This window comes from Thamnophis sirtalis, unplaced genomic scaffold (assembly GCF_051295495.1).
Source record: "Thamnophis sirtalis isolate CommonGarterSnake01/CBP01778 unplaced genomic scaffold, rThaSir2_p1.2 scaffold_5, whole genome shotgun sequence".
In the NCBI taxonomy this organism is placed as follows: Eukaryota; Metazoa; Chordata; class Lepidosauria; order Squamata; family Natricidae; genus Thamnophis; species Thamnophis sirtalis.
In genome coordinates this window covers 28,092,988-28,305,474 of record NW_028261385.1, presented here as the reverse complement: position 1 = coordinate 28,305,474, position 212,487 = coordinate 28,092,988, and the positions used below count along the sequence as shown (strand labels likewise).

The 212,487-nt window shown below is 38.4% G+C and overlaps 5 protein-coding genes and 1 pseudogene across 17 annotated transcripts in view; 4 read left to right on the top strand and 2 right to left on the bottom strand.

The window, feature by feature from the left end:
- ANKRD55 (ankyrin repeat domain 55) overlaps positions 1-3,675 on the top strand; it is a 37,462-nt gene extending 33,787 nt beyond the window's left edge. For both annotated transcript variants that reach the window (XM_087715514.1, XM_014063069.2), the window contains one exon: positions 3,095-3,675. In XM_087715514.1, coding sequence (XP_087571640.1) covers positions 3,095-3,378 — 284 coding nt within the window. In that variant the 3' untranslated portion in view covers positions 3,379-3,675. The remainder of the gene's footprint in view (positions 1-3,094) is intronic.
- A 10,753-nt stretch (positions 3,676-14,428) lies between these two features.
- On the top strand, positions 14,429-47,180 carry IL6ST (interleukin 6 cytokine family signal transducer). The gene is made up of 16 exons (XM_014063091.2): positions 14,429-14,535; positions 22,077-22,157; positions 23,203-23,514; positions 25,482-25,614; positions 26,370-26,530; positions 26,918-27,066; positions 28,062-28,215; positions 28,999-29,078; positions 30,742-30,961; positions 32,731-32,907; positions 35,128-35,229; positions 35,798-35,944; positions 37,671-37,811; positions 38,184-38,280; positions 38,481-38,562; positions 40,891-47,180. The coding sequence occupies exons 2-16, from the start codon at positions 22,091-22,093 to the stop codon at positions 41,584-41,586; spliced, it is 2,718 nt and encodes a 905-aa protein (XP_013918566.2). The 5' UTR covers positions 14,429-14,535; positions 22,077-22,090; the 3' UTR covers positions 41,587-47,180.
- A 2,595-nt stretch (positions 47,181-49,775) lies between these two features.
- IL31RA (interleukin 31 receptor A) lies at positions 49,776-101,468 on the bottom strand. Its single transcript, XM_087715513.1, has 15 exons — positions 101,384-101,468; positions 92,129-92,217; positions 89,774-89,885; positions 87,347-87,501; positions 84,704-84,846; positions 82,785-82,950; positions 78,969-79,045; positions 73,802-74,024; positions 65,450-65,632; positions 62,552-62,653; positions 59,439-59,582; positions 56,869-57,009; positions 55,614-55,707; positions 52,291-52,357; positions 49,776-50,388 (listed from the first exon to the last, which is right to left on the bottom strand). Exons 2-15 carry the CDS (start codon positions 92,214-92,216, stop codon positions 49,912-49,914), a joined length of 2,172 nt encoding a protein of 723 aa, XP_087571639.1. The 5' UTR covers position 92,217; positions 101,384-101,468; the 3' UTR covers positions 49,776-49,911.
- A 4,637-nt stretch (positions 101,469-106,105) lies between these two features.
- Positions 106,106-123,446, bottom strand: DDX4 (DEAD-box helicase 4). 10 transcript variants are annotated; one of them, XM_014066432.2, is made up of 19 exons: positions 123,357-123,446; positions 122,908-123,030; positions 121,987-122,050; positions 119,831-119,905; positions 118,582-118,623; positions 116,511-116,603; positions 116,154-116,237; positions 115,776-115,811; positions 115,391-115,435; positions 115,023-115,165; positions 113,650-113,802; positions 112,874-113,028; positions 112,052-112,181; positions 110,979-111,145; positions 108,965-109,110; positions 108,423-108,522; positions 107,526-107,796; positions 107,327-107,434; positions 106,106-106,509 (listed from the first exon to the last, which is right to left on the bottom strand). In XM_014066432.2, exons 2-19 carry the CDS (start codon positions 123,001-123,003, stop codon positions 106,429-106,431), a joined length of 1,989 nt encoding a protein of 662 aa, XP_013921907.1. In that variant the 5' UTR covers positions 123,004-123,030; positions 123,357-123,446; the 3' UTR covers positions 106,106-106,428. The 10 variants fall into 10 exon arrangements, with proteins under 10 accessions (XP_013921907.1, XP_013921908.1, XP_087571636.1 ...); XM_014066433.2 differs by having other exon boundaries at positions 121,987-122,045; XM_087715510.1 differs by lacking the exon at positions 123,357-123,446 and adding an exon at positions 123,225-123,356 and having other exon boundaries at positions 122,908-123,026.
- Positions 123,447-130,376: 6,930 nt separating this feature from the next.
- SLC38A9 (solute carrier family 38 member 9) lies at positions 130,377-186,269 on the top strand. 3 transcript variants are annotated; one of them, XM_087715504.1, is made up of 17 exons: positions 130,377-130,531; positions 134,784-134,882; positions 137,903-138,037; positions 140,756-140,890; positions 145,168-145,300; positions 147,027-147,148; positions 147,283-147,346; positions 147,467-147,560; positions 149,418-149,588; positions 153,436-153,495; positions 158,045-158,239; positions 159,525-159,632; positions 164,612-164,718; positions 171,122-171,235; positions 172,729-172,877; positions 182,087-182,176; positions 185,302-186,269. In XM_087715504.1, exons 3-17 carry the CDS (start codon positions 137,934-137,936, stop codon positions 185,465-185,467), a joined length of 1,812 nt encoding a protein of 603 aa, XP_087571630.1. In that variant the 5' UTR covers positions 130,377-130,531; positions 134,784-134,882; positions 137,903-137,933; the 3' UTR covers positions 185,468-186,269. The 3 variants fall into 3 exon arrangements, with proteins under 3 accessions (XP_087571630.1, XP_087571629.1, XP_087571631.1); XM_087715503.1 differs by having other exon boundaries at positions 130,377-130,657; XM_087715505.1 differs by lacking the exon at positions 134,784-134,882 and having other exon boundaries at positions 130,377-130,657.
- Positions 171,329-171,416, top strand: LOC148045318 (U2 spliceosomal RNA; annotated as a pseudogene).
- Positions 186,270-212,487: the final 26,218 nt, after the last annotated feature.

The following is a 212,487-nucleotide window of genomic DNA, read 5'->3' as shown; positions in this document are numbered from 1 at the left end:
CAAAACAACATTTTATAAAAAGCTATTATATTTTAAATATACAGCAGAGTATAATTATAATTAATGACATAAAAATAATAAATATCTAAGACATTTCAATAATAAACCTACAAAATATCCAATGTGAAGTATACCTAATAATCTCGCTGTATAAATTTTGATTATTAATATTAAAACTACAAATCATGAAGTTTGATTAATTAAACATTCCCCTATTCCTCTTCACTTTTTGCAGCTTTGATTCTATGATAGAAGAAACTACTGGCAGCATAATTTTTTTAATACCTCCAGTTTCTTTTTTACTAAAAGACTAGATCATCAACTTTTATTATTGTTCATTTATCTTATCCTAACCTTCCTTTCTTAGTTCAGAGGAACTGAATTTAACAGAATTTGAGGTTGAGGGTCATAATGCTCAGCTTCCTATCTCAGCTGATTATCAGTTAGAGAGATAACAAAATAATAATTCTTTAAACTTTCTCACTCCCTTTCAAGGAAAGCCTACATAGATGCTAAATAAAGTACGGTACCTTCAGAGTGATTTTATTTGAAAATTTGTATCAAAGATCATGAAATTAAAATTGTCCTTTTAACTCTGCCTGTTAGGTAAGCTCCCTGTTGGGAGAGTGAGTACGTTCAGAAAAGCGTTGTGAGAGTTGTGTTGGAGAACACACAAACCAGCATACAGAGACACTGCAGTTTAAATAGGCCTTTACTTTCGTATAAATAGAGATATCATAGTCCATCAAACAGTCCAAGTCATACACGGATAAGACAGTCAGTCATCAATGTCTTTCAGTTAAGGGATAATTCAAATAACATAGTCCATAAACATACAAACAGTCCGGTACTCAAAGTTTGCTAGCAGTTGCAAAACTTACAATAGCTCATGGCACTTTCTAACAGCCAGCTTCCAAAAACACTCAGATCATATCAGCCCAGCATCTAACAAAACAGAGAGCTAACGGTCATTCTGGCTCCTTCTTAGGGCCGATTGAGGAAAACAGCAACCAATCACATTTTACAGTATGATTTAAAGAAAAAGATACAGCATTGCTATATGATTTATATATTGCCAACCCAAGCTTTAGAATTATATTCCTAAAATTCTTCCCTTTGAGTAGGACAATATATAAATCTTACAAACTTAATCCGTATTCCTTGCAACAACGTTTATGCTTTATATTATATTCCTAACATTGCCCACATTTGCTGTTACTGCTATTTATATAATAACATGTGGTTAATGCCATTGACATAGATGAACAATGAAGGGATCTGCAGTTTTTAAGAGTACAGTTGTGGAAAATAAATGAAGTTATTTATTCCTAGGCTACTCTTTGCCATTTCAGCAAAAAAAATAAATGTAATTTTGCATGTGCTCGGTTGATGGGGGCATTTATTTATCTCATTTATAGGTATGCTGCTCTCATTAGCATTTTATATATATATATATATATATATATATATATATATATATATATATATATATATATATATATATATATATATATATATATATATATATATATATATATATATATATATATATATATCCAAACAACAGCATACAATCAATAGGCAACCAGGATAAAATTATAGATAAATGTCCAACCAGCATAACCATTTCATGGGCTCTGCATAGTATGATCCCTAAAAATAGGCAACAGCACTTAAGACTGCAAGAACGTCCAAGTCAAAATTATATGGTAGATCAAAAATAAGCATGGGAAAAGGTCAGAATACCTTCCTCCTTGCCCTCACAGAACACAGATGCTATAGAAGCTTACTAGGAAACCACTTTCTTCACCAATCTATATAGGGGGACCTGTCTTTTCCTATTGACCTGAGACAATTCCCAGATACCATAACATTATAGTGCCTGTAAACACTGCATGCTTTTAAAAATTTAATAATTAGATTCTTTGGATAGTGTTGTGACATGGAAGATGAGGCTACAGTTAAGGTACATTGATTGCATTACGTTTTAAGAAGATATAATTAAGATACTGCATCTTCCAGCAAGAGTATCAAAACAGAAAGACAGGGGTAACTCTCAACATGACCATAGTTAGCACCAAAATTTCCATCGCTAAATGGGTATTCAATATGACCTATGACCTATTACTTGCTGTTTATATATACACTGTAAACTTAGCACCGGAGGCAAATTCCGTGTGTGTCCAATCACACTTGGCCAATAAAGAATTCTATTCTATTCTATCATGAATTACACCAATTTTATTATCTTTTTGCTGCAGAAGATAAGCAAATCAACAAAGTTGTTAAGTGAATCACAGTCATTAAGTGAATCCAGTTTTACCTATTGATGTTGCTTGTCAGAAACCAGCTGGGAAGGTCATACATGGTGACCATGTGAGCCTCCAAGACACTGCAACCATTGTAAATACATACTGGTTGCCAAGTCCCCAAATTTTTTTACATGACTGCAAGTACACGGTAACTATAGTAAAATTGTGCGACCTGTTGTGCCACAATTAAGTGAATCACTGCAATTGTTACATTAGTAACATGGTTGTTAAGTGAATCTGACTTCCTCATTGACTTTGCTTGTCAGAAAGTCACAAAAAGTGATCAAATGACCTCAGGACACTGCAACCGTCATCATCAATATGAGTCAATTGCCAAGCATCTGTATTTTGATCACATGGATGCTGAAATGGTCATTAAGTGTGAGAAATGGCCATAAGTCACATTTTCAGTGCCGTTGTAACTTTGAATGGTCACTAAACCAACAGTGGTAAGTTGAGGTCTACCTGTTTGTAATAGGCAGTATTCTTGCAGATAAGAATATGGGAACCACTTACCTAATAAGCGGATTGGCTTCTTTAGTTGCATTAAAGCAGAAGTGTCATGAAGGGGCTTTAATTTGTTGGTTGGATTTGGTGGCCTAAATAGGTTCCTCCAACTTGTGATTCTGTGTTGCAAGTGATGCAGCTAAGATTGTTACATGTATTTAGTTTTAAAAAAGTATTTTTTTCTTTTTCTTGCCTTCAACGTTATTCACTTCATTTTACACAGCCTGTATTATCTATTATTTGTTTCTGATGTCTCCCTTTGCACTTTCTTTCAGATCAGCTATCAACCAACCACGTTCCTCAAGGTGCCAGAGAGATGAAATTACTGTCCTTAAATTCACTGAGAACTGACACATCTGTTTTGCCACCAATGTTTGCTACCAAGTCCACCAAAGGAGGGCTTTCCCAGATTTACTTTCCATTCTCATTCTTATCACTGCAATCAACTGAGCCTCTGGGAACAAGCAAAGTCCTGCCAGCCATTCCAAGCCAGAAAAGATCCAGCTTCACAAGTGAAATGCTTGATCAATCACATTGTGACTCATTCAGTGACCATTAGCCTGGAAGCTCCACATGGTGGAAATGAATGAAAAGCACTAAAAATACTAAATGTTTGCTTTCTAAGCCACTGCTGGATATTCTAAAAAGAAGACATTTATTACTACAATTTATTGACCCATTTAATTGTATCCTGTATTGGGAACATGCTAGCATTACGCAAATAGATGGACAAACAAAGGAAAGGAAATGCAACTTCATTTTGCTACTTAAATTTTGCTCTAATTGCAAAGTAATCAAACAATACAAGTGTGACAAAGCCCAAGAAGTTTTTAAATATGATATTCCCATATTTCTGGTCAATTAAAAGCCTTTTACCTCTAAAGTGTTGTTGATTTCAGTAGAAGTTAAACTTTATTTTCTTTTCATTACAACCTGAGTAAATAAGTGCTGGAACATAATGAGAATGAATATCGCTATTTTCTCAATTCCAAATAAGCACCATCTTCAGCATGACTTGATGTTTTAATTCTTCTGCTTGAAACTGTTGGCTATAGTGGCAGCCATGAGTTGAAAATGTTGGTGACATGAAAACAAATAACAGCATTTTTCTTCCAATAATTTTAACTGCAAAGAAACAAAATTCAGAAATCAACAAATGCATGTATCTACCCATTTAGGGAGTTTTCATATAATCATTTTAAAGGAACACCAGCTACACATGAATTTATACACTATTCAACTCATAAAAACAGAAATCTTGTCAACAGACTTTCAACTGAAAATAGATCTGATGATCACAAAAAGTGAGGAAAAACATGTGCATAAAACATTTTTCGTTTTCAGGGCTCTTGAAAAACTATGTAGATTCATTCAGGTCTCAATCAAATCTGGGTACAATTAGTTCCTCATTTTTCCAACCTTCTGTTATTTTTATCAGTTTCCCATTTTTAAAGGAAGTATGCATGAAAATCAGTACACAATAGTCACAGTAGTACTGGCCCTGCTTCAGTCTTAGATTATCTGCCACCCCAGGCTTGTTGACTTCAAGTTGATCATGTACATTTTGGGTTTTAGTATCAGTTCCTGCCATGATTGGCAAGAAGCTTCAGCTTCTAATAGCAAAAGCAATAGCAGTTAGACTTATATATTGCTTCATAATGCTTTATATTTTCCAAGCAGTTTACAGAGTCAGCATATTGCCCGCAACAATCTGGATCCCCTTTTTACCAAACTCAGAAGGATAGAAGTCTGAGTAAACCTTGAGCCAATCAGGATCAAACTGGCAGTGAGCAGAGTTAACTTGCTATACTATGCCAGCTGGATGACTTTGAGCCAGTTACTCTCTCTCAGTCCTAGGGGGGAAGCAATGGTAATCCACTTCTGAAAAATCATTGCTAAGAAAATTGCCAGGGCAGTTGTTAACCTTATCAAGTCAACCAGATAGAAAACACAGCTAGATAAACTAATTTTACTTTATTGTAAAGCTACATTAACAGAATCTAGCAAGTCTGACAGTACAAGCTTAGTCTTAAGTCATAAACTTAAGCTGTTGTAATTTCAAACCATTATTAAACTAAAGCAAAGAACTGTTATTCAGCAAGTAGAGATTTCAGAGCTAAACAGACAAACCATCTTTATGATCCTGGGGCTCATTAGAAATTTTACTGGCAAAAAGATGCATTGGCGTTCTTAGAACGGGGTTTGGGACAAGTCCCCATTACTACAATGGAGAGACTACTGAGTTAAATGAAAGCAGCATTTCAACCTTTCACCTATGTAAATGAATCTGGAAACCCTTTCGCCTCCTCCCTTATATGAGATTGGCTGAATCCAATTATTTTATACCTAAACATGAATCCCTGACACTAATGCAGGCCATTTTTCCTAGTACAGATGACACTAAAGTAGATTCTCTTCTAGAACACAACAAACAGCCTTTTAAATGCTTTTGTTGACATTCAGAGGTTCAATCTGGGGCCTTCTACAGACCGAACATGCATTTTATCTTGAATTAGTCTCCCACCCTTGGACACCTAGTGTAGGTTAAAAATAAAGTATGTAAAAATGATAGTCCCAGTAGAAAAACTGGCTTTGAAAACATATTTGAGGTCTGTTAGTTAAGGAGTCTTCACTCTCACAATCTCCAGAATGCAGAATTCAAATATTTGACCCAAAAGGCAAAGTTATTAAAACTAATCTTTATGTTTTGAGCTGTGGTAAACTAACAAACCCATAGACTGCTGTGTGGTTTTACTCTGCTGATTGTGGTTCTCAGTTCCAGTACAGATTAATTTCCTAGGAAGTGCAAGCACTTTATTGCCAAGATCCATGACCTTCTCATCAGCCCTGCTGAGAAATGACGACATAAATATAGAAGAGTTTGGCTTGTCATTGAAGGGATGTTATCTGGAAGATCAGGCGAGAAAATATTGCTGTGAATATGTGATTCTTTTGGTCAGTAGATTTTGTCGCTTTCTTCAAAAGCATTATAACATTTTCCGTGAAACACAACTGCATTTTCCCAACTAAGAACTAAGCCCTTGACTTTGACACTGATAAATGATACAAAGGATAGGGTTGCAGTTACAAAGCCAGGTGAAGATATTTAGCTGCAAAAACAAGCTTAGGAAACACCTTCTCTCTTCCGTATGCAGATGCTAACTGGCCTGATATGTAATAAAACAGCATGGCAATAGGGGAGCTTTCCCATAGCATGCAACATTTTAGGAATTCTGGAGAAACTGTTCAGACTTCTCTCTTTCTCAGTTTCAGTAGTATGTCCAATGTATAACTTCAGCCTCCAGTTGCTCACCATGTATACTGATACGATCTGTCCTATGATGAAGATATAAAGAATTTTCAGCTTGTTTCTATTATGAAGTTAATGAGAGAATGCTGGAAGGATAGTCAGTGGAGGGAAAATATTTTGTTTGGTCCTAAATCTGCAAATGTGCTGATACTGGAAATGTGTTGCGCCTATTAAATTTATAAACCAGAAATTGAGCTTCTACTAATGGGAAAAGATGGAGGGGGGGGGGAGAGTTTATTTACTGGAAAAAGCTATGGTTATGTGAAGAGATACGTATCTTTCTGGTTAATCTTCTTTTGTGTTTATTTTTCTGTTAATATAGTAAATCTAATTTGAGAAACAAGAATTAGAGATACATTTTGCAAGATATGCTCTGCCTTTCTACTCCCTATCAGAACATAACAAGTTTCTGGTCAACCAAAAGTAATCTAAAGCTTCTGGTATTATGGAAGGAAATGAGAGACCTTCTAAATTAATTTATCCAAAATCCATAAAGTAGTGCTAAACAGCAGAATGGAGGCCACAGATGGCCTCTTCCTCTCCATGCCAAAATGACCTTCAAAAAGGTGGAAAAGCAACCAAAGAATCCAACTTAGTTGACCAATGTTCTCAATTTCCAGCACAAAGAAAAGGGCATACGGATCATAATTCTCTACATATAACATTATTTCCATAAACATACTATCTCTGATCACTATTAAACCAAGTTTATTGCTTGGTGTACTTGTGTATGTAACTGGTGTACTGGTGTATGTGAAACTATCTAATTTAACTGTTGAAACAGTCAGGTTATAAAAAAAACATGCTTTGGATCATGGAACCGTGTTTTTTTTTTCCTGGCTGATGGAAATACTTCAGTAGATCCTACAAAATATGGAAACTGTGTCTAAAAAAGAGAGACAATTCTTTTTTTGGGCCTGGTCCAGTTTATTAATTTAAAGTTACAATGTTTGGAATAGCATGTGTAGGGCTGATAATCAAAAAGGAACAGAATCTCTTTGGTAATGTAGGGATTGTTGAGCTGGGACTCATTCTATATGTGTACGAAAATGTTGCTGCTGAACATTCTGAGGGGGCAAAACTTAAGAGCTGCAATCTTTGCCTTCCTTTCAGGTGGGCAATAGCTGGGGAAAGCATAAAAACCACCAAAGAAAAACTATTAACTAAATCACACCTATCAACTCTAGGACACATCAAATGGATGAATTCCTTCACACCCTTTGTTCTACTACCCTGTTTCCCTGAAAACAAGCCCTTCCCCCAAAAAAGCCCTCCCAGAAAATATTGCAACACAGCAGCAGCAATGAGGTGACCACATTGGCCGCCTCATGCACCTCAAATATAATAAGACCTCCCCGAAAATAAGGCCAATTGCTTATTTTGGGGGTCAAAGGAAAATAAGACCTTATTTTAGTTTCAGGGAAACACGGTAGGAAATCCTCATACGTAACTCTATCTTCTCATTTCTCTCTCTGAAATGGTTTTTAATTTTTACATGTACAAAGATGCATGGAATTTGGGACACTGGGGAAATTTACTGCTTAGTTTACATTTGCAAGAGCAAGTCTGCCTATTGTTCAAGAGCTGTAACTTTGCCTTAATGGCAATCCTCACTTACAACCATTTGTTTAGCGACTGTTCAAAGTTACAAGAGTGCCAGGAAAAAAAAACATTTAAGAGAAATCCTTGCACTTATGACTAGCACAGCTTCCCCATAATCCTGTGATCAAAAGTTGGGTGCTTGGCACTCAACTTGTATTTGTGATAGTTGCAGCTTCCCATGGTCACATGATTATAATTTGCAACCTTTCCAGAGGCTTTCTGACAAAAAAGTCAATGGGAGAAGCCAAATTCACTTAATGACCATGAAAAAACATCATAAAATTGGGCACGACTCACTTAACCTCATCAATTAAGAATAGAAATCCTGGCCCCAATTATGGTCATAAGTCAAGGATTACCTATATTTCCAGGTAGTTTCTTTTTTCCTCTTGAAATATCATGAAACCCCTGCATACCCATAAAAATATTGAGCATCATGTAATTTTCTTTAACTGGGCCAGGATTAGCCTCTCTAAAGCTTGGCAAAAATCTGATTTCTAATAATAATAACGGTACATAAAAACTGTCCTCCTGATGCAAAATAAACATCTTACAATATGCATGTGGAATGTTTGCTATATAACATACACATTCAGTTTTAAACTTCTCTTAGAAGGAAGTTGAATTGCTAAGTAGACATAATCTATCTTTAGCATGGTATTTAACACTAAATAGGAAGAAGAGTCAAGTGCTTATTTCCTTATTATTAACAATGAAATCTGCATTAATTAACGCTAGTACAATTCACCTTCATACATATTAATATGTTCACTTATCACATTTAACTTAGGACTCATACTGTGCTTTACAAGCAGAAGACAACCACTGCCCCTGAGAGTCAAGCACATCCACCCACTTCACTTCCAAAGAAGTCCCTTTTGCACATGGTGTTATGTCCTACAATTTGTTATGTACATACTGAAGACTTCAGAGCTGTCAGACTATAAAACAAGAATAAACATCATTTTAGATAAAGGGACACATGGGACTTTTTAACAAAAGTTTTGTTTGTAACATGTAAACAGCTACAAAATGACTACAGTGTAAAAAATTTGCTCACACATGAAGTAATTCTTATAATGGGCTTCACCAGTCTGAGTTATCAAATGGGGGGGGGGAGAAGGAACTTTTTCTAAGAGTTGCCTGTGGAATATATGGGACCCTGAAGAATTCTTGTGAATGAAGTTGACACAAGAGTAGCATTTGATTATTTGATTATGAATAGCCAAAAGATCCAAGGTCTATGGTACAAGAGGGTTTCACAGTGAAATTGTTAGGCAAAGGCCTAGTCAGATCCAGGGACCAAAACAAACCAAGTTCCAACTAAGTCCAGTCCAGAACATAGAACACTTCAATGTTCCTAGACTCAGACAAAGGTTAGGGTTTCTAAGAAGTCAAGTAAGGAACAAATCAAAGCACACCATACCACAAGAACAAGAACCAGTCTGGTTGCAATGGTCTATGTGGCCACAACAGCTGGCATTAAATAGCTTGTTCCTCTTCCAGGTTCCTAAAACCTGGAGTCTACTAAAATTCAATGGCTCAGTGTGATATCAGTGAAGCACAGATAATATCTCATAATAACCACCATTTCTTGTTATAAAAGCACAGAATTGCAATTAGAATTTAAACTGATTAAATCACACATGTTGACTTTTTAATTATTGTCTCAAGCTGCTCTTGCTTGCAAAATATATGCAAGCGTTCTTTCTAAATTAGGCAACATTTGGTTTCTTTGGCAGGTAAGGGATAAAGCAGGCATAACCACCTTTGATAGAATTGCTCATTTCTAGCTCATGCTTCATTCTTGACAATGCTGCTGCTCTCCTTTATCCTTCTAAACTTTCAGCCAAATCTCTCCAAAGGCACCCTATCCTAGGAAAACCTTAACAATTGGATACATTGAACTGGAATCAAAATCATACTTCTGGGTTTCTAATGAAATGATTTTTCTGACTGTTGGATACTTTCTATTGGCAGATGGATGAGAAACAATCAGGATAGGAATGATCACATGTGGATTGTCTGTGTATCTGAATTATCATCACTGCCTCCAAAGCTTTAAATCATCACTGCCTCCAAAGCTTCTGCCCAACTCTGTGTTCTCAAAACAATGATTTCCCAATTAGTTTTGAGACAGATGATATCTATACAGATTGTTACATACTGTAAGCTAGAAACCCCTAAGCAATCATAACAAAAATAGATTTAAGGCAATTAGAGCAATGAGAGATTCCAGACAATAGTTACTTGTTTGGGAAACCATGACCAGAACATAATAAACAAATTGGAAATCAGAGTATCACACCATATAGGGTAGACATGTGATGGAAGGCATATTCTGACCAAGAATAGAAAAGATCCAAGTACAAGAAATAGGACTCAATATGGTTTAAAAAAACAAAGGGAATGTATACTGCCAAGAGCATCCAGTAAGTAAAGAAGGCAAGAAATGGATACCTTACTGGAATAACAGTGGGCTATTTTTTTAAGTCCAGTGAGGGTAACTGCTATGGTATTGGGACTGAACAAGGAAAACAGGAAAAAATACAAAAACCATAAGAAGTTTGTATCACCTTCCGTGTGTAACCAACAGAATTAAAGTTACATTACAGTATGCTAGCTGAAGTGACTTATAGGCAATGTAGGTGGCAACATCTTTTGAGAGCTGTGCAAAAGAGGGAACTTGTAGCTGTGCAACAAGTGAAACTAGAAAGGAAGGTCCTGTTGAATTCAGTCAACCCGGTTGCAGCTTTAGTGCAGCCTTCCTCAACCTTGCCTTTTCCAGAAGTGGCTCAGCTCCCATGATGCTAACTAAGGGAGTTGTACTTCACCATGCTAACCTAAGAAGCCTAATAGATAATGTTAGCTATATAATCTAGCAAAAAGCTAAAAAAGTAGTGACAAGACATACAACTTCAGTTTTCAGTTAGTTGATGTATAACATTTGCTCTGGCTTATTGCACGAAGTTGCAGTTAACTTCTAGATTCCTTCTAGAGAAGTATCAAAAAGGGAGAAATGAAATCTAGTCCTTACATACATATATCTTTAGAGCAGAGGGAAGGCTACTCTCTCTCCAAGAAACTTAGCCAGTTCCCTGAGCATGTTTCCCTCAAGGCAGCAAGAAAAGCACCACCATGTGGCATACATAGAGATGATTAAAGATCTCAAGTTCAGGTGGAACCGAGGAAGTACATTTAAATCAAAACTTCATAACCTTTTTTGAGATAGATTATGGTGATTATATTAGCTGAGTGGAATAAAGATCATATTCCCAAAATAACAAACTTGTTTTATTTTCATTTCAATCTAAATGTTGTTGAATGTAAATTAATTAAATAGTTAAGATGTTTACCATTGTTTCCAATAATTTAATTAATTTTGATCATGTTAAAAAGTAAGTTTTGTTACCCGCCCTTAGTATTTCCCAATAGAAAGGATATACATAAAATAAACCAAGTAAAATGGTAATGCAGTCAAAATCTTTGGAAGGATGCACCCAAGATTTGGAGAGAAGCACAGGCAGCCTATACATCTTCAGGTTTGATGTACCTGGAAAAGTAACTTAGGAATTTATTTTGCTAAAACATAATAGATGCCTGCAACAAATAAAACCTTAAGATACAATTAGGGGCCCCAACAAGGCAGATCGGTGTGCCAAACATTTCCAGAAGGGGATCTACTCCCATTAATTTCTATTTTTAAAATGTTTAAAAATTGGGAAGCTAGTATGCTGAAAATAAAACATTGAGAATTACCTTTCAATAGTGCAAAATTGCACATGCACCAAACCAGCAGTAATGCTGGCCGCAACCCACCCCTGCCTTGGCATATTTTCCAATGAGAGAAACTGAGACAGGAAGATCATTTTATTGCAATTTATCAGAATATTCAGACAAAAGGGATTCCTCATTCAAAGAGGGAAACCCGATCTTTAGCTTACATCCCCTTTTATAGTTAATATAACAAAAAAAAAATCTGAAAGTGGAAAGTTAATTGGATAGGATAATAGCATACATGTTTATTAAAATGGGGTTTAAAGGGGAATAAATTGTAAGGAGAAAGGTTGTTTAGGGTTCACAAAAGAGATAAGACAGACCCCAATTTGTACTAACAAACTTTTCTTATCAGGAGCTAGTCTCCAGCTTGTTTATCAGTTTAGGAATGTTAAAAGCTAATAAATCTTAAACATCACTTTAAAAAATGTAAAACAGATTAAAATATAAAGTAACTATATTAGTTAACAAATAACAAAATCCATGTTATTTGCCCCTCATACCTAGCCTGAAACATTGGGAAACCAACCCACAAGCTCGGAAAACAAACCTTCACCCTCAATTACATTTCACTTCCAGGAGTGCTTTCCTGCTCCCAAGTTTCTTAAAAAGTAAGTGTGGCTATAAGGAGGCAAGTGAATGTAGAAATGAGAAGAGTCCAGTAGAAGTAGGCTAGGAGGAATATCAAGTAACATATTGGTAATCAATGCTTTATAACTAGTTAGAGCCATCTTATCCATTTATCCAACTTCTGAATGGATAAAGCCTTCTCAACTGCTACTTAGCCAGAGTTGCAAGTGAAACAATACTTCAGCAACATTCAAAATAGAACGAGGAACCCCTGAACCTTTTCCCTTTGATAAATCCTATCTCAACAATTATTTGAGAATACAACATTGTTGGAAGAATAATTTGGGGTTCCATGAGCTGGGGTGGTACTAGAACAAATCAAAAATGACATCCAGACATACTGTAAGAAAGGAGATTCATGTTTTTCCCAAGAACAAAAAGATCTGTTTTTGGGGGTAGCTACAGAGGAAATGGAATCCAGAAAATGGTTTTATAGGGGGACTGGTCCTTGGTGTGAATTGGGGTGGGTGGGTTTGTGTACATGTGGGTTTTAGTGTATCCTTCCTAGGAAGATGTAAGCATCTTCCTAGGAAGATGTGTATCCTTCCTAGGAAGATGTAATCCAAATTGGGATGCTCTTTCTTGAGCTTTGATCCTGAGGTGGGGTGTGAAATCCGAAATCCAGAAAGGAAGCTTACCCTAGATCTCTCCTCTGGCATATCCCTTTATCATAGAGAAATTCCTGCCTCTCCATGAAGCTAGAAAGGTGCTAAAAGGACGGAGAAGGGGGAGGACACAGATGAGAGGCCTTTAGCAACATTTTTTTAGGATTCCTTGGAAATCAGTAAGAAAATAAAAGGCAGATTTCTCTGCTATGTAAGGCTCAAGTGGGAAGGAAGTACAGTAGTACAAGCGCCTCCAATTTTTTCAAGCAGCCTCTTCTTCCCCAGACAGCAAGGACCAAGTAGGACAGAATGTGCGTGGTCTGAGCCTCTAAATATCCCTTGGCCTGCCTGTTGTTCAGCAAGGATAAAATGTGTTGGCTCCAGAATCTTCTGCAGGGAACACACTAAATCTCTGTGGGGTTATTTCTCTGTTCTCCCCTTTTTTTTTTGTAAGGAGGATGCCAGCTGAAAACATCTGTTCCCTCTTTCTCTTTTGGTAACTTCCTTTATTTGTAAAACCTTTTGCTCTTTGCTCCATTTGTCGCTTGTTTCTGTGAAAATATAGTGCAATATAAAGAGTTAATTAATTCAGGAGGTGTTAATTAGTGGTACACTATTAGTTGCAGTAAGCCCTCCTCCCACATACTGAGATTTATTAATGCCATAAAATTTCATTTAATTGCAGATCAAATCCCTTCCTCCATGATTTGTCACAAACTTTTTATCCCTTTCAAACACGTTTGTTTTTTGCCCCTACAAACCTCTCCTTTGCCCACTATCTCTCCCTGTTCTGAAGACATCCAGATTCCTTTTAGGACATTGATAAAGCAGAATAGAACAGAATAAGAGTTGGAAAGGACCTTGTAAGTAGGTCATCTAGTCCCACCCCTTGCCCAAGCAGGAAGCCTTGTATCATTTCTGACAGATGGTAGTCTCTTCTTGAAAACTTCCAGTCATGAAGCTCCCAAAACTTCTGAGGGCAAGCTGTTGATTGTTCTGTTTGAAAATTTCCCTTTATTTGTTTTGGAGGGAATAAGGGCACAATTGGAATATATTGTATATCTTTTAGTTGTTATAGATGAAGAAATATAAGGGGGTAAGTCTCCAGGGGGGGTGGGGGTGCACTATAATATTTGTGGGGTTTTTTTCTTTCTTTTTTTGTATTCACTATGTTTGTATTATTTGTATTTAAAAATAATATTTTTAAAAATCGCTTTATTTTAAATAAAGCAATTCATTCCCTTCGAATGCTGTTTTCATTTGCAGCGTATGCAAATTGGTTAGCTGCACCAAGCCAGCCCTGTGTAAATAATCATACCGTTAAATTGGACATTCACAATCGGGCTTAAAGGAGGCTTTCTTCCCATATAGCGCCCGATGAAGTGAGCGCCGTCTCTTTGCGCACGTACAACCGTATTACAACCCCCTCATATTACCTATAAACTAGCCGCTAAGAAGCGGCGCTTCGATCTCCTCAGACCCCGCTCCGGGGCCCTTTCGCCCCTCACACCCACCCCCCCACTCCTCCCTTTTGGGACCAATTGCCCGGCATCCCGGCAGCCGAGGGGGAAAAAAAAAGCCCGTTACGGGAAGCGCCTCCCCCACCCCGTTTGCCACGCCCATGCCCCCACGTGACCACCGGGTCCTCCAATGGCGGCCTTCCCTTGCGCCGCGTCGTTGCAGTTATAGCCGAGAAGTCGGCAAGCGAAGGCGTCTCCGCTGCTGATCTGGGAGGGCGATGGTTCGTGGCCTTGCGTAGGTTGCGCAAGTAGCTGGGAGGAGAGGCGAAGCGGTGAGTGGCGGAGTGGAGGGCGGGGTGGGGGGTGTCACGAGCTGGACCCCCCCGCGCTCCCCATAAGCCTTTGGGAAAAGCGGGGTGCGAGAAGAAGGGCAGCCGCCGAGCCAGGCCGAAAGAAGGAGGAGGAGGAGGAGGATTTGGCAGTCGCCCATCCTCCCTCTACCCCCGCTGGTCCTCCTCCTTAGGCTCCTTGGGGATAAGAAACTTCCTTCGGGCCGCCGCAGGGCCCGAAGAAAGTACACATTTCACCCTCGGTCTCCATGAGAAGCGCCTGCTGTATTTTATATATGCATTTTCTTCGGTCGGTCGGTCCAAGAGCGGAGCCCATTTTGCGCTCTCCGGATTAGGCTGGCGCCGTGATTTTCTAACCATCCGCATCTGATGGGAGCAAAAAGTGGGTCGGGGGGCGGGGAGGAGTCGGGGGGAATTTCCCAGCGCTTTTTGTTTTCCCCGTGTGCTTTTCTGGCATGTACGTGTGTGTGAGTGTGTGAGGGAGAGGTGTTGGGGAGGATTTCACACCGCACTCTTTTTAGCTTATCTTGTGTTCGGAGCAGCGTTGGGCAATGTTCCTCGGTCTGAACTTAAATAAACCAGCCTCGAGTCCCTGGGTCAGAATTGCGGGGACCATGTTTTCCTTAAATAATAAAAAATAAAATAAAAGCACAAGCCTGAAACGCGGGCAGATCTTTGGGGTGGGGGAGGGTTAAGTTTCATAAGGATTTAAAAGTTTGGGTCAGAGGTCTTCAAACTTGGCAGCTTTAAGATTTGTAGACTTTAACTCCCAGAATTCTTCAGCCAGCTATGCTGAAGTCCACAAGTCTTAAAAGTTGTCAAGTTTGGGGACCTCTGGTTTAGGTTGATAACTCTGGGCAGGGAAATTCGAAGAAAGGAAAGGGAAACTTGACCAAAGCGTATTCTAATCATGTCTGAAAAAGTGTGACAAGGTTCAAAGTTACAAGAAGCAAGTTGCTGTCCTTGGTGTGAATTGGTGTGGGTGGGTTTGTGTACATGTGGGTTTTAGTGTATCCTTCCTAGGAAAATGTACAAATTGGGATGCTCTTTCTTGAGCTTTGATCCTGAGGTGCGGTGTGAAATCCGAAATCCAGAAAGGAAGCTTACCCTAGATCTCTCCTCTGGCTTATCTCTTTATCATAGAGGAATTCCTGCCTCTCCAGTACAGGAAAAGCTAAATGACTAAAATAAAGAAGGAAAGAAAATTGGGGGGGGGGGGAAATCTAAAGGAAGGCTTCTGAAATAAAAGACTGTCCTTTATCTAGGGGGGGCACTCTAGATTTGATGTGCGGCAGGCTTGGAAGGAATAACTGATTCTGAATATTGAAGTTATCCTCAGTTTATTTCTCCTTTCCTGGCGTCTTTTCAAAATCTGTTCTGCAAAATAAAGTATAGATGTTTGATGATTTTACAACCATTCATTTAGTGACAGCTGGAAGTTAAAACAGTGCTAAAAGAAGTGGCTTGCAATCCTTCCTTGCACTTAGATGCTTGGCAATCAGCATGGGTTTACAGTGGTTGGGGTGCTGTGACCTTCCCAGCTGGCTTCCCATAAAGTCAATAGGGGAAGCAAGATTTGTTTAGTGACCATGTGATTCATGGTCATATAGCAAAAAAAAAGATTGTAAAATTGGACAAAACTCAAATTAACTGCCCTGCTTAGCAACGTAAATTCTGGCCTCAATTGTGATAGATAGTCAAGATTTACCTGTAGTCATTTGATCCCAAATAGCTTGAATTTTTTCATGGCTGTCTGTAGTGCTGCCTCTCTTTCTGTCCTCCTAAACTGCTTTAAAATTCTTATCTCTCAATTGTAGTGATCTGCTTTTTTTGTATGTGTATGGTCTTATGCAAATGGAAACCACGACTTGGGGCTGTATCTCATAGGACCACATGGAATAATGCAAAATTAGATGTATGCGCTGCAGTGTGCAGGTAGTCCTCAACCTAAGACCAATTGACTCAAAATTTCCATTGCTAAATAAGGCAGTTGTTAGTTTTGCCCCAATTTACAACCTTTTTTGCCAATTCAGTGAATCACTGCAGTTATTCAGTGAATCATGCAGTCATTAAAGGAATTCCCCCATTAATTTTGCTTGTCAGAAGCAGCTGGGAAAGTTACAAATGGTGATCACATGACCCTGGGAGAGGGCAATTGTCATAAATAACATGCTAGTTGCCAAGCACCTGAATTTTGACCTTGTATTTTTTTTATATCAATAGAGGAAAAGTTACAAGTAAATAGCTATTATGTATTGTAAGTCACAAAGAGTTTGGTAATTGGCAGTTCTGTATATAATGTCTACCAATTTTAATAAACTTTGAAGCACTAATTATAACTGAACATTTCTCTTTATTTTATGTAATAGTTGAACTGCACCATATGGGGTTAAGTTAATACTTTTCTATAAATAGTAGTAGAAAGGAGTAACAGTAGCCAGAACAATGTTCTTCAGGAAATTCCTCAATTGCTCTCAAACGTATACAAGGAAGCATTTGTTGTTGTTATTTTTCCTGTTTCATATAACATCTTGTTACTTTTTCACAGAAATTATAAAATACCTAATAAGTATCTTTTGCAAAGTCATTCTTCTTTTCCACTTGAATCCTTGCAAATGTAAATATTTACAAAAGAGAGGTATCTTATAGTCAACGTCAGAAAAAAAGTATTGGCAATCAAACATTGCAACATGGGGTTGGCTTCTAAAAATAAAAGGCATAAATTTCATGTAGCTTTTTTTTAGTGGCAAAAATTAGACTAGACTATTTGTCTTAGCCATTCCCATGCCACATCCAGCATTCCTGCTAACTATAAGAACAACATCAGTCAATGTTGACTCATTTTAGCCATTATGCCACATATGAAATAGAAGAACAGCTTTACACAGGCCTGGCGTACTCATGCCAACAGGAAGAGCCTACTTCGGATCCCATCAGTCAAAGAATTCCATCTGCTGGGATCCAGAAGAAAAGTCTGCAGCGCTCACTCTTTGAAGCATCTTGCCCTCCCCGCCCTCCTATTCTTCCACAAGAGCCTAAAGACCTAGCTCTACCAGTTGGCCTGGAATCCAAATAATGGAGTTTCATACTGGAAGTAGCTGCTACATTGGTGGCAGATCCCTTCCCCTTACTCTCTGCGCTCTATCTATCCAGCTTTCTTTTTTGGCAATCATATCCTGTAGTTGTATTTTGTAATGTATTATTTTTCATTGTTTATTTAATTGCTGCATTATTTTTTGTTCATTCTCTTTTCTTCCTTATTGTTGTGAGCTGCCTAGAGTAGCCCCACAGTGAGGTAGGCAGCAAATAAATTCAACAAATATTCAGTCTGTTCTATGCAAGATAGGACATCTAATTTAGCAATACTGTACTCTTTTCACAACCTTGTAGCCCCTCTTCAGGATAACCTTATAAACCAACAAACAAGCCCACATTTAATGTATTTATGCATAAATGCAAAATAAATTGCTGTGAAGTTGGAGGTATTCAAGTTAGGAATGTGACTGTGCATCTTTTGTATATTTATTATGTAATCTTGGCTGACATGATTTGTGGCATATTTTAAACCATATAATGCAGAGGGAAATATTTTAGATGCAATTATATTATGCATAATGGAGATATGTCTAAATATTGCTGCAATATTTACTGAAGGTGAGAAATTGGATGGAAAATTAGAAAAAGTAAAAAGAACACTTAAATTATGGTGTGAAGATCCTCAGAAGAGAGGTTTATTAAGAGAGGTTAATTTAAGGAGCAATGACAGCATTGGTGGATGAATGTGGTGAAAGCAATGGTGGTTTGGAAGGGTAGATAGGAAGAAAGAGTTTTCATGCAAACTAGATTTAGCTATCTTTTAATTGCTTGCTATTGTTTTCTGTGCTTTGATAAAGTTGTTGGCCCTGAAAGAGACTAGGTGTGCATGCATACCTATGCAAACATAATGCTGTGCCTAACTATATTGAAAAAATGGCTCAGATACATCCAATTCTGCTTAAGATTTGGCTTTTTTTGAAATGATTATATTACGTTTGCAGTTTAAGAACATAATTGCCCTGTGTTTGTTTCTTTAAGAAGTTTTAGTAATAGTTTACTATAAGGTATCCATAAGACCTATGTATAATTCTTACACTATAATAAACATCCTTCACATATTGATCTGAATATTAATGATAAATAGTCATCTCCCCCCCCCCCCCCCCGGAAGAGATTTTCATGTCCTTTAAAAAAAGGAATAGATGTTTACATTGTCAAATAAAAATATTAGTTTCAGAACTGAGGTTGGCCAGGAATCAATGGAAGCATTTTCATATGCAAACCAGAATTTTCAGCAATTTTGGCATGCTGAGAAGAAACAAACATGTCAATGCTGCTTGGTCATTATGTCTATGGCTTGTTTACCATGATGTGCAAAACAATCTTAACTTTTTTCTATACAGACTCTTGGTTTGCATGTAAGAAGCTTCTGCTAGTTCCGTGATGGTGAACCTATAGCACCCGTTCCACAGGTGGCACACGGAGCCATTTGTCTTGGCACATGAGGCATTGCCCTGTCAGCAGACCAGTGCGCATGTGTATGTTGGCCAGCTGACTTCTGCCTTCTTTTGAGGCCATTTTTCGCTAAAGCCTCCAGAGCGTGAAAAACCAGCCCTATGGGCAAACCGGAAGTTAGAGAACCTTAGGGAAGTTAGGGAACGGTTTTAGCCTTCAGGAGGCTTCCCTAAAGGCTCCAGAGGGCAAAAAACGAACCTACGAGCAAACCAGAAGAGACCTCAGGGAAGCTCCTGAAGCCTCTGGGGGGAGGGGGAGGCTGTTTTCGCCCTCCCCAGGCTCCTATAAAACCTCGAGCCTGGGGAGGGCTAAAAAAGCACGCCAAAAATGGGGCGAGTGCTGGTCGTGCGCGTTAGGGTCGTGCACAAAGCATTATAGGTGTGACATGCTCGCGCACGACCTCCCTGCACTCTCCCCGCTTTTGGCACGCGAGCCAAAAAAGGTTCGTCATCACTGTGCTAGTTATTTAACTGCTCACACTACAGGAAATGCTAGTTTGCCATGAATTGAGAATGTATCATATCTCTTAAATAATGGCAAAAGATTCATTCTATACTTGAAGCATTCTGATCTATATCATATCACTTGGAAGAATTTTATTAGAGAATAAATCTACTTCACCACACTTTATCATTCAGAATTAATAATTATAATTATACCATAATACTACTAGTGTCAATTCTACAAGACGGAGAAAATTAGTAATGTACTGTACTTTTAGTGGAATAAATTTTTTGCATGCCAAACTGGCAGTAATGCCGGCAGCAATCCACCCCATTTTTGGTCCCAGGAGGTTTCAGGGAGGCCTTCTAGCACCAAAATGGGAGGTGGGGTGGAGGGATACCACATCCCCTACTCCCCCTTTTGGTGCTAGCAGGCCTCCCTGAAGCCTCCTGAGACCAAAAATGGGATGCGGGAGGATGCATCCCCTCACCCCCTGCACATGTGTGTATGACCCTCCATACATGTGTGCATGACCCTACCCCCGTGCATGTCTTCCAGCAGAGACCCGAAAATTGGCTGGTGGGAGGCACGTGCACATGCGCAATAAAGCTGACCTGGTCAACAGCTTGTGTGCCCGCAGAGATGGCTCCACGTGCTACCTGTGGCACACATGCCATAGGTTCGCCATCACAATCCTAGACTAACAAGACAAATTCCTTGTGTGTCCAATCACACTTGGCCAATAAAAATTCTATTCTACTCTATTCTATTCTATACTATTCCATACAGCTAAGGATGCAATATAATATTAACTGTTTCTTATGATTTTATTAATTCAGTAAAAGGTTTACTTATTGTACGTAACTTCATTATGTTGGTAGAGTGAAATGGATAAAGGACATTTGTTCATATGATACGGACTTGTTCTGTTATTACCTACTTTGATTCACAGAGATTTGAATATATTTTTGAACTTGTGCCAGAATTTCCTTTCCTTTCTGTTTTCCCCGAAATGTCCAAAAGGACATTCTCTAATCAAGGCTGTCTAGTTCACCAACTCTGCCAATATAATATATAAGAACAAAGTATCATATCATTTTTCCAATTTTTATCCATCAGCCTCATCAGAAATATCTCTGGTTTTGACTGCATATTTATCTTATTTTGAATTTTCTGAATATAGAACCGAGGTGGCACAGTGGTTAAAGTGGAGTACTGCAGGCTATTTCAGCTGACTGCTAGCTGCAGTTTGGCAGATCAAATCTCACTGGCTCAAGGTTGACTCAGCCTTCCATCCTTCCGAGATGGGTAAAATGAGGACCCAGACAGTTGGGGGCAATAGGCTGACTCTGTAAACTGCTTAGAGAGGGCTGTAAAAGCACTATGAAGCGGTATATAAGTCTAAGTACTATTGCTATATGTGTTTAATCCAGAATTCTTTTAACTTTTTTACAAATTACCAAAATAATGAAAAGTGCCTTCTTGAAGTTTACATTTCGGAACATATTTGAAATACCCCCCTCGCAGTTAGAGACTACTCCGATTGACTGACTTATCTATATCACAAGCAGAAAACTCAAATAAAGGAGAATATTTGTAGCTCAGGGTTGAAATGAGGGGTCCTTGGTGCTCTCTTAGTTTGCTAGGTAACATCATTAGTGTTAGTAAGGAACGGGGCTTTCTCAATTTATATTCTAGTGGCTTGCCTGTCGGTGTCAGGGGGTAGTCTTAGGGATTCTTTGCTTGAACTGTTTACTGTTGGCTCTTTGGCAGGTTCTTGATTGGGGTATTGTTTACTTGATTGTTGATCTGCTGTTAACCTTGGAGTTAATTTATGCTGATCTGGGTGCTGATTGCTGGTGGAGTATGGGTGAAACCCTCACCCACCCTGACAAGGCAAGTCACCAGAATATAAACAGACAGCAAACAACACTCCTTAATAGCACTGATGATGTTACCTAGTTTAGATAATGAAATTTCTGCAAGAAACAAGCTCAGAGAGCCCCAACTACCCTCAGAAAACTCAGCTTTACAGTTGTAGTTACAGGCCAGTGCCAGCAGGTGTCAGCAGGTGTCAGCGAAACTCCACTCCACTATAAATAGCTTAACCAGGTTACAATATTCTAATATTGTACAATATTCTATAGTCCCAATCCAGTTGGTTAGAATTTTAAAAAAGCATTATGGGAAAGCAAAGTCCAAGAAAAGTCATATTTAACAATAGGGATTCAATAAAATTTAACTTTTCTTTTAGATTTAAAAGGAAATCTTCCCTTTTTTTGTTAATAACTTTCAGATATTTATAAATTACAGGTCATAACTGGCACTCATTCATTGTAACTTTGAACAGTCACCGAATGAATGGTTGTTAACTAAGGGCTTCCTGTATTTGCGTGTGTGTTTGATTTTGACTGAACTGTCTGTCATGCTTAAGATAGTTGAACTTACCTACTAGGAGATACAGTACCTGCATAAAAATAAATGTCTGATTCACCATTGTAAAAAGAGGTTGCATAACTGTTTTACAGTGACTTGGATCAAAATGTTTTCAAAATGGGGCATGTCAATGCAAGGTTTCTACGTTCTCCTGAGCATTTTACAAATTGGAGGTAAGTCTGCAATGATGAATTATAGCATTGATGAACGAGACTGATTTAATATTGTGTTTAAATTACATTAGTGGTTTTTAGTATTAGTTTGAAACTTAGGAACAAGACTGTAGGTATCAACAAAAATTTGTATAGGTTCAGAGTTTTCTACTCTGGTGTGCTGGTTATTTGTGGATTGAAACCTTTTGAATAAATACTAATTCAAATTTATTGAGACAAAATGTAACATGAGACAGCAACAGACTAATAATTGAATCAAAGGACATTAACTGACTTATGACTTGGATTTAGCAAGGGAATAATAAAAGAATTAGTCATCCAAGAGTGATGGGGAATAACCAGACAGGTTGGTTTAAGCCCATGAGACTCTAGTAGTTCTTAACTTTATTTGGAGTCCCCCAAATTAAGAACAATCTTTTTGTCATGTTTTGATGAGCTGTCAACAGCAGTGATATGATGGCATTTGCAGAAAATACCACTGAAAATCTGCATCTGCCCTTGGTAGGTTTGATCAAGTGAAGTTTTAGCTCAGTCTTTCTGTGCTACACTTACCTCAGTGTCAGTAGGTCTACTCATTTTAAGATGTTTAATCTGGTTATCTCAAAGGAAATATAATACTTATATGCAGTTGGTTCATTACATTCTTTAAGTACTGGCCTTATTCTAATTCTATAATAGTAAAACTATACTATACTAGTTCTAGAACTTGTACCTAAAAAACATATTAATTCCTAGCATAATGCTAACATTTAAATAGACATTAATACAAATAGCTATTATCAAGCTTCTTTTGTTTAAAGCCTAAGATAAATTAATAAAAGCCTAAAACTCACCAATTTGTGAGGGGAATATTCTGTTTCTGGCTGTTTATGATTTGAGAGTGACTAGTGTTTTATGTCATACATCTCCCTGTCCCCCCAAGAGAAAAGTTGACTGTTTTAGTGTAGTTTTGAGAAGGCTGTTGCTGTTTTCTATATTATTTGTTGTTTATAGTAATAATAAATATGTTCACCAATGGAAAAGTAAATGTAATCATTTCTCTCAGTTTCAGATGGCTTCCTGAACATATGTGGCTATATTGTCCCAGAGTCACCGGTAGTATTGTCCATTGGTTCCAATTTTACAGCATTTTGCATTTTGCTTGATGACTGTCATTATGGCAAAATTGGTGCCGAGCAAGTTATTTGGAAAACAAAGACAACAGTTGTCCCTAAAGAACAATACAGCATAATAAATAAAACTATTTCTAGTGTAACCTTCAGTGATACTTCTACATTAGTTTCTCCTCTGACTTGCAACGCTGAGTTACCTGGCGGTTTGGTACAGAACATCTATGGAATTCAAATTCAACTGGGCTGTAAGTCATGTCCTTTAATTTTTCTGTGTCTGGCAACGTGGAGAAAATTCTAATGATAGGATATAGTAAATTACTTATCTTTTTAAGATCTTCTCATTGCATGTTCTTAAATTTTAGTTATACTTGAATTCAAAAGAGGGCAAATCAGTATGACAAATATTCTGGCAAATGTAATGAGAAAGGCTAAATAATTTTTCACTTATTTAAGTACCATATAAACATGAAAATATGTTTGTCCATTTACACAGTTTGAGAGTATGTTATGAGAAAGTACCGTATTTTTCGGAATAAAAGATGTACCGTTTTCCCTTTTAAAAAAAGGCTGAAAATCTGGGTGCATCTTATACACCGAATACAGCATTTTCTGCCTCCTGAAGCCCGGCCCCTTCACCAAAATGTCCATGCATACCTTTATGGAGGCTTTCAGAGAGCTTCTGGGAACTGGGGAGGGCAGATATGAGAAAAAAAATGGGCCTTCCCCCCCACCAGCCCCAGCAACATTCTATAAGCCTTCATAAGGCTATGCATGCCATTTTTTTGACAAAAAACAGGACTGTTTTTGTGAAAAATGGGCCGTTTTTGGGTGGTTTGCAGAGTGCAAAAACGTTTTTTTTTTTCCTTTTGGAAAGCTTTTTAACTGATTGATGAGAATTACATTGATCAAGTGCTGTGCCAGCAGAAACAAAGTGTTAGGTGCTGCAGATTGTCAGCGATTTCCTTCTCCAGCACATGGATAAATACACCTGGAAACATCTACCTACCTACCTATCTTTCTCTCTCTCTCTCCCTACCTACCTATCCACTGTATTTCTATTTTCTCTACTGTACTTCTCTCCCTCTCTATCCCTCTACCTACCTATCTACACTCTCTCTTCCTACCTACCTACTGTATTTCTCTTTCTTTCTCTCCCTCTCTATCCCTCTATCTACCTACATACCTAACTACTCTCTCTCTCTCTCTACATATCTACGTATTTCTCTCTCTCTCTCTTTCTATCCCTCTACCTACCAACCTACCTACTGTCCCTTCTCTCTCCCTACCTATCTACTGTATTTTTCTATCTCTTTATATTTCTCTCTCTATCCCTCTACCTACCTATCTACACACTCTCTCTCTTCCTACCTACCTACTGTATTTCTCTCCCTCTTTATCCCTTTATCTACCTACCTACTTTCTTTTTTAATTTGCCTCTTCAAAACCTTGGTGCATCTTATACTCCGGTGCGTCTTATACTCCGAAAAATACGGTATGATTAAGATTTAGTTTATTTGTATGCTGCCCTTCTCCGGGAGGGACTCAGGGCGGCGAACAACTCAAGGGGGGAAAGAGGGGAACATAAAACACAGTACATGTAGTTAAAATAAACAAGAATCATACAACCATACAAGTTGAGAGGGGAGGGGAACTTTACATTTTTAAAAACGTGGAATTTTCAAGTCATCTTAAGCTTCTGAAAAACATTGAAATATTAGTAAGGTACAAAAGCGTTTGTGGTTAGATGGGCACGTAATTATGATTTTTCTTTATAATTGTTATTGAAAAATCACTACTTCAGGGTTTGGGTATGCAATTTAATATTTTAAAGACATGGACAATTTCCATATATTTGCTGTCATTACTCTAATTCAATTATGGCATTAGATGTGCTGGACTTAACATTAATGAAAAGATGCTCATGCAAGAAAGTATAAAGGAGTCTTGAAAGTATTTCCTTTTTGGATTGGGTCAAGTTCCCAGCTGTGATCTTTGATATGGAAGAAAGGAATGGGACTTGGAAATTGCAGATTACCCATAATATTCCAGTCCATGCTCTTTTATAGAAGTGACTTTAAGCAGTCCACAGAAGCTTGACAAGGATAAATGGAGTAAGAGGGATGGAACATTTATTTGCATGTATCGTCTTGTTGTCACAAATTTTGGACTAGTTTCTGCTATGTTTGGTTTTTTGTTTTTGTTTTTTTGGCAGATCCTCCCGAGAAACCTACAAACTTGAGCTGCATTGTGATTCAGACACAAGTAGCATCCTTTATTCAAAGATGTTCCTGGGAACCTGGAAGAGATACATTATTGAGCACTAATTATACTTTAAAGCATAGGTGGTAAATATATTTTAAAATGAACCACTTAATTTTTTAATGTGTTTGATTACTTTTAAAGGAACTTCTGACCTTCTCAAATTAATGGTTTCATATTGCAAACCTGAAATATTTTATGCAGCCAGAAATTGTGGGGTCAGTTACCCTGTGAACTGTAAGCAGTTATGACAGTTTGTTCCAAATAATGTTCCAATTTGAGTAAAAGCGTACTTAATTTGATGTTAATCTTAGAGTAAATTTCAATTAGTTCTATGATATTTACTTGTTATTACCATGTTTCCCTGAAAATAAGACAGGGTCTTATTTTCTTTTGACCCCCGAAATAAGCACTTGGTCTTATTTTCAGGGAGCTCTTATTATTTTCAAGGTTCAGGAGGCAGCGAGTGTGGTCACCTTATTGGAATTGGAATTGGAATTGATTTTATTTGTAGGCCGCCCTTTTCCCTGAGGGGACTCAGGGCGGCTCACAGAAACCAGGGAGAGGGGAATACAATACAATACAGTAGTAAGACGACAACACATAATAATGGCTGCTGCTGTGTTGCAATATTTTCGGGGAGGGCTTATTTTTGGGGGAGGGCATATTTTAGCACATGTTCTCAAAAGTCCAACTGGGCTTATTATCTGGGGATGTCTTATTTTGGGGGGAACAGGGTAATTATGCCTCAGATTATGTGAATGTGTCCTTGTAAATACATTATGACATCAAGATATTAATACATTTAATGTATCAAAGCTTGTTTATTTTCTTTATATAGGCCAACTTCAGTACATCCTGATTGTATACCTCAAAATAGTAATAATTCCTGTACCATTCCTGATGTGGTTTTTTTTGTCACTTTGGAAGTGTGGGTAGAAGCCAAAAATGAACTTGGAGCAGCTGAATCTGACCACATTGAATTTGATCCCGTAACTTGTGGTAACTATGCTCTTTTCCATGAATTAATGTTAGAGGACTCTCATTAATTCCTTCACTTGATATTTGAAATCTCTTCCTCCCCCCACAGATAGTCTGGATTTTAAGAAGAATATTACTCAGAGCATATGAGCCTTTTGTACATAACATTTGTCAACAGCTTCTTACACTACCTGCATGTTTTTTTTCCTAGGCTCATGCAGCTTCATTTAATCTTTAAAAAAGACATTTAGTTAAATGAATTGTCAACAGGGGCTATGAGCACGTTTGTGCATGTGCCAAATCTTAAAATGTCAAGAAGTATATAGTTCTAAATGCAAAATGTTGGCGGTCGAAATTAATTGAATCTGTATATTCAACAATAAAACATTTTTCTCCCTTTGTTCCTAGTGAAACCACTTCCTCCACACAAGCTGTCCCTCAATTCAGGAAAATTTCCTAAAATCTTAATGCTGTCATGGGAAAACAGTTTGAATGAACCTCACGAACTGAAATATAAAATTCAATATAAGATCTTGAAGAGCAATGATTGGAATGAGGTAATCCTATGGCTATTTTTTATTATGACAATTTCTGTTTTACTGTACAGATAGCCCTCAACTAACAACTGTTCAGTTCAGAGTTATGATGGACATCCTTCCATTCTCCAGAGTAACATGGTCACATTTGAGGCATTCATCAACCAAACTGCAGTTATGGTTGTTTGCAGTGACCCATGATCACATGACCACATTTGGCAATATTTTTGTTGATAATTTGCATTTACTTCCAGTTTTTGGTAAAACCAACTCGTAGTGAACAATTGGTACACTTAACAGCTGATTCAAAAAAGGTCTTAGAATCAGATTGTGCGTGGAAGAAACTCCACAGGTATTGCACATCTGAAAACAATTCTGCATGGAGGCCTTGCGGGGGGGAGGGGGGGATCTGACTAATGTCAGAAATTGGTAGGCAGTTTTAAGAAATGCCTACTTAGATTACTTCTACCAGATATTGGAACCAAGGTGTATTTATCATTTGTGCAAAAAGAAATGAATATATCTTTTAATTTTTTGTTGAATAAATGATTGCAATAAATACCTCAGTTACATCACCTTTATCTTTGTTTACTGTTTGGATGAAGATAAAATATTAATATCCAATATTGATTTTTTTTTAAAGTTTACATGCAGTGTATTTACTGTTTCACATGACTGTACAGATAATCCTTGACATACGTGCAATTGAGCCTGGAATTATGATCCTAAATTGTGGTGGTCAGTCAGTGGGTCATTATATGTCCAATTTTATTGCCTTTTTGTGGCAGACGTTAAGCGAAACCATTTTCCCTGATTGATGTTTTTTTGCCAGAAACTGGAAATAAATGCTTGTTTCTGGCAAAAGAAAAACATGATGAAACTACAGGATGGTGCAAATGGCTGTAAATGCCCTTTTAAGACTTGAAAGAGAAAATACAACACGGCAATTTTAAAATCTGTGCGAGTATCATAGTGAGTGAGTATCATAACACTTATGAAATTCAACTTTATTTCAGATTCCACCTGAAGATACAACTTCAACAAGAACTTCTTTTACTCTCCAGGAACTCAGACCAAATACAGAATATCAAATTAGACTGTGTTGTGCAATTCATTCGTCAAAGTACTGGAGTGAATGGAATGAAGTAATTGGATTCACTGCTGAAGACAGTAAGCAATATTTGTTTGTTTGTTTACCTGGTCTCACAATGTCAAAACATGAAATAGTTACATGTCTGCACAAGTTACCCTGTAACCTAAAAAGAACATAAAAGTAGATCTATAATCCCTTGAGCAAAGAGCCTAAAAATGGATGATCAATTACTATCAATCGTGGGAAGTCTGATACTACATATTATTAATATTATCTCTGAAATTAGTAATTGTTAACAATCTCCATTGGTTATGTAAAAATATTAACCATGATATTCCTTTGAAGATTATATATTTCAAATTCAGTTAAGAGTTCAAGAGGGCTCTGACTGTTTGAATAAAGGATTAAAATGACTTTTAGGAACAGGAAAATGCAGGACATATAACCCAAACTCTTACAATGTTACAGGATAATAATTTTTTGGATATTATGGATAAAAATTGTAGAGGCTGAGATTTTCCACCATCTATAAATTATACAGCATTTTTTCCTTTAGTTTGAAAACTGATATTAATAAATAATCCAAAAATTATGCAGAGAAAAGGACTGGCTGTTTGGTGCATAGTATTGTGGAAGTCTAGAACATTTTTAATAACTCTTAAGTGCTACTATAGGATATTTAATACCAATAGAACATTACAATATGTAACCTGTATCTGGCATTATTACTAAGCATTATTATAATGAAGCATATGTCAAATTATTTAAGAGAGATTTTTTAATTTTGATAAATATGCATTAAATAAAATGAATAGTGAGATTTTCTAAAATCTACATGTTTGAATTTTATCGTCTGTTAGAACCATCGAAAGGACCAGCTCTTTGGCGTAACATTGAAACTTCTGATTCAAGAAATTGGACGTTAGGCCTTCTTTGGAAGGTAGGAAAAAATTATATATCATGATTTTCTTGCTTTAGATGTTCTTGGCAACAATAGGTATCTTTCATGTTCTAATATATTGCAATTAAATATGTAGTGTTGTAATGTATAGCACTGCTACAGCTTAGGGCAACAATTTCATGAAATATCCTTTGGGACAGATATAAATAGTAAAAACAAAACATAGTGTAAAATAGTGTTTCTCAAACTTGGCAACTTTAAGATGGATAGATTTCAACCCCTACAATTTCCTAGCCAGACAGTTGCCATGGCTGAAAAACACTGCTATAAGAGATGTGCATTGATCTGAGGACTATACTTGCCTTTTAAATGACATTAAACTAGCTAAGGTCAGGACAATTAGATTTTTGATGTAATTTATCTACTCCCCATATGTTTAATCATTTTCTTCAGTTAACTATAAAAATAACAAATCAATGAACTTGGGAGGGGGTGGGGAAACTTTTAAAATCTCCCTAAAGCAGGGGTCCCCAATCTTTTTGCTTCTCTGGACTGGCTTTGGCAGCTTCGGGAGAATGGTTGGGTTGTAGAAGTCTTAAAAGGTTGTTTGAGAAATCTCATAAGAATTTGGATCATATTCTGAGTGGGATTTCTTGAAAAAAAAAACAAAAGAACATGATTGATGTTGATTGTCTATTGAACCGGGAAAGGAAATCAGGTTTTAGCATTTAATAAAATGTAGTTAAAAACAGCAGAGTTAATGAAGCATAATTGGATTGTGCTCTGTTTCAGGTAGACATCAATTACCATACCACTGCATGTTAACTTCTCTAAGACATTAACAGTAACATTAAAATTGAATATATAACACATTTGTTTGTAAACATTCTCAAGTCATTCCTATATATTAGGAATGTATATTGCTAATTCTGTTTTTTTATTATCTGACTCAGTGTCCAAATATTGATGAATATTATTTCTACCAATGTCTTAAATAAACAACACGAATAACAGAAAGTGATATTTTGGGAACAAAGTCTATGTAATGGTGGAGGGGAATACCTTTGGGAGGCTGGAAAGAGAAACAACTAGGACAAGTTGGTTAAGAGGCAACTTAGTCCACAGAAGAAATGAGGGCATGGCAAATGTCTCAGAAGGAACCTTCTCTACTGGAAAGACAACTGGAAAGAAAAACAGGCTTGCAAGATACTGTTAATGTAATTTGTAGTAAAGTAGAGCTATTACTTCTGGCTAAGCTTCTTGTCTTGACTACCTCAAAGATGGACATCCTGTTATGATATTCCAATTCAGTCTGTAGTACACTTTCCATTTGATGCATTGAGTTCCATTCTGGTAAACAAAGTATTTGATTTCTTAGGTGACTTTTTTTTACTGTTTTGATCTTTCCCAGGATAGAAAAATAGATAAAAATACTAGATCCAGTCTACAAGCCTTTGAGAGCATTTCCTGCAAATTAAGTTAATTTTTCATGCAGTAAGATTCCCTATTCTCTTCCTGACAAAGGTGCTTATACAAGGATTTGGGGTAAAAAGTTTGAGAATTGGCTTTCTTAATTTATTATAACCTACTGCTAGTTTGGAACAAAAATGCTGGGTTAGTTGGGTGAACATCTGGATGTCTATAAAGCATTTTCTTTTCTTCATATATCATCTCTGAATAAAATAAATCTACTTTTCAACAGGAGTTGAGTCCTTCTGAAGCAAATGGAGTAATTTTGAAATATGAAGTATCTATTTCAGGAAGACCGCCACTTTCTTTTCCAACTAGACTTTACACTCTGAATACAACCAAACTGATTTTAAATGTAGAAAACAGGACATATGATGTGAGCATTACAGCATTTAACAAAATTGGTAAATCTCCTACATCAGTTTTGCTTATTCCAGCAACTAATTCAAAAGGTAAAGTTTTTCAAATAATTTAATGAAGGGGGGGGGGAATCTAAATATTAACATTAACAAAAGTTGTTAGTTGTGAAATCCTGTCCGACCCATCACGACCCCATGGACAATGTTCCTCCAGGCCTTCCTGTCCTCTACCATCCTCTGGAGTCCATTTAAGCTCATGCCTACTGCTTCGGTGACTCCATTCAGCCACTTCGTTCTCTGTTGTCCCCTTCTTCTTTTGCCCTCAATCTTTCCCTGCATTAGGCTCTTCTCCAGAACGTTAACAATAGACCACTTTTGTTTTTCTTATGGGAGCAATCAAATCTTATTGAAGCCAGTTTGGCCTAGTGGTTAAGGAAACACGCAAGAAAACAAGAGACTGAGTTCAAGTCCTGCCTTAGAATTTTGAAAGTCAGCTGGGTGACCTTGGGTTAGACTAGGTGAAGCTTACTCTAACTCCAGCTCTCCTCACAGTAGCTGTGGGGAAAATAAGAAGAGAAACTTGGTACTTTCAGTTAGTCAAACTCATATGTTATTTAGAAAAGTTTTATCTTCTGTTTGAATTGACTGTTTAAAATTTTTTCTTCAATTTTCTTCAAAGATAAATAAATTCTAAGGAAAAAGTTCATCTTTATTGCAATAACATAGCTGTAGTAATTACTTTGATTAGTTCTGTTAGTTAATAGATAAAATATTCCATTAAGGTATCTTAAATATACTTCTTGTGTATACAATTATCCTAATTAGATCCTAATGTTTCAGTTGAATAATTGGCTTATGATATAGTAATATGGTGTGGGTTTAGGACATGGGTGTCAAACTTGACATGTTACATTGCCATCAGGTGACGTTTTGTGACATTTTTCCCATTCGTGGAGCTGGGGTGGATGAGGCCTCCACTAGTTTGACACCCCTGGTTTAGGATATCTGAAGAACTCTCTCGCCTCCATTGACTAGCCCATGGCACTTGTTCCAGTGAAAAAGGCCTTCGAATCAAATCCTGTTGGCCAAAGAATATCAGCTGGCAGGGTCCAGCTGGCCCCCACCCTATTGAATATTTTCCCATCAGAGCTAAGGTTTGTCCCCACACTCCTGGCCTTCTGGAAGAGCCTCAAAGCTTAGATCTGCTGTTTAGCCAAAGGTCCTAACAGACCTGCTACTTTGGGAGTGACTATCCGGCTAGAGAAAATCTCTACCCATCCACCCACCCACCCAGACTGCCCATCAGCTTGGTTTTTAGCTTTTTAATTCAGTTTTTCTAATTTTAATTGTTTTTAGTACATTTTATTTTTATTACATTATAAGCCATCCAAAGTTGCTCTATCAATGAGATGGATGGCATAGAAATTTAATCAATAAAATTTCAATAGCTATTCTGTACAACACATATTAACTTTTCTTTTCCTAAAATACATTTGCTGCTACAGGGATGCCAGATATGAGAATATAAACATGTTTTAAACTATTGGACAGAGACTGTCAGATGAGAATAGTAAAAGTGCTTTAATATCTGAATTTTCTCTATTGCTTTAAGTGTTAAAAAAAAACCTTGAAATTTTATTCTACTTCTAATGTTTTCTTATCTGTGACTGTAGACATCCACTCTGACTTAGTCAGAAATATGTTGGGATTCGATTGTTCATATGACCAGCTGTATTATATTTCAAACAAGAAACTTCAATTGAATTTTGGTGTTAAAATTAGGAACTTAGTAGAATGCTAGAATTTTCACTTTATATCTTTTGTAGAATTAAGGGTTGTTGTTGTTTATTTCCTAATTTCAGCTCCTGTGAAAAATATTGTTGCATTTCCTGAAGATGGCAAACTCTGGGTAAATTGGACACCTCCCAAAGAGTCAGTTAGTAAATACATAATTGAATGGCAAGAAGCATGTAGCAATTTAAGCTGTCCTACTGAATGGCAGCAGGAACCTGGCTCAAAACGGAGAACATTTTTAAAAGGTAACCCTAGAAAATAATCTGTTATTTATAAAATGGAGAGAAGAATTCTTTAGATGCCCTTATTTCCTTTAAAAATAAAACCAATTCTTATTCTTTATGTGCTTTGCCCACCATGCTATATACCTTTTAAGGTAAAACACATACAAAGTGCGGAAAAGGAATAAAAAATAATATACATTTACAAATAATATAAATAAATTTATAAAATGTATTATAAAAAGAAATTAAATCTAATGCTTCTTAGATTACTGGCCTTAGTCAAACATAAGCAGTATTCCTAACTAACAGTAAAGGTGAATTTTAACACTTCAGCATTTTTGAACCAATATACCACTTTTCCATGTAAGCTAGGACCTCTAACCTGGAGACCAACTGCAAGCCAACATATTGTAGAGTTGGAAATTAGTAAGGTTTGTGTTTTCCTTTTTTTTCATAACCTGAAAGCTGCCCAGAGTCACCTTGTGGACGGGATGAGCAGCATAAAAAAATAGTAAATAAATAATTAAAATTGCAGCAGGGAAGCAAGAATGCTCATGCTACAAATACTTTTCCCCCTCAATACAATAATTCCTGAATGACATTCTGACAAAACAACTAAAATTGCTATTCTGTTGTCAGAGAGAATGTGACTTAATTATGACATAAGGAGTATGTTCCCCTACTGTTCAAATTCCCACAAATTCTCACTTTGCAGTACATTGAATCTAAAAGACATTTTGTTTTGATTCTTTACTGCAGATACCAGCAGTGTGCTCAGAAAATAACATTGGGGGCAAATTAATAAAATACGTTGTGTCCTATAATTTTGAAACTTCTTGTGGAACAGATTTGGAAATTGGTTTAGAATTTTAGAGCTTGAATAAGATTTTTTTCCCAGCAGGCTGTTATTTAAAGCTTATGCATGAAGCATGCTAGAATATATTTTAGTTGTAAGGATGTCATTCCTTTTTTTTTAGCTTCTAAGTAAAGAAACTGGTAAGGGAGAGACTTTCACGTGGAAGTTTTTTTTAACAAATATTCCTATATCCTTCTCTGATACTGTCAAGTGATAAATTCTTGAAATCCACATTTCCAATTAATTTATATTGTTGGATTTTGTTTTATACAAAGGAACAGTATCAGTTATTGACAGACCATTAGCCCAATACAAATAAAAATGGAAAAATTGGGAAATCCCAAATTTAGGAAAATGTTTTTGGGGAAAACACTGCTCATAGCAAACCTTTGTTCAGTTAACGACTGCGGATTCACTTAACAACAGTGCTTAACAATGCTGCAAAAACGTTGTTAGGTCAATCACATCACCTACTCATTAACAGATGTTCTAATAAAGGGCAGTTATGACCATTATTGTCATAGTTCAAGACTGCTTGTATCACCAATTCTGACAATTTGGAGAAATGCAAATTGTCTTCAAGCTTTACATACATTGATTACAATGTATATCTTGCCTTTTAGGATAACAATAATCCTAAAGCAGTTTTCATGCAATATTAAAACAACTGAAAAAAGTAGAAAGTTTTCAAGCATTTCGAATGCGCAAGCAACTTCTTGCTGCTGTACCTAGCAATATCTATACATTCAGTTTTGGTCGCCACGATGTAGAAAAGATGTTGAGACTCTAGAAAGAGTGCAGAGAAGAGCAACAAAGTTGATTAGGGGACTGGAGACTAAAACATATGAAGAACGGTTGCAGGAACTGGGTATGTCTAGTTTAATGAAAAGAAGGACTAGGGGAGACATGATAGCAGTGTTCCAATATCTCAGGGGTTGCCACAAAGAAGAGGGAGTCAAACTATTCTCCAAGACACCTGAGGGTAGAACAAGAAGCAATGGGTGGAACTAATCAAGGAGAGAAGCAACTTAGAACTGAGGAGAAATTTTCCCACAGTTAAAACAATCAGTGGAATAGCTTGCCTCCAGAAGTTGTGAATGGCCCAACACTGGAAGTCTTTAGGAAGATGTTGATAGCCATTTGTCTGAAATGGTATAGGGTTTCCTGCGTAGGCAGGGGGTTGGACTAGAAGACCTTCAAGATCCCTTTCAACTCTGCTATTGCATTGTACTTTTGTTTTCAAATGTCTCTAAAAATAATTACTACAAAATTAAGTTACATTTCTCTCTATGAGGAAATACGTGTATGAGAGTGTATCTCTTGTTTCTTAACAGTGTTAGCATTTTTAATTTAGGTAAATAGGACCTGTAAATTTCTTTTTTTAGGAACCATAAAGCCATACAAGTGTTACATAATAACAGTGTATCCATTATATATTGGTGGTCAAGGAGCAGGAGAATCAACGCAGGCCTATCTTAAACAAGATGGTAAGTTTACTACCATGGTAAGTGCTTTCTTGAGGATGCCACAATGCAGTAATTGGTTTATATTTCTTATTAAATATTGCATAATTTTCATAATAAATTGATACAAAAGTGAAGTATAAAAAGTAAAGCTATAGGAACTGCATTAGCTGCAATCATAAAATATGACAGTAATGAGAAAAAGAGAGAAAAATGGGATGCCATAACACATATTCAAAACAAAAGCCTAGGTGAATATTGATGCTCCAGGTAAGATTAAGCAAGGCTATTAGACTGTAATGCTTTTAGTGAATACAAACATAGGCAAATTTACAAGTTACCAAAAGAACCTTGAACTGCTTGATGGTATAGTGGCAACTAGTGCTGCTCCTTCACAAATATAGTTCTAGCAGGATGTCCCTTCAGCCTTTTGCTCTACTGCATCTGCAGACAAATCCCCGAAGCCAGCTTCAGGTAATTTCTCATTTCCTTCTGTTCTGTGGTTATGTAGCTTACATAATAGAATATGCTTATAAGAAAACTAATTGTTGCTCTTCAGCGAAAAAACTTTTAAAGTACTGTTTGTTTATAGTGCCTGCTACTGGACCCTCTGTTCGAACAAAGAAACTTGGAAAGTTTGAAGCTGTTTTAGAATGGGAGCCTCTTTCAGTGGAAGAGCAAAATGGGTTTATCAAAAACTACACCATTTCTTATAGAACAGCGACTGGAGATGAAAGAGGTAAGTGTGTTGCTAATTTTTAGTTATTTGAATGATATCCTAGGCAAAGGTTTCAAAGTTAAGTTTACTTTAGGCTTTACCAGAAATTTTTTAAAAAATCACTACATGGCAGCAAAGGAATATAGAAAACTTAACTCTAGCTGCCACCTAGTATTCATCTAGATTTTTGTGGGTGAACCTTACTTGTCAGTTCTTCTTGTACACAAATACTCTCATGCACAAACAGCCCTGTACTATGCTGTGACATTCCTGGCTCATCATTCATGCATGGTTCACCTTTTATAAAGATTACTGCAATGCACTCTACATGGGACTGCCCTTGAACAGTATTTAGAAGCTTTAGCTGTTGCAAAATTTGGCTGCATAGGCATGTTATGTGCACCTCTCAATCAGCAAATATTATACCTTCATTCTGTGGACTTGGTTGCCAATTTTATTCTGAGTATAATGCAAAATGCTAGTGATAATCTATAAAGCCTTTCATGCCATTGGATTAGGTTATCTGAGGGACCGCCGCTCTTCAATTGCATGTAATCCAATCAGATCTGGGAGCAAGTCATGTTTTAGGTTCCGTCAGCCAGGGAGTATGTTTTTTGGGTGGAGGCTTAGAAGGAGACCTTTCTCTGTCATGGTGTATGGAACATCATTTGCATCACACTACACCACAACCACCATCTTGGAGATCATAGTGATCCTGTTAACTTTTTACAAGGCCCTGAAAACATGGTTTTGTGAAAGGCATGGAAAGCCAGGAATGTACTACCCTGTTTCCCCGAAATTAAGACCTACCCAAATAAAAAGCCCAATCGGGCTTTTGAGTGCATGCGGTAAAATAAGCCCTCCCCTGAAAATATTGCAACACAGCAGCAGCCATGAGGTGACTATGCTTGCCACCTCCTGCACCTCAAAAATAATAAGATCCCCCCCAAAATAAGGCCAAGGACTTATTTCGGGGGTCAAAAGAAAAAAAGACCCTATCTTATTTTCAGGAAAACATGGTAGAGCCTGCACAGTGGCTGTATTGACTAAAACAGGGGAAGTGTGATCCAAAACTATGATTTTGAATTTCCTGATACAGTTTTTATATGGTTTAATATTGTTTTCATTGTTTAAATTATTCTATTGTTTTGCTGTGTTTGTATTTTTTTTTTACTTTATGAGCTGTCCATAGTTACACATCGAGATGGGCAGCTATATAAATTCAATTAATAAATAAATGAAATAATGCAAAGTAATTGTAATAAATATGTGCAGTCATATCTAGGCACTCGATTGCTTCAAAATTCATTTAAATCAGTATTCGACACATTTTTGAAGCAGAAATCTTGTCCCAGCACTCAGCTTTCTCTCAGTAATTGACGTGCAAGGGAGAATTTGCTGACATTGGCTGGCCCATGACTTGCTATTTCTTCCAGCCAAAATAGTGGGTCATGTGGTAAGTCACAAGGTTTTCTTGGTAAGTCATCAGTTTTAATGTTCATCACGTCTTCCAGAACAAATTATCAACAGGTGTTGAGACGCCACTGTATTTAATCCAATCTAGTTTGTGCTTGTTATGATATGCAGTAATATTAATACAGAATATTTTGACAGAACTAATAAAATTAGAAAGGTTGGACTATACTGAGATCAGGTCTAAATGTTCTTATTTGAATTAAGGTTAGAGAAAATTAGTTTGGATAAATTTAATGTAAAATATTGACAATTCATTTTTTTTAATTTCTAGTTGTGGCTGTGGACCCTTCAAAAACGGAGTATCTACTATCATCCTTATTAAGTAACACTTTGTATATAGTGCATATGACGGCATATACAGAAAGTGGGGGGACAGCTGGTTCTCAGTTTACGTTTTCTACCAATAGATTTGGTAAGGTTTGCATATAAATATTCCAGTTTTGAAAAGAATCAGCTTGGGATGAAATACTTCCCAAATACCCATTAGAATTCCTCCCTTTTTTAGACCACTTGAAAGTCCTGTATAAATGATTTTATTACTTTGTTCTGTAAAATGTACACTGGGAATGTGGCATAATTCACAAATTGGGTGATTTGTTTTTGTCATTTTTGGTTTGTTTAACACAATATGTGAATTTAAACACTATGATTAAGGTTAGGTATGATTCATTTGTTATTTTCATTATCAATTAATAAATTTTAGAGTTTTTTTTAATTATTTTGAGGTAAACTAATAAACATTTGAATAAAATGTGCTGATTTCCTTTTGCGTTTTCTTTTTCAGAGGATGGAGAAATAGAAGCAATTGTTGTTCCTGTCTGCATAGCATTTCTTCTAGTTACTTTAGTGGGTGTATTAGTTTGTTTCAGCAAACGAGATATGTAAGTATTCTTAGTGGTGTTATTCCGTACAGTACCACATATTCAGCACTTTGCGTGTCATTCTTGATTGAGCAAAGGAAGGGGGGGAGCTGCATTGACACTAATAGACTATTGTGTATGTGTGTGCTAATACATATAAAATTCCGAGCTGAATGTCACTTGTTCATTTTTTTGCTTGTCTTTCTATTATTTTTCTCCAGGATTAAGAAACACATCTGGCCTAATGTGCCTGATCCTTCAAAGAGTGTAATTGCTCAATGGTCACCGCAGACACCAGCTAAGGTAAAAGGAAAACAAAAAACAAAATTAGATTATAAGCTAATTAACAAAAACATAACAAAGGAATGGGAAAGGCAATTTTCCCAGATGTGGCATCCTTCCCTAATTCCCGGGGGTTGATTTATGGAGAGCTACATAGTTTGGGGTTGGTTGGGGAAATTGAAAAAAAGCAAAATATCTCCTCCTCCTCCATTCTGTCAACCTAATGTTGAATTAGAGTTTACATGGAGAAAAGAGGCTGTTGCACTTGATGAAGAACTTGACTGGAATCCAGGCCAAATCTTCAACTCAGTGTAAAAATGCAATTAGTTTCTTTTATGGTATATACAGTGGGGCAAAAAAGTATTTAGTCAGCCACCAATTGTGCAAGTTCTCCCACTTAAAAAGATGAGAGAGGCCTTTAATTGACATCATAGGTAGACCTCAACTATGAGAGACAAAATGAGAAAACAAATCCAGACAACCACATTGTCTGATTTGGAAAGAATTTTTTTGCAAATTATGGTGGAAAATAAGTATTTGGTCAATATCAAAAGTTCATCTCAATACTTTGTTATATATTCTTTGTTGGCAATGACAGAGGTCAAACGTTTTCTGTAAGTCTTCACAAGGTTGGCACATACCTTTGCTGGTATGTTGGCCCATTGCTCCATGCAGATCTCCTCTAGAGCAGTGATGTTTTGGAGCTGTCGCTGGGCAACACGGACTTTCAACTCCCTCCAAAGGTTTTCTGTGAGGTTGAGATCTGGAGACTGGCTAGGCCACTCCAGGACCTTGAAATGCTTCTTATGAAGCCACTCCTTCGTTGTCTAGGCGGTGTGTTTGGGATCATTGTCATGCTGAAAGACCCAGCCAAGTTTCATCTTCAATGCCCTTGCTGATGGGAGGAGGTTTGCACTCAAAATCTCACGATACATGGCCCCATTCATTCTTTCCTGTACACGGATCAGTCGTCCTGGTCCCTTTGCAGAGAAACAGCCCCAAAGCATGATGTTGCCACCCCCATGCTTCACAGTAGGTATGTTCTTTGGATGCAACTCAGCATTCTCTCTCCTCCAAACATGATGAGTTGTGTTTCCACCAAACAGTTCTACTTTGGTTTCATCTGACCATATGACATTCTTCCAATCCTCTTCTGGATCATTCAAATGCTCTCTAGCAAACTTCAGACAGGCCTGGACATGTACTGGCTTAAGCAGGGGGACACATCTGGCACTGCAGGATCTGAGTCCCTGGCGGCGTAGTGTGTTACTGATGGTAGCCTTTATTACGTTGGTCCCAGCTCTCTGCAGGTCATTCACTAGATCCCCCCGTGTGGTTCTGGGATTTTTGCTCACTGTTCTTGTGATCATTTTGACCCCATGGGGTGAGATCTTGCATGGAGTCCCAGATCGAGGAAGATTATCAGTGGTCTTGTATGTCTTCCATTTTCTAATTATTGCTCCCACAGTTGATTTCTTCACACCAAGCTGCTTGCCTGTTGCAGATTCAGTCTTCCCAGCCTGGTGCAGGTCTACAATTTTGTTTCTGGTATCCTTCAACAGCTCTTTGGTCTTCACCATAGTGGAGTTTGGAGTGTGACTGTTTGAGGTTGTGGACAGGTGTCTTTTATACTGCTAACAAGTTCAAACAGGTGCCATTAATACAGGTAATGAGTGGAGGACAGAGGAACCTCTTAAAGAAAAAGTTACAGGTCTGTGAGAGCCAGAAATTTTGCTTGTTTGTAGGTGACCAAATAGTTATTTTCCACCATAATTTGCAAAAAAATTCTTTCCAAATCAGACAATGTGATTGTCTGGATTTCTTTTCTCATTTTGTCTCTCATAGTTGAGGTCTACCTATGATGTCAATTACAGGCCTCTCTCATCTTTTTAAGTGGGAGAACTTGCACAATTGGTGGCTGACTAAATACTTTTTTGCTCCACTGCATATTTTTTTAAAAAACAATCCTAATATGTTAGAAGCTTCAGTATATAATAATCTATTTTTTTTTAAATCAAAAGGACAAATCCTATATATTATGCAGAATTGTCAGGCACATACGGAATATAATGCATATTCAACAGAATGTCTTGTATGACCTGTATGTGAAAAGTTGCATTGTCAAGTCGTGTTTTAGTAATGCAGATGTAAGTGAGATAGAGGCCAATTTGAAAGGCCAAGGAGGCACTCCCATTAATTTACTACTGAAGAAGCTTGACTTTCTGACAGAAAGAAAAGAACGATGAAGGCAGACTAAAGATCACAGCAAATAAATGTAGTTTTGATTTAAAATCAAATTGCATCCCAGATAATTATAATGACATTTTTGTCTTTTTTTTTTCTTTAAAGCATTTTAATTCAAAAGAGGAAATGTATCCAGAGGGCAGTTTTACTGATGTCAGTGTTGTAGAAATTGAAGCTGAGGACAAGAAATCCCTTTCAGACCAAGATCTGAAGCCTTTTGACTTGCTTAGAAAAGAGAAGAATGCCTCAGAAGGTCACAGCAGTGGAATAGGAGGCTCATCCTGCATGTCTTCTCCTCGGCAAAGTGTTTCCGATAGTGATGAAGGGGAACCTGCTCAGAACACTTCCAGCACCGTCCAGTACTCAACTGTAATACCCAGTGGCTACCGGGATCAAATTCCTTCAGTGCAAGTCTTTGCCAGGTCTGAATCTACACAGCCTCTCTTAGATTTAGAGGAGAGGCCGGAGGACCAACAGTTGCTTGTAAATGACAGTGCAATGCCCAAGCATCGTTACTTCAAGCAAAATGGTAGCTGGGATGACACTGCCACAGATTTTGAAAAAGTGGAACAGATTTCTCCAGTAAGTGAGGAAGATACTACCAGGCTTCCAGCATCACAAATGGGGGAATCTAGCCCAGACACAGATAAACAGGGAATGGACTTCGTAGGTGCATTTTCTCCTAACCTAATGGAACAGGCTGGGCAGCTTGAAAACAACACAGATATGGTAACCAATGAAGAGGTGCCCAAATGCTACCTTCCACAGACTGTACAGCAAGGTGGTTATATGCCCCAGTGAAAAGAAAATACTGTTTTGGCATTGCTCTGATAAGTTAAATAGTTTTTTAAAACCATGCTTCAGGTGAAAATCAGGCTCATCTATGGAAGCTAATTTGGACAAGGTGGAATTTGGGAAATTTGAATAGACTTTTAAAGGAAAATTTCTAGCCTTCTACTGAATTTTTCCTTCAAGCACTACATATATTCAACTTCATTGATATGTTTATTACATTTCAGTTTTGTCCTGGGCATTCCACTTTATTTTTAATGTAGAATATAAAGCTGCATTCATTTTCATGAAGACATACAAGCCAGGAGTTGATAATTGCAAATACTGCCCTGCACTTAAGACCATAAGAGGTTAAACTGTACATTACGAATGTTCCATTTGTGATTGTCTAGCACCGACATTTGAAAAATAGTGTTTTAACTACAGTGAGAGTTATCCAGAAGCAAATAGTTTACTGCCTATCTGGCCAAACATAAATGCTTCAGGCAGAATATAAACATTACATGGGTCTAGGATAGCCCCATAATTAACTAACTAAAACTGTTTTGTTTGCTTGGGCTCTTTCTCTGACTGTAGCATGTTATTTGTGTCAGATAAGGACTGTATTAATTGAGTGAATGATCAACTAATTGAATCATCATCATGTCAAAAAGTTGACTGCTAATATTTCATGTTGACTTTTGACTGCCAGTATTTTCATGCCTTTGGATCTTGCACTTTGAGCCACATCTGCAGAAATGTAAATAGTACATTTGGAACTCAATCCTATAAAGTTAAATGAGTGTATGCTTATTTTTATTACCATATAATCATAATTAGGGGGCAATTGTTATTAAAGAGGAATATATACCATTCTTTCGTTAACTGCTAAATGCCAGGTTCGGGCATTACATTGTGTGCATAATTATGAAGGCTGGAAACTATGCAGCTGAGTTATTGAAGACACCATGCTGAGCTGTGGACTGTTTTTCAGTTCAGTTCTCTCCTACCTATGAAGAAATTTATTCAGTTCCTTTGGTTCATACTAGTTTATTAAAAATAATTCCCACAATGCATTACTAGCCTAAATGTCTTTTGATGCAGTCCAGGAACACTAAAGTATAAAAATTAAAGCTTATTTGATTGGGGTTTTTTAAATAATTTCAGTATGTGTATATATTAAAACTTTATAAATCATCACCGTGTTCATTTTCATGTTGCTCTTTTTCTTCAGGAGTGTATTATCAGTATTATCTGGCATTTATACAGTAGACAAGCTGATAAGTTATACAACACAAGCTCAAAATATAACCACAAATATATTTAATCATTTTCAAAGTTTCAAGTGTAAAATTGACTCTGAACATGGATGTATTCTTGCCATAGCCTTAAAGTGGCCTGATCTTACTCTGCTTTTTTTGCACCTGTCATCCTTGGAAATGAAGTCAATGCACACCTAGTTAATCCCAAATTTATTATGATTTGGCTTTTGAGTTTGTTTTCTCTTTCTCAGGAATTCAAATCACTTTTTGAAAATTAACAGTTTGATGCCTATTCATTGAAATTATCCTACACTGAATCCTCGAAAATGAGCAGAAATTGTTAATTGATGAAAATGAATCTATTTGTAAACATAATCCACAGTTCTTGCCAAGTTGTTCTCAAATCTTGGATGAAAAATTTCCAAGCATAATGGAGAAATTATTGACTCCCTATCTTATGGGGTAGTCAGTCCATTATTTTGTATCTGTTTACATCAAATTAAATGTCATTGCTGTAGGTGAAAGCACCTTTCAATGTTTTTTTAATAGCAGTTCTTAGCTGCTTATCTGAACCTTTATATTTTTGAAAGTTTTCAGTCTACCATATAAGCAAACCATTTTGAACATTTTTCCTCTTAAATACAGAAGCTAAAAGTCACCAATTAACTTTAGAATTTCTATATTCTAATTGTGGAATGCACCAAGAGCTTTCATTAGCATTACACAAAAACACCATTATCTAAATTGGAGAATGCTATATGACATAGTGTTACTCAAAAAAAAATTACATCACAATGATGTAACTTCAAATATATAAGAATGGTGCTCAGAATTGTATTACTTCCTTATGATTTCTCCAATCTTTTGACCACCTGTATTAATCTCATAGATTCTTAGGTGGAAAATCTTTACATGGTTAATTCTCATTTTCCGTATACAGTATAATATAATAGCTAGCATGCAGAGCATTTTCTCAAGTTCACAATTACTATCTTAATCTGGAAAATGAGCAGAACATTGTGACAATGTCTCAAAAATCCCCGCTAGCAAAGGGATGGAAAAGGGGCTGGTTTTATTGTTTGTTTAATTAAAGTACCACCTTTCAAGGTGGCTTAATTTTTTTTTTTTAATGGCCTTCAAACCAAGTTTCGCTGAAGAGGCTTTCAATCTGAGCAAGTCTCAGTGTATTGGGCTTTGTTTCCTAAAGATGGATTCTCCCATGGAAAAATTTGATCATGGAAGCCAAGACAGTCAGCCTCAGTTCCCTCCTTCAAGATTGGTATTTTTCCTGAACTCCAAGGAGGAAAACCCATCAGCCATATGACTCTTGCTGGAACAGTACTTTTTTCAAACTTGGCAGCTTTCCAATGAATGGAAAATTGGCTGGGGAATTCTGTAGTTGAAGCCCCCTCATCTTAAAGTTGCCAAGCTGGAAAAACATAAGACTGTCACGGGACATATTTCAGCATAAATATATTTTTACAAAATCAATTTATTTTAAGCCTCAATTTCTTCATTACTTCGAAACAATTACCTATCATGCCAATTATTTTTTTAAAATTAAGCATTTACCCCGGTGTTGGAACTGGAACACAATTCTTTTTGTTGTAATTTATATCATGATATGTAGCCCTTGGTTTTACCATTATTGTGAACATCCACTCAAGTTGACTTGGTTCAGTTCTGCTAATAAAATTCGTCAAATAAATTGAATGTTGGATTGTAAAATTATAATTGCCTGTGACAATAAATTAGGTAACATATACAACATTTTTAATTATTCTGTACCTTCTTGTTTTTTTTTAATACAATGAAGAAGCAGGTATTCCAGGTTTATTTTTATTACATCTGAAAGTAATTGATATTGATTGGGAAAGTATTTGTTTAGTCTTGAGATTTATAATCATAGCTTCCTTGCATATCAATAAGAATGCTGCTCTTAATGCCTTAAGCTTGAAGGTAGATTAATAGGAAAGGAAGACAATCCAAAAGTTATAATGACTTTTTAAGGGTCTTCTGCTTTTTTGTTCTGATCTTTTCCTCAGGTAAAACCTTAAATGTTAGTATATATCAAAGCAGTTATTAATAGATGTAGAGGCTGTGTGAATAAATAAGCTGCTTACTTACAGAAATATCCATTAAGAGTTGAAAAAAATATTTTATCAGGTAGAACTATTCACAGGATGTAATCAAAAAAGACAAGATGTTGACCCCAGCAATGCAAGGCCTAGTTTTTATATGTATTGTTGCCATTTTAATTTTTTTGACCACACCCTGTGGACAACCCAATGACGACGACTATGGATCTGCTCATGGCCTCCTATGTAACTGTAGCTAATTAAAAATAGGCTAATTTGTGACATCATGAAGTAGCACTAGCACTTAGACTTGTATACCGCTTCACAGTGTTTTCCAGCCCTCTCTTAAGCGGTTTACAGAGTCAAGATATTGCCCCCAACAATCTGGGTTCTCATTTTACTGACCTCGGAAGGATGGAAGGCTGAGTCAACCTTGACCCTGGTGAGAAGGGAATTCCTGGAGAGAGCAATGAGTTAGCCTGCAGTGCTGCATTCTAACCACTGCACCATCCCAATATCACTATGCCTGATTTAAAATGGTGTCCCAGCATTGGGCTTTTGATTAGTATTAAATCCTAAATGGCAGCTTGATCATTTTCTATTTTTTGTCTAATTACCAATTGTAAAAAAATAAAATGATTTAATAATTGTAAATTACAATTGAGCATGTATGTTCAATAATTGGGAATTGTTACGGTGAAAGGAATCTGGAAATGCTCATTTTCCATTGCATGACAAAGTAGCATTAAGAACAGTGCTTCTCGACTTTGTCAACTTTAAGCTGTATAGGCTTCAAGAACCATGTTGGCTGGGGAATTCTGGTAGCTGAAGTCCACACAGAAGCACTGATTTAGGACTATAGACTTTTGCAAACTAATTCAATAGATACCTATCTTGATCAATATACCTTCCTCAGTCCTGCTTCCTATACTATTGTTTCTATCCACTAGATCAGTGTTTCCCAAACTTGGCAACTTTAAGACTTGTGGACTTCAACTCCCAGAATTCTCCAGCTAGCTCTTCTGGCTGGAGAACTCTGGGAGTTGAAGTCCACAAGTCTTAAAGTTGCCAAGTTTGGGAAACACTGCACTAGATACATATCCAACCAACTAGTAGCGTAAACTGAAAGATTAATCTTTATGATTTACTTCTTGGTCCCTCCATGTAACAGATTCCTTCTTTGTGGACAATTGTAAAAGAAGATGCCTTTATACCCAGCTCTTAACTGAAAAGCATAAAACCAAAAAGAAATGATTTTTCTTTAAAATAGCTCTTTTTTTTTAACAAAAGAAGCCAAAGGTGGAAGGGAAATCTGTTTCGTTTAAGAAATGAGAGTTAAGGCTGATGTGAAAGGACTAGAGCAGTACTCAGGACATATTTCATAGAAGCCTATAAGCAGCGCTTGCATTTATCAAATATTGTTGAAGAGCATCCAGTCCTAGATTTAGACTAAGGAAATAGGAAATTACTCATTTTGAAAAGTATTGTATTTGATTTGCAGTTTAATCTATTAATAGTGCAATTTACTGAAAGTAGCCACAAAGTTTTCACAGAATTATGTTATCTTTATTTGAACATTTATAGCAGCCAAAATCCTCTTTGCACTCCTTTTGCAAGAAGTGAAAGGGCCTACAGTACACTTATTTGGCACATATTGTTTACATGCCTACCTGGTTACCAGGAAAAATTCACGTTGCCATTGCCAGACATTGTTGCTTCATCTTTTTAACAATTTCAGTGAACATATAATGCTGACTGAATTTCTGTCCGTGAATCAGAGAGAACAGTTCTAAGTGACCTATGCTTATAGCTATTGTATAAATTGTCTTCTGGTGGCTAAGAAACTAAGAGTTAAATTAAAATGAAAGCAAAATAAGTCTCAAAAGTATGAATAAGGCAATCAAGCTGCTGCTGTTGCAATGAAGATGTACACATTTGTTATTCATTATTTGATCTGAGAAATCTGGAGAGTCTGGTCATTATGGCCAATTCAGTTTGTATAATATACCAGTAATCAAGGTCTTTGACCCTTCCAGAAAGCTGTCCTAATACTTCTTCCTCATAATGTGAATGCATGTTTGTTACTGTATAAATGTGAAAACACTTATTGGTATTTAAATTTGTAGCTTTCAGTCTTTTCCTGAATTGCCATTTGCATATTTCTTTGAAATCCATCTATAAACAATTACAAACTTGTTAGATAAAAGAGCTATTATGTTTTTTGTATTGTTGGCTTTTTATTATGTTTTTATTGCCTTTAAAATAATAAAATAAATTTATGTCATTTAATGTCATGTATTTTTCCATTGTTGCTTTCTTTTGAGATGTTTTGTTACCCTAATATAAGAATTACTGTTACTAATATAGTAATTATACATTTGCGAATTAGTGGGAGGGATTAAGGCTGCACACATGTGTCAAGATACATTGAAAAAGCTTCTAAACAATATACAAAACTTGTTTCTATAATATCCAAAAGCATACGCTGAATGCTACTATACCAAATGACAAGTGTTATTTTATTTAAATTATTTTGATACTACTTCTCATTTAAGAAGGAACAGGTTTACAGTTTAAACAGTTAAAACATACTAAAATGTTTTACAAAATAAAATAGCATCAAAGAAAAAAACTGCAATTATTTTTTTAAATCAACATTTAGCACATTACCAAAAGGCATGGGAAAATAAAAAAGACCAGACATAGTCCTACCATAACTAGCAAGGAAGATATTCCATAGTCAAGAGATTACCAAGGAAAATGATAAATGTATTTTTAATTTTTTGTTTTCTTTCAATTTTGTCTTGCTTCAAAGCATGAAAAAAAAACCTGAAAAATAAAAAATTAACAAAGGAAAACAATATACATTTATAAGTAATATACTTAAGAAAAATATGATTATAAACAATCAATTAAAAAGTGGAAACCATGCAACATTTCATCAATGCAAAATTTTAATTTAGTATGGCAGTCTTCCACTGAACTATATTCCACGTTTAACCATAGCCCAAACTTAATAAATCCAGACTTTTTCATAAATAGGTTATTTTCAAATCTTTAGCAATAGCACTTAGACTTATATACCCCTTTCCATACCAGTTTGTATGTGTCAAATCCATCTTTTGCTTACACAAAAAACACAAGGATTCCATCCAGTTCCTCAATATCAGCCAAAGGAGGGGAAAAAAGATGAAATACTGTACATTTGGTCAAAATCAGCATTTCTGTTCTCAACAAAAACTGACACAGATATGTAATCTAACATACATGAATCGTTCCTTGGGAGATAGTGAAGATATTTTTACTTGCCACACTGAACATTTCTGCAATGCAATCTATGAGATGGAGAATTCAGATCTTATCCTTTCTCCTCTTTATCAAGGAGAAAGTCATATTTATCTCACAGTCACAATTCTATAGATTTCAATGCTATTAACAGATCTTCATTTTAGATGTGTCCAGCAGTGCAGTAAATAATATGCAAAATAAGGAAGTGTTTTGTCAAGTGAAAAACGGAATAAGCAGATATGATAGTGGCTTCCTAGCTACTTCAGAGCTTCTAAACACCCTTATCATTTCATTGCAACCATTTGACATTTTTTCTCCTAATCTTTCTGTTTCAAGAAACTCTAGTTCATTTCAACACTGGGTAGATGATGAAATAGTTTAACATTCAGAGAGACGGACACTTTTGAGAATCACCTCTTCAGGCAAAAGCATTATGGCATTAATAGAAACAACTTTCACCCAAGAAATCTTGAACTCTGACATACAGTATATGAACTGAGCCGAGGTGGCGCAGTGGTTAGGGTGCAGTACTGCAGGCCACTTCAGCTGACTGTTATCTGCAATTCTCCAGTTCTCACCGGCTCAAGGTTGACTCAGCCTTCCATCCTTCTGAGGTGGGTGAAATGAGGACCCAGACTGTGGGGGCGATATGCTGACTCTGTAAACCGCTTAGAGAGGGCTGAAAGCCCTATGAAGCGGTATATAAGTCTAACTGCTATTGCTATTGCTAACTCTTTAAAGTGATCTTTTTAGTTTTACTTTTTTTTTTGATCGGTTAAAAATATTTCAACCACTGAATACAAGTACAAATTATACATTTATTTCTATTTCTACATCAGCTTTACACCAATCTGTACAACACATTCAATAGTTTTGATTGACAATTATGTGACTTCATTTTCCCCTCCATGCGTGACATATTTGAGATCTTAGAGTACAATAATGAAACAAAAATTTTAAGAACGCATAGCTTTGTATTTGCAGCAAAAGCCTATCCAACAAATATATATTTATTTTTATTAGATTTTATTTTTTTATTCCTTTATAAATAAGACAAGGTAGTGAACATACCTATGATTATTCTCTCCTCCTATTTTCTCCACAACAACCCTATGAGGTGGGCTGGGCTGATAGAGAATGACTGGCCCAAGGCAGTTAAATGCTGTTAGGAGTCTCCTAGCTTCTAGCCTGATGTCTTAACCAATTGGTTAACTAGCTTTTTGGGTCAGAAAGTAAGGACGTGTGGATGTTATTCAACTCCTAACAGCGTTTTCCTCTATAGCTAAAGTTACTTAGACCATGTTTTTTTATATTCAACATCATTATATTTTTATTAGGAAACAGGACAAGCATGAAACATGGCCCCGTGTTGTGAATATTTTATACCTCCTCATAATCAAGTCTGAAACAAATTTATGCAATAGCAATAGCAATAGCAGTTAGACTTATATACCGCTTCATATGGCTTTCAGCCCTCTCTAAGCGGTTTACAGAGTCAGCATAAGGATGGACGGTTGAGTCAACCTTGAGCCGGTGAGATTTGAACCGCCGAACTGCAGCTAACAGTCAGCTAAAGTGGCCTGCAGTACTGCACTCTAACCACTGCGCCACCTCGGCTCTCTAATTAAATAAACATGCAGAACTTACATGCTTACTATTTAGTAAAACAGTAGTTACAAGCATGATGTCCATAAGTTTTTTTTTTATAAAAAAAAAACATTTTGCAATTAATACTTAGAGAGTAATTTAACTGTCTCTGGTGCTACATAAGGATCCCCAGCACTGCAAAAGGCCAAAGAAGTAGGTGGGGTTTCAGGTTCTTTTGTATTTTGTTCTACATTCTCACAATCCAGGAACTCTCTCGAACAAACAGAGTTTTTCAAATATGAATTAAATTCAGTTTTCTCCTGCAAATTTTCCTGATATTGCACTTCTTCTTGTGCAGAACTTTCAGAATCCCTTTTCATAGTTAGAAGAGGTTGATTGTTGAAGAAGTCGTGGTTCAAAGAAGATACTGGAAGAAAGCATTCTAGAGCTTTGTATTCTCCGGTGCAAAAAGTCTCTTGACCAGCAACGGTAATTTTTGCAGTAGCATTGGCTTGTTTAAAGCAGTTTTCTGGATTCAGCAACTCATTCTCCCTGCAAGTATCTACTTTCAAAATATTGATGTCATCCTCACAAGATCTGTTCCCCAATATGATTTTCTGTTGAAGACAGGAAAAATGCAGATTCTAAGAATGTAAACTTCCTTTACTAGTGAAACCATCAGCAAAGAGGATATAGATAGGAGAACAAAAAGAAACATAATTCTACTGCTGTTACTGTCCACATGGACGTGGCAACAACAGAAAGAAAAGTAACTGTTCAGATGGTTGCTTGCTATGAACCATTGTTGTCTTCATTCCATCAGGCAAGCAAAGATTTCATTTTTCCAGGCAACCTTCTGCCCTCTAATTACTTACATGATATGGTCATTTCTTCGTGTGTTCTGTTCACTAGCCTCTGTATGCAATTTAGCTAATGTGGCCAGAACAGACGATACTGCAAGCTCACACTTCAGGTCTAAAGGCGAATTGTATTTATAGAAGAAAGGCAAGGTAGAGAAAGAAGAATAAGAGGTGGCAGCATCACCAAGGACAACCAATTCAATGGTTAGGGGCAGGGGTGGGATTAAAAAAATTTAGCAACCGGTTTTCTGCCCGGTTGCTGGGTGGGCATGGCCATGGGGGCATGGCCTAGTCGGCTTCCTGCACCAAGGGAGGGGGAGGGGGCGGCTTTTCTTGAGCCTCCGGGAGATGAAAAAGGCCTCCCTTGGGCACCGGAGGCCCTACGCAGGCCGGAAACAGGCCTGTTTTCAGACTTCTGGTACCTCCGGTAGGCCCGTGTTTCACCCTCCCAGAGCCTCTGTGGGGGCCGTGCACTTACTTCGCATTGGGTACTTGAGAGACCACCTACTGCCAATTACCTCCACTAGGCCAATAAGATCCCATAGATTAGGCCTCCTCCGAATTCCATCAGCCGGTCAATGTCGACTGGCAACTACCCGGAGGAGAGCCTTCTCGGTGGCTGCTCCGACCCTATGGAACGAACTCCCCGTGGAGATTCGTATCCTCACCACCCTCCAGACCTTCCGCGTAGCCCTTAAAACCTGGCTGTCCCGACAGGCCTGGGACTAAAGACTTCAACCCCACCCGAATAGTATGACTGTTGTGCTTTTTTTTAACGATGTATTGTCTTCATGTGTATAACTTGTTTTGTCCTTCCCTCCCTCTGAACTGTGAGCCGCCCTGAGTCCCCTCAGGGAAAAGGGCGGCATACAAATAAAGTTAAATCAATTAAATCAAATCAATCCAAAACTGGCCACATGGAGACTCCTGGGAGGTGAGGGGCAGGATGGGTGGGGTCAGTCCTTGCAACTATTGGTTTGGCGAACCAGATTAGAATTAACAAGAAAGTTGGAGGGGGGCGAAAGAAAGGGTGTATGGAGGGTCGAAGTGGTACATTGGGTTTGTATTTTGGGGGGTACTGTTGACAAGAGGAATGGCTGTGTTTATTGTTTAATGTTAGATGGCCCCGGTTATGTACAGTATATATGTGACTGTACGAAATGAAAATGGAAAAATAAAAACACATTTACAAATTCTCAGATTAGAATTAACATCCGGTTCGCCCAAACTGATCCAACCAGCTGAATCCCATCCCTGGTTAGGGGCTATTTTCTAATGGATCCAATCTCATGGCTACACATCTCAAGGGCTGACAAGAGACACATTGTGACTTACAGACTGTGATAGTTATGGTTAAAAATGAATTGGAGGCTCATCATTTACAGTGATTTGCATTACACTTAGCTATTAGCTGTAGAGTTCACATTACAGTTCACATTACACTTAGTTATTTTTTCTATGCAAAATTGCCTATGTTTTTTCCCCAGTTATCTCCAATAGTAGTGGCTCTGAACGATCAGAGATGAAGAAGATTTGACAAAGTAAAGTCCATGGCTGCAGCACTCAAGGAGATTCACGTTGCATTAGGACTAGGGAAGATTCTGGACCATCACAGTCATTTCCTCACAGCCTGGTGGCCCAGCAAAAATCAATCCTTACCTGAGATACAGCAGGACAACTTGCTATTACAGGATGTGGAATCTGAGGCCAGCAAATTCGTTTTATCCTGATAAAACAAAAGCAAACTGATTTAGTTCTCCAATTCTTGCATTTGATGACATCTCAAGAATGGAACCCAGAGGCTTGACCTTCAGCCCCTACTTTATAGGTCTTCACAGGCTTTGGTACTTTCTCCATTTCTATTTGTAAATTGTAAATTGTAAATTTAATGAACTTATATGCCGCCCAATCCCGAAGGACTCTGGGCGGCTTACATAAAAATAACTCTAAGAATTAAAAAAATGTAAAATCAGAAAGAAGCAGGTTAAAAAAAATGCATCATGCATTCAATTTTAATGGGGCTGGACCTCAGTCATGAGGTCAACAGCCCCAGGCCTGCCGGAACAGCCAGGTCTTAGTAGCCTTACAGAAGGCCGAGAGAGTGGGCAGGGTCCGGATCTCTGGGGGTAGATCGTTCCATAGGGCCAGGGCAGCTACAGAGAAGGCCGTCCCCCAAGGAGCTGCCAGACGACATTGTCTAGTCGACGGCACCTGGAGAAGGCCCATCCTGTGTGATCTTACCGGACACTGGGAGGTATGTGGCAGAAGACGGTCTCGTAGATATCCAGGTCCTAAGCCATGTAGGGCTTTAAAGGTAATAACCAACACCTTGAAGCATGTTCGGAGACCGATTGGGAGCCAGTGCAGCTCGCGGAGGATAGGTGTAACATGGGTGTATCTCGGTACACCCATTATCGCTCGCATGGCTGCATTCTGGACCAATTGTAGTCTCCGAACACTTTTCAGGGGCAGCCCCATGTAGAGCGCATTACAGTAGTCAAGTCTTGAGATGTCTACATGAAGCCTCTGGATAAGATCATCCATCACTATGGGATGACATACCATCAGTATGCGGATGATACTTAGCTGAATATCTCAGGCCATGTTGACAACTTCCCTCTTTAGGCTGGAGGCTGATAAGGTCTGCATGAGGAGCAATGAACTGAAATTGAACCCTGGCAAAACAGAATGGTTTGGGGGATTGGGTTCTGGTTTATAGAGAATTGTCATCTTTGATCCTGGATGGAGTTGCACTGCCCCAGATGTTCCTGGTGCATAATCTGGGAGTTCTCCTTGACTTGCAACTCCTGCTTGAGAAGCATGTGGCACTCATGTCTAAGAGGGCCTTTGCACAATTTCAGATTGTGCATCAATTATACCCTTTCCTGAACCAACAGTCCTGCTCATATTCATCCATACCCTAGTCACATTTTTCTGTTGGAGACAGGAAAAATGTAGATTCTAAGAATTTAAGCTTCCTTTACTAGTGAAAATGGAAATAACCATCAGCAAACAGAATGTAGAGTAGATAGGAAGGGGGGGGACCAATAATTCTACTACTGTTACTGTCCATATGGAAATGGCAACAACAGAAAGAAGAGTAACTACTCAGATGGTTGCTTGTATCTACATGGTGCTCTAAATGAAACAAGTAATATGCTTGAAAAGTATCTGGAAGCTTCAGTTGGTTCAAAATGTGGTGACCTGCATGGCTTTGTGCAAGGCTAGATTTGCACACATCACCCCTCTTGTGGAAGCTGCATTGGTTGCTGATTTGCTTCCAGATCTAATGAAATCTATCATGGCTTCCTCCCATTAAGGAGGTCCATCTACTGGCACTCAGAAGGAGGTTCTTTTCTATAACGGTTCTTTCCCCGTGGAACATTATCTCTCCAGAGAGAAGAGCGGCCCTAACCTTGTTAGTCTTTTGAAAGGCTATTTGTCTGCGCGCCTGGAGATGCCAGTCTGATATGGAGCCCATCAAGTGGCTTATTGGAATCTTGTTATGGGGGGTGGCAGAGTTTGAGGTTTTGAGGTCTTATCCTTATAAGCCACTCTGAGTAACTGCGAGTTGAGTATCCATATAAATCTTTTAGATAAATAAATAACGATTCCCTAATTTTATTTGGTTCTCCTAAGCTGAAATATTTGGGGTGTTGTGACTATTCTAAGGGGACCTCTGTGTACTGGTATTCCCTTCTTGATAATATAATAAATATAATAAATTATAGTATAATAAAATATAAAATAATATACTATGGTATGGTATAATATGATAATGTAATATGATAATACAATACAATAATATTTCAATTGGTGTTTGGAGGGAATGTGTGCAATAGTCCAACACTCTGAAGAATACAATACAATACAATAGCAGAGTTAGAAGGGACCTTGGAGGTCTTCTAGTCCAACCCCTTGCCTAGGCGGGAAACCCTATACCGTTCCAGACAAATGGCTATCCAACATCTTCTTAAAGACTTCCAGTGTTGGGGCATTCACAACTTCTGAAGGCAAGCTATTCCACTGATTAATTGTTCTAACTGTCAGGAAATTTACCCTCGGTTCTAAGTTGCTTCTCTCCTTGATTAGTTTCCACCCATTGCTTCTTGTTCTACCCTCAGGTGCCTTGGAAAATAGTTTGACTCCCTATTCTTTGTGGCAACCCCTGAGATATTGGAGCACTGCTATCATGTCTCCCCTAGTCTTTCTTTTCATTAAACTAGACATACCCAGTTCCTGCAACCATTCTTCATATGTTTTAGTTTCCAGTCCCCTAATCATCTTTGTTGCTCTTCTCTGCACTCTTTCTAGAGTCTCTACATCTTTTCTACATCGTGGCGACCAACTGAATGCAGTATTCCAAGTGTGGCCTTACCAAGGCATTATAAAGTGGTATTAACACTTCACGTGATCTTGATTCCAAGAAATTCCAATATGTCCAAGGTACTGTGCCAATGAAAATGGAAGGGGAAAACTTCACCTGCTCCCTGCTTAAAGCTAGCTCCTAAAATTATTTTGTATATAACTTATGGAACCCAATATTTGCCCAAGGAAAGTTGTATGTGGGAATGCTATACTTGGGAAATATAAAGTATTGAATCATTCAAAGCGTCTTCAGTTGAAAACTGCAACCAGAAAAATGAAAAGTTTAGATTGTGTTTAAGAAGGAGTTTCATGTAAGTAATGAAAGGGGGAAAGGCAAAGAGGTTGGATTGTGATTTGCAACAAGCCTTGTCACATAGCTTCAGCTGAACCTAGTAATTTAAGCAGCACTCGCTTCACCAAGTAATATAAGTGAAAAATAATCCCAGCACTTTCACAGATGGAAGTAAAAAAAAACCCAGCCCAACAACTTTGAACTATTGAAGACTGAGATTATATATTAGATTAAATAATAGCAAAAACAAATACTTATATAGGTCTGGACCATATTATTGATTTTTGATATTTTGTTTTCAATCATTTAAAAATACACTCACATTTTATATTTTAGAGCCCATAATAGTCCAAAACTTAAGAAGCCTGCCATGAGTATTCCAACAAAGACAGCTGCAAGAATAATGTCTGTTGTACCTAGAGAAGGGGGAAAGCAAATTAAAATGTCAAATTCCAAATATTTAAGTCAAAAGTTTCTAGCGACATTTTAGACAGGGATCAATGAAATCAATGGGATTGATTCCATGAAGTTGCATCCAAGTGAGAAATACATATTTGTGCAGATAACTGAGCTAAGGATATGGCTCTGGCTTCTCCTTACTTCAAACTAATTCAGCTGGTTATCCTGACTAAAATATAATATTTTACAGAATCTTTAGAGCTCATTATCCTGTAAAAGCAAGATGTTAAAAACATCTCTGTTTAATGTTTCTAGCTTTTCCAATTGTAGAAGATTAGCATTGTCTCATTTTCTCTCATCTTGGATTCTTTCTAGTTAAAAACAACACAAACATGTCTTACTGTATATACTCAAGTATAAGCCTAGTTTTTCAGCCCACTTTTTGGGCTGAAAAAAGCCACCTCGGCTTATACTCGAGTCAGTGAAAAATTTGCCCGAAATGGAGGAGAAAAAGGGGCGGGGCCATGCCGCTGGGTGACGCTCGTGAATGGCCCAGCGCTCCTGTGAGTTTCCCCTCCCTTTGTGTCAGTTTGCCGCGCAGCGTGCACCGCACCATCCCCCCTCCTCACGTTCTAATGTAATGCAAGGCTATCTTACGATTCCCCTTCCTCCCCCTCCTGCCGCTCTGCAACGATGTCCCACCTCCTCCTTGTTATGGCAAGCAGCCACATAGCGATGTCCCACCTCCTCTGGTACAGTGATCCAATGATAGGAATCACTGTGCCATGTGTCATAGGAGGCGGGACATCATCATCACAGCGGGACATCAGCATCATGAGGTGAGTGAAGTATTTCATTGAATACACCGGTATTGTGTGATAATAATTTGTTATGCAGAGCAAATTTTTACAATGGCTACTGTATATTTAATGGGCACAGGCAGGCTGTATATGTTATTCAATGGGCAATGGCATTATTGGTATCTATTTTTATTTTTGAAATTTATCGGTAGCTGCTGCATTTCCCACCCTAGGCTTATACTCGAGTCAATAACTTTTCCAGTTTTTTGTGGTAAAATTAGGTGCCTCGGCTTATATTCGGGTCGGCCTATACTCGAATATATACGGTAAGTAGAAATGATATATGAAGAGAAAAACTATTTGCCTTGAATAACTTACTAAGTAGTTTAGTCAAAAAGTACATTTCATTTCCCTTTGTTCCTCCGGCGATGGTGTTTGCCATAATCCAAGCTTTGTAATTGGTGTTGGGCTGCAAAGACTTAACGGTGTATTTCAGGATACTGCGGTCCACAGTTTCTTCTATTAAGACATAAATGGAAGGTTAAGTGGTGACCTCACCCAGCATAGAAGAGATGCCATCCCTTCAAGCCTCTTTCATCCTTCATTCCTTCCAAGTGCTTTTATGCTGCTTCAGGCTCTATGTGATTTATAATAAAAGGAGCAGGAAACTCCCTTAGCAATTATGCCGAAAAACTCTTTCTACAGGCCTTTTCCTTGCTCTGCCTTTCATTTTGCTTTCCTCTTAACCACCACTCTGTGAAACATGTCTGAACAGGTCAGGTCATGGTTGTCCCAAAAAACAAAGTCCATTTGCCTTTTGAAAAAGCACCTTGGAGGTATACAGCCAGATATTTTTCAGAAGAGGTTCTCAGTTTGTCATTTTTAAAGCAAGCTAAGACCATCCTTAAGTAAGCACAAACACCTTTCCTACAAGCTTTAGCAAAAAATTAGGAAACCAAAGATAATAGGAAATATATTAAAGAAGCAAAGAACATAAGACCAAAAAGAATTAGAAGCCGACTCAAATTATTCCGGGCTGTGGTGTATCTTAGTGGGGGTTCATGTACAGCCCTTTCTGCATTATGTTCAGTAGAGATAAGAAAGCAGAATATATCTGTCAGACCTGGAAGACATTTTTTACATGGGCCTTCAGGCCTCCCACAATTTCTACAATGGGAGGGGGGATTATATGGAGTATGGGTGATATATAGTCAAAATAACATTCCTTTCTCAGAGAGTCAAGGACGTCTTGCCCTGCAGCTGCAATAGTGTAACTGGGAGGCATCTCCAATTTTGGATGGTGCCTGATGGGATCATGTGATGGACATGTGGGTGCTGGGCATGGACTTGAATTTTCACTTGGGTGGGAAAACCTGGAAACTTTCAGATGGGGTTTTCAATATGACAGCAATGGCAAACCTTTTTTTGCTTGCGTGCCATAAGAGGGGGGAGTGCAGGGGGGTCATGTGCGGGCATGCCACACCCATAATGCAAAACACGAACCCCCAGCGTGCATGCGTGCACAACAGGCGCGAGCCTTCCATTTTTTGCATTCTTTTTTTTCCTTCCCCAGACTCCAGAGGCTTTATAGGAGTCTGGGGAGGGCGAAAACAGCCTCCACGCTCCCCCACAGAGGACCTCCGTAGCTTTCAGGAGCTTCCCTGAAGCTCCGGAGCACAAAAAAACAGCCCTACAGGCAAACCGGAAGTTCAGGAACAGATTTCCGGTCTGCTCGTAGGGCCGGTTTAAGCCCTCCGGAGCCTTCCAGAGGCTTTCCTGAAGGCTCCGGAGGACAAAAAACAACCCTATGAGCAAACCGGAAATGACTTCCAGTTTGCTTGTAGGGTCGTCTTTCATCCTCCGGGGGGCGGGGGAGGCTGTTTTCACCCTTCCCAGGCTCTTATAAAGCCTCTGGAGCCTGGGGAGGGCAAACAACGGCCTCAAAATAAGACTAAAGTCAGCTGGCCAGCTTGTGTGCCTCGTGTGCCCTGACAAATGACTCCGCGTGCCACCTATGGCACGCGTGCAATAGGTTCGCCATCCCGGCAATATGACATAGATATGTCATATTAAACAGATATGTTCAATATGACATATCTAATAAAACGGAACTTTGAAGAAGTTCAAGCCATGGCATTTTCTTTTGTTGGGGGTGTTACTTGGAACACTGCAGAAGTGGGTTTTAGCTGGTCCTGTCCCGCATGCACGTACCAGTTGAAAGAATTTAGTGTGACTTCCCATACCGGGACTTCCAGGGGCCTGGTACCGGAAGGGTCCCTCCCATGGCCTGCCCCCCCCTGCCCGCTCACCTGCCAGCAGAAGCCTTCCAGGAGGTTTTGGCTGGCAGGTGTATGGAGGGAGGGTGGGGAATCACAGAGGAAGGAAATCACATGGATTCCTCACCCCCTTCATTGGAAACGAGGCGGCTGTCAGAGGAGAGAGCAGCATGTGTCTATGGGCTTGTGCAACGAATCCTCCCCTTATGTTCCTTCTTCTGCTGTTTGAACAAGCCACCCGCTCCCTTGTCTTTGACAGCCACTTCATTTCCAATTGGGGGGGGGGAAGAAATCCATCTTTTCGGTCCCTCTCCACTGATCCCTGCCCCAATTGGAAATGAGGCAGCTATGACAGACAAGGCAGCGTGTCCCACGTGGTGTGTTCAAACAGCAAAAGAAGGAACATGAAAGGAGTTCCACGCGGGACTTTTCAAACAGAATTGAAATCCACCACTGGAACACTGACAATATCTTTAGAACAGGTTTAGGATTAAGTAGGGTTAACTTGAACAAAGATAGCTAAATGATACAGAGAGACAGCGACAGAGATACTAAGAGAAATGATTTTAGAATAGTACCAAGTTTAAATAAAGACTATTTCAGAGTAAGGAGGCATGCATCTGAAGTTAAAACATTGGCAATAGCTATTCTTTTTTCAGTTTCTATACATACCCAAACGTTTGTTGCCTTCTTCATAAATTATAGTATAGTTAATAATCACTCCATTTCTTTCTGCTTCTGGAATTTCTTTCCATGTTAAGACAGCATAATCTTTATCAGTATTTTCCACTTCAGCTTGAGGGCCTGTAGATGGGACTAAATCATATAGAGTAACTTTAACACTTTCAAAATATCTTAGCAGTTAGTTAGGAAATAGTTCTTCCAACAAAAATGACCAAGGCAGACAACAGAGTTTTAATACTTTGGAAACGGCATGTGCCACTTATATACAGAACAAAATAGCTCACAGGCCCAGGAAGATAATATTAATATATATATAAAGAGAGACTAAATTGAAATTTTTTGGAAAATTCCTGCCTTAAAGGTGGCTGATACTGAAATGTGACAATTAAATCTCATATATGATATAGGTAACAGTTTCATTTGGATGCTATTGTCTATGAATGTTTTGTGTGTGTGTGTGTGTGTGTGTGTGTGTGTGTGTGTGTGTGTGTGTGTGTGTATATATATCTACATATATATATGCTGTACCCGGCCACCCGTTGCTGTGGCCCAGTCTGGGCATAGTGGGGCGGCAGGTCGGTGCAGCGGGGCTGCTGGGCTGCCTGAGGGTTGGAGGAGACGGCGCCGGGGCTGTCAGCCTCGTGGAAGTTGTTGAGTATCTCCTCAGAGGAGATGCACTCGGGCCCCCCAAGTCGGTGGCCCGGGAGAGTGAGACATCCAGGATCTCGGAGAAGTTCTCAGTGTGCTGCCTCATGGGGCACCCAGGGGCTGCCCCATACCCGCTGCACCTCAGGCTGACACCACTGCCGCCGCCCCATCAGAGCCACCTTGGCGAGGCCATAGCTGGCTCGCTGTGAAGGGGGTTGAGAGTGCGTGCGGGCGTCCGGGCTGAGGAGATGCTCCGCCTCTGCCTCCTCTGGAGCTCCACTGGGCTGGCCGGGGGTAGGCCAGCTTAAGGGCAGGGGGAGGTGGCCGAGGGATGACGCAGGTGACAGCAAAGGCCTGGGGGGAGGGGAGGGGAGAGGAAAGCTGAAGGGCTTTGCCTTCCCTTGGCGGAAATGGCCAAAGCTTGTCAGAGGAGGGGCGGAAAGGGAAAGGGTGCAGCTGCAGTCCAGCCACACATATAAAGGGACTGTCGGGACATAGCTGGAGAGAGGCCAAACTGTTCTGAATATACTATACTCACTAAATGAACGCTATGGTAAACGACACAGCTCAATTCCAATGCAATGTTACACAAAATAATTAAATCAAAATGAAAATAAATCAAAATCTATGAAAATTCAATATAACAATGCAATTGGAAACATTGAAATGAAATCATGAAATATTTAGTATAGTGTGTGTTGCTTTTACATCCACCAGATGGCACTGGTTTTCAAAAAAAGCATGCTTTTACAAAAAATAATGTTTTTACCTGTCACAGGTATGACATCTATATAATATACATATATAAAAATATTCGAATGCAATGTTGTGTCAAAATTTCAAAGCAATCGGTGAAAAACTTTAGGAGATTAGCGATTTTGAATAAACAATCATTACATTTTTATTTACATAAGATATACATACATATATGTATACATACATACATACATATGATATATATATACTGTAAGTATTGGAATACATGAATAGTATAATAATAATAGTAATAATATTAACAATTTTAGTAATCTTAGTTACGTTAAGTATGATTATACTAACATCATTATAGTAACATTGTACATAATACACTCATCTTTCAACTTCTGATCCTTTCCCTTACATGCTGATTTTAGAATATTATATAGAGATATGCATAATAATATTTTCCCCCTTTCTCATTTCTTCCTCTATTCTAAATCTTAATAACATAAATCTTATCTTAGTAGGTATTCTATTTCTATCCATCCTCTCTTGCCCGTTTTAATATTTCAATTCTTGTTGACTTTTGGAATGTTTTTCATACTCCCCCCTGGGGATTTTGTATAAATTACATCAATCAAACTCATATCATTATAGTAAAATTATAAATATTACAATTAAAATTGTTAGCATTGTACTATTTGCTCATATATATGTGTGTATGTGTGTGTGTGTGTGTGTGTGTATATATATATATATATATATATGTTATTATTTGTGCTGATAAATAAATAAAGGAAGACTAGTATAGATCTATTTCAAGCTATTTAGCTCTCATCAGCTAGCCATATCCTTACTGGGATTCGAACCTGTGCTCTATTGCCTCCCCAGGCAGGGAGTTAACCATTTGAGCTACAGAGAACGACTCCTTTTATCAGCCAGCCAGGGTGGGAGGTATATACTTAAAGTCACAACCCCTGGTATGCCCAAGTGTGGGAGGAAGGTCACACTTCCACTCTCTGTCATTAGGCATGTCATATATATATATATATATATATGTATGTATGTATGTATGTATGTATGTATGTATGTATGTACGTACGTACGTACGTACGTACATACATATATATACACACACATACATATATATAACCGGAAGTCCGCCTATGAAAGCTTTGATTGCCTAGTGATCCTCCACTATTTTCAGAGGTAAGCAAGTTCAGACTTCCTTTTTATTTTTTAATCCCTTATAAAATAGGAAAAATATTTTTTGCTGAAAAATATACGCAAGTTCTTAGCTAAAGCTGTTATGAATTTACTCCATATCAACCCAGGACCTGTCAGAATTCCAAGTAACACCCCCAATAGAATAAAAACTCCAAGGAATGCATCTTCCTCAAAGTATCGATTTATTAGAGATGTCATATTGGCACATCTGGGGAAAACCTGAATCTGAAAGCCCCACGTTTTCCCCACCCAAAGTAAAGTTAAAGTTCCTTCCCCTCAATCCAAATGTGTGTCACGTGGTCCAATCCGGTCACTGTTCCAACTCTGGTTAACTTCCAGTCACGCTTCCCCAGGTGCTGGTGAGACGTCCTTGATTCCCAGGGAAAATAATGTTATGATTATACACCCCACGCTATCTCCATCCCACCCCTCCCGTTCCCATAGCTTGCCCAGCCACCGCTGAGGCAGCCTTGAAGACTCCCATTAGAGATGGCTCCAGGCCTGACAGCACCACTGTATATACGTACCACTTTCATGGAAGTAGATACTGATGGAAGTTGGTTTTTTTATTTCATCTTTACATAAAGGGTATACTGAAAAAGTATAGAATTTATACCTTTTCAAGGTTCCTGGAAGAAAACAGACGTAATAGAACGTTACCCTTCTTTCAAGGTTACTAGCAAGAATTCTATTAATTGCTACTTTCACACTACACTGCCAAGAAAGGCAGAAAAAAAAACATAACAGTGAGAGATTCAGATCACTAGTAAAGATTTTTCCCTTGTATTCCAGTGGTGGGATTCAAATTTTTTTACTACCGGTTCTGTGGGTGTGGCTTGGTGGGCGTGGCTTGGTGGGCATGCCAGGGGAAGGATACTGTAAAATCTCCACTCCCTCCTCATTCCAGGAGAAGGTTACTGCAAAATCCCCATTCCCTCCCAATCAGCTCAGTCTCAGGAGGCAGAGAATAGATGGGGGCAGGGCCAATCAAGAAGTGGTATTTACTGGTTCTCCTAACTACTCAAAATTTCTGCTACCAGTTTTCCCAGAACTGGTCAGAACCAGCTGAATACCATCTCTGAAGTATTCCCAAATCCAAGATCCATACTTGGGGAGGAGGGGAATCAAAATGGCAGTCATGACTGTGTAATTAAAGCCACGGCTTTTTTTTTTTACACATGCTATAAAATGTGCCATAGCATGTAAAAAGTAGAGGAACTTTAATTATGTAATTGCAACCACCAGGATATTTTTGACCTCTTCTGCCCACCCCCAATGCACTTTGCTTCTGTATTACATCTGTCACACAGATAACATACCAATCTAGCATAGAAATGCTTTCCAAATATTCATTTCCTTGCTGAACATGGTGGAATTAGAATATGCAGCATGAATCAAGATGAACAAGCATCTTCTAAACTAGATTGCTACATTTAGGACTAACTTTATATTCTTACTAATTTTATTCATATGAGTATGCATTTATATCATGCATATTTTCCAAAACCAGCTGTTCCCACAGCACCAAGCAGCAGCTAAGCGGAAATCTCGTAAATGATCTATGGAAGTCTAAAACCCTTAAGTACAAAAGTAGCCACAATTAAACCAAAAGCATTTAAAATTGAGAGAAACCCAGGTCAAAAGTTTCTATTATTAGTTTCTGAAGAATCAACAACAGCCTGGGAAGATGTTTGTCTAATCTTTTCCCTGGAACTAAGTAAGACCAATGCCCGCTGTGGAAAGTGAATCCCAAGCCAAAGAGACTATGAACAGACTGGAGTACTTCCCATTTTGATTGATGTTTAAGACACTTTTGGAACTGCAGAACTATCTTTGCAGTGGAGGAGAACATAACTAATGAAGCAATACATTCAAAACAGTCGTTTCTTTATGTCAAAAGTGTTGTGTGCCTACTGAATTGCATAACTCAATTTAAGCAGCAACGGAGGACAATCTGCTCAATCCTCAGAATACTTCAGAATAACAGAGTTGGAAGGGAGGCAGGGCGGGATCCGGCCAGCTTTACTGCTGGTTTGCTTGGGCACCTGATTTGCGCATGCACATGCACAGTTCATTTAAAATTGTTCTGCGCATGTGCAGAACTCAAAAACAAGATGGCGGCGATGATGGTGGCGGTGATGGTGGCGCCCAGGGAACCAGTTTGGGGGCGTGGCAGGGCTGGGTTGCTGCCAGTTTCAGCGACCCAAGCCGCCATACCACTACCAGTTCGGCTGAACCGGTAGATACCCACATCTGCTTGGAGGTCTTCTAATCCAGTGGTCTCCAACCTTGGCAACTTTAAGACTCCCTCTGGGAGTTGAAGTTCACAGGTCTTAAAGTTGCCAAGGTTGGAGACCACTGTTCTAATCCAACCCCCTGCTCAAGCATTCCAGACAATGGCTGTCCAGTCTCTTCCTAAAAGCCTCCAGTGATGAAGCACCCACAATCCCTAAAGGCAAGCCATTCCACTGGTTAATTGTTCTCATTCTTAGGAAATTTAACCTTAGTTCTAGGTTGCTTCTCACCCTGATTAGTTTCCATCCATTGTTTCTTGTTTTACCTTCTGGTGTTTTGGAAAATAGATTGAACCCCTTTTCTTTGTGGGAGCCTCTGAAATATTAGAACACTGCTATCATGTCACCCCTACTCCTTCTTTTCATTAGATTTGATGTACCCGAGTCTTGCAACTGTTCTTCATATGTTTTAGCCTCCAGCCCTCTAACTATCTTTGTTGCTCTTTTACTGAACAAACATTTACTGTAATGGAATGTGAAAATGGCCTTGGGAGATGGAGCAATGAGATGCTGTCTAGGGAATTGTCAAATAAGAGGAAACATAGCATAATGGGCATAGCAAGAAGCTCAGGGGGATTCTCCCTAAATTATCAGATTGTAAAGCTAATAGCAGAAGAATTGTACTTTCAGATTTTCAAAATTTGTTAATGTAGGTTTACAATAAGGCACAATTAAGCTTATCTGACCATTGGTCAAGAGAAAGGTGTGGTTGCAATTGACAGGTTTATTAAGAAATTTAAGGAACAAAAGACAAGGTATAAGGCAGAGGAAGGACATGGCAAAAGTCAGGATGGTTTGCAAATATAGAGATGCATAGTTGCATAGGTGCAAATTAGACTTAACTATATTTATTTTCATTTTTCTTATTTCATGTCTTTAACATCTTAATTTCTTACTCCTTCTCTGTACTTGGCATGAAATTGCTTACTCTTAAAAAGAAGAAGTAGCACAATGTATATGTGTGTGCTTGCTAATTCCCAAATAAATCTCTCAATGTCCTGCAATCTTTAGTATCAGAAAAATGAGAAGGGAAAACAGGACACAGCAGGAAAAAAAACATACTGGAAATACAAAGACAACATTTAGAAGCACTATCTCCCATAGTAATGGCAATTAGTCTTAAAATCATACCTTTGGGGGAAGTCCATTCTGTGGTATTTTTTATCCTATCCCAAGATCTCTTGCTTGCGTCTTTCTCCAACTTATCATAATATTCTATAATATAACCATTTATTTCAGAATCTGTTGAATCCCATTTCAAAACCAATTCCTCTTTAAAAACAGAAGCCTTCAGACGAGTAATTCTTTCTTGTTCTACAAGAATAATTGTCAAAGTTAACTAGGTAGAGTAAATGACAGCAATTAAAGCAATGATTGTTAGCTGGCAATGCATGGCAGTGCTAAGTCCTTGACTCACGACCACAATTGAGCCCAAAATTTCTGTTGCTAAGTGAAACATTTGCTAAGTGAATTTTGCCCCATTTTACACCCTTTCTTGCCACAGTTGTTAAGTGAATCACTGCAGTTGTTAAGGTAGTAACATAGTTTCTTAAGTGAATCTGGCTTCCCCATTGACTTTGCTTGTCAGAAAGTCAGAAAAGGTGATCCCATGACTCCCAGACAGTGTAACCGTCATAAATATGAGTCAGTTGCCAAGTGTCTGAATTTTGATCACATGTCCATGGGGATGTTACAACGGTTGTAAGTGTGAAAAATGATCATAACTCACTTTTTTCACTGCCGTTATAACAATGAATAGTCACTAAATGAATTGTTGTAAGCCGAAGACTACCTGTACCTATTATCACTACAAGATGCAATAAATAAACAGTAAGAGTGAAATGTTCCAATTAGAGAGTGAGAAATGTTCCAATTACAGAACAACAATGAGGTGATTACAGCATCTCACTGAGACCTTTCTCTAAATGCTCAAGACTGCATGGATCTAATGGGAAGGAAACATTTTTACATGCATACAGAATCTGTGCCAAATCCTGATAGTGAAAACAACCCAAAAGTTAAGAACGGGAAATGCAAAAAAAAAATCAACTCAGCTGATCTCTCAGATGAGGTCATTAAGCTGTTGCATATCTCTTTGGCACTTTTTTTTTAATAAAGTTTTTTTTTTTAATAAACACAAACAGACCATACACAAAAAAAACCCACAAAACCATCTTCCATTACAAATTGTAGAAAGTGGGTCGATTGGTTACAAAAACTTCCATGCATCCCTTCCACAGTCATCACCTACAATTCATATCAAATCATATATTTTGAACCAAGTATATTTATATATTACTATCATCATACCTCAACCTTCATTTGACTATAATTGTTTTTACGTCCTTTTATATAAAATATAAAGCATGTATGTTGTATGTTTGTATGTTTATTATACTTGTATGCCGCCCTATTCCCGAGGGACTCAGGGCGGCTAACAAACAAGTGGAGAAGGGGGAGATACAAAAAAATGAACAAGACAAAAACAAGATACAAGAAACAGATTAAAGCTACACAACTATCGCAACAATTCAAGTGGGGCTGGGAACTCATCAGCCCCAGGCCTGCCGGAACAGCCAGGTCTTGACGGCTTTGCGGAAAGCCTGAAGGGTGGTGAGGGTCCGAATTTCCACGGGGAGATCGTCCCAAAGGGCCGGAGCAGCCACAGAGAAGGCCCTCCCCCGGGGGGTCAACAGTCGACCTTGGCTAGCTGATGGTATCCGGAGGAGGCCTAATCTGTGGAATCTGATTGGTCATAGGGAGGTAATTGGCAGTAGGCGGTCTCTCAAGTACCCAGGTCCAATACCATGTAAAGCAAAACCACATAATGGCATTCCATTAGCTCTTCCCAACAATGATTACTTCCCAGTAATCATCCAGTAACATTACATCTTTATAACATGTTCTAAATAAAAATTTGTTATATTTAATAACAGAGTTTCTAAACTTCCTTTTGCAGTCACCATTTGCAATTTATATCAAATTTTCTCTTATCAAACCTATATGCGTGTGTATGTGTATGTATTATTATCACTATCAATCAATTATTTAACTGTAGCTATTATCACTTCATTTTATGCATAATACTCTAAATTTAACTAAATTTGACTTACTTTTTTATTATAATCTTTCATTACATCAACCTGTCTGTTGCCATTTGTGGCATTAGTATTCTGGTTATTTCCTTAGTAAGTTTTGTATGGACTTCTTTTCGCAACTTATTGCTTATTGCATATCTTGTATAAGCTCGAAACCCTCCATCTGCTTCTTCGATCAGCTTATCTTTGGTTATCACTAGTGCTTCTGACAAAATTTCTCTCCTTAGTCCCATCAATTCTTCTCTCTTTTCTTCTTCTATACTTTGAAATCTGGGGTAGAGCTCCAGTCCATCTATCTCCCCTTTCCATATTCCACTCTTTCCATTTCCAATCACACTTAGTTCACTGTCAGTATCAACAATTTTCTTGTCTCTTTGTTTATTTTTTCCTTCAGTTTTTAGAACTCTGACCTCCACTTTCTTCATTTGATGAACATCCTCAATTTTTCCATCAAATTTTACTGTTCTATGATCTATGTTCTCCAATCTCTTCTCAATTTTCTCTGTTGCTTCTAATAATTTTTGAATTTCAAACATAATCTTTTGCAATGTTAAGGTTTCTTTTTCATGTTGCGCCATTCTTCCAACTTGTAAAGACTGCCACTCTGGCATTCAAAACTTTTTATTAAAATTAAAGCAAGTTCATTTATAATCTTTCAAGACAAGGTCTGTTTTCACTCCACTCCAGCTGCCAATAAAGCTCCCAAAAACCACCTGTATAAATAACCCATGCTCTTCTCACTATCACTCTCTGTAAACAAGCTGAGGAACCTTGAAATGCAAAGTAAAATGATCAAAGAGAAAAAAGAATAGACAATATTTCCAAGCCTTCCAAGCCTCCAGCCTCCAAGTTGCAGTGCTACTTCCTTTTCCTCTGTTATTACAGCCCTCTTTGTATTCCTTTTATATCTTCTTTATATTCCAGGCTTTAAAAAAACAAAATTCTTAAAAGAAGCAAAAAAAACCCTCATCCAATCCAGCATTATAAAAATAAGGAAAAAGATTTTAATCCATAGGTATGAAAAAAAGAATATAAAAAGTAGTAGAAGAAAAACTAATCCGTTCAATTTAAAGAATAGGAAACATTTGCAAAAGTTACATCCGTAAAAGAAAATTTAAAAAAAGGATAACACGCTGTCTAATGTAGTTTAATTTCGCTGCTTGTTCTCTTCTGTTTTCAAATTTAATTTAGCTTTAATTTTTTTTGAGGGTAGCCTCTTTTATAATAATATTTCCTCACCAGATGGACACCCTTTCTCCTTCCGTTTTCCTCCTGTTCCGGAGCTTTCCCAACTTCAACAGCTTCAATGGCTGCGCTTCTGTCGCCGGCAAGAAGATATTCTTCTGGATCTATCAGGGACTTTGCAGTGTCCCTGAGATCAGCAGGACATACTTTTCCCTGTCACCGTCTCTGGGACGGTTTAGGCCCAAAAGGACCATCCAGCGGCAAAAGTATCGACTGTGATCTTGGAGCTTCAAGATCGCACATTGTGTCGTTGCAACGTCAGCTCCTCCTCTCCGGCACGGATTTTTAAAGACACTAATTTCTTTTAGTCATTTTACTGATGTCATACTTAAGGCAAAAATGTTTGGTCATTCAATTATTCCCTGGTAAGTAAGAAAAGAGACAAATCTGTGAGTGACTTCTTTTTCTTAAAGGTTTTATGGGTCAGTAACACTAAGGCACACAAAACAACTACAGATATTCCTTGAATATTGTTCAGAGAATTAGACTTGTTCCAATTTCCTCCCAAATGAAACATTATATCTTTTGCAAATTTTGCAAGAAGAGCCGAGTGCTTTCTAACCACATAGGAAGAAACAACTGAAAAGATAGCAAGTGGGACACTGTTAGGATATCTTAATATCTTAAAAGATATCTTAAACAAACGATGCATTATGCATTGTATTTAGAACCTAAAGATGATCTGAGCTTGACTGCATATGCTGATGCAAGTTTTGCTACAGATGTGTCTACACGGAAATCAACATCAGGGTTTGTTGTATTTCTGGGAAAGGCACTAATTGGATGGCGGTCTATTAGACAAAAACATTTAAGTCTATCGACTATGGAGGCTAAATTCTCATGTTTGTCATTATTATGTACAGATTTGATTTGTTATAAACAACTCCTACTTGATATGGGGATTGACATACAAAAGCCTATTGTTGTTTATGAAGACAATCAACAAGCAATTCAGGTGGCATCTAATCTTGCTGTAAAAGCGAGGTCAAAACACACTGATATAAGATATCTGAACGTAAGGCAAAGTGTGAATAGTAAACTGATTACACTGGAGTATTGTATGTCTGAAAATAACATCGCAGATCATTTTACTAAGGCCCAAAGTAATATAAAGCATAAACGTTGTTGCGAGGAATATGGATTAAGATTGTAAAATTTATATATTGTCCTACCCAAAGGGGAGAATGTTAGGAATATAATCTAACGGTTGGGTTGGCAATATATAAATCATGTAACAATGCTATACCTGTTTCTTTAAATCAGCCAGAATGACTGTTAGCTCTCTGTGATAGAAAATAGGCAACGGGCCCCACTGAATGAGAATGCACTCCCTGTCATACTAGGGGTGAAGCATCAAATGAAGGGTATCCCTAATTTGCCAAATTAAATGGGTCAACGATAAAGGAGAATATTTATAGCTCAGGATTAAAATATGCAGTTTTTAGGGGTCTCTGACACTGGCTATTTTCAAATAATAATGTTACTTAGTTTGGGTAATGAAATATCTGCAAGAAATTGACTAACTCAGAGACCACCAAATGGAGTGTCTTTATTCTTCATTTAGCCATTAGGATATACTATAGTTCATACAACGGTGAAGATAGCTGTTGTGGCCTGCCAGCGGCCAGCAGAGCTGACAGCAGATTCAGACAGTGAGGAAGTTGGGGAGGAACAGTCCTGAAGTCTGGGGAAGGCTCAGACGAGGGCTCTACGTCAGAGGCAGAGAGGGGACCAAGGCCATCTGGTAGTTATTTGCTGCCTCTGGAGCCTGACATCAGCGAGGCAGAAGAACAGCGGAAGCCTGTCCCCAGTGTGTGCATGCACAGAGCTGCAAAAGGGAAGAACAATTAAGAAAACAGAGTCGATTTGGGAGTAAGGCTTGGAGATGATTGGCCCCTCTCATAAGACATAAAAAGCAAATGAGATGTGAGCTTTTGCAGGAAGCAATTAGTTCAACTGGTCGGTTCAAGCTTTGAAAAGTTCTGTTTGACTCTGTGCTAAGTTTGGACTTGCTCTGCATTTGGCAATTAGGTTTCTAGCAGCATTCTGAGGGAGATAAGGTGGGTGGAAAGACTGTGGCAACTCGAGCAGACATCTGTCAGAACCTTCACAGACTGTTTGTGAAGCCTTGTGGACTGTTAATGACCATAATTTACAGCCATATAAATAAGATAAAGGTGGTGCAGTGGTTAAATGCAACACTGCAGGCTACTTCAGCTGACTGCAGTTCTGCAGTTCGGCTGTTCAAATCTGTTCAAATCTCACCGGCTCAGGGTTGACTCAGCCTTCCATCCTTCCGAGGTGGATAAAATGAGGATCTGGATTGTTGTTGGGGGCAATATGCTGACTCTGTAAACTGCTTAGAGAGGGCTGAAAGCCCTATGAAGCGGTATATAAGTCTAACTGCTATTGCTATTGCTATTTTGGGACTAAGATTGTGATTTATGCTTTCTCAGGAAGCCTAGGTCAGAACAATAGCCTAGTGAGACCAGCAGACTTTGTTCTGCACAGGGAATGTAGCAATGAATAAGCCCACAGGTGAGGGGGGATGCAGAGTGGCCATAGATGTATTCTTAGTTGCTAAAAAGAGTAAAATATTCTTCCTTGTCAGCTTGTAAGCAAAGGAAAATATTTCCAAAACATGATTCAGATTTCAATGAGATGAAGTCAACATCTGGATAGATGTCAACCCAGCAGTGAGGAGTTCAAATAAGTGAATTCAGATTTCAGATTTAATTTATTTGTATGCCGCCCTTCTCCGGGAGGGACTCAGGGCGGCGAACAACTCAAAAGGGGAAAGGGGATACAAACACAATACATATAATTAAAATACACAAGAGTCATACGGCCATACAAGTCGAGAGGGGAGGGGAACTCATCAACCCCAGGCCTGCCGGCACAGCCAGGTTTTGACAGCTTTCCGGAAGGCTTGGAGAGGGGCGAGGGTCCGAATCTCTGCGGGGAGTTCATTCCAAAGGGCCGGAGCTGCAACAGAGAAGGCCCTCCCCCGGGTAGTAGCCAGATGGCATTGGCTGGTAGACGGAACCCGGAGGAGGCCGACCCTGTGCGATCTAACGGGTCTGTGGGAGGTAATTGGCAGAAGGCGGTCTCTCAAGTACCCAGGTCCAATACCATGAAGGGCTTAACAATATCAACAATAACCATCCACTGTCACATAAAAAGAGTTGCATCAGAAACTACTATGGCAGGGTGAAAATCCATTGCAGCACCCAGCAAACAAAAGCACTGAGGTACAGGTCCCATATTCGAATAATTAAGGCAGAATGGGTACCACAACATGGACAGGAGAGAAAGGAAGAGAAAAGAAAAGAACGTGCAACTTTAAGGCAGACCCTGCCATACATCAAAAATATTTTGGAAGCAATAGAACGCACTTCCCAATTCTGCAAGTGGGGCAAATTGCCTACAGCCCAGAGACTACCATACGAGGACAAATTATGCATTACAAAGCTCATTTGGAGATGGGACAAACTTCTAATGTAATTTACCAGATTTCCTGTGTGGATTGCCCTGTGACTATATAGGACAAACAGGAAGGAAGCTAGCCACCAGATTGCAACAACAAAATGAGTGGTTTGATGAAGAGACAAAAACTCATTGGTAGGTAGCCCCATACTGCAATGAACAAGAACATGCTTTCAGCTTTGCAACTATTAAGACTGTTGACTGAGCACGGACAAAAATAGCGAGAGAAATGACTGAACCCTGGAAACAAGCTCCTGTCAATTAATCAGAGTGCTTATTTACCACCAGTTTACCAGCTGCTGAAGAGCCAAGGGCACGGCAGCACAAGGAAAAAATAATTATTGACTTATAGCCAACCATCAAAGTCTCAATTAACAACTAAAACCCACACACAACCAGGCACCACATAAATACTATACATAGAACATCCCAGCACACACATTCAAGAGACAGATAAGTTCCCTAAAGATGGGCTTCCTTCAAGAGCTTGGAAGGATAAGCCTCTGGACCTGGTGACCAACTCAGATTGGATCCTGCAACATTATCCTGGGACATGTATATTTGCCTTCATTCATAAATCAACTGATTATCATGTGACACTTCAGGTAGGAACAAAGTTTTAAAGGTAGGGTTTCAAGATATATATATATTTTGGGGAAAAAAACCATGTCATTTGGAGTATGAATAATGATTTACAACTAGATACAGACAAGAAGAAAAAAATTGGTTCAAAAGAAAAGCAGTAGGACAAAATTGGCAATAAAATTCTTATCCAGGAGGATTTACACTGAGAAAATATTTATAGACATTAAAGACAGTGTCCTTTCTCAGGAAAACTACATTAACCTTTACCACAGAGATTGTTTACACATTCACTTCAAACTGATACTGCAGATCAAATTAAAATAGTTATACTGTGTTTTATGTCTTGGAAACAATACTTCTGCTCCCTCCCTCCCTCCTTACTTACTTTTTTCTAGTGCAGTGTTACTCATGTTCACAGGAACATTTAGGTGCAATTCAAAGCAACTTTTCACACGCTAAATGTTATCCTATAGCTAATTATGTGAGCAAAGAAATCAAATCCTATATTGTATTCTTTAACTAAATCTTAATTCTTTCTACAAAGGCTCTGCATAAGTCTCTTACATCTATAATTTCCCTCAAATAATTGCATTTCTATGGGATTAGCATAGAAGGCCTGGTAAATAAATAAATACATGCATATATTTTATTTTACTATTTTATTTTTTACTTCTTGACTCCTGGAGACTGCCTGTGCAGCTTTCCTAGGAAGCTTTTTCAGAAATGGTTTGTCATTCTCTGATAAGAATCCCTATATTTAGCATCTCTCTTTCTGTCTGTCGTCTCATTCTGTCTCTCTTTCTCACTGTGTGTCTCTCTCTCTCTCATTTTATCTCTCTGTCTCCCTCTGTCTCCCTCTGTCTCCCTCTGTCTCTCTCTGTGTCTCTCTTTCTCTGTCTCTGTCTCTCTCTCTCTTTCTCTCTCTCACTCTCTCTCTCTCTTTGTCTCCCTCTCTTTCTCTCTCCCAGATGCACTGCAACAAAGTACTAGTGGCACAAGGAGTAATGCTGTATGCAGTATTTTAAAAGCCCTTTCTTAGTCTGTGTTGTGTACATTTGCATAAACATACCTATTGTTTCTTCATGTTTTGATGGAATTCTGATAGTAGCTTCAGGAGAATCTCCAGCACTGTTATGAGCAGTAAAACTGATATTGTAGGCGTCCTCTGTCAGGTTGAGAATGATGGGCTCATTCTGATTGTATTTTCCTTCAAAGGTAATGTTGACATGTTCTGCAATGTATTTTACTGTATAGCCAGTTATTATTCCTGAAGATGGGAATTCTTTACATTCCTGGTCAATACATAGTAGCAATTAAGAAGAATAAATGATTAAAAATGTATAGGACTGGACTCCTAAAAATGGCATGCATGAATAATTCACACAATAGTAAAGGAGGCACTTGAAAAGCATTCACATGTTAGGTGCAGAGATATACTTATTCATAGTTCCAGGTAATTATGTACCATACAAATCTACAAATGATTAAAACACATTTAAACATTAAAAAAACCATCACCGTTAAAACCTAAATAGTTAAACAGTATAAATTAAAAGGCAAACATTTGGGTTTTTTATCCCTCCAGTACTGTTAGGAAGTCAATTTAGATCCCAAGCTTACAATTTGTTTCCAATTGGAAACCGCTTCTGGGTTTTATACTCAAAAAAGAAAAAGAAAAAAAACTTTAATTTTAGATTTTAATTAATTTGCTGTTATAGAAATGTAAAACAAACAGTTGAAATTGAAACATTTTCTGTAGTCTACTGCATTTTTTAAAAAATCAGTTCAGTGTTTTTTTTCTGTCCCAAAAAGATGTACTTTCTGTGAAGAATGATTTCTAGAGCTTGGGGTATAAACTTAGTAGTGTAGATTGTAGGCTTATCTTTTCAGAGGTTTTACCAGTATGTAAGGAACAAAAAGGGAAAGGCCAGCATGTAGCAGAGTTTAATGTGTGGCTAAAGGAATGGTGTAAAAGGGACGGCTTTGGTTTTATTAGTCATGATGCCTGCAGCTGATCCAATGAAAAACTGTACAAAAGAGATTTGCACCCATCCAAGAAAGGGACTGAGTTACTTGACATTAAATTCACAGATTTTCTGGATAAACATTTAAACTGAACAGCGGGGACACAGAATTAATTGATACAGAACATTTCTGTCCCCAGCAATCTAAAACTCATAGTGCATGTAACATAGATGTTTGTGTGGGTAAGATTATCACTCCTGTTATCAAGCAAAATCAAGCATTTAATTGTGAGTGCTATACCATGTGCATGAATCATACAGGTGGCAAGAAAATAGGGACAGTCAGGCATAACACAGGTTATGTAGACAGTAAACACAGGGTCAATCAAAATGGACTCAAATGTCTATGCACCAATGTGCAGAGTATGAGGAATAAACAAGGTGAATTAGAAATTCAAGTAAATGAGGGCAGATACGATATTGTTGCCATTACAGAAACTTGATGGGATGAAACCCACAAATGGAACATACAGCTAGAAGGATTTAAATTATTTAAAAGAAATAGACCAAATAAAAGAGGAGGTGGAGTTGCACTATATATAAGAAATAATTACATCTCTACAGAAATAGAGCACAACAATGATGAGAACTCTCTTGAATGCACTTGGGTCAATATTAAAGGTTGGGGGGGGGAATGACATTGCCATAGGTCTATACTACAGGCCACCAAACCAAGCAGAGGAGGTAGATGAACTTTTTGCTAGTCAGCTAACTAAGGTATGTAGGAAGCACACCACAATAGTAATTGGAGATTTTAACTACCCTGACATCAACTGGGAAACAAACTCTGCACTAAGTGGAAGATCCAACAGGTTCCTAACGAACCTAGCAGACAACTTCGTTTCCCAAAGGGTAGAGAAGGGAACAAGGGGATCAGCCATATTGGACTTAATTCTCACTAACAGAGAGGAAATGATAGAAGGCATTGAAGCCACAGGAACCCTGGGGGCAAGTGACCATGCAATATTGGAATTCAACATTATGCAAACACAAGTAGTAGAACAAAGTCAAACCGGAGTCTTGGACTTTAAGAGAGCTAATTTCAATAAACTTAGAGAGAGCTTGGGAAGAATTCCATGGATGAGAATCCTCAAGGGGAAAACAACTCAAGAAGCTTGGGAAATTTTGAAAAATGAGATTATAAAATCCCAGTCTAGCACAATACCAATGAAGAAGAAAAATAACAGCTCCCAAAAGAAACCAGCATGGCTGCATAAAGAACTGTCTGACAAATTGAAAGACAAAAAAGTTAAGTATAAAAAGTGGAAAGAGGGGGACATAACTAAGGCAGAATATCAGCAAATAGCCCAAGCCTGTAAAGATTAAGTAAAGAAAGCTAAGGCTCACAATGAAGAAAGTCTTGCCACAAAAGTAAAAAATAACAAAAAAAAATTTTTTCCAACATGTTAAAAACAAGAAAAAAGTTAAGGAAACAATTGGTCCATTGCTTGGAGAAAGTGGCAAGAAGGTGACAAGCAACAGGGAGAAAGCAGAACTATTTAACTCATTTTTTGCATCTGTCTTTACACAAAGGGATAAAACAGTCCAACCAAAAACAGCACCACAAAAATCAGATTAGGAACATAAGTTGAAATAGGGAAGAAAATGGTAAGCGAGCAACTGTCTACCCTAGATGAGTTCAAATCACCAGGACCGGAAGGATTACACCCCAGGATTCTGTAGGAACTGGCAAACGAAATCTGAGAACCACTGAACTATATCTTTCAGAGATCCTGAAGCACCAGAGAAGTGCCAGAGGACTGGAAAAGAGCTGATGTAGTTCCCATCTTCAAAAAAGGAAAAAAAAATAGATCCAGGAAACTTTAGACCTAATAGCCTAACCTCAATACCACAAAAGATTCTGGAAAAGATAATCAAGCAACGAATTAGCAAACACCTAGAAGTAAACAAAGTAATAGCCAAAAGCCAACATGGATTTGTCAAAAACAGATCATGCCAGACAAATCTTATTGCATTCTTTGACAAAGTGACAAAATTAGTGGACCAGATGAATGCCTTCGATATAGTTTACTTGGACTTCAATAAGGCATTTGATAAGGTAGACCATAACCTACTACTAGATAAAGTAGAAGAATGTGGGTTAGACAGCATCACCACCAGATGGATTCGTAACCGCACTCAACATGTAGTCCTCATTGGAACTGCATCTACATGGAGGGAAGTTATGCAGTGGAGCACCCCAAGGCTCTGTTTTAGGCTCAGTACTCTTCACCATCTTCATAAATGATTTGGATGAGGGAATAAATGTGGAACTCATCACATTTGCAGATGACACCAAACTGGCAGGAATAGTCAATAGTCAAGACAGGCTTAAGATACAGAAGGATCTTGACAAACTTGAACATTGGGCACTATCTAACAAAATGAAATTTAATGATGAAAAGAGTAATGTTCTACATTTAGGCAAGAAAAACGAAATGCACAGGTACAGTATAGGTGGCATCTTGCTCAATAGTAGTAATTGTGAGAGGGATCTTGAAGTCCTAGTGGACAACCATTTAAATATGAGCCAGCAGTGTGCAACAGCTGCCAAAAAAGCCAACACAGTTCTAAGGTACATAAACAGAGGGATAAAATCAAAATCACGTGAAGTGTTAATACCACTTTATAATGCCTTGGTAAGGCCACACTTGGAATACTGCATTCAGTTTTGGTCGCCACAATGTAAAAAAGATGTGGAGACTCTAGAGAGAGTGTAGAGAAGAGCAACAAAGATGATTAGGTGACTGGAGTCTAAAACATATGAAGAACGGTTGCAGGAATTGGGTATGTCTAGTTTAATAAAAAGAAGGACTAGGGGAGACATGATAGCAGTGTTCCAATAACTAAGGGGTTGCCGCAAAGAAGAGGGAGTCAAACTACTCTTCAAGGTACCTGAGGGTAGAACAAGAAGCAATGGGTGGAAACTAATCAAGGAGAGAAGCAACTTAGAACTGAGGAGAAATTTGCTGACAGTTAGAACAATTAATCAGTGGAACAGTTTGCCTCCAGAAGAGCCAAGGTGGCGCAGTGGTTAAATGCAGCACTGCAGGCTACTGCTAGATCAGCAGGTCAGCGGTTCAAATCTCACCGGCTCAGGGTTGACTCAGCCTTCCATCCTTCCGAGGTGGGTAAAATGAGGACCCAGATTGTTGGGGGCAATATGCTGACTCTCTGTAAACCGCTTAGAGAGGCCTGAAAGGCCTATGAAGCGGTATATAAGTCTACTGCTATTGCTATTGCTATCCAGAAGTTGTGAATGCCCCAACACTGGAAGTCTTTAAGAAAATGTTGGATAGCCATTTGTCTGGAACGGTATAGGGTTTCCTGCCTAGACAGGATTAGAAGACCTCCAAGATCCCTTCCAACTCTGCTATTGTATTCTTGTATTCTTTTCCTTTTTTATCTTTATACTCTTTTCCATTTCTCCTTTCCCTTTATTTTCTCTTTTTTGTTTTCTTGTATTTTATAATAAACCTCATTTTTTTAAAAAAATATTTTTTTTAAAAAGCTTCCTTTGGAAGAATTATGCAAAGTACCAGAATCATAGGAATCAACATCATCATCAACTTGAACAGGTTTTCCAATGAGGCCCATTTGTATCGACATCACTACATACAACCACACCTTTACCAGCTTCCAGGACTAGTAGCTACTAGTTGTATATTCTCATCAGCAGTTGCAGAAAAGCTACGTAATCTCTAAAACATCAATCAGTGGAGGATCTTTTTAAACTATTTTTTATTTAAACAAAATGTTATCTTAGTCTTTTTAGGTTTAGGCATGATACTGTGAATATCACCATTTCATTTTAAGAAATCCCAATAACCAGGATTTCTCAGCTCTTGATAAACCTTGAAAACCATCGGTATGTTCCTTATATTTCCTGTTTCTCATTTTAAAAAAGCTGTATGCTTCAATGAGAAATGAATGCCCTCTTAGATAATTCTTCTCAATTCTTCCCTTCTTGATTCTTAAAATAAACCAATAACTTGTTGAAAGGAATTTGGAATAAGAAATTTAAATTCATTCCTTTTCCAAAGTCAATAGATATGAATTATGCTTTCACTGGGAAAGTAAATCCAAGCAAGGAGATAAGGTAGATTTTGACTTTAAAGTTTCTACATATATAGTTTTTAACTCTACTGAGAAATAAACCAGTATATTCATAAAAAAGAAATTTGAATCTTTAAATGTCTTGATATTTTTTACCTTCCATAAAAGTTGCACATTTCTGCTTCCATTAGGACAAGTTTCAATTACTCTCCATAAGTCTACTTTCAAAGGAGCTGTTAAAAACAAATGAAATCGAATTGTAAAATATGAAAAGAAGTTATTCTTTCTGATTACTTGGATAGGTATCGCTTCCTTTTGTAAGTTAAGTAATGATTAGTCTTCTCTAACAGCAAACAGACATTGCACTTAACAAGAACACAATAACACTCCATTTTTTGTTCTTTCCCAGGGAGGCAATTTCAGCTGTATTCTAGTAACTGGATATGTCAGACCATCATGACCGAATAACTGGAAATACTTAATCCAAATAAAAGAGATGTTAACCCTTCAAGGTGATGACAAAGTGACACCAGAAGAAATACTAGTACTCATGAAAACTAATGGTGTCTCTCTTTTACTTCCTTTCATACCAGAAAGAATCAAGGCAAAGCTACTTTATCTCTATTTCTCGTGTCCTGTCCTCCCCTCCCCACCTGGCATCCTGAGCCCATATTCTTTTAATGGCGTCTGTGTATTTTCTCCAAGGTCACTTCTGTGCCCCTCTGCTATTTAAGAAAGAACTACATCTCACCTGCCAAACAAGTTGCTCTAAAGGAAGTAAATTGGGAAGAAGTGCTCTTGGGAGAATCAGATGACCATAGACTCCAGTACATTACCCCACAGTTCCATTTTTTGCTGCAATATATACTTACAAAAAACAAAACCCATCTGTACTGTGTGTGTGTGTTTGTGTGTGTGTGTGTGTGTGTATGCGCGCACAGGCCTGGCTCCCGTGGGTTGGCACCTTTGAAATGCCAGTGAATGGCGCTCTGCATGGCTGGAGAGAGGGGTTGCGCGGGCGGCTGTTCCATTCCCACTCAGGCACCTCCCAGTCTCACAATGCCCTGGCCCAGCTCTCCCTGCAGAGCCAGAGCACCTCCATTGCCACTGCCGCCGCCATCCCAGCATGGCTTTTTTGGTGGTTTCCAAATGAAGTCCTCCTGCGGAGGCCACTCTTGTGTACGTTCTATGGTTGTACGCTCTGGGAGTATGTTCTGCCGGCAGCAAGTCCATAATCATAGAGCGTATGCCCAGAGCGGCCACTGCAGGAAGACTCAGTTGGGAGCCACCAAAAAAGCCATGCTGGGATAGCGGCGGCGGTGGCAGCAGAGGTGCTCTGGCTCTGCAGGGAGAGCTGGGCCAGGACATTGTGAGGCTAGGAGGCGAGCGGGAGCGGAACAGCCATTCATGCAACCCCTCTCTTCAGCCATGCAGAGCGCCATTCACTGGCATTTTGAAGGTGCCAAGCCGCGGGAGCCAGGCAGTGGAGAACAGGCACTCCCGCGGCTTGGCAATACTCCTAGGTCAGTGAATGGTGCTGTGCATGGCTGGAAAGGGGGTTTTCTGTTTGGCCGTTCATAAGCATGGTCGCTTCATGGCTACTGTGCTGTGCTGCTGCAACAGCGCAACACAGCCGTTCGCCCCTGAGGCTGTGCTCAGCTCTTTGGGAGCCGGCTAGCAAGAGAGCAGCCGCCCGGCACCCCTCTCTCCAGCTGGGCACAGCACAGCTCACCAATCTAGCGGTATCCCGAAGGCGCCAAGCAACACAATCACCTTTGCTCCCCCCCGTTTCCCATGGCTTGGCACCTTTGGGATACCGCTAGGTTGGTGAGCAGCACTCTGCCTGGCCAGAGGTGGTGGGTTGTCCAGGGGGCTTATTTCCAGGGGAGGGCTTATATTTTTGCCCACCAGAAAAATGTGGCATGGCCTTATTATCAGGACATGTCATATTTTCGGGAAAACACAGTATACATACACGTACACTACATATTTTTCGGCGTATAAGAGGCAATACCCCTCTCCTAAAAGAGGAGGAAATTTTGAGTGTGTCTTATACAGCAAATGTAGCCCTGCCCACTCATCAGCCCCACCATTTGGCCATTTTTGGCCTCTGCACATCGCATTTTAGACCTGTTCCAGGCTGCAGGGATTGCCACAGACCATCGCCGCCTCCGTGCCTCACGTTTCTGGCCTCTCCATCTCATGATTTTGGCCTCTCTTCCTTGTGTTTTCAGCCTCTAAATGCTCCATTCTGCATGGCGCGTTTTTGGGCAGTTCCAGGCAGCAGGGATTTCAGCCAATTCCCCCTTCCTGGAACCGCCAAAAAACAATGAAGACTGTGTATATGTGTGTGTATTTGTGTGTATGTGTGTATTCTTCAGCTAAGACCCAACTAAGCTGAGTTCACTGTACATATACAATATATGTGCCATTATTTATGCAGGCGTTTAAATAGTTTATAGTTTATTTATCTATTTATTGAAAAATTTATATAGCCACCAATCTTGTAATCAACTTTGCATGGCTCCCAAGGAAAAGTTAAAACAATGTATCTAACCATATTAAAACTATAAAACCAATGTTAAAATATTAAAAAGCAACAAAGACCCCAGCTTCGAGTCAAACATTATCCAATCTTATACCAGCATTTGAGGAAAAAACGGGTCTTCACAGCCTTATGGAAGGCTAGGAGCCTGCCAAACATCCAAGGGAAGAATAGTCCATAGGGAAGGGGCAGACATGGAAAAGGCGTACTGTCCAGCTCCCAACAAATGTCAATATTTAGGGGAAGGGACTAGGTGCATGCCCACACTCTCTGACTTGATAGCACAGGTAGACCTGCTCTTTTGCCATATAAGGCTTTAAAGGTGATGACCAACACCTTGACCTGTATCTGGAAAGAAACTGGAAGCCAATGCAGTTCACACAACTGAGGTTTTTACATGGGTAACCTTAGGGGTCTGCATTACTATGCATCCTACTCCACTCCAGAGTTGTCAAAGTTTCTGTGTGATCTTTGAGGGCAACCCTATGCAGAGTGCATTAGGGTAATCCAAATAGGAGGTGACCAAGATATGACTGATAGTTTTTTAACCTTTATTATTTATTACTTCCTGGGCTCCAAGATCACCGCAGATGGGGGCTGCAGCCAAGAAATTAAAAGACACTTGCTCCTGGGGAGGAAAGCTATGGCAAATCTAGACAGCATGCTAAAAAGCAGAGACATCACACTGCCAACAAAAGTGTGTATAGTCAAGGCTATAGTTTTCCCAGTTGCAATGTTGGATCATAAAAAAGGCTGAACATCAAAGAATTGAGGCCTTTGAACTATGGTGCTGGAGAGGACTCTTGTGAGTCTCTTGGACTGCAAGGTGATCAAATGGGTCAGTCCTAGAGGAGATCAACCCTGACTGCTCTTTAGAAGGCCAGATCCTGAAGATGGAACTCAAATACTTTGGCCACCTAATGAGAAGGAAGGATTCACTGGTGAGCCTAATGCTGGGAAGGATTGAGGGCAAAAGAAGAATGGGACGACAGAGAATGAGGTAGCTGGATGGAGTAACTGAAGCAATAGGCTTGAGCTTAAATAGACCCCAGAGGATGGTAGAAGACAGGAAGGCCTGGAGGAACATTGTCCATGGAGTCGCAATGGGTCAGACACGACTTCGCAACTAACAAAACAAAAACAAAAAAACACCACTGTAGGCTATTTCAGCTGACTGCTAGCTGCAGTTCAGCAGTTGAAATCTCTCCGGCTCAAGGTTGACTCAGCCTTCCATCCTTCCGAGTTGGGTAAAATGAGGACCCAGATTGTTTGGGGCAATATGCTGACCCTGTAAACTGCTTAGAGAGGGCTGTAAATGCACTAAGAAGCGGTATATAAATCCAAGTGCTATTGCTATTAACCATTACCAAAGATGTTTAAATCTGCAAATGAAATCACTATGCCAAACTTAGCTCTGTTTTTCTTACCTTGTTCTTCCGTTCTCTTTGTTACTTTGTTGCTCCAATCACTCCAGTGACTGGACGAAACAGACCTACACCGAGCAGCAACTGTATAATTTGTAAAATTCCACAGGCCAGTGAGATTTAACGATTTCTTTCTTTCAGATATTTTAATCTGGACATTGGTGTAGGCCTAAAAATAAATAGAATTGTTGTTTCAATTATCATGGTAAAAGCTTATACCGAACTAATACTGTATAATTTTGTAAAATTCCACAGGTCAGTGAGAATTAAAGTTTGATTTCATTTATCTTCTTTCAACTGGATGTGGATAGATGCCTAACGATAAATAAAAATGTTTTTTTAATAACCATGATAAAAAGAATAAACACAAAATTGTAAATAAAGGTTGTCAGACCTTTATTTCCTTAGACACAGCTTTTCTTTTTCAGCTGATGAAAGCTCAGTCCAGTTGGGAATGGAAAATATTGTCTTTATTTATATAAGACAAGCTTTTACTTCTCTAATTGAGAGTGAGCTGTGGAGAAGTGCGGGTGGGTTTCTTATCCCGAATGATAAGAACTGTAGCACTTCCTTGTCATTTGTCAAACATTACTGACAGATTTGCCTGTGGACAGGTTTATGCTGGAGGCATAAACACTTTTGAGGTGTACAATCAACATCCAGGCTTGGGTGGCCTCTGATAATTATTCAAATTAATGTTATAATTTATTTTCAAACTCTACTCCAAATTCCCCAAACTATTTTTTCCTATTTCCAATTACTTTTATTTTATAACATTTAGCACAAATATTTCTTATTTTCTGCTTTACCCACATTTTAACCATCCTCTCCATATCAATAATTTAATTCTAAAATACTTGTATTCATTTTCAATCATTCCTGCATTTACTGGACTAACCTTCTTCCAACAGTCATTCCTCCAATCACCAGTGGAATGGAGGACTGACATATTAAAGGATGAAAGTGCAAAGTTTCATTGTTTAGATGGTTAAAGAGAAAACAAGGAGACCAGCTCTCTATAATTTTATCTTCACCAATGTGGAAGAGTTGGTTGTAAAGGTTAAAAACTGTGGAAAGAAATGACTATATTATTTGGGGATTCAGCATGCAACAGAGAAATTGTGGCACAGTCCCACATCCACAATAGATTTCACTAGAGTTTCACAGGAGTATATTTCAATAATAAAAGAGAAGAAGAGGACAACCACCAGCAAGTTGGATGGACTCAATTATAGCAACAGTGGATGCGCTATCAGAGGAGCAGAAAGAACAGGCTGGGGTCAGATCTTCCAAGAAAATATATATATATGTATGTGGTTGTTAAGATTGAACAGCAACTTAATGGCACCATATCATAGCAATATGCAGGATCCCATAAACAAAATCTTCAGGAACAAAATACAGGACGATTGAAAATTACATATTGGATGTACAATAGTATATCAATGGGGATGGGGGGGGATGGATTGCAATTTAGGAAATACCAATAAAAGAGAACATTTGTAGCTCGTGTTTGAAATGAAGGGTGCTTGGTGCTCACTGAGCTTGGTTGTTTTCTTGCAGGTGAATATGAGCATTGATGATGTTACCTAGTTTGGGTAATGAAACAACTGCAAGAAAACAAGCAAACTCAGAGAACACCTTAGGAGATAGTTGTGAATACACAGAAATATTTTGATTGAGTTAAAGTTAAAAAGAGTGTTACAGAAAATGAAATCATCAAGAAGAGTCAGTAAATAACTATTACATGCAGAAAAAAAATTAGAAAGCCTAAAGCTGGGGTGTCAAACTCAAGGCCCGCAGGCTGAATCCGGCCCATGGGGTGCTTAAATCTGGCCCCTGAGGCTGGCCTGGAAATAGCAAAGGACCACCCTATTTTTAATTGATTTGGTAAAATGTATATCAATTAAAATTTGACTTACAGAAATATCTTTTGTTGTGGCTTGGTACCAAATCTCGCACATAAAAGGATCATAAAGTGGTTCTCTGGGGTTTCTTGTCAGGTCAACTCTTAGCATTTCCTTCATCCCTTCTACTTTCACTATCTCTGGAGGATCAGGTTTGACTAGAATTGAGAAATGAGTGGTAAACTTTCAGAGGTTAATGTACAATTTTACTATAGTCAGCAACAGAAAACATCCTGATTTGGGGTGAAATGACTAGACAAAAAACCCAGGTATGTAGCAATCATTCCTAAGAACTATACAAAGTGACCAAATTCACCTAGTACAAACCTGTATCAACTAAGGACTGCAATATTTTGATCTTTGTTCTGCCTAGTATTCCAGATATCCATAGAGAAATGTCATTCAAATCCATAGTTAAATCCCACTCAGAGTTTTAGAAATCATCTGGGTGCACAGATATCCAGGAATAAATGATCATACTTCATCCCAATAGCAACTAGAGAATGCAATGAAGTAAAAATTGGCAAAACTGTGGATGGAATGTTGCAATATAAACCCTGTCGCATTTGAATGGACAAATGGTGCCCATATCAAAGAGGCAGATCTTGCATCACAGACTCCCTTTGTAGGAACTGTTGCATCAATTCCTTCATTTCATAATTGCAGCAACAACAAACTCAACTCTTTCTAATGGAGACAAAAAATACATTTAACATATTTTGAACATCACATTTGTACTCACTAAATTACAAACATAACTAAAGCACAACAACTTCAAATATAAAATAATAAGATTGGAAAGTCTTCTAGTGCTACCGCCGCCCAAAGCAGGCGATCCCATACCATTCTGGGCAAATGGCTGTCCAGTCTCTGCTTGAAAACCTCCCGTCATGGATCTGCCCCAATTTCCAGAGGCAAGCCACTCCACTGACTGTTGTACTGTCAGGAAATTTCTCCTCAGTTGGATCTAGGTTGGATCTCTCTTTAATAATCTATCACCCATTACTTCTTGTCCTGCCCTCAGGTACTTGGACAATAATTTAATCTTCTCTTCTCTGTGAGAACCCATCAAGTACTGGAAGATTGCTATTGTATCATCCCTAATCCTTCTCTTTGTTAGACTAGATCTAGTCTAACTCCCTTCACCATATGGTTTAGCCTCCAGACTTGAATTACAGGAGGCTAATCTATTTTCAGAATTAAGAGGTACCATGACACAGAAACACTAATTCAGAACACACACTTTTATATTTTTGGAGGGCCCTAATAATATGATAAATACATGGTCTGAGATAACTTTTGATGGGTTTACAAAAAAGGTCCGTGTGTGCAATATTGGTGTTCCTAGATTCACCAGTGATACATCTCTGTTGTGTGAACTCCATTGGCCGTGGGTACAATTTAAGGTGTCCAGTTATCATCTTCAACTGGCATGGTACCAAATTACTTGTGGGACTGCCTCTCCCTGAGAGTATCCATCCATCGTTTCAGATTGAATTGGGTAGGCACACTTTCCCTTATATCTTGCCATCATGGGGAACCTTGGAAGCATGTTTTTTCTGTGGATGTACTACCTTATGGAAACCCATGATGATTTGAAAACCTCTCCCAACATTTTAGCTTTTCATATCAAGTTTTTTATCCATATGCTGAGATAGAATGAGAATATCTGGAACATCCCCAGGAGATGTTTGTGATGCTGTGTTTTGTTCTTATGGTTTCTGATTTTATAATTATTGGTTTGGTTGTTGAGAGTTACCAAAGTTCTGTTTAAGAAGCGGGGACACAAAAATATTTTAAATTAATGAGTAAATCTAATAAAGGAGAATATTTGCAGTCAGGGATGAAATGAGCGTTCTCTGACCTTGACTGTTTTTCTTGGAGATATTTCATTATCCAAAAAAAAGATAAAATCAGCAGTGCTAGTAAGGAGTGTGGTTTATTCTCAATTTATATTCTAGTGGTTTGCCCTGTCAGTGTTGGGTCAATGTTTGTGGGAGTGGTCTTGGAGGTTCTTTTTGGGCTGTTGGCTTGCTTGGTAGCTCTGTTTGGGAAATTGTTTATTTGTTGATTGTTGGTCTGATGTTAAACTTGGAGTTAACCTTGGATGTTGATTGCTGGTGGGGAAGTATTTTGGTCTTTTTGTTCCCTTTTTGGCTTCTTGACTTAACCATAATTTTAACTGGGAAATTGTGACCATCCAAGACCAAGCCAAATCCAAAAAAGAGACATTCTTTCTAGAAGCCTGGCACTCTGACAAATTAACCATCAATAGACACAAACAAACATACTGTGCAAAAGAGACAAACAACAAGCCAAAAGGGGAACTAAAAACCAAAATACTTCCCCCACTAGCAATCAACATCCAGATGAGCATAGATTAGCTCCAAGATTAATATCAGACCAATAAAAATACCCCAATCAAGGAACGGCCAAACACACTAACAGTAAACTGCTCAACCAAAGAACATCCAAGACCACCCCTATCAATACTGACAGAGTAAGCCACTGGAATATAAACTGACAGCAAGTCCCACTCAATATTAGAATTGATGATGTTACCTAATTTGAGTAATGAAATGACTACAAGAAAAGAAGCTCAGAGAGCACTGAGGATTCGTCGTAAATAAATCTTTTATTAAGTCAGAGTTGACTTACCTAAATCTTTCACAAGTTGGGAAGTCAAGTTGAATGCTTCTTCTCCAAAGAGTTGTACTTGTGTAACATAACTCGAAAATGGAATATATTCTGCTATACATGAACCATTTTCCATTACACCATTTTTTGCTGTAGATGTCCTATTGATTAAATATCTAAAGAAAAGTAGATTGTTATATTAAAATATGAATTAAAAAGTCAAAGGTCAAGAATTTTACCATGAACCAGTCATAGAGCTTTTCAGACCTGACACAATTTAGGAAAAAAATTAGGCAAAGTTTGCCTTTCATTTACAGATGTGACAAAACCCCATTTTGCCTGGAATTTCTCTCCTCTGACATTTTATTTCCTAAGAGGTAAATAAGATTCCACCAATAGTTCCATGTAAAGAGTGGAAGGTTCTTGTCATCTGAAATTTTTTTAACAGAAGCAAACCAGGGGTGATATTAGACTAGTTCAGGCAAGCCGGTAGGGACAATTTGAATTGGTTCGACAAACTGGTAAAAACTACCCCTGGTAGGCCGTACCCATGCCTGCCCAGTCATCCGCTTGTCCAGTCGCCATTCACCCCTTCCGGCCACTCACTCGCCCCTTCCAGCTGCTCACCCCATCCACCCTCACCCTATATATATAGCCTTTGCCACATGGCCCAGCTAATCACCTCGCCAGTTGCGTCACCCACTCAGCTCACCAAAGGTAAGGAATGCTTGCCACCCGCTCTCCCTTCACCTTGGGTCAGGGCCCGGGGTCCAGGGATGCGCCATTCCCCAGAGCTGCTGCCCGCTCACCCCGGAGCTACTCCCTATGCCGACTGGGTCAGGGAATGCACCATTCCCCGGCACCAGCCTTGCCTCAGAGCAAACACCTACTGACTGCGCACCTCAGCCAGGTCGGGGAATGCACCATCCACGGCTCCGGCCTTGCCCCCGCTTTCCACCCACCTCACTCACCTACCTTTGTGCCTTGGGGTGGGACACGGCAAGGCTCAGCTGCCTTTCATGCTGAGAAGCCTGAAAGTGGTTGCTTTCGGCTGCCTTCTGTGACACCATCCCTCCGGCTGCTGCCATTGTCCTGGCTGGATCTAGCCACAAGCAGCACCGGCAAGCAATGGAGTGCATGTGCGCAGCCACCGCCATGTTCCGGTCGCACATGCATACCCAATGCCTGCCAGTGCCACTCACGGCCAGACCCGGTCACAAGAATGGAGCAGCTAGAGGGACGGCATCGCACAGGAGCTGCTCAGAAGATAGTTTTTAAGGTACATCCTGGAAGGGAGCGGGGAACCATAAAGGGGCAGAGCAGCTCTGCTGTGAATGGAGGGAGAAAGATTCAGCTTCTCTCTGCCACAATATTCAATGTGGCTGCTTCTCTCTTCTTTTTGGGCTCATACACACAGAGCACACTTGAGAAGGAGGCGAGAAGTAGCCAGGTTGAATGCTAGAAGACTTGGCCAGCTGAACCTTTCTGTCAGTTCTGTGGCATGACTTGTTGGGTTACTGTGAGTGATGTAAAGTTGGCCATGCCCACTCAGTCACATGACCCACCACCACCAAGCAATGCCCAAAGAACCGATGGTGGGGGGGGGTTGAATTTCACCACTGAAGTAAATCTCTATTATAGATATATAGTAATAGGCTGTGCAAAACTTGAAGCAATGTCTGGCTGCAGTGGTAGGCTGCATAAGAGCCAATAAAAAGAAAGATGGACATCCCAGGTGACCAAACATCTGCTATAACCTATAAAGCCCACCCAGAAGAAGTCTACATTCAGTCCAGCCCAAAGTCTGGGAAAAGAATCAGGTCTCCAAGGCAAAGTTAATGGACAGCAGCTTTTCAGATCTTCACATCTCTGGGAAGATGTGTTCCATAAAGCAGCGTCTCTGACAGAAGATGCATCTCCTGAGTCTCATCAGATGACATTTTTTAATGCAGGGGTGTCAAGCTGAAGGCCCAGGGGCCGGATCTGGCCCACAGGGCTCATAGATCTGGCCCGCAGGGCTGGCCTGGAAACACCGAAGGACCAGCCCACAGTGCTTCTGCCAGAGAAAACGGGCTCCCAAAGTTCATTTTTGGATGTCACTGCCTCCTGTAACCCTCTGCCAGTTAAAACGGAAAACTCTGTTTTCACTGGAAGTGGGTTGCAGGAGGCTGTGGCAGCCAAAAACAGAGTTTAGAGCCTATTTTCACTGGCAAAGCACTTGGGCTGCCACAGGCACTCCCAATAGGAGTTATGTTGAGCTGGCCATGCGCTCCATGGCCACGCCCATTCTGCCCCCCCCCCAGGTCAAACACAACCTTAATGAAGCCCTCAATGAAATCGAGTTTGACACCCCTGGTTGAATGATCATCATATGAATAATCTCTACACTGTATAGATGATGGCCATTAATTGATTCCACTCCATGATCACCATCCAATTGCCACTTACCTGACACTGCATTTTGTTTTATCGGGTATTTCTCTTCCAGACGTCCAGCTACAATTAAGAATGGAATTGTAATTATAAACGCAAGAAATGTTTTCAGGTTTCTGTGGCAAAGCTGTAATTAAATGGAACAAAAGAAAAGCTGTCATCAGGCATTATTTAATTGCTTTATGGTCGTCTAAATACTAAAAGCACAAGTATTTCCCTGAATAATTTTCTTCATTTTATCTTCAAACAATAACCTATGAGGTATGTTGAGCTAGAGAAAAGGAGGGACCCAAAACTATTCAGTCACTTTCTATGATTGAGGAGAAACTCTTCAATTCTAGTCTTTAACCATTACTTCACAATAGCTCCTTTCATTTCTAAGGGGAGAGCTGTTTTAAATAAATATGACTAGCTTTTACATTATACTTAACTCCTACTATAATCCCACTGTTTTTATTAGAAAATAATATTGTTTCCAAGTCTATCAGCTTTGAATTTTCTTTGGAAAATTCCTCCTTCTGCCCCAATTAGCTCCAAGAAATAGATTCCAAATATCAAAAATATTCTTATTCTTTACCAGGGATTCAATTAAATAACACTGCTTAAGGCAGTCCTTGTTTACCAACCTTAATCGGGACCTGCAACTCAGTTGGTAGACGAGGTCCTTAAATGGAAAATCACATGACACCCAACTAGGCTTTCCTTTCTCCCTTCCCCCATCCCTTCTTTGAAATGTTCACTTGGGTACTGGGATAATTAGAGGGGAATTAATGCATGCATTTATATTCATTTGAGAGGAAGGGCTTGCAAAAAAAATAAGCAGGCACACAACAAGAAATACACATCCAAAGGAATGCACTCGTGCCAGCTGTTGCCTACTGCATGTTCCCAGGTCACTTATAAGGCAGACAAAGCCCATGGTGTGAAACAAATAACTAAGGTTACAGAGGGTTTTTTTATGTCAAGTTTTTATTTTATATTGTTTACACATATAACTGCATGAATGGTGTGATACCTGAGTATCATACATTTCAATATAAACAGACATATTTATTATTGGTATTATTGGTATTCATTATTATTACACATAGTTATTACATTTCATTTTAATTCTTTCATATTATTTACCCATATCTTTTACTATCACTCTTCAGTTCTAAACCTTCCTCTTACTCTTTCATATATCCTAATATATTGATATACATATATTTCCCCTTTTATTTCTCTCTATTTTAACTTCCCCCCCTCCTCTTACTATTATTTTCAAAGGCGTGGTAATGATATTTCTTTTCTGTTTCCCATCTTCCATCTGTTTTGTTATTCATATTTCCATTATTTAGCTCTTTGCATCTGTTTATATTAAAATTCCATCCTTTCTTTTTTTCTTTCATGATTCAATATCACAATATACACTTCTGGTACCAATAACAATCATTTAAAGCATTTTAAATATATCTATTTCATTTTTTTTCTAATATCATCATTTCAATTAAAGCTTAATTCTTATTCATACATCTATTCATGTTCTTTCCATTCCTCCAGTCCATATAATTCTACTATTAATACACATGTTTACATTACCGTATATTCATTCATTTATCTAATCACCTTTTGTTTAATTCGAACAGCTGGGGCTAACTAAGGTTACAGAGTTGATCTTGTTAATCTGCAGTTGCAAACTTTTGGGGAAGTGCTGGGTTTTAAAGAACAACTCAGGAAACCATCAGTGTTTAAGCAATCTCTCCACTCTGCAAGTGAGCATGGGAGGAAAAAAAAACCACAGCAGGCACAGGACAACATACACTGAGTGACTGTAGTGGTGAACCTGTGACTGAGAGTCACACTGCTAAGGCCTTGGTTCTGAAATTATTTTTTCCCAGCACTATTGTAGCTTTGCATATTTGGTACACAAGGCCTATGCAAGAACTACCTATACAGGTAGTCTTTGATTTACAACCAGTTGGTTAATGGCAAAACTATTTGGGAGAGTGATCTTGCATTTATGACCACCATAAAACTGCCATATAAACAGTAGAAAAAGTTGGGTCTGCCCATGTGGTGCCTTGACTTATGACCACAATTATTTATGACTGGAATTCCAGTCACAACTGTGGTCATATGTCGAGGACTACCTGGGCTGTTAGCCTCAATCACTATTAGAAAGATATACACCAACTTTTATATTAGTAATAATAGTCTTTATTGTCATTGTACATCATGTATACAATGAAATTGGTTGTATATATTGGTTGTAAATATTACCTGATCCTAACAGTTCTAAAAATTAAATATCACCAAATTTAATCATTTTTCCAAATTTATTTAGCATTGCAACTCAAGGGTAAGAAAAATATAAAAGATTCAATTTACCAGTTAAGCAGAATTTGCAAAGTATTGTCAAGTTCCAAAGCACAAAAAGGAATGCTTTAATGTGGCTCATTTTGCAAAGGCTGGACATTCTGTAATAAAATGTAAGGTTTTCTTGTTAGATTCTTTTGCACAAAATGTTATTAGTTCTCTGCCTATTGAATTCATAACACCCAAGCATTTATAACACTCACACAAAACATAAGACAGGATTCTACATACATACAATACACCACAAATGTTCTAATCCCCTCCCGCCAATTTCTTATTTGTAAATTGGAATTAAGTTTCCTGTAATATTTACTACAAACAGTAGAATCTCTGGTCACAACCATAATTCGTTCCATAAATTTGGTTGGACCCGATTTGGTCATGAGCCAAAATTTGGCACTTATAAAAAAAGTGGCACAGAAGGGGAAAATCAGCAGCAGCCATGTTTGATCAAGTATGTGTTCATGACCAGATTCAAAATATTTGTGCATTTTGGTCAGAACCCGATTTAGTCAGGGTGAGAAGCGTTTGTGCCAGTGGTACTACTGTACAGTATTTTATTAAGTATGATCAAATATTAGAATGAAAATCAAATAGTTTAATATACAGAATTATCTCAATGGGAGGGAGCAATAAACATTGTGCCTCATTTTCCTGCAAGATAATAATTTGTTACTAATAACATGTATTTCAAGGCCAGGATCTGAAAAAGAGTTTTTCTTCTTCACAGGAATACAACCTGCTTCCTATGGTCTTTTAGAACATTTAAAGCATTTATTTAAAGCATTTATGTATTTACTGCATTTAGTTTTGGTCGCTACGATGTAGAAAAGATGTGGAGACTCTGGAAAGAGTGCAGAGAAAAGCAACAAAGATGATTAGGGGATTGGAGACTAAAACATATGAAGAACGGTTGCAAGAACTGGATATGTCTAGTTTAATGAAAAGAAGGAACTAGGAGAGACATGATAGCAGTGTTTCAATATCTCAGGAGTTGCCACAAAGATGAGGGAGTCAAACTATTCTCCAAAGCACCTGAGGGTAGAACAAGAAGCAATGGGTGGAAACTAATCAAGGAGAGAATCAACTTAGAACTGAGGATAAATTTCCTGACAGTTAGAACAATTTTTAAAAAGAGATTGGACAACCATTTGTCTGAAGTGGTGTAGGGTTTCCTACCTAGGTAGGGGGTTGGACTAGAAGACCTCCAAGGTCCCTTCCAACTCTTCTCTTCTCTTCTAAAGATGACTGTATTAATGTATAGGTGAGTCATTAGGTAACATTTACACACACACACACACACACACACACACACACACACACACACACATATACACAGTATATATAATTTTATCCTTTTATCTGAGAACAGAACTTCTAATTTTACTTCTTAGTTGGCACATTTAGATTTTTTTTATCCCTCCTTTATTATTTGATTAAGAAAAGTAATAGGTCTCTTGACCCAAAACTTTTAATTTAATACAGCTTTACATGAATTTTTCGTTATTGACAGTCACTTTTTACCTATAATAAGTCCTCATTCAGTTTTCACATACTCCCCCATGGGGCTGACTTACCAGCTACAATTACTTGTACTTTGGGATGATAGAGAATTGGCACCGGCAGTCTTCAATATAATCTGTCTATATACATAAGTATCAGAAGACACTATAAAGGACCTTGCATCCTATGAGAGAGCTATTTTTCCTCAGATTTTTTTAAGATTCAAAGTTCTAGGGAAATTGTTCTGGAGCTGCAATAGTTGATAGGATATTAAAGTTTGTGAGTGTTTTTTAATGACTTGCCTTTCAAGCTCCTTTGGAGATAATTTAATTAAAAATTCATGTTTCCAAAGTCAATAAATAGAACTTTTTATAGGTTATTAGAATATATTGAGGTCATGTTAATTAATGCAACTTGCAGAAATTCTGTCCCACAGTTAGAACATTATATGTGGGCTTCAATTGCTAATAATAATAATCTCTCCTTGTTTTCAATGCCCTTCAGTTCTTAGAGTAATACTGATGTTTATAGTCACAAGTAAACAAAAGAATATTATTAGGGACTTATTTTTCCTAGAAAATACATGCAGGAAACACTATTTATTTTCTTTTAAGAAGCCTTGGTCACTTTGTCCTTTTTCAGACAGTGTTTCTCCACCTCTTTCAAAAGGTATATTATCCCCAAATCCTTGGGAAATAAAATTAATTAATATTAATACAGTGTAAGACTTATGAATTGCTTAATTATGCGGAGTATTCCAGAAATGGAACAACAGCTATAACTGTTACATTAAACCATAATTTCAAATCAGAATTATTATAGATCTTACTTTATAATCTCTTACTTTATAATTATAACCATAATTTATAATACTAATTTGTCACTTAAAAATTAATTATGGTTTGCCAATTGTAATATTTGTCAAATTATTTCAACTTATTTGCATTGAACTTTGGTAACAGGGCAGAAATTACATAAGTGGTTTATTTCAAATAATAACAATATATTTTATTATGTGTACATATGTATGTTCAAAATTGTAATATAAAATATTTCTCATATTAGAGCAGCAACAGCAGAATAATCTAGGAAATGGAAAGAAGTTTACTGAGATTCTCCTCTTAACAGGACATCATAAACTGATATCAGCAATTAAGTCAAATTTCACCTTAAAGGGAACTCAAATTCGATATAAGCAAGGGTGGAATTCAGCCAGTATGGATCGGTTCGGGAAAACCAAATACTAATTTTACATCTGGTTCATCGAACTGGTAATTGCAAGGACTGGCTGGCCCCGCCTACCCTGACCGGCCCCTCCCAGGAGTCTCCCCAAGGTCCGTTTTTGATGCCAGGTAAGTGCACGGCCCGCGAGGAAGCTCTGGGAGGTCAAAAAATGGGCTTCCCGGAAGTTTCGGAAGTCTGGAAACGGCCCCATTTCTGGCCTCCAAAGGCCTCCACAACCTGGGGGATTCCGTTTTTGCCCTCCCGGAGGCTTGAAGAAAGCCTCCGGAGCCTGGGGAGGGTGAAAATGCTCCCCCCACCATGGTGCAGAAGGCCAAGTAGGCCACGCCCACCCACCAACTGGGCAGAGAACTAGTTGCTAAAATTTTTGAATCCCACGTCTGGATATAAGAAATTTCCAAAGTCATCTATTTGTACAAGTTATTATATGTTTTTTTTTTAAAAAAAAATCCACACCCTAAATGAAAACACACATCTTAAAGCTGTCAAGTTTGAAGAACACTGTTCTAAACTACTGAATGGCCCCAAGCCACTTAGAAGGCAGACAAAGCCTATGGTGTGAAACCAAACAGTCCTGTCAATTACAGGTACAGCTGGGGCTAACTAAAGTTACAGAGCTGAGCTTCTTAATCTGCAGTTGGAAACTTTTGGGGAAGTGCTTGGCTGCAAAGAAAAACAACCCAGGAAACCATCAATGTTTAAGCAATCTGTCCATTCTGCGAGTGAGGATGGGAGAAAAATAATAACATGTTTTGTTATGTGTACATATTTATGCTACAAAATTGTAATATAAAAATATTTCCCCATTAGAGCAGAAGAAGAAGAATCTAGGAAATGGAAAGAAACGTTTACTTAGACTCTCCTCTTAACAGAACATCATAAACTGATAGCAGCAAATAAGTCAAATTTCACCTTAAAAGGAACTCAAATTGGATATAAGAAATTTCCAAACTCATCTATTTGTAAATATTATTATATGTTTTAAAAAACAAATTCCACATCCAAATTGAAAACACATATCTTAAAGCTCCCAAGTTTGAAGAACACTGTTCTAAACTAATAATACATTTAATTTTAGGACAAAATTTGGATGCTTATACAAGCCCCTTTTAATATGCCTTTTCCCTTTTCCTGTGTAAAAAACAACAAGCTGGTTTAGTGAAAAAAAAGATAAAACTCGGGACTTTTATTATATTTCTGCGAGCTAGAAAAAATTGTTTTAGCTACCAAGTTCAGACATAGTTCCATAAAAGCTGATCTCATATGCTTTTCAGCATGTGGAAAACTTCAGAAAAATCCCCAAACATTATTTATGTCTAGTGCAAAAAGAATAATCCCCAGGATTACAGAGATTATGAGGGAAGCAGGTCTTTTTTGTACTAGAAATAAATAATGTTTGGGGATTTTTATGGAGGATGTGGGCATCCTTAGCTTAAGATTTTGTTGTGGGATCTCAGCAGTAAATCTGCCTCTGCTTTATCATGGGGAATTTTTTTATTCGTTTGTTTGTTTTGCTCTGGAACAGTGCTTTTCAACCTTGGCAACTTGAAGATGTCTGCACTTCAACTCCCAGAATTCCCCAGCCAGCATTCGCGAAATGGGAAGGATGACTTTTGACCTTCTGCAAGTCCTTAGCTCCCCTACTGGCCCTGAAAATCAGTGCCAGGGACTAGGGCAGTAAGGGTGAATCTTTTCGGCACTGAGTGCCAAAAAGGGAGCGTGCACATTCATCTGGGACGCACCTTGGAAGAGGAGCTGCCCAGGGGGCATGCACATTGTTAGGAATATAATCTAACGGTTGGGTCGGCAATATATAAATCATATAGCAATGCTGTACCTGTTTCTTTAAATCATACTGTAAAATGTGATTGATTGCTGTTTTCCTCAATCGACCATAAGAGGGAGCCAGAATGATTGTTAGCTCTGTTTGTTAGATGCTGGGCTGATCTTATCTGAGTGTTTTGGAAGCTGGCTGTTAGAAAGTGCCATGAGCTATTGTAAGTTTTGCAACTGCTAGCAAACTTTGAGTACCGGACTGTTTGTATGTTTATGGGCTATGTTATTTGGATTATCCCTTAACTTAGTGGTTCCCAAACTTGGCAACTTTAAGACTTGTGGACTTCAACTCCCAGAGTTCTCCAGCCAGAAGAGCTAGCTGCCTTAACTGAAAGACATCGATGACTGACTGTCTTATCCGTGTAAGACTTGGACTGTTTGATGGAGTCTGATATCCCTACTTCCACGAAAGTAATGGCCTATTTAAACTGCAGTGTCTCTGTATGCTGGTTTGTGTGTTCTCCAACACAACTCTCACAACGCTTCTCTGAATGCACTCGCTCTCCCAACGGGGAGCTTACTTAACAGACATCTTAAAGTTGCCAAGGTTGAAAAACACTGCTCTGGAAGAACCGTGGGCCACTTATCTGGCTATTGCATTTGCCATCCAGGGCTTGCCCAGAGAAATGGGGAGGATGACTTTTGACCTAGTGCAAGTCCTTAGCTCCCCTACTGGCCCTGAAAATCAGTGGCAGGGACTAGGGCAGTGAGGGTGAATCTTTTTGGCACTGAGTGCCAAAAAGGGAGCGTGCACGCTCATCTGGGATGCACCTCAGAAGAGGAGCTGCCCAGGGGGCATGCACATGCTGGAAAATGAACTTCCAATTGCCAACACCCGCATGTGCACCAGGCAGCTAGTCTTCCAGTTACTGGCATGCATGCATGGGCAACAAACAGCTGGCTGGCGCACATGCTTACGCCGAAAAATAGAAGACCAGCTCTTCCACTTTCCGGCACTGCCTCATGAAGGTCAGCTGATCATCATGTACACATGCATGCCAGAAACCTGGAAAAGGAACAGGCGACGTAGCACATGCCAGGAGACGTGACTCCGCATGCCACTTCGGGCACCCGTGCCATAGCTTTGCCATCACGGGACTTGGGGCTGTGCTCATAGGACCTTCAGGATAACTGGGGCAGGACAAGCCAAGGTGATCTCCAAAGGCTACATTGCAGACTGTTGCACCAAGATTGTGTCAGCCAAAAGGAAAAATATTCCTTTGGAAGCCAAGCACGAAAATATGGATAGAGGCTGCTTTTGAGGTAGGCTGGGATTGGACTAAGAATAACGTTCTGCATTCATGTCTTCCACAAATAATCAGTGGGATAGCTTTGTGCTGACTCAAGAAGATTCCAGAGTCATTGCTCTTTGGGGGTGGAGGTGGGTGTCTTGTGCCTCAACTTTTAAGTTCTACTTGAAGGAAACTCCCTCATAGGAGATGGAGTTTGTATGAGCTAACTCTGAATAGGTTATATCTTGATTGATATGGCAAAACTCTGGGCTGTCACTTGTTTTATAAGTGTCTGCTGGCAGAGGGCAGGGTAATTGGTTAATATAAATATGTGTTGAAATATGTGTTGAAATATTTGCTCCATTTCCATGTCTAATACTAATCAAATAATTGTAATAAACCTCCAAATCTAGTTATCGCTTTTGCTACCTAGGTGTTTGGAGATGGGTAAATACTTTTAAAGAGAAAAAGAAAAAAATCAGAAAAAGTGATTGCATACACAGTACAGATAGTTCTCGACTTCTGATCACGCACTCACAAAGTGAGAAATTTATTAAGTGACTTTTTGGCCCATTTTACAACTTTTCTTGCCACATTTAGTAAGTGAATCGCTGCAGTTCTTAAACTTAGTAACATGGTTGTTAAGTGAATCTGATTTCCCCATTGACTTGCTTGTCAGAAGATTGCAAAAAGGGATCACATGACTCCAGGACACTGCAACCGTCATAAATGTGGGTCAGTTGTCAAGCATCCGAATGTAAATCATGTGACCATGGGAATGATGCAAGGGTCAAAAGTCTGAAAAATGGTCATACGTCACTTTTTTCAGCGCTGTTGTAACTTTGGTCACTAAATGAACTGTTGTAAATTGAGAACTACCTGTACAAGATTTATACTTCGTAAAATGATTTATATTGATGTGCCTGCTTTCCCTCCAACTGTAACTCTGTCATTCAAAGATCTTTCCCAATAAATTCGTCTGGAGAACTTACCATATTTTTCAGAGTATAAGACGCACCTTTTTCCCTCAAAAAAGAGGCTGAAAATCTGGGTGCGTCTTATACACTGAATACAGCATTTTTTGCCTCCCAAAACCCCGCCCCCTTCACCAAAATGGCTGTGCATAGCCTTTAAGAAGCTTTCAGAGAACTCCTGGGGGCTGAGAATGGCAGAAATGAGCTAAAAATGTGTTGGTTTTTGCTCAATCCCCCCCAGCTCCCAGGAGCACTCTATAAGCCTCCTAAAGGCTATGAATGCGATTTTTTAAAACAAAAAACGGGCCAGTTTTTGTGAAAAATGGGCCATTTTTTGTTTGTCCCCCCCCCAGGCATTCTACAAACCTCCTAAAGGCTATTCATGCTATTAAAAAATGGGTCCGTTGGGAGGTCTGCAGAGTGCAAAAACTTTTTTTTATTTGCCTCTTCAAAACCTTGGTGTCTCTTATACTCCGCTGCGTCTTACTCCGAAAAATACGGTAAAGATTTTTTTTTAAAGCTGCTTTTTATTGAAATAAATAGTATTGGGAAATGCTGGATAAAAGGTTGTTTCTTATTTCTTGATTCTTGAGTTGACCTGGGATGGTTTTAAATTTATTTGAGCTGTTTCATAAACGGAATTGCCAAATTAATGGAATATGAAAACCACCTCAGGAAGAATCTTTTACAGCAGTGTTTTTCAACCTTTTTTGTGCAAAGGCACACTTTTTTTATGAAAAAAATCACGAGGCACACCACCATTAGAAAATGTTAAAAAAAATTAACTCTGTGCCTATATTGACTATAGGCGGGTGTTTTTCCCACGGCACACCTTACACTATGTCACGGCACACTAGTGTGCCGCAGCACAGTGGTTGAAAAACACTGTTTTACAGCACCTTCTTCCACACAAAGGGCCTCCAGCTGTGTTGCAGAAAGTCCTCAACTTATGACCACAAGGGAGCCCCAAATTTTCATTGCTAAGCAAGGCAGTGGCTGGTTGAGTTTTACTCCATTTTACAACCTTTTTGCAACAGTTGTTAACTGCAGTTGTTAACTGAAACATGCCATCATTAAGTGAATCTGGCTTCCCCTCTCCATTGACTTCGCTTGTTGGAAACTGGATGGGAAGGTTACAAATGCTTACCATGTGACCCACCCTATGACAATGCAACTGTCACAAATATATGTCACTTGCCAAGTGCCCAAATTTTTACCACCTCATCATGGGGATCCTAAATACGAAAAACACTCCCGTCACTTTTTTTCATTGTAACTTCCATCACTACACAAATGGTACTAAGTTGAGGGCTACCTATAATCACTCTGCTAAACAAATAATTCCCACAACACTGTCAAATTATTTACTAAGACTGTATTATTATTATTATTCTCATCCTTCCTAATACCTATCTCTTCCCACTTATGACTATAAACATGTTGCTTGTATCTTTACAATTCATATTGTTTTGTTTCCTACTATGATTTGATTGCTTATTAGTAACCTGTGACTATCACTAAGTGTCGTATCTTAATATTCTTGAATGAATGTATTCTATTTTATTTTTCTTTATGTACACTGAGAGCATATGATGCACCAAAGACAAATTCCTTCTGTGTGTCCAATCACACTTGGACAATAAATAAAGAATTCTGTAATTCCCCAAATTACCACCCATGAATACAGTCCAAGTTTTCCCAAATGAATTCCTGTTTCAAATTTGAAAAATCAAACAGTCAAATGGGCGCACACACACACACACACACACCTTGGGCAACTCAGAACAAAGCTAGAGGTAAGTTTTCATGCTCATTTTTCAAAATATCTTTTGAGCTACAATTTTAAAAGATTTCAGAGTGTCTCTTCCTCCTCCTCCTCCTCCTCCTTCTCAGAAGATAAATCAAGAATCCAACCTTGAAAGGAAATGGCCAGGCTGTGCGAAGTTTGCTACCGCTTCAAACGCCCAAATGGAGAGATGCAAGCAAAGCTTTCCAAGACTACAATTGAACTTGGAGCACTTTCTGGAAATAGAGGCTTTCTCGGACAAGTCCAGGAAGAGGTAGAGGAAGAGGGAAGAAGAGAGAAAAGGAAAGCGCCCGGCATTGGAGGAGCAAGGTTAAAAAACCCGTTTCTCTGAAAGAGATTATATTCGAGGGAATTTGAATTCGAGAGCAAAGGGGAAAAATATGCAGAAAGGGATCGTGCAAAAAAGGGGAATCGGAAGAAAAGAGGGGGGGTGGCTTGGTGGTGGGGCATTAAGCCACAGGCAGGAAGTGAGCAAGAATTATTTGGAAGCGCTGAGAGTCAAAAGTGAGGCGGGTCGCTTTCTCTGAGCGCTATTAAGAGTTCAGGGACGCGTCGCTTGGCTTCGGTTGCCGGACGCGTAAGAAAACTGCAAGCCTCGGGTGAAGGATCCCGCCCCATTCAGCGCCCGGATAGCCAGTCGATCATCAATACTGTCCCGATCTCGGCTACTCACCTACCAACCGCCGCAAGAGCCGGCTTCACTTTTCTCAGCCGGGAGGCGAAATGACTTAGCCTCAAATGTGAGGCTTTCCCACCGCGGCTGAAGTCCCGCCTCTGGGCTCAACCTTGCGAGAAGCCGCCTGTTTTTTCCGCTTCTTCCAAGGGCTTCCCCCCCGCCCCTCGTGTCATTTAATTTCGGGGAAATCGGGGCCTGTTTCATCATTATCCACAATGTGCGGGCCAGCTGATGGCATTCGGTTCACAGGCGTTCGGCCCGGGAAAGTTCTCAGAAATGACTCGAATGTTATCTCACTGTATGCAAAAATCCGGAGAGGCGCCACACATTTTACCAAAGGGAGACGTGCTAAGACATTTCAGAGATTGTACTGTGAGAAGTCAACCAAGTCTTGATGGTTGTCCCAAAGGTGCTTTTTTTTTTCAGGAGGCAACTGGACTTCAAATATTCAAAGGTGACATTGCTGCCTGCTAGAAAAAGAGATGGAACTTGGGACTGTGTCAGAAAACGGGAGATAGTCAATGTAACATTAATTTTTTAAAAGGAACCCAAGGAAAAGCATAGGCCAGTCAATGCCCAGTTTACACAAATTGATAGAAAGCATAACCAAAAGAAAAATAATAATTAGCACAAAAGGGAAAAGAAAATCAGCACAGATTCTGCAGTATTCTTCCTATAGCAGTGTTTCTCAAACATTTCGCTCTCCAGACCCAGAAATATTTTATTGTAGTACATATTGAATTGACCCAGCCATTAAGAGGTTCTGCCTCTATAGACAGACTGTGTTTAAAAGATGTTATGGAAGAGGAATAAGTTTTATTTAACAAGATTGAGACTGATTTGAAAGTGGATTTAAAAATTACAACCTAAAAGAATAAAATGGAAAATGATGCTACAGTGGATATATAAAAGAAACTACTATGTGGATTGCTTGTGCCTGTTCCTTTATTAGGAGTCTTTAATCATGCCATAGTCACCTTCGGAATAGACTATTGCAATACACTCTAGGTGGGGCTTCCTTTAAAGAGTATCTGAAAGCTTCAATTAGTGCAAAAAGCAGTGGCAAAGACTGTTATCTGTGCTCCTAGAATGGTACACATTACACTCAGCTTCATGAGCTGCATCTGCTCCCGGGTTTAAATTAAGATGCTGGTTTTGAGCCTTAAAACCCTACATGGCATCGGGCCAGGTTAGTTGAGGGATTGCCTCTCCCAGTTACATTTACTGTACCATGGGTGGATGAATGGATGGATAATTGATTTCCAAGATTTTTGTCTTTAGACTTAATTATGTATACATCTTATTTTTGTCATCAACTGGTTGCGCATAATATACTAAACTAAACAACCAGGTTTGTACTATACACTGAGGCAAAATTAAATAAAATGATATTATGGCAGAGTGATATGACTTCATTACTGCTAACAAGAGTTTGTACATTTATATAAATTTCAAAATACTGTCAAACAAAAGTAACACTTTTTCACAGAATATGGTTAGATACCTATGGGCATTGCATCCATAAGTATTTGAAATGTTGATGAATGTGGGTTTACAGGCAAGTGTTATGTAAAAGCTGGGTTGACAAAATTAAAAATGAGGTGATAAGTCTGGGAAAGCCAAGGGAAATAATCAAAACCATAAAAAAGAGAAAGTTACAATATTTTGAACATGTGATGTAATACCAGGAAAAATACAGCATATTTCACTTAATCCTCCAGGGAAAAACTGAAGGCAAACAAAATCCAAGCAGAAGAACATAATGGCTTCAAAATCTAAGGAACTGGTTTGGACAAAACTTAGGAGCACTTTTTTGTGTGGCTGTTGATAAAAATAGGATCGCCAACATGTGATAACGGATATGGCACAAGAATTGCATCATATCAATTTTCTTCTTGCAGTGTAAATTGCAATATGTAGAGTCTGTGTGTATAAGTAGCCCTTATGACAATTCATTTAGTGACCAGTTGAAGGTACGGCAGCACTGAATAAATGGTGTTTTTTCCCACTCTTCGAAGTTTTGGCTGTTGTAGCATCCGTGAGGTTATGCGATCAAAATTTGTGCACTTGGCAGCCTGCCCACATGACTGCTTAGGCACTTCAAGTCCCTCTCCTGCCTATCTGCAGCCCCCATCTCTCCCCTTTTGACTACCTTGCACAATGGTGATCCTTGGTAGCTCAATGCCCCAGCTGAAGTAGAGGTCCAGGGCTCTCAAGGTCTCAGCTCGCCATCACTGGTTCCGGGCCTCTTCCTCAGTCCCAGTGCCACTGTCAAAGAAAGAGTGCTGTTTCAAGCCCCACACTGTGACCAGCCATCCCATTGCCACACACAAAAGTTGGAGCCACCTCTGCCAGCTTGCAATCCACTGGGTCTGCTGCTCTCAGCTGACTTTCACTGGCATACTAGCCATGCCAGGCCATGAGTGACAAGCCTTGCCATTCTTACAATGCTTTGGAGGCTTTTTAAACAGCACAAGGTCACACATCAGTTGTTCTCTTAATTGCGCAGACCATTTTTGAGATGCTTCAAATTGGACCAAGTTGGGGATGGCTTAGAGCAGGGTGCATCATTGCCTATCGACTGGTGGGATTTGTTTATGGCTGCCACAGGAAAAGCCAGGATTGCCATCATTAAACAATGTAGTCACATGATGCCGCGTTAAATGATTATGGGTTTTGGATATTCTCAACCTGGTTTCAGAGATTTTCCACCACTGGCTCTGGAGTTTGTATTTCCCCCCTTGCTCAGAATTGGTTTTGTAATTTAGGGGTCCTCCTATGTTCTCAGCTCCTGCTTAAGGTAGCAGCCATGCATAGGAGGGGCTTTGCCAATTGCACCCATTCCTGCACCAGCAGCCCTTGCTTACCATCCTCTGCAAATCAGAACACTTCTCAGATTATTCTAACAAGAGCTACCCTTAAAGACCATCCATGAACTAATGCTGTTTCCACACAGATTCTCCTCCCAACAGGTGCCCATGCTAACAATCTTTATTTCATCCACAAACTGAAAAAAGATAAGCAATCCTAACGAAATAACACTTTCATATCCAAACCTCAAATACTCCATAATACAATGCACAATTTTTTAAAAAAATCCTTAACTCTTTCTTAGGGAAAGCAGTTCTCTAAAATATCTATAACTCCATCTCACTAGTCATGCTAACCAAAGCCAAAGGGTGTCCAATTAACTTGTATCACAGCTGAAGCTTATCTTTTAGGGGACCCAAACATTTCAGATCCCTCTTTTAAATCTCCGACCATAGTCAACCACCGAAGTTCCAGATTGCTTGGGATGGATATAACCCTCAAAATTCTACCTGGCAAGTAGTCACATCACCTACATTCTTTAATTTAGTGATGCAGACTCCTCTGAAATTGATGTGAAACAGAACAATACATTCCAATTATCTAGGAATTCATTTTTCAAACAACTATTTCCAGATTTTTTCTTAAAACACGTTCAGATGTTTTTGGAGTATATGGTGCTAAATACAAAATCTCTGGAGTAAAAGAAAAACTTTTAAGAGTGAGTTAAGTGTTTCACTGAAAATGTCGTACCAAAGTTGGTAATCATTAAATTGAGCAAATAGTTTTGGTATCTAAAATAATCAAAACTGAGCAACGCAGGACAAAAAAAAGGGAGGGGTAAAGGCTACCTTGTTCGCTACTTGTAGGTTTCCTGCCAACTTTAATCTCATTAGTTTCAGTTGTCATGTCTTGGGCTTTAAATTTAATCCCTAAACTAATGGCCTAAACTCCATTCTTTACTGTCTTCATTTCTGAGAACTATCAACTAAGACTGGAAAAGGAAGCCATCTTTTTTTTTCAGAATTATACTCTTCCTCTTCTCATTAAGAGATAGACTATCAAGTCCTAAACTGGCCAATATACCACTTACTGTTTATTAAATTTGTTTGCAGATCATCTCACCGCAAGGTGACTTTACATGTTACCAATTATCCCCAATCTTCTCCATCAGCCTACTTTCATCTTCTTACATATGTGGAAAAAAAGTGCTCTGCCTCAGATACATCAATTTATTGAGAAATTACATGTCCCTGAAGAATCAACAGTAGAAAAATTCACTGCAGTAGTGAGCCACTTCAGTGCATCAAATAATTGTCTGGAGATTTCATCAAGATCATTTCAAAAATGTACCCTTCAACTTTAAATATACCAATTATTTAAAAGTATCTGAATAGTTCTTGTTCACAAAGCAATTTAGGCCTATGCAACGTTGTTGACCTAAGAAATGGATGATGACTCAGTAAACTCCAAAATAAGTTTGCTTACAATAACCAGCATAAAGCAAAATAGAATAGAATAACAGAGTTGGAAGGGACCTTGAAGGTCTTCTAGTCCAAACCCCTGCTTAGGCAGGAAACCCTACACCACTTCAGACAAATGGACATCCAACATCTTCTTTAAAATGTCCAGTGTTGGAGCATTCCTAACTTCTGGAGGCAAGTTGTTCCATTGATTAATTTTTCTGTCAGGAAATTTCTCCTTAGTTCTAAGTTGCTTGAATACACTTCTTCTGCCTTGTGAATGCAATGTATGTTGTGTAGGTTGCAGAATCAATAGCTGATAAATGTTAAGAAAGTTTGTATTTTTAGAGTTGATATCATGTAATCCTAAAAATATTTATTAAATCAACAATTCCCAATAGCACTGTCAGAATTGAGCTAGATTCTATAAAATCCACAGCACAGAACATGATTACAAGTTTTTATTAATCATTTCTACAGTCATTTATAACAGTCGTTTACAACAAATTGTGTTATTTCACACAACCATTAAACTTAAATTTGCTAAATAAGGAACTCAAATGCCTGAAATTAACCTTTTCTTAACAGGGAAAGGCAACAACATCAATAGTTTTTTTAAACATATAATAATCCTAAACACATAGAAGTAAATTCCACTGAAATTATAGACAATCAAATACATTTGGCCAGAATCCAATCAGGTTTTCCCAAAACTACTCTGTTTAGAAGATTTTGTATAGTACAACGTTGTTCTATTGCCAGGGGTAGAATTTAATCCCAGGACTCATCTGCTACAAGTATATTCGATGCTGCAAATCCTCCACTGTGATGATTGTCTTTGTTACAGAAAACCTACATGAAACGGAATTCAGATTTTTCAGATAAAACAAAGAAAATTGTATATTGCCAGGAAACAGTGTGCTATCTTTATTTTCAAGATTGTATTAGAACAGAGGTGGGCAATTAATTGTCCCAAGGCACCACATGAGAAAGTAGGACTGTTGTGGAAGGCCGTTGCTGTCCTGACATGTTGCCTCACTCCTGCCACTAACACTGCACCACCCCTGCACCCCAATTCCAATGTTCCCAAACTGGGACTGCCCGCTGGCTGCATGTGGCCTGTGGGCCCTAAAATGCCCACGTCAGCACTTTTTACATTCTTGCTCTCTAACCTACTTGACAACCTTTCAACATTTTTCACAGATAGCCTGAAATACAAGGAACTATGAAGTCCCATTTCTGTATTGTGATGCTCAATCAGCTTCCACTGATAGAGTAATGCATTTGGTTTGTCTCTAAAAGCCCTAAAAATTACTATTTTCCATCAGACTTCTAGTCCAGTTGCCCCAATTGTTTTTTTCAAAATCAAGAATACTTAATATTTGCTGTATATCCTATATTATCATATATTATCAGACCACTTTAACAATATATGTGTAAAGAACCTTAAAAATGGTTACCTCCACATACATCACTTTCCTTATTATTCTTGTTCTATAATGCTTGCTTCCTCATCTATGCCTATTCCAATATCCACGGCCACAAATATTTCTCTACCTTAGTTTGAGAAATATTTTAAGGTTCCGAATTTGTTTTGGAGCCAGGGGTCTTTCAAAATTACAATACTTAACCACTGTTTAGGTAAGAACCAGGTTTATTTAAAAGTTACCTTTCGGGAATCAACAGCTGCAAACACATTTCCCTTTGGATTACTAAAACCAATCCCACCTGAACCACAAGCAATTTCTTCTAACCATGCTGGAACCTCTTGCTGAGCCTTAAAAAGGAAAGTCGCATTATTACTTACATATGTACTATTGTCTGTTTAAAAACTATTTTAAAAAATTGGGAAATGAAAGACAACTTACATCTGCGAGCACTTTTATTAAGGGCTGTGCAATAGGACTATCTGCTTGAGGATCAAAGAAAGAAATTGCTTTGCCTAGATTACCACAACGTCCAGTTCGTCCAATCCTATGAACATATTCATCAATTGTGGAAGGAAGATCAACATTTATAACATGTTGAACATTTTCTATATCCAGACCTCTTGCTGCTACAGATGTAGCAACAAGAACAGGGCATCTTCCAGTACGAAAATAATGAAGTGCTTCTTCTCTTTCCCTCTGTTCCCGGTCACTAAAAATAGAATAAAAATTTTAATTTGAAAATCAATTTTAACAGATAACTTTGTTTTGTTTACCTTTTTCAATTTCACAATTTAATTAAGCATTTCAGTAGCCCTGTGACAGTAGTGAGACAAGGAATGTGGAATACCTCAGGCCCTAGGAATTGAAACGACTCAATGGAAGATGAAAAAGAATGATTTAAATATTCTGGAAATCACTAGCTCATGGTTTATTTTTGGTTTAGATCAATGGAAGGCACCACAACCCATCTTAGCTTCCTTACCCACCTGCTGTTAAAATTATTTTAATTTTTTAAAAAGAAAACATTTATTTCTACATTGCTAAGAATTCATTGGGTTCTATTTAGAGCCTAACCATTATTAGAAATGAGAAATATGAATAGCTGCAACCAAGTACTTTGGAAATATCTCCATCTCTCCCCGGAAAAGGGCAACATCATATTTTTATGGCTAGTAAAAAGTGACAAGAAACATAATTACCAATTTAACCTCTGAAAGCAGAATTATCATAATTGGCCTTGGCAACCAATATGGAAGCCATCCATGACCACCAATTTCTTCTAAAAATTCCATTTTAAGTGTTACAAAAATGTTGCCTACTCCACAATTTACTCACCCATGAATACTTGTGGTTGATATGTTTTCTTGGCAAAGTAAAGTTGCAAAAAAATCTGCTTTTTTCTTTGTTTCCACAAACACCATAGTTCGTACATTGCCTATAAAGCAGACAGTAATGTTTTACTCTCCTTCAAAAATGTAAATATAAATACTCCAGATATTTACTTAGCATACTTCCCTTCAACTTCATTCCCACAACTTCATCTCAGTGATGATAGTTGTTCTGAGACATTTATAGTGATCATTCATAAAATGGGGTTTTCCTATGGTTCTGTTATAATTAACAACCGTTAATAACTTTTTGAAACAGCCTGCAACCTTCTTTAGCACAGAAAACTTATTTCCTAAAAACTGATGGATCAACCCTAGAACTATACAATGAACTGGTCAGGAGAAGAAAAAGAACATTGTGGAGAATCCATATTGAACATATTTATATTATTGAACAATGATATGCTACACTACACGTTTGGCAGCTTTGTATCAATTTAATAATTAGTAACATTAAAAAATATATTTCAATTACAAGGCCTCAATTACCTATTTCATTAAGAATTTCAACAAGTTTCTCTTTCTTGTCATACTGCTTAACTTGAAGTATGGTCTGCTGAACATCACTGCATGCTCCTCCCACTTGTCCAACAACAACAAATAAGTAGTCTGTCTTCAAAAATTCTCCAGCAAGCCTTTAAACAATGAAATAAAACTTAAGTTTTATTTTATTTATATATTTCATATGGCATGCATATATCAAGGTGAACTACACTTCACAGAATAGTCTTGACAGCCTGGATATCATCAAGTCCTAAGAAGCAAAGTTGCACTGAAGAAAGGGAGCTTGAAACATGTTTGGAGTATAATGAATTACAGGACCTTCTGAGCGGTGTGCACAAACCTTTCTTGACCAAAAATGTCTAGATAAAATGCATCTATGTTTAATGCATTTGAGAGTTTGGTTCCCACCTGCACATTTATTCATGATGCACCATGGGGGAAAACCAACATGCACTATCTGACTAATGGCATTCAGGTTAATGACATCTTCCAGGACTCTTTTGCCGACCTCACCTCATGTCCGAACAGGTCCAGCATCTGTTTTTCCTGCACAGCTAGACATTCCCACTAAAGTGGCACCTATTTATCTACTCACAATAATGTTTTCAGCTGCTGGGTGGGCAGGGCAAGAGCTGGAAGCAAGGAATGGGACCTCACCCCATCCTGCAATGCTACCAGGACTACAACTGACAGAGTATCGACTATTTCTGGTTGGCAGATGCAGAGTCCTTCAGCTGCTGTGCCACCATGCCTCCGTAAAATTAAATTAAATTATTTTGAAGTAGGGCATCCAGAGGGAGAAGGATCGACAGTATTAATGTTTTTATATAGGTGATCCTCAACCTACAACCACATTCAAGCAAAACAAAATTGTGGCTAAACAAGACAATTAAGTGAGTTTTGCCCCACTTTACAACCTTTCTTATCACAGTTGCTAAGTGAATCACTGCAGTTGTTAAATTAGTAACAAGATTATTAAGCTGGGGAATTTGGCTTTCCCATTGAGTTTGCTTATTCAATCAAAAAAGTGAGCACATGACCCTGGGACATGCAACCAAAATAGCAATAGCACTTAGACTTATATACATTTCACAGGCTTTACAGACCTCTCTAAGTGATTTAGTCAGCATATTGACCCAACAATCTGGGTCCTCATTTTACTAACCTTGGAAGGATGGAACGTTGAGTCAACCTTAGCCAGTGAGAATTGAACTGCCGAACTGCTGACAGCCGGCAGTCAGCAGACGTAGCCCGCAGTACTGCATTCTAACCACTGTGCCACCACAACTCTTAATAAAAATATGCCAGTTGCCAAGCATCCACATTTTGATCATGAGGATGCTGCAATAATTTAAGTGTGGAAAATGGCAATAGCATTTTAAAATTAGCACTTAGACATACCGTATATCATTCCATAATGCTTTTACAGCACTCTCCAGCAGTTTACTAAAATTAACAAATGTGTTTCAGCATACTGTCCCCAACAATCTGGGTCTTCGTTTTACTGACCTCGGAATCTTGAATTGGTCAGGATCGAAATCCTGGTTGTAGGCAGAATTAGCTTGCAATACTGCATTCTAACCACTGCACTACCATGGCTCCTAAAATCTAAAACCCTTTTTTCAGTGCCATTCTAACTTCAAACAGTAACTAACTAAATGAACGGCTATAAATTAAGGACTACTTGTAGTTAGTAAAATGTATGTAAAAATACAAGTAGCCACTTCTATAAATATATACTATTTAAATTGCAAAGTTATTGTCCAAATATGACTTGTAAAAATAATAGGGACCCTTCCAAACAATTACTTAACTCAGAAGCTGCTTTCTATGAAGAGTCAATTCCTCCAAGATTAAATAAAGTAGATGTAAAAACCCTAGCAATCGTGATTCAAAATTTTAGCAAGGTAGCATGTGTATTTGTGATTTCACTTGGAATAAATTATCTGAAATTTACACCTTGTAAACTGTATTTTTAAAATGAATTGCTAATACATACCTTTGGATTTCATCAGGGAAAGTGGCACTAAACATTAATGTTTGGCGATTGTCTTTTGAGGGCATGCCTGGAGATGAAATTAATTTCTTTATATCAGGGCCAAATCCCATATCCAACATACGATCAGCTTCATCTAACACCAAATATTTTAATTTGCTGAGCCCAATCTTTTAGAAAAAATCAGATATAAAAGAAAAAATTGAAAAAAAGAATGCATAATTGTACTTTTACATGATAGCTGCACAAACTCAAACTAGTCCTCAAACTTATATGGGATATAAATATAAATATAGATATAAAACCTTACATCTTTTCCCGTATTTTGCTTAAAAGACATCTCACACAAACGATTAATTATACCTAGATGCTGCTATATTAACACCTACAACGTATCTACCATACCACAGGAATACTGAAGAGGCATAGGCCAACCATTTAAGTACAGAAATGAAGCAACCAACGTAACCTCCTTCAGTTACACTGTCAGTAGAGAAAACTTTGCTGTTCGTTTTTGAGACTATGATTTATATTTCTTAAAAAATAAAAGTATTTAATAATTAAAGATTCATTTTATCCATAATTCATATGCTGCCCTTCCCTTCCCTTCCTTCATATACAAATCATTCTATGGTTCTTCATTCCCTTTAATTTTACATGTCCAACATTCCAGATAAGTATCAAATCTATTTAAGTGTTTATGTTAAATGAACTTGGATGGTAGGATTAGCAAACACAGTAAAGATTCTGGAGAGTCAGAATCTCTACAGATAATTCTCTATGAACAATCATGTTACCTAGCTTGAAAAAAAATCACAGCACTATGTTGTAATGGTGAGAATCTGTTCTCACCCTTTTAGCTTTAACAAAATCTGTATTTTATCACTGGCCTGATCACATATCAAGTACCTTTTTGTGAATCAATTTGGAATTTGTTAACTCATCTCCATAACCTCCTCAGTAAAAACTTGTTTTAAATTGTATCTAACCCTTGCAATAAAACAGTGTTAACTCTGAAGTTTGAACAGTCATAAAGTTTAATGTTCACTCTATTCATGGTGACCCAGAGATATTACCTTTTGTCTGCCTATGATATCCAAAAGTCTTCCTGGGGTAGCACACAATATATTACAGCCTTGCTTTATCTGATGAATTGTATGGCTCATTTGTATGCCTCCATAAATCACAACAGGTCTTACACAAGTTCTAATTAACAAGAAAATATATAATTAAAATATAGAGTTAGAAACAGTGAACACATGTTGTATTACTATTAATAACGAAGCCTTAAATCTCTGTGATATAATAACAGATCTAATACTATATTGCTTTGATTGTTTGAAATATTTAAGCCACAACATTTGATGGTCCAAATTTAAAATTAAGTGGTGGACCCAATTATATTATTTTAAGATAATATAGGAGTACAATTATGTAAGAAATATATATAAATACTGTTTTTTACTAGCCAGATTCATTTGTGTACCTTTCTCTAGCCCAGTCTGCACTATTATAAACTTGTGAATACTTATAATTTCTTTATTATTCCTAAGTATGGCTTCAGCTTTTTCTATTACATATAACTAGAGGTAGGTTACTTCCGGTTCGGGCGAACTGGTAGTGAACTGGTAATGCCAGGATTTGGAACCTACCTCTGCATATAACAATAAAATGTTGATTATTTGCACATGAATCAGCAACAACTTTGGTTACTCCCAGAAAGATGGAAAATCGCTTAACTAAAGCAAATCACATCCCACTGTATCAATCCAAGACAGGTTCCCAGTGTTCGCAACCATTATGACATTTTAACTTTAGATACATATTGAGTAGATACGTATAAACACTTCTTCTTTAGTGGGAGCACTCAGCCATTGTGATTTAGTTTACACACTTACCCATATGAAAATTTTCTTGATTCCAGAAAGATCTGATTTATCAGTTCTCTAGTTGGTGCTACAATTATACATTCTGGTTCTTGTTCCACTTTGAATTGACTGGCAGTCACTCCATCTCGCATCATGTGAGCTAAAATTGGTATAAGAAAAGCTGCCTAAAGGGCAAATATATTACAATTTAGAAATGCTGCACTTCCAGTACATGACAAAGTTAAATAAAAGTACATTTTTCTAATTCAATTTTGGATGTTTATTTAAAAAAAAATTAAGTAGTACCCTAAAATATAAAGGTCCAACATCTACTTTCAAACAATGAGGATTTCTTAATTTTTTAATGTCAAAGAACTATGATTTAGTTATAAATCTCATTATCATGAAAAGGGATTCACAAACAGTACTAAGAAAACTGTGCCACAAAGATGGTCCAGTCATACTAAAAGAATTAATTTAAACATTAAGAATTTTATATTAGCTTACTAAAGAAGTACATCAAATATCAAGAATATTCTTATTTTTTAATTTAAAATGCTTCCAATTAATTAAAGTTGTTATTCAATCATAAGAAACTTTCATAACTAATATATTAATTTCAATTTTAGTGTTTTCACTAATAAAAATATTTCACAAATGAAAACTGCAGCTGTGTTGAGAATGAAATATTAATACAAAGGACCAAGTCACTAATTTAAAAACTTTAAATGTTGAAATTTAAAAAAAAAATGAAATAGTAATAAATCCACCCCAAACCTCAACAGAATTTTGTATTGCGCGCTTACTGTTTTTCCAGATCCTGTTTGTGCACAGGCCATTAAGTCACGTCCTGCCAGCACAATAGGAATACTATATTTCTGCACAGGAGTAAGTTTAAAATATCCAACTTTATCTATGTTCTTTATTAAGGTTTCACACAGACCAGCTTCTTCAAAGTTCTAAAAATGGATTAAATAGAAAACTAGATTAGCAAAACTGAAAGTATAATTTTAAAACACTAGCATATCACAACTTCAATGTTTTATGGGTTACTTCAAACCATAACCCCAGGCATAGCCTCATAAAGCAAGCTAAAAAAAAAGCCTAAAATTCTTCACAGAATCAGAACAAACAACAATCCATTTTATGTTAATTTTAATGACAAGGCTTGCCACTAATTATATATTTTCATTTTTAATCAGAAGTTATTGATTGTAGGTATTTTCTATTTTGTATTGTACATTCTGTACTGTCTCCAAGGAAGACAGGCTGAGGTGGGCTGCAAGGTTTTGCTGGTTGTGGGTGTGCACGTGCGCTTCACTCACATGGGCCCCTTTGAGACAGAAATGAAGCGTCAAACCAGATCCTAATCAGCTCAGGCAGTTCCAGTGAGAACAGCAGGGGCAGTGCTGAACACAGCTGGGCCAGCCAACAAGCCAGAAAGTAAGGTATAAATGGGTAGCATAGAACATGGGGGGGTGGGCAGGCCCAGCCAGCGATCAGAGCTAAGGGTTCGCTGAACCCTTGTGACCATGCAGCAGCCCACCACTGAAGACAGGTTGGCCACTGCAATATGGAATAGGAGCCATGGTGGTGCAGTGGTTAGAATGCAGTATTGCAGGCTAATTCAGCTCATTGCCAAGAGTTTGACCCTGATCAGCTCAAGGTTGATTTAGCTTTCTACCACCTTTCCGAGGTGAGTAAAATGAGGACCCATATAGAGGGCTGTAAAGCACTATGAAGCGGTATATAAATTTAAGTGCTATTGCTGTTGCTAGGCCCATAATTTGGCATGGAGAAAGGGAGGGAAGACACTCTTAAAACCATGAAGGAAGATGATTCAGTTGAAGGAAAAGGAGGGACAAATTTGAAAGATTTGGGCTAGGCATATGGATCCTGCAGCACTAGAACACTGGAAGTGGAATAAATGGAATAAAAGATGTGGGCTGCAAAAATTTGGTTTTGGTTTTAAACTTTTTTTCCCTATCTCATGCACAACCTTAACCCTCCCCTCAAGTTACTAATGTATAATAAGTTAGATACCTTGTTTTCTTCACCAATTAATTACAAAGATTATTGATAAATTGTGAAACTCTGATGAGCAATGTATCACTTAAAATAACTACTATCGTTTTCTTCAGCTCTTTATTTTTCTCAAGAATTTTAAACATTCACTAACCATTATTGCTGGTGGAGGATCAAGCCCTGAAACTTCCACAAGAATATTATCATATTTATCAAAATTTATTCCTGTCTGGTAATGTGCAAAGATGCTATTTTCATCATCTGGTGGTGGTGGTGGTACATATGTCACCTTTGGATCTGCAAATACAAGAAAGTTATTCTGATTCTCAAAAAGTTCTGTATGTGAAGCCAAAAACTTATCTGCTTTCATTCTTTCTAATATAACATATTTACAATACCACCTGTCCTGCATTACCATCTGATTTCCATATCCCTTTATTGATGAAATAAAAAATGATTTGGATGGGAAAAATAGGACATAGAAGGAACTTTAAAACTTGTTTACTTTCAAAACACACTTACTTCTTCCCATTATATTTGCTTCTTCACTGCTTTCTTTGTAGTCCCCTGTTAAAAGAATTGTTAAGTTACAAAGAGCAGAACTGAATTTTGAAGTTATATAGGAGCTATATGGATCATTCTCAAATTAAGAATTTTAAATGAAACAGAAAAGGAATGTTCAGGAATAATACACACACACAGAACTATCACGAAGTTCTAGTGTTAAATCTCTATTTCAAAAAATCAAGCAATAAACTGAATTCACAAGTGTTCTTTATACAAAGAGTCTCTATCATCTAAATTGTTGCTTTCCAGATAACAAAGGTCATATCTGCTGAAAATAACAGAAAATAACAGAAGCAGATAAGAGGGCAATAGGTAGTACATAAACTAAAATTATTTTTACCTCTGGCTTCAAATTCTCTTCTACTTTCAAATTCACCTGAAAAAATGCATATGTTTTAATAATATTGTGATTTTGACTGTGATAAACAAATTATAATCATAATTAGTTTACAACATTCATCTACATTGTTGAGATGTTTCTGTACTTTAATTTATTTGGCATACTTTGAAAATGTATGGTCAAGAATAAAGAAAACTGTAGTGGTAGAACATCTGCATTATACCAGATTTCTCTTTCCAAATTCACAAAAACTTGAACTTATCTATGATCTCATCTCTGTTCCACTATTTTGCATTTTTAAATATATCAATTGCCAATAATTTTATTCAGATGAAGTCAGAAAAAATGAACATAAAAAAATTTCACATTAATTTTTACCTGATGGAATACCAAAGCCTCGTCTTTTAAAACCTAAGCCGACAGAATTTTGTCTTCCATCTTGTTTCATATTTGCATCATCTGCTATAATATAATCAAAGATTTATTCAGTCTTACATGCTACATTTTTCATGGAAAAGATGTTCAATACATTTTAACTAACATAACATGTTACAACAATTCTCAAGCTCTTAAGCCTCAAAACTCCAGTCCAATATTTTTCCACTTTTTTTAGCACATATATTTTTAGCAGGTATTCATTTGTAAATGTTTCTTAGGCGCAATACTAATTACCATTCATTTCTAGAAATTTCTGGCTCACGCAATGTTTGAATTATTCCAAACTATAATACTTACTTGTAAATCGCCCAAATCCTCCTCTATCACCTCTGAATGATCCTCTTCCAGGTCTACGAAGAACACTATTGTCATCATTCATTCTTTGAAAACCTAATGTGGGGGAAAAATCATTTGCTTCAGAAAGACTAAATAAAAACTAACAGTGGTAACCAAATCAGGTTTAATTTGTAAACTGGAGTTTGTAAACTATGCTTTGTGAGCTGGTTAATGAGTAAAAGCATTATTCAAAACTATGTAACTGGGTAACTCAGCAATACAGCAATCATATGCTAATCTGGTGTATGAACTCAGCCTCTATCCAATATAGTGGAAAAGGACCACTGGAGCACAGTTTCAAACATTTAATAAAGTACTATTTTACTCCCCAACATGCAAAATAGGTATGAGTCAAACCAGATGTGCTTCTTAAAAGAAAAAACAAAACAAAATTACAATAAAGTGCAATGCTACCACAAAGATTTTTATCATTAGAGATCATTATCTAATTATCTAAGCTGTCATGCCGCAGTGGTTAGAATGCAGTACTGCAGGCTAACTCTGCCCTGCCTACAGCCGAGTTGAATCCTGACAAGCTCAAAATTGACTCAGCCTTACATCCTTCTGAGGTTGGTAAAATGAGAAGTCAAATTGTTGGGGGCAATATTCTGACATTTGTAAACCGCTCAGAAAATGGCACTAACTTCCAGGCATGTGGTCTGCATGAATGCCAAGGAATGGAGCAGACTACTCTCCTACCCCCACAAGCTCTGAAGCTCCAAACATATAGTTAAGTGAAGAATCAGTGACAGGTATTGGGGAGGAGGGTATGGGACTAGTGGGGTAAAAAGGCATGCCCTAGGCCAGTGTTGGCTAACCTTTTCAGCACCCAGTGCTGAAACGGAACACACGCGTGGGGGAGCACGGAAAACTAGAAAAGCAATTCCCCGCCCCCGGTGTACACACATAGGACCACTAGAAACCGGAAGAGCCGTTCCCCAGCACACATGAGCTGAGCTTCCAGTTTCTAGCATGCTCATGCTCACTGGTCACCTAGTCTTCCGGTTTCCGGCGGACATGCATGCACTGAGACCAGCTGGCCAGCATGCATATATGTGCCAGAAACCGGAAGACCTGCTTCCTGGAGTGTGCATGTGTACCAGGGAGCTGCTCTTCTGGTTTCCGATGCTTCCATACGCGCAAAGACCAACTGGCATGTGCGCGCCAAAACCCAGAAGAGTAATGGGAAACGGCTGGTGTGCCTGGAGAGATGGCTCTGTGTGCCACTTCCGGCACGCATGCCATAGGTTCACCATCACGGCCCTAGGCGTATAAGGACCCCAAGAGGTGAGAAGTGGAACACAGGGGTACATTAGGATGTGGGGGAGGACCAGGGCAGATTGGTTTGGGCCTGCACCAGGGTTTACACTGCGTCCCTCACCTAAAGTACCCTATTCTCCACTTAAAAACTACATAGGGGAGAGCAGGGATAAGTGTCATTGAGGGGATCAAGTGGCCATATCACTTAACAACCATCACAACTTGCGACCATAGTGGGCAGGATCCATTATGGTTGAAATTGAAGACCATCTCTAATAAAGGGAAAATATTTTTGTTAGTTAACATTTTTTTTAAAATAATGAAAATGTCCTTACGTTGCTAAAGCAGCAATAGTATTTAAGACTTACTACCACTTTACAGCCCTCTCTAAGCAGTTTATTGCCCCCAACAATTTGGGTCCTCATTTTACCCACTTTGGAAATTGTGGGGGCAATTGGAAGGCTGTGTCAACCTTGAGCCTGGTGAGATTTGAATTGCCAAACTGCAGTCAGCAGAAGTAGCCTGCAGCACTGCACTCTAACCACTGCGTCACTGTGGCTCATAAAGTAGCTTTAACCCAACTATGCCTGCCTATGATAATGAACATAGATCATCATGAATTCAATTGTAATTTTACTGTTTTAGCTGTGATACAGCTAATATTAGATGCAGGTTTTCTAGTAACATTCAAATTTTAATTGTTTTTTCCACTGTAGAGGGTTACTGTTAGCTGGATTGGAAATTATTACTTGATTCAGATTTGTAATCTTACCTCTTACAAAACTTGAAGATTTTCTTTCTTCAAACCCATTTCCTAGTATAGTTATACAAAATTAATAATAATTATTAGCTGACAATGATATTCTTTTTTCAAACTATATAAAAATTAAATAACTATGGAAAATCAGATTTCTAAAGTAGTACCCATATTAATTATCCTTTTTTCTGACTTCTTAATTTCTGTATATTATTTATTTAGGTCATGATTATTTTCTGAGCAGTAGATATATTTATTTGGACATATTTTCTAGAGTTGAAAATATTTTCTAAAATCTACATTCTTTTCCACATACACCAAAACCATGTAAATTAAAACAGGAAATAAAGCCAGTTCTTTTAGATGGAACAGAAGGAATTAATTACATAATAAATTCTGAGCATAAAACATTTCATGCAGAAACATCTGGTTTTATGAGTTTAATGACTAAAATGAGATATGTGTTCACAAGCAAAACTACTTTATACAGAGACTATTATGGTTCTTCCATGCAAGAGGGGGATAGAAGCAAAGGAAAGCAAGGCTGATGGGGTTCTCTGGAAATGGCCTGCAGGGACATTGGCAACAGTGGAGGAGAGACAGGAGAGGGAAGACAAGTGAGCCAACGGGTCTGTGCTATCACTGGAGCTGAGGGGAGACAAGGAAGGGAAGATGCTGAGAAAAGAGATGGTCAGCACATAGAAAAAGCAGAGGAGTGGCACACACCAGCCTAGCGCTGCTCACCCCATAAGATCTTCCAAGATTCCCTGCAGATTTGTTTAGGTCGAACTGTGGACAATCTGAAACAGTTCACCAAACTCAATGGAATGGAATGTTTCACAATTTGAAACAGTATTTTCAGTTTCATACAACATGTAAACACAAATGCAAAAATATGTCTCATTTATGATTTACACTAAATATTGTTTTATCAGAAGTACTCAAACTTTAAGAAATCAGCTCCCTTTTTCTGTCTCTAAAATATTTTTATATACAAATTAAAAAAATATTTATAAAAGTTATATGGCCACCCATCTCACAAAAAGCGACACTGGGGAGGGGAGAAGAGGGGAGGGCAAAGGGAAGAAAGAAAGAGAAAAATACCAAGTGTCATATTAAGTTTTTTTTTTTAAAAAAAATAAAGCACAAAAATGTAGATTAGCAAGGGAGTGGCCTCACTGAAAAATTATTAAAACACATTAAACAAACACTATCAATAATCTTTTCTGTAAATGACAAATAAAAGTTTTACATTATAGTATACCTCTGTTTCCAAAAATTCTTCCACTTCCAAATCCACCTGTTTGTTTCTCTTCACCATTACGGTTTTCTCTGATACCTAATAAAAAGAATAAAAAATAAATAATAATAAAAAATATTTTAAATGGTTAAGTGCATTTCTAGTCAGTTTTTTCACACATGTAAAATCATTTACAAGTTAAGTATAATTGCTCGGCCTGTTTCATTTTCCAATGTTCTATGGTTACCCAGCTAGTTACTGCTTATTTCCAAGTAAATTAGGGTTCAATGGATGAAGTTTCAATGCTGGTAAAAGAAGGATCTAGGTATAGTTAGTTGCAGCACTGATTACACTGATTTTTCCTATCTCATGCAGCCATCAATATACATTATAAGACACACCTGGAATTTCTAAAATTAAGTTAGATTCTGCAACTACTTTCTGTATATAGATTGCATATATCGATTTTAAAGTATATTTACACACAGGCATCTTGTCCACATATTTATTGCTAAGTATCTGTATGCTGAATAAGCTGGCTATATCAATCTGGTGCCATAACCCTGGTTTGCAAAGTGCAGTGGAGAATTTACATTTGTACCAACATTAAATGAACATTAGGTTTTGGATAATATGTGAGTAGAGAGTATAGAAAGCTCAATTAAAAAAGTACTCAAAACCATAATTTAGATACATTGGTTTTCATTAACTAAACTTTGGCTAATTACTAGCAAGCATCCCAAACTCATGTATTCCTTCCTTTATACAATAAATCATTGTATTACTTGTTTCATAGCTTGCTTGCAAAGCTGAATTTGATGTACTTCAATGTTTTAACGCACCCTGGACTCATGCATAGTGGAATACAATAACATGGTGTGCATGATTCTGCAATCCAGGACAATTGTGATTTATGGAGCCATACATGAAGGCAATCTCTTAATTGGCAAGATGCCTAAATTGGCAAGACAAGATGCTGGTAGTAACTTGATATTTCTGTTTTACTGTGATGCATAGAATTAGAATCCGCAGATCATGCCCTCCCTCCCTCCCCTACACTTCATTTTAGTTTCCAGGTATGGAAAGAAGCAGCACATAAGTTTTCGATTCACCAGATTCCTTGGCTTATATTCATATATAACCCTTTCCCCACTTTCCCAATCTCTATCATGACCAGAAAAATCAAAGGCCCAACACCTATTAAACCAAAAATAAGCAACTGCAATCACAGAAAAAAAAGAGGAAATTCTGTTTCTTAAACTACAACCCCTTCATTATTAAGAATTCCTTCAAAATTCTGTGTTCCTACTCACATCCTAAGTTCTGTGTTCTTACTCACATCCTCTTTAGAGGCCTGTTCTGGGACTCCCTGGGAACAGGAGTGATTTTTCAGCAGTGACTTCTCAACTTTCAAATGCCTTCAGCAGAAAGGTACACCTAATGACATTTTATTCTCTTTCTGCTATCAAACATAGCATTTTAATAAGCTATTGTTGTTGTGATATTTTAGAATGTCTTTTCTGCTTTTTTCTTTTATTGCTTCTTTTGTTTGAATTTTAAACTATTTTGAGATTAATTTTAAGTAAAACATTATCAATTCAGTGGTATGAACAAATCACTTAGCCACACATTTTCTCATACATGTTCTCTCTTCTCTTGATTATAAATTACAGAACCAGGACTGAAGCTCCATATGTCCTCTAACAACCTTAGACACAGCTCCAGCAAATCTCTAGAAGGTTCAATTGTGATAAAAGGAAGTTCATGTTTGTAACTGTACTTAATACTAATCAGAATTGCCACCGAGTTATTACATTTGATAGACAATCTCCAACATACACTTGAAGACCAAATACATCTCACAGTCCATAAAACATTATGCATCTTCGACAAAGATATATTACTTTCTAACTCTTCAGATGAATTTTCTTTCAACCAAAATGATTTCATTTTAAAACTGAAAGGAAACAGCACAATACTAACCAGTAACTTAAATATCACACCCCTCCCAACTCTTGGGCTTGTGTGTACAATGTAATTTTGAGACCACCTTGTCATAAAAGGACTGTCATGGCCATATTAGATATAAGGGCTTGCAAGTATTAAAACTTCATTATTTGCAACCATCTTGTTTTTTTTTCTTCAAAACGTGCATTCTTATTATATTCTTTAACACATACCTGGCTGTTTTATACTCTGAGTGAAATTGCAAAAGGTTTCATTTGTTCTCATGGATATGCTGCCCTACAAGATGAAGTAAAGAATCAGACCACACAGGAACAGTTATGTGAAGAAATTTCTAAAAGTCAGTTATCTTATAAATATAATAAAATATATCTGGCTTAAACAGAATTTGGCTTTTAACATTTTGAATAATTATTTCCTTAAGTACTCCAGCTTGGAGAATATAATTAATATTACACTTTCTCTTTCCCTATCCATCTGTGATTACTGGTAACAAATGCAGTGGCTTAGAAACAGCAATTTATATAGCCAAAAAAAATGTCATTTACTTGGAATCATGGCTCATTCCCAAACAAATGGAATAGAATTATAATCTAAACCTCTAATCAAGCAATTTGTTTTGAAACAGAAAGCAGGTGTAAAATTACTCTTTGTTCAACAAAGGAGGAGAACCAAGTGGCAAAGTGATTTAGAACACTTTACACTACAAAGGAGTAATCTACAATGTTTGTTTGCTAATATAACCACATGCCACTCAAAGTCATTCAAATCCCAGAATTTGGGACGGAAGTTTCCAGAACTTTTTTAAAACCAGGTTTTGGAGTTCTGGGATATTGCCTATAGTAAAACCACCACCTTCTGAAGTTGAGGAAGAGTGGATTAATTATATCATTAACATTAGGCGCCAGCGTCCCTTGACTGGGTGAATCTCTAATAGGAAACTTATAACAGGGAACCAGGCATTAGAACTTATTCCTCCCAAAGACTTGACGAATTGTTCAGTAATCCTTCTACTGGGCTCCAAATTTCAACCGACCTCCCCACCCGTTGTAAAAACTAGCCTGAGTAAGTCAGCGCGCATCTGACCCAAATATTGGAAAAACGAAGCACGCTTTAAAACTTCCAGAGACACCCACCGGCTTCTGGAAGCTGGGCTGGAAAACCGGCAAGGCCCGGCTTCCCTCTCTACTAACATCTTCTGTAAACTCCGTATCCCAGTTCTCGTCACCCATGGCAGCGCCGGCCAACTCCACGTCTTCCTGCCAAGAGAGAAAAACAGCCGAAGCGTCAAACCGAGGAGAGGCAAAGCGCAGCCCTTAATATGGCCGAAGGGAGACCTCCTCCCACCAACTCGGAGTCGCCGCTCTGCCTTTAACAGAAGGCCCCTTTTTGCCATCTACTCCTGCTGCCTCCTCTCCCGCCAAAAAAAAAAAACAACCAAAAACCAGGCAACCTGCCTGGCAGCCGCTCCACTCCCCCTTCTGAGGCCACCCGGCGACAAGAGACCTGCCCAAAGGCAGCGAGGCTGTATCTCCTTCGCTCCTTGTTGGTTCTCGTTGGAGCGTAGAACAGCCTCGAACCCCACCTTAACGGCGCGCGAGCCTTAAGGCGACGTAGCGCCTCGTCGACACGTGCTCCAGACGTTGCTAACTAGCCGTCGCCACCGCCGCCGCAGCTGCCGCGGCCTCTTAATTGTCTCTGCGCCGGCTGCCCGAAGCGGCCAGGGAATTGGGGAAGCGGGAGGGGGGTGGGTCTCAAGCAGGCCTTCGTGCTTTTCGCAAACCTGGGAGCAAATTTCCCCAAGGGCCGCGGAGGGGGACATAGGAGGGTGAGCGGCGTGTTAATTTTTTGATTTTGCTCTTCGAGCATTCCCCCCACACCCCGAGCCTCGTCGATGTGTAAGGAAGGCATGCCCGTCGTGTGGCCGAGGGTTCCCTTTGCTTACGGGTTTAAAATTGAATGCTTACGGGAATGTTTATTCATAATTATATAATTACTCATATTCATTCATCATATAATTTATTAGCGAACTATAAGGTCTACGGGATTCTCTTAACTGTTTTTTTTTAAACTAGTGCTCGATGTAACAAATAACAACTAATGTGTTTCGTTATGTACCAAAAATTGGATTCATATGGATCTTGACAGACTTAAAACACTGGGCCCATCTAACAAAATCAAATTCAATGTAGAGAAAAGTAAAGTCCTACACTTGGGTAAGAGAAACCAAAAGTACACATATAAACTGGGTAAAACCAGTCTTCATAGTAGTGACTGTGAGAGAAATCTTGGGAGTGTTAGTGGACAACCAGCTAAATATGAGCCAGCAGGTAGCCAAAAATGCCAATGCAATCCTAAATTGCATTAACATAGGGATACAATCAAGAGGTACTACCATTCCATACAGCCTTAGTAAGATCACACTTAAGAGTACTACTACATGCAGTTTTGGTCACCATACTATAAAAAAGATGTTGAAACTCTAGAAAAAGTGCAGAGAAGAACAACCTGGATGATCAAGGGACTAGAAGCTAAAACATGAAGAATGATTATAGAACTGGGCATGGCTAGTTTAGTGAAGAGAAAGACCAGAGGAGACAAGATAACAGTGTTCCAATATTTGAGGGGCTGCCACAGAGAGGAAAGGGTCAAGTTGTTTTCCAAAGCACTTGAAGACCAGACAAGGAATAATGGATGGAAACTGACCAAGGAAAGATTCAACCTAGAAATATGGAACTTTCTGACAGAACAATCAATCGAGGTTGTGGGGGCTTCATCATTTGAGACTTTGAAGAAGAGATTGGACTGCCATTTGTCAGAAACGGTATAGGGTCTCCTGCTTGAGGGGTGGTGGTGGACTAGATGACCTATAAGGTCCCTTCCAACTCAATCTGTAATCTATATGATTAAATTATTTAAAGGTTAAGTAAATTAACTGGATTTAACAACCGTGTTTGTGGGGCAGTGGCTTCTATGAAATCATAATTGGAAAAATATTTTTAGTAGGAGTGGGCATAAAATAGAAGAAGTGCTTTGCTATGAATCCAAAACAAGCCACTTGTTTGGAAGACCTGCAAAAATCCTAAATGTTCTAAAGAGGTGACTATTTATGACAAGACTGGTATGCCTCTTCCTCTGGAGCTGAGTGCCAGCTTGCCCAACAATTTTTCCACTGCTGTGTTTTCCCTACATCCCCATAGCCACGCCTGGATCCTGACTTCAGTCCTAATATAATGGCCTGCTCACTTGTCCCTTTCCCCATCTCTCTTTAGGGCAACTGGGGAGATCAGCCAGGAGGATGTGTTGTATTGCACTTTAAACAACATTGTTATCTGAGGGAAGGGTTGCAGGAGACAGTGGACAAACTACCTCAATGGCCTTAGGTTTTCTTTCAGTTTTCTGAAAGAAAACTGCTTAGGACATGTGTTCCTTTCCTACACCTTTGGTCTCAAGTCTGGACACACATTTTGGTTCGATATCTGAACTAAGCACACATCTAGATATGGGTCACTATTATGTGCAGAAGTGGAGAAGAAAGTTTTGGCACGTCTCTAGTTTTATTTGTGCAGCCTGATGCTTTGCGTATACAAAGGTAGATTGCTGCACATGCTTGTTTCCACTCTGCCTGGATAAGCCAATACTTGTACAGGTAAAAGCCAGAGTCTGATCATAACTTATTCTGCTACATAAGATGTTGTCTTCAAGCAAAGCTACTGGGAAAGCTCACAACACGTTCTTTGAGAGAGTCTCAGCAATTATGCAATGGATCTAATCAAAATTTGTTCCTGCTGTACCTGAGCTAGTTAGTGACTTGTCTGAACAAAAGTGAGGAGGAAAGGCTGAAGTATTCTCTGGACAAACCAACTACAAATTCAAGATTTTCTATATTTGCTTCTATAAAGAACAAACACTGATCCAAAATAAGCGTAGCTATTTCAGACATTATGCAAAACTAAGCATCTTCATCCTTCCATTAAAAAAGATTTAAATTTTGATTTTTGTTATGTTACTAAGTTTTAAATTTAAGTTAATTATAATATTTTACCTAAATGTTACTCAAATTTATATAATTTTTTATTTGCTTCTAACCCCAATGAAATATTTGTTAAATTCACAGGGCTGTCATATAAAGGGATTTCTAATTTTAAGGACTCCTAGATCATCTGCAGAGTTCAAGAATTCTGCAAAGTATTAGAGACTTCATTACATAATTACCATTATTTGGGGTGGTAATTAAGTGACTTGAAATAATATTAAAATAAGGATCAATGAGGATGATAGCAAATTTCACACCAGTGTAATTGGGTTAACAATGGACTCAAGGATGAGTAGATCGTACTTCAAATTATACAGGTTAAAAACTAAAGGCTGACCTTGTAACTTTTTGTTTTGGGAAATTTCCTTCATCTTTCTCACTTCTAAAATAGTTTTCTTGGGAAGTGATTAACAGTGTTGTATGCTGTACTTCATATACTTTACTGTCATTTTTATATTCAGTTTTCCTAATGAGTATTTTTTATAATACAGCTCTAAGTTCTCTAACAGTTGTATAGAAAGAGAAATTAAAAATATCAACTTCCCAACCTTTTTTATAATACCATAGTTCTGAAAGACCACTATATTCTCAGCCTAATGACTTACAGTTATGAGGGATGTCAGCTCCTATCATGGCCAATCAACATGGCCATGCTGAGTTGAAAAAGCTGGTCAGAAATCTTTCTACACTTTGTTTTTGTACAATATTTGAAACCTTTTAAAGAAAAAAAGCAGAAGTATGAAAAGCTCAAAATAAAAAGACAATAAGTTTAAAAATCATTAAACCAATTACAAATGTTTGGGATAATGCTAGTTTACTTCTATGCATTAGAGCAGATTTTGCATCATTTTAAAACTACAAATTATTACATTTCAAGTTAAATGTGGTGGTGTCAACAATAATTACACCATATGAAATACATATCAAAATGAAAAAAAATAGATTTAAGTAAGTTAATAATTTATCCTTTAAGAAATCATCCAAGAGTTTATGTTAAGAAATTAAAATTTTGGCTGTGGTACACATGAGTAGACCTTTAATACAAAAATGGTTTCCATATTAAATTCTACATCAGATTTGTTTTTTCAAATACTGTATAAAATCATTTTAACTGTTAATGCATATTCTTACAATTAAATTTCCCATGTATAAAACTAGTATATATTATAGAAATGTTTTAGTAAATTAATCCTTAGTTTATGACCACAATTGAGCCCAAAATTTAAGAGAGAAATTTCTTAAGTGAGTTTAGCCCAATTTTATGACCTTTCTTGCCACAGTTGTTAAGTGAATCATTGCAGTTAAGTTAGTAACAGTTGTTAGGTGAATCTGGCTTCCCCATTGACTTCTTGTCAGAATGTTGTAAAAGGTGATCACATGATCCCAGGACACTGCAAAGGTCATAAATATGAATCAGTTGTCAAGTATCTGAATTTTGATCACATGACAATGAGGCTGCTGCAATGGTCATAAATGTGAAAAATGGTCACAGGTCATAGGTCCATTTTTTCAGTTATATTCTAACTTTGAGCCATGGTGGGTTGCAAGCAGTACGCCCCAGTATGGGCATACCAGAGCCTGCGCAGAGCACTGGGTACTATTCCGGTACGGTGCTCCGGAGGGCCCACCTGCCTGCTCGCTCCTTACCTGTCTTTAAAGTCTTTGGCGCTTCTGCGCATGATGCATACTGTGCCTGCATGACGCTCCACTGAGCAGCTGGAGTGTCGCAGAGGCATTGCTGGACAATAAGATGCATGTGCGCACGCTACGCACGTCCATGTGGATGACACCGGGCCCATTCCAACCATACCGGTTGGAACGGGATCCATAACCCACCATTGCTTTGAACGGTCCCTGTTGTAAAGTCAAAGCTGTTGTAAGTTAAGGACTACCTGTACTAAACTCTTCAAGATTATAATCTGATGCAGACATACCTAAGCAGCTATTAGCAGCTTTTTCTTCTTCTTGCCCAACTAAGGATTTTAATCACAAATTGACTGTTGAGAATATTGCCTCAATCTGTACTTCTTGATGTTTTTCTCATGACCAATTTGGCTGACCTAGAAGTTCAGTCACACTGTTTCAATTGATCAAAGATGCATTTATTCCTCACTGACAACATGTATTTGGGAAGAGAAGGGCTCCATTAAAAATACTATTGATAATATAGTAACCTCTATATCTCACAATCTCCAGGTATAACTTATTATTTTATTTATTAAATTTATATGCTGCTTTTTTTTGCTACCAAGAGACTCCTATTCACCTATTTAAGTTCAGTTAGGCACCAGGCTGAGGAAAGGCTCTAAAAACAAGTAAACTTGAAAAGGAAACTTCTTGGAAACAAAATATTTGTGTTGTTATGGCAATATTCTGAAAATAACAGAATAGATGTTTGCTTTCAATATCATAGAACTTGACAATTTTGGAAAATTATAACAGAATGAAATTAAATGTTGAATTTGCTTTTAACCTGCCAGGTGTACAAAGAAAGTGCTTTGCCGTGAAGAACTGAGCAAATGCATTCCTGGGCAGTATCTTTCCAAACTGAATGTGTTATCATTGCCTGAATATATATGTTGCCTGGATACATAGGGTTATGGTTCTCTGCATCAGCTAGGATTGAGTCAGGCAGAAGAAGACTGACATGTTGATAAACACTGGATTTAATTTCAAAAGGGGTGGAAGTGGAACCAATCCCCAAGAGAACGGTGGTTCAGTTCTCATGCTATATTTACTTATGAGGAAAAAGAAAATCCCACCTCCCAAACAAGCAGATTAATGTTGAGGGAAGGACAGCTTTTTAGTAAACGTAATACTTCTTCCCATGCCAGCCACCCTTTCCCCTTGCTATATAGCCACTTCATTTTTTATTGTCCTTATTCTTCTTCCCAAAGCTCATCCAAACTGCCACTTTAATGTACTTTCTTTCAGTCTGCAAGGCAAATCAAGTCTAAGAGCCACTCAATTCTGCCTCCATAGGCACCAGTAGGCAAGTGACTACTATCCTAACCTACATGTAGTTGCACCTCTCCCCAGTGTTTCCACTCCCCAATTGCTGGTTAGGAAATATGGGCATTACCTCTCCTTTATGCATAATGATGGGATGGAATGATAATGATGGTCTTACTGTAGGTTTCTTAAAAACACTACTTTGCACTCATTCCTGTTCCTATCCATTGCATGGATTATTTGTAATGTGTGATTCGTTTGGATCAACTGCTGCAGAGGATAGGTTAGCAAGTAGACATTTACAGTGGATAGTTAATGGACCATAATATTCTCTATATTATCCCTTCCCAGAATCCCAATGTGACTTGCCTTCACATAGTCTGGAATATTTGGGAGGGGAGAACACGAGTCTGAAGCCTTCTCTAGTCTCTTTTCTAGTTTTTAGCAGGCTTGTAATAAATCAGATTCAGGACAACACTAGGAGAATAAAGTGCCTTTTCAACTTTAGGCAGTGCTGCTTGGCAACAGTAAACCTACAACTGGGTTACTATAGATTTTATTACTTGTGATCTCTCTTAATTTTTTGCACTACAATTTCATAAATCTAGTCCAACAATTTTACTGGATATAATTCAATTTTCCAAGTCTTTTGTGATGCAGGCTAAATTATATTTTAACCATCAGGATTTTCTGGGGAATTCTAATAATGTTCCTGAATAAAACAATTTGGAAACTTAATACATTTATCTTATTATTTTGGAAACTTAGCAGACATAATAGTGCATTGATTGACATATTTGATCACCTAACCCTTGGTGTTTATTTTCAATGATCAATCAACTGCTCTACTGAAGGTTTGTGAGCAGGACTTAAGCCTGACTGCTTGTCTAGCATCTTGCCATGGGGAAAAATAGTACTGATATTCTATTATGAAACCAATTGCACAAAGTTACATAGGCTGTATGCATTATAAACTAAATAGTTATCTTCCCTTTTAACAAACAACAAAATTGGAATTATTATTTATTATAATAAAATCAGGGAAAGCATATCAAGCATGATTTCTGAATTCTTTCCAATTCCTTAAAAATAGCTTTACTCTTGATCAAGTTAGAAGAGGGAGGGTAAACGTTGGGACAATGTTGCAATTCACTGCCCAATTCTCTCTTACACAGGATGAAGAGTGTTGTTGTTGTTGTTTAAATGTGTTCCCGGCTAGACCAAAGCCATTATCAAGTTTGATCTTTCTTTTGCCAGCTTTTCTCTTTACATAAAATCTAGTTTAATTGTGCTGTGCCCTGATGGTTCTGACTTTCCTTACATGATTTTTCTGAAACGTTCTTAACCTGTTGGAAAGAGTAATAAAAGGAATATATAACTATTTTTTCTATGTTGGTGAAAACTACCGTATTTACAGTTGTTGAGAAAAACTCTCTCAAAAATGAACTCTCAACAGACGCCTAATGCTCCATTAACTCTTATGCAATACTTACTGAACTCTTTATGTAAAAGAGAAAATGGCATGGGTTGTCTACAATTTCTATCTCTACGGTAGCCGCTCCATACAGGCAGAGTGAGCAATTCTAATTTTTATCTCTAGGGTAAAGTCCTATGTTTTCCATGGCAATCGTGGAGGATTTGTGAAGCTGCGTGCCGAAAGTGCTAATATAAGGCCGGAGACTGAGCGTGCGACCCATTGTGCTTACAATAGCAATAGCTCTTCCTGTTTTTGGGAGATGCCAGGACGAGGCGACAAGCAAGCTCCAGACTCGGTAAAAAAAAATGCATACACTTCCAAATAGAGAGCCTGCATTGGATAGATGTGATTTAATGTTCTGGGTGTCAGTTCGTCGTACCGTCCGATAAAATTGATTTCGAACACGTCATGACAAAAAAAGGTATTGAACAACATAGCTAAGGCATTAGCCCCAAATTAAGAGCTTTTAAAATCACAGGTGGCTACAAGAATTGATACGCTCTGTGTTTAATTCTCCGATTGAGAATAAGTGAATCTTTGGGAATATTTGTGTTGCATTGTGCTCAGTAGTAGTATTAAAGATAGCATACTTTAGTGATTGGACGCTAGTTTTCATGAAGCAAATCTGTGTGGTGGCTAGAATTGAAAACGACTTGTCGGCACATAATTGGTTGCTGCTAGTTTAGTTTACAGTGGTAGTCCCTCTGGAGGAGGAGGAAATGTGCTAGTTAATGTGCTTTTATTAGATCATATGGTAGAATCCGAGTGCAAAGGAGACATGTGTTGTCCATCTCTGGACCCGGAGTTGGCTGTGCAGTCCCAGTCTAGAAGTACAGACTCTCGCACAATGGGGACACTGGAAGTCCATTGTTGTAGTAACTGTCGGTGTAGTAACTGTTCTATTATGCTGCTCACAATTTTCAGTTTTTGACAATGCCTGTTTTCAAAATCATTGGGGGCTTCATAAGACAGGGCTCCCCAGCTGCTGCAGTTTCTAGATCCTTCAGCTGCTGTCACAGTGGGATAGGGTTTAGCAGATTAACAGAGTTGGAAGGGATCTTGGAGGTCTTCTAGTCCAACACCCCCCCCCCAAGCATGAGATCCTACACCATTTCTGACAAATGGTAGTCCAGTCTCTTCTTGAAAGCTTCCAGTGATGAAGCTCCCACCACTTCTGAAGGCAACTTCTGTTCCATCGATTAATTGTTCTCACTGTCAGAAAATTTCTTCTTATTTCGAGGTTGAATCTTTCCTTGATCAGTTTCCATCCATATGTATGGTCAAACTCAAGATGTCTTCCCAGATTCTAGCACACTATAGAGCATCTAGCAACACATATGGTAGTCATCTGCTCCATTGACATGTCCCACATATCTCATCTGACCTCTGTTAATTAGGGATTCAGTTTTGGTGGATCTGCATGATCCAAAACTTCCAAGTTGGAGACACAGTCCTGCCAAAGAATGCCAAGGATGAAACGGAGAGCATATATGTGAATTTTTTCCAATTATTTTCATTATCCCCTTTTTCCTATATGGATATAGAAAAAAAGGATAACCACAGCTTTGTAGAGTTTTAGCTTTGTGGAGATATGGATGTGTTGGTTGAGTACTCTAGTATGCAGCTGCCCCAATGCCTGGCTGGCCTTGCTGATCCTAGAGTCAATTTCTTTGTTCAAAGACCCATTGTTTGAGATGATGATTCCCACCTATTTGAAGTTGTTTACATTTGTCAGCTGGGCTGTTGTTAATAGTGACCTTTGGTTCTACAAGTTTGTTATTTAGTACTTCAGTGTTATTTAGGCTGATATCAGACGTAAGAGCATATCAGCATCTGAGAATTTATTCAGTAACAACTGTAGATTGCTGTCTTTGTGCACGAGAGCACACAGTCAGAAGGTTTCTTGAAAGACTGTGGAGGCAGTTTAGCAAAGGCCAAAAAGAGAGCCATCCATTCAGGATTGGGGCTAGCACATAATCCTGTTTCATAAAGAACGTGCTCTATCATTCTGTCATGTAATAATGGGATGAACTTCACAAATTTCCATTTCCACAACGTCTCAGGATGATCCAGGAAGCCTCTCTGTCTTTATTGTCAGGCCAATAAAGACAGAGTAAAGGGGCTTGTTCTGTCAGCAGCGCGACAAATACGACCGCGGAGAAAAAAGGGCGCTTTAAAAAGCGCTTTTAAAGCAAGCCGATTGACGTAAAGGTAAGGGTTAGGGTTAGGGTTAGGTTAAGGGTTAGGGTTAGGTTTAGGGTTACGTTAAGCGTTAGGGTTAGGTATAGGGTTAGGTTAAGGGTTAGCGTTAGGTTTAGCGTTAGGTTTAGCGTTAGGTTAAGGGTTAGGTTTAGGGTTAGGTTAAGGGTTAGGTTTAGGGTTAGGTTTAGGGTTAGGTTTGGGGGGGTTAGGATAAGGTTTTCGCGTTAATTTTAACTTTACCGCTCACAGCGTGATGTTTTCGTCGCGCTGTGATGACATCAGGTACGCGCTTTAGTCTACCGCGGTTTTGTGGTGGAACCGAAAGCCACACTCCCCTGGGACATTCCTTTCTGAGACAGTGGCAAGTCTGTTCAGGAGAATGCCAGCAAAGATCTTGTCTCTGATGGATAGCTGAGTGGGTATGGATAGTGAGATACCTCTGAAATTTCTGCAGTCTGATTTGCTTCCCTTATTTTATAGTGAGCCACAGTGAGAGTGTCAGTGAAGTCATAAGGCGTCTCTTTTGTGAACCAAAAGTCTTGGAATGCCTGCAAGGTATTTGGGTTTAAGGCTTGGTCGATCCTGTCTTGTTGCTTTATTTGAGCTGCTCTGCAAGATTTCTTTCCTGATCTCTTCAATAAAGAAAGGCAAGCCAAGGCATCTAAGACTGGCAGCTGAGGAATCCGCTGTGACACATTGTGATAAACTGTGGACAGTCTGTTGAGTAAATTGGACAAATGTTCAGGCCAGTGGTTTTTCAGTTCTTCCTGGTTATTGTTCAGACTTGATCTATCAGATGATGGCAAGAGGGAGCATTCTGCTTTAAAAATGACTTTATGGCAATGAAGAACTGTAGTGACATGCATGTCTGTATAGACAAATTTAAAAATGTTCAAACTGGACCAAATTCCAGGTGATGGGTCTCTGAATCCAACCTTTCCACTCATATTGAGAGGAATGAATTATACTCACTAGTGCAGTGATACCAAGACATTGTTTTGAGAGAAAACAAACATCATATAATTTGTATGTATTGTGTTGTAAGCCACAGCACCACTGTAGTGATGTCGCACTACTGTGTGGAGTGTCTGTAATTTGGACAGAAGGAAGCTTAGGCTTTCAGATGAGTTGAAGTAAAATAATTTAGAACAGTGTTTCTCAAACTTGACAATTTTTAGGTATGTGGACTTCAATTCCCATCCCCATGGCTGTCTGGGGAATTCTCGGGGTTAAAGTCCACACATCTTTGCCAAGTTTGAGAAATATGGATTTAGAAGCATTCCCCTGGAGGGAACATTATACAAAACCAAGTCTGAGATGAGACCATAATTTCAGTACATGTTTTCCTAATGGCAAATATATAAAGCTTTCTTAGCTTTTCGAGTCCCCAGCACAATGTATTGGAACTTTGGACACAAAGGGCCAAGGCAAAAAAAAATTGGTTGCATAATTGAAAGAATTTCTTCAGATGGCTTCAATCCCTTGAAGTTGATTTAAATAACAGAGACTCAAAATTCTGGAATCATCATGCTTAAATGTGCCTCAAGCAAAAGCTGAACCTTTATATAAAAATAACCTCCAAAATGTTTTAATACGTGGAACAGAAAAACAGGTTTTCTTTGCTGTCCATCAGTATGATTCCAAATTTCAAGGAATCTTTTTTTTCTGACATACCTCTCCATGCTTCTGTGTTGCAATAAGGATGAAAAAGAAAAACGTGTTTAAAAGCTGTATACTCATCAGCCAGTCCTTTCCACCCAGCAAATTTGCAGTAGAACATCAATCTGTCCATTTTAGGAAATGTGCAAGAAGCAGTAGTGTAAGATGCATATCTGTTTCTTGATACATTAATCTTAGCCTTGAATAGCCAGAGAAGTTCACATAATGGCTGTGTGCCATGCCTGATCCCGAAGAACCAACAGTTTGGCATGTCTGATTTAGGAAGTTATAAAAGTAATTTTGTACAAAAAAAAGAGAGATCCTCTATAAATTCAAACTGCGTGTGCACATTAGTGTTGAACCAAGCAGTAATTTTTCTTAGGGTTAATAGATTTTACTTGTGAACATTCAGAAAATCTATCATAACAGATGGCAGCACAAAGATATAGAAAACTTCAAATTTAGTCGCTAATTAGATTTCTCTAGCCTAGATCTAGTAAATCCTATTTATTCTTTTTGTAGAAACATGCATATAAATTCTCCAGTTAAAAAAAAGTGCTCAATAAAGTCAGGGTAACTTTTCCAGAGACTTAGTCAACTCCAGTTTTTATAGTCACTTTTTGATTCCTATGACGTGCTTTTTCCTCTTAACTTAATTGATGTATGTATTTTGTTTTTTATTCCAGTTAAAATATGCTGTGTCCTTTCTGTTCTGGAATGTGAATGTTCATTTATAGCCTGCCATTTCTCTTTTAAAAACTGTTTATATTTCAACTCTTTTAATAGTAAGTATAATGTTTTCTCATTATAAAGCAATAGAGTTGACTTCCCACTGCTTGAGCTGCAGTATAGAGACACAGTTGTCCCACTGAATGCTTAAAGTAACAATTATTCATGTAAGAATGCATTTTATATTGTTTTAAATCATTTCCCTGGTAGCCTAACAATGTTATTTCATTTCATTTCATTTATTAGATTTCTATGCCGCCCAATCCCGGAGGACTCCGGGCGGCTTACAGAAATGAAAAAAATTAAAAAGAATTATTAAAAACAATTGGACACAACAAGGTTAAAAAGGGAAACACAACAAACACCCAATCAGGAGGGGGCTGGACCTCAATCAAGGGGTCAACAGCCCCAAGCCTGCCAGAAAAGCCAGGTTTTAAAGGCTTTGCGAAAGGCCATGAGAGTGGGTAGGGCCCGGATCTCAGGGGGCAGCTCATTCCACAGGGCCGGAGCGGCAACAGAGAAGGCCCTACTCCTAGGCGTCGCCAGCCGGCATTGTCCCGCTGACGGCACCCGGAGAAGGCCCATCCTGTGTGATCTTATTGGTCTGAGGGAGGTATGTGGCAGAAGACGGTCTCGCAGATACCCGGATCCTAGGCCATATAGGGCTTTAAAGGTGACGACCAGCACCTTGAATCGTGCTCAGAGGCCAATGGGCAGCCAGTGCAGCTCACGGAGGATAGGTGTGATATGGGTGTACCTTGGCACACCCAGAATCGCTCGTGCGGCTGCATTCTGGACTAATTGCAGTCTCCGAACACTTTTCAGGGGCAGCCCCAAGTAGAGCACATTACAGTAATCCAGTCTTGAGATGACGAGGGCATGAGTGACTGTCTGAAGTGCCTCCTGGTCCAAATAGGGCCGCAATTGGTGCACCAGGCAAACCTGGGCAAAGGCCCCCCCTGGTCACAGCCAACAGGTGGTGTTCCAAGGTCAGCTGCGAATCCAGGAGGACCTCCAAATTGCAAACCCTCTCTGAGGGGGGCAATTTTTCTCCCCCCAGGGTTAAGGACGGACTGGATGGACTGTCCTTAGGGGGCAACATCCACAGCCATTCGGTCTTGTCAGGATTGAGTGCAAGTTTGTTCACTCCCATCCAGACCCTAACAGCTTCCAGGCACTGGCACATCACTTCCACCGCTTCACTGAGTTGGCACGGGGCGGACAGATACAACTGAGTATCGTCCGCATACTGGTGATATTTAATCCCGTGCCAGCGGATGATTTTGCCCAGTGGCTTCATGTAGATGTTAAATAGGAGGGGTGACAGGACCGACCCCTGTGGCACTCCATAATTGAGGGGCCTAGGAGTTGACCTCTGTCCTCCGACCAACACCAACTGCGACCTGTCGGAGAGGTAAGAGGAGAACCACTGTAAGACGGTGTCCCCTACTCCCACCTCTTCCAGCCATCGCAGAAGGATACCATGGTCGATGGTATCGAAGGCCACTGAGAGGTCAAGGAGCACAAGGACAGAGGAATGCCCTCTGCCCCTGGCCCGCCAGAGATCATCGGTCAGTGCGACCAAAGTGGTTTCAGTGGAGTAGCCAGGCCTGAAACCAGACTGAAAAGGGTCTAGATAATCTGCTTCATCCAAGATCCGTCGGAGTTGGAGGGCCACCAGTTATCAGTGGCTTCTACAATGTCAATAATAAATACGCATATGCAGGTAGTCCTCAACTTATGACCACAATTGAGCCCAAAATTTCTGTTAGGTGAGATGTTTGTTAAGTGCGTTTTGCCCCGTTTTACGACCTTTCTTTCTACAGTTGTTAAGTGAATCACTGCAGCTGACAAGTTAGTAACCCGGTGAATCTGGTTAGTAACTAATTGAATCTGGCTTCCTCCCTGACTTTGCTTGTCAGAAAATCGTAAAATGTGATCACATGATCCCAAGACACTGCATTTGTCAAATATGAGCCATCATGTGAATTTTGATCACATGATCATGGGGATGCTGCAAAAGTCATAACTGTGAAAAACGGTCATAAGTCACATTTTTCGGTGCCATTATAACTTTGTACAGAACACACTTACTCTTGTAAGCCGAGGACTACCTGTAGAGTCAACAGCACTAGAGGTTTTAAATGATGTTTCTCTGCAGCTTGTATACAAGATTCTTTGCCATTTTGGAACCAGCTGCAGATTCTGTACAATCAAATGTTGAGTGGTTTGGAGAATTAACCTCCCCCTCACCCCCACATCCCCAAACACGCACACCCTGACACAATCTTCCACTGTGATTGAAAACAGATTAAGGCTGGTGTTGGTTTTTGGAAAGGCAGCAATTCTTCTGAACCTATGTGTGGTGATTTTCTGATTTCCAGAAGTTCTTGCCTCACTGATACCTTGCAATTTCTGAACTTCCCTCAGACCACTGAGGAACCACTTAGGTTTGCTATAAACCAGTGTTTTTCAAACCTGGCAATTTTAAAATTCTTCAATTTCCAGCATATTGACTGGGGAATTCTGGGAGTTGAAGTCCATACATCTTAAAAGTTGCCAGGTTTCAAGAACACTATTATAAACCCAGTCAGGTTCTATCTTAACCTTGGAGTAAGAAAAGTAATAGTATTGCCTCTTCGGTCTTTTAAAGTTGGCAACAGATTTGCATCTTGTGCTAAATTATAAAAGGGTTTACCCTTGGTTTCAGTTTAATATGTGCTGTGAATCCAGCCATTATGGCTTAATGGGCTGTACAAATATACCCAATGTTTTATTAAATGCACATCTATGAATCCAACTATCTTAGCCTTTTTTTAAAAAAATGCTATTAAAAGTTATTTCTGTGCTAGAATTCAGCAATAGGGTGCATTTATTAAAAAAAACACCTTACAATAAAAAGTTCCTTCTCATTTCCGAGTATACAATTAGGGAAACAGCCTCTTTTTAATAAAGTCACACATAAATGTGTGTTTTCAGGGAAAATTTAATTCTACAACTTTATTTCATTGTATGAGGAAACTTTATAGAAATGAAAAGACAATCCCTTCTAACAATATATCAATTTCATTTTTAGCAACATAGGAAGCACAAAACATTCTTCTCTAATGGAGGAAGATGCTACTCCTCTTCTAATTCCTGTGGGAGGTGATGAAAATGATCTCGGAATTCTTAATATTCAGTTCAGCCCAGAAGATCTGAAAAGCAAAAGGTGAAAAGGAATGTTTAATTATAGATTTCAATAGTAATATGGATAGTTGGAGTTTAGCAGTATTCATCTTTTTAAATAAACCTGGTTATATAATACCTTCATCTTAATGTTATTTATTTCATTTTATGCTCTTTCATTATATCTTAATTTAAGTGTATAGTGATAACTTATACTCATGATGGCGAACCTATGGCACACGTGCCACAGATGGCACATAGTGCCATATCAGTGGGCACATGTGCCATTGTCCTAGCTAGGCTCCAGCATGCATGATTGCGCTGGCCAGCTGATTTTCAGCTGGCCCGCCCACACTGCCCTTCCCTTCCCAGTAATCCCCATGCAATGCCAGGTAAGTACAGGGCTCGTGCTGAGGCTCTGGGAGGGCGTCTTCAGCCTCCGGAGGACTTCCGGGAGGCATAAGGGAGTCCATTTTCGCCCTCCCCAGGCTCCAAGAAAACTGCTGGGACCTGGGAAAGGTGAAAAAAGGACCTACTGGGCCCACCAGACATCAGAAAACAGGTCATTGCAGCCTCCAGAAGGCCTCCAGAGGGCCTTCGAGGAGTAGGAGGGCATTTTTGCCCTTCCTATACTCTTAGAAAGCCTTGAGCCTGGGGAGGGTGAAAAACTGACCTACCAGGTCCACCAGAAGTCTGAAAATGGGTCATTTCTGGCCTCTGGAGGACCACTGGGGGGCGGGGGAAGACTGTTTTTGCTCTCTTCAGGCTCTTAGAAAACAGCAGGGACCTGGGGAGGGTGAAAAATGGGCCCAACGGAAGTCAGGAAACTGGCCATTTCCTGCCTCCAGTGGACCTCCAGAGGGGCAGGGGAGGCTATTTTCGCCGTCCCCGGGCTCCAAGAAAGCGTTTGCTCATGCGCGGGGCAGCAGGGGGTCACATGCATATACGCAGGGGGCACAGCACAGGGGGCATTAAATTATAAGTGAGGGCACGTGAGTGGGTATGATAGTGCACACATACAGCTTTTGGCACCCGAGGTGAAAAAGGTTTGCCATCACTGCCTTAATCAGTATAGGGTAGCAACTATGTTCCATCTGGGTATCTGCTGAATGTAAAATACAATACAACCAGAGGTGGTATTCTGCCAGTTCGCCCCGTTTGGGCGAACCGGTAGTGGCGGTGGTGGGAGGCTCTACTCACCAGCCCAGATGTCATCACAGATGCTCTGCACATGCGCAGAAGCATTTTCTGCCCGAATACAACCATTAATTGTTTCTTCCAACTTTCAAGCAGTGTGATGAGTTTACTGAATTAGCCCTAAGTGTCTGACTTTACACAACCACATCATACTTAGATCTGTATTATTTGTCCAATTTTCTAGGATTACATCGCCAAACCATATTTTAGCCTATTGTTTTAGGCATGCTCAGCGAGTGATTGGGTTCTCTGTTTAACCTGAGCCAGAGTTTTAAAAACAATTTGTTAAATAAATCCCATTTGCCATATTTATAAGGCAGACTGTGATGTCGAATTGAAGTTAAATGCAATCTGAGCTTTCTGTTTCATTGATACAGCAAATAGCTACTATTTTCAACTCATTTAGCTAGATACTGTACCCTTCACAGTTTATATTTCAACTCTTTTAATAGTAAGTATAATTTTCTCATTATAAAGCAATAGAGTTGATTTCCCACTGCTTGAGCTGCAGTATAGAGACACGTTTGTCCCACTGAACCCTTAAAGTAACAATTATTTATATAAGAATGCATTTCTATATTGTTTTAAATCATTTCCCTGGTAGCCTAACAATGTTATCAGTGGCTTCTAGAATGTCAATAATAAATATGCATATGCAGGTAGTCCTCGACTTATGACCACAATTGAGCCCAAAATTTCGGTTAGGTGAGACGTTTGTTAAGAGAATTAACCCCCCCCCCTCCTCCCGCCCAAACACAGACACCCTGCCACCAATCTTCCACTGTGATTGAAAACAGATTAAAGTTGGTGTTGGTTTTTGGAAAGGCAGCAATTCTACCAAACCTATGTCTGGTGATTTTCTGATTTCCAGAAGTTCTTGCCTCACTGATACCTTGCAATTTCTGAACTTCCCTCAGACCACTGAGGAACCACTTAGGTTTGCTATAAACCAGTGTTTTTCAAACCTGGCAATTTTAAAATTCTTCAATTTCCAGCATATTGACTGGGGAATTCTGGGAGTTGAAGTCCATACATCTTAAAGTTGCCAGGTTTCAAGAACACTATTATAAACCCAGTCAGGTTCTATCTTAACCTTGGAGTAAGAAAAGTAATAGTATTGCCTCTTCGGTCTTTTAAAGTAGGCAACAGATTTGCATCTTGTGCTAAATTATAAAAGGGTTTACCCTTGGTTTCAGTTTAATATGTGCTGTGAATCCAGCCATTATGGCTTAGCAGGCTGTACAAATGTGCCCAATGTTTTATTAAATGCACATTTATGAATCCAACTATCTTAGCCTATTTTTTTTAAAAAAATGCTATTAAAAGTTATTTCTGTGCTAGAATTCAGCAATAGGGTGCATTTATTTTAAAAAAAACTTACAATAAAAAGTTCCTTCTCATTTCCGAGTATACAATTAGGGAAGCAGCCCCTTTTTAATCAAGTCACACATAAATATGTGTTTTCAGGGAAAATTTAATTCTACAACTTTATTTCATTTTATGAGGAAACTTTATAGAAATGAAAAGACAATCCCTTCTAACACTATATCAATTTCATTTTTAGCAACATAGAAACTGCAAAACATTCTTCTCTAATGGAGGAAGATGCTGCTACTCTTCTAATTCCTGTGGGAGGTGATGAAAATGATCTCGGAATCCTTAATATTCAGTTCAGTCCAGAAGATCTGAAAAGCAAAAGGTGAAAAGGAATGTTTAATTATAATTTTAATAGTAATATGGATAGTTGGAGTTTAGCAGTATTCATCTTTTTAAATAAACCTGGTTATATAATACCTTCATCTTAATGTTATTTATTTCATTTTATGCTCTTTCATTATATCTTAATTTAAGTGTATAGTGATAACTTATACCCGTGATGGCGAACCTATGGCACGCGTGCCACAGTGGCACATGGTGCCATATCAGGGAGCACGTGAGCCATTGCCGGGAAACGGGCCATTTCCTGCCTCCAGAGGACCTCCAGTGGACCTCCAGAGGGCTATTTTCACCCTCCCCAGGCTCTAAGAAAGGCGTGTGCGCATGCGTGGGGCAGCAGGGGGTCACATTCATATACGCAGGGGACACGGCGGGCATTAAATTATAGGTGAGGGCACATGAGTGGGTATGATAGTGCACACACACGTGCTTTTGGCACCCGAGGTGAAAAAGGTTTGCCATCACTGCCTTAATCAGTATAGGGTAGCAACTATGTTCGATCTGGGTATCTGCTGAATGTAAAATACAATACAACCAGACGTGGTATTCTGCCAGTTCACGCGTTTGGGCGAACCGGTAGTGGCGGTGGTGGGAGGCTCTACACACCAGCCCAGATGTCATCACAGATGCTCTGCACATGTGCAGAAGCATTTCCTGCCTGAATACAACCATTAATTGTTCCAACTTTCCAACTTTCAATCAGTGTGATGAGTTTACTGAATTAGCCCTAAGTGTCTGACTTTACACAAACAAATCACACTTAGATCATTTTAATTTTATTTATTAAACAAACAGGTCTGTATTATTTAATACAGATCTGTATTATTTAATTTTATTTATTAAACAAACAGATCTGTATTATTTGTCCAATTTTCTAGGACTACATTGCCAAACCATATTTTAGCCTATTGTTTTATGCATAGTCAGCGAGTGGTTGGGTTCTCTGTTTAACCTGAGCCAAAGTTTTAAAAACAATTTGTTAAATAAATCCCATTTGCTATGTTTATAAGGCAGACTGTGATGTCAAATTGAAGTTAAATGCAATCTGAGCTTTCTGTTTCATTGATACAGCAAATAGCTACTATCTTCAACTCAATATTATACCCTCCTAAGATATAACTTATAATAAATGAATCTAAAAAATAGCTAGAATTCAATTATTATGATAAACCTAACATCTTGATTGGAGAATACATTAATATGCAGGAAGGGAGTATAACCTAATATGGCTTTTGGCTGTTGTAACCATTTCCAAGTATATTGTGCAGACACAGCCAATAGCTGAGTTTATATGAAATGTTTACCTGTAAAATTTACTAATCACAAAAGCTACTTCATAAAACAGCTAAATCATAAACCAAACAAACAACATTATAGCTTAATAACACCTGCACATTGAGTGCAACATGTGCTGTTTCGTGCAATATGCTAAACCACAATGTGATAGGTTTGCTTTGGGCTGAATGAAGCCAGCTACTGTAGTCTTCCAAACCATGATTTATGAGGTTTTTGTGACACAGTGGTTGTGGCAGGAGAACCAGAGAATTACTGCCTTCCCCAAAATGGGGCCTGTCTAAGGGCTTGAGACTGTAGTTCCCAGAGACTTTCTATATGAAAATATAATTTTATACCACTTTATAATGGCCTTGGTAAGGCCACACTTGGAATACTGCATTCAGTTCTGGTCACCACGATATAAAAAAGATGTTGAGACTCTAGAAAGAGTGCAAAGAAGAGCAACAAAGATGATTAGGGGACTGGAGGCTAAAACATATGGAGAACAGTTGCAAGAACTGGGTATGTCTAGTTTAATGAAAAGAAGGACTAGGGGAGACATGATAGCAGTGTTCCGATATATCAGGGGTTGCCACAAAGAAGGGGGAATCAAATTATTTTCCAAAGTACCTGAGGGTAGAACAAGAACTAATGTGTGGAAACTAATCAAGGAGAGAAGCAACTTAGAACTAAGGAGAAATTTCCTGACACTTAGAACAATTAATCAATGGAACAACTTACCTCCAGAAGTTGTGAATGCTCCAACACTGGAAGTTTTTAAGAAGATGATGGATAACCATTTGCCTAAGCAGGGGGTTGGACTAGAAGACCTCCAAGGTCTCTTCCAACTCTGTTATTCTATCATAATTTAAGGAAATCAGCATTATAACTATCCTCTTAGAAATTGATTACAGGTATTTTTGTTTCAAAGTCATCTAATTTTCTGCATACACAAGGAAGATTTCTTAAAACTTACTCAGCTTTTAGCAGTTAAAAGTTACGGAAATCTAAGGCATCCAAAGCCCTGAAACTTATTGTAAAGCCAAATTAAGTGCAAGTTTGCACATGTATATTTCCTGAATCATTGCTACAGCATCAGAGGATGATTTGCAAATGCCCAAAACACCCTTTGCAAGCCCCAAACTGCACAGGAGGGCTTAGACATCACTCTATGCTTCAGCTGTGATTAATGAAGTTAGACATTCACAGGTGTGAAATTACAGAAGGGTTACGCTACAGAAGAGAAGGACAAAAGAAGCACAGGGATCTTGAAAGTAGGCTGGAGTTGGCCATATTCTAGGAAATCTGTGTCTCAGCTGACATCATTTTAGGCATGATTGTTCTTGTATTTGTAAAGTGAGCCCTACTTGGAGAGGTTATGCCATGAAATCATTGGCAAACTGTATAAGGCTGTTTGGGGTAAACAATTTGCATTATCTTATATTGGAAGAATTTTAAGATAATATTTTTGGAATGACTTTAATCCATCATGCTCAAAATGTTAACGTAGATTCTTCCATTTCCTCAAACAGAGACCATATATGTATATTATTTGTTGCTCCAGGGATAACCTTAATGGTATTTTGGTCAGCCAGAGAGACACTGAACTGTATGTTCTGTGGCCAACACAAGAGTGTCATTTTTATTTTGCTCTTGTTCTGTCATAATAGATGGTGGGTAGATTCACGCAAATAATCCAGAGCAATTGAGAATGCTATTCCTTTTTAATTAGGCTGCCAAAAATATAACATTAACTGAGAGTCCAACTTTACAAGATTCTTTGGCTTGTAGGACTTACTTGCTCATAGTTATTTGATATGAGTAACTGAATTTTCTGTCTCACGCTCATCTTCTAACCATGTGCAATCCATTTATAAAAATGATTGCCTGATTCAGTGTTTCTCAGCTTTGGCAGGTTGAACATATGTGTTCAAGAATTCTTAGAATTCTGAGAGTTTAAGTCTGCACCTCTTCAAACTGCCACAGTTGAGAAACATTGGCCTGGTTTGGAATTCAGAGCATTGTGTCAGTACTACTATGGTGGTCAATCCTGACAGTGCAATGCAGGGGTGTCAAACTCATGGCGTCATGTTATCACATGACATATCACAACTTTCCCCCCCCCCTTTGCTAAACCAGGGGTGTGTGGCCAGCGCGTGATGCATCTGGCCGTGTTTAACATCCCTGCTGCAAGACTGGAATCCTCCTGGTTCGGCTGAACCGGTAGGGATGATTGTCCCTGGTTCTGCGAACTGGTAAGCTTCCAAAGATCGTGCGGCTCAGCTGTGAGCGGTGCAATCATGGGAAGCTCCCCCCCCCCCCCCCCGCTTTTTAAAGCATTTTTTTCCTGCTGGTTTGGGCGAATAGGCAGGAAAAAAGTGCTTTAAAAAGTGAAAAAAAGAGCTTCTGATGATCGTGCGGATCAGCTGTGAGCCGCACGATCGTCGGAAGCTTCCCCCCCACCCACTTTTTAAAGCATTTTTTTCCTGCCTAATCACCAGAACCCGCAGGAAAAAAATGCTTTAAAAAGTGGGGAAAAGTTGGCCAAGCCCACCCAGTCACATGACACTCACCACCACCAAGCCACGCCCAACATAACTGGTGGGCAAAAAAAATTCATTTTACCCCTGCCCTGGTGTAATGCATTTTGCAGAGATCTTCATTAAATTTTGGAATGAGGCTATTGGATTTTAAGATCATGAAAAAAAGACAGTGTGCCTTGCCTGACAACTGTATACGAGAAAGCTTACACAAATAACATCTGAACCTTCTAAAATAATTATCTATGGACCTTTATGTGATTGAGATATCTGGGAACATGCTTGTTTTTTAAAATATAATGAACTTTAGTAAGTTAATGTGCTTGTCATTTTAAAGATATAAATGCATAAAAATTCTTTTTAGAATAGCTGTTTGTTACAATTTGCACTAGACTGACCCCTTATTAATCCTGACTTAAACAGTATTCAATTTTTTTTCTTTTAGGCCATTCCACGTAGAACCAACAAACATTGTCAGGGTCAACGATGAAGCACAGAGAGTAACAGATGAAGCTTCAGCAATGAACAAGCGGATTCACTACTACAACAGACTCACTTCGCCTTCTGACAGAGCATTGGTGAATGAAAGTTGAACTATATTAGCTAGAAAAGCCATGACAGACCTGGATACTTTCTCAATTACTTAATCTCTACTAGGAATACTCTATCAGACATAATCTGATTTTTCTGCATGGCCTAAGAGTGGTCCTTTCAGCTTGTTTTTTTAAAAATCAATTTGTATGTTGGAAAGAAAGATGTAATGTCTGATTGTGTTTGTCAAAAAATGGATTATAAAAAAAGTAGATGTATGAGAATCTGCATATTTCTCTACATAAAATTACTAAAGGTGACTTCATAAATAATTTCATATTTCATTAGTAGTAACATCTGAAAAGCCGATTTCAAAGCAAAGCAAATCCTTTCAACGTAAAGTTGAACAGACCAATTTCTGTGTCAAACAAAAGAAAAAGTACCGGTACTCCTTGACTTATTGCTCCATTTCTGTTGTTAAGTGAGTTTTGTCCCCTTTTACAACTTTTCTTGCCGCAGTTGTTAAGTGCAGTGAATCACTGCAGTTAAGTTAGTAACCTGGATGTTAAGTGAATCTGGCTTCCCTGTTGACTTTGCTTGTCAGAAGGTTGCAAAAATTGATCACATGATCCTGGGACACAGGCAAAGGTCATGAATATGAACCAGTTTGCCAAGCATCTGAACTTTGATCACATGATCATGGGGATGCTGCAAAGATCGTAACTGTGAAAAATGGTCATAAGTCAATGCTGTTGTATCTTTGAATGGTCACTTAAATGAACTGTTGTGAATTGAGGTCTACCAGTATTTAATCTGAGCCAGGACTGAGTAATTTTTATATTTAGTCTTAAATTTATTTATTAAATCTATATGCTTCCCATCTCACCATCAGTTGACTCCAAGAGGTTTACAACAAGATAAAATAACAATGCAAAGTATTAAAATGATAAATATTAACAGTAAAATTAACAATGATGGCTAAGGAAGGAAGCAAAATACAAAATGGGTGGAGCAGTGGTGGGATTCAATTTTTTTTACTACTGGTTCTGTGGGCGTGGCTTGGTGGGTGTGGCAGGGAAGGATACTGTAAAATCTTTATTCCCTCCCAATCAGCTGGGACTCGAGAGGCAGGGAATAAATGGGGCAGGGAATAGATGGGCCAATCAGTGGTGGTATTTACCGGTTCTTTGAACTACTCAAAGTTTCTGCTACTGGTTCTCCAGAACAGATCAGAACCTGCTGAATATCACCTCTGGGGTGGAGGTAGACTCTTCTCTCAGTTCATTAAAGATCTCCAATATGACATGTCCCATCAGGGTACCAGACCATTTGGCAGAGCCATGTTTCAAGGCCCTTTTGAAGGCCAAGGGTGGGGGGGAGAGAAATCTCAACTCGAGGCTTACAATGTTCCAAAGGATGGGAGCCATAGCAGTAAAGGCTCCTCTCCTGAACCCCACCAGGCAGAATTCCTTGACCAACAGGGTTTGCAGTATCTCCCTTCTGCCTGCGTAAGTGGGGCAGTCCCATGGGAGTGAGATGAACAGACCGATTTCTGGAGTGAGATAAATAGGCCATTTTCTGTGTCAAACAAAAGCGAAAAGAAAGTAGGGTTTAATCTGAGCCTGGATGGAGTACTTTTTATGAGTCAAAAGAAGTAGCAGTAGGTCTGAAAATTGTCAGAATGACTGTAACTAAACTTCCCATATCTAGACTTGTGAAGAAATGTTAAAGATTTGGTCTGAACTAATGCTATGGACTCCTCTCTTTTGTTAGGTGGCTCCTGATCATGTTCTTCCTGCTCCAGAAGAAATCTATGTGTATAGTCCTTTGGGCACCGCTTGCAAAATTGATAGCTCTACTGATGGTTCTGGCAAAAATTCCAGTATAGTAACAATGTATGTGAAGTGTTCTGCTTGCATTTATTTATCTAAAGTATTCTATTTTGAAATGCAGTCTAAATATTGGAATTAGCCTCAGATATCGTGCAAGTTTTTTTATGGTTGTTCTTTGTGTTTTCCCCCTGACTTAGATTCATGATCTGGAATACAATGATGGGTACATCTATATTAAGTATTCCCTGGGGAATAAAACAGGTAACACAATTTTGTGTCTCTATTTTAGGACAAATTTTGTCTGGTAAATTGTGGCATAAGAGTTTGCATTAATGCCACAATTTGCATAAGCATTTAGTTAAATGTTTAATTTTCAAACAGGCTGGATTTACTACTGGAATCTGTATTATTCCGCTGATGGGCATGCTGACTCTTTATTGTTGCTACAGAGTTGTGAAATCCAGGTCAATGATACGTAAGTATACCACTTTAGTAAATATATATGTTTCATGAAAGTAGGTGTGAGCCTCCTGGTACACTTAAGAACATGATTCAGTGATGTGCAGTTTTACTGACCACAGGACTATCTTCTTCTCTGCGTATTTTAGAATACACAGGTCTTTCCAAAAATAATATATGAAAAGGGAAGTAGCAATGAACAGAGTTTGTCTCCCAATAATAAGTGAAATGTTCCTGAACTTCTTAATGAGCAATTCCTACATCATTTCTGATTTTATCAGATTATATAATTTGACCAGTGATGGGATTCAATTTTTTTTTACTAACAGTTCTGTGGGCATGGCTTGGTGGGCGTGGCAGGGGAAGGATACTATAAAATCTCCATTTCCTCTCCACTCCAGGGGAAGGTTACTGCAAAATCCCCATTCCTTCCCGATCAGCTGGGACTCGGGAGGCAGAGAATAAATGGGAACAGGGCAGTCAGAGGTGGTATTTACCGGTTCTCTGAACTACTCAAAATTTCTGCTACCAGTTCTCGAGAACTGGTCAGAACCTGCTGAATACCACCTCTGCACTTGACTATCTCAAACTTGGCAGGATGTACAACTCTAAATGTTAAATTAGTCTCTTAAGTACATTTTGTAGATTGGAGAGCCATCAAATATTTGACTGGTATTCCTAAGTATATAAATTATATGATTTATTTAACATTTAGAGAAGCTGAAGTTTTGGTGGTCTAGCCTTTTATTTTCACTGGTGTCCCTTATTGGAGCCATGGTGGTTTACTGGGTCTGCTAATGATTAATTTCCTTTTCAATACTGGAAAGTGTATTTATAGTAAGTATACATTTTTCTTTTAATTGCTTGCATGTGGGACAGAGTATTTATAGTTAATAAATAGATACAAGGGGGCCCTTGGGATTGCATTAGTTCAAAAAAAACCCTCAGCTTTTCTAAATGTTAAATAAGTCATGATAGAGAGATAGAGAGATACAAGTCAAATATTTGATGGTTCTCAAATCTACAAATGTATCTATAAATACATAAATAAACACATACTATATATAACTATAATATACTGTATAGAAATATACTGTATATTTCTTCCATTTGTGCTTTATTTTATACCACAAGTGTCAAACCCGCGGCATCACATTGCCGTCACAGGACGTTTTGTGATGTTTTTTCTATTCGCAAAGCTGGGGTGGACGTGGCTTACACGTGGCTTACACGTGATGCATCCGGCCCTACTTTATACAAATAATAATAACAACAGTATTCCTTTTGTTTTAAGCTTGTCATCAGCTTGCTGGGAATCAAACTTTCTTTGTAATACCAGCATTAGCTCAAATTGGTATCTAGAATGCTGAGATACATTTTAGAAGACCTTGAAATAATTACCGTATTTTTTGGACTATAAGATGCACTTTTTTCCCCTCAAAAAAGAGGCTGAAAATCTGGGTGCGTCTTATACACTGAATTTTTTTTCCTCCTGAAACCCCGCCCCTTCACCAAAATGGCTGTGCATAGTTTGTAGGAGGCTTTCAGAGAGCTCCTGGGGGCTGGGTGGGGCAGAAATGAGCACAAAATGGCCCTTTTTATGCTCAAATTTGCCTCCCCCAAGCCCCCAGGAGCATTCTATAGGCTTCCTAATGCCTTTTTTGACAAAAAAAAAAGGGCTCGTTTTTGCGAAAAATGAGCCATTTTTTGCATTTTTCGGGGCTATTTTTTGGGAAGTTTGCAGAGTGCAAAAACTTTTTTTAAAAATTTGCCTGTTCAAAATCTTGGTGCGTCTTATACTCTGGTGCGTCTTATACTCTGAAAAATACGGTAGCACCGAATTAAATCAATATCTTGTTTTTCTTCTTTTCAGCTTCAGTAGATACCTCAACTTGGGAATTCCCAGATGTTTGCAAATATTACTTTGGATCTTTTGGTCAATGGTCTAGCCTTTTATTTTCACTGGTGTCCCTTATTGGAGCCATGGTGGTTTACTGGGTGCTAATGACCAATTTCCTTTTCAATACTGGAAAGTGTATTTATAGTAAGTATACATTTTTCTGTTAATTGCTTTCATGTGGGACAGAGTATTTATAGTTAATAAATAGATACAAGGGGCCCCTTCGGATTGCATTAGTTTAAAAAAACTTCAGCTTCTCCAAATGTTAAATAAAACATGTAATTTAATAAATAAATGCACATATGCCTAGGGATTTTAGAAAAGATAAAAATCTATTCTAATATAAGAATATATATTTGTCAGTTAACTTTCCTTGGGCATAAAAATGGAGTCATCAAGATAGGTTTTAAAATTATAGGTAGAGTTTCAGAGTGCAGGGAGAAAGATGATGAAGGGTCAAAAATCATGATAGAAGAGATTCTGAAGCAACTCATTCTTTTATAGACACTGTTCTTTCACCATTTTCTTCCCATTAGCTCCAATGTGCCAAAAAATATGATGCAAACTTCAGAGCAAGAATTCTTTCCTACCGTCACAGTGCCAAGTTGAGAGAACAGTAGATCTGATAGATTCTAAGGAAACTGCTGTCCTTCATTTGACATGCTTCTAAACTTTGTTGTTTAAAATTGAAAAATGGGGTTGGTTGTTGAATCTAAAACTAGATGTACGATTCTTTTTTGCAAATTGTCCTAAGTGCATACAGGTAGTCTCGACTTACGACCCCAATTGAGCTCAGCAGAATTTATGTTGTTAAGTGAAAAATTTGTTAGGTGAGTTTTGCCCCATTTTACAACTTTTCTTGCCACATTTGTTAAAAGAATCACTGCACTTATTAGTAACATGGTTGTTAAGTAAATCTGGCTTCCCCATTGATTTTGCTTGTCAGAAGGTTGCAAGAGATAATCACATGATCCCGGGGACACAGCAACTATCACAAATATGAACCAGTTGTCCAGCATCTGAATGTGCAGTAAATCACATGGGAGGTATCAATGGTTGTAAGTGTGAAAAATGGTCATAAGTCACTTTTTATTGCTGTTGTAAGTTCAAGTGGTCACTAAACAAATTGTTGTAAGTTGAGCACTAACTGTAACTAAAGGCCCAATGTATGTAAACATTTCTTTAGGAATTTTTTTTATAAACCAGAGAGTTGACACCAAGTAATTTTTTAGAAAACTCCTAAATTAACAGAAGTAACAGTATTTTTGTGTGTGCAGGTGGTGGCCTGAATTAACAGCCATTCCAGGAAAAGCCTCTTGCATCTTGACATCCTAGTACTGAGTTAAATATTTTGCAAACAAGCACTTTCTTCATTTTACAGCTGGTGTAGATATTTACTCATGGTTTGAGTAGATAAATAACTTACTTTTCTATCCTATCATGTATCCTACTATTGTTTTCTGACCTTACACACATTTACTTGGAAGGGAGTGGTAGTTGGTTACAATAAGCCTATTAACAATAAGAAATAAATAATGTCAAGTAGATAATTTTATTTTATTAGTTCAGTGTTTCCCAAGCCAGGATAATTACCCAAAATTGGATAAAAGTGGGGATTTTGGGGGGTAACGACACAAAGACATTACCCATCACAATAGGAGCATTTAAATTGACTTCATATTGCCACATGTATCAAAATATATTTGAATATTTCCCAAAGTATTCCTATATTAGACAAAATTGGTGAAATTGCCAATGGAAATTTGTTAACATGGCACAAAAGTTATTCAATGCCAGGGTGAAATGCTATCGGTTCGGGACAGTTCGCCCGAACCAATAGTAAAAAAAAATTGCCCAAACCGGTAGTTTAAAAATGCTAAAAAACAGTTCGGACTATCGCGAGGCACGGTTGATTGTCACACAGCTGATTGTTGGAACTTTTAAAAACTTTTTTAGCATTTTTAACTTTAAAAAATTCTTTAAAAAGTAAAAGAAAAGTTGGCCATGCCCACCCAATCACATGACACCCCACCCACCAGGCCACGCCCACCATACACCACCAAGCCCACAGAACCGGCAGGGAAAAAATTGAATTTCACCACTGGTTCAATGATATTGTTTCTATAATGCAGGTATTCCCTGAGTTATGACTTTTCATTCGGTGACCACTCAAAGTTGTGATGGTGCTGAATGAAGGGACTTGGGACTGACTCTCAAAATATGATAAGACTTTCTAATAAGCAGTTTTGGGGTAATAAAGGAAAATGTTTGGGAAGCATTGAATTAATAAGACATATTTACTTGTTTAAACGATTTAGCCACTAGATGGCAATATATGCACTGCAGTGGGAAAAGATAAACTAGACCAGGCTAATTTTTTCTTCTTCTTGTAGATGGGTTTACTCCCCATTTTATTTATATGCATTAATAATGCCATAGAGTATATGCAGAAACAAAATACTTACAACCTTTAATTATATTATCTAGAAGTCTGGAAATGTCTACTAGACAATCATTATGCCTTTATTGTTGATATATGTTGAAACCAGTGAAGTAAAAATCATATTTTGCTCCATTGGTTAACTTTTCCATTTAACCAGTTTTCCAGTATATTTTCTACCATATGGAAATACTCAGATTCTTTCCTGTTCTCCAGAAACTACCTGTCTGATTGCAAACAATAAGAGTATATCAACTTTCAATGTTTCAATGTGTGATTTCTATTATTTTTAAAAAATAGGTCAATTATCGACCATTTTTTCAGAGTCTGATATAATGTGGAATAACTTTACCAGACCATACGTATAATACAATGAACCTCTTTCTTATACGTTCTTTTTTCCAAACTCATAAAGTTTATATCAGAGTTTTGCTTGCTCTTTAGGCATTAAATGTTACCTGTAAAATATTTTGAGTTTTCCCTAATTTTGGCCAAAATGGCTTCCCCATTGACTTTGCTTATCAAAAAGTCACAAAAGGTGATCACATGACCTTGGGATACAGTACTGCAACAATCATAAATACATGCCAGGTGCCAGTCTGAATTTTGATTACATGACCATGGGGATACTGTAACAGTTATAAGTGTAAAAGATTGTCATAAGTCATTTTTTTCAGTGTCATTGTAACTTCAAATGATCACTAAATAAATGGTTGTAAGTCAAGGATAACTCCCTTTCCACATCATTATTATTCCAATGCCTTTAAGGTTTCATGAGAAAATATCAACTTAACCATATTTTAAAAGTCCTCTTTTTAGTGGAAGTTAAGATATATCATAGGTCCATGATGGCGAGCCTGTGCTACAGGTGGCACGTGTGCTATAGGTGGCACGCGGAGCCATTTGTTAGGGCATGCGAGGTGTTGCCCTGTCAGCTCCAACTGATTCCAGACTTCTTTCTTGGCCTCCAAGAATAAACGGCCCTACAGGGAAACCAGAAGTTCAGGAATAGGGCTGTTTTTCGCCCTCCAGAGCCTTCAGGAGGCTTCCCTGAAGCCTCTAGACTTGAAAAACGGCTTCCAGTTTGCCCATAGGACCATTTTTCGCCATTCAGAGGCTTCAGGGAAGCCACCTGAAGCCTCCGGAGAGCCTCAGGGGAGGTGAGGGGCTGTTTTTGCCCTCCCCAGGCTCCTAGAATGCCTCGAGAGCCCGGGGAGGGCGAAAAATCAGTCCATCACGTGGCAAAAGCGGGTGGGGGGTCATGTGTACGTGCGCGGGGGGCACACTGGCATGCATATGGGGTCACGCGCATAGCATTATGGATACGGGCACGCCCGTACAAGGCCAACCTGTGCTCCCCCCACTTTTGACACTCAATACGGAAAAGGTTAGCGATCACTCATCAGTTGAACGGATTATTTATGTGCCATCAATTTTCGACTCCTACCATCGACATAGATGTTTTTAGTACATATTATGAATGTTCTAAAACATACTTCTTTTGGAATACTGTTCTGTGCCCTTAAGTCAGTTTTCTTTTTTCTTTTTTAGATTATATTCATGATATTAATGTAACAGACATTGTTCCTGGTACAAATGGAAGCAGTAGAGGTAAGCAAACGGGAAAAAATGTTTATTACTGTTGCAGAGTTCCAGTACATTGGAACTGGTTTACCTTAAGAACAAAATTTTCAATAAATATACCCCTTTTCAACATTATGGGGCTTTTGGGATGGGAAATCATTTGTAAGCCTTGCATATTTGCATTTTTCATAGATTCTGTCAAGAGGAATAAGCTTAGTAAATAATCCCTGAACAATAAATAAATCAATAAAATGATATTCTCTTACTTTCAGATACATAATAAGTGAAGACCACACAGTGTTTCATTGACTCATATTCTCAAGCATGGTAGTAGATGCTGATAATAGTGCATGTGTACAACTTCTACCTTTCCAGGTGGAGAGTTTTAAATACAGCTGTTCCTTAAATAATGAATCTTTCATTTGCTTGAGAATTACAATGGTGCCATAAGGAAAGGTAAAAGTTCCCTTCGCACATATGTGCTAGTCATTCCAATCTCCATTTCAAAGGCGAAGAGCCAGCGCTGTCCAAAGACATCTCCGTGGTCATGTGGCCGGCATGACAAAACTCCGAAGGCGCACGGAACGCAGCTTCCCACTAAAGGTGGTCCATATTTTTCTACTTGCATTTTTGCATGCTTTTGAACTGCTAGGTTGGCAGAAGCTGGGACAAGTAACAGGAGCTTATTCCGTTACATGGCACTAGGGATTCGAACTGCCAAACTACCGACCTTTCTGATCAACAAGCTCAGCGTCTTAGCCACTGAGCCATCATGTCCCTGTGACAATGGTGCCATAGGTTTCTGCAAATCTTAAGGCATGAAATTTGCCACCTAGCACAGAATCCTTCCAGACTACAAGATGAATGAGAACAAAAAAGAGGGTCTAGAAATGTTGGTCTTGCCCATCCTAGTAGTAGCACAATCTCACTTTTTACCTTCTTTAAAAGTCCTAGGACAGGAGGAGGTAATGTCCATGTTTTCAAGGACATTACCTCCTTCTGTATCACATGTGACCTACTCTAGTACCACATGTGACCTCAAACAATATGCTTCCATGAAATTAAAAATTGACTAAATATACAAAATGTTTATCAATGCAAAAAGCTAAGTAATATTTAATACAGTTGCAACTAATTAAAAGCAACCAAAAGAATATATCTTGAAGAAAAGATGATGTTCAGACATTTGCAGAACAGAGGGATCATAGTTTCACATCAGAAACATCTTAGTTTCAAAAGCTTATTTTAAAAGCCACCCTGATGTAATTTTATTATTTGTTGTTACATTACTCCCTTCTTAACTCTGCTAGTTACAAGTTGTATCAAACCAATGGGAAGAATTCAGCCTTCACTGTAACTTCATGTAAATTTCAGAAATGCTATTAATTTTCCCTCAAGCACTACAGTTATATAGATAGCACAGAACAAACAGACTGGGAAAATAATGCTAATGATTCTTTTACATCTATTTATTCTGTAAAAACGTTTGTGCTTCAGGGACTTGTAGCCAAGTAGGCAAAAGGCCGTCATGGGATGAAAAAAATTGCATTTGGAAATTTCCATCAATGTCCTAATTAGTTCATATTTTCTGTATAAATCATGGATAATGACGTCTCATACTAGATTCTCAAAAAGACAGCCTTCTGCCAATGAAAGGTTATTACAGCCCAAGTGATTTTGGTCTTCCACCTAGATCTAACCTAGTAATTTTCAAGATGGTATCTTTTGTATATTGGGGAGTTGTGAGAGTCAAATCAAATCAAATCAGATATTTATTATGGTCATATACTTCATAAATAAAAGTCAAAAGTCCCATTTGGAAAATACTGCACAACTGTGAGAAAGTTGTATAAAATGAATGGTGGCAAATTTAATAAGTAAAAGGAATAATGATTCAGTGGCTAAGATGCTGAGCTTGTCGATCAGAAGGTCGGCAGTTTGAATCCCTAGCACCGTGTAATGGAGTGAGGTCCTGTTACTTGTCCCAGCTTCTGCCAACCTAGCAATTTGAAAGCATGTAAAAATGCAAGTAGAAAAATAGGGACCACCTTTGGTGGGAAGGTAACAGCGTTCCATACACCTTCGACATTTAGTCATGCCGGCCACATGACCACAGAGACATCTTCGGACAGTGCTGGCTCTTTGGCTTTGAAACGGAGATGAGCACCGTCCCCTAGAGTTGAGAACAACTAGCACATATGTACCAGGGAAACCTTTACCTTTACTCTTCTTTATATGTATTCATATCTTTAAAATATCAGAAATAACCTTCCCTTCTAGAGTTCCATTTATCTGAATCTGTTGCTTAATTGTGTTATCTTCCCTTTTGTGTGAAAAGTATTATCTGCAAACCAGAAATCTGTTATTAAAGGGAAACAATGCTGGATGTGAATGCAGTACACTATTATGAATCTGCCATTGCATTTATAGTTTAAACTTCTTGTAACCTACTTAGGCTTTCAAGTTGTGGAGGCTATGAAAAATCAAAAATAAGTAAACCGATATTGGAATTTGCTGACATTTAGGAGAACTATCCTTTAACTAAAATGCAGAGCTATACCTAACCTAACATGTAAACTTTACATGGAAAAATTCCACACTGCTTATGTACTGCTTAGAAGCCTGTAGTTTGGTAGTCTGTACCCTGGGTTATGGTACAATAATGATCTAAAAGATTATTTTGTAGCTTACATGGCATCTTTGCAGAATTTGGACTTGTTACAGTGAGTTAGAACTGAGATAATGCTCTAGAAGGAAACAAATTTGGGAGTAAGGGGAAGAGAAAACATGTTCAGTGACACTAGGAGTCTTATAAAACAAAAGAAATATATAAGGAATTATGTATATGATCTATGATAGATGGCAGAGTGTTAGCTGTTTCTTTCCTGTTGAGTGTACTTGTGGATTGTGGTAATTGCCCTCATTCTAATGCCATTTCAGCTGTCTTCCTGATGTTGTGCATGTGTTTTGCAATTGGTATGCACCCAAAGGATATGTTCAGTGGTACATCGTAGCTCAGGCTAGACACATACTTTGCTTGGGGCTAATTCTGAGAAACTACCAATTCCCTATTTAAGACTTATGACAAAAGGAAAAAAGGATCACCTTCTCATAAACAATTCCAGTAATTCTGGAACTCAGGAAACAAAAAGTTGCCAACAAGCTTTTCTGGGCAAGGAGTTCAAACTAGTAAGTGTTCAAAGTGATTTGAGCAACAAAAGTAGTGGTGATTGGGTTGAAAATTACAGCATTGCCCAAGTTGCTTAAATGTTTTGAATGAAATAAGACCAACAACCATTTTAATGGATAACACACATATCTAGAGACAACTTGACTTATCAATACATAGAATAGAACAGAATAGCATAGAACAAAACACAATAGAATAAGAATAGAATAGAATAGAATTCTTTATTGGTCAAGTGTGATTGAAACACAAAGAATTTGTCTTTGGTATATATACACTGGAGAACTGAATGTATGAATGTTTGAATGTTTATTTCATTTATATGCTGCCCTTTTCCCCCGAAGGGGGACTCAGGGCGGCTCACAACTCAAACCAGGGAAGGGGGGATACAGACAAATTAACAACAACACAAAACAATACATGATTTAAAAACACACAAAAATCATACCATTCGAGGCGGGGGCAACGGTTCTTTAGCTGTGACCCTTTGGTAGTTGTCTTGATCCTTTTTCTCTTGTTCAGTGCAACAAATGGTGAAGAGGGGAAGAGGTTATGAATTCACAGAGCTGCAGCAAATGAAATGTTACAGAAATGCAGTACTCTATAGATTGCACAGCCCATCTTTCCCTGCCAATATGCATTTCTTACCTGTAAGAATTATGTGTGCACATAAACAATATGGAAGTCATGCTTAAAGAAAAGTAAGCCTGGCATAAGCAGAGCTTCTGTGTTTTGGGGTTTTGTGCCCTTACACCAGTGTTGACTCCTGGCAAATACCTTGACTAATCCCTGTGGTTTTCTTGTCTTGATTTTGGAAATAGTTTGCCATTGCTTTCTTACTAGGGCAAGGAAAGCCAATGACTGGCCCAAGGTCACCCAGCTGCCTTTGTGTTTAAGGCAGAACTAGAACACTGTCTCCTGGTTTCTAGCTGGTGCCTTAACTACTACATGAAACTGACTCTTTTCTATGGATTCAAGTTCACATATTAGTTAATTCTCGGGCTATTGTTTTGCTTTAGACATGAAAGATTCTTTGCCATAGGATGAATGGCTATTAGTGGCAGTGGGACTGCTCTAAAGGGAATCTAGTGGACTTTCTTGATGGGCCATGGTAAGAACAGACTACTGGACTATTTGGACCAGCAGGGCACTGCTTATGCTTTTTTGAAGAAGTTAATTAATGCCATGTTTCTCAACCTTGGCAATTTTAAGATGGGTGAACTTCAAGTCCCAGAATTTTCAGGGAACCAAGATTGAGAAACATTGAACTAATGTTCAATGTTTGATTTCCAGAACATAATTTCTCACTATCACCATCACCATCATAACCTATTTGCAAGTGATTTCTTTAAGCTAAACAATCATTTTCTTTCTTTTTTAATTTTACAGTAATATGTCCAAGTGACAGTAACCATAAAGTACCAGGAAACGAAACTTTTGAATTTACTTCTATCGGTGCTGTTGGATTTGAGGAATTTGAAAAGTGGTGGGACAAATCCAAAACCGTTCCATTTTATTTGACCATCATTCTTCTACTGTTGAATTTTAAATCTCCATCTTTCTTTGCCAAATTTAACATATTAGGTATGTAGTAGTCACTAAAAATTATGCAAAATAGATTCTTTTAGATATCTTGACTCAATAAATTTCTTGTTAGTTGTGGGTCTCACTACACAAAAGATCTTTGCTCCAATTTTTCAGCATCTCAGGAAATTTAAAACTTGCCAGGGCAATAACAGATCTTGAATTAACTTGAAGCAGCAAATGTTGGGGAAGATTTTGTATGTTGTTTTAGTTTTTCAACCTCTCTTTCCACTGCAAAATGCTTCCTTATAATGACAGTGCCCTCACTGTGGGAGAAGATAACATTTGCTCCACTCTTCTTTCTCCAGTAACTGGAAAGCAATTTCATCCAGTATTAATCATGTTTAATGAGCCCTCAAAATGGTTAACTTTTGCTAGTTGACATCTCTAATTGTGTTTTTTTAAACTTTAAAAAGAGACAGCAGTAATCCAGTTGTGAATCTATCACATTGTGTATTTCAGCCAAGGAAGAAAGAACAAATTGTCTATCTTAGCCATAACAAAAAAGTTTCAAACTTTTTGCATTCTTGTTATTTCTTCTTTTTATTCAATTGGAGATATTCCTTAAATTAGTAAAAGATTAAACAAGATACTGAACTCTTAGAAATCCATAAGAGTTTATATTTTTGCTCATTTTGTTTCCAGTTTTTTAAATCCTGTTTTTTTCTCTCTGCAATATATTCACACACCTATAAGAAAGTAATAGGTAAAGTAATATGAAAGTAATAGATAAGGTGAAATTATATGTTGTATAGCAATATTGTTCTGAAATATCGTAAAGCAAGGAAGCAATGCAATCTGTTACTTGAGTGTCAGATCATGTTTATGAAAATGGATGTGTAAAATATGCTCGCTTTATCTTGCAGAGGTACGATACAGGAAGTTTTTGCACTGCAAGTTCTTTATTTTTCAATGAAAATATCCACATTTAAAAGCACATCTGTGTTTTTTTACTGTGTCTAGAATTTCTAGTCTCCAAAACCCTGATTAATTTTTCTTTCAGATAATTATTATGAGAACAATGGTAATAATGATTTTAAGCTCACAATTTGGTTAAAATTATTTTGTCCTCCCACTAACATGTTCCAGTTTGGTATTGTTGAATATGATGTCAAGTAACTTCATTTCATTCAATTATGGTTAAAATGATTTACAAGAAGAATATAAAAGAGAGAGGCTGAATTGTAATGTTCTAAGACTTGTAGATATTAAAGAACATTTTTCCTTTATTAATTAGTTTCAATATATCTAGATACGATTGTTTATTTTCTTTTTCCCGCTGCAGGTACTGTCTCTGTCATTTACTTAGTTATTCTTGTTACTGTGAAAGCTGCTCTTCTAGGATTCCATTTAGAATTTGATTGGACTGCAACAAATATATATTTTGTGCCAGGTAAACTTTAAAAAAATATTTATGGACTGTTCCCTTTAAATAATTTAATCAACTGAATGGAGCCTGCAGGGCAGGATAGGCTTTCGGCTATAGAATTACTTTTATCTACCTTGCTATAATCCATCCAAACCCCAATTGTCTAGAACACATCAGGCCTATCGCTTCTCTACCTATCATGAAGGCTGGAAATCATCCTTATAGACAAAACTGGGTCACACATGCTAAGCCAGTGTTCACGAAATAAGATGTGATGACTGGGTACCCACATAAACCTAATCCTTAAATTGGATAGTCACCACAGTGGTATTTCTGCTTCAGATCTGAAGCCAAGGCAGTGGTTTTGTTGGTCTTCTATAAAAAAAACTTGTAAAGAGGCATCAGGAGTGATTTCTTCTACTTTTTCTGGGAATATAATGTGATGTCAAAATAAGCTCTGAAAAATATTGTTTTCCTCTGCTGCTCTTTGAGTAGATGATTATTTTCTTGGGGAAGCTGTCTGGGGAGTCATTATGCAGGCGCTAAATTTAATTATTCCTAGACAGTAACATACAGCTAAGACAGGGGTTAACAACCCACGGCTCTGGAGCCGCATGTGGCTCTTTCATCCCTCTGCTGCGGCTCACTATCGCAGGTCAGCGCCAGAATTTTGAGAAGAGCTTCCATTTGGGGGAGGGGGAAGCATGGCACACCAGGAGGAGACTCTGTGGCAAGGGCAGGTTTTCCAGTCGGCTTTCCAATTGACAAGCTTTCAGTTAGGACAGGTAGAGGAAAAAGGACGCTGCGCTAGGAAGAGACTCTATGGTAGGGGAACCGGACTTCTGGTTGGCTCCAGAATTGAATGGAGGCTTCTGGTTAGGGCCTTTGTGGCTCTTTGAGTATTTAAGGTTGCCAACCCCTGAGCTAAGGGAATTACATACATTTTTTTATCCTAGAGTTATCTGCTCAGTTTGTTCATACTTTATAGTCAATCTTCCAGTTTCCAAAATACCATATGGATGGGTAGCTATCAGCTGTTACAACAAAAACCAAATGCTTAAGGATAGTTTTCAATGCCATTCTTTTCTTCAGAAAAAAATGGATGGAAAATAGCCTGTAACAAGAATTTTTTGATGTTCTGTGAACATTGCCTCCCACATGTAGGTTTTTTGATGTGAGAGACTTTATAGAAATGTTCTATCTAAAGAAAAGTGTTGGAAGAGGCCCCTTAAGAAATTGGATTGTGGTAGCAATCTGGCAGAGCAGATAAATCAGAACAAGTACTTATGAAACAACCATTCCACTATGGCCACTTAGCTGTCAGTATTTTTCATTAATTAGAACCCTTAACACTTGGGTTTTTCTGGTTGATATGTAATTTTTTTTCAAGATTATATCAAGAATGATATAAGGGCGGAAACCCATTCCACTAAGATCTCCCAAAATTCTGCTTTGCTTTCCTTCTCTGCTTTGTTGAACAGAAAGATTTTCCCTCCCTCCCTCCCTTCCTTCCTTCCTTCCTTCCTTCCTTCCTTCCTTCCTTCCTTCCTTCCTTCCTTCCTTCTTTTCTAGTTTGTACCCCCTTCTCTTTCCTTTCCTGAAAGAGTTTTCCTTTGTCTAGCACAGGGGTCTCCAATCATGGCAACTTTAAGACTTGTAGATTTCAACTTCCAGAATTCTGGGAGTTGAAGTCCAGAGGTCTTAAAGTTGCCAAGGTTGGAGACCCCTGGTCTACAGAAAGGTCTTCTTTATTGTTGTTTTGTTCATTCTATGCCTAACAGAGGCATCCTCATGGCAGAATAACTGGACCATCCTCTCTGCCAAAGCCTTACCTCCCTGTTGTCGTTGTTTGCACAGCCCAGGAGCAGCAGGAATGGGTGGGTATTCCCAGAGGACATCACTGCTTAGCACGTGAGGCCTCAGGGCACCAGTGACACAGTCTGCTGCCTGCTGTCAAGCCACTCCTTGCCCTTGAATATTACCTGCCAGCAATCCTAGTGGTCTTCAATTCCTCTTACAGTCCATGGAAAATGAACTGGAACTTGTTTGTAACTTATTCGCTTTGGATATGAGGCAATCTTTCTCAACCTACTACTTCCTTTCAAGTAGACTGACTCCACATTATGTAGAGTTCACAATATATGGCCAAGGACAGTGTGGGTCCCTCTCATGTGGTGAACCAAAATGTATTTCTTTTCATAAAGCAGGAACATTTCAAACCTCTTCATAAACAGCAGAGTTTATCGTAGTTCTAAATTAGTTTGAGTAAATGGTTAATACACTGTTGTTCTCTATCATGGGAAACTTTGGATGAGGGGTTTGTTAGAATCCATACCAAGATTTGGGATCTGTGGTTTGGATAATTTCCTCCTCCTTTTTTCCAGGCTTTATAATAGAGTAAATAATAGTTCTTAAAAGGATTTGCTTAGTCAATGGCTGATGTTATGGTAAACACAAGTTCCTATACACATGATGAAACAGAGTGATTTTAACTCTAAGTTGACAGCAGAGTAGGGGAAAAATAATATTTGTGCTTGAGAGCTTACTTTGAGTGCTTGAGTGAAATATAACTCTCCTTAGATCTCCTTGGTAAAAACCCAAATAAGAAGAGTGGGGAGTAAATATGTTAGTAATCATACTCAAATCATTTGCCCAGGTTAGAATCTCCTGGCAGGCTAGCTCATATTTTTGCCATGTGGCAATCTCATTGGTGTGTGATAGAAGACATGCAGGACATGTATATGGACCAATGCTTCACCCTTGTCTATCATTACTGCATCTACTTGGCTGTTCGATGGTTTTGTCTAACATGCAATGAAGCTTTCCCATAATAGTCTTCCAGATGGCTCTTGTCAGAAATCGTTGCTCAGATGTTATTGTTTACTGGCACACTTCATCTGTGAATGTTTCAATGATTATCCAAACAAGGCAGGAAAAAGAGCGCGGGGGGGGGGGGGGAGAATTACGCAATTCTGTTGGGTTGTTTGTGAATTTGTACAGATGTTAAGTTAGCAGACTTGGTAAATCCAGCTTTAACTTTAATCAGAAAAGTCTTACAAACATTAGAATTTCAGCCTTGTATTTTGTTAAATCATGGGTGGGCAACAAACTCAGCGTTCAAAAGCCATGTATGAATTAAGTCGGCAGGGAAGCATCACGTTTCTACTTATTTTTGTGAAATGGAAACAGTGCATTTTGTACATGCAATATGATCAGTATTGATGACAGTAAAACAAAACGATTAAATAGATATTCTAGAGCAGACATCAAAATAATTCCATCCCATTTTCTTCGGTACTGATATTTCTACTGGCCTCAATCTGGCACCATATCTTAACTGGAAAAATGTTGCACTCTAAATCATAATATAGTGGGTTGCTTTCAACTATGGCTTAAACAGTGTGTGAAGGCCAGCCAAATGAGGTTTCATCAGTAAATTATCTTTCTGCTAACCATGGCTTAGTCTCTCCTGTAAATGGAACTGATTTCTATTATATAGATGTAGAAGTAACCTAGTAGGAAAGCACTGTCCTGCTTAAATTTCCTTTTGTTTTAAAATATAGGCAGAAAACCATTGTAGTGGTAGAGAATGGAAAGCAAAACTTTTTCTTGAGCTTAGCTGGTTAATCAGAGAAGAGCTTGGCTTCAGAGATATGATTTTTCTTACTGAATAGTAATTCATGGTATCTAAAACAGATGACAACAAAAAGAAATACATTCTATATAACATATATAACAATATGTTGATTGTTAAATTAGAATGTTACCCACTAGTAGTACAAAAGAAGCTGGAATACAATTATGTATTAGGTATAAATATACACATTTAATTTAAAGAAACCTTTTTTTAAAAAAAGATAATATTCAAATTCTAAGGAAATGCATGCGTTTTTTTATTTACCTTTTTAAAATATGAAGTCCTATACATACTTGAAAGGAGTGAGGCCCACTTTCAATGCATCTGCATATCATAGTGTAGAAAATGCTGTAAAGCTATTATTATCACATTCACGAATGCTTCCTTTTAGTTTTTATTTTACTTGTATTAGTTAGGACAAGATTAGCACCAAAAGTCCTTGGAATAGCTCAATTCTGCATCATCGTCTAATCCTGTACCCTATATTGGCGCCGGAGTGCCATAAACCCAAAGACCAACTGGCCAGTGCACATGTGCGTGCTGGCCAACTGGTCTTCGAGGTTTCCGGCATGTGCATGCGTGCCGGTCAGCTGATCTTCTCACGCACCGGAGGACTGGCACACACTAAGACTAGCTGGCATGTGCACGTCGGAAACCAGAAGACCAGCTGGCAACAGCGCACGTGCCCACAGAGAGGGCTCTGGTTGCCACCTCTAGCACGCATGCCATAGGTTTGCCATCACGCCCCTATCCCATCAGCCTGCCAATAACGTTCTTACTTTCCTAATATGCAGACTGTGATTTTGGGGCGGGGAGAAATGCTTCTTTCTTGTGGAAAATTTGTTCCCCCATAAATGTGTTCGGTATTATTATTTAGCCTTCTCTGGTTTTCAAATTTAAAAAATGTGATTAAATGATGTAACTTTATTGTAAAAAATACAAGGCAATATAAATGGGTGGGTAGTATTATGACATCATTTGGATAGTACTTTGGAAAAAGGAGTAAAATGCATGGAATTAGGCATTTGTTTTGTTTTAGTTGTATGTACGTGCGTGCAAGAAAAAGATTTATCCAATGTCAATTATGAGTACAATGTCCTGGAGGCAAGCAATGTATTAAGAGCTGTCTCAATTCTAATTTCATACAGCTATTTCTATAATTGTTGGTTCTCCTTTTACATCTGATTGCTTGCTGCTTCTTCTGTATGTTTTGCGAAACTTAAATATATCCTACCTGAATATATAACAGCTGCCACTACAAATATGACTGGGAGCTTCGCTTAGGAATCAATAGACTAGACTATATTCATTTTAACATTAACAGTCACCACTCTGAAAATTCTGATTTATGTTCCTCTTTCTCCAGAGTTCAGGATCTTTTTTCCTCAGCTTACAGGAGTGCTGACCCTGGCTTTCTTTATCCATAATTGTGTAATTACGCTACTTAAGAATAACAGGAACCAAGAAAAAAATGTAAGTGACTATAGGAGAAAATATGTTTACATGCAAAAAGTGACTTTTCCTCAAACTGCTCTTTGTAATGGTTCTTAGGTATGTGCTCAGGTATGGCCTGTATTGGGGGTCATGTAAATTTCAGCACTCTAATCCAATGTTTGTTCATCTTAGTCTACAGCTAGCTTTCTCTGAATGCTTCATTAAGCAATCAAATATTATTCAGGCCAGCCCTAGGACATCATGCCATGAACTGCTCAAAATAAGATTCTGAAGAATCTTAAGGACTTCCTAGTAAGGAAATCATTGATGGCTTTCAGTTTGAGAAAGTTTAGAGAACCATTTCTAAAATTTTGAGGCTCTCCCAGTCCGTATACATACATATAAATTTGAACTAGCAAAGGCGGGGGATAACAATGAATCTTCCCTAGAGTGGATGTTTGGTCAGAATGATTCCATTAAGTGTGCATAGAATCATTTAGGCTTTGTCACTTCAGCCAGTCTTCAGGACTGACCTTCGGAAAAGCACTGAGCAAAAATGGGATTCCACATTTAGCAGCAAAGCAGAACATCGATACTTATCTCAAGTTTGCCATTCAGCATCTGGATGACCTTCCAAATATTTGGAGAAATGTTTTACAGCTGGATCTCAAACTTGAATTGTCATGAATGACGCATAAAGTCTGATTCATTAGCATGGGGACCAGACACTGATTTTTGTATATTTATAATAAAGTCTCTAGTGACTCAAGAAAGAAGAAAATACAGGGTAACATGATATGTCATTAAACAAAATTGTATTAAATTTTTAAGGGATGTTAAAAAAAAAAGCTATAGTGCTTTTTTGCCATTTCACTTTGACCATTTATCTGGTTGTGTTTTTTAATTCATCAGAACACAAATATTTGGTTTGGTTTGGGGTATTGCCGAATAGCAGGATAAAACCCTTGAACCTAATAATCTGAAACTTGGCACTTCAGACAAGGCAATTATTCCTGAAAATAATTTTTAATTCTGCCAAGAAATCAAAAGGATATTTACAATTCTCTTTAAAGAGGAGTGAAAGGGTAAAATGCATGTTTTGTTTTCAAAGCAGGAGGCTGAAATTACTGTAAATACAGCTGACTTTCATATTACTTTTAATTGAAAGTAGGCTGAATTTATTATTTTCTATCTAAAAAAAAAGCAATTGCAATTTGATGATTTCTGGTTATAACTTCCAATTATATTCTTGCTTATCTTGGTCTGGCATCATAAATTAAAGCTGTATGATGGAAGTGACTTAAAAAGAAACAAAGTAATAAGTACAGGTAGTCCTCAGCTTACAACCGCTGTTTGAAGTTACAACAGCCCTGAAAAAAGCGACTTATGACTGCTTTTCACACTTACAACCATTGCAGCATCCCCATAGTCACATCATAATCAAAATTTGGATGCTTTCCAACTGGTTCATATTTATGACGGTTGCAGTGTCCAGGGGTCATGCAATCACAAGCAAAATCAGATTTGTCACCTTTGTTTCTCAAATAAATAAAAAGCATCAAAGTTCATTGAATCCATCTCACTTCATATAACAGAAGAGGCACATGAAGCTCTGATTGAGTCAGTCACAAAGTTAAGCAACATTCGAACCATCTGAAAGAAGGTGAATTCTAAATTGAGCCACTCTGGAGACTTGCTTCCTTAATCTTCTGTTTTTGGAGCAAAACAAACCAAAACAAAATAAGCTGTTGGTGTAAATGATGACTGGGAACACCCCACCCCACCCCACCCAGTAGTCCTAACCTTTTGTAAAATGGTCACAACAATTTTATTCTCCCAGGTTTTCAAACTTAGTTTAATTGTTCATGGGGTCCATATTGAGAATTGGCTATATTTTCTTAATGTTATTTAACATAAGCGCTGAACTTGATGTTTCTTGTAGCATAAAACTGAAGCTAAACTCTTTCAGTGCACAAAAGTAGCATATTTAACCCATTTATTTTAAAGAGATGCTTATTTTAGAAGGTTCTCCATTTTCTATTCTTATAAGTTGAGAAAGAGAAAAAAATGTATGACTTTCTGGATAAATATGGAATCTAAATCTAACTTTTTTACACTGTAGCCCAGCCTAATGCTTTAGACTGTAGCCCAGTTTAATGTTCGCAGATCTCACTAGCAGTCTACTCTTTCCAGAACTAGTATATAGTATATACTCAAATGAAATGTTGACAGTAAAAGAAGTTAAAAGTTCAGAGACTGAGATAACAGTTTATGCTGTGAGCAAGCATTGACTAGATATAAAATTTGCAATCTCCATTTTTAAATTCGTATCATCCCCATCCTGCTTGAGTAAAGCAGCTGCTGAACAGACAACAACAGACTGGGGATCGGAAGCATTTTCTGCCAGGGAAGAAGGGACTTCCATAAGCTGTTGATTTTCAATTTGGGTTTGAAGATCCCATTCCAAACATTTACAGGAATTATATCTAGCTAAAAAGAAATTAAGGTCAATATTACTCACTGAAATTGTTTGTTTGTTTAATCATTCATTTTCTGCTGCTTCAGGGGCTTGGACAGAATCTGGGTTTTATCAGATGTAACTGGAGCGGTACAGTCATGAGAGTAATTTAACAAATATAAAAAAATAAGAAAATTAAAATGGAATGTTGCAGAATAGAATGAGTTAATGTTTTTCTTCACATTGCAGATGTCTGTGTTTCTATTACATAGAACATTATAGTTCTATGATTCTGTGAAAATACTGTGGGATTGTAGATAAATGTTCAAATGGTGTTGAGGTATCCAAGTAAAGAGCCCCACTTGAGAAGAATGAAGTCAACCAGGGGTATTCATGGCAGGGTCAAAAAAGGTCTATAAAATGTTAATAGGAACATGGATTGATCCCATGATTGTGGCTGCCATTTTGACTTTTTAAATTAAAACATTCCTCCATCTTACATCTGTTTTTCTGCTACATTATCATAAACCACAACTCGTTCACAATATCATTTACTGAAAACGCCATATACAGTATATGCTGAACCAAATTTTGTTAACCATGGTTTACTGAATAAAGACACGTGGTGCCTGCTTTTATTCAGCGCAGGCAAATGGCAACCCTAAGGAGAAGAGACAGGAGCAGGAATCAACGTGCTAACAAGTAAATCTCGACTACTATTATTGAAATGGACCAGAACAAAAGGCACAAATCTAAAGAACGGAATAATCTAAACTCTTCCCAAGATGTTGTATAAATGCCTGTTTGGAGATAGAATCAAAAAAGAGAAGAAGGGGTAAAAGAAGATGGAATGAGCTGTCAGGGAAGACATAAGATTTGGGGATTGTTGCTTATTATCTATAGTAAAATAGCCCAGTGAAAAGAAAGTTGTGAACCACAACTTTTTCTCCAATATGGAGGAAGTCATAACATTTGCTTCAAATGATGAGCAACAGTTGTGAAATAAAACTCAAAAGATTGATTTAGAATATGGTCCAATTTCTGAAAAGAAGAGTTTGTAGTCAAAAAAGAGTAAATAAAACTGGGAGGTGGCTCTTGATGTCGCAACGACACGACATGCAATCGTGGGGCTCCATGATTGCTGTCAATATCTCTGTTGCTGGACGGTCCTTTTTGAATCTAAACTGTTCTGAAGGAATGGTGATAGAGAAGAGCAGGTCCTGCTGATCTCAGGGACATCACAAAGTCCCTGATCGATCCAGGAGAAAGCTCTTTTTGCCGGCTACAAGAGAAGCAGTAAAAATGGCTGCAGAAGGTTGAGACAGTCCCCTGAAATGGAAGCAGAACAGGAGAGACAGTGTGTCGAAATGGTGAGAAAAATCCTTCTTATTAGAGAAGAGAAAACCCAAAAGACTTAGTTAAAATTGAAGACAGAAGGAAGTAAGCGGCGAATTAACACTGGTTTAAAACTATCTTATCTTTTTCATTTTAATTTTATTTGTTTTCTATGGATGGACTTTTTACAAATGCCTCTTACTTTTAAACTGGACTGGTCTTTTTTTCCCTTTTCCCTTTTTTTCCTATACTTTTTCCATTTTTTGTATTTGTGGATTAAAAGTTTCTTTCCTCGCAAGGCTCGGCTGGATCGTAATCTTTAAACATTTTTTTTCTTCTCTTCCGGAATTTGGAGCTTAGAAAGAGAGGCAAAAACAGAGGGAAAGGATGTAACACTGCCATCTAAAGGCTAAAGGCTTGGCAATATCTGATAATACAAAGCTATTGGCTTTGGTTACTGAAAGGGTCAGTGGAAAACATCTTGTTTATACAGGTGTTTCTTTGAAGGAAAGAGAAAGCTTTACTGAATTTGTTCGAAACCTAGCAAAAGCCTTGGATGTTTTAGTGGCAGTGTCTATAACCTGGAAAAATGGCCCAATATGAAGAAGAAAAGGGACTAACATTGCAAAGAATTATGCTAGAAATTCAAGAAGTCTTAATAATCACAGAGAGAATTGAAAAGAGACTTGAAATTATAGATCAAAATACAGAAAGTACAGAGGGAAGAGTTGAGAATACTTATAAAACAACAATGAAATCTGAGGACAGAGTTCAAAAAACCACAGAGACATATGAAAGTGATAAGAAAATTGTTGACACTGACAGCAAATCGAGAGTGGAGGGAAATGATAAGTGCAAAATACGGAAAGGAGAGATCGATGAACTGGAACTCTATCTCAGATATCAAAAAGAAAGGGGAGAAAATTTGGCAGAAACAATGAGAGTAATTTCGGCAGAAGCACCAGAGATAATAAAAGTCAAGCTGATGAACAGATAAGAGGGTTTCCAATCTTTATAAGATATGCAATGAATAACAAGTTGTCAAGAGAAGTCTATATAAGACTTATCAAGAAAACACTTGAATACAGATTCTACAAATGGCAATAGATATTGGATTGCACTATTTCTGGAAGGATACAGGATAATGAAATGAAACGTCACAATAAAATTTAGTTAAATGTATTTAAATTTTGAGTACTATGTATAATACAAAGTAATAATAGCTATAGCCAAATAAATGATTAATAATGATAATAAAGCATTTACATATACTAGATTGATAATATGAAATGTTATACAAACTGTAAGTGAGGATGATGGAGATGATTATAACAATTTGTATACATGTATATTGAATTGATACTAATGGAAAAAAACATGGAATTGAAAATTATTAGAGAATGTTATCAATGCTAAAATAATAGAATGATTTAGAATAGGATATAAAAATTATTATTGGATATATTGAAGATGATATAATGAATCATTATAATATAAATGGATACATATTTAGAATATCTTGTTTAAAATGGAGAAACAATAGTGATAAGCAAACAAATGAAGTATAATAATAATGTATACAAAGATATTGGATTGACAATATGTGAATTTTGATAAAGCTCAAGTGATGACTATGGAAAGGACGCAGAAAGACTTTGTAACCAATCGACACACTGTATGCAGTTGAAGAGGTTTTTATGTTATATGTCTTGTGTTTTTGTGTTTGTTTGAAAATAAAGATTTTATTTTAAAAAAAAGAATAAACAGAACTGAACTTGCTTGTTATTCCACTTTAAGGAATTTACAATGAAGCACATGGTTTCCTTTCTGTCCCTTTTAGTTGTACAATAATATTGTAAGGATAGGGTAGTTGAGAATTAGTGACAGAAACATCTACAATTGGGAGGTGAAAAAATGGCAGCTGCAACTGTGTGATCAAAGCCCTGCCCCCTTTTAGCATGTTGCCATCTCGACTTTATTAACAAACGCTCCCCATAGTTCCATCACTTGCCCTTAATTCACTCTCTTTTGTAAGCCATGAAATCTGGAAGATTTTTCCTTCATTCATCAAGGGAACAGAGCCTTTATCCAGCATTGTAATTTACCCACATTGTACTTTAATGTGTGGAAAAGTAAAAGGCACTGCTAGATTTGAAGCATCTTCTTGCCAGCTAAATACTATAAAAAGCATCCCATAAAAGAAGACACTTGTATAATTTCCATATGTCATTTGGTATCCACATTTTTGGAAAAGAAAAAGTTTGGTTTTTAACAAGGGGCCCGGTCCAAATAGGCTCCTTTTGGAGAACGTGATGGCTTAATTAGCTTTGATTTCCAAATTTGTAATAGCTTTTTTTCTTTATGCCCTTCAATGTATGCTAAATTGTGGTTTTGTGTGTATGTAAGTGTGTGTGTATGTGTAACTGTTTTAACCCACAGTCCCAAAGTCACTGTATTATTGTATCTACTTAATAATTAAAAACAATATATTTTCCATTTATTGGGGCACAGGGAACAATTAATTCAAACAATAAGAATTATTGTTCTATGATTTAACTGTTCCAGGAGTTGTCCTGTAACTCATTTTGCATATAATAATTGAAACAAACTGATTTTATTTGTTTGCTGTTTCTTGTGTTTTAACTACAGGTCAGAGATCTTTCAATTGCTTACTTTTTAGTCAGTTTTACGTATCTCTATGTTGGGGTGCTAATCTTTGCTTCTTTTCCATCTCCACCATTGAGCAAGGAGTGTATAGAACAGGTACAAAAACCTTTAACATGGGGGGGGGGGGCTTTGTTTAAATTGCTGAGAATTGGTTATATGTAAGCATTGCTCTCTTTTCTTCTATCTGCATCCCCTTCTCGGCCTTTTGGCTAAGATCAAGTGTAGTATCTATCTGCATCTGCATTTAATATAATGTTATTATCAGGTCCCACTTTCACTTAATGCATCAAGTCAGAATTATGAACATGTCATACTTTTCTAATTAAAGCTATTTTGGCACCATTAAACACTAGCTGTCAGTTGCATCAATTGGTATAACTCATTGTACCATTTTTTTCTTCACTTCAATGCAGATATTAATTGTACAGAAAAGTCGGTTACTTTTTCAAATTAAGAAATTTGTTTCAGAAGAGTCTGCCTTGGTTTAATTAGCTAACGTAGTGAGCTTTTAGAAGCTTAAACCAAATGAAGTTTCTAATTAAGCATAGTTTCCTTTTTTTTGTCTGGACTGGAAAAATATGTTTATCAGTTCTGCAACAACTAGAATCCTTAGGCTATTACATGAAGTTCCAAACTGGTAATTTTAGTTTCCTGATTCAAATGAAATGTGAAATAAGGGCTAATTAGGGATTTCCTGGATTATTCTCACCTTGAACAAACATTTCGTATACAGGCCAAATATTTATTCGTCATATGGTTTACACAGCTGAGATGACATCCAGATTGGCTCAGGGTCTAATTAAAGCATGGTACTATTTTCCAAATGGTAAACAGTGGTTATATGGAAGTATGCTGTTATACACTGGACTGGTGCATAAATGAAAATTATCGGTGTAGCTGGAAAATAAAACAGATCATTAAGCAAAAATTGTTTTTCTATAATGTTTTACAATCCCTTCTCCAGCATAGCTCGGCATCTCAAAATAAGCTTTATGCATCTGAAGACATGCATTTTTCTAGGAAATTGTGTCAAAATAAATTTGTTTAAGGAAAAACAGAACACACAAATATAGAAATGCATCTGTGCTTGTGTTGAGAATATAAAATGTATAAGAATTTTCCCTATTTAAGTTACAGAACTTAATTTACAATAAGACTGCAGTTTTTAAAATTCTAGAACCAAACTATTGTAAATAATTAAGCCATATTTCATTTGTCCTTCAGGAATAAAATTCCGTAACTTCATGTATAAGTGTTTCCATGATTAAAAAAACAAATATACAGATGAAGCCATTATAGAACTTTCCAAGTCTTGTATATTTCAATTATGATGATGATATGTTGATGTGTTATATATTCTCTATATAGAAATGTATTTTCATTGCTTTAGAATCCTTTATATATATACATACATACATACATACATACATACATACATACATACATACATACACAGTATATACAGTATATTATATGTATGTATGTGTGTATGTGTATGTGTGTGTGTGTGTGTGTGTGTGTATGTGTGTGTATGCAGAAGAAAATGACAACCCCATTTCACTTGCATCACTAACTTTTCTTTTTGTTAGAATTTTTTAGATAATTTCCCCAGTAATGACATCATGTCATTTCTTGCAAGAATATTCCTGCTGTTCCAGATGGTTACTGTGTACCCACTGCTTGGTTACTTGGCACGAGTTCAGTTTTTAGGACATGTCTTTGGGAATGTTTATCCAAGGTAAACCCCTCCTTTTTGGCATACCTTAGTTCTATTTCTTGTTTTCACACCCATGTCATAGAAATATTCTGACACTACTCATTTGCCACTGTTAGAATAAACTTTCTATTGTGGTTAGTGATAGCTTTTCATTCAAGCTTCACGTCAGTCTCAAAGGAGGGTGGGGGAGTGTTTTTGGTTTGATTTTTGTTTGTTTGTTTGTTTAAAATGATGTGTAAACAGGACCATTGATATTCCGTATGTAATTTTAGAGCAATTAACCAAAATTTGGCATCTTGATTACACTGATTGCAACTGTAGCTTGGTGTAATGTGCAAGTGGGATGCATGATTTCTTTATGGGTTTTTTGGCTTGTGTGTGTGTGTGTGTGCGCGCGCGCGCTCCATTCAAGCCTTCTACTTTTCTCCATATAGTGCATGCTCTAGTAAGAGCAGAAGAAATAGCAGAGCATTTGTATATGGAATAGCTTCCTGTCCAGGCTTTGACTCAATTCAGATCTATTTGGTTTCAGCAAGGCAGCTGTATTATTTGTCGCCAGACTAGGTTGTAATAAAAAAACCACTATAAGAGACCCACAGATTATTACAGTTCTCTATTCAACGTGATCTAGTGATTATTAAACAATTTTAGTTACTAACATTTGTAAAAATTATGTGGTGACTAGGGTAGTAACTGCTATCTGCTAATAAAGGAGAAATTAAAGACTCTAAACATTTAGAAAGAGAGAGAAATCCAGTGTGGTGCATGGCTTCAGGTGCCAGGCTAGAGATTGGGAGACTGTGATTTCCTGTCTTAGGCACAATGGCAAACCAATTCTAAAAAGGTTGCCAAGAAAACTCCATATAGTCACCAAGAATCAACACTGTACCAAGGGCACATATACACAAACAGATAGAACCATAACATTAGAAAAAAAAAAATTCAAAGTAATGCAGTAGATTCAGCTTTTCTTCCAGGGACAATTTTGTCATCCTGATCCTAGCAAGATCTATGCTTTACGTATTTTTTATAACTTATTATATTTTTAGATTGCCAGATGCTCAACAACTCTGGGCTTTTCAAACTTAAAGACACAGAGAACAATAAAATAATAAAAACAAAGAACAAAAGATGGTGCAAAGCAGCCAACCAAAGTATATTACCCAGAAGGGAGCCTCATTCACCCTCACCAAAGATCTTCAAGGCTCTTTGAAATACTAGCAGGGTGGGGCCATCCAGATTTTGTGGGAACCTCTCCTTTGAGAGGGCAAACACTATGGCAGAGAAGGTGAGTTGTAAGGATCCCATTAGGTGACATTGTTCAATCAAAGGAATCCAAGCAGTATAGCCTGAAGGGCTTTGTAGGTAACAACCAGCCTCTTAAATCACACCCAGAAGCAACTTGGTAACCAGTGCAGCTTATGAAGTAGAGATATTACATGCAAAGTGAGTCACACCCATCACTCACACTACTGTGTTCTGGACTAAATGAAGCTTCTGGGTGGCCTTAAAGGGCAGCCCGATGTAGAAAGCATTGCAGTAGACAAGCTGCGAGAAGACCAGGCATGAGGGCCTGTCTGAACATTTTCTTTTAAGATCCCAAATGTACATACAGTAGATTTAATTATTTGCTATTTTTATAGGGCCTACCAGTGTACTTTATAAAAGGGACTTTAGACCCTGATTTTATCTCACAAGAGTTGAAATAAAAATACAACTTGCTTCCACTATTAGTTCCATTTAAAGAGTTGACAATGGAAATAATTTATTTGCTGGTCTGCAACAATTTCCTGGAAACTTAGTGTGTTTAGAAACACATTAATCCTAGGTTTATTATGCTAAGTGGAGATCTGTCAGTTTTCCAGAGGTTTCAGCTGCATCTAATGCCAGCACTTAGAATCTACTTCCTGATGCGGAGGCTAAGGAAGTGTATTTATAATCATGTTCTGGCACCCACACTGGCTTTGTGCGCTCTTCAGCACCATCTCAATTTTAGAGATGCTATGTTTTCTCAAACATCTGGTTGGATGTTAGGATAAAGCATCAGGCTAGAAACCAAGAGGCCAGGGTTTCAGTTTCTTTGCTTAGGGAGATCCAGCTAGGTAACTTGGAGCTAGTCACACTCTCTGAACTGTAGATAGAAGGCAATGGCAATCCGCCTCTGAAATCTTGTGAGGAACACTGCACAGACTTGTCAACACTGACTCGAAGGAGTAAAAGTTTTCCGAACAGTTTTCCAAACTGTTTAATTAAATTCAGGGTATCCATAGACACACACTCCATAAAAAATAATGGCAATCATGTATGTTTACAAATTTATGTAGCATCCCAAATCTTTTTTCTCAAGGTAATTGTGATAGGACTGGTTTTGTTCAGGTTGCCACAAGGTTCATTTGTAGTCATTTACTACAAGCATCAAACAATAAATGTGTAAACCACTGTGATGATGGCTTTGCTTTGACAGGAGACTTACCATTTACCATTTTGAATTAAAGATGAGAGGAATAAAATGATATAATCTTGCAAGCCTGAAAACACTTTCCTTCCCTTCTTGCCAGAGAATTAGAGAAGGTCCCATCTGAGATGCTCTCTCACTCTCATCCTTCCTTTGAACTTGGGTGTCTTTTATCAGACTGCTGTCTAGGCTGCAGCTCTTCCTTCTTTCTCCCAAAGTCATTCTCATAGCCTGTAATAGAATTGGACATGCAGCAACATTGCACATTTTTTATGATTGTACAACTTACAAAAGCCAATTATACTACAGTGTATTTCATACAACATTAAGATGTGACTAATATAGCAAAATATCATTGTTCATATTTATTGGACATCTCAGTGGATGTTTATAAAGGGTTACATGCCAACCTTTTTATGCTGGTCATGTAATATATTTGACAAACTCTTTCATATGTCTTGGGCTTGCCCTATGCTTGTCCTGTTTTGGTCACATATTCGTATTAATCTTAACAAAAATGCAGTATAAAATGATTAATGAGAATGTTAAATTATATTCCAAAAATATGGAATATTCTGATTTATAATGGACTCTGGACCCACCAAACTGATATGATAATTTTGCACCATTGGGAAGAAATCACCACCCCAGGTATAAAAAATTCTGGATTGAAGAAATATGGATTGATAATCCAGTCAATCCTGAATTGACTCTGACCTTTTAAATTGAATTTATAGATGTAATGGATAGAATCACTTTTATGATTCTGTATAGTCAAGCTTTATTTATTTTATATATATATATATGCTACTTTTAGCAGGGGTGACTAGTGATGGTGCCTTTTTTCATTTTAATTTTTTAATATGTTTTCTGTTTTAGATTTTCTTTTCCTTGTTTGTATAATAGCAATTTTTGCATCTTGGAGCGGAAGGAGGAGGAGGCGACAAGAAGGTAGTAAAACAGCAACCTTTATTCTAGCAGAGTAAACTATGATTAACCTGGCGTGGTTCGCGCCAAACATTTATACCCCCGGGTTTGAGCAATGAGCCAATGGGGCGTCGAGTGTCTCGGCCAATCAGGGAAGACATTGAACCGGCTCCGCCCGCAAGCCAGTATTCAACACCCCTCCCCCCCTAGTCAAGTACCCTCACGAAGGGCAAACATAGTCCTGTAGATAGGTGGGACGGTGCCGCTCTCGTCCCGACCTTCGTAGCTCCCCGACAGCTGTCGTCGGGGGGGGAATCGCCAACAGAGGCGAGTCTGTGGCGGAACGGTGATCCTGTGATGCGGCCCCGAGAGATGGCGCTCCAATTGTCTGAGATGGTATCTCCGCAACAGCCGGAGTATCCGACGATGGACCCGTACAATCTGGTTGGAATATATGGTCAGAGTCTCGATAAAGGCTTTGAGGGAAAGAATGGCCAAATGAGGCACGTCTGTCCGAAAAGTTCGTATCGGCTTGTCCCCCGTTCCCCGAGGAAAGGCAGTCCGTTGGGGATAAGGTCATCAAGGGTAGCTCGCGCTGAGGGCGAATGTCTGGGGGGCCCGGGCCGTCTATTTCCGCAGGGAGGCGGCGCCTTAACTGGTCCAGGTGGCGCCTCCATTGCGTTCCGTCGGCCAGACCGGCCCTGAAGGAACAGGGGCCAGTCAAAGCTGTAATTGTTGCGGGAACCCACCGTGGATCCCCTGAAAAGGAACGAGCCCAAACGGGATCCCCTAACTTAAACGTATGGGACGGAAGGGCCCCCAAGTTGCTCGGTAAATCCCCTGCATAAAGTGGATGGAGCCTATCTAGGGGGGTTCGCAATCTCCTACCCATCAAGAGCTCCGCAGGACTTTTATTAGTTGTTGGACAGGGTGTAGAGTGCTGGCTCAAGAGATAGGCCGCCACTCTCTCCTGCCAGTCACCCTGGTCCATGCGGCCCAAGGCTTCTTTAGCTGAGCGAACTGCGCGCTCCGCCCTACCGTTACTAGCTGGATGATACGGGGCTGTGGCCGCGTGTCTAATCCCTTGCTCTGCCAAAAATTCTTGGAACGTCGTGGAAGTAAACTGGGGCCCGTTGTCTGAAACTATCACATCTGGTAGCCCGTGTGTGGCGAACATCTTACGAAGAGCCCTCACGGTACTCTCTGCCGTAGTGGAGGTCATGATTACCAACTCCACCCACTTAGAGTAAGCATCAACCACTATCATAAAATTTCGGCCGTGAAAGGGACCGGCAAAATCAATGTGTAAACGGGACCATGGGCCTCTAGGAATTTCCCACTCACGAGGGGCGGCTGTGGGGGGATTCGGCCTAGAATTTTGGCATATTCTACATCGACCTACATAATCTGCGATTTCCGAGTCTAACAAGGGCCACCACACATAACTACGGGCTAAAGCTTTCATTCGCGCTATACCTGGGTGATTTTTATGGAGCGCGGGCAAGATTCGTGCCCGTAGAACTTTAGGGATCACTACCCTATCCCCCCAAACAAGGCAACCCCCGTGAAGGGCAAGTTCGGCTTGTCGTGCCTTAAACGGTCGAAATTCTTCCGCTACCTTTTTTTCGGGCCACCCCCTCAACACCCATGAAGCTACTTGGGACAAAATGGGGTCAGCCTTTGTACAAGCTGCAACATCCGCGGCTGAAACGGGGAGATCGGATTCAGCAATAGACAAAATGGAGAGAGAAGGCACGAGGGCTGTGTCCGTCTGTGGCAAAGGGCAACGACTCAGGGCGTCTGCGTGCCCTAGCTGCTTACCCGGACGGTATACCAGCGCATATGAATACGCCGCTAAAAACTCAGTCCAACGTGTCATGCGGGGAGACAAAATGGGGGGGGTTGGCTTATCACCCGCCAATAGGCCTAAAAGCGGCTTGTGATCCGTAACAAGGGTGAAATTCCTACCGTAAAGGTAGTCATGAAAACGCTTAATACCGGACACTGCAGCTAGAGCTTCTTTGTCAATTTGGCTATAATTTCGCTCCGTTGACGAGAGCGTCCGGGAGTAGAAAGCTATAGGAGCCTCTGAGCCGTTCGGGAGGACATGGCTCAGGACCGCCCCTATGCCATAGGGAGAGGCGTCACACGTTAAGACTAGGGGCATCCTGTCGCTATATTGAATTAGGACTGCTGACGAGGTTAAAATGTCCTTTATAGCCGCGAACGCCTGCGCTTCACGGCTACCCCATTTCCAGGCCGCTGACCGGTCAAGCAATCGATGTAACGGTTCAGCTAACGACGCCTTGTGGGGAATAAAAGGGGCATAAAAGTTTAAAAGCCCCAGGAACGCCTGCAATTCCGCCCTCGAGGTGGGTGCAGGAGCGTTTTTTATGGCCGCAACTTTCGAGGGAGTGGGGTGGATGCCTTGTGCATCAATAAGGAATCCCAAAAACTCTACTTGGGGAACAGCAATTTCGCACTTGCTGCGCTTTAACTTCAATCCAGCCTCCCTAAAACGTGTAAGAACCTCCCGCAGTGTTTTTAGGAGTTCCAGGTGGCTAGGGGCTGCAACCAGGACGTCGTCAAAATAAGGAACGACGCCTGGGATCCCATGGAGCAACCGCTCCATGAGGCTCTGAAATATCCCTGGGGCAACCGAAACGCCAAATTGGAGGCGGCGGCAACGGAAAGCCCCGCGATGGGTAACAATAGTCTGGGCTGTAGCCGCATCATCGTCTACGGGAAGCTGCTGATAGGCCTGTGCCATATCCAGCTTGGCGAAAATGCGGCCTTGCCCCAAAGAGTGAAGTAGATGTTGCACTACAGGAACAGGATATGGATTTGCCTGCAGGGCCAAGTTGATGGTCGACTTATAGTCGGCACATATCCTCACCGATCCGTCGGGTTTGACCGGGAGGACTATAGGGGTTTCCCAAAGGGCATGATCTACGGGCTCTATTACCCCCTGCTCTATAAGCTTATCCAATTCAGCATCTACCTTTGCTCTCAATGCAAAAGGAACCCTACGTGCCTTCAGCCTAATAGGCGCGACCTGGGGATTGAGGCAAAGGGAAATGGGGGTGCCCTTATAACAACCTAATTTCCCATCGAACACATCTGCGAACTCATCCAAAACGCTATCTACGGCACGGGGAACTACCCTATGCACCCCTTCTATAGTGAGGCCCAAAACGGGGAACCAATCTAACCCCAGAAGAGCGGGCAGGTTATCCTTAACAATTAAAACTGGAAGTTTCCCTTTAAAATCTCCGTATTCCACCCGGATGTGGAATATTCCTGCCGTGGGAATCCCATTTCCCTGGTAATCTAAGAGGGAGACCCCGGCAGGGCGCAATTTACTCTGAGGAACCCTAGGGCAAAGGCGGGAAAACAAAGCCCAAGATAAAAGGGAACGGGAAGACCCGGAGTCCACCTCCATTCGGCAAGGCTGACCTTCAAGACGAACGACGGTGCTAATTTTGCGACCGCCGTCAGGGACGTGGGAAGCCTGATAGACTACGCGCTTAGCACTAGGGAGCTGGTGGGTTGAATAGCAGTCCTCAGCTCGCCTCGCTGGACGTGGTTGTTGACGGCGTTGCAATGTCTGACGCTGGTTGCTGGGCTGCATGAACGATGGGGCTGGCAAGAGAGCCCGGCAAACCTTGGCGAGGTGTCCTTCTCCTCGGCAACGGCGGCAGACAGCGGAACGAAACGGGCAAGATACGCGGCTGTGGCGGCCGCCGCATCCACGGCAAGGCATGTTTGAAGCTGGCTGAACGGACGTCGGTGGTTGCTGGTGTGGCCTCTGCTTCGGCTGCGTCCTCATCTGTCCAACGGTTTCCTCCTCCTCGTCTTCCGTAGGGGAGAGGTCGTCAACGAGGTTCGTCTGATTGGAAGGCCCCGCAGCGGTTTGCGTGAAAGGTTTCAGCTGAAGGCGTTCCATGTCGGCCGTGGATTGTTCAGAAAGTTCTGCTGCTCGCGCAGTCTCCACAGCTTGCGCCAAAGTAATCTTGTGGTTCCGGAACATACGGCTGCGCAATTGTACGTCGCGGACCCCGCATACAAACTGCTCCACAAGATTCTCCTCTAGGTCTGCAAAATCGCATTGGGCGGCCACTGTGCGCAATGCCTCGAGGAACTGACTGATAGATTCGCTAGGTTTCTGCACTCGGCGGCGAAAAGTAAACCGACGAGCAATCAAAGAAGGTGAGGGGGCGTAATGGTCCCTCAACCTGGACATTAGCTCGTCCCACCCAAGTTTGTAAGCTGGCCTCGGAGCGGCCAGGGCTCTCGCAGAAGCAAACATAGAGGGCTCGCAGCAAGACAGGAAAAAGCTGCACTTCTCCTCGTCAGTCTGTGCCCTGTTCTTTGACGCGATTAAATAGCATTCAAAACGCTCCATGAAGCCGTCCCAGGATTCTCCCGCAGACCCAAACGGCGTGAAAGGAGGAAGCGCTGTTGCCATTCTGATGCAAAAGCCAGGGAAAAGGAAAGAAGAAACAGAGAAGATTTTGTTCGCTGCCGGCGTTCCTAACCTGAAAGGTATGATTCAAACGCGGAGGCAAGCTGGTTTGTTCTTCTCTGTGGTCACGGGAATCTCATCCCACCTTCGTCGCCAGTTTTGCATCTTGGAGCGGAAGGAGGAGGAGGCGACAAGAAGGTAGTAAAACAGCAACCTTTATTCTAGCAGAGTAAACTATGATTAACCTGGCGTGGTTCGCGCCAAACATTTATACCCCCGGGTTTGAGCAATGAGCCAATGGGGCGTCGAGTGTCTCGGCCAATCAGGGAAGACATTGAACCGGCTCCGCCCGCAAGCCAGTATTCAACAGCAATATGGATAAAATATATTTAAAAATAATAAATCATAATGCCCAAGTTGTTTTTTGTATCTGGTTTCTTTCTTTGTTTAAAATAGCAAGAATCCCATTTCTAAGAGTATAAAATTTCTAAATCAGCATTTAAATGGGATGGTATGTTTACATTAACATATAGGCCTTGTTTGGAATGTGAAAACTCTTGCAAGTTTTTAATTTTCTACTTATAAAATTTAAGAAGGTGAGATAGGATACAAAACCTTTTCTGTTTACACTATCTCTAAAAAATGAGTTTGATGAAAATTGTTCTGTGTGAGTCCTGCAAACCTAAATATTTAATCTATCAAAATCTTTAAAATTTGCTTGGGGTTACATTAGGGACGCAGTGGCTAAGCTTGTTGATCAGAAGGTTGGCAGTTCAGCAGTTCGAATCCCTAGTGCCGCATAATGGAGTGAGCTCCCGCTACTTGTCCCAGCTTCTGCCAACCTAGCAGTTCAAAAGCATGTAAAAAATGCAAGTAGAAAAATGGGAACCATTTGGTGGGGGGAACCTTTACCTTTACATTTATAATGTAATGATTTCCACTCCTCTAAAGATTCTTCTTCTGATATTCATTAGTTTGGCAGATCATTCATGGATCCAAAATATTGCTTTTCATATGGGGAATGTGTTTTAGAGTATTTTATTATACTTTATATAGTGTATATGGATGGCATTTAGGAGTATTTGGGATGACTGTTCATATGTATGTGTGTGTAAAAGAGAGTGAGAGAAACAGAGAGATGAGTATGCTTTTATGAATTTTGGATAACAAATAAAAGAACCTTAGAAATTCAGATCGCTATATTGTATTCAAAATACCAATTTAAGATTTGGCTGTTGGAAGAAAAGTTCATTTCATCTAAAAGTAATTGGTTTTAGTGGATGAGTCACAGAAATGGAAAGATTTTTACTAGCTTATTGAAACTAATAAAAGAGGTTGCTCTTACATAGAGTTACATAGCTTGGTTTTTCTCTTCTCTTACAGTTTTTTCCACGTGCTGGTTTCGAACATTATCATTGTAGGAATCGGAGTTACAGTGGCCAGATTTTATCCAAATATAGGGGGAATCATAAGGTATCCTTGAAATATGAATTGATTCTTATACTGAAATTGATGTAGGACTATGCTAACTATCATGTAAAATTTAAACAAAATAGTGGGTGATTCTCATATCTAGCATCTGCATGCAGCAAACTAAAGTGATAAAATTGTGCAATAAGCCTCTCACTTTTTTTACACATTTTCGCAACAGGAAACAATTCAGCACAGCATACATTTTCTTGGTCACTACCATAGTATTTGTTTTTTGCAGCAAAAATATATCCAGATTCAATTTCTTTGACATTCAGAGACATTGAAAATCTGAATTACCCAAATGAACCCAAAGGTACGACAATTGATCTATCCTCTCCAAACAACATTTTATCATTCTTATATAATGCTGATGTATGTATAGATCAGGCTAAACATTCGGATAATTCCAGACTATGGGTGGAACATCGGGAGTCATAGCACTAGTGTGACTCTCATAATCAAACAAGAAAAGGGAAAAATAAACTTCACTAAAAATAAAGGGAAAGAAAGAAAATCCCACCATATAAAAGCCACATATCTCTGACTCATACATCATTGACAATTATGAGAGAATGGTGAGTGCTTAAAAACAAAAAGATTGCCCAGTTCTATTCTATAAGGAATCAAGAGTGAGCAGGCAATTTCTTTCAAAAAACTCTCTCTAATCCAAGGGAGAAATCCTAAATTAGCAGCTGCATCCTAGCTGGAGTACTCCTAGCACTCCAGGATCCTAAATTAGCAGCTTTATCAGTAGCCATGTTTCTAGAGAAGCTGGAAATTGTAATTCAGCAACATCTGGAGTACGACTGCTTACCTATCCCTATCTGAACTCATTTACCTCACTCACAAAATATTTTTATTTTCTGTAGCACATAAAGATAGAGCTTTGTATTCCATTTCAAAGTGTTTTATCACCTTAACATCCCTACTTATTTTCTGTAAGGAAAAAAACCCCAAATTTTCAAATAAAATGAATGAAGCCCCAGCTACCATCAAGTAGCTATGAATATTAAAAATGGCTTCATGATAGAGCCTTCCTTCAAATCAGCTTTCTTTTGCCATGATTTTCTTTCCCCTTGTAGTAATAACAAACACTATTACCAAAATTCCATATTTTAAAACTGCATTTTAGATCTGTGCCATGTGTGAATGTTTAAACATTTTTGTCCAACATAAGGTACTATTAATTGTTTTTTTTTAAAGAGTTTGGAAACTTTTACCATAAATATCTTCCGCATCTCCTTTTATTTTCAAAGCTCCTTGTGTTTTCCCCTTTCAATTTTATTTATTTGTTTTTATCCCACTTTCAATATTTTTATTAATGACTTAAAGTGGCAAAACGTACCCATTGCTCCTTCCTCGTACTGCTGTTTTCTCACAATCTGAATTTCACCTGAACTTTCTGCATGTGAAAAACCTTGGATCCTGTTTCTTTTTAAATACCTCTTGGACATCCAACCATATATTCCCACTCATTTGTTCTATTGCGGGCTACAGAAACAAAGAACAAATGAATTTAAATAAGCAAGCCTTGACTAAGCAATTTTGTGCAGTCATCCGAATGCAAAAAGGAATGTTTGTGATTGGTTCCTTTTCTCTCTTCAAAAGGAGTACTCTGCCACGAACCCATCTGGTGTTCTTTATAAAAATATGAATAACCATTTTTTAAAAAGAAGAAATTTTCTCTGGCTCTTCATATCAGATGCAAGCTGCAGTCTCACAGCCTCTGTTATCCAGCTTTGGTGATTGCTCCCCTCACCCCACTGAAGAAGTATTAAAAGAATAATTGTGAAGTTGTTTGAACACTGCATAAATGCTATTGATTAATGCAGCACACTATGGAAAATCTGGGAGCGTCTTATACACTGAATACAGCCTTTTTTGTCTTCTGAAACCCTGCCCCCTTCACCAAAATGGCTTTGCATCATAGCCTTTAGGAGGATTCCAGATGCTTCTGTGGGCTGGGGAGGGCAGAAATGAGCAAAAAATGGGATGTTTTTTGCTCAATTTTGCCCCCCACCCCTAGCCCGCAGGAGCACTCTATAAGCCTAAAGGCTATGCATGCCCTTTTTTTGACAAAAAACGGGTCCATTTTCGTGAAAAACAGGCCCTTTTTCCCCTCATTTTTGCCCCACCCCATCCCTCAGGAGCACTCCACAAGCCTACTAAAGGCTATTCATGCCCTTTTGCGGGGGGGGGGGAGGGAAACCCGGGCCTGTTTTCATGAAAAATGGGCCGTTTTTTGGGATGTCTGCAGAGTGCAAAACCTTTTTTTAAAAAATGTCTCTTTAAAATCTTGGTGCCTCTTATACTCCGAAAAATACAGTGAAAATGATAATTGTTGCATCAGATGTCTTCTGTGTGCCTAAAACTTGCATGTGTCCATCAGCCTTGTAGAATTTGTTCCCTTCCCTTGGCCATGACATATCTAGCCATTTTGTAAAACACAAGAACAACACTCTCATTTTGTCCTATAGTAGCACAATTTTCCTGACCTTGAATATAATCTTTACTTGTACATGTAGAAACTCTACTGACACAAGCAAAATCTGTGTAGCTCTATTGTCAGTTTATGTTTAATTACTTTTATTAAAGAGTCAAATGTAGGATTATGAGAGATGGGGACAGGAATCTGATCAAAAGGAACAGAAGTAGCTATAATGTGTTCACAGTGATATCATTTGTAGTTTTTTTTTTGTTGTGGGATAAGTCTGGTGTCCAGCATGCAGTAAAAGTTTTAAAGTGATGAAGCACATTAAAATAATTGCTCTGGTCTGGTCATGTACCAAGGCTTACTTTGCTTAACATTGGGAAAGACTTGTCTTGATGGCTAGTGAGTAATTATTTTGAATAGTAAATATAAATCAATTAACTATCCAACCAACCAACCAACCAATCACATTATGACTTTAATGCTTATTCATATTTAGTTTAACCATGGACACAAGTTAACCCAATTTTCTGGGCTTGCTCAGCATACTAAAATACACTACTTGGGACAGCAGTTTCTGAATAAAATGTTGGTGGCTAGATAGTTTGTTATAGATGGGAACTGTCACTGAACAGACATGCAAAGGTTGTAGTCTGAAAAAATAAAGATATAATCATTTGTTGTTTTCTTCCAGATATTCTGGAGCAACCTGTGGCCTCGCCTTTGTATTTGTATACCCATCCATCATCTATATCATCTCTTTGCATCGGGAAAATCAGCTGACGTGGTTTGCACTAATCAGCCATTTTTTGATAATTCTTCTAGGAGTGGCAAATCTGATGGCACAATTTTTAATTTGAAAATCAGTCTCAAATCAGAGTTCTTTCTTTGCAAGAGGTGCAGGAGGACCAAAAGGTTACCTTGAACAGTATTATAAAAAATTGTATCCTGCAGTATTATAAAAGTTATGCAGCAGTAGATATGCCGACTGCCCTCTTTCAATCTTAGTGTGTTCCAGAGAAAACAGCTTTTAAAAGAACCAAAAATAACAAAGAAACTTTAAAAAAAATGGAGGCTGCATCTTGGAATATGAAGCACCAAAGCAAATGGAAGGAACTCAGTGAATTCCTGCTGCAACTTCAAGTAGAAATGGAAACTATTTGGGAATTATTAAGTTCTTTTTATAAATTATATATATATATATATTTTCTATGTGGGAAAAGCCATCTAAGAAACTGTAGGCAAATAAACAAGGGATTTTATTAGAAAACTATATATTGCTACTGTTAAAAAGAGTGTTTTGAATTCTTTTACTGTTGAAATTCAGCACATATTAAATTGTGAAAAACCGGCTAACATTAAACTATATCTTTTGTGATATTCTTAATTGTCTACAATATCAGGACTGAAAGGGAGGTTTTCTTACATGTCTTGGCACAAAGGAAATAATGTATTGTCCATTTTCTTTAGACTTGGCATGGAAAGTCTAGAATTAATATCAAATATACTCTTATCTATTTTGCACAGCAGTGTAAAGAGGCCGCATTTTAAATCTAAAAAGTCATCAATAATTGTACAGCGAGCTCAAAATGCTGACTTGCATTGCTGTACCAACCCTCTCCCCAAAGTGCAAAGTGTGGTTATAAAACTTTTTATACCTTTTCTGCTTTGTTTCAAATTACTGTTTTGACTCATCTCTGGGATGAACAAACCTATGCTTACCTTTCGCTGACTCTGGACATGTGTTATCTCTCTCTTGGCATCATGGCTATTAAATCTTATACTTTGAGGAGGGGTAGTTTTTTATGTTCGAAAAAGCCCCATTTGCACTGAATCAGCACCTTGTGTACATACACACCAGGGGTGGGTTCCTGCCAGTTCTAACCTCTTCTATAGAAGAGGTTCCACAAATCTACAGTGACGTTTAGAACCAGTTCCAGCTCCCTTCCCCCGCCTGTCTGCACATCATCAAGATGAAGAACGAGAGAAGGAATTCTGGGAGCTGAAGTCCACAAGTTTTAAAGCTGTCAAGTTTGAACACCCCTGGGTTTTTTTTTAAAGGGTTAGGGGTAAAAGGGTGTTGTAACTTGACAGCTTTAAGACTTGCATGCTTCAAATGCCAGAGTTTCTGAGCCAACATTTTGGTTGCTAAACAAGAGCGTTGTTAAGCGAGTTTCACCACATTTTACAAGTTGGCCACGCCCACCCAGTCACATGGCCGGCAAGCCACTCCTACCCGGTCACATGGCCGGCAAGCCACTCCCACCCAGTCACATGGCCGGCAAGCCACTCTCCCCATCACATGGCCAGCAAGCCACTCCCACAAAGCAGGCCACACCTACAGAAGAGGGTCTAAAAAATTTTGAAACCCACCACTGATACACACCCTCAATGCATCCCTCTGTCTTCCAGCCTTCTGAGGGTTGCAACTTCTCCAAAACTATGAAGAGGATCTTTAGGAAATGCTTTGTGTTTTCCCCCTTCAGCTAGACTATTCTTCATATTACAGGCACTTCCGGCTAATGGCAGAGAAAAGCCAATATAGTCATCCTAAACAGTTTTGCTTAAATTTGGGGAAGCCTCATTCTCCCCCTAGTGATCTTGCTAAAGATCTCTACTTTTCTTTCCTCTCTTGTCAATTGTTTCTTAGCAGAAGTGAGTTGCTACCGGTTCGCATTGGTTCGGGCGAACCACTAGTGGAAATTAGGACTTGGTCGCCAAACCAGTAGGCATGGCATGCTGGCCACGCACTTCAAACCGGTTCCCCGGTCACCCATACCGTTGCTGGCATGTTTTTTAGTCATTTTATAATGTTTTGCGCATGCGCAGAACTATTTAAAGGCAACTGCGCATGTGCAAGCAACGTGCGGCGGGCACACGCAGCAAAGCACGTGCGAAGCGAACCAGCAGTAACGTCGGCAGCAACCCACTCCTGTCTATTAGGAATGTGTACTAATTGTCTCTCTCCAAGACTTATCTAACAACAGGTTGACCAAGAAGGAAATAAATAAGACTCCACCTACTACAGCTTGATCAGGGAGAGAAGTGATAAATATGAAAACGTATGAAAATAGTGGAACTGCTTTGGATGTACATTTGGAAACGTCCTTGCGATTCATTGACAGGGAGGTTGTGCTTACATTATTGTAAGCAGGAATTTCATGAGTATCAGCAGGACGCAGCCAGCACAATATCCAGGACTTCCATCATGCTGACTGTATAGGTTCTTCCTTTTTATTTCCTCCAGGCACAACCTCTCGGTGCTTATTTTCTGGCATGAAAACTACCACATCAATAGTAGAAATCATCTCTGAGGACTTCTTCAGAGCTGCTCTTGCAGAGTACCCATCTGAGAAGGTAGACCATGCCCAGGTATCATGCATATAGGCCTAATGACAAAGTTGCTTGAGAGGGTGCTTGGCCTCAATTCACCACCATTCATCCTGGGTCTGTCACCAAGGTCTGGATCTGCTTCATCGTAGGATCTATCCTGTGAATGTCAGGGAAAAATCAAAAGAGAAAAAGCTCTCTTCTCCCACGTAGTCCTTTCTAAAAACTTCTGCTAGAAGAACCGTTGTCCATTTCCATAGATTGTGCCATGGTGTAATGCTTTGAGGATCAGCCTATCGGTCCTCTAGACTCAATGCTAATGAGATATATTTTATAAAAGCTGGACTTCAGAAGGTGTGTCCTCAAATACTTGTTGCATGTAATGGCATTTCAGTATATGTTCTTGATTTCTCACTTTGGAAATCTGCCTTCAGAAATCTTTGAAGCCTAGGCCTTCATTGCGTAGCGTTACTCTTCCATCACCAAGAAATCCTTCAAGTGGAACAGAAAATGAATTAGCATGATTGATGCATCTCCAGCGTAATTCTTCATTTCATCTAACATTTCTATATAGTGCCAGTACATGGAGACAAACAGTCTAATGCCCCTGGCACATGCTTCCTGGGGTTGGCTTTAGTGTCTTGTTACAAAATGTGGTTTCAAGTGAAAAGCATGTGGAACTCTGTGAAGAAGAAAGCGCAATGGACTTATTTTAATGTTTCTGTTTTCATTTTAAATGCATGTAAAAAACAACTATGTGTACTCCACTCCGGGTTACCTCGGTGAAGGACGGATAGCTTGTCAATAGCAGTAGACTTATATACCGCTTCATAGGCCTTTCAGGCCTCTCTAAGCGGTTTACAGAGAGTCAGCATATTGCCCCCAACAATCTGGGTCCTCATTTTACCCACCTCGGAAGGATGGAAGGCTGAGTCAACCCTGAGCCGGTGAGATTTGAACCGCTGACCTGCTGATCTAGCAGTAGCCTGCAGTGCTGCATTTAACCACTGCGCCACCTTGGCTCTTGTAACAAGTACTCTGTAATTGTTGGGGATGCATTCCTGTATACTTATCTTTTGAGAATGTTGATTAAGCTGCAGAAATAAGGCCCTAATTATGAATGAATTTAGGTTTTAAAACAATTAGGACACATCCTGATAGAAATGAGATTTCACAGATTGTGAAACAAGTTCCTCAATCTTCTAATTTCAGTTAGTAACTACGCTGGAATCAGTTCAGTAGGTTAACCGGTTGTTGTCCTCAAATCTTGTTTTTTTTTAAGTTTCAAAGGCCTAACTTATTAAAGTATAATTAGATCTTAAATAGCTAGAAAGCCATTTCTTGGAATTAACTATGGATAAGGACAAATCACTAGCTTTAGAAAAAAAACTTGGTGCCTTCCAGTTGTAAAACTTGTGTTCTCATCAGTTTCAGCTACTAGGAAAGCTGAGTGGGGGTGAAAAAGAAGCTGTATTTCTAGACTTCTGGGGGGAAATAGGTTAAATGCATATCTGATTCAATTTTGGCTTATGACTTAGGAAGGAGCTAAATAATTCTCCATCCTAAATTGATGGTGATTGATGACCAGATTAGTTAACGCTGCTTTAAAAAGATGTTGCAAATGCCTGTTCTTTAGGACTGCCAAATTTATCTTTTCTTCTGTCTGTCCTGTGGGAAAAGCAGCTTGCATTTAAGCAGAAAAACAACGGTTACATACCAGTATGTGTGTTTGTATGTACATATATACACACTGATGCACATTGATACACTTCTTACAGTATTGTTTTATGCCATCCACGTTAAGTCACTTCTGTGCAAGCATCTAGCAGGGCTTAAGACTGGACAACAAAACGAGTAACTGATGAATTATGCTAAAGGAACTTGATATGATCCTGTAAATACTTCGTTCCTTTATGCCCCAAATGTCAGGGTTCTGAGTAACGCACCCAAAGAAACTAGAACTGCAAGGCAGGCAAGTCCCTCAAAGAACATGTTTATTGGATACGTATTGGCATGGCCAGTGAAAAACAACTCTGAAGTTTTCCACTTTAAAATTATAATTAAAAGAATAAATGTTTCCCTCCTCCAACGTCCCAAGTCACATTGTCCAATTAAAACCATCGATGGCTCCCTGGTCACTCCTGTCCTCATTCTACTGCCACCTGTTGGGATGACCTTGGTTCTCACTGGAAGACTTGTCGTTTTGTCTAGGAGACAGTCTACCTACTCCCCCGCCTCCAGAGTACATGGCATCTATGAAGCAGGAAAAGATGGCTTCAGCCAGGTTCAATTCAGAGTTGACACCAACACCTAGAGGTCAATGGAAGATGTGAATTAAGAATACTAGAAATAACCCCAAAACTTTCTTTTTGCAGGGAAGACTCAACAGCTTCTAATGCATCTTGGAAACAGCTGATACTCTACTACAGTGGTTCCCAAACTTGGCAACTTTAAGACTTGTGGACTTCAACTCCCAGAATTCTCCAGCCAGTTCTGCTGGCTGGAGAATTCTGGGAGTTGAAGTCCACAAGTCTTAAAGTTGCCAAGTTTGGGAACCACTGCTCTACTACAAGAGTACATATTTTGTGTCCTGTACTGTAACATTTTCCCCAACCAACATACTTTTGAAAATAAATTATATAAATTGATTTAGGACTTTATTGATTAGACCTCTCTAACAACCAACAAGATTTAAAACAATCCTAGGAATGAGTTTCTCTGAGTTCAGATTCCTAAACATTAGAGTGATAAGAATTCCAGTAAATACAATGAAAACAATTTCCCTGTTGTGTTCCTGTGGGAGAGGTAATTAAACACAGCTCCAAATGTTGCTGACTCCTCCATTCAGTTCTGGTCTCTTCATAGTCACGTGACCAGGGGGCAGAGTTGTTATTAAGGGGTTGGAAGTAATGTTCTGTGTGCATTTCCTGCTTGGTGTCTGAGTGCTTATGGCTGCCTTCATATCTGGAAACAAGCAGGAAAAGTGAGACATTAGCAAAGCTGTCTGAAAAACTGGATAAACTGAGAAAGAGATGCTAGATGCCTTCCTGTCTTCCAGTTTAATATTTCAATTGACACATTGCATTATGCCCTGGTTTATTGTCACCACAGTTCACCAAGCTGTTTTGCCTGGTTCTTTCATTACACTAAGCTATTAATTGTGCTTTACCCGCCACTATGGCATAGTTTATACACTGCTGAGTCAAAAACAAGCAAACAACATTATAGTTTAACTTGAGTGAACCCAACATGCAATCCTTCTTGATCTGTTGTGTAGGATTCCTACAATGTGCTAAACCATTATGTATTGTTGTTTTTTTATTTACATAGTATGACTCTTGTCACTGTGGACAGTAAATTATGGTTTTGCGTGTAATGTCATACCAGCTAAAAAGTATATTTTATTACCTCAGTGAATGAAATATTCTGATTTAATTCACAAATCTACTTTCTTTGATGAAGCAATACAGTTCAGATACCAGCTAATCCTGTAGCAATATGTCATATTGTCTGTTTTGCTGTTTTGTTTTAAATTATTGCCCTGCCTTTAAATAGAATACTATATAAAGTTAATACCATTCTTGCTTTATAAAAATTATTATCAAATTGTTCACATAGTATATGGAAATATTTTATATGCTTATACCTTTTAACTAAAGTTACTTTTGATTTATACAACTAAACAATAAGAATAGAATTCAGACAGGTAGAATATTTTCAGTGTAAATTATACTGGATACAATATATTTAAGAAAATGATAGTGACTGGAAATATTTTTTTAACATATCTCCTGCTTTTTGCCTTTTCAAAAACATTTTAGGTGATACGAATGAAATAGAAAATGCCGCAGTGGTGTAGTTATTTATATACATATGTTATTTCTTAAATATACAAATACATATTCCATGCACACAGTGGCCTATTGCACATTTCATCCAAGAGAATTTGAAATGGTTATTGATAAGATTTAAATAACATTGCTATTAAAAATTTTTTACATTTTCTTCAGTTTCTCCTTTTTCCTTCGTTAAGTTGGGAAGGGGATTTCTGCAAACAAGAAGAGATTTGAGCCTTATTGTAATCTTCTCAACTGGCACATGTTTGAGTATCTTGTACTGACAGTACAGGAGTAATAAATACCACTAGCTCATACCACTATGAGCTGTGTTGGAGCACTGGTTAAAATGCGGTACTGCAGGCTACCGCTGCTGCCTGCCTGCTGCCTCCAATTTGGCAGATCGAATCTCACCAGGCTCAAGGTTGATTCAGCTGTCTATCCTTCCGAGGTTGGTAAAATGAGGACCCAGATTGTTGTGGGCAATATACTGACTCTGTAAACCACTTAGAGAGGGCTATAAAGCACCGTGAAGCGGTATATGTGTTATTGCTATCTAACCAAAAATATCAGTATCTAACATTGTCCTTGCTATAAGAAGAGTTCCCCTTGGATTCCATAGCCATGGTTGAGAGGATGGATATCTACAGCCCTACAGTGCTTTATTATTACATAATGCCATTGCATTTAGAATACCATATACCATATGATACTATATATCATAAGCCTTTGAGTTACTGTAGTTTTCTACTTCTGGCAACTGTCTGGTCTAGTCTCTGCAATTTTCTTGGCAAGATTTCAGAAGCTGGCTTTGTGAGCCGTGGTGGGGTAGTGGACAGAATGCAGACTCAGCCTTCCATCTTTCTGAGGTTGGTAAAATGGCGACCCAGATTGGTGGAGCAATACGCTGACTCTATAAACTTCTCAAAGAGTGCTGTAAAGCACTATGAAACTGTATATAACTCTTAAGTGCTATTTCTATTTCTATTTCTACCTAAAGCAGGACTATAACCCAAACCCTCCTAGTTTCTAGCCTTCACCTTACCCACTACACCAAACTGGGTACCATACCATACCATAATTTATGGAAAGAGGCCATAAAACTTGCCACTTGTTGGCATTTGGGGAGTGCATGTGTGTATGAGTTTGTAAGCACACACATACAAACAACAACAAGAACAACCATGGAAAATATAGACAAAACAGAAGGCAAAGACAGTGTCTTCCTTGTCACTGAAACATATGTTAACAGCTTTCCTCCTTACAATGCTCCATGGCTTGGGAACAGCTTGAGAATAGATAGCTTGATGCTGCTGGAAACAGTCTTCTTCAATGGTTAGGAGTTTATGTAGGGAACACCTGGATCCCTTTCAATGAGTTACAAACAGTTCCAGAATCTTGTACAGAAGTCTGAAAGAGCATATGAAACACAGCACAGGCATAATTCTTTGTTAACCTCCTTAATCAGTTTATGAGTTTTCATAAACTCCAAGGCTTAAGCAGACATGCACAACTACTCCCATGTACTCAACAAATTCCATCATTTAATTCAATCAAAAAAATCTGAGGGGAGTAGAGAAGGCAAATCAGGATCCAGATAGTTGTATGTACATGGGGTAACTTCCAATATACTCCTCTCTTTTTACATTAGTTCTTTTACTCTCCAGCTGGGTAGGTTTCAACGTTTGTGCAATTTTCATTAGTGTCTGGCTTCTAGTCTGGTCTAGTCACTGTTCTTTGTACATTCAAGGCCACACTCCTTACACTGATTTAGTTGTTGTTTTTCCTCAACTCATTGCTTGCATATTGCACTACTACATTCAGATGGAGTCCATAAGTATTCAATAAAAGAATAAACTGTTTCTTGATTCCATTCAAGATGAGAACTGGGTTACCTGCTATCCTTTCATTACTGTTTTCTTCTGGAAAATGTTGATTTGCAGCTGTCAGTTTTAGATATATAAACATCTTATTTGGGCCATATGATATACTACAGATCAAGGATTTTCTGTGGTGTTTCAAGCAGTCGTGCTAATGCCTTGATACAACAGTTCCATTGGTAGAATTAGTTTGACTGCTGGGTATGTTCTACAAAATTCTATTTGTTTCATTCTGACTAATTGTGTTCCCTGAATCCAGATTTTTTTTTAATGAACCGCAATTTGCAGCTTAGTGCTTTGTGTGAACTTCTGGCTTGTGCAACAAACAATGGCTGTGTCATATGAATCCAGTCAAAAGCTGGCAAATAGCAAGCCATGGAGACTCACAATTCAGAGACTGAATAGAATACAGATGCCGCTGATGTTTGTTAGTGTTTAACTTTTTACACCTTATAGCTAAAATTGCCTAGATTGTCAACAGAAATTTTTATTTTTTTGAGGAAAAAAAAACCCTGTGGATTTTGTTTCAAACAATTTGGATTTTTTTAAAAAAGATATATAACATTTATTCTTGGCATTAAGTTATTTAAAATGAATACATGCTTAAAGAATTTACATAAGCATATGAATAGCAGTATTTTGGAATTATGCAAGAAAGGACAAACTAATCACCAATTCTAGGAATTGCCTCAAAACTAATAACCTCTTCTCACCCGCGTTACTTTTGATATGCCTCATCTCTTCTGTTTTGTTCAGCAGCAACAGTAGATTAATAGGTCATTATGTCAGCTCTGTTCCCAGTTTTATTTTTATCAGCTTCAGACATTAAGGGAGCGTGAACGGGTGATTCTCTACGATAATACTATATGTTGCTTCTGTCAGCTGGAGATGCCTCATCTGAAGTCAGCACAAAGTCTTGCAAACCTTGGAAGCAATATTAGGAGGCCAAGGACCATCTGGACAAAAGACTGAGTCTGCTTCCAAGAGCCACAGATGTGATGCCTGGTATGCAGATGGATTGGGACGTCTTATTGAATATTTATCTTGTCACAGAAAAGTTCCAAAGCACTAGAAGCAAACTGGGTCAATTTGAGGATTTGGAAAAATTGCTGGAAATACTGTGTTTGAGTTGCAAAAGACAAAAGGAAAGAAGCAACCATTTTTTGACATTCATCTCTCCCTCTCTCCCTCTCCCTCCCTCTCTCTCTCTCTCTCTCTCTCAGACACACACACACACACACACACAACTGCTGCACTATTTGCAGGATAAAAAGTTGGTTTTTCTGGAAACCAGTCTCTGGATGCCAAATTTTCTCTTGCCTTTATTAGTACTACAGCTAAAAACAGAATATAATCCAGTCAAATTTCAAATTGCATATCTAAGTATACACATTGGTTGGCTTGTACGTTATACTTCTTTAATTACGGCTTTTGTCATAATTAGCTCACACCTAGCTTTATGTTTTCCACTGCTCATGTTGAGAACGCTAGAACTAGAGGTCCTGTAGACCCATGCATGGTCAACCTTTCTTTAGACTACTTTATCCCTACTGCTTGCTCCTCCTGACCAGATAATAATATAATACAGCTTTCTACCTCAATAGAAGCTTCCTTGAACAATAAATTCTAAAGCGAACTTTGGTATTCTTGTGGTTTTGATCTGGCTTGTTAGACCTGAGTCCTGGCTCTTGAATTTAGAGCAGTATTTTGCAACCTTGGCAACTTTTAAGACTTCAACTTCCAGAATTTTCCAGCAAGCAATGCTGGATGAGGAATTCTGGAATTTGAAGGCCACAATCTTAAAGCTGCCAAGGTTTGAGAAACACTGTCCTAGAGTGCTAACATATCAGATAGCAATCCTATTTCAGACTTCATGCATCTTTGATCTTGCTGAAACACACAACTTCAAATTAAGATTGGACAGTCATGCTAGGTCACAAATGATCTCAAGTGGCCCAAGTGGCTTAATATTCTTAAAATACCTCAATAGGAAAGCTGCTATTTTAATTACAAAGAGTGTAATTCCAGATTACAATAGGAGTTTCCCTGAGTAAAGAAAGTTTAGAGAATGTTATTCTCAGTATAAAACACAATGTCAGTTAAGATGTAGAAAGCTGGTATGTTGAGGGAGTTATTTCTTTGTTGTGTATGCAGCTGAGTTCTCACAGTACATTTAACCATGGTTAAGTTAGACTATAGTTAATCAAATTAACCCACTTTCCTAAGGTCATGTACTTAAATCAATGGTGGGATACGACCAGTACACCCCAGTACAGGTCATTGACGTGCGGTGAGGTTTACGGTTGGTGAGGCAAGAGCGCAGCAGCGGCGAGAAGCAGCGTCCACGCCGCTGTCCCCGACAGAGGCGTCTCACATTTATGTCCGCCATAGACACGAGACACCTCTGTCGGACACAACGGTGGAGACGGAGGAGGTGGGGGGTGAGACGGCAGCCAGTGAAGAAAGGGGAGAGGAGGAGGAGGAAAGGGAGATGGGAGCAGGATGGGGCTCCCAGTGGGGGGGACAGAAGAAAGGGAAGGGGGGGGCACAGCAGGCAAAGGAAAGAAAGCACCAGCCCACCAGCAGAGGCGGATAAAAAACCCGCCCTCCCTGCCTTTCCCCTTCCCTCTCTTCTCAAACAAACTCTCAAATTGAGAGAGAATTTGTTTGAGTGAAGTGAAGAAACAAACACACGCACACACACACACAAATTACTCACAATAAAAAATTACTTACAAATTAAGTGACAGTAATTTTGAATTTCTCCCCCCTCTGTCCGACCCACATACCTTTTCCAGCTGCGTCACAGAGGATTTCAACTCTCCTCTTGTTTGCCATGATGAAAACGTAAAAAATGTAAAAAGAAAAAGGTAAAAGCTGCTGCTGCCAGAGCAGGAGGAGGCGAGAGAACCATGTGCCTCCTTTGCATAAGAAATTTTTCACCTTTTAACCCTTGCTTAACTCTGCTCAAGAGATCATAAAGATAGAGGAAAGGAGGAATGTGGTTCTCTCGCCTCCTCCTGCAGTTAAGCACTAAGCAGAGTCATCCACTGTGACTCTGGCAGCAGCTACCTCAGCCTTTTTCCTTTTAAATTTTTTTTCTTTTCATCATGACAGTAGTGAGGCCCTGCCTCCCCTGCCTCCCCTGACTGCACGTACCTGGTACAGGTGTACTGGTGCCTGCTGAGAGCACCAGATTCTGTTCCGGTACAGTGTTCTGGAGGGTTCATCCGCCTGCTTTCCTTACCGCTATTTGAGCCAATCAGGGCTTTTGCGCATACAGCGTACGCCGCCAAGCAGCTGGAGCATCACAGGCAGTAAGTACGCATGCGCGCACTGTGCGCATTCACGTGGTGGACCGAGGCCCCATTGCAGTGTACCGGTTGCAATAGGATCCGGAACCCACCACTGACTTAAATATACCTAAACCACAAACTAAATACACGTGCTTGGTCCACACAACATACTAGGCTACAATGTGATTAGTACCTTGTGCTCTGAATGTTGTATGAAAGCAAACATACATAAAGCACATCTTGAATCACACCATCCGGATAAAGCTGAGTTTAATTAAAATATTTTTTAATTAGGCATTATTGCAAAAGTACTAGAAGATCCCTATATTCTGCTTAGTAGAAGGCAGTGTGGAAAGGAAAAAAAAACTTGCTTGATGAAAGCTGGCATGTAATGTTTGTTTGCAACTCCAGCAACAATATTTTTTCCTGACAATCATGGAGACGTCAAGAATATGAGGCTATAGACAAACTCAGTAAGCTAATGCAGAGTAGTCACATTTTTCTTTCTTTCTGGCAATGTCTTGTGCCTTCAACTTGCATCTGGAAAGACAAAAATTAGGCCTGCATAATCTTCCCTTTCCTTGAAAAAAGCAAGAATGGCAAAAGCGTCAGCATCACTTTCTGAACTTGAACATATTATTGCTGGGAAATAACCCTTTCCTATGTAATGGAAAGGATTTGCTACATCCTGACTAATTTATCTTGCAACATAACTTATGTTTACAAGGCTTCAGGCCAAAATGTTCGACTTCTATTGTGTGGTGGAATAAAAATAAATGTAAAAACAGGAACTATCTATTCTAATTAAAAGATAAGAACCTTAAGTGACATTAGTTTCCCAAAGTAATTTCTCACAAGATTTTGAGAGGTGCTGTTTCTTAAATTACCATCAACAAATTGATTGCAATCATTTAGATATGGAATTGCAGAGGAACTGCAGCTGAGAAATGAAGAATTAACCGTACAGGAAGTGCCATTGTTCAATGACAGAGCATGTGCTTTGTATGCCAGAGTTTCAACTTTTGGCATTTCCAAGGGAAGCTAAGAAGAAGTTCTGTCTGACATCTGTGAATGCAGCTTAGAGTTAGTGTAAGATTGGGTATGTTCACCAGACATGCTTAGTTTATTTTGGGATTACCCTCTGTATCAGGCACCAGCAAAACAGGATCAGTCTGGTTTGCTAGACAACATCCATCTTGGCTAGTATCCCAAACACTTTTGCAATGTCTTGTCTACGGTTTATATTTTTCTTGTTGTCAAAGTTAAACATGAAAACAAAATCTTAAAGCTATGGAGGTATTGCAAATGAAAGCCCTTCATTTTTTTTTTGCTCTCCGTTTTTCCACCTGCACATATATGGAAAAATGTGGAAAAATGACATTTCAGCTAGATCACCGTATTTTTTTTTATTTAGGTCCTATTTCTGGCTATTTCTGTCCTTGCTATTTATGGTATCTCGAGAACATCACCTAGCTATTAGGTGAAGAGAAGTTCATTTTCTCTCTTTTTTTTAATTAAATGTTTTAATCTTTAAAAACAATAGGAAAGATACAGCAAAGAAAAAAAACACAACAAGACAAAACCAAACACAGAACATACATAACAATATTCAATAATTTTACAGCTTTCTATATCGGCTTTCCTTCTTAGCTTTTATAATTCTCCCTTCTGCATTGCCTTCTCTCACTATAACCTTGTACTATAATGTAACAAACATAATATTAACACTTATAATAGTATTCATTATTTATATCTCCATATATTTGTATTCCCTATTTTCTGTTTTGGCTTCTGTTTTCTAGCCACTTGTACATTTTATTCCATACTTTATAGAAGTACGATTATTCTCTTTCTTTTAGTTCTATTGTCATTTTATCCATTTCTGCGCATTCAAGTATTTTCCAGGTTGTAGTTTCATCTGAGGGTGTATTGATTTTTTCCCAGTTTTGTGCAAGGGCAATCCTGGCTGCAGTGAGTATGTGTATAATTATGTATTGAGATTGTTTGTCCATTTTTTGATCCAGTAGTCCTAATAAGAATGCTTCTGGTTTGAGTTCTATTTTTTGCTCAATAATTTCTTCTAACCACTTCCGAATTTTGCACCAGTACTTCCTTGTGATGGGGCATATCCACCACATGTGATAGAGTGTTCCAGGCTTGTGGTTGCATCTCTAACAATTAGGGGATAAATTTGGGTACATTTTGGCCAATCTCGCTGGAGGCAAATGCCGTCTGTAAAACATTTTAAAGAGATTTTCTTTATAAGCTACTGCCGTCGTAAATTTATAATTTCTTTCCCACAGTTTATCCCATTTTTCTAACTCTATATTATGGCCAAAATTTCTTCCCCAGCTAATCATTGTCTCCTTTTTTCTAACTCTATATTATGGCCAAAATTTCTTTCCCAGCTAATCATTGTCTCCTTTACCGTCTCTTCCTCCGTTTTATATTTTAAAAGAAAATTATATAATGTAGTGTTCATTTTTCCTCCCGTTCCTAGTAATATTTTATCTAATTCCATTTGTGTCTCGTATATTCCGTATTTTTCCCAATCTTTTTTAAATCTTGTTTTAATATGTAGGCAGGGCTACCATTCCATATTTATTCCCTGTGCTTTCAGATCTTGTACTGATTTTAGTTCTCCTTTTTAGTTCTCCTAAGAGGTCTGCACATCTTACCATTTTACTAAGGTCTATAGTATATGGATATGTCATTGCTTCCATGGTTGATAACCAGCTTGGGATTTTCAGGTAGTGGTTTTTTTTATTTTTCCACAGACTCTAAACAGAACATCACTTACTATATGTCTCTGAAAGTAGTAATGGGATTTAGTCTTTTCCTCCCAGAGGAAGCCGTGCCAGCCTAGTTGGAGATCGTGTCCTTCTAGCATAAGGAGAGAAGTTTATTCTCATTACATTATTTTAGCCCAACACTAATTGGATAACTCAAGAATATGCTATGAATGCCTATTAAAAATGATCACTTCTCCCAAAGTTAGAAGAGGGAATGTCACAATAATAATATTTTTTATGTTCCGTCAATGTGGGATGCTGATGTTCATTGAGTTAACTCTAAATAAATATAAGGCCCAGATTTGTTCAATATGTTAGATCCAAATATGTTACCTTGTTAAATGTGGCATATAAAATTATCAATCAATGTCTCATTCTTGTGTCTCAATCTAGTAATTTGCATAAGATTACATTACTATTGTGAAAGAATCATCATACTCTGAAATTAGAACTGTTGTTTAGATTTTGAAAGTAAGGAATGTCACGTGTATTATTATATAAAGAGTTTCTCCAAACTGATGCCTTCTATATACATTAACTATAACTATAATTCCTCTTCTAGCTATAAAGTTTAGGAGCTCTATGCTCAAACATTATGAAGGAATTTGCTTGGGAAAGAATTCTTTGTTTGTATAATGGCATTATGGATATTAGCTGGCCATTTCTTAAACAGACTTATTAGTTATTTTCCATATTGTGCTAAGCTATAGTATGAATTGTTTGGCTTCAGCTGTTCATGAACTCAGTTGTTATAGTTCATAACCCAAGTTTTTGGCTTAGCCTGGTATAAGAGTGCTTTGTTTTATTCAGCAAAGCATCATTAAACAAACTATGGTTTGATGTAGAGCTGTTCCAATTGCAGTCCAAGATCTGGATGCAATCTTTAAAAGCCATGGGAATGACCTTCAGAGACCTCCAGTAATGGATTCCAAATGGCAGTTTTTAATATAACAGAAGGAAGAGTATTAACTATTTTTAATGTAATTGTAGTTTAAAAGAAACTGATATAATTTACACTGACTCATTCATTTTCAGCCTTGGGACTCTAAATTCGGCCATTGGAAAAAGTCATAAACTCCAATGGTCAGCACAGAAGCATATATTAAGGTGCTTTCAGGAGATCTCTTGCCTTCTGTCTGTACTGGTATAGGTAGTCCTCAACTTACGACCACAATTGGTATTAGAATTTTCATTGCTAAGCAAGGTGATTGTTAAATGAGCCACACCCAAATCTATGTCATTTTTTTGCCATGTTTATTAAGCAAATCACTGCAGTTGTTAGGTGAATCACATGTTCCTTAAGGAAATGCAGCTTTTCCCATTGACTTTGCTTAGTGGAAGCCAGATGGGAAGATTGCAAATGGTGATCACATGACCCTAGAAGGCTCCAACTGTTGTAAATACATGCAGTTGCCAGTCTTAAGTGTAACAACCAGTCCTAAGTCACTTTTTTCGGTGTAATTGTAACTTCAAATGGTCACTAAATGAATAGTTCTAAGTCAAGGGTCACCTGCAAACTCCGCTTATATAAGAAGAGTCTTTAAAATGCTGTTAAGTTGTTCTTATTCCCACAACCAAATGAAACTGATCTTCTAACGTTTCTGGGATCTTAGGGAACAATTAAAATATCTGTTTCTTTTGTGCAGTGTTGCTTGTTTCCTGGGTCATCTTGCATGATTAGCTTCCTTTATTCTGTAATCATATGCCCATTAGTTAGTCACTCTGCTTATAATACTGTGTGGAACAGAATTTTGTAACCAAAGTATTGTATTAAGTAAGTCTGTAATTAAGTAATCATTTCAGGCAGGCACAACCATGTAAAGCTATCCCAGGTATTACTTCTAGTGTTCCTCACCTCAGGCAGCTCAGAGTAGTGAAACAGTCTTTGCTCTCTCCTCCTCTTTATTTTACTACACAACAATCCTGTGGAGCAGAGGTGGGTTGCTCCTGGTTTGGCTGAACCGGTAGTGTCAACAGTGGGAGGCTGCGCCCATCTACATGGACGCTTCTGCGCATGCACAGAAACGTTGTGCATGCGTGCATGCCCATGAGCACGAGCAAACCAGTAGTAAACTGGCAACTCACCACTGCTATGGAGATGGTCTGGCCATGATATATTTCTTATGCACCTTATATGAGACTTCATCAATAAAATTTTTGATATAAGATATTTCTTCTGCTGCTATTCTAGATATACAAATGCACAACATACATGCATGTGTATGTGTGGGTTTGTGTATGAGGTTCTGGCAGCCGCTACTGCTGGTTCGTTCGTAGTTGTGCAGTGAGCGCATGTGCAGTACTATAAAAATAAGATGGCGTCGCCAGGAGAACCAGTTCAGGGGCGTGGCAGGCCTGGGTTGCTGCCAGTTCCAGCAACCCAGGCTGCCAAACCACTACTGGTTCGGCCAAACTGGTCCGAACCGGTAGGAACCCACCACTGGTGTGTGTGTATGAAATTCAGCTTCAACAGCTAACCCAGCATTGTGGTGAGTGGCTTTCCAACCCATCTTTTAGGTTATATTTTGCCTTAATTATCAACCCTGACCCCCTCTCACCTCAATTGCCCTGTGATTGCTTGGTAGTAGGTATTTAAGTTGATTCCATGTATTATGTTTTGTCCAGTAAGTTTATTGAGATGTACCGGTAGTTTTAAAGTATCTTTGTGTAAACAACAGAGGGCAGAAAAGTTGTTCCTTTTCCTGTCTGAAGAGCTGTGCAATAAGTACAATGCAACAGAGAGGACAAAATATAAAAATAAAAGAAATTCTATTAAACAATGGTTGCTTAAAATGACCTTTTTTAAAAAGGGTAGTTGCTCTTTTAGAAGTGTAAAAGTCTACTTCAAACAACCCTGCACAAGGTAGTACAGATATTTGTGACAGGAAAGTAGAATTTTAGTAAAGGTTTCCGCTATGTATCTATTAAGTTGCACAATTGTGAACAGCCACAGAAATCATTCTCAGTTGCATTCCTGTACAGATATGGATGTATGAATGCAATCAATGAGTTTGTTTTGAAGTGGGAATTATTTTAAAAGGTCTATGGGAGTCTCTTACAAAGGAATAATCTTCCAATCTCTTTTATTTTTCCTTCTTCTACAATACTAAATGTGTGGTTCGAGCTCATGATAAAACAAACAAACAATCGTTGTGCAAGATTTGCAGTCTTATGCCCCATAGATCAACTGTGGAGTTATTGCCACAGCATATCTTACACATGAAAGCTGTGTGTTTTGTTGTCAAGTGATCTGTGTAGTAAGAAAACCAGTCACTGGGTATTTTTGCTCAACATTTCCTAATCTTCAGGATGAATTGGGTAAAATAATTATCAAATGACAGGATTAGAGTTTAAGAATGTAAGTTTCAGGAGAGTACATTTTACTTAAAAGAAACTTAGTAGATATAATTCTATATTTACATCTAATGGTCAGGTCTGGGACTAGAACCGAAGTAAACTCAAGTTTGAGTCCTTCAGCCACATAAGTCACTCAGTAATTCTGTACCACTCACTTCAGTCAAACCTACTTCACAGAGAGGTTTTGAAGATAAAATAAGAAGGTAGGTAAGTAAGATTAGAAGGAGAGCATGAACACAAACATAAATAGAGAAATCTGTTGGGATGTATCCAGCAACCCGTTTTGTCTGTAAGATTCTTGTCACATTATTCAATTAAACTTTGATGGAAGAAAAATCAACCTATGTAGTTGCTAAGAGTTAACAATGATTTCATGGCATGTAACCCTCCTCCTCTTTCTGATGGAGGAATTATTAAGAAATTTCCCCAGGGAATGACACAATTACATTAATATGCCTAGAGGATTAATACAAGTTGGGTTCTACAATAACTATATTTGGCTGAATATGAACTTGCTGTTTTATAATACAATAAAGGATTTGTGATGTACCTGTCCATACAACCATACTGTCCTTCCCTTGTCCTCCCTACACTTGCACCAATACACATTTTCCTTTCTTTGGCCTTTCTGCATTTGTGCTGCATCTCAGCACCTAAGAGCCAAGGTGGCGCAGTGGTTAAATGCAGCACTGCAGGCTACTGCTAGATCAGCAGGTCAGCGGTTCAAATCTCACCGGCTCAGGGTTGACTCAGCCTTCCATCCTTCCGAGGTGGGTAAAATGAGGACCCAGATTGTTGGGGGCAATATGCTGACTCTCTGTAAACCGCTTAGAGAGGCCTGAAAGGCCTATGAAGCGGTATATAAGTCTACTGCTATTGCTATTGCTATTACCTTGTCCCCCAACTCAAGTGCAGCCTACATAGAGTCTCCAGGGCCTCCACATCTCCGTATGGCACCTGCATGCTCCTTACTTGGACTTCTACTATTTCCCATTCAATGTGACAAGAATCTTACAGACAAAACGGGTTGCTGGATACATTACAACAGATTTCTCTATTTATGTTTGTGTTCATGCTCTGCTTCCAATGCGTCTTGGAGTTTTGATGGCAAATGTGACTGTCATTAAGCAATACGATCACATGCCATTGTGCTTTAATCAACCAAGTTGATTAGCGGCAGCAGTCCTGATCCCAAAGACCATAATAGCCCAAGGACTACTTGTATGCATTTGTTTTTCTGTTACATGTATTACATTGTGACTTCGGATACCTTTTGGTAGTTTACATTCTGTGTTTAAATCCAAGTTAAAATAAAAAATATTAAAATCCACAATAAATTAAAATTATCAATTACAAGTTTCTTTAAGATATTCTCTATAGGTCAGCTTCCCCAGCATGGAATGCATTGCAGAGAACTACAAAAAAAGTTGGTCTATTTAGTTAGGGTTGGATCTAGTCACTTGTAGTTTAATATATTGTGTAAACCAGGCCTCAGTGTCCCATCCAAAGTCAGTCATTGTTTCATAACCCCACATTGCTTAAATATTGAGTTTAAAGAAAAGCAAAAGAGTCCTTTATGACTATTGAAAATGCTTAATTATTTTAGCATTTTTTAAAAAAATAATTAAGACGTAGATTCAGCAGTCACAGTGAACACATGCTATTTTTTAACCTCTGCCTCTGTGGTCTCATATAATATAATAATGTAATCCAAACTAAAATATTATTCTGAACTTGAATTCCTAAAACAATCAGGTCATTATAGTCTAAATAACCAAAGGCGGAACAAGAAATTCCCAAAGAAACACTTAATGGCTAGACTTGCTTGTCTGCTAGAACCTGTTTAGCTCTTAGCTGTTGCCCTGAATACTGACAGTGCATTACTCAAGCCTTTCTTGTAAATATGGATGACATTTTAAGACGAAACCCTTGAGCCTGGTGGGAACTAATTAGCTAGTTTTGCTATAGTATTGGAAGATTGATTGCTAGCTTTGTCATGCCAATATAAATGCATTCATACAAACTTAGAAGAATGGAAAACTTTGAAAATTTTAACTAAAGTGAAGAATTAACAGGAGCTTAGAAAGTAAAATTAAATTCTATTGTGGATCAGGTCACATAAGGGAAAGAACTGATTGTAATCTCTAAAAAACTCTCTTTATAGAACACAAACTAGAAGGTAAACATTGCTAAATTGTTTAAGCATAGAAGTCTGCAGACTGTTCTCTTTATTTATTTGCCTACTCTAAATGAGAAACACCCAGCAGGTTGTAATCACAGTGACAAAATGTCCACACTACAATTAAAATTATGTTATAATAAACAATATGTATTCTTCCATATTAACCATTAATAAAATCATAAAGTAGCCAAAAACAAATGGTAATATATATAAATTGAATACCGTTTTAACCAATTCTTTTTTAATGATGTCCTGAAGCCTAACAAGGTAAGAGTTGATTGGATTTCAGGGACTAGGGAGTGCTAGAACATTGGTACTGCCATAGAGAAACAGGGTTTATAGGCTTCTATCCCATTAAGTTCATGGACTATTGTAGCCTTGACAAAGTTGGGTAAGTCAAAGTTGAGAGAAGGAAGCCACCCTAGAAATACCCTGGTGCCAAGCTATATAGGGCTTTAAAGCCAGAGCTGTGAGTTGGGTAGCCTTATAAATTTAAATAATAAATAAAACCAAGACTTTAAGATGCTGATACATATTGAAGATAAAACCCAGAATTAGATGTGAGATATGCCAAAATGTGATATTTTGTCAAGTACCCATGTTTCCCTGAAAATAAGACTGGGTCTTATATTAATTTTTGCTCCAAAAGATGCATTAGGGCTTATTTTCTGGTTTAGGTCTTATTTTCAGGGAAATCAGTACTAAATGTGTCTGGCTTATTTTGGGGGTAGGGCCTATATTACGAGCATCCTGAAAAATCATGCTAGGGCTTATTTTCCAATTGGGTCTTATTTTCGAGGAAACAGGGTATCTGCCAACACCTGGCTATGCACTCTAGATTAATTGAAACTTCTGTGTGGTCTCCAAAGACACTCCTGTCTAGGATTTCTTAGTCAATCACACATATGTTTATAAAATGGTCTGCAATGTATCTTACCTGAAGTAGCTGCTGTCTAGGTTGCTGTAGTTTTGTTTTGGTTTATATAAGAGATGAAGAGGATGATCAAGGTGAATGTTATAATGTTTATAAGTTAGAATGACAATTGTGCACAATTGGAAGATTCAAAGACCAGGTTAGAAGAAAATCTAATAATGTGGTTGCTAAGAGCCATTACAGATTTGACGGCACCTTATCTACCTACCTATCTTTTATTATTTTCAATCAATAGTAAACCAAAATAAAGGGGGGGGGAAGGATGGGAGATTAAAAGCAAGGATAGCATTATCACCTATTTTGTTCAAATCACATGCACACTATTAATGTATAAGAACCAAAGCCTAATATTCCTTTTGCAGGCACTAGAATTTATGCGATGATATGTTCATACAGATCCTTTTATCTCTTCTGATTATCTTGCTTGCCTTGGGACAATTCATTTCCGTTTTGATGAATCAATTTGGTTCTAGTTATTGCATTTTCAGTAAACTGGTATTCTCCAATCTTCCCTTGGTTTCTGCTCATAATGGAGTTGTTCTTATTCTTCTTCTTATTAAGAGTTGCAGTTTCTATTTTAAGGCCTTCAATCAGTATTAAAAAGCTTCAAAATACATTCATCCTTAACCTATGTATGAAAAGCTCTAAAAAAGAGTGATAGCCTATATGAGATATCTTGAATTAGTCATAATTGTTACGGATGATAGGAATCTCACTGGAAATTGAAAAATCTTTTAAGTATCAAACACATAATCCTGACAATTAGTGGATCTGTCTTCTGCAACATTATGTATGTGTACATTGAAGCTATTCATCTTTAGTAACTTACTGGTTTGTAGTTTGATGACATTTTGCGCTGTCATCATTTTTGTGGATAGTTAAATTAATGATACTTTTTGTGAACATTTGTTGCATTTTACACAGAGATATTAATCTTGATTTTCAAGACAAATAGAAATAATAGTGCCTTTGCATATAATAAATTTAGAGTACATCTTAGTAGTAAGGTAAACACATCATGGAAATCCACAGCAAGTCCTGGCATTTTTTCCTCCATACATCATTTATTGCAAAGTAGCAGGCAGAGCCCAGCTGTAATCCTTCGAGGAACATGATTAAACACAGTAAAGTTTAGCTCTAAGTAAATACACATTCGACTTGGCTGTATCCTTTACATAAGATTAAATCTACTGCATGGAAGTGATGTCTACATCAGAATTTAATGTTAGGAACAGTAACCCTTGGCAACGTAAATGAGATGAAATGCAGGAAAAAAGGAGTCCACTGCATCACATTGTATTGCTTTCTGATGTCCATTTGCATTGCAATAATTGCAGATGATTGCCAGGTTTTAAGAAATATAGTTTCATTAAGCTATGTTAAGATTCAAACCCACTGTGATTCTCAGCCATAGAAAATAAGTGTATGATACTGAGATAGTCACTTTCTGTCAACCCAACTTCTGCCACAAGTTTGTTGTTACTGGGGTAAAATTAAAGAATCTTCTCATAAAAGCCACATTGAGCTAGAGGAAATTCAGGATACAAATAAATACATGAAAATAATTCTTAAAAACACATTAGTAAAATAATACTGTTCAAATTTTGGTCTCTTTTAAGTGCGATTGAAGGCAGATAAACATGTCCCAGGATAATGTTGAAGGATCCAATCTAAGTCAGTCACCAGGACCAAAGGTTATTGAAGAACACACAACACTGTCAAACTCAATACTCTTAAGCTCAGTTTTGGCTTGTGAAAAATTAATTGGAAAACTTGATTTAATGCTGCAAAAGGCCAGTTATTCCTGTTCCTGTAATCTATTAAGTCTCCTCCAGTTTATATTAGATCATTTTTTCCCATTTCTTGGGAAAGATGTACTATAAACTCAAAAATAGTTTTAGTTTTTAAAAACCTATCATTTTTACATGTTCTACAACCATTGGAGGGAAAAAATAGCTTGATCCGACCTATGTCTTGTTATCATCCCAAACCCTGTAAGTTAATTTTACTTATCTTCTTTTAAGCCAGTATAGACAGTTATGTTTTATCACCTAGTAAATGTAATCAGCAACTCAAATTTATCTCTAAATGTACTGTAATACAATAATTTAGAATGGTATCTTAAGTTTGGACTGTACATTATGTTATAAATAACTGCAATGTATTATTGTTTGAACAGTTGCTTTATTCTATGTCTATTGTGCTCATAGCTATAAGTATACAATAAAGCTACTAATATTTCTAATTGTGTTATGCCAGATTCTGACTGAATCAGTGAAGCAAATGTTTTAAAGAACAGGGGTCCCCAACCTCTGGCCTGAAAGATTCTAATCAGGCTGCAGAAATGGCTGGAGAGTGTGTGTGTGTGTGAACATCCTCACTTGCACAAGCAGTGAGCTAGCACATGAGTGCTCCATTGATGTGAGCAACAGGTGCACCTGCATGCTAGCCACTCACATGGAACCATCCTACCTTCCCTCCCCTCCCCTCGCTGGTCATGTTGGGGAACTCTTTAAGAAGTTATCAGAAATATATTTTCACATTACAGGTTTGACACACTTGTACTGTATATTGATTTAAAGCTTTTTCCAGATGAACCTATTAGCTTTTCTTTTTTAGATTTAGCAGATTAAGGTGACACTTGGTAAGCTTTTGATTTGTCATGGGCTCTTCAATTTGGGCTTTCCAATTTAATCTTCCTTTGTACCACAGCTTAGTTGCTCACTTGCAATTAAAATCCCAAGTGCTTAGTCCCTTTTAAACCTGTAGGTTAATAGGCAAATCCTGATGACCTATTTTCCATTTACAATGTTTCTTCAAAATATGTCTGATCCTTTGTGTTGGCTGGTTTCTCCACTGCTGGTTTAAGTTTGTTTGTTTTATACAATCTATCAAAAATTAAGCTCCCCATTAAACAAAGAGACATATCTAAAATAAGCTGTATATTTTTCATATATGTTTGTTAGGGCAGAACTCACTGGCAGGCAAAGCAAGAAGCATATTAATAGATGTAGAGAAACTCATGGTTAGGTGTAGTACTGTGAAACCAGCACAAAATTGGAAATAGTCAATGAGTTGTGCCATAGTAAGTATGTAACAAACTAGGTGTCTTATTGTTAGGCAAGTTAATCTGTTAGTTCTTTTCTACAACTTCTGTTTCAATTAGTAGAAGTATACTGTAGACATTTCAAATAATTAGTGAAATATTTAATGATAATAATAATATATATGTAACAGAGCTTTTAATAATCAAATACATATTTTAAAATAAAGTTCCTTAAAATAGTATAGGTCTATCAAGATAATTATTCATCTGTCATGATGAAGTTATATAATCACATTCCATTCATCACATGAGTTATGAATATATTTCTTCAGATGCAACCAACTATAACAGTCTCCTACAGAGCTGTAATGCAACTTTCTATTGTAGAAAATTAAGCTATATTATAGATGGGTGAATCGCATTCTCTAACCAGTTCCATGATCCCTCAGAGATCTAGACAATAAAAGATAGAGATAAACATTTTAAAAGGAATACTGAATTCACATTCCATTCACCTTTTAATACAGATCTTTGTAGTATTATTTTGCAAGATGACTGGTAAATCTGCACACAATTAAAGCTGAATTCTTTATTTGCTCTTCATTCTGTATTTCTTCAAGATATTGGATAGATTGCAGTATTTATGAGGCGGCTATGCCAAATGTTGCTGCTGTTCTAAATATTTTCGAGTTCTTCAAGGTCTTGGAGTGTCAGTTTGGTAGGGTACAATTTCTACTGAGATAGAAATTATAATAATGTAAAGCCAAGTGGGTGATTTGAGTCGAGGTGGCGCAGTGGATAGACCACTTCAGCTGACTGCTATCTGCAGTTCAGCGGTTCAAATCTCACCGGCTCAGGGTTGACTCAGCCTTCCATTCTTCCGAGGTGGGTAAAATGAGGACCCAGATTGTGGGGGCGATATGCTGACTCTGTAAACCGCTTAGAGAGGGCTGAAAGCCCTATGAAGTGGTATATAAGTCTAACTGCTATTGCTATTGCTATTTGGTTCTCTCTCAGCCCTTGAAAGAAGGCAAATCAAAATCCTACCAAGAAAACTGCAGGGACTAGTTCAGGCAATTACTAGCAGTCAAGACTGATTCAAAATCACCAAACTGATCAAACTCTTACATGTGTAAAACAAAATGGCACTATATTTATTTTATCTATTTTATCCAAGCAAACCCTAGGAAAGATAGACAGTGTTAAGAAAGAAATAAATAATATTCAAATGATTGAGTTTAAGGATGAATATTGATTATGTGCTATCAAGCCAATGATGATTCTTCATGACACAGAGATATTTTTTTTCTCCAAAATCAGGAAGAATAAGAGTTAATCTGAAATCAAGGACTAATACTATCCGTCTACATTATTTATTTGTGTTCTTTTTTAATAGACATGATAGAAAAAAATCACCTTCAACTTTTACTTCTTAAATATGTTTAATTAAATTCAAATATTATTCTACCAGATTGGCAAAATAAATGTTAAGTTTTCAGATAATTAAAAACAAGTCTTTAGTTTTATAGCTTTTACATAAATCATTTTATGAAGATTTACATGTTCTTGAATTAAATTCCATTTCTTCACATGCATGAAACCCTGATGATCAGTTATGCCTATATGGAGGGGGAATTTTTTAAATTTATAATTGTTTGTATTTTTCATATTGTCTTAATGCCCCTTAATGAAATCTCTCCCAAAATGTAATTACCTGGATACTTGTATGGGAAGTCCTGCTCCTAGAGAATGAAATATTATGGGGAATATTAAAAGAGACAGAATATTATATTTCCCCAAAGGAAAAAAATATGCTCTTAAAGACAGAAAGCAGCCCCAGGCTTCCTGCTATAGTGAAACTCAAGATGCCTATTCATAAACAAAATACCTTCAGGCCAGTTCCCTCAGGCTGGAGCTGATGGAATTAAGAATTTACACAAGGCTCACTACATTGCACAACCCCCTGGAGCATCTCTTTCACCAAGAACTCTATATAAATCCATCCATTCACTCAGCCATTTTGTCAGCCACCCCAGAAACATGCTGCTGTCTCTGAAGTTTCTGGAAAACCAAATAAACAGAGACCTTCTTTCCTTGTAGCCAGCCTCCATTTTATTTCCAGCATTTTTCTCCTTGGAAAAATGGAACCCGACTGGATTTTTCTTCCAACACTTCAAATTCAAATCCAAAAGTGCTTTGGTTCAGCTGGCTCAAGCCAATGGGAGTTACAGTACACCACAGCTAGAGAACGATCACCCAAAGATTTTAAACTCCTTTATTTATTCGTTTTGACACCACCATTGTTAGAAACCAATCCCAGTTTCATTTACCTGGGAAACTCACAGAGAACAGTAAGATTAACCTCTGAGCAAACAAGGATAATAATGGTTTTGAAATACCTAGTTTTTGTTTGTGTTTTGCAACAGACTAACACAGCTTTCCAGATCTTTTAAAAATCTGCCTAGACTTGTTTAAGTAAGTTTGCAAGAGTGCCTAATATTTCATGAAAGCATCTGGTAATAATTACTTTCTACTCCGTTTCCCCCTCCACGTGGAAAAGACTCTCAGTCCCTCGCTCTTTCTCAAGTTTAAAAGGATCTAGCAAGGTAATTAAGAAAATAACAAGCTAAAAATAGAGAAAGCTCGAAGAGCATTCTTCAAAATGAAAAAAATGTCTTCTGCAATCAGGACATAAGCCTAAGTCTGAAAATCAGGCTTGTCAGATGTTACATCTGTTCTAACCTGCTCTAGGGAGTAAAGAGTTGGTCTTTGACAGAAAACCACTTCAAGAAACTACAAGCATTTGAAATGTGGATTTACAGACGGCTGTTAAGTATAATCTGGGTTGACAAAATCACAAATGAGGAAGTGATAAGCCATCTGGGAAAGCCAAGGGAAATCATCAAAGCCATTAAAAAGCGAAAGTCACCATATTTTGGACATGTGATGCGACACCCAGAAAAAATACGGCATCCTTCACTTAATCTTCCAAGGAAAAATTGAAGGAAACGAGTTCAAGGCAGAAGAAGAACATCATGGCTTCAAAATCTAAGGGACTGGTTTGGACAAAACTCAGCAGCACTTTTTCATGTTGACAAAAATAGGATTGCCAACATGATCGCCAAAGTCCGATGACGGATATGGCACATCAAGAAGCTTAAAATGCAGAAGGAGAGATAGAGAATCAGTGTCTCCTCGTCACCTCTTTCAGCAAGCAGGGCACAAAA

Excerpts from the sequence above, each read along its gene's own strand:
- SLC38A9 (XM_087715504.1), top strand. The coding sequence starts at position 137,934 with ATGGAGGAAGATGCTACTCCTCTTCTAATTCCTGTGGGAGGTGATGAA. Across the intron at positions 159,633-164,611 it reads AAATATATATTTTGTGCCAG|AGTTCAGGATCTTTTTTCCT; the intron begins GTAAACTTTAAA and ends CTCTTTCTCCAG. Across the intron at positions 164,719-171,121 it reads ACAGGAACCAAGAAAAAAAT|GTCAGAGATCTTTCAATTGC; the intron begins GTAAGTGACTAT and ends TTTTAACTACAG.
- IL6ST (XM_014063091.2), top strand. The coding sequence starts at position 22,091 with ATGTTTTCAAAATGGGGCATGTCAATGCAAGGTTTCTACGTTCTCCTG. Across the intron at positions 35,230-35,797 it reads GGCCTATCTTAAACAAGATG|TGCCTGCTACTGGACCCTCT; the intron begins GTAAGTTTACTA and ends GTTTGTTTATAG. Across the intron at positions 38,281-38,480 it reads TGTTTCAGCAAACGAGATAT|GATTAAGAAACACATCTGGC; the intron begins GTAAGTATTCTT and ends ATTTTTCTCCAG.
- IL31RA (XM_087715513.1), bottom strand. The coding sequence starts at position 92,216 with ATGTCCAGCCTTTGCAAAATGAGCCACATTAAAGCATTCCTTTTTGTG. Across the intron at positions 84,847-87,346 it reads CCAACTTGTGAAAGATTTAG|TCAAACCTGATCCTCCAGAG; the intron begins GTAAGTCAACTC and ends TCTCAATTCTAG. Across the intron at positions 79,046-82,784 it reads AAAGAGAACGGAAGAACAAG|CTCCTTTGAAAGTAGACTTA; the intron begins GTAAGAAAAACA and ends TGTTTTTAACAG.
- DDX4 (XM_014066432.2), bottom strand. The coding sequence starts at position 123,003 with ATGGGTGACGAGAACTGGGATACGGAGTTTACAGAAGATGTTAGTAGA. Across the intron at positions 122,051-122,907 it reads AGCCCAGCTTCCAGAAGCCG|GGCAGCATATCCATGAGAAC; the intron begins GTGGGTGTCTCT and ends TTCATCTTGTAG. Across the intron at positions 115,812-116,153 it reads AGGCTTTGGTATTCCATCAG|GTGAATTTGAAAGTAGAAGA; the intron begins GTAAAAATTAAT and ends GCATTTTTTCAG.